Raw genomic sequence first — 282,431 nt, 5'->3', positions numbered from 1 at the left:
CTAATCAAGGAAATAAAGTTAAAGAGGAGGAGAGTTCCTCTTGTTTGGGGTCTGATTTGGGAGAAGGAGGGGGTGGGGGGAGTTAAAGAGACCAGTTGCTGCCCACTGCTTTGACCAGTGAGGGATTCAACCCTTATTACCATTTTGTTTTTGTCCAGATTTGCAAGTAGGGCCCCCTGCATTCAAATCATCTCCCTCCATCCTTATTGTAAAGGACAGGCCTTAGTGGGCCCCCTTTGGATTGTCCTCCATTAACAATCCCTTCTTTTGTGGAGGTGTTTCTTTTTCTATTCACACACATCGCTGATGGTACTTCAGGCCCAGCTCTTAAAGAAACTGTTTGCAAAATTATACCTTTCCACACACTACTCCACAAGGAAGCGGGGAACTGTAGTTAGGAAAACATTATTGAAGCTTGTAATTTAATTAAAAATGTTAAAGCTGGCAAAGGGGAAGGGAGAGAGGGGAAAAAGAGCATAAGAGTGCAAAAAGCAGGAACCAGGTTTATTTTCTTTTTGAGCCCTGCACAGGCAGGGCTGGGGGTGCACACCCAGAGTGTGTCAGCCTGCACAGGGACACGGGCTGCCCACGGCTGTGTGTGTGTGCCACGCTCTGGGGCTAGGCACAGATGAGGCAGCCAGACACCCTTAAGCAAATGATGTTTTTAAAATGTGAATGCAAGCTCGGACATGCGTGGACAGAGCCCGAGGGGCACGGCTGTGCAGCGGGAGCCTGCAGCTGCCGGGTGCTCGGGGCAAAGCCCAGTGCTGGCTGGGGGGGGTTGCACGTTGCACCCTGTCAGCCTGCTCCTGAAAACCTCTCCCTTCACGAGTTTTGGCTGAAAGCGAGCTGGAGGAGCTGCATCCCTCTCAGCATCCTCACTCTCAGAAAGGCTCAGAAGCACGTCTGCAGCGAGGACGCCCTTGCTTTGGTTATTGTTGTTATCCCCGTCGCCAACAGATCTGTAAATGTTCAAAGAACAACACGACTTTAAAAAAAAATCATAATAATTCAGCTGGCGAAGCAGGGCAGAGCCTGACCTCCGGCTCCATGGATGAGTGCTTCGCTGGGACCCCTGCTGAGCCAATGTGGACCTTCAACATCAACTCAGAAATTGGTGTGATTTGCCTGGGAAACCAGCAGTCATAGAGCAACTGGCCTTGACAAGATGAAGAGGAAATGTATAGAAGACGTTTAATGGGTCGCAAAAGGGGGGGGGGGGGGGAGAAACTCAGCCTGGAGTGCTGCATTTTAGATGTCTGGAGGGGCCCTTCTGCAGGAAGGGAAGGAGCAGGGCTGGGGAGGGGAGACTTTTTCAGGTTGGGCTTCATTTCCCAGCCATCAGAAGCCGTCCGGGAACGCTCTGCCCTGCAAAAGGTTATTTCCCTGTCCCTGGCTGGGACTCAGGCCCGGGCTGGGCTTGCAATAAACCCGGTGATTTCTTTAATGTCAGTGAATAGCTGAAGGCAGCCCGGCTGGCGAGGCTTTGTACGTAGACGCACTGGGCTGGGATTATGCACGCCTAATCGCCTAATTTTCTTCGAGTGATCTGGATGCCGTACTCTTGGGCTGTGGAACATTTTATAAATAGCTGTGCTTGGAGTTAATATGATTTACTGGAGGAAGACCAGTTAAGCAATTCCCCACCTAAGTAGAGCAGTAATGAACAGGCTCTGGAGAAGATGCCTTCCCCACCGGCTCCGAGAGGGGGTGGGCAGGGAGGCAGGGATGCAGAGAGGTGATGTTTATTTGTGTGCGTGCACAGAGTGCCATTGATTTTTAATTGTATTAAAAGAATTGCAGTAGCCACAGGCTGCCTCTAGGACTGGACTTTTCCCTTAAATATGTGCAGAGAAGCTGTGGCCTCCCCCTCCTGCTAATGCTTGTACTACTGCAAAATCCCACTGTGGGAGCGAGCGGGGACAGCAGAGCCCTGCCCCACTGCACATCCCTTCCCCTTCCCTTTCCTTCCCTCATCCCTTTCTCCTCCCGTTTCTGAAGCCAAACCAAACCAGGAGGTCTCTCTGCTGCCCTGTTCCCCTTTTTCAGGAAACTCCACTCTCAGGGGGTGCCAGCAGAGCCAGGCTGAGCCCTGAGGGACAGAAGCATCACTTGGTTTGTCCTCTCCACCACGGAGGGGACAGTGGCCGCAGCCTTGGCCACAAGAGTCAGCAGTGCCTGGAAGCCCAGCGAGGCCACTTCTGAGCACAGTGACCCCCTGCCACCACCACTGAAGCCCTGAACCAAAACCACCAGGATCTCAGTGAGAATCCCAGTGGGGTCTCATGCGGGGACCTCTCCTCCCCTTTCCTGGGAAAAATACACCCTGAAACAATGTCCTGGAGCTTGGGAGAGCAGTGCTGGCATCAGGGCTGCTCCTTGGGGAAGAAGGGGGAGATCAGCAGCTTGAGATGATGAAAACAACGCTCTTCTCTTAGAAAATGTAAACAGGAGGAATACACAGGCTTCAAACCTTGGTGGTGTTGGTGTGGGGAAACTGTGTCCCAGGCTGGTCCTGGCTCTGTGCAGCAGCCAGCAGAGGCTGGAGATGGGGATAAAGTGCTCAGGCCTGAGCTCCCCAGCCCAGGCTGGCAGGGGCAGGGCAGGGGCAGCACTGGTTGGAGGCTCACTGGTTACATCCCATCTGAGAGGCAGGAGACACCTCTCCGTGTAGGGGCAGGAGAGGGCCCCCCATCCCTGCCAGAACAAACCCCACGCCCCAGTTGTGCCACCTCAGCAGGGAAGGAGTTCTGCACCCCCTGACACCAGCACAGGGGTGACCCCAGGCATGGGGGAGCCCCCCAGGGCAGCCCCTGGTCCCCCCACACCGGGGGGTGCCAGAGCCCACTCCCAAACCCACAGCACACAATAACCAGGACCCCACCACGCCCCCAGCACCTCCCCAGCCTCGGCTGTGCCTTCTCGAGGTGACCAGGAAAAATTAGGCTGGAAACTGTCCTGGTGATTGATCCGACCAAATAAACATCTCCAGGGAAAGGGGGGAAGGAAGAAAAAAGCCTTTCTGCAGCTTGGAGCCCGAGAGGGGAAGCAGGTAATTAGCTATGTGATGGAGCAATCCTCTCCTGCCGAGGAAATTCTTGACACCAGAATTCTGCCCCGAGAAACCAAGTGTGACCCAAGTGAGGACTTTTTTTTCCCCCTTCCCCTTTTTAAAATTAAGATCATTATATGTTTTTTAAATGTCAAGCCCAGGAAGAAGTGGCGGGGGTGGGGGTTGGGGAGCTGCGGGCATTCTTCACTTCAGAAGCTTGAATGTTTCAAAGTTGCTGCTGTGCTGTTAGCTGACGGCTATTGTGTGTGTTTAAGGCTGGGGGGGGGCCTGGGGAGGGGGCTCGGACCCCCCGTTGGTGTGGATTTGCTGTCCAAAGACCGTTAGAAAGAGGCAAGAATGAATGAGATTGAATGGAATTGTAATGCACAAGGCCCTCCTCCTTTCTCAAGGAGCTGGGAGGCCAGGAAAGCGAGTCGTGGGGAGAGCAGGCAGCTTTCCTCCACATAGCAAGAGGCTTTGCAAATCAGCAAATTGTATATTTCTAGGGGAAGAGGGGAGGGAGGGGGGTTATTTATTTTTTTTTATTACAGATCTGGAAAAAAAAAAATTTTAAAGCCCTGCAGCAGCAGCAAAGAAGACCAAAAGGAGACAGAGAGAGAAAAGAGAGAGAGGAGACTTGATAGAAAAATCTGATTCCCAAACCTCTTGTAAGTGTAATTACTTTCTAAGAAAATGAATTGCTTTCTAAGAAAGATAAAAAAATTGCAGAAGAATGTCTGAAATTATATCAGGGACCAAACTCTGCTGATGCCTTTCCTACACAGAGAGATTTCTGGGGCAGGAACCAGAGGCCTAGAACCCGCGAAACCTTTGTCTGGGACTCGAAAGAGATCTGGGCTTCATTTTAAGGAGATTTTGCTTTCTCCTGCAGGCTGTGGGTCAGCTCTGAGGCGATGCTCGGGCTGGCGACGGGGCAGCGGCCGCTCGGCACTGCTCGGGTGCCTGGGCCGCGTCCCGGTGGCTGCAGACAGACAAAGGCTGGTTATTATTGACTTATTCAGCAGAAACGAGGAGGGGGATGAGATTTTGGGGTGTTTTTTAGCGCTCTGCAGTGTGTGTGTGTGTGTGTGAGAGAGCACGTGTGTGGTGTCTGTGTGTGTGCGTGCGTGTCACGTTGTCCAGGACGGGGCTGAGCGCACGTTTTCCGCCGTTTGTTGTGCCGCAGTTGATTTGGGGTTCAGTCTTGTATATTTTTCTCATGTGGTCATCTATGCATGGTGGAGCAGGGGCTTGGAAATGGAAGGAAAGTGGAGGCATGTTGCTTGTCTCTGGGATTTCTTTGTTCGGGGAACAGTAGGTGGTAGGTTTAAAAAGGCAGAGAGCAACAGAGGAGGAGAAGAAGAAAGAAACGAAAAAGGGGGGAAAAAATGGCCCTTTACGAATCATCTGACTATTTTCTTCTGGGATGGAGAAACGCTGCATTAGAGATTAAGGAAGGGCTGTGCTTAAGACAAAATGTCTCACTGGAAGTGTTGGTAAAATAGCAGCCAAACCCAGCCTGCCTTTACAGCCTGGGATCAGGAAAAGGCTGCAGGGCCGCACGAGCCGGGGATGAGCTGGTGAGGGTATTTAATGGCAAACTTTAGAGGGGCTGAGCCGATGGTGGGCTTGTTTTAAAGGAGAAATAAACCCTGCAGCCAGCCTGCCGAGCAGCAGCGCTCCCCCCCCACCATATGACACCGCTCAGTCACTACCGCGGGGCTTCGCATTGACAGGAGGCTCAAAATACCCCAGCCCCGCTCCGCCGGGGGAGGGGAGAGCAAAATCAGCCCCTCGGGTTTTCGGGGAGCATTCGCGGGGGGACGGGGCAGGTGGAGCAGCGAGCGCTCGGGGACAGACAGACGGACAGAGCCAGCATCCCGCAGGGCCCTCCGGCCGGGTGCGGACCCATGGGGAAGGGCACGGGGCGAAACACCGCCTCGTGTTAGGCGAGAAACAACCCGGGGCTGTCCCGCGTGTCCCCCCAGGCTGACCCGGGCGCCGCCGCTGCGGCTCCGCGCCTTCAACACCATGGACAGCGAAGCGGGGCCGGGCCGGGCCGGGCCGGGGACAGGACGGGCACCGCCGGGCTGGCACCGGGGCACAGCGCAGGGGCCGGAGCAGAGGCACCGGGGGTCTCAGGGAGGCCGGGCCAGAGCCGGATAAGAGGCCAGAGACCGGGGTTTTGGTATGGGGGGGCTGTCCAGCCGCCCCCGCATCCCGAGCATCCCCAGAGCCCCTCGGCATCCTCCATCCCCGGCTCGGAGCGGCACTCTCGGGGCTGGGCGCGGATAGCGGGTCCGAGCCTCCCCCGGGGACAGGCCCCGTGCAAACCGTAAACCTGAGCGTTTCCCTCCGTGTTAATTTGTTTAGGTTGTTTTCTTTTAAATCGATAAAAGATTGAGAGCCTCGGTCTGGCGGAGTAAATAGGTCAATATGGAACAGGCTCTAAATAAGCAGATTTTTTTTTTTTTTTTAAGTTTCAGAAGATGAAAAGCGAAGGTAAAATTCCCTTTGCTGTGTAATGTCAAACGCTGATTGTCCCTGGTTTGTGCTTGTTATGAGCTGCAGCATTATAAAAGAGGAAGAGGAAAAGGCACACAAACAGGGACAGGGGCTCTCAATGCTGTTGCTGCCTTATAAATACGGCTCTTGAGTTTGGGAGGTGATATTTCACCTCCCTGCAGAGTATTTCAGCAGGCATCGGGGCCCACCAGTTTTTTACGAGCTGCTATTTGGAGGTGGCTTCCCCTTCGGAGCCTGGCCTGGCATGGCACGGCCATCAGTGAGGGAGACAACGGCCTCAAAACAATTGTTTTGCTCCAGCGGGGAAGGGAATAAATAGATCCCTCTTCCAGCGGTTGTTGCCCAGCTGTCCTGGAAATGCTCATAGTGCTGCGGCAGGGAGAGACTTCCAGCACTGGAGCAAGATACCTTCCATCAAAACAATTGTATCCTGCCTTCCCCCACCTTATACAGCCTTCCCACCATGAAGGAAAATGCCACAGTGTAGAGAAACACACCCAGGCAAATAAATCCTCACCTGAAAGCTCTGCCAGCGAGCAGGCACAGCACTGCTGGCCATAAAAGTTACTCTAGGTAGGGAATTAGGGCGTGTAGAGAGCCACAGACCTGCACATCCTGTCACAAAAATGAGTGTGAGTGTGCCTGTGTACAGTTTTTTTGGGGATGTGTGTGTTTGGAGTGGGAGGGATGGATAACTAACACTGACCAAGCAGGGTGCTTACCAAAAAATTAAACATATACAAGGCTTCCAAGCAAAGGGTCTACTAACTGGACATAGTCTGTTTGTTATTAAACACGATTTCTTTTCCCAGAGATTAAATTCGGTGGCCTGAGAGGAATAAATAAATCTCAGAGCCTATTCCCATTGTAGCAGCCGCCCTGTGATGAGGTCTGTAAGTTTAACCAACAAGAGCTGCAGCAAACCCATCTCTGCTTCCCAGCTCGCAAAATGGATGTGGTGGAAGGATGGAGTGAGGCACCAGCTAAACTGCAAGTGCAGGATGCCTGAGAGGGATGGGGAGAGGCGCCTGGATGCCACGGCATAGGTTAGAGTAGGTTGAGGGCAGCAAATCTGTACGTGCTTTCGGTGCTTTCCAGGGTGGAAGTTTTAGCTTAAAGGGGGAAAAAAATTTACTCTCTCCGTTTGTCACTTGGAAGTCAAACCCATTTCCTTCCAGGTCCTCGCTCCTGTGAATCTGAGCTCATGCAGCGTTAAGAAAAATCTAGCATTAAACCCCAAAATGTAAAATTCGTATTGTATATTTAAAGGGAGCCTCTTACTTTATATAACTCAGGACACATTGTCTCTTGTTGGAGAGAACGGGGGTGAAATCCTACACATTATTTAAAAAAAAAAAAAAGAAAAGAAAAAAAAAGAAAACACGTTTTAAAATTACATCCATGTCAGCTCTAAAGAAAATTATCGCTGATGTCTTTTTGAGCTTGGAAATATAACTGTAGGATTCAGCTTTCCCCTCCCCCTCTGCCCCTCCACCCCCTCCCTTCCCAACAAAAAAAAAAAAAAAAAAAAAAAAAAAAAAAAAAAAAAAAAAGGCAACAGAATATATAAAGCTCCTCTGATTAACAGTTTAGGTGCAGAACCCTATTTATAGGGCACACGTTCTCCTGTGCCGCCTCGATCCTCCAGCCCGGAGCAGTGCATTATTGATGCAGCTGCAAGTGCTCAAAGCTTAAACAATATTTTTTCCGAAAGCCCCAGCAGCCCGCCCGGGAGGAAGGTGGGGACGGGCTGGCGATGGAGTCCTGAATGTTACTCCTCCAGTTTCAAGGACATCTTGCTGATGAGGATTTGGTTAATGGAGGAGAACTTATGTCCTAGCGGTGACGTCATTGGGTCCCAATGTAATCCTCTTGTGCTGAACCCAATCAGCAGATGTGCTGAGAGCCGGGATGCGGAGAAGAAGCTCTAATCCCTTAGACTGGATGAGATCAGCTGAAACAGCCAGGACTAGACCCCAAACCCCTCTGCTAGGAAGATCAAGAGAAAAGGGATAAATTGAGAGAGACGCCTCATAACCCCTTTAAAGAGCTTCGGAGAAGAGAAGAGAAAGATGGGTGGTGCACCAAGTTCATCTTGCTTTTAAAGCCTAGCGGGAGCCTGGTTTTCACTCTGATGAGGTCCTTCTGCATTGTTCCAGGGCAGGAGGAGAAAAGAGGAAAAAAAAAAAAAAAGAGAGAGAGAGAAAAGGGGGGAAAAAAAGAGAGAGAAAAGAAAAGTCTGAAATTCAAAGATAATGAGAGACTAGGCGCCTTTCTTATTCATCTCCAGCTTGCCTACACAAAAACAAGCGTCCTGAGCCACGGGAGGGCGTTTGCACTGGATCTGAGCGAGGAGCGGAGTTTGTGCCGCCGGAGCCGCCGGGCGCCGCGTCCACGAGTGGGTAAATCCGCTACGAGCGGGGCTCCGGCTGTGAGCGCGGGGTGCGGGCGACAGTGGCGGGGAGCGACCGGCTTTATCGCTGACTTGGAACAGCATCAGGAATTTTTTCCTCCCCTTGTGCAAGCGACCTTAATGGGCTTGTGATTTTTTTTTGTTCTTTCTCTTTTTTTTTCCTTTTTTCCCCTTTTTTTTTCTCTTTTTCTTTATTGTTTTTTTTCCTCGCTTTTGGACAAAAAAGAGGGGAGCAAGGGGAGGGGGTGAGAATTTTTCAGACGCGCTATCTAGAGAGAGAAATCGTCCTAAATTCATAAGGCGACTCTAAGTCTGACGGCGATCAACGAAACCGTTTAATTGCTTTACCCCTTTTCAATCCCTCTCCATTTTGAATTTTATTTTTTTCATTTTTGCGTTGCTATTAATTTTTTAATGAAGCTATTATTATGCCAACCGCGGCGGAGCGGAGAGATGGGAAACGCATGCTTAACCTCCACCGGTTTCCCTTCAAGAGGAGAGAAATCGGCTCCTTTGCCTGGCCAGCAAAGACAAACACACGAGCGGGATTTTCGTTTCTCTCTGGGGAGGGAGCGGGGGTCCCCCGCATCCCCCGCATCCCCCGCCGGCTGCCCGGGGCTCGGACGGCGGCGGCCCGGCGTGGAGCGGAGAGCGGCTCCCGCAGTCCCCGGGACCGGGGGGGCTGTGAAGCATCTCCGGGCGCTTTGCCGCCGCTCCTGCCTCCTTGCCGGGACGCGCCGCACGGCGCCGGCAGCCGGAGGCTTGGTGCGAGATATCCTCGGCGCTACCGGCTCCGTTGTTATTATTATTATTAACAATATTATCATTATTACCATTATTATTATTGCTATTATTATCACCACCAGCCACATTTTTCCCGCTGGTGGGCCCGGAGCTCGGCATGTGTCCGTCTGTCCGCCCCGCCGCCCCCGGGGCCGCTCCGCGCCCGGCGCTCCGCATCAGCGGCTGGGAGGGGGTCCGGGGCACGCTGCCGACCCCGGCAGGGCGAGGAGCGGGGGGAAAAGGGCGGCAGCGGCTCCCGGCCGCCGCAAGGCAGCTCCTCCTCGCCGCCCTCCTCCGCTCCCCGCCGTCCCCGGCCCCGCCGCGCCCCCGCGGCCGCCCCGGCGGAGGGGGGCCCCGGGCGGCGGGGAGGGCGGCCGGCGGTCCCGGCGGGGTGGACCCTGCACTGACAGCCTCTCTCTCTCTCTTTCTCTCCCCCCCCGCTCTCTCCCGCAAGCCCCGCTCGCCGCCTGCCCTGCTCCGAGCGGGGACAGCCCGAGCCCCTCTCTGCGTGTTCACAGCGGACCTTGATTTATTGTCCATACAATTAAGGCACGCGGTGAATGCCAAGAGAGGAGCCTCACAGCTTCATTTTCATGGAAATTGGGGACATAAACCCTCTAATTACACTTAACAACAGCCACGGAGCGATCTATGGAGCATCCTCGGCCTTTTGACAAATAGGAGTAACAATGCGCCAGCGCCCGGCGGGGCAGCTGTCTCCTCGCATTAACGGGGGCACGGGGGGAGGCGGGGGGAGGCCCCGCTCCGGCCCCGCCGGGGCTTGCGGGGGCTCCCGGCGTACAAAGGGCAGCAGGAGCGGCAGGACAATGCGGGCAGAGCTGGGGGGGCCGCGGGCAGGGAGCGCTCCGAGGAGCGGGGCGTGGGCGGGGGGTGACGAGCGGCCCCTCGTTGCAGAGCGAGGGACCCCCTCCCCTCCCCTGCAAAGGGACACCCCCCTCTTCTCAGCCTCCACAATGCCGTTCAGAAGATCCCTGAAAAGACACCCCTCTGGGGGATTTTAGGAAGGGGGGCGCTTTTTGCTTCGTTTTTTTCAGTAGCTCTTTTTTGGTTTTATTTTTGCCGTTGCCCCTGCAATGCTCCTCAGTGGCATGGGGGCTCGGCTATGTGGCTCCTGCTGCTCTGCAGAGCTGCAAGACAGGTCCAGGGTCCTGTCATGTCCCTCTGAGCCCCTCTGCAACTCAACTATTCACAGGACTAAATGATGAGCCTGCTTTTTTCCAGAAGCAGGGCTGGCAAGGTGAGGGGCTGCAGCACTGCAGCCTCCCCAGTGCCACCTCGGGCCTGGCACTGCAGCCTGCAGGGTGGCACACGTCCCCTTTCGCAGTCTCCAGCGAGACTGCAGCAGCCCACACCACTTCTCAGGTTAGGCTTCAGACCTCAATAAATCTCTGTTGTAAGACTCGTGTATTCAACTTCCTAAAGACATAGCGAGCCCTAAGTCTGAGCTCGCTGAGGACTGTGCTTGGGCAAGGGAGGATTTGATTATTTGGCAGCAAAAGGCCACAGAGCCGGATTGAGCCGCACGCACCCAACTCTCTGTGTCCCCTCCCCGCTCCATCTCTGCTCCACTTTTGTCAGCATTGTGTCTGTCCAAGGAACCGAGGCCGTGGATGGCTCCATCCTCCATCCCTGCAGTGCTTGTGTGGGACACACGACCTTGTCTGCAGAGGAAATGTCAGTGGCAGAGCACCCGCCTGGCTTAGGAGGGGGGGAAAGGAAAACCTTCCCGTACTTTGTGGGATTACTTGATTTCAAGCTGGCCTGTGAAAAGCAGGGACTTTCAGGTAGGTCTCCTGGGGGCAGCAGGGTGAGGGAAAAGGCAGAGGACACAGGTCACAGAGGACAGGAGCGTGGTGTTGAGGCTGTTCTGCTGCAGGGGCATTGCACAACTGAGCAGTTGTGGATGGGTCATTCCTCCAAACCTGTCAGGAGGGAGTGAGGAAGCACCCAGTGCTCACAGGGCTCCATCAAGGGCTGCAGGCACCCATCCCTCTCCTGGACCTGATCCTGAGCGCTGCTCCAGCGAGGCCAGGAACCCTGTACCTGCAGCAGCTCATGGGGCAAGAGGCTGTGAGGTGCAGGATGGCCCAGCTTCATCAGGACGGCTCTAGGGGCACAGAGATCCTTAAAAGAAGCTGGACTGTTCCCCTCCCTCTTTCCCAAAAGATAAGCGCTGAGGTGTTGGAGACCTGCTTGCTCTCACGTCCATCGTGTGCTGCAATGTCACAGGACACTTTCTGACCTCATGTGCCCCCAGCATAAGCTGGGCTATGCGGTGAATGGATTCACTGATGTGGGATGGAAACACCCCATAATCTCTTCCACGCAGCCCTGTGGGGGCAGAGCTCCAGCCACAGGGCAGTTCTGCTCTTGAACGAGTTCTTGGCTCTTTGCAAAGCTGGTAGGGAGGAATAAGGACCCAAGTGCAGGGAGACAGATCCTGATAAACCCAAAGCTGACATTGAGAGAAGGGAGTGAGCCACTCCAAGGTAATCTGCAGTGCAGCAGGAAAGCTGCTGGCTTCCTCCAGGGGCCACCAAGAGGCCAAGGACGGCTCTGAAGGAATGCAGGTAACTGGTGGGAGCTGTGTGGGGCCCAGTGGAGCAGACTGGGCCTGGTCCCCAGACTGGGATTGAAAATCAAGATTGGCTGTGCCAAGATGGTGCAAGCCAGATGCTTATCCTGGACCAAATCTCTCTGCAGGTTTGCTGGGGAGGGTTTTGCACAGACTCTTCAGCAAACAGGACTGCCTCAATTCCCAAATATTCTCTCTCAGGCTTGCTGTGTGCGCCCTTCTTAGACAAGAGGGGATTTATTAAATTTGATCTTAGATGTAACCCTCTTCCCTCACACAAAGCCCCCTCCTGTGCTACCACACCTACTCCAGAGTGCCTGGCAGGTGCCATCCCCATCCCTGCTCTGTGCAGAGCCACAAACCCCCCCAAAGCTCTGGGGCCACCACGCCTCAAGGATCCCTGCCCGTGTCACCGGTGTGACACCCGGGGAGGCAGCAGGAGCAGGGAGGGCTGGCAGAGCAGCCAGCCGTGGTTCCGTGTTGCACATTCCCTGCTCCTATACTGACCCCTCTGTAGGTGAGTGAAGGCTCAGTCACCGGGGAGCAGAGAGCTTCTGCACAGAGAGCTCCGTGTGCCATGAACTCCCCCCTGGCCTTCTCCATCGTCAGCTGCTCAGTGTGCAGTCACAGGTCCCTCGAGGATATGGTCCCACTTCAGTGCCAGCTCCTTAGCCGTGGTTGGTGGCGATCCTGCAGTGATTCCTGGTTGGCTCAGAGCCTCAGCTCTGCTGTGGTTCAGCTGGAGGCACCTCCTCCAGGAAGTCACACATCCCACAGGCTGCTCAGCTGAAAAAAGCCCCCAGAGCAGCACCATTAGTCACACAGCAAGGACAGCACTGCCACCAAGTCACCTCCAGTCACAGGCACCACCTCCTTGACATTCAGAAGGAGGATTTATCCAAGATCAGATATACTCCTGTGCCAGCTTTAGTCCAGTTTCCTGGTGGGAAAGCCTTGGGGAAAATATGAGCTGCAACAATGGGTCTGGATCAGGCCATTCTATGACAGAGTCACCACAGAGGAGAAATCATCATCTTATTCCTCTTGTACAGTTCCCCACACTCAGGAGTGACACAGTTTCCTCCCCACAGGGAAAAGCATGGCTGGAGCCAAGCTGGGGTGAGAAGGAAGTGTCACCTTCCACCCTGTAAGCACCTCTTGGTTGTAGATGTACACAAAGCACCAGTGTCCACACCCACATGACAGCTGCCCAGGGACATGACAACTGCTTTGCACAGGACAGGCTCATCCTGTGCAAGTCCTGACATCAGCCACTAAGGATTAAAAAACAGGTTTTTTTCTCCCAAATCACCACAGGGCAGATGGAGCTGCCTTGTCAGCCCCCTGTGTGTGCCAGTGGATTTCAGCTGCATTAAGAAATACAGGCACCACTTGTAAATAGAATCAGAAGAAACCAGCCTGGGCAGTGGCCTGACTTTTGATGACATGAGGGTAAACCTAAGAAAGAAAGAGGGTAAGAGTGAAGTGCATGAAAGGCTGCTGCAAGGAGAGGGCACCAGACAGTTTCCATGGCTGTGTGGGTAGGAGCAGGCCCAACCTGCAGCAAGAATGATTCAGGTAGTAGGAAAATTCCTTCTGGTGGAAAGGATAGAGGAGCAATGGAACAGCCTGAGAAGGAGAAATTCCTGCCCAGGGAAGAAAGTGGGAAAGCACCTAGCAGGAGTCCCAAGGTAGCACTGGTCCCTCCAGCCTTAAAGTGCCACAAGCAGAAGGGGACACCACACATCTGTTTCTCCTGAAAATATGGCAGAGCCCCCAAACATCTGGATTTTCCTAAACCCAGAGGGTTCATCTGTGTCTCCACAGAGACCAGAAAGGTGCCACTGCTCAAGTGACAATAAAAGAGTGCAGTGTCTGGTCCTCAAACAAAAACAATGTTGAGGCATTACAACACAAGTGGTCAAATTCAAGCATCATTTTTTCCTATATAAAAATATAGGAATTGGATGTATCTTCATCAGTCCTATTAGATAATCCTATTTGGGATTATATGGTTTGTCCCAAGCCAGCTCAAAACCAATTGAGAGCATTACCAAGGTATAATACCCTCAGGTGACATCCCAGAGGGATGGACATTTTTCTGTCACCTCCTAATAGCTCCCTTTCAAATGACTGCACACCTTTCTGGGTACATTTGCAGAAACACAGGAAAACATCGATATTCTGATATGTGTAGGATTATATATCTATTATACAGGTGCATCTGAAAATAGATATTTATATATATTTTTATATATATTAATATACATATTATATATAATATATATTAATATTACATTGATATATAACATATATTCTATATAATATATTGAGATATATTATATAGAATATATATTAATATATAAATTATGCAGCTGTCTCTTTGTCCAGAGGACTTGCAAAGGGTTTCAAAGCACTCACTCAAGGACCCTGAACATGTCCTACCCTCAAGGGAAGAGGTGATTTCTTTATCCTGTCAGGACAATTCACCTCACCTGCAGCACAGCTTTCCCAGCCCGGCCTGCCCGAGTTTTGCCACCAGAAAGTGAGGGATGCTCAGCACAGCATCCTCCCTCCCTGCAGAGCTTCCCTGTATCTTACAGCTTTCCTGTGCTGTTGGTGGAGCTCCTCTGGGCCGGGGAGAGCGCAGGGATCGCTTTCCCATCCCGCTCTCACAATCTTCTCGGTAACCCCGCAGCTCCCCCGGCCCGAGCAGGCAGCGCCGCTTCCAACTTTTATCACCTGCAGCACAAAGGGACAGCCGAGAGAGAAGCGGCTCCTGCAGAACAGAGGGGACAAAAGCAGGACAAAGCCCCCGTGCTCCTGCAAAGGGCCGGGTGGCCGCAGGATGGCACCAGCGTCGCTTCTGCTGCGGGACAGCGGGGACACCGCGCCCGCCCCCCCGGTGGCGTTTGTGCCGCCGATGAACGATTCCGATCCTGCGCCTGCACACGCCCTGAGCCACCAGTTTGGTTTCATGACGGTGGCTTGAGTTGAATTTCATTCTGAATGGAGGAGGCGGCTCTGCCTCCCCCTGCCAGTCCAGCCCCGCTTCCTGCGGGGCCAGAGCCACCCTTTGCTCGGCATTTATGGAAAAAACAAAAAGGGATCTTCTGCTATATCAAAGGGTCTTCTTCTGCATGCTTTCACCCTCAGCACTTTGCCCATCGCCCCTGTGTGCCTCTGGCTTTGCGGCTCTGACACCCCCGTGCCTGGCAGCCCAGCCCGCTTCAGCCCGGGCCCACGCTGCTGTCCCGGGGCTGCTGGAAGGGAAGGGACCCCGTGCAGCCGTGGCAGCTGCTGGGCACACGGTGGCACTCGCTCTCCATCCCAGCACAGGCTGGGGAAGCGGCGGAGGATGCGGGATGCGAAGCGGGCGTGGAGCTGCTGTCAGAAGATGCGCGCTCGGCTCCTTCGCTGCATCCCCCGGGCCCTCTCTGGACCTTCCAGACACGATCTGCTCCTGCCCCCGCCCTTCCTCTCGCACGCAGCAGTTCTGGATGCCAGGGCTGCCCTGACACGGGATGCTGGCCAAGAGCTCGTGTCTGAAATGACAAGGCAGGGAGTGTGCAAGGAGCAAAGCCCTTCCTGCTGGTCTGCAAAGAAACCAGACCCCATAAAAAAAAAAAAAAAAAAAAAAAAAAAAAAAAAAAAAAAAACACCAAAAAAACCCAAAAAACCAACCAACCAACCAAACAAAAACTAACAAAAAAATCCCCAAAAAAACCCCAAGCAAACAAACAAACCCCCCCCCAAAAAACAAACCAAAACAAAACAACAACAAAAAACAAACAAACAAACAAAAAACCAACAAAAAAAACCCCACCCCAACCTTTCTCCCCATAAGGAAGGGAGAAGGTTACAGTTTGCACCTAAAAACTGGTTCTCCCTCCTTTCCCCAGGCCTCCCATCCCAGCTGAGGTCCACACATGCTCCTTCTCCATCCCCAGGGGCAGCAGAAGCCTCCTCTTCCCCAGCCTTGCCCCTCACAAGCTGACACAGCCTCCAGGGAGGATGGATGTGCTGCTCCTCAGCACCTCCCTGCACAGCAGTAACATCCAGCCTTCCCCCACCTCATTCCATACAATCTGGAGTGCCTTCCCATATGGAAATGCCAGCTGATTCAGAGGTTCATGTTTAGTGCAAAGCAGTGATCAAAGGCTTGCTTGCAGCTGCTGAGCCTGATTTGAGCTATTGCACAACACAAGAAGCTGCCTCCGAGCCCACCTTATCCCCAGCAGCATCTCCAAAGGAGGAGTGGTATTTAAATGAGCCCTGCAAAAAGAACTTAATGTGATGTGTCAAATCTCTTCCATTCAGATGGGGAAGAAAAAAGGCAGAAGCAAAGGAGAGGAGGAGGTGGTATGTGCACATGAGAGAATTTGTCAGGAGCTTGTATGTCAGATCACAAACAGAGGACTTTTATCCCATGCTTGGAAATGGGCAATTTCCATTTTAGAGGGGTTATTTGTAGGGTGGTACCCTCGTAAAAGACATCCTGCAGCAGGAGAGGTTGTGCAGTGTTCATGCCAAGGATGCCGGATCCAAGATGTAGGCTTGGAGCAAAAGGCACAAGGAGGTGACACCCAAGTACCTGCAAATAAATCAAAGCAGGGAGAAGGGAGGTGGAACTGGGATGGAGCAAAGCAGCACTGCAAACTGGCCAGTGGAAGCAGGAGGACATGGGGGCTGTTTTCCTGGGCTGCCTGGCAGTTTTCTGCTCTAAACCCTTCCCACCCAAGGCTCCCCATTTTCCCAGTGCAAGTGACAGCCAGCAAAGCCAGACATCTACACTGTGAAATCCTGGTGCAAAGCCTTACCACTGGAAACCTGTCATTCCACAGCTACACTCAGGTGCAGGCCCCAGAGACAGAAAAGCTTTTGGCACCGTTACAGGAAAAGATCTGCAAGTGCTGTAGGAAGTTACATCCCAATTAGCTTCACGTAAAGGTGGGGTAAGCATTACAAAGCATTTAAAAGATCAAATGCAAAAGCACAGCTTGAGTAATAGGGACCAAGGTGATTTCAGCAAGGAACAGTTGTGGTTAATCAGGTGGAGCTCTTTGAGGCTGGAACTGCTGCAGCAGCCAAAGGGGAGGGAACAGCCCAGCACAATTAGGTTTGCTGCATGCAGTGGACAGGGCTTTGCAAAAGAAGCTAATGACTGAGATGTGGAGTCCCAGAATAAGTGGATGTGCTGTGGCTTAATGCTCTGGAAATTGCCCAGAAACAAAGATGCAAGCAGGAAGGTATTAATGGAAGCCTTGTGTGTCAGAAGGAAATGATTCCAGGGATGCAGCAGTGCAGGCAGCTTGTCTGGAGCAGAACAAAAGGCAGTGAGGGAGGACAGAGTTTCCTAGGGCCCTCTGGCTGCATTTCAGTCCTGAACATCACATTCTGTGACCCCTCATACCCCAAATAAAAAATTCCCCCCTACATTTTTTTTTAACAGAGCTGCTGGGACTTTGCTTGTTTATATTTTTTTCCATTTTTTTTTCTCTAATAGTGTTTGATATTTTTTTATTTGTTTAGATTTTTTTTTGTTTGTTTGGCTGGTTTTTTTGGATTTTGGAGGTTTTTTTGAGGTTTTTTTTGAACAAAATCAGCGACTACTTTCAGAACAAACTGTTCCAGTAGCACCCACAGGCCCCATCAGTGTGGGGATGGAACAGTTGCATGGCTGTGATCACATCCTATACTTGGAAGGCCAAGCATGAGCTATGCCAGATGGTGCCAACTGGGAGTTACATTCCCCATATCCTTCCCTGCATTCTGCAGATCTGCAGAGAAATGGGAATGGCAGGTGAGGAACAGAAAAGCCTCATTTTGTACCCTTTAGCTTTGCTAAGAGCCTTGCAGTGCAATAATCTGACACATGTGGAAACAAATTCCAAGCAAGTGGCACCTAAGAACAATCTCAACTCCCAGGACTCAGCAACCTGGAGCAGGGACTTAAGAGAATATCCAACATGACTAAGACTGGAGCTGAGTTTTTAGCTCTAGTCCTTAATTCACTGCTTGGTTGTAATTCTCACAAGCCAGGCTGACTCTCAGCTTGAGCTACATCCCTGCAAAGACCCCAGTCTGAGAGGTTCCCACCTTGTGGGAGCCACATCTGGAAGTCAGAGCTGAGCATGGCATAAGCTCAGGAAGAGAAAACAAAGGGAAAAATATTCTTGACTCCTGAAGCACTCAGCCCACAGGGAACAGACACCCAGCCTGCCCTGAGAGCAGCAGAGCACACACAGGCTAAGGAGTCTGTTTGCCAGAGGAGGATGCAAAGCACTCTGAGGGGTCAGCACACTCATACAATTTATCACAAACCAGTTTATTTCCACTTCTCCACTCCACAGAACTCGGGGGACAATTTACCAACTACATCACATGACCTCAGAGTACCCACATATAAAACATATACATTTAAATTAATCCAAAGGCATCCTAAACATGCAGTTGGACCTGTGGAAAGAGCCAATGCCCTGCCCAGCTCTCTTAGGCTCATCTAACAGAGCTCTGCCTATGGCCACTGAAATGGCAGTGCTGTGAACTACAGCAGCAGCACCAAATTAGCACCATGGAGATGATCAGGATCTCTGCAGTTGGCTTCTTGGCATGAATTTGCTATTACATTTCCTCCAGCTTTGCTAATTCTGATCCTTTACCCTCCACTAGCTGTGCTAACTGTGCAGCCTGGGGTGAAGATCCAATCACTGAAATAAGGTATTTTGGGTTTTATAGTTAGAGTTCAATTAAAAAACAAAGTGTGGGCAGGATTATAATGGGGAAGGGAGCACTCTGTGACAGAGAGCCTGTAAGCCAGTGCTGCTTAGAGAAAAGGTAACACTGAATAAAACCCTTATCTTCCCAGCACTTTTACACTGTGAAAGAATTGTAGAGCTCCCCAAACCCATTGCTTTTTTATTTATTGGCAAGTTCTTGCAGGAAGGAGAACCCACCCTTGCAGAATCCCTTTTTTGGGCTGGAACCACCCAATGTGGGATGTGGGCAACTGGGCAGGCATCACACCAGACCAACTGTCTGACAAAAGCTGTGAAAAAGGGGTTGCTTTCCCTGGTTTGCATCTCTGAGAACAGTCTCTGATGTACACTGAGCCTTCCAGACCTCCTCCCTCCTCTGCTATTTCATTTCATTGTTAATCATCCCACTTTCCTCTTTGTTAGCATCATTAATACCTTTAATGCATTCTTACAAAAAGCACAATGAGATTGCCAGCTAGTGGAAATCAGCAGCATCTGGGGCTGTGCCAATTCCCTTCAGCTCAGACACGGTGATAGTTGCCACCTTCCCATTTGTGTGAAGAAAAAGCCATCACTATTTGTCCGTGCACGTCTCCTCCTGGAAGCAAATGCATTTATGTGTGTACATAAATGTAATATACACACTGATATACATGAAGCAGAAAAATCCCAGGGTTTTTTTCCAGAATGTAATTTATTTGAGAAACTAATGGCTTATTACATGCTCTTATTCTACTGAGGATGAAAAGTGCCTTGGAGAATGAAGTCTGAGAAAGCTGCAAAAGTAACTGCATTGGAAAGGATGACATTAGATCACAGAGAAAATCCATTTTAACTGTCCAGGACTCTGGGCCTGTGTTTGTACAACATTTCCTGTGGGCAGAGGTGTCAGAGTGGTACTGCCTATAAACCTCCTCTTCTCTGTGCTGTGACAGCTCCTGTAACTAATCCTTCAAACAGACTGAATGCTTGCTGCAGTCACCAGGCTAGAGATGCTCTGTGCCTCTGGACAAACCTCACCAGGCTGACTAATGGCACAGCTGGGATCCTGGGAATAATTCAAACACCACCTTTCCTGCTCCACGAGCCACAACTGAGGGATGCTGCAGCAGCCACAAGCCTCTCAGGAAAGCCCATGTGGGCTTCTCCCTGCAGGTGTGCTGGGGAAAATGATGACAGCACATACTGTGCACCACTTGTTTTCCCTCCCCTCCTGTCTTTTCATTTATCTCTAACACAACCACACCCTCACACGTTAAAAAACAAATAAGATCAAAAACCACAGGGTTGCTTTCACATTTGCCACCTTCTCTTCTCTTCTCTTCTCTTCTCTTCTCTTCTCTTCTCTTCTCTTCTCTTCTCTCCTCTCCTCTCCTCTCCTCTCCTCTCCTCTCCTCTCCTCTCCTCTCCTCTCCTCTCCTCTCCTCTCCTCTCCTCTCCTCTCCTCTCCTCTCCTCTCCTCTCCTCTCCTCTCCTCTCCTCTCCTCTCCTCTCCTCTCCTCTCCTCTCCTCTCCTCTCCTCTCCTCTCCTCTCCTCTCCTCTCCTCTCCTCTCCTCTCCTCTCCTCTCCTCTCTTCCTGCAGAATGAGCAGGGCTCTCTCATGCCCCACTTGCAGCACAGGCTTTTGGCTGCTGCTGACCTCCATGCTCAGAGTATTTCTGGGGGGAAACCTGCATCTGTTCCCTGACTGAAAAGCACAACTTCACAAATGCCTGGTATGTTTTTACTCACCCTCAGTGGTCCACTCACTTTGTGGAGCATCAGCCCATCAGAGGAGGAGAGAGGGAAAGGAGCTGTGGGTTTTCTGGAGTCCCAACACAGGTCACAGTCCCCAGAGCAGATGACAACTTTGAATGCTTCTAAGGATGGTTGTGCCTCACAACCCACTCTCATTTCACCAGGAGGCTTCTGGAATTCAACAAGAGGAACCTTTGTGCAATTTGTGATCTGCAGGTTCACATCCTTGCTTGTATTTATTATTTAAAATAAACTCTGATGGATAAATAATTTTTAAAAATCTGTCTAAAGATCACCCCATCTGGTCTTTTATTAATACCCTCCCTTTCATCTTCCATTATCATGTTCTTTGAAATAACTGAATTAGCAACTTGCAGTGTTTTCCCATCCTCAGCAAGGTCAGTAAGTTCAGGAAAAATCTGAAATTATACCTGGCTCATAAAATCACTCCTCCTCCCCACCTACTATTTTACTCACTACAGGGAGATTACATTTCCCATGGGGGCTCATTAGTGTTGCTCTTTCCTCAGCATCAGGAAATCTTTCAGAGTTGTCTTTACTCCCAGTTGATAAAAATTGCTCTTTATTTCTTCTCCCAGCTCACTGACCACGTCTCCCTGGTTCTGAAGTGGCATTTTCAGAAACACAAAGATTTTGGACCAAAAGACCCCACCATGCTTCTAACCTTGGTGCTGCTGCTGAGTGAATGAACGAGCTGTCAATTTCTGCAAATCAAGCATTTGGCCAAGGCACACTGAAAGATTGTTCTTTAATAGACTAACAGATTGAAACTAGGAATCCTTGCTCCTTGTCAGAGCAAACAAGGAATCGCTGCAGTTATGTTTCAGTTGTAATTTCTCTTTTACAAAAGTCAAATATATAAAACTGGAGGACACAAAGCAGCATTCTTTGCTTTCATTTTTGAAATGCTGCACACCAGTGATGCAACATGCAGCTACACCTCTGTAATTGCTTCTTTTGTTCCAAATTCCTGGTGGCTGATCTAGTGTTAGTGAAAAAAAAAAAGCATAGATCCCTGAACACTGTGAAATAAGCTAGCTCAGTTAGGCAGGTACTTCATATAAAGAACAGAAGTTGGGCAGGATTGTCTGCCCATCCAACTGCTGCCAGCAGCTCAATTTCAACACACAATTGGGTATTTTGATTCAAAGGGAGATCTCAAAGTGACACTGAGGACTGAAGTGGATAAAATATGTGAAAAATCTCAAAAATTTGCCAGTGGCTTAAGAAACAAAACCTGCTTTGATACCTCAGAATCTCATACTGTTCCAGAAATGGGGTTTTTACCAGTAACTGCTCCTTCCTGACACTCCCAGAGCTTCCATGCTCAGCCTTTTTGGCTCCTACTCCCTCTCTGAGCTACCTGTGGGGAAGTACAAAATACTTCTTCAAGGATTAAACCTGCACTCTTTAAACAAATGGTTCAAAACTCCTCAGCAGGGGCACAGTTTTGTTATCAGTCCTACCCTGCACCCTTCCAGCTTCTGTCCTACCCCAGTCCTGAGCAGCAGAGCTGGGGAGGATCTCAGATTTTGTGTATCTCAGGGCACCTTTCAGAGGGGCTTAGCACGAGTTAAAGGTTGGAACAGAGGTCTAGAAACTTCACAGATAGTTGCACTTAACAAATGTGAATTTTCATGCCAGGTAACAAATGTCACTGATGTATTTATGGAATACAGGCCAAAACATCAAAGCACCTTGTCTTTTCATCAAAGTGTTTTCAAGGACTCTGGGTAATCAGCTTTTTTACAAGTGGCCAAAAGCCTCTGCTGACAGTTTTTGATGTTACAAGCAGGAGCTTTTTGGAGACCTCTGAAGAGGTCTCCCCCCAGCAAATCAGACTATTTGTACTTAGACAAATGTATACTGTTGATATTTTACAAATTTGTATGAAACAGATTTATATTAGAAAAGGATTTTCATACACACGAAGAGTCTAAGAAAGCTGAACAGTCTCCACAAATCCCGAGACCTCCCAAAATCCATTATTTCCTGAATGGGCTGATTATCCACAAAGGGGGTAAAGAAGAAGCCATTCTCCACCAGTAAGTTTAACTCCAAACTTGCTAAATCCGGGCCCACTGCAGGGAATGTGCAGTCTTGAATTTAAAAGTGACTCTCCCTCCAGGTGTAGACAATGATCTGATTTGCTACTTCCGAGCCTAATGACTCCCAGCTCCCCAAAGTTTTATCAGAACTGACTAAATACTATCTCAGCAAAGTGCCTTCAGCTGCAAGAACCTGAATATTCCATTTCTCTGCCCTCAAGGGCTTTCAGCTGAAATGTGTTGTCACAAGAGAGCAGCAGCAGCAGGAGCAGTTCCTACTACATCAGGGGTTTCTAACTCAGGAGGGTTTGCAGAACACAACTTCCAGGGAGATGCTGGGCTATCCTAGAGACTGAAATGTTATCCCTCATCAAATCGCTCAAGTTAAAATTTGCAGGCCCACAGAGCAAAGCACAGAAAGCAAAGTAGATATAAATAATGAGAAAAGCTCCCTAATAATATCTGTATAAACCAATGTGTTCTTTACTGATAGAAATTATTTTCTTCTTATTCTCACATCCAGATGGTGAGGGGGGAAAAATATTTAAGGATGTTCCTTGCAATATGTATTACTGCCCAAGGCATTGCATTAATAATCCAAAAATACCTGGAGAATGTATATTTGGTAAAGCAAGTATTTACACCTCTTTCCCACTGTCTTCATTATTGAAACCACAGCAAAACACCAGATCCTACTGATTTAGCAGCAGTTGGACATTAGAAATGCATTTGGTGAAGACTTTACTGTCTGTCTGTTGTCATGGTAACATCCCAGGTAAAAATAATTTGAATAACTTATAAACAGACAGATGGCATAAAACCTCCTACGCTCTCCAAATTGAAGGATATTCAGTAAAAGACAGTGATGATGCCAGTTCCATGAAGTCCTGCATGTTGAAGAAGGCACATCTCCAAGGTCCTGCTCGTGCTGGCAGAAACTCACCTCAGAACGTGAACAAAAGGGAGATCAGGGATGCTACAGGAAACAAAACCAGGAGACACAAGTAAAGCCAGCACTCTTGTGTGCAGCATTTCCCAAGGGATTACAAAGGTGCCCTGAAATGATGGTCCTACATAAAACAAGAAAACTAATCCCATATTGTAGCAGGGAACAAAAGCTGTTCCTGGAATTGCTAAAGCCCTGCCCTGCTCATGCTCTGACAGGGAAATGAGAAACATCCCACACTGCACGTGCAAAGCAGCTCTGCATCTGCAATAGGCAATTTGAGAGCTTTTTTTAATCAGCACAAGCTTTCTGAAGACAGGAGAGCTGTGAAATTGATAATGTTCATACCCAAGACATTTCCCTTCACCCTCACATTAGGTCAAAGCACCAAGAGATGTGAAGTGGGAAGATGCTCTGTGGGAATGATGTCAGCTAAGGAACAGTCCATCGGGCTGAGCCACATTTCTTGTGAAATCCAAAATCTCCCTTTGCCAAGTCACATCCCAATTAAGTCATTTCAGCATTCTGAGTCAACTCTCTTAATTCTAAAAATAGGCTGAACAAGAGCTGTTCCTTCTCAAAGGAGCTGTGGACAGGGCGGGCTGCAGCCAAGGCAGTGATCACAGCCCCAGCTACACTTGCTCTGTTCTTGGGCAGGATCACAAATTCCAATTACAAACCTGCATTTTCCCTAAAATAGTGAACAGCTTTCTCCTGAAATCAGCAGATGCTGAGCACTGTTGTCAGCAAGAGCCAGAGCTTTTTCCAAGGGAAACAGATTGTTCAACATAAAGAATTCAAAGTAGCTGAGAGACCAGGAAAAGGAGCATTACATCAAAACACACCTCCCTCCATCAGATGTTTGTGCCTCGTTTTGCATTTATCTGCTATTTTAACTGAATTTCCCTTACTCCTCTCAGCCTCTTTTCTCAAGATGTGCAGAAGCCAGAAAAGGGCAGTAACATCACATCAGTTTTCTTTTGATAGTTTTGCGCTATCTCTGCCTACAAGGGTTTTTTATGGCCACATTTATTGGAATTTCCATCTTCTCTGGCCAAATAAAATCCCTGTTTTAAAGAGGAAAAGTAAAACACCCATGCTCTGTAGTGCTCTGTGGTGAGTCTAATGCTTAGAAAGAAATACTGCTCTCTTCTTCACTGAGATCTCACTAATACCCTTTGAGAAACTTCATAAATACCTTTAATTTCCTCAAAGAAATATCAAGTATTTTGTAAAGAAACACATCTTTGAATATATACAGCGGTGTAAACAGTGAAAGAAAAAAAGTAGAATTTTAAATTTTACATCCTCAATTTCCATCTCCCAGAAATGAGAAGTTAAAAAAAATCAGTCTGGCCTTATGAGTGCGATGTTATGGAAGAGAAGTAATCTTGAATTTCTGCTCTCACATCTCAGTGTAGGTTTAACTCCATCGTTTTCTCCACAAGTTCAAGTCACTTCCAGTGACAAACATAATCTCCATAAAGATTTAATTATTCAGTACTATTACTTTTGGTGTGACTACCTGCAAACAAATAGTTTTTTTCCCCTCATGCTGCATATTCACAGCTTCAGAGCAGTGCAGTTGGTGCTGCCATCACCAACCAGTAATTGAACCAGAGACATAATTTAACTTTTTAATCAGCATTTGGTGCTACCAGCTCCATTTGGCTTAGAAGTGAAAGGCAGCAGAGTTACTGTCACACCCAAACTCCAGAAACATCAAGCAAAGCAATTCATTTAAGGAGTGAGTTTAAGCACCAATTCCAAAAGAACACAGGAACATTCCTTTAGAACTATTACTTGGACTAAATAAAGAATAAGCAAGACTTGTGACATGAAGTTATTCTTCAATAGACACTGGAAGAATGTCTCTTCCCCCTCACAGTGAAATGTGAACTCCGTGAAACACAAAAAGTGACTCATCCCTTGGAATTGCAGTGGCAGGGGATTGAAAATCAGGACCAGCAGCCAGCACTGCAGTTATCTGAGCACCCAACGTGCTTGTGATGAACAGGATTATTTTACCCACTGTGAAATCTTCTCCCACCTCTCTGATAGGGCTGTACAACACTGCAGTGCCAGTAACAAATCTCCTATTACTGAAGCCGTTTTCTGTTGCCCACAAAGCCAGACAGCTGAAACACATCATCACTATAATAATGTCAAACCAGCTTCAGCTAAAGGCTCCCAATTATTTTTTTTTAGAAAACATTTGCCTGAAGTCTATTGGTATATCACAGCAGCGTGTTTAGGTCTGAAAAAAAAGTACTGAAATTGTATAACTAACTTTTCTCCTGAGGGTCCAGATGCAGCAGTTCTTTCTGGCTCTAGAATCATCAGTGAGTGTTCTGATGTAACAACTGAAACTAACAGCAGGTGCTTTTATTGGATAGCACCACCTTTGCAAAAATGCACAATTGCTTCAATAAGTCAGTTAAAAAAAAGAGATCAAAGTAAATTACTGCAGTAAGAGCTGGGAAACACAGCAAAGTGCTGGGAACAAAACCGGGCAGAGCATTGTTGGATTTGGGAAGTTCTTCTCACCCTGGTGACCCCAGGCTGTGCTGCTGCCTCCTCAAGGATCCAGCACAACTTCCAGACCTCTCCTCAGCTTCTCATCGTACCAGGGGAAAGGGAAGCACAAGTGACAGCCACTGCACATGGATGCAGGTCCTCTGAGGAATGGGAGCAGTCAAAGCTGCTTAAATGTGCTCTGTAGGGTCCTGTGAAACCGTTCAGGTGTGCTGAGAGCAAACATCTGAGTTACTCAATCAAACCACCTCTCAAGTTAGATTTAATGAGGAATCAGCATGAAGTGTGATTGGAACAGAGGAAGACAACTGAATGTAGGGAAAAAATGAAAATGACATCAAGCTTGCTAAATATGTATTGTTTATTAAGGCTTGTATTCTCCTAGAGGAAAAAGTTAATCTGATGCTGTCCATTACTCCTTACAGGCAGTAACAGTCCAGAGACAGAGTTATACGTTCTAAATACAAGTCTAAATGATACAGATTAAACTTTATTTAAATTGGAGGTCCTTTTGGAGTAAATAGTATTCAGAAGATACTTGCTTTCTAATATAGTAAAAGATCCTCTACAATAAACACGTGCAGATTCAGTGTGCTAGAGCAGCGGACATGAGCACCATTTCCATGCTTAACTGGAACTCCAGTTGGTGACAGGTTCTCCGACGGTCCCCTCACTCCACAAAAACATGACAGCAAATTCAATTTCTTAAAACAGGTTTTTTTACTCATCCAACAGAAAAAAAAAATTAGACAAACACACTGTCAATTTTAAACATCTGAGGAATAATCCATCATATTATCCGTACTATTAGTTCCTACGTTAAAGCTCAGCATTATTGGTATAAAAACTTTAAATGGCATTAGGATTTGGGGGGGGTGGGAGAGAGTAATGAAGGGAAGGATTAAAAATGATCTGCAATTAACTAATAACACCTGAAAGCTGAAACAGGTTTAAACACATTGTTTAAAACCCCTGCAATGTCGATAGCATCACATTATTATTTAATTAAGCTACAAAAACCGTAAAGCAGAATTATGGCTGAGAGAAAGCGTCTTGCTCACCCTCGGCAGGATATGGAATAACAGATGCACACTGAAGCACTGGTTAACAGAATGTGAAAGGGAAATATTTTCCAGAGAAACAATTCCACTGACAATTTGATTTTCTACTAGACAGAAAAAACCAACATGGCGCATCAGCAGTTTTAAAAGAGTAATTGTACAGATAAATAAAGAGGCAGAGCAGCTGCACAAAGTGATCAGAAATTTAGGGGTTTTTTCATTTTAAAATTCTGAAGTGCAGTATCTTAGGAGTTGCTTTTTTTTTTAATGACAAAAAAAAATCAATGCATGGTTCCTTACTTCTGCCATGAAGAAAAAGGGATTGGGAGGAGGATAAAGGAAGATTTGTCATGTATTCTCCATAATCTCTATATCTGGCTAGGAACATAATTCGTGCCAAAATAAAGTCTTTGGGAAGCACTGACACTTTAGTATGCTCATGTATAGGTCCACATTAGGTTAATATAACTGTTTACCAACTTAAAAAAATAAAAACAGACACACCTTTATTAATGATTTCTACAGAATTTTACATAGAAAAAAGATACAAATTAATGCAGATCCACTTGGGCAAAAATAAACTACAATGTACTTAAAGATGCAACAACTTAATTTCCCCTGCACGAGAAGATATATTGGAACTGAAAGCTTTAGTTTGTCCTGATGCCAGGATACAGCACCAGTTATACTTAATTTTGTTTCTCATAGTCGAATCTAATATCAGTTCTAGTATATATATCAAACTGTTTATGTTTATTCTTATTGTTTGTTTCGATTCTGACGTTCCTGCAAAGAGAAAAAAGTTAAGATTTTAGTCAAAGGAACAAGCAGAGTTTTTAGTAGTTTAACAGAACTAATGTGACCCCAGATAATTACACACTTAAAACAATGCTGCTACATTTTATAAATATACTGTTCACACCCAACAAACCCAAGGATTTGATAATAGAATGTTTTTAAGTGCAGTCTCAGGTGGAACATCTGGATGAATACCTGCAGTCACTTCAAACCAAGGTCACAGAGAGAAAGGTATGAAATGTCAACACACCTAAGGAGAACCAGGATCTGCAATATTCTACTTTCTGGATTATTTTAGCTACTGCAGTAGTAGCACAACCAATACACGAGCAGAAAGCAGATGGCAGATTAGTGAACTCCACAGAACTGGTCTAATTTTGAAGCACTCAAATGACTTTGGAGTTTAGGCACATTCAGTAAAAGCAGGGATTTGAGCTGTCAAGAAATTCTGTCTCTAACTCTTCCCATTCCTTCAACTCTTCTGGGAAGCACTGGGAAATACTTGGGGGTAAGAGATAGAAACAATGTCAGGTAGAAGGAAAGTTTTGTGCTTCTACACAGCCTGATAAAACCCAGCACAGCTGGACTGACCAACCCAAGGGTGTCCCAAAGTGCTGCTGGGAGGGTCTTTGAGCCTTTTTCCCCAAGTTTCTGCTAACCACAAATACTGAAGCCAGTAAAGGTCACCTAAGGGCTAGAGCTGGGGGCTGCCTGCAGGTGAGCTCCACATCAGAGACCCTGTGCTCTCCCAGCAGCACAGGGCTCCAGACCCCTGAGCAGTGCCCAGCACAACTGGGCACTTCTTCATCAGGGTTGCAGGAGCCCCACAAGGGCAGAAGTGCAAGGCCAGCAGGACAGAACCAGGCTGCTGTGCCTCAGTCCTGTGCACCCTCCAGCCAGGGCAGCACTGCACATGAACAGAAAGGGCTCAGCCATCCCATCTTTGCTGCTTCCAGTGCAGAACTGGCATGGAAAGACTCAGTTCTGTACTTAAACACATCAACATGGCACCAAATCCTATTCCAAAGGAAACTGTGAATTAGCCTCAGCACCACCACCAGCCAACTCCTGAACTAACACCTTCATATTTTGTTTTGTGGACTCATTCTGTATAAAGTTCATCTCAGAATTGTTTCTGTTGTGATGTAAAACTTACTTGCTAATATACCAAACATTGTAAATGTAACAGACTGCATTTGCTGCTTCAGCTGGTCACAGGATGAAAATCAGAAGAGATTTTTAAAAACTGAATATATTGATTTCTGCCTCCAGGCAGAAATCAATATATTTTGATTTTCATAATAAAATTAAGCCAACAAAGTCCAGAATGAAATATTAATATATAATTTAAGACAGAAGTAAGATAGCAAAGTTGCTTTACCAAATCAACAAAACAAGCTGTGTAAAGTGGTAGAATTTATTATAAAAATCTATTCCTCCTGTCTTTTAACTCTCAACTATGATGAATTATCAGCAAAAGCCATTTCCTAATGGCAGAGTGTCAGAACATTACATGTTGTTCTTAATAAAAAGAGCTTATGTCTGCCTGACATTTCAAACAAAAGGTGGTTATAAAGTATCTAGAACTGAATCATATCAACTCCATTTTCAGGCTCCCAAAAAGAGTAATTTTTTCATCCTATTCCAACTTCCATTTCCAAGGTGGCACATCCCCTTTACAGCCCTACCAGGTTCATGAGCCCACTCTTTCCCACTGCCACCTCATGGAACTTATTTTTAGTTTTCTGTGTAGTAATCCACTGACCTCCCTAATCCCACTTTCTTTAGAAATGGAAGCTTTCCATCCTCATGGAAAAAAGAGGCAGGCTAGCACCTGAGACCTCCACCTGAAGTGCTCATGGCATTCAGAAACTCAGCTCAGACTCTAATTCACTAAAAAGTGCTCTTTACTGAGTAAGTTCCCAAGCAGTTCCTCCTACCTTGCTTTTTGCTTTCTCTCTTGGGGGCTAATCTGAGTCTTCCTCTTTACAAATGTCTGAAACCACATAAACTGATGTAACAGTTCTTCGTGCTCTCGAGCATGGCTGCTTTTTAGAAGCTCTAACTCTCAAATTCTCTTCCTTACTGCTATTTAGCACTACTGCAAGCAAGCACAAACAGTTTTGTAAGCAGCTAACAAAGCTGTGCTCGTTTTGGTTCTGAAGATCCGGAGCCTTCAGCTTCTCTTCTCCAGTGGAATACTCTTGATATCTCACAGGAGAGCTCCAGCTGCACACTTCTCCTTCAGGACACTAATCTGTATGGTCTTCAGACACAGGGAAAACAGGTTTCCACAAAACTTGCAGAGATTTCCACCTTGGAGACACTCATCCCTGTCAAACTTCTCTTCACTTCAGGCTAAAGTAGTTTCAACTTTCCTACTAAACTTGGTTAAAGTCAGATCAAAGCATTCATCTTCAGACACAAAAATAGAAATGTTTTCTTTATCTCAGGAACACGGTATTAATCTTAAAATATGTTTTTTAACTAGAGCTTTGGAGGAAGGACAGTATTCCATCCTTTTAAGTTCTGTGACTGTGTTCACAGAAAGCTCATCACTGAAAGGCACCACCCAGCGTTAGGAGAAAATGAGGATTTCCAAGTAGCAACACACACCAGCCAACACTTTTCAGTAGTTAATCACCTAAAGCAGAACTGGTAATCTTGGTGATTCAGGAGCTTTCTGAGCTGTGCAGCAATGCCAACACAACACCAAGGTGTAGAGCTGAGTGCCTTGCCTGGATCAGAGGTGACAGCTCAGCAGCCCAGTACAGCAACTGGGACCAACTGGGAGCACGAGCTGCTGACAGCTCATCTGTCACCTGTGAAGGACAAAGATCTGCAACAAGTTTGTCTTCGCAAGCTTTTAAACTTTGGAAGACAACTTTGTTAAGGCTCTGATGGCATGCTTTTAGGAAATATTAGTAACTAATGCCACATTATACTCTAATTTTTTTTAAAGAAGCTCTCACACATCACAACTTTTTTACAGTTTTCTGAGCATGAGCTTTGGTGACAGAAGTAGCTCTTTGTGGGCACTGTAGCAGCTCTGGAACTGACTGAGAAAGGCTGTGAGGGTCAGGTGAGAATTCATACCACTCACTGTTTTGCTATTTCATTCCAGACCCCAATACCCCAATACTCCCCTCCCAGGCTCTGGGTCACCAGGCTGGGTTAAGTATTTCAGTGTGGCAAATCAAAAGCTGGACTTACACCCCAGCATCTCTCAGTTCTGGAGGGATACCTTCTTTCAGCAATGCTGCAAAGTGATCAATCTTTGGCACTTGGAAGAATTTCATCCAGCATTGTACCTGTCGAAGCCTCCCTGGATGATCTGGCACTGACACTGAGGCTCCTACATCAGTTAAACCCAGCAGCACGAGCTGGAGCTGGCTCTGCACACAGCAGCCATGGAAATGCTGGTTAGCAACAAACTGCAGCCATCTAAAGAGCTGAATGCCACTGGCTTGCCCTGCACAGATTACTTTATTATTCTCTACTAAATATTTGTGTATAAATGAAATTGTATCATTTAAGCTCTCCATGTACAGCTTTCTGAGAATTGTGTCCCTTAGTAATCACAACAGCAGTGAAATGGAATTACAAAATTTCCAAGATTTTACAGCTAAACAAGAGTATAATGAGTTAAACCCAGCAATCTGAAAACCAATTAAGATGGCACATACACCAACAACTATCTGAAAATGTCAATTAGGTTGCAAGACATTTTAACTGGCAATAAGATTCTTCAAAAATTACTGTCATAGGAAGATTAAGTTTGTTAACAGGAAGGTTTGAACTTCAATAGCACAAACTTCTTAAAAATAAGAACTTTAGGTGTGTGTATATCCTGTAAAAACCAAACTCTTCTAGTAATCAGCTGGACTTCTAAAATTCATTTTATCAATGAAGGGGAAAAAATAGAGATTTTCCAATCAAGTTTTATAGAGTGCAACCTGACAAGCAGCATCTTATTTTTCATTCCTTCACTGCTGCTCTGCTTTAGCTCTCTAGCACTATTACTTTTCTCGCTGTACTTTGCTATTGAGAGGATTCTAAGAAATATTAAATTAGACTTCTAGTTTACTTTCTGAATGTGCAATACAAACCAGAGCCTCTGTTTTAAATGAGGAAGAAAAATGCATTCTTTTGAAAAACTGATCCTGCTATAAATAAAGCAGTGACCTAGGTAAGAATATTTTTGCAGCTAGTGGGGATTTGTTGCGTTTATTAAATCAACCCAAAATGAGACCAGCCCAACAGTCAAACACCAGCCCTCTGAGATCCTACAAAGCACAGGAATTCTGCTGTTTGTGCCACCACTGGGATCTTGCTGAGGCCAGGGAGTTATCTGTGCAGGAGTAGATCTGTTATCACTTTCCCTGTGCTCTCACTTCTTAAACACCCACAACTCTCCCCTCCAGCCCTGGCAGCAGAGCACAGGGAGACAGAATTAAAAACCCAAACCAATCACACTCCACTACACCACAAACACTGGGCAGAGGAACCCAGGCTGCCCCACTTTGTCAGGACTCTGTCCTGCATAAGGGAACACCTCTCCAAGATACAGGCCACATTAAATATTGAATTGTTAATTATCTACTGAAGGAATGAAGTGTTCAAGTAAAGCCCTCTAGGTTTTACCTTGTGGAACCCCACAGGAAGTACACAAGAAAAACTTGCATTTTTAAGCTGTCCTTCCCTGCTGAGCTGAGGTCAGCTATGCACATCTATCATGGCCAGGAAAGGTTCTGTCACAAAGTTTTAAAGACACTGAACTCCTTTTCTCACATAATTTAAGGGTAGAATTTATGAAGACAGTTCAAAGTAATTTTATCTACACTTTAAAATGGCAATAAAAACTTTTGAAATGGCAATTTTAGAATTTAAGCTACAGGAACATGCATTAAATCCCTGCTTTAAAAGCATCTTAAAACAAGTGTGAGCTACCCTAAACTAAACCAGCCTGTCAAACAAATGCTGTAATTGCAATGCTATACAAAAAAGGTCTAGGAAACACCATCAACACCAAGCAAATTTAAGTGTTACTTCAGTAGCAACTACACATCCTGACACCTACCATTTTGTCAGGTAATTACTTCTAGACTGCCTAATTAGAGAAAGGCATTCTTGAAACTGAGGTAGTGGGATGGAGAGGGACAGAGATCCCTTGTGACAGACTTAGAGCCATGAACGTGTATGCAAAGTTTTACTACACTCTCCCAGTTACTGCCCAGACTTCTCTCACTACATCTTCACTCAAAACTTCAAGAATTAGTAGACAGATTAAACCTGGGAACTGAAAACCTTTATTTATCCAAATAATACATGTGACTTCAGCAGCATAAATGCACTCTTTCTAGCACTATTCCAGCAATATTATGCAACTATTTCTTTTCCAGAGAAATAAACTGAATAAACAAAATCAGGTTTTCTTATTCTTAAAGATGATGTACAAATTTCAAATACCAGTACAGGTATCAATTTTGATAGCCCAGTTCCAGTCAAACAGTGTTTAAACACCTCATATTTAAGGCAAAAAACTTAAGTGACAATCACTGGCAGAACCCAATTCTGAAACAGAAACTATTTTCTATTAACCATTTTAAGATAAAAAAATAAATCAAACTCCAATAAACTGGACATGAAGTCCTTTACCCGCATTACTGCTTAGCTTTCTGCTTTGAAACTCATTGACCTGTGAAACTTTCACAAAGAAATGTGCATCAGATTTGTGTTGCTAAACACACAAGAAACCATCAAGTTGAGATGTATCAAAAACATTTTGAAATCCTACTTACATTTTTCCACCATAGCAGCCTTCACAATTCATTTTCCCCATATCTGTGTATAAAATAAATTTTTTAATAAGTTTACCTTCCGCACCACCTCCTCCTCTTCCTGGCGCTTTTCATAATGAGAAAAGTCATCAAAGATGGAGGTCGTGTGCTTGTAAGTAGCAATAATTTTAAGCACTTGTTTTGCTTTTTCTAAGGGCACCTCCTGTGTATCACGGGAGTTTGTAACGGGTTTGTTGTCATTGTTCTCCAGCCTGATGTGTCTCAGTTGGTTGTTGGGCACATCCTTCACAAAGATCCACTTGACATCAAATTTCCCCTTCCACTTGTCCTGAGACCAGACACCTGCACTGGTGCCATAGTCCACAGGTGATTTCATCTCTGCTACTCCACAGAAGTGTCCACTGCCATTGACACTGAACAGCAAGTACACGGGGCCCTTGCTGTTCATGGAGCGGAAAGCGCTGTCCAGGCGTTTGTTGCCGTGCTCCGTACTACACCAAATAGAATATTTAATGGAACGATGAATATCATCCTCGGAATAGCTCTTTATTATGAACACACGTCCATTTTTAAGGTTCCATTCGAAATCTTTAGGGTTATAGCTGTGAGCAGCTTTCAGTTTTTCAAGGACAGGATGGGACTCACCGCTTGGAACAGGGTTGGGCTGGGTGCTGCCAGCTGAGTTGGTGTCATTCCCAGCTCCTCCACTTTGGCCAAAAGCTGCATTTCTGTTGCGAGGAGCGACCCAGCGGTTTTGGGGTGGCTGCTGAGGGGTCTGATACTGTGGCTGAGTCAATGGAGGAGGCTGAGCTGGAACAGGCTGAACAATTGGTTGCTGTGGCTGTGGAACAGACTGAGGAGAAGGTATCTGTTGGGGGGCAGGAACTTTTGCCACAGGACCCTTATTGTCCCAAGTACCTATGTCCATATTATGCTTTATAGGGGGAGGAGGCAACGCTCCTCCGATTACAGGTCCAGTTTTTGTTTTCATTTTAGGCTGTGGTTTTGCAGGCTTGCTGGCAATAGCAGCCCAAGAGGTTGGTTTAGATACTGGCAAGTTTACGTTAGATCCACCATTCCCAGAGAGGGCGCCCGTCATCCCGGCACTGTTAACAACAGAACCTACTGTTTTCACTGCAGAAGTTGTAACATCTCCACCAATCTTAAGTCCAACCATTCCCTGTTCAATACTGTTCATTCCAGGAGCTTTATTTAACGTATCATTATGAAATCCTGTTTGTCCATCCACAATGGTACCCCCCAGAGAACTGGGTGGGTAGCTGTAACTGCTCCCATATGCTGAGCTTTGTGTCTGCTGTCCTTGGGATCCGCTTGTTCCCCAAGCTGAGAAGGCAGGATTTTCAGGGAAAAAGTTAAAGCGGTGTTGATAGATATTATTTCCCAGACCCCCAGGCTGTCCAAAAACGGCATCGTGCATAAAATGATGATCCCCATTACTGAGCTGTCCATAGGTGGTGAGATAAGGGATAGGAGGATCTCCTCCTGTAGACCATGGTGCTTCACTGAGAGAATAGGGGAACCCAATAGATGGTGGATAATAACTGGACAGATAAGGATCAGTCATTGATGGATAGCTACTGTTCTGTTAAAGAGAAAAAACAGTCACCAGATAAATAAACCCTTCATTTATAAACAGCCACAACACCAAACAGAAAAGAACACAAGAGACAAAGTAATGTAATTTCTAATGACAGATCTTAGTTCACATTCCAAGAAGGATTCAGGGCTAACATGAAGAATCTGGGCATTTATAATACCCCAGGACTAGGGGCTCACATTGAGGGTAGTACTTGAGATGTTGAAACCATGTAATCTCACACTACTAAGGTTATTTAGTAGCCAACACCCCAAATTATTGCAAGGAACTTCTCTAACAATATTTTGTAGCTCACAGAACTGAGGATATTTAGCATTTCTAGACTGCTACATGGAAGAACCTTTAGACTAAATCACCTTGGTATAACAATACATGTAACATACTGTTACAATCCTCATTATGGAGCTGTTCTGAGGAGCCAACAGTCTCTAACAAAAATCCCACACCTCAAGCAGTAGAACATACACAGGTTACTTCTGACACACATGCCAAGTTTGCCACAGGCAAGAGATACAAACTGACATTACAGGGCCTGGTGCACCAGAGGCAAATCCATGCCCAGGTGGCACATGACACGGGCCAGCCCAAATCTTGGAGAAGGACCCTTTCCAGCCTGCTGCATAAGTCTTTTCCTCCCTCAGTGGTAAAATTACAACTGTGCAGGAGTGTTCCTGACTGTCCTTCCAAACAGGACATCTCTCCTACTCATGAAATAAGAGACCAAACATTTATAAACCAACAGACCTCCTCTGAAATTTCCTCTCCTTCAACTGTTAAGTCTTAGACCAAGCTGAGAAGCTTTTCCTCTCACTAACACTTGGCTGGCACCTGATTTTGGAGCATTCCATATGATTCTTACATTCAGCAGTGCAAAAGAACAAAGCCAGGATGTTCTAAAGTGGGTTTTATTCCTCTTCAAATCAACTTGAAGCACATATATTGGAGACCTTCCAAAGTGACACTCCAACCATAATTACCAGAGAGGGGGTGGGAAGGTCAACATCTCCTGTTAATGAGTCAAACAGTAGCTCGCCTTTCCTTACTCATAAAGACTATTTTAAGAAGAGGAACTCTTCTTTCAAACTGCTAGATTTCAAACTTGAAAAGAAAAATCTATCTGCAAAATTAGGAAAACTGCACCAGAACTTCAGTCATTTTTCTAAAAATCTGATTCTTTCTCAGCTTTCCAAGAAGAAAAAAAAAAAAGCAAAATCCTCTCCTTAGTGAAGATAAGCCTAATATCCAACTGATAGAGAATAACTTTTACTGCTCATTTTCCAATGATCTCTTTTCCATGACACCCCAAAGCCAGAGTAATTCAATAGCCTTATGTTTCATACACAGAATTATACCACAATATGCCTCCAAGACTTCCATACAGTACTGCAAACACTTCAGAGATTGAAACAGCCTAAATTCAATGTTATTGACTCAAAAGAAATTATCTCTGCCACTGTTCAAGCTGCCTTTATTTACACACAAATTCTATCACTAACAAGAGGTACAGAAATCACCTTTCTATGAGATGATCCTCTAAAACACACTGAGTTTCTGAGCCTCCCAAGCTGAAGTAATCAATATTTAGCATAAAAATCCATTTTTCTGAAAGACTTTGACACTGCTGAGTGTTATATTTTAAAGTGTTAATTTAAGAAAAAAATGTAAAACACATGCAGATGAAAGGGAGGAGATATAAGCAGTTCTTTGAGATACTTATGCTCATAAATTCCACAAGTTTAGAATTTAAGACCAAAAAGAGTAAGCCTAGAGAAAAGCAAGTGTTTTGTCTCAGAAATATTTAGGCTAAAGGACTTCACACAATTCCTGCAGCTGTCATTTCTTAACACAGCCTGTAAAGTCTCTACAAGGATTCTAACAAGATTCAAGGGAAGTTGCAGGAGCCATCCTTACCAAACAATTTATTTTGACTGGCTTTATGCCAGTGTGTAAAAGAAACCCTGACAGAAGTTCTTCCCTTCAACAGCAGAAGGTTTATTTCAACAAACTTATCCTTGACCTTTCTGCACCCTTCTGTATCTTTTTTATTAAAAATCCTCAAACAAAACCAACTCAACCATTCTGTTATTCCCCAAAATATGCTCCTTGCTGGTGACTGCCTGCTCCACAGGAATAATCTTCTGGTTCTCACTGACTTTACAGGAGGATGCTTTTCTTGCTGACTGTAAATCTGTATATGAAGAGCCTACTTGACTCAGTTTCCTCTGCTCTTAAAAGTACTTTTAACACAATATTACTCACCTACATTTGACTTTTGATGTTAAATATATTATTGAGTCAGCTGGGGCTTCAATTTCTTAAGTTTACTTAAAATATCCAGTTGGTTTCAAATTTTTTTAAGGCATCTGTACTTTACAGTAATTTTCAAGGGCTGAATAAATCAGACTGGATAACTGGATAATAAGGCTTTGTTCAGCAACATGGTTGTCTTCAGTACAAAATCTCACAGTCCTAATTAATGCTACTGTCACTTTCCACTTAAAATTGTAAGAGGACCTACACAATTGTTTCTTGTGCCATGCCAATTTTTCACTGCAGCATAAATAAATTGGTCAATGGAGCTCCACTTTCATAAAGAAAACTTTTATTATAATTATGGAAATTCTAACAGCCATAGCAATTTTTCTATTTAATCCTAATAATTTGGCTTGTTGACAGCAAACACAAATTTCCCTGAATAAAACTGTGATAGATGGATCTATTTTTTTCTATGTGAACATTCAGTGTATTTCAATTTTAGTTTTAAGTCATTAAAAAATCACATACAAATGTGATGAAGCACAATTAAAAAAAAATCAGAGGGAGGTGAAAACCTCAATTTCTTTTATAATTAATTCTGCATTAAAAATTAAGATTTTGCTTCCCTTCTTCCCCACAAAGGCTTTTCTACCTTCCACAGCACATTAACTCCAAGAGAAGGAATGCCTCCCATTAAATTATTTTAAGTCTGGAGAACATGTCTATGCTGCAAGCAAGCTCAGTGATGTCATCAATATTAACACTGGCATCTGACAGCTTCAGGCTGAATTATAAATTTCCTATTTAAAATGTAACACTTAGCCATCCCATCATTTACCTCTGCTAAATGTTTCTCTCTGAAATGGTGTTTCATACTTGTGAATGAAAACTTTTTGCTTCTCCAGTTTCTACATATTTTGCTCCCTTTAAAGATTTGAATGTGAAGTCAAAAATCACTTCAGAGAATACTTTCAATTATAATGGTATTTTAGCCATGGATGTTGATTTAATGATTTAATGTACATTGTGGTGAGAGTTTACATTACAGTTCCTTACTCTTAAGTAATACACCTTTAATTCTCAAATATATCAGAGGACATGAAAGAACAACATTTGCTGAAGTGTAAAAAATGGGACAACTCTACAAAGTACCTAGAGAGCATCCAACCCAAATCTCAACTACATTAATTTCTGTGATTATATAAACAACAGAAATCAGGAGAGCCCAAAAGCAGAATTCTTGAGTCCCACAAGCAACTGGCCTATCAAAGAACTGTAAGATGAGGCTCAGTCCAGCCACACCAACAACCTGCAAGGGGAGGAGGAATCAGCTCCAGCTCCTTGGAGCATCAACTTCATTTTCACTTGTGGCCATCTGGAGATGCAGAGTAATATTAGCTTTGGGAACACAAATGCTGGTTGTATCACCAAGTAACACAATATGCTGTCATTTCTTTTTCCATTTCTATTTAAGGCATTTGCTCCCTCCACACAATCCTATGAATGGAGTGCCAACAGCATGCCTAAGGAAAAAAAAAAAAACTAAGTTAAAAATACACTAACCTGATTTGACTGCCCGGAAAGGTAAGGTTCAAAATCGTTGTCATGAACTGTGTCCTTCTGATGTAATGAACCATTTTGTACTACAAAAAAAAGGGTTACAGCACATTATAACAGCAGCAGCAGCATTGAAGGAGTGATGTTCCACCCTGTGCTACTTTAGGAAAAGCCATGTTTCTTCTGCAAACCAGAAAGACTCATAAAAAGACCAAGGGATGACATTTCCCACCCCCCCGATACTGTCTCTTTATATTACTGCTTATAAAACAAAGTTTGAATAAATTTTAAAAAGTAGTAATTAAAAATTCTACAGCTGAGAGTGAGTAAACAACTCATGTGAATTAACTCCCAACAAAAAATAATTACTGAGAACAATTTTGTGAAAAAAGATTGGGAAACAACATCTATTGTTCTGGCCCATAATTAGAACACACAAACTCACAGTTCTCCCAGCGTGTGCTATTCACTGCTTAAGCTGGCTAAAATAAGATGAGGTGAGGTTACATTTAATTATGAAATGAAGACTGCTAAGAGCTTTGGCATCCTGATATTTTCAGGAAAACTTAAGTTTCAACATTCTCATCTGTAAAAAAAAAGATATCTGCCATAAAGTCCTACTTCAGCATAAAAGAATGTCTGATAAGCATTTGAAACCCATTACTGAATGATATACAAACCCAACACAGCTATTAGGTCCCTTCAAATAATTTCCTGTTTGCTTTAAATTTGAAAAAAAAAAGTCAAATACACAGTGTGGTAGTTGCTGTATTTACCTATTTCATACAACAGCTGAACTAAATATAATACTACACCAAATAAAGTGCTTAGCAAACAAGTTTGGGAATTTAGCAGAGTATTTCTGCAAAGTTTATCAAGGGGAGTAGAGGTAAAAGAGTGTTTACAAACACAGGGAGATGTGTTCCTTCAACTAGAAGGAGCTGGATTTTCAAGGCAGTTTAAGATGCATTAAAAAGCATTTATGAGTTGGATATTATTACTTTCTAAGTCTTAAGAGTTACAGACTTGTTAGCAATCATAGTAAGAATTAGTAACAAGTAATTTAAAAATATGCTAAGTTTAATTTCAGTTGAAGCAGAAGTTACAAAAATGCCTATTATCTCAACAGAAATTAACCATCTTTTAAGTTCCCAAAATTAAGTTTATGGGCTTAAGTGAATATCTCAGCCAACAGCAGAGCAGCAACACAACTGCATTCACAGAGCATGCAAAAGTAGGCAAAAATACATATATTGTACAGGGATATCCTTGTGACTGTACACAGCAACCTGCTTCATCTTAAACCAGGGGAATTATTTAATACCAGCACAGAGTCCTTCCCACTGCAAATGCAGCAGCATTAAGTGGGATGCAGGCAAGCTCGGATGAATGGCAGTCGATGTTATTTTTGAAACAAAGCACACATTTCATTCCCAGATGTTTTCCGTGCAGAGTAACAGCGATACATTTCTGCTCACCTACAGGTACCTGTGTAACTGATCTCTTACAGTAACAATTTAAACGACCAGATCACAGCGCGATTTCTCACCTTTATTATCCTGTCCTTTCGGTCTCTGGGAAGCCACAGCACGTGATTACGGGAGAAAAAAGAAAAGGGAAATAAAAAAGTTAATTTTAGAAAAACGCGTGTATTATCGTAGGCACTGCAAAGCCCACAGCTTCTGAGGACGGGAAAGAGACTTCTAAAAATGGCCAGCAGCATCTCAAGGTTTGTTTGGGCCGCGGCTGGAGCAGCGTGTTCCACGTATCACTCAGCACCGGCCTTGCTGAGAAATGGCCCCGGCGAGGAGGCGGGAACGTGCTGTGCCCACGGGGGAAGTTCAGGAGAACGATGGAGGTCTACAGCAGCCGAGGGGGAGAAGCAAAGCCTGGCGGGGCCTGCAGCCGCAGGCCCGGGAACCCCCCCGCCCCCGGGCCGCCCCGCCACTCGCTCACCTGAGGGTCAACGCTTGTGGCAGACATAATTCATGCACAGGGCCCCGTGGTTCAGCAGAGAGCGCCGGGGGACGAGGCAGGGCCGCTCGGCGCGGCGCGGAGCTCCGGGGCCTGGCGGAGGGGCGGCGGCGGCGCCTCCTCTCCCCTCAGGCGGCGGCCGGGCGGGGAAGGGGCCGGGGCCGAGGGGGAGGGAAAGGGGCCGCCTGGCGCCTCCTCGGGGCGCCTGCTCGGGGGCGGGCGGTGCAGGCGGCGGTGGCGCGGCTGGGCCGTGGCGCTGCCGGTGCCGGTGCGGGCCCGCTCTCTCACATGCCCGCGGGCCGGGCCTGGGGCCGCAGCGAGCGGGGCAGCGGCGGCCGCCGACTCCAATGGCGGCGGGCGCCGGGCTGCGGTGACGTCAGCGGCGAGCGCGCGCGGGGCGCGCCGGGAGCGCACGGGGCGGGCGGCGGGGGAAAGGCGCGCGGGGCGGCGGCGCCGGGTGCGCGTGCGCGGGAGCGCTGAGGGGGCGCATGGCGGGCGCGGCTCCGCCCCGGGCCCGCCTCAGAGCGATCGGGCTGCCCGGGCTCGGGCACGGCTCGCCGCTGGGTGCGACTGCCCCGGGAGGAAAGGGGTTCTTCGCCCACAGCGTGCTCGGGCAATGGAACGGGCTCCTCAGGGATGGGGTCGCCGGATTGCTGGAGATACCCGTGTGGGTGCCCGCTCGATATCCGTGTGGAGAGCGGCACATGGAGGGATTCCTGGGTGTCCTGTGCAGGCCCACGATGGGACTCGGTGATCCTTGTGGGTCTCTCCCAACTGAGAATATTCTCTGATTCTGTTCCTTCCTCAGTCTTTGCAAGGACTCTTTGCCCACAGGCTCAGCTGTGCACAGGATCACTGAGACAATCACTGAGCTTCCCGAGCTGGAAAGGACCCAGGATCCCGAATGACTTAGAGGGGCCATCAACTCTGAGACCATCAAATCCAACCTGCACCCAGCAGCTCTGGTCAGCCACACCAGGGCACGGAGTGCCAGGCCCCTCCACGGCCTCGCTGGGGCCACCATTCCAATGTCAACTCGCTCTTTCTGTGAAGGAATTCCTCCTGATACCCAGCCTAAACTTCCCCAGGTGCAGCCTAAGACTGTCAAGGATCATCGAAGCCCAGTTCCTGTTCTGGCACAGGACACCCCCAGCCATCCCACCAAGTGTCTGAGAGCATTGTCCAAATCTCCTTGATCTCCATCAGGCTCGGTGCCGTGATCACTTTCCTGGGGATCCTGTTCTGTTTCCCTCACACAGCCAGTCTGACCACTGGCAGCATCCACCCTCAACGTGGGGTTTTATCAGATAATTTTTTTTCCTCTCTTCCAGCTGTTTTGTAGAAGCTGGTTGCGATTTGGGCCCCTTAGGCCAGTTTATGTTGATTTCAGCGGGGTCAAGGTCTAAGTCCTGCTAGTTACAAAGTCTTGTAACATCTCTGTGCTTAATTTTGGGGGTGAACGTGGCAAATTCTGGTTCTTGTGGAATACACTAAACACAATTATGCTTTAATTTAGACACAGTTAAAACCAGAGTCTTCTCTGTGTTCACATGTTTGGAAACTGTGAGTTTGAGTTTGTACTTACCATTCTAATAAAATATCTGAAATGAAGAGTCCACTTTTGTCCTTTTTCTGATCATCCTCACATCCAGAAGTGAGGAAGAGTGGTGCTTTAATCCTCAGCACCTAGACATGCCTTGACTTCTCTGTTTGACTTGGGTAGCAAGTAATAATTGGTATTTTCCTAGAATCCCAGCCTGGTTTGGATTGGAAGACACCTCAGAGATCATCTTGTTCCATTCCCAGCCGTAGGCAGGGACAGCTCCCACCAGACCAGGTTGCTCCTGTTCCAATTCTGTTTGCCTTTGGTGTAATTTTGGAGCAAGTCAATAAATCCCTGCTGTGGGCACTCCCTGAGCGAGCTGGAAAGTCTGTCAAAAAAACAAAACTTCAAGAAACAGGACAAAAAAGTGATCAGCGTGGCTGGAGAGAGGAACCTGTGTGCAGAAGGAGAAGGGAAAGGCTGGGTGCCTGGGTGATGGGCACTGCTCCCAAGTCCATGTGATTGTGTATGTTCACATCTCGATATAGAAACGATGTGACTATGAATCATCCTCGCCAGGAGAGCATGTGGGCAGAATGTTGGAGCTCTGTGCCTCAGCATCCCAGCACACAGGGCTCTTAGGCTGTACCTGTTAGGTGAGACCCAAAGGCAGCATGTCACACATGTACATGCATGTACACATCTAAGTCTTTGTGGGAATGTTTTTTGCTGTTGCATTTGGAAAATCTGATTTTTTTTTTTCTTCCTGGTAATGCTAAGAATGATCTTGTCTATTCATTGAGAAGTGCATGGTCTTTTAGAAATAAAAGCAGTAAGATGAAAAGTCTCAGTTGAAGGATACGGATAAGGCAATATTTTATTTTATATGTATTATATAACTTAGGATACTCTTGGAGTGTAACACTGTAACCCAGGGGGAAACAAGAGGTTTGGTTCTGTCTTAGTGGAATGAAATGTGTTCTTTTAGTTTAAGAAAAAGTTGTACTTATCTTTTTATTCCTTTGCTAACACTTTCTGAAATCTCAAAAAAGTTCTTGTGTAAACTGCAGCATATTTTTGTTGCTGTTTTTATTATTTGGTTTTAATATACATTTCACAGGAATTTTATGCAGCCCTCTCTGTTATGAGCATGCAAGAAAATCAAATATTGCCATAATGGGATAATCTCCCTCCTGCACCCTACACCCTGCTGAATGTTCCCAAAGCAAGGATCCAGCATTCACTTCCATCATTTCAGGGTGAAAAATTAAAGCAGACACACAGAGAAATTGTATCTGTTCTCCTCTCCTGTTTCTCATGTCACTGACACATTGTTTGTGAAAACATGAGGAGGGAAATCATATGCAAAGAGTGTGGCCTGCGAACAGATCCCATCTGACATCAGCACCACACATGCTGTTCCCTGCAAGACAAATTCCTTGGAAAGCTGTGGCAAGGAGCTCAACAGAGCAATGATGAGCACAGGGATTCTCCCCTGCCTCCCTCTTGCTCTTCATCCTTGGCAACTCCTTCGTGCTGCTCTCTGGGGTTTCCATGAAATTTAAGGTCAGTTTCCATGAAATTTCTGCTCTTTGCAGTGACTTCAGGTTGCTCTGTTGTCTTTCTTCCTCGTCTTTCAGTCTTGCTATTGATTATTGACACGGACAAAATAAACTCATTCCAAGCCAATTTGCATGGAGAAAAGCAGATGATTGTAGTGTGAATAGCTCAAGAATAGATCTTTCTGCCTGTTGCCCAAGCAATATTCAGGCAGTGAGGCACATTCTCACAATAAAAATACAGTCTAAACTATAGCAGGATTTAATTGGAAAATCAGATGTTCTGTGATTCTTGATAGCTGATTTTCTGCCAATTATAAAGTAGGATGAGCTCCATTAGAATCACAACAAAGCCTGACAAATCCTTCTTTACAGGTAATTTAATGGTTGAATGGTGGAACTTTGGCCACAAGTGGGTAAGAATCTCTTCTGAGGAGCTGTTAGTTTTACATGTGAATAATTTGGAGTTGCAGTGCCGCTCAGTTTACATGGACCTCCAGGTGTTAGGCTCCTCCATGTCTGAATCAGAAGGAATTGGGAAATTATCAAAGTCAATCAGAGGGAGAGGAAGAGGTGTAATTCAACCTTGGGGCAACCTACCAGGTGCTACTTAGGAAGGAAAACAGCAAGGGAATATAATTTATATTTTCCACACTCACTGTGGGAATGTACTTAGCCCTACAGTTCTCTCCTCAAATTTTAATTTGTGTTCCCAACCCCTGTGCTGCTGCTCAGGCCTCTAAGCACTCCGGTTCCCTGGATTGTTAATCTGTTGAAAACTGAAAATAGTTCATTCAGTTTGCAGCAGCAGTGAATTTTTACAGATTTTTATCAAGTATTCAGAATGTTAGGGGAAACAAAGAAAGACAGCAAATAATGGATGAGGTTGGGGTTGTTCTTAATTTCTTTTTTTTCCCCCTCATGATTATTTGGTTCAGCAGCAAGGGCAAGAAGGGCTAGAAAACTGAATAAAGAGAAAAAATAATCCTTGAAAAAGAAACCCATATTTTTCAGCTCCAGAAGACATTTATAAAAATAAAAGAAAAGCTATTTTCTACAAACACTTTCCTTTGAAAAAGAAGTGAACAGTGGTCAACCTACTCTTCAATAGCAGAAATATTTTTATAATAGGCTGGACACTGAAACCATGAAGTTTTTTAGATTTTAAGGCCAGTTCCTCTACTGATTTTTTGAGTATCTGCTGTGCTTTGCAGATTTTCCTTTTCATATGTACTGTGTTCTGTTCTGTGGGCTGGGATATTAATAGGATTTGATTTGAAGCACTTTCATGAATCACGTTGCAAGCTACATTTAGCTATTCCTAACTATTACAATACCTAAAGTTTTGAGGCAATCAAATGCCATAGTAGTGAGGGCCAGGGGAAAGAATTAGGGCAGAAGATGAAAATATTTGAATCCCTAGGAAATCACCTCACAAAACAGGTATTTGTTACTCACCTGTGCATTAGCTCCAGCAGTCTCTGTGTATGTGCACTTCTTACAGGAGCATGCAGTGATAGATAAGGGAGAATGGCTTTAAACTAAAAGAGGAGAAGTCTGGGTTTGATATTAGGAAGAAGTTCTTTACTCAGATGGTGCTGGGGCCCTGGCACAGATTACTCAGGGAATCTGTGGCTGCCCCATCCCTGGAAGTGTCCAAGGCCAGGCTGGATGGGGCTTGGAGCAACCTGGATAATGGAGGGTGTCCCTGCCCAGGGCAGGGGTTGTAATGAGGTGAACTTTAAGGTCCCTTCCAACCCAAACCATTTTGGTATTCTGTGATTTACTTCATAGCAACATTTCCAGGCTTTCTGAATGAATGATTGTTAATGTGGGGAGAAATAAACCATTTATTATAATTAATGTGTTGATTTTTTTTTGTTGTTATTATTGAAAAGTCTGCTGAGGGAAGCGCAGCAAGGAAGCTGTTGATAGGCAGAGAAGATCACTGTAGATGTATGGCAGAACTTGTTATGGGAAAAGAAAAACTTGAGCTGCATGAAACAGCAAAGTGGGACTCCTGAGCTTTGCCCTGCCCTGAGGAAATGGCTCTGTGCTTGTCCCAGGGGCGACCAGTCACTTTTCAGTGTGCTTTGTCACTGTTCACTGAGCTGGATCCTGTTTCCTGTCCGCAGAGGATTTGTTTTAGGGATGCTGTGGAGCCGTGTGTCCACAGCCAGCAGTGTGCTTTGGTCCCTCAGGGCTGCCCTGGGAGGCAGCTGAGCTCCTCCTGGGTGTTCCTGTGGCAGGAGCTCCCCAGAGAGCAGCAGTGCAGGTGCTGCTCTGCAGGGTCAGACCAGCAGGTCCTTCAGGGGAAGGAAGGGGAGGACAACACGCAAGGAAGAGGCAGCCAGAAGAGGAAAAGGGGCCCTAAATGAGAAACAGCAGCAGTCATCTGTGTCTAGGGCTTCAGGTATAATGACTTTGTCTACTCTGCTTCAGGCTGCAAAGCAGTTACATCACAGGGTCTGAATGTTTTATTCTGAAAAATGGATCCACATCTTAATAGTGGCTAACATCTGAGCAAGTGGGAACTATGCCATAAATTTGCTTGATCCCAGTCCCTTTACCCATCAGTGCAGTGGCAAGCTATGGTGTCTCCTTTTGTGCTCCATCATTTCTTCACCAATGCCAACTGATACCTTTTTTTCCTCCTGTTATAAAAGCCTCTTTCCTGAGTAAACTCTTAATTTATTGATGAAAGCACCATAGTCTACCTCAAGCTAAGCCACACAGAGCAGCTTCAGCCCCTTACAGCTGTGTAGCACCTCGAGGGTGGAGATGCTGAATCCTGCTGGAGCTTTTCCAGGGGCTCCAGTCACTTCAGTGCTTTTGTGCTCTTCATTATGCTGTCTCCAGATATACTCTGGTCCTTGTATTTATTGATTGTTTTCCTTCCAAATCAGGTTGATAATAGCAAGCAGATTTTTGATTAATTATGTTTATATTACTTTCTTCATCGAGTGTTTCCAATCACTGTCTAGTGATGTCAGTGTTGATCATTATCACTGATCTGTCCTGGACTCCTGATTGATGTTTACTGATTCCCACAATTTGTTTATCACTAGCTCATGACACTCCTCATTTTAAGAAGCATTCAGAAGTTCAGTAGGATATCTTAATGCTCTGAAAAAAAAAACCTGAAAATGTATGACTTGCTAAAAAGATCCCTATAAACTGCATACAACAGATTACTGAATATGTTATTTGCTTTCCAGATTTTGGTGTGCTAAAATAAAACCCTATCATTTATACACGGTGGCTTGTTTTTACTTGCTCTCAGCACCACACTTGGAGTCATTTCATCTTCTGCTACAGATCTCACTGCTCCTCCTCAGCTTTTCTCTGTTGGTGAAATGTTCCCCACAAAACCACATGAGTGTAACCCCACAGATAATCAACCTTCAACCTGGCCTGAAGTTTTTATGATGGAAGAATGTTATGTATACAAGAAAAAAACCTAAAACAAATAACCACTGCCAGAAACAGACCAATGTTATCAATTAACTTAGAAGCTGCTTTTGAGCTCCTCTGAGATTTATACAGCTTTTCCCTCTTTAACAATCAGGCTGGGGCTTCCCCTAAAACAGGTGGAATTGTGCACACCTTTGAGAAGCCAGGTGGTTACAAGCAGTAGAAGACGAGGTCATTGCTTGTAAAATGCTTTACAAATTCAGAATTATCAATCACTCTTACTAATTAACAAGTGATTTGCTACAACCCATCAGCAGACTCCAAACAGCTTCTGCAGGAGGGATTTTGTTAACTCTGTCCCTTGGATTTTTAGGATGCATTCTTCAAAATCAGCACAGACATAGAAAAGACAGGACCCACGGAGTGGAAGACAATGTGCAATTCTCTTTATATGTGCTTTATTACAGAGAAATTCACTAAGGACAAACCTCCCCAGCACATTCTCTTGTTACAGCATTCTGTAAATGTCATATAAAAGCACTGCCCTCTACTGCTCAGGGGCTTTCATTAGTGAGTATTTAATTAGCAAAAAACCCAACACTTCTTTTTAATGAGAATGATTGTATGGGCTTGCCTGTAAAAAAAAATAAAAATAAAAGGACTCTGCTTCTTTTTATCAAAATAAAAATGCTAATTTATCATTTTTGAGAAAGATGAACCACCTGTGTTCCTATGTTTGCATAGAGAACTGATATTTTGTCAAGAGTTTAGAAGAAGCTTTATGCATCTTCTTGGGCAGTGGTACAGGAAAACACATTTTCAAGTAATTGCACCTTTCAAAACTATCCTTAAAATCTTCCATTTTGTGAAATTGTGACCACAAGAAGGCAAAGGAATAGGAGGAATTCAAGTTGTGAAGATACAGTTGTAGAAAAATACTTGATTCCCAAAGTAAAGGCAATTCAATCTGTCCAAGCTGTCTGGAGAAAATTCTTGTTGCTATTTATCTGCTAATTTCACAGTACATTTTATTAAGAAACTTAAGGTGCCAAACATGTGAAAACAAGCTGAAAAAGATGCAGAAGCACTGTTAATAGAGTCACAGCAAAAATAGAGATGTGACAGCCCTTAAATCATAGGAGGCAGGATGTCACACCTGGCACTAGACTAGGTTTTAACAAAATCCAGTATTTTCTGGAAAAAATTTGAGTTTATACCTTTGCCTTGTGACTCCTTTTTATAAAGATGAAATTTGGACTCATTAGCCAATAGAGAACTTCAGCCCATCCCAACCAACTGGGGGCACCTACCCATTATAAATGGCCTCTGAGGCAGGTGGGCTCACTTGCTCCTTGGCAGTGTTTCTGTTTTGGGAGAAACATCTGAGGAGAGAAGATTTTTTTGTGTGAAGCTTGTGATGTTGAGAGAGTTTTAAACTATGGAAGCTTTCTGGGGTTTAGTTAACATGTTTCAGGTAAAGTTGGGGTTTTTTTTAAGGAGTATCTTTATTGAGCTAATTGTTGGTATGAACTGTCGTGTTGTTTTGGCTTTGTGTTCCTATGTAAGTAGTGGGTTGTGGTTGAATATTGGTTTTTAGTAGTGTTATAGCTATTTAAAACTTTAATTTGGTTTAGGGAGTCTCATTAGCAGAGGTAATGAATCTTCTACAGAGTATATGAATATGCAGGTAAACCATAATGGACTTCTTAAAAAGCAAAAGATAAATATATTTGTTCTCCTATGTTGCACCTCTTATTAAAAAAATCTTTTGTGGAAGAAATAATTTCCTTTGTGAAGGCACAAAGCAAAATCTGTGAAGCTTGCTCTCAAGGGCTTTCTAGGTGGAGGAAGGCTAAGATAACCTTGATATCATATCTGTGCAACCCAAAATTTGTTGTAGCTTAAGAGTTACAGCTTTTTCTTTGTTTAGGCTCAAGATGACAGCAGCACTGCTTGTGGAGCTGTGCCTGCTGAACAAGCTCCTGTGTTCTGGGAGCAAAATCTGCTGTGAAGGCAAACAATCTGCCTCTCCTCAGTCTGCTTAGCTTGCAAATTCTGCTGGGCATCAGTGACTAATGGCCTCAGAGCTTGTTTTCTCTGTGGCCTTCTCCTTACACCAGTGACACAGTTCTTGAGTAGCTTCTTTATTGTCTTAAATAAAGCACAGTTTCCGAATGAGACTTTTAGTGCCTTTTCTTACAGCCCTGGTTTCTGTCCCTGTCATTATAGAAGGGAATTCTGGTTGCTAATGAGCTTTCTCTTCCTTGCTGCCTTTTATTATGAAAGGTATGTGGTTGAGTGAGCTTGATTTTGCTTTTAAAATCTCACTAAATTTGTAATACCTATGGAGGACAGCTGTGAGTTTTGTGACTAAAATGACCTGTAAGCTTTTTTCCATCCCTAAATGTGCTGCAGCCCTTAATTAAGAGAAACAGATCTTCAGAGATGCTACTGGCCTGAGTGTTTCTGAAGCCTCCTCTGAGTCTCTGTGGTGGCGTTGGCTGCAGAGTAGCTGCTGTATCTATGGTCTCCATTGTTTGTATTTTACTGTGCAGTGCTGTAGTTAGCTGTTATTTTAACGTGCTGGACCAGCCTCATAAAATGGTACCTTTAAAAGTGTGTATTTATATTTTTTCCCCTTGATTTAACATTTTCCTATGTGATATTTTGGGGACTGTGCTCTAGAAATGCTTAACCCTGATACCCAGTAAAGAGGAAGCTGCACTTCCTTGAGTTGAACTCACCTATTGAGTTGGGAAGAGATTTGTAGGGCCCTTAACTTCAAAAAAGGGGTTGATTGCACCTTTCACTTAGTCACATTGTGTAGGGACTTCTCTCCAAAGGAATTAAATGGTTCCTCGTTCTCAGCTGTGTCATTGTAGGGCTTTTTGAAAGTGTCTCTGCCAGCCATAGGGAAATGTTGGAAGCAGTGGCTGAGTTGCAGTTCAGCTTAATTGCCCAGGGAAGGGCAGCGTGAGAGCTTGGAGAATCAAGCACTTGATAACTTCTTTAATTTCATTCTTCCTCTTGCACTGAAGTAGCACAGACAGAATATGATAAAAACTAGAAAATCCTTGATTTTAGGACACCACCTCCTAGAAACTGTACCTAATTATTTTAGGCCGTGGCTTGGAAAAGTTTTTGTTTATAGAGCTATTTCTAGATAATAACTGCTCAATAATCATGACAATAAAAACATGAGAAATGTGATGTTTTGCGTGATGTTTGGCTGTAAATGGGAGATCGAGACATTATTTGTTTGGGTGTGGCTGTTCTGTGTTTTGTTGTGACATGTCTGGTTTAGGGAATAAAAAGCAGAGCCTTTTTCATGCTAGTTTAAAGGCTTAGCAAAATGGTTGGGGATTTATCTTGCAGATCAGATGCCAAAGGCTGACTTGGTTCAGCTTGGGAGGCAACACAGGTTTTGCCCTCCCCTCTCTGTTCCATCTTTCCTGTAAATTGGCAGAGGGCCTTGGAAAGCGCTGGATTCTTCCCGTCAGACACCAGTGAATGCTCAGCAAAAGTACAGAGACACCAGATCTGTGCCTGGGCTGCCATTCCCAAACAAGCTGGGCTTTGTTGTGAGCAGGAGCTTTCTGGAATGGGGAATAATCCCGCGGGGGGTGAGTGCTGCCTGGGGCTGGGGATGCAGCTGACTGCCCGGGGCTCTCCCATCCTCTCTTGCAGAGCACGGCCATGGGGGATGCAGAGCCACTGGAGCCCAGGGCTGCTCGCTGCCAGCTCTTCAGTTCCAGCATGAGGAGCGTGGCCAGGAGGCTGAGGACTTTCCAGCAGTGGCCCCCCACTGCCCCTGTGTCTGCCCGGGACCTGGTGGAGGCTGGATTTTTCTACGTGGGCCCCGGGGATGAAGTGCAGTGTTTCTGCTGTGGTGGTGTCCTGAAGGACTGGAGACCTGGTGATTGCCCCATAATAGAGCACGTGCGTTTCTTCCCTTCCTGTGAATACATCCGTGGTGAGGATGTTGGGAACCAGGAGATGCTGTCCCTGCAGGAGATCTTTGACACTGTGGATGGGCAGTTCCTGAGTGTCTTGCAGGGGATAGTCAGTGAGGAGGCAGCCCTGCCCAACGAGCCAGAGTACCCCGAGATGGTGACAGAGGAGATGAGACTGTCTACGTTTGAGAATTGGCCACAAAATTCCAGCATACATCCAGAGCAACTGGCTAGAGCAGGGTTCTTTTACACAGGTAGGTACTCTGGGGAAATGTCCTTAACTCTTATTCGAGTTAACTTTTGAAAGTTTCACTGTTTTATTGTTCTTACAAATATCTATGTGTACATGTATTGTAGTTAAAAACCACATCCTTCCTTCTGCCTGTGCTGTTCCTTTTGCTGCTTGTGCAGAATTCATTTCAATGTTTAACTCCTGTTTGGGTACTGAGGGGTCCACTAGTAAATACCTCCTTGCCAGCAGGAGAGGAAAAGGTGATGTGTTTTAAATAGATGTTTTACGGTCAGAAAAGTCTGTGCTTTAAGATCCATTGAGTGTATTTATTCCTTGCACTTCTAAAAGGACTTGAGCTTGCTTGGTGTGTCATGTTTTGGATAGGCTGTGTCTTGCACTGAAGCCTTTTCTTCTCAAACCCCAAACCTGAGTGACAGCTGTGTGGAGTCAGCCCCTCTGGCTGTTGCTGTGGCTTGTTCCTCTAAGGACTCTTAATCTGAAATACGGAAATTGGATCCTTTTTTTGTTGAGGAAAATTGGCAATATTTATTTTAATCACATGCATGTGAATATCAATACAATGTCATTCTTTCCCTTTGAGAATGATTTGCTGGTTAGGCAACAGGTTTGAAGAAATACTCCTCTCTGAATTGACCAGCCAGAGGAAATATTTGCTCTATGGCAGACTGTGGTTAGTGAGCAAAGTGTGTTTGTAGGTGTAACTAATTACAGCTCTGCTTCAAAGGCAGGCAGGGGGATTGGCTGGGGGGTTTGTGCATGGGAGCTTAGCTGGTGCCATGGATGCTGCCTGTTAGCATGTGATCTCCTTCTGGAATCATCTCAGCCAGCCCTGGGAGCTCAGACTGAGTTCCTGCCCCTGTACAATGTGCACTGTGTTAGTAAATTGTCATGTGTTCATCTCTTCTGTCCAAAGCTGTGTTTTGTGCTGTCTCACCCAGGGTTACTGTAGGGCATGTAGTGGCTCAGGTGTCAAACAATCTCTTGCTCTCCCTTGCAGGACGAGGAGATGTAGTGAGGTGTTTTTACTGTGATGGAGGCGTGAGGAGCTGGTCCTTTGGAGATGATCCTTGGAGGGAACATGCCAAATGGTACCCAGAGTAAGTCAGTCTTGGTTAACAAATACCCCTCTAGCAAGGCCAAAAGATAGATCATGCATTGCACACTGATCCTTTTCTTTCATAGGATAGAAATGTTTGTAACCTCTCACCTTAAAAGCAAAATAAAATGTTCAAGCTCAGGTGGAATGGCACAGTTCAGACCTGAGATTCTCTAATTTGACCTAGAGTTCATCATCTAGGAGTTCAATTAAAATAACTTTCTTTGGCATCAAAGAACTTTCATTTCTTGTACCCTGAGGTACAAGAAGAAATGTACTGTAAGCCTTGGGTTTCTGCAGCAGTTCTTGTTTCTTTCCTGTGAGCTGCTCTCTCATCACAGTTCCTGTGGTCTGTTCTAAAGCATGTTACCACTGAGCTCATTTTGGGCCAAAATGAAGACTGAATTAAGGGGGAGGGATCACGATCCTCTTACTGTCAGCCTTTGTGCAAGAGGTGGGCAGGTGAAACACCTGATATCCTATCTTTAATGTATATATATGTTTGCTCATTGCCCAAAACACCCTTTGCTTCTAAATTTTAAACTGCTACTTGCACTTGGGAGAGCCTGTACTAATATATTTCAACTTTTCTGCTCCTAGGTGTGAATTTTTACTGCACTCAAGGGGGAGAGAATTTATTAACAGTGTTCAGGCGACCTTTTCTGGCACCCTGCTGGCTCCTGTGAGTCGTGAACATTTTGTGTGTAGTGGATTAGGTTTGGTAGATTGGAGGGTTTTGAACACATGCTTCTCTTTCTGTATCATTTTCAGAGGCATTCCTGGCATCAGACCGAGCAAGACTCCTCTCCTTCCCAAGGTCAGTGTTGTAATTCCATGGTGTTTTAGCTTCTGGTGAATGTGGTCTAGTCTGAGTTCCACCAGCCCACCTCAGCTGCTGTGCCCTCTGTAGACATGGTGCTTGTGAGATGTTTTGATATTCTAGAAGCTGTTTCACTTTGGTTTTAAGAAATAGTCTCGAGCTCAAGAAACAAAATTACTTGTTCTTGTGTGACATCTTGGTGAAAGGCCAGAAATACTTATCTAGTCTGGATAATCATGTGAGTTGTGAGTGCTTCCCTAAAATACCTTTGGCTTTTGATGCTCTTGCTGTTGATTCTGTCTGTAAAGCCCTTCCCTACAACACTTTAAACATGCTTGATAAGAAACCAGACAACAGTAGAGGGTCTAGATGTTCATGAAAATGTTGTTCCTGGGATTTATTCCCATTTATCAGTTGCTCCCAGAAATGTAAGTAGGTGAAGTTTGGCTCCCATAAGCTTAAGCAAGACTTGAGCCTTTGAAGAGACTGCCAGCTGAATTTCCTACTTCTGTTGTTACTGATGAATGGTGGAGGTAGGAGAGGCTTCAATTGGGATGTTCCACTTGATGCTCATGAAAGCAGTTCTGAGGCTTCTGTTCTGGGATGTGAAAACAGAGATAAGGATTCTGGAGTGATGCCAAACACAGGAGACTGTTCACTGATAAAGTGAAATAAACCATCCGAAACAAGTGTCTGGGCTTTTACAAAAATGGCTTTGATTAACTTCCTTGTGAATTATGATTTGAAGTAAAAAATAAATGTGGAAGTTAATCTAGCTAAGTAGATGGCTTGAGAAGTGTTCTAGGATATATTAATGCCATTTTATGTAGAATACCTTCAAGGAATGGCGCTCTTTTTGCCCAAAGCTCTGCCTTTTTGGTAAAGCACCTGTTCACTGCTTTACAGATCCTCTGAGGGACTGGAAATTGCTGGCTCATCCTTCTGGGGATCAGAGTCTCATAGTGCAGAATGTCCTGCAGATGGGCTTTGACCCCACCTGCGTGGCAAACCTGGTAGAGAATAAATTTGTGCTGACTGGGACTTTCTACCTGTCTGAGTCTGAGCTGATTTCAGACCTGCTGCAGTCAGGCTGGGGGGCCAGCAGCAGTGCAGGAAGAAGGAGAGGTAGGCCTGACTCACAGCTGGGCTGGGGGGTGTTTAACCTCTTCCTCACTGCCCCTGGAGCACTGCTGGGAGGGTCCTGAGGGTCTCCTTCACTCTGCTCAGGCTGGAATTGAGGGGTAATGCCCCCAAGCCTGCCCTTCCTTGGGAGCCTGAGCAATGAGGGTCTGAGTTAGAGAAACCTGGAGAAGCTGTGGTTGCTGGGATGTCAGTGGCTGTATCTGCCTGCACTGGGCTCTGGTGGGGATATCCTTGGTGTTTCCTGCTGCCCTCAGACCTGCAGTAATTGGCAGATCCATGATGTACAGGCTTGTGCACAAATTCACAGCTGATCCAGACAGAGGCAGGTGTCTGAAGCAAAGTTTCTAGGCTGGATGATCACTCCAAGCCTATTCAAAATTGGAATCAATAACCCGCTTAGAAATAGCCATAGTTCTTGTCTAGATAATATATATTTTCCTTAACTTCTGTCTTGTGTTGTCTGTTTTGTGAAGTCTGTTGGCCAAGTGAAATTCACTTGAAGATGCAGTTCCAAAGCTCCTGCCTCCACAGCATGGTCTGCCACTTCTGTAGCTAACATAGAAAAAATTCCGTGAAATTTTGATTAAATAGTAGCACAGAAGCTGGAATGACCAGCTGATGTGATAGATAAACCACCTTTGAGGAGAGAATGTGAAGTGGACACAGGCCTTGGCAAGGAGATGAACTTACACAGCTGCTGAAGCACCACAGAGAAGATCAGCCATGCCAGGCCGAGATAAGCAATTTTTAACCAAATACTTCTGAGGTTCAGGGTATTTAATCTTTTCACAAAGCACTGTCAGGAAAGGGATAAAGGAGGTAGCTTTGAATACCATCTTCTTTTCTGGTTGTACAGGTGCTGTTCAGAGAGAGGCTGGAACATCAAGACAAGAAGTGCGACCTGTGCAGCAAAAGGAATCAGGTGCTCTGGGCTGGCAGAGTGGGGAATTGAGCTTAAGAATAACTGGGAGGAATTCTAGAATAACAGTATCAGTAGTGACTATTCTAACTAATTTTTTAAATTTTGAAGGGGACTGTGTGCTAGTTTGAGTGGTACCTGAGCACAGGAACCCTTACTCATGGATTGGAGTGCCCCTGTGAAGCAGCTGTTACCAAAAAAATCCAGTTTATGGGGGTAATTTGTGTACCACAGTAAATGCTGTTGATCTGTGTCCCTGCTCAGTCCAGTGGGTGTAGATAAGCTGAACCTTGTGTAGATAAGCCAGTCTACAATAGCTGCAGTTTTTTAGCTTAAATGAAACTTGCCTGAGAGGTATTTTTGCCATCTTCACAGTCTCTGAACAAAACAATGGGCAAGTTGCAGTGTGACTTCCTAAGCTGTCACAACTGGCACTCTGGAGCTGTGACAAAACACTAACAGTTTGGGCTTTTGGTTTGTTTTTTTTTCTTTATTTGGTAAAGATGAGTCTCAGCTGAGCACAGAAGAAAAGCTCCGCCGCCTGCAAGAGGAGAGGATGTGCAAAGTGTGCATGGACAAAGACGTGTCTGTTGTGTTTGTTCCCTGTGGCCACCTGGTAGCTTGTGAGGAATGTGCCCTCAATTTGAGGCTGTGTCCCATCTGCAGGGCTGTCATCCGGGGCAGTGTGAGAGCCTTCATGTCCTGAGCCATGGTGCACCCAAAGGGGGAAGATAAATCCACACAACTCATTGATAACTCAGCAGAGGGAGAAAATAAGTAATTGCTGGAGCAATCTTATTTGCAGGGTGACTTGGGATACGTGTAAAAACTCACTGAATGTGTCTCCCATGCACAGTGTTTCTAGGAAGAACTGCTGGTTTGATCTACTCTTGCTTTAGGACTGCTCCAGGAAAACTCTGCTGGGTTCTTTTGTCCTCCAAAATGAGGCTTTTATTGACAGAGATTCCCCTTCTCAACATTTTTGTGTTCTCAAGTGAATCTTTGCTCTGTGTTGAAATCAAAGACTGTTTTCAGCAGGCTCTGTTTTTTTCTCACTTAGCAGTTGTCTAGAGACTATTCTCTTAGAGATTCCTTCAGGAAGTTTGATTGAAAATGGGAGTGTTTTTTGTACAAAATGCATTCCATTGGGACTAGAATACTCGGCAACAATGTGTTGTGGGGGAGGGAAAATCTACCTTTTTCTCCCCTTTTTGCTTTTTTTTTTTCCCCTCCCCTTTTTGTTGAATTTTCAACAACTGATGAAACGTTTCAGTAATACTCAAATTTGCATAACTAAGTGGAAAAGTCTGGCCTAACTCTCCAAGCTCTCTGCTCTCAGCTGACCTCCCCTGGTGGAAGGCTCTGTGCTCAGGGTCACTGGATGGTCTCCTGGAAGCTTCTTATGGAGCTCTTCCCTGGCTGTTGGGTATTGTCCTGGTAGAAAAAAAGCTCTGGAAAACACTTTTTTAGAACATCTGTTTGCTGGCTAAACTAGCGATTCTTATTTAAAATGGAATATTCTATCATGTAGCCAAAGAGAGTAAGTTTCATTCACAATATCCCTTGTTAAGTGAAAGGAAAGGAAATAAGTTTTTAAAAATAAATTGTTCTTTTTCATGGAATAAAATTTTTCCTTTATTTAACTTGGAGGTCTGAGTATCTGATTCTAGTACAATTCCCTACTGAGGGAGGGTTGTGGTGATGTCCTATAGGATGTTGGAGTGACATCAGGTTGTAAATCACATCTGTCCTTCAGTGCTACATGGGCATGAGTAAGAAAAGCAGCTGTTCTTTCCATCCTTTAGTATCCTTTGGAATTTACCAGACAGCATGTGGTTTGTAGAGCCTTAGAATGGTTTGGTTGGAAGGAACCTTAAAACTCATCTCATTCCAACCCCCTGCCATGGGCAGGGACACTTTCCACTGCCCCAGGTTGCTCCAAGCCCTGTCCAACCTGGCCTTGGGCACTGCCAGGGATCCAGGGGCAGCCACAGCTGCTCTGGGCACCCTGTGCCAGGGCCTCAGCACCCTCACAGGGAAGAATTTGGCTCCTCAAGATTCTCTGAAACTGCAAAAGAAGGGATAAGGATGAAGGAGAATAAGGATCAGATACATGAAACTGTGCAAATGCAGAATAATTCTGATCTGAACTCCACAAAGAGTTTTGGTAGGTGACTCTTCAGTGTATTTGTGGCTCTGGAACTGCTTCTCTTTGGTTCCAGCTCTGGTTACTAAACAGCTTCGGGGCTTGCCTGTGAGTCACTTTAAGGTGTCATTTCTCTGTGGATCCCATGGGGGGGGGGGCAGCTCTCTTCATCCCTGCCCTCAGAAAAAGGGAATATTAGCACAGTTCTTGGCAAATATGAGAGAAATTGCAATTTGAGTGGTTTAAACTCTGCAACTCTTGGAGGAATTGGTTGGGCCTCTGCCAGACAGCAGCTTTCCTAGGGAACAGAATGTCACCACCATGCCAAATTAGGTCTTGTCTGGGTTCAGGATATCATTGGCTTTGTTTTGCTTCTATAAATAAGCACAAACTTACAGTTTAAATAGATGTGCTAATCTGAGAAGGGGAGACACCAGCTCAGTGCTGGGACAGTGTTATTCCTCCCAAACTCACCTGAGTGTGACTGGAACCCAAGTGAGGTGGAACTGCACCGGCTGTTTCTGGGGCTCACCCTACTGAACAATGTGAGAATGGTGAACGGCTTCTCCACCCCAGGGAAAGGGAGGAGCTGGTTTGTTTTCCTGCGGGGAAATGTCCCTTCCGAACCTGGTACCACGCTGTTCTTTGGGAAGCATCTCCAGCGATGCCTGTCCCCAACAGAGGGCACTCCGAAACTGGAGATAAGGGAACCCACCACCTTCACTGCTCCTGGATCTCACTGGGGTGGGGTGGAACGGGCTGGCAGTCCCTGCCCTCACAAAGCACTGTCACTCTGTCACCTTGAGGTACTCAGAGGGAGTCTAGCACAAGCAGACCACGAGAGGGGTTCTCAGGAGGAATGGCTCTGCTAATGAAACCTGGAGGAGATAATTAAGTGTGGAGTATGACCCTTGGTACCTTTGTCTCAGATCCATTTTTTTAAAATTATGATTAACGGCAGTCATTGATACTGTGTGTTATAGGCTTACCTGAACATGGGCTTGGTGTTTATTTTACCTCTGTTAATTAGTGCTTTATGCTACAATGAACAATTGAGCGGTAGTTCTGAAGTGACTCACTCATCACACTTTTATTTCACTGATCTTTACCAGTGGATATGAAAGCCAAGGGGCAATGCTGTCAAGTGCAGAGTTTGATGCTTTATCTCTTTCGAGTGCTTGGCAAGTGGTTTTGATCAGTTCAATTGGTGAAAGTGGCATCAGAGCTTGGTCAGTTGGAGAGGTGTAGTGTTACAAACCTGCAGATCTCAATTCCCAAAGTTCCCTCCTCTGCCCATCTAGAGGAATCGCTTTCTGGAACTACCAGTAAAATGTTTCAGGTATTCAGAGATGAAGCTGTCCTCTTCCCACCACCTGTGCTGAATTTTGATTGCTCCCAAACAAGGCTGACAAAGACTGCTGGTATCTGATAATACTCTCTCTGAGGAAAAGAAATCATATTAAACCCAAAATGTGTGAAGTCAGTGCTTAATGAGAAAAGGAAAGATTAATTTGAAAAACCCCAAAAAATAGAAACCTTCCTGGGAAAATCTCATTGAATAGAGGATGTGTATTCTTCTCCTTTTTGTTTTTCTACCTCTCCAGGGAACATCAGCTGGGCAGACAGGCATGAGTGTGATCCAGAAAGAAAGTGAATAAAGGAGAGGTGGAGAAAGAATTCTAAGTGTGTGCACATGGCTGTGTGTGATCTCAAAATGGAGACTAGCTTGTGTTTCATTGGTATTTTTTAACTTGGTAGTGATACAATATTACTAATAAAGGAGGTAGGTGTGTTTTGTCAGGCAGAGCTGCCAGGGTTGAGCTTTTTTCTTTGAGGTATTAAACTAGAATGAAACTCGTTGTCTGTTTTGCTCAGTCAGAAGCTGTGGATTTTGGTGCCTAAAAGAAGGGGAAAGACACCCTACAGAAAACACCATTTTTACTTGCAGCTGCACCCAAGCAGAACTCAGGATGTTTGAGTATCTGGAATAGAAGTTGCACAGAAGCAAAAAATACTCTCTCAGTGCTTATGCATTTGGGTTTACAAAAGAGAATTTTGCTTCCTGGGCCCTGTGGAATGAGACAAAAAAAAATCTGCATCATTCTGTCTTTGATTTAGCACTTAATGTTTTTATTTTTGTTTTTAATTCTTCCCTCACACTTCTCCCTAGCATGGCTTCAAGCTTGACCCTTCTGAAGAGCATTTCTCAAAAAATGCCACATAATCACAAACAAATTAGGCAAGACAATAATGAATTACAACAGCACTTGAAGTACCAGCCCAAAAATGCCAGGGCTGGCTGACAACTGCTCCTCCTCTGCTTTTGACACTTCACATGCTGGGAGACACAGCTAACCAAACTGACTTGGTTTTGTTCTTCTTTTTAATCAACTGCTGCAGCTCATTAATGCAACTTAATTACACTTGCATTCCCCCTTCAGCCCTCTCCCCTCAAAAAGCCTGTCATAAATGAAGCTCTTCCACCAGGCTGTTACCATGGAATAGGTGTGGCTCCAGGTGAAGAAGGCAGGTGCAAACCCACCTCTGCTCCATGAGGAACTGGCCTTTTCCAGAGCCTGCAGCAGGATTCAGCCACCCCAGGGTTAATTTAGTGTAGCTGGGCAGACCCAGAGTAAGCTACAGCTGCTCCAAGGATGGCTGGGCTGGCTGGAACGGGGCGAAGCTGCATGCTGAGTGAAGAGCTGATGGCTGCAGTAGTTTTCAGCTGTTCAGCATTACAGGAGGCTGAGCTCCAGGACAAAAGCCTACTGCCATGTCTACAGAGAACGAGCAAGGGGTCCTGGCTGCGTGGGGACAAAGGAGGGAAAAGTTCTCACCTATAACTTAGAACCCAACAATGCCTAAGTAACTCAAGTGTAAAGAGCCCCCACCTCATTTTATACAGGCAGGGAGGAGATGAAGTTGTGTTAGGGGATTTAGGCTCTGTTCAGAAAAAAGGGAGGGAACTAACTACAGAAAATATGAAATGTCCCAGGGTGTTACGCAGTGCTTCCTTCCTTCTGGATCCAGGGCACAAGGAAGCAGCTCCAGCTTCAACTGTAGCTCTTGAGAGAGGCTCTTGGTGAACTTGTTCTGCCAGAGGTCTTTAGGCCTGTGCCATTTCTGGGCCAGTACCAGCAGACTGTGGTAGGAAAGGTTCGTCAGGGCACTTGGAGGATTAAAAACCAACTGTGTGGCCATTCTTTGATGTACATTCATTGCGTTTGAAAAGAAGACAAGGAACGAAAAAATGGAGTGGAGTTCACCATCCTGCATTTCCTCTGCCAAAGATCCAGGCCCCAGGGGACTGTTTCCTGCAGCACCTTTGGTGGAGTGCAAGGTTTATCCATCCTCTGGCTCCTCTTCACTTACGCAGGCCTATAAAAGAGGAAAAAAGGTGAAGGCAGGCTGTGAGTGCGGAGCAAGTACTCAATGGCTTTCTTTATGCAGCAGAAATGGTGTGGAAATAATGAGGACAATTTTTTCTTTCCTCTTCTGGACTTTTAAATATGATCGACTACAGATGAGGAATAGAACTGAGAGCTCACAAGTAATGTGGTTAAGAAGGCTTCAAGTCTGGAAAGAATGCAATGCATGTGTCAGACCTGAATATGCTGCAGTTAGGCTCAAGTGTTAGATCTATGGATCTTCAGCATTTGGAGCTGCATAAAATTTGGTTAGAAACTTAAAAAGCTAAGGGTCATCTTTAGGATAAAGAAGCTGCTTGAAATTGCAGTGATGTGCTTTTGGTGTAGGTGCAGCAGGATAAGCAGATCTACTTTTGGAGCCAGCAGTAAAGGTGAGTGAATGCTTTTGGCTGAAACATCACCTCTTACACATGCAGCTTCAGGATGATCAAAAGAGTTTGCAAATTCATGTTGTTTGTTTGGGAAAAAGTCTACCTAGAAAGAGAAGCAGAAGTGTTTTGTTTTGTGTTTTTTCTCTCCTCAGAACAAAGTGGGATTTCTTCCTGTTTAAGTTTCCTTTGTAAATTATTCTGCTTGTCAAAATTTGGAGAAGATACGTGGGAAAACAATCCTAAAAAACAATCCTCCCTCTCCTTTTTATCCCAGTGTCTCAGTCTTGGACTTTGACTTTTTAACTTAATGTTATTAGTGTGCTTGTATATATTGGTGTATTGAAGAACCCACTTTAAGCCAGTAAGGGATGATGGTTGTATGGGGACAAGTCCTTTTATGCTCACAGCTGCTTTGTGCCTCTGGCCAGCAGACAGTGGCCCACAAAAGATTGATCAGGGACCATTAAGGTGAGAAATTGCCAACTGGAGCCTCAGATCCCTCAATTAACCAATACCTCCTGTGGCTGCCCTGTCAATACTGAGGTCTCCATCTGACAAAAGTCACACCCTGTGTTAACACAGAGCCCTTTCCACTGGTAGATCTGAGGGAAGGGAAGTCCACAAAATCTGGCTCAACAACTCAAATTAAAGCTCTGAAGCCCCCTAAAGTGATGCCAGATCAGCTTTAGGGGCTGGAGCCTCACAAAGGTGCAGTTCACTGCTTGGCCTTACAAACACAATCTTAAAAGGCAGGAAGATCTAGTGCTTGTCCCTGTACCTTTTAAATAAACAGAGCACCTCCTGCCATCCAGCAGGTTCTTGATTTAGCACTACCCTGTGTACAAAATCACACTTTGAGGCTATTCTGCTTTATAATTGAGATTGCAGAGTGCTGCTTTCCAAAACAAATTTGGAGAGTGATGTCAGGAAACCGAAAGGATTCAGCAGGCAGGAGGGGCTGACAAATGCTCAGGATGCTCTGGGTACTTGGCAGGTAGTGCAGGGCCTTGGAGAGAACAGCTTGAGTGAGAAATGTCGAAGCTGGCTTGGCCAGCACTTCCAGCTATTGGTGCAAAAATGCTTTTTTGCCTCAAGTGATGAGAATTCTGGTACTACAAATGAGGAAACAAGAAGAAAAGTGACTCAGAGCTGAGGTCCTGAGCTGTGCAGCACAAGGGGGGGCAGTGGTGCCAGCAGGTATAACCTGAGCTTGTGCTTCAGTTGAGGGAGGAGAAAGAGTTCAACCCTTTCTTCCTAAAAACTCACTGGAAATACTCTCTTTTAGCCTCAGGTGAGCAACTTTGTCTTTCCAGAAGTGATTTACTATCCTTTGGATAAGTACTATGACACAGAACCTCAGGCACTGAAGACTTTAACATGTCTTCAATCAAGAGTGCTAATAGATTATTATTAAATAATTAGTGTGGTGCCTTGATTGGTAATCAGCAGTGAGTCAAGCAATTCTTTTGTGCAGTAAAACTTCCAGAACAATTTTTTTCATGATAGTTTGAGCCTCTTTTACTTAAGGATGTGACTTTAAGCAGTAACTAACTATCACAACCAAACTCCCTTGGAGTCTACGAAATGTGGAACACAAGCAGTTGAGGAACTTGAAACAGAAATAACTTTATTTTTAGAATACCATTGTTGCTGTGTGAGTGTTGAAGGTAGGAACTGAGATGAGCACTCTTAAATCTTGCCTTTGTAAACAACAGTACAAAATGATGATTGATTGTTGTTTTAAAGAGAAAAATAACACCTGACTTGAAATATTTGTGAGGTTTTCCACTGACTGGAGGCTGAAAGCTGAGGTCAGGGAGATCATTATGATAAAGCTGGGACATCACTGGATTATGGTGTGGAAGCATTATCAGGAACAGTTTGGGGAGGTGTTTTTTCCTCCTGGCAGGAGACAAAGGTAAATACTGAACTTCTGTCAGTGCTGTGGTTGGAAGCTGAAGGCCAGAATGGGGTGCACAGTTTGAATACTGAATTTAGCAACTCCTGTCATTGGTCTGTGGGGTCTCAGATCTCTAAAAACTCATAAATTCAGGGATATGAAGAAGAGAGACTAGAGAAAAATGCAAAAAAGGGCACAGTGGGAGGAAAAAATGGGATCTCATCAGAAAAGGATAGGTAAATCTGGAGTGAATAGGATAATTCCTTTAGGGAATGAAGGAAAGTGATCCTGTTAGAGAAGTGTGGCAGCCCAGAAAACACATCTGACTGCAGCCAAGGGGGTGATGCCATCCTAAAATGAAAGTTCCTGCTTGCAGTCAGCTCCAAGTCATCAGTTGTAGAATAAATTTGGTTTCATTCACCATTTCCATCAACAAAGAGGAGTTCAAACCAGAAACCCCATGTTCCTGATCCTTAGCATTTCTTAAATTTCAAATAAGTTGGATGTATTTGTTGTTTCACATCTTCTTGAAGAGGATATTAAAAAAACCAAACAACCTGCCTTCAAGTTATCACTAAAAGATTTTCACAGCTGGACAAGAGCACCTGGCAGTCAGTGCCACTCCATGGCACCATAACCTGGGAATGAATTATCCCTTCCTCCCCTCACTCCCATTCACACACATGGGAAAGAGGCAATAGGCTGAAATAAATAAACTAAAATTTATTTGGTGGCTGCTGAAATTTATAGAGGGTCACATTATCTACAGCTCAGCAGCTGTTTTCACCTTCTGTTAGCCTGAAAGAAATATTATTTTGTGCTGGCAGAAAATATCAAGAGAGAAGTGATGGGCTGAAGAATGGGAAGGAGGAACAGCAAAATTATCTGTGGACTTGAGCAGCAGCTTCCCCTGTCACTGAGGCCCTGGGAGAAAGTTTTACATTGCTAACTTCTCTTCATATTACACTCCCAATATAGGAATCTTCATTTAGAAGTGATAGCTTCTTTCACTAGCAGAATTGGTCATTTTAAGAAAAAAGCAGCCCAAACCCTGTACTGTAAAAATGTGATGCTTCTTCAGCACACTGCTGCATCCAGCTAGTAAATCAGGGAGCTGCTTAAAGCTGCACAGCTTCTGCACACTATGAAAAATTCCACCCCACTGTGACAAAATGAGAGAGAAATCAATATTTAATCTCCTGTAGCATCCCCTGTAATAACACTAGAGAACCCCCAAAGTTACAGGGAATTCAATGGCTTTGCAGAAATTACTTGTATTCCTGATCTTGTGCAGCAGTGACAAAGTGGGCAGTAAGTCCTTATGAAATTAGAGGGGCACATCTTCCACTCTACCTCAGGGAAGTTTTTCTTCCCTCAGCCCCACTCTTTTCCACCATCCTCACATCCTTCTTTTTGGCAGGACTCTGGTAACATTGTTCCTGAAAAACAGCCTTCCTCAGCAGCTGCTGTAAAAAACTTCCATGTGTTGAACTGCCTCTTGCAGATCAATTTAAAGAATATAAAATCAAACCTCACTGCTGCTTTAAACACACAGAACTGGCCTTTGTGTTTGAGAGTCTCATTAAGAACCAGCTTTTAAGTGGACAGAGTGAAATTGTGATCTTGTGCCTCAGGGTAGAAATGGGAATTCAACAGTGGCCCTTCATTATTGGTACGACAGAAGCTGCTGTGGACAACTCCCCTTTCTGCTCTCATCTGAACTCTTGGGCTGCCCCACACGTGGAAGACTCAGTTCTTGGAGGCAACAGAATTTAAAATTATTTTGGGGCTGAGAAAGGGCAGCTTCACCCCTGCTGGTGTCCATTTGTTAATTCCTTCCATGCCTGAAAAGCCTGCTGGAGAAATCAACCTGCAAGGAGGGCAACACCCAAAGCTGTGGTACCCTTGAGCCATGAAACCAAGAAGCACGTGGAGTCTCTTAGCACTGATGATACTTACAGGTATGTCTGCTTGAACAAAAGGTTGGTGGGTTTTTCATTGACATGGTAGAGAGGAAATGGATCAAATCCACCAATGAAATCAACTGAAAAAAAATCAAAACTCAAATAAACAAACAAACATGGCCAGAAAGTTGAAAGGAAATGAAAGGAAGGCTTGGTGAATGTCATGGCATAAACACAAAAATTAGTGAAAGAACAGAAAAGTGATTTTTTTCAGGTATGGATTCCTGGGATCTCCTGGGATGGGCAAGTGTGCCAAAGAGGAGATTTCAGCTAACACAAAACTTAAAGCAGAGCTAACAAAGACTCTAGAAAAGCCCCTTGGGTATTGCCACCACGCTGTGACTGCACGTGAGAGGAGCAGACAAAGCCAGAGGCGAGGGGAGGAAGCTGGGAACAGCTCCTGAGCAATGCCAGGGAGAGGCTGGCAGCACAGCCCTCCCCGTGAAGGTCACACAGCAAAGTGGGAACTTTCTTGCCCCACTTGTCTTTCCTGCAAGACAACAGCAGCTCTGGAGAACTGCAACCAGCTCATTATCTCCAGCTCTGGTATTTTTTGCATCTCCTCTTGCCAAGTGGATTTCTTTTGATTGTGCACAAAAGGGAACAATGCCTCCCTTCTGCAGGGCTCAGGGAGGGCAGCGCAACTCGGCGGGGACAGCTCCGAGTGACAATTCCCTCAGCAACCAGGGAAGAATTTTCCAAGGCTGTCTCAGCTCCCTGGACTTCAGGCCAAGCCTGCAGCACAGAGCTGGCCAGCACAGCCAGGGCAGGAGGGTGTCAGGTGCTGTGATTTGTCACTGACCTCACAGGCCTTGCAAAACCCTTTAAAACTGACCCACTTTGGGTCGTTTTGTGCTGCCAAGTTAGTACATTTTGTATGGGAGTGTGAAAACCATCCTGTCCAACTGCCATTTAAAAATAACTGGAGAGTTTTATTAACTATTTAAGTGCCTGTTTATTTTTCTTTCCTGAAGGTGGCACTATTTTTTTAAATTTAAGCTGAAGATGTTTGAGGTTTTTTGCTGGTCAAATAATAGAAAAAATATTTACTAATATACTGGATGTGAAAAAAATCCAAACTTCTTAAAATATATTTAGAAACCTAAGGACAACAGATTCTGAAAAATTCCATCTTGATGGAGCTTCAGGCTGACACTGCAATGTTGGGACAACTGACAGGTAATGGGTGAAATCTGCAGAGGTTCTAAGTTAATTGTGGGGATAATTCCCAAATAGTTTCAGTGAAACTTTACCTTTTCTCAGCCACTTTTGAAAGTGTTTGAGTACTCTAAAATCAAAACAGCACAGACTGCCATTTTAAACAAAACCAAGATATTAACTTTATTGCCTCAGTTGTGGAACACCTAAACTGGGAAACTTTAAAGAACTGCAATTTTCAGTAACTACTGAGTACCTTGAACAAACACAAGTCTTATCATCTGAACACACAAGCATGAGGGCACTCAAAATCCAAGACACTTAAAAAAACAATCTTAAGTGTGGTTCCTTGTGATTCAGTGCATTGCATTAGCACATCTAAAATATTCTTGCCCACAATTCAGCATTAGTAGGTCCCTACTGCTGTGTTTTCTCATGAAAATCACGTTAGCATGAGCTTCCTGATTAATGTGCCTCTGCACTTATAATTACTTCATGCTGCATATCAAAGCAACATTTAAAGGAAACCACAAATGGAAGAGAAAATTAAAACGCAGCTCAAATTTATTCAGGTCACTGGAAGGATCTACCCCTGTGAGTGTGAAATATTGATGGTTTGTCATTGTTAATTATTCAAGCTGGCATTTTAACTCCAAGCTGGGAAACTGGGAGGGAAAGTGAATTTGTTAGTGGGGAAGAAAATACATATCCTGAAATTACCAGCTCTGTGTTTCCTAGATAAAGCTTCCTTCCATGTTGTTGCCTCTCCTAACAGATCTCTACTATAAAAATTAGTTCTGTCAAGTTATTGCTTTACAATATTCAGCAGGGGCTCAGAACTGGAGCTATTTAGCTAATACAAGAGCTATAGCCTAATTTAAAAAATATTACTATAATGTAGCACCTTCTCTAAGTGCACTGCCAAGCTCTAAAGAAATGATCAATAAAACCAGGAGAATGAGTTCAGCCAGGAAGGAAGGAAGAAAAAACCATAAGGACAAGGCAGATAAGTAATGCATCTCCTCTCACTCCTGTGAAAACACATTCTTCACATACTTTCAAATATTCAGTTCAAAGCTGTTGTTTTCCAGCTCTCCTCCATGCCAGCTGCTCTTTAAAACAACAAAGCTATTTGCACAAACCTAATCAATGCCTTAAAATAATTGATACTTGGATGTAAAACCTTTGGATGGGATCCTTTGCCAGAGCAATCTGGCCTAGACCCAACACATTGCCAAACAAATCCAACTTTGCATTTACTTTATGCATCCATTTTTCTGTTAAATCATTGCTCTCAAAGGGCATTTTAGAGGGACAAAGCAATCCAGGAGCAGCTGGATACCTGCACAGGTCCCACAGCCCTGTGGGTCTTTACCCTGATACAGTGACTGCCGCTGAGGAGATTTGTGTACCCAACACGAGGGAGCTGCCTCCTTCCTCTCGTAATTCAAATACAGCACTTCCTCTGCTCTTAAATTAAGTGGTCAGATTGCTTCTTGGCAAGAACTCTCATGATCTGCTTCATCCTCAGCTTGTGGCACATGAGACTCTGCAGGTCTCCCACTTGAGCCCTGGGCTGAGAGCTTTGTTGTAGGTGCTTTTAATCACAGCAGTAATATTTCAGAGCCATTACTCTCAGGGTGTATGAGCTTGGGAACAGAAGCAGCTGCCCAGTTTCTCTAAGGCTTAGTCCAGCTGAGAAGCCAAAACCAAGCTCTTTTTGTGCTCTAAGTGTAGCAGAATTACAGCATCTAACACAGAGTGACATGGGGAACAAAACCCTCACGGTAAAAATAGCTGATCCTTGAGGGGTAGTTAGTGCCATAACACACAGAGGCAGAGATGGAAAGAAGTCTGATGGCAGCTCAGTCCTGACAGACAAACATCTGAGAGAGAAATAAAATTTACTAAACCCTTTGCCAAGGGATCTGTTGATAAATACTTACAGCTGTCTTCTTCTTCTGTAAAAACACTAACCACGTAACAGGCGTACACAAAGCCCACCAGCTGGAAAAGAGAGAGAATAAATCATTTTAGCATCAGCCAGTGTGAGCCTGGTCAGAACCCACTGGGCACGACTTCAACAGGCACTATTTACACTCAGTTGGCAGCATTTCTGTAACTGTGGAGCCAAGCCATATTTGCTGTAGGGAGGGAGGCAGGTGTGGGTGTCAGGGAAGGCACTGATGGAGCACACCCAAAGCTCCAGAAAGAAAACTTGTAAGAACCATTCTCACCTTCAGAGCAGCACCTTCAGTTGCTTGAATGATTGGCAAGAAGATGGGTTGGCTTTGTTGAAACTGGAACTACTGTGCTAAGTTAAGCCTCTGTAAGAAGTGCTGGGGATACAGGAGAGGGCCTTGTGGGACAAACAATGCACAGAATTTCTATGACAAGAACTCATCAGCTCAGCATTCCTGTCATATGGGGTAAATTACCAATTAGAGGTGAGTAGTTTTTATGCAGATGAGATAGAAAATTAGTTAAGCATAAGAATGGTGCTGCAGTGGCAGAAATGTTCAGACACCAAAATCTTTAGTAACTCGGTTGTTTCTAGAAGCTCTAAAGCATCAGAGCTGCCTCCTTCAGGCTCACTATCAAGGTGTTCCTCAGCCTAAACAGAAAAACAAACTCCTGGTACTATGGGCATTCCAGATGCAGCAGGTCTTATTTTGCTTTGCCTTCTTCCTGTTAATCAAATATCCTCTCCATCCTTCATTTCACATCTTTACATAACACCCCACTTAGCGAGATCTTGGTTGACAGTAACTGCATTAGTAAAGTTATTGTGAGGCATAATTGTTTTCCACTGTGAACTCAATTCCTGGGAACAAGAGTCAGCCTGTAACACACAGTGACTCACTCCAAGTGGAGACAGAATGATGCATGGGAGGGCTTGAAAAGTAGAGTCCATTCATTTCTAATATGACAGAAAAATACATCACACCCGAAAACAAAAGGCAGGATAATGAGATTTCTGCTGGGGAGTTTTACAATATTTGTGGTTTCTCCAGCTCTCCCTGACAAAACACTCCTTGTTGGGAGGAAATGGAATGTTTTTGTAGCATCAGTAAACCCTGCTTTTCCTTTGAAGATTTTTCTATAATCATCTGAAAGAGAAGGCAGCTCACTCCTTTCCTCTTGGGTGAGCCTTATGGGAGCACATCCCAGAACCTCAGTGGAGGAAGGGGAGCTCTGGGGACTCCCTCATTCCTCTGCTGGGCATTTCTGAAACCAAGGCTGCTTCAGGATAAACTCCTGTGAGCTACGGGGAAACATAAATCCTCCTAAATCCTCCACATGCAATGGCCAAGATAATTGTACCTGCTGCCTTTTAGAATTGTCTCAGATAGAACTATCAGTGTTTAAGGCAAACAAATCAAAACCAAACAGAATATCAGAGATTTTTCCTTTCTCCTATGTAATACAATAAAACCTGGACTTTTTTTTTTTTTCCCCCCTGAAGTTTGTGGCAGTTTTTGGGCAGGTCAGAGCAACAAAGCTGGGGAGGGGTCTGGAGCACAAGTTTGATGAGGAATGGCTGAGGGTGCTCAGGAGAAAAGGAGGCTGAGGAAGGACCATAATGTCCCCTGTGACTCCCTGGAAGGAGCCTGTAGCCACGTAAGGGCTTTCTTCTCCCCAAAAAACAAGCAGACAATAGGAAATGGCCTCAAGGCATGCCAGGAGAGGCTTAGATTGGATATTGGGGAATATTTCATAATTAAAAGGGTTATCCAACCCTCGCACAGGCTGCCCATGGCAGTGGCGGAGTCACCATCCCTGAAGGCATTTAAAAGACAAGTGGCACTTGGGGACAGGTTTGGTGGTGGGCTGGGCAGTGCTGGGGAGCCCGATGGTCTCGGGCAGCTTTCCCAGCCCAAGGGCTCTGCCCAGCCCGGGCTCTGGCCGTGGTGCTGAACCCCGGAGCTGGGAACTGCCCGCTCCTCCCCGGGCTGCGGGACCTGGCCCAGGGCTCTTGGAAAAACAGAGTGCATCCTGCACGTCCCAGCTCTCCGGGAGATGTCCAGCCAGCCTTCTGCACATCCTGATCCCCAGCATGAAGGCATCTGAACCCAAGTAACAAATTCAGTGTGCTCACACACATCCTCTGTACTTGCTCGAGCATTTTTATAGTTGCAAGATCCAGCCTCTTACCTCAGGTCAAATTTACACAATTTACACACACACACATACCCAGGCAGGAAAGATGCACCCTGAATACACACCCTGATTCCAAGAGAACTCTCAAAACATCTTCTCCCTCCCCAGATTTCCCATCACCTCTCAGAGAAGGAACTTTGGGTTAACAGCCATGCAAAGTGCCAGCCCTAAATCCACTCACTGCAATTATAGTCTATAACACATAAACACAAATCTCATGTGGTACCTGTGTCAGGAAACTCCGGATAGAATTACCAATGAAAATGATTTACCTGCCCAGTTTATGAGCAGAGTCAGGGGCGATTATCAGCTGTACTGTCACAGCAAACCTGATAAAGCTCTGGACATTTTTCACGCTTCAGAAGCACCAAGCAATGTGAGTGACTTGGGAAGTTTGTTTTGCACAGAAATTAATGCTCCATAACCCTCAACAATCATTCTGCTCACCCCATACATTTTTCACTTTATGACTAAGGTGACTTTTTTGCATTCAGAAAAACAAACCAACCAATCAAAGCCTAGTGAATTAAGTGAACTTCCCTAAATCTCTGATCCCAGCTTCATTGGAGCAGAGCATTTTCTTTTTCGATTCCTTCCATCTCCCAGCTTTGTTTCAAAATCATCTGCTTAGCGTTTAAAATTTACTTTTTATTGACTTTATAATCCATTCCTTCTTTAGATGTGTTTCATCAATAAAAAAAATTGTTTATTTAGTGGAACTTTTTATTCAAAGAAGCTTTATCTTGTGATCTGGCCAGAATAGGAGAGTCTCAATGGCAAGGGGGGAAGAGATGCACAACATAAATATGAATTCCAGTTTTTTATGTGCTGACCTAAACTGTAATTAAATACTCTAAAGGATTTATCTGTAATTAAATAACCTCAAATTAAATACTCTCATGGATTAACTGAACTCATGGGAATCCCCATGTCTCACCTTCAGAATAAATTATGAATGAAATACAGCTAAGGAGGAGCTCCTTATTATTATATATAATAATATAATATTATAAGCTGCTCCTATTGTCCAGTCTTTCCCCTGGAAGAGTCTGCTGGAGTGGGGCATGAGAAGTCTCCAGAAAACACTTGAAATTCTCTTCTGCCTGCATCTTTGATAACGATGTGTCAAACCCCCAAACATCACCCAGTTTATCAGCAATTAACACACAACAGCAAGCTTCACAGAAGCTAACAATTGGGAATAATTTCACCCTTGCTCTAAGTGCCATCCTGGCTGCTGATTTCAATACAAAGGAGAGGTTTAAGCTCTGTATCCCAGGGAAATACCAATAATTCCTGGATCTTTGCAAATTACATTGGGGAGGTGGAAGAGGAGGGAAAACGTCAGCGATGTAAAATGACACTAAGCCACTGCTCTAATTCCCCAAAGAATGTTCCAGGGCTTTAGCCTCTGCTGCTGTTTCTCTGCTTGTTCTGCATGTGCAGCACCAGCTTCTCCAAGCTGCAGAAGGATCTGATTAAGCTTTTTATGAGGAACACATGTTGAGGGCAGGTGTGCTGTGTCAGCCTGGGAACGCACACGCTGCCCCACAGGAGAGGAGGGAGCTGGGCTGCCCCGAGCACTCTGCAGGCAAACAGAGTGGGAAAGACAGGAGGAGACAAGTGTGCCCCAAGGGAATGGGGGAAACATATGTCTGAGCATCCCCCTGCCCCTCAGCCCTCTGAAGTGAACTTTTTAATAGAGTTGAAAACTGTTCATCAAACAGCAGCGTCAAATGAAGGCGCTGGAGACAGAAAGAGTAAATTAGAGAAAAACCTGGAGAAAGGGACCGGCTGGCTGCAAGTGTGCAAAATACACAAAGGATGGGAAGGCAAATTTCAGGAGGTGTTACTGTAACTTGTGTAAGATCTTAGCTTTAGTCTACCTCTGTCCTAGTGAAGATTCCCCAACTCTTCTCTCAACAGACAAACTTGCCACTGTTTTTTCCACCACAGAGAATTGGTGCAAAGACTCCTCTTTCAGGCAGATGCATTCTAGGTTTCACTTCTAATAGAGCCAATGGAAGGTGCACGCTGACATCAGCGCAAGAGGGAGAATGAAGGGGGAGGTCTGTTATGAGAAAACAAAAATCCAGCTTGTGAAAGAGCTATTGTGACCAGATAGCCAAAGAGAGGCAATCAAAATCCTTTAATTCCTTGACCTTCTTTACTCTTTGCATGCAATTACAACCACTGAAAATCTACCTTCTGCCAAGAGCAAGGCATCTCTTGCACACTGGTTCTCACATAACATCTGCTGTCAAGGCTTGCCTTGCTGCCTCCCTGGGAACCTTCCAACCTGTCAGTCTGAGTGAAAACAACAGACAGGCAGGCAGCGAGTTCTGGCGCCTGGGAAGACACTTCCAATTTCTATCCCATTCAGTGGAGCCTCAGGAAAAGCCCAAGCCTCCCCACTCCCAGAAGTACCATATGGAGAGCCCAGAGCTATGCCAGGTATTTCAGAGCTGGGAATCACTCCTCTCCCTGCTGCCTGGCGAGCTGGGGACGTGCAAGATGAATCCTTGCTAAGGAAAAGCAAAGCAGATCTTGACAAAGAAGTTGCTGCTGCATTTCCTACCTGGGTTGGTAGGATTATCTTTACAGTTCATTTCTATACCAGGACGACTTTTAGATGTTGCCACAATGAGCTTTTACCTAAGATGTGTTTTGTGCTAAAGCATTGAGAAACATTCTCATACTGAGCCCTACAGCAACTTGTATCATGTGTGGTGACTAATAAGCCCAAGTTTGATTGCATTCCAGATTAAAGGAATTGCTTTTGCCTTCAAGGAGTACAGACAAGCTCTGAGCAAAAGCAAACTGAGACCTTATGTATCCTCAAATGTATGCCCAGGAGCAGGATGATATAATCAGCAGGAGTCAAGCTGACAGCCAACACTGTGCTCAGCAGATGGGTCCAGGTTTGCTTTCCCTCTCCTTTGGCATGCAAGACTGAGTTCAGGGAGCCTTGCCCCAGGTATACAACACTGCAGCACAGTCCCTCAGTAGTCTCAAGGAATTGGAACTTCCAGAAAAAAAAAAATAAATAAAGTGCTCACAGTTGGGCATTGCATATCCAACAGCATGGATTTCACAGTGCTGTGTCTGGGGTGTAAACCAAACCAAGGAGAACACATGCCCCCCACCCCACAACTTCTAAAAAGCATTAGACAAAGCAAAACGAAACTACTGAAAGCAAAATTCTGCCTGTCCCTTGCCCTTCCTAACAGGGAACTGACTATTCTGGTCTCAGACAAGGAGGGAACGAGGTCATGTCTCTTGCTGCATCCCCTGAGCCTTCAAGTTGCTGGTTGTGTTTTTGTGCTATTGATCTGTGTCCCTGCCTGTCTGCAGCACTGTACCTGCCAGCACTCTGGGGACAGCTGCCCGTAATAAAACCTGCCTCAAAGTGAGATAAAGAGAACAGAAAAAGATACTGCCAGGGATCAAAGAGTTTGACCCTCAGAGAGCAAAAAGGGAGAGAATTGGCTGACTGCTTTCAGGCAAGGTCTGAGGGAGAAAGACTTGTTTTTTGCCTGACCTCAAAGAAGAGGGGGAAAGCTCCATTCCTCCCACTACATGACAAAATTACATGAGCATTTCAGAACCAGCAGCAGTTACAGACCTGAGGATTCAATACTCTGCTTTTATTACAGGACAAGTAGAAATTTAGTTCACTGCACAGCTCAGCCCATATGGGTTTCTTGCCTCGAGTATTTTAACCCCATTTCCAGGGTTTAGGACTCAAAAATTTATTGCACCTTAAATCTCAGGGAGAAAGAGAAAGTATTTCCCTAAATCCTATTTTGTCTTCTATTTCCCTCCTGTCTCTCCATCTGGCCCTTAGTGATGTTTTGCAGATGCACAGATAATAGTCACGTGCCTTTGGGACGAAGCAAAGGAAAAGCCACTGCCAGAGACAGAATTCTATATATCAGAGTGATCACTTAGCCCAGGGCCACGTGCCTAAGGCAGTAAGCTGCCAAAAAACAAAGATCTACTCCAAACAAACTCAGGAGCATTTGTTGGCTCAACCTCTGGCCCAGGGCACAGGGGCTGTGCCAGCTCAGGAGTTCAGGAAGGATGCTAAGAGTGAAAAATCTCTGTGCTTTAAAGGGGGATGATTGCAAAGTCTGCCCTTGTTTCACCACACTCAGGTACAGCACCAATCCTGTTCCACCTGAAAGCCCCCTCTAAAAGATAGCAGGCTGTGTTCTGCTGGGCACACAGGTCTGCCTTCCTCACACAGGGGCATGGCAGCAGCCCTCAGACACATTCATGCAGATCATTTGGCCCGAAGGAGAACTGAGGGAACATTAGCAGCCAGCACACGTGCCAGGGAGCTCATCCAAGTCAGGAAACAGGAGCTTCTGCCTCTGCTCTGTGACATGGCAGGAAAGGGGCCTGAGCCCTCCCCGCTCCCTGCAGCTCCCTGGGTCACACAGACCAGCCCAGCTAATAGGAAATGCAGGGTCAGGACAGCACCAAAAACGTGCAGAGAAGTACTTGGCACTCCAGAAACATGAAAAATCTCTGCTATCCTTCAGCATTTAAACTGAGGTGCCTTTCTTTTTTAAGCCAAAACTGAAAGCCAAAATGTGAATACTTCCCCAGTTCATGTTTGTAACTAAAGCCACTAACCCCAAAGTAACAACCCAAAGGAGATTAGAGATGAGGGCTACAAAATGCAAGAGCAGCATGGACATGAGCAACACAACGGATATTTTGTTTTAGTAAATTTCACAGAAAAGTGAGAAACAATTAACAGTGAACATTAAGGACACTGCATTTTTACACAGTATTTTCAAAAGCCTGAGGAAGGTTGTGATGAGGAAACAGTAGATGAAAAGATTTAGGGAATGTATCTTGGGAATCAGCAAAGAAAAGAAGATGCTTACTGCCCTGTAAAAGCTGATTTCATTTTCTGGAGATTGTTCACAACCAGTGTGCAGGTATGTGCTCCACCACCCATCACTGAGCCATGGGGAGTAAGAGCAATCCTTCACAGAAACATGGAATTAAGGCTGGAAGAAGCCTTTTAAGATCAAGTCAATCATCAACCCAGCACCACCACCACGTTCATCTCTAAACCATGTCCTCAAGTGCTATATCCACACATTCTTTGAACACTTCCAGGTGTGGTGGCTCCACCTCTTCCCCGAGCAGTCTGTTCCAGTGCTTTACAACCCTTTATGTGCAGAAATTGCCCCAGTATCCAAACTAAACTTCCCCAGTGTAATTTGATGCCATTTCCTCTTGTGCTGTCCAAACTTTTTCTCTTGACCCTCCTCCAGAAGGGTCTCTGCCCTTGTCAAAACATGAATTCCCACAGCCCAACAGGGATTCAGAGCCCTGTGGGTGCACAGATGCATTACTTCAGGCACCAGGTTGCTGATACCCATTTCCAACCATTTCAAGCAGCACTTTTCGTACGAGAAAACAGCAGAACAACCCAACAAAACACATTTACAGCAATCAGGCAGTATAAAAAGTGGTGGAAAACGCCCTGTGCCTAGAAAGGAACAGAAGCAAAGCAGCATCTCTGAGGAGCTGCTGCCCTGGGGAGGCACTCACCGCGATGAGGATCTGGAAGGAGCTGTGCATGACCTCGATGTAGCGGTACTCCAGGGCACAGCCGATGACGGAGACGTAGGAATGGTTATCCAGCCCCTTGATGCCAGACATTGAAGCCTCCTTCCTCACACAGCCAGGGCCATTTTCACTCCACCAGGACTGGTGCCGGGAGATGTTGAACGTCAGGAGCTCGCTGTCCTAAAGGGAGAAGTTGCAAAGAGAGCTCTGTTCACTCTGAGGGTGGCAACCTCACATGGCAGCTCCTCTGTGTCAGCTCCCCGTAGAGGCAAAAGGAAAACAGACTCAGAGCAGCTTATCCAAAAAAAGTTCCTATTTTTGGTTATTAATTAAAAAAAAGGGGGGGGGAACCTTGGGGTGAATGTATACCTCCTCTCTAAGTCTTCAGCAATATCATATTCTATTGTATTTCAATCAATAATATAAAAGTACAATAATCCTATGACAAAAATATTTCTATGGACTCTGAGACATGCTGCACACCTACTAGATATATCCAGCCCGCACTACATCCTGCTTAGAACCACATGCTGTCAGATGGAGGCCATAATAAATCAATGGAAAATTTTGTTTCTGAGATCCCCAGTCCCCAAAAATACTAGAACAGATGAAAGCACAATGGCTTGATATTCCTTCATAGAATCATGGAATGGGTTGGTTTGGAAGGGACCTTAAAGAACTTTCCACTGTCCCACGTTGGTCCAAGCCCCATCCAGCCTGGCCTTGAACACTTCCAGGCATGGAACAGCCCCAGCTTCTCTGGGCACCCTGTGCCATGGCCCCCCCAGCCCACAGGGAAGGATTTCCTCCTATTATCTAATGTAAACATGTGTCCCAGCCAGGCTGCTGTGATGAGAACCATTCCTGAGGCAGCCCTGCAAAAAAATCTATCTCACATCCTGCAGCAGCACAGTTTGGACACAGGCTGCAGACCCAAAAACATTTTGGTAGTGGTTTCTTCATCCAGAAAGGAACCCTCAAGTTTTGGGTTTGGGAGATGAACCCTGTAACTCTGGAGGAAAAAGGTAAACAAGGCAGCACTCAGTGTCCTGCCAGGCTCTTCCCAGCACAGGAATCAACACAAGCACATGGAAAATATGAACTTCATGACCCCAAAGTGAGTTTCAAAACCCAACAGATCTTCCTCTGTTCCTAGCTTTTAACACATCTGACAAGAACCTGTACCATTTTTACCTGATTTCCTTCCACACTCCCCATGTCTGGTGCTTCTGCATCTCCTGTCAGCCTATCCAGCCCAGCTGACCTCACAGCTTCTTGTAAACTCCTCCCCTGCAATTTCTTATCAACTTTATCTCAAGAGGCTTTTTGTTTTGCTCCCTTGTCTTTCCTAGGTAAATACTTTAAAGCAGTTGAGGGGGTTACAGAGTGAAATGCCACACAGAGAGTGCAGGGCTTTGGTGTGCAGCCAGGTGCTTATTTAAAAATGACCACACTTTCCTCTCACTTGAGAAAAGCTCAATATTTATAGGAACACTCAGAGGAGCTTTGGGATTTTGAGCTGGCAGGACATGGCAAAGGTAAAAGACAAACTCAGGACTGGCTGAACAGCTGTAACCCTTCATGGATGAGTGCCAAGAGCTGGCTGCCCCTGAAGGCCTCTCAAGTCGCTTTGATGCAGAATCAACAATTCCTTTTGACCACAAAACAAGGCAAGGGGTCGGAAGTTTTATTCTGAAGAACAGATTAAACAATTTTGAAGGCAGAGAATCTGTATCTCTACAGAGAGGGATGAATGCTGGATGTCCCCATGTCACCCACCCATTACTAAAGGTTTTAGCACCTATCCATAAACAATTTCACACTGCTCATGCCAGGGTCCTGCACAGCCCCAGGAGGAAAGCTGTGGCTCCCAGAACAGCAGCAGTCAGAGCTTGGGGTATTCACACTTCCCAACATGGAAAACCTCACATGGCAGCTCCTTTGTGGCAGCTCCCCAAAGAGTCAAAAGGAAAAACAGATTCAGAGCAGCTTATCCAAGCCCCTGCTCCAAATTACCCTCCAGAGGGAGGGCCTGTCTCCACAGCCAGCACAGGAGGCAAGCCAGGCAGTCCTGCAGATATAAAACAGACACTGAAAAGCATGTCCAGGGCCAAACTCGAGTCACAGGGGCAGGAACCTGAATGCCAGCCAGAGAACCAGTGAACAGTCCCCAAGTGCCCCGCTCTGCACCTCGTGTGGGGACCCTCTGTCCTCCTCAGACACCCCAAACCAGCCTGCAGAGCCCTCATTCCAATCTGCTGCAGGCAGCACGTGCTGAGAAATGTGGACAATTAAGTGAGAAGACAGCTGCCAAGCTCCTGACATAATCACCACAGCAGATGGCATGGGCTGGGCAGGAGATGGAGGAGGGCACAGGGATGGAGAGTGGAACTGGGGCAGCAAAGACAATGGGAAAAATTCCATGAACAGTTGGGAGTTTAGGCCTCTGCTGGGCTTCACCTTTCAGTGGCCCACGCATAGCTCAGGAAGGCACCAAACCCCAGCTTTTCTGCAAAGCTTGCTCTTTTCCCCCCAAGTTTGGGTGTTATGAGGCTGATGGATTTTCCCCAGCCAAAGCCAGGCCTCCAGGCTGGGCTCTTCTCCCTCTCACAAGGCACTCTCTGCTTTGGCTGGGGAAAGAAGCAAACATCTTTCTCAAAAAACAAAACAAACCCCCACAAACAAACAGAAAGAAACCTCCAAAATAAGCAAGAAAGCCCCCAAGTGAATTCCTGTTTCTTTGCCTGGGGCTCCCCCCATTAGCACTGCACCAAAGCTGCTCCCCAGGGCACCACAGGATCTACCCTCAGCCTCAGTCCCCAGGGCTTCCCTCTCCCAGCTCACAGATGGTGCCTCCCCAAACCTTCTGCCTCACAGACAGAGCCCTCAGTGTCCTCCCTGCTCCTTACAGAGGCACCAGTGTGAGTTTGGCAAAGCAAGAAACAGGCTGCTTTCCTTCTAGAATCTCCCTCTTGTCAGCCTTCAGGGATTTGGCTCTGCCTTAACTTTGCTGCTGAACTCGTAAATTCAGCCTGAAAAAGCAGAGCAGGTGTGGCTGGAGGTGGGCAGGTGGAGGAACAGGAGGTCCTAACCAGCTTTTTGTCTACAATCACACTCCAGCTCCGAGCACAAAAAAGAAGGGGGAAAAAAATTACAAAGTTCTACATCAGTGAAGAGCAGATTGGCAAAACGGAGCACATTTGGATTCTAAAAGCACCACAATGCCTCCAGCTCAGGAGCCGTCCACCTCACAGCTGTAAAGTGAATACTGATTGCACACTGGGATCAGGGAATGTCTGTGCTCACATCCACCTTCCTGAACCAGCACTGTCTGGAGCAAGGGCAGCAGGAGAGGGTCTCAAATGCAAAGCAGAGCTGTTCCTTTGCTGTGTCCCTGGCTGGATGTCCTCGGGGATACCTGTGTGATGGGGCACAATGAAAAGAGCACTCAAGAAAATCCCTTAATTGACCTCCCGTTGCTCAGAGCTTGCTGGGAGACTACATAAACAACTCCAGGATGTCTCCTGTGGTTTGCCAGAATACAGTTGGAGAAAAGCGACCATGAATAGAACAGCACACAAAAATCAGGAGAAAAGAGCCAGTTTTAAGAAGGTTTAGGGAACAGCTGTTTTCCAAAAGCTTTCTGCGATGCATTTGAAATCTAAACACACTGAAATGCTCCCAGAAGTGGAATGTGGGCTGGGAGATGTTAATCAGCCCCAGCAGTGAGCCAGCCCTGCTGCAGGGAAGGGACCTGTGTGTGCCTGGCCCCTCCTCGTCCCTTGCCAGGGCTTTCACTGCCTCCTTAACCTCCAGCCTGGGGGAAACACTGCCCAGGAGAGACCCAAGCTCCTTCTCTGAGCAGACCAGCCAAAAAACCACATCTCACTCTGAACTGCTGCAGCACCCGTTTGGCACCAGGGTGAGAGGGAAGGCAAGAGCACTGAAACTGCAGCACCTACATTTGCCAGAGCCTGCCTTCCCCAGCGTGGCCCATGGGAAACTCACACCTACCTCCAACACCCACGGAGCCAGCTGCGTTCCTGTGCTAAAATAGCTCCCTGAAAGCTGCTCTGAAATTGTTTTCTAAGGGACGCTATCAGAGATGGGTTTATTTCTTGTTGTTAACAGCCTTCTGAACTGCCTCCCCCAAATTTCCTTAATTATCAGGCAAAACCACACTAGGACAGCCCTGGAATAAACTGAACCTCTTTTGGGAGCCACCAGAGCTTAACAGCAGAATCATTTAAAATCTTTTTAGATGGAAACATTTCTTATTAAAATAGGAAATGTAATGTTCATCTTTCAGTCCTACATCACCTTGAGACACAGAGAAACACTAGAAACACTCCCAGTGTCTCTCTGTGGGCTTGCTGACAATGCCACAGCATTCAAAGCCAAATCCCAGGCTTCCAAGTTCTACATTTAGAAGGAGTTGAGGGACAGCTTTACATACACATGAATTTATCAATTTATCCATCCCCCTGGTGCTTTAACCAGGTACAAAGTCATCTCAGGATGCCACCCAGATTCTCTGAAATACAAATAACCCCTGTTTGACTCACAAGGGCTGCTTCCATTTCAAGAGGAGATTTAGACCACCACGACTCTGGATTCAGATCAAAGCAGTGCACAGACAAGAGAGAATATAAAGGAAGGATTAAAAAAAAAAAAAAGAAATCATCATTCAAGAAGAATAACTCCAGAGGGAAAAGACAAAGGAATACATTGAAATACAGGACGCCAGTTCCTCAAACCTCTCTGAACATTTCTCAAGTAGATGATGAAGAGTCAGTCAGCATGGCAGCTGGACAGACATATGCTCATATGTCTTAACAGCAGGATTTTAATAATTAACTCAGACTGAGGGGTTGCAGGAGGGATGTGTTTCACGCTCGAGTAGACAGGGAGAAGCTTAACATATTATTGCAAACCCAGGCTGCAAACTGCAGAGCTAGCTCCCAGCAATTCACCTACCCAAATGGCCAGATGGACACGGGAAAAGAGGGAGATGGGACAGGAGGAACTCCTGGAACCTGGAAATTGGGCTGAGAGCCCCACCACGGAGCAGTGGCACAGCACTTGGAGCTGCAAGTGTGCTCAGGAGTATGGGCAGAGCAAGTCAGCAAGGCAAGGCTGCTCAGAGCACATCACCACCTCCTGCCAGTGCTGAGAATCAGCCCTGCAAATCCAGGCTGCTCCCTGGCAGAGCCCTTCCAGGAAAGCTGGCATGGGCTGTGTGCTTGGGGAGCCCCTTCCAGCAGCAGGGGAAGGGCTTCCTCAGACACCTGTGCTGATCCACCTGTCTGGCCACCCAAGGAAGTTCTGCTGGGCCATATTTCACACTCTCACTCCTGCTAAGGAAAGATTCCAAGATAAAAAACTCTGGCAGGATAGAAAGACAGAAATCAAGTCAGTTTGATTAGCTCTTCCAAGAGAAGAATAGACCAACCAGGGAATAGATTCAGTGATCAGTAAAATACATTTTCCTCCTACATTAAAAAATTCAGTATAACTAGTGATTGGTAGCTGGTTAGTAATGAGTTACAACTCCCCTGAGCAGAACTGACCAGAACAGCATCCTCAGCAATTCCATGGCCAGGAGACATGGAAGGGATATGCTGGAATAATCTGGAGGATAAAGGAGCCCTTCAAGAGATGTGAAAGACAGGAGGAAAGAGAGGGTGAGAAGTGGAGGAAAGATGCAGCAGAGAACAATTCCTTGGTAAGGGAAAGCCACAGCCAAGCTGCACCTACCAGCCCTTATTCTACTGATGACCTGGAATTTATAACTGAGAGATTGTCTCAACCCCTTTGCCCAATCACTCACAGGTTGACAGGGGACTGTGGGGTCCCTGGTTTCTGTTCATTGGATCATCCAGGCACCCAAAGCAAGGGGGGCACAACAGTAATGTCCCTGTTCTTGTGAACAGCACTGCCCTGCTCCCATCCCTTCACCACTGTGAAATCAGACCCAGGCAGCAGAGCACAAAGAATTGTTTGCAATGAGTGCACATAACTGCTTCCTCATCTTTTCAATTCCCTGGGCTCCTCTAAAATCTGTTAAATCAGAAACACTTGAATCCTCTCTGTCCTTTCTCACCCCACCTGAGCTATCACCTGTCTCAGCTGCTCTAGGCTGTCATTACCAGGCACCAAATCAACAAAACTCCATTCCCTCCAGTTCCCTGCCCTTTCTGCATTCTCTCACTGTAAATGAGCTGCTGACAGAGCCTGCCCTGGCAGGCTGCCCTTGTCAGAGCACAGCAGGGTCAGTGCAGGGCTGGCAGGAGAGCCTCTCTCCCACTCCCCCAGGCTCACAGAAAACAACACCCTGAAGACCTGCAGAGCTCTCAGCCCCTTCAGGGACTTGCACAACCCTGTCCAAGCACTCCCCAGTGTGTTCATGTGTGTTTACCAGAGCAGCTCCATCAGCCTCCCTCCACCAAAGCTCTTCTTCCAATATTTGCAGTTTCCCTGCCCACTGCCAGGCTCCTGATGAGCTTTGACTTTGACTTGTGGTCAGGACTGGAGGGCAGCCTCCTCCTGAGGCCCCTGGGGGCACACAGAGGTACCTGCAGCCCTGCTGCCATCCACTCCCAGCTGACACTGCCCTGCCCTTGCCCAACACTTGTACTGCCAAGCCCAGAAGCCCTTCTGGGCTCTGATCCCATGACTGACATCAATAAAACACCTGCTGCCTTTGGATCAGGTTTCCAGGGATGCAGCAGGAGAGCCCAGCCTGTGAAGTGTCCTCCAGAAACCTCAGCTCCTGCTCCAGGTGGATCTTTTGGTCTCTTGTGGAAGCGAAGATTTGTTTTGCCACTACAAAGACCCAAATTACTTCAGTGAAAGTGGAGGAGGATGGAAAGCAGCATCATTAGTTTTCCTTACAGAACAGCTTTTTAAAGTGAGAATAACTCATTAAGAACAGAGGCAAGGCTGTCAACTACTTTACAGCCAAACAAGCACAAATTCTCTCTTGGTTTTGCTGGCTGCCATTAAATGAACTAATTTCTCATTGCAGCCTGAGAGGAAAGTCCACTGAGTCAGTAACAACTCACACTGCAGCCCAACTCTATAAAAAATGTCCCCAGTCACAAGTGTCACCCTGTAGGCTAAATAAAGCCTCTCTGTGTGCTGGCTTGGCTAAAATGAGCCCCAGCACAGAGCAAGGTAACCAGGTGAAGCTCCTCTGTGGCACAAAAGGAGATTGTGGTGCTGTTTGAACTGCAGAACAGCAACCTGACGTGTTGTACTGCAGGCTGGGATTAGCAAACATGAATATCCAGCTGGCTGGAAGCAAACACTGGCTCTGAGCAGCTCCCAGAGCAGTTTATCAAGCCAACATTTTCTCTGCAGAAGGGAGCATTTAAATAGTTACATAAAGTTCTTTTTTCAGTCGGTCACAGCCAACATCGAGATCATCTCAGGCTGAGGTTGCAGACTATGAATAATCACTGTTTTGGGCAGAACTCCCTCAAAGTTTATGGAGTTAATTGAGAGGGGAACTGAAGATGAATTGAGATATTAGGAAGTCACATTTTCTTATCTGCAAAGGATTTAGGCTGCCACTCCTGACTTGCTGTAGGCCTGATAAAACCACAGGGCAACTCCAATTATGACTGCAACTCCAATGCATGACCTGGAATTTAGGCCAGATGTGGAGTGCTCTGAAATGAACCTGCCTCCCAAAATCTGAGTCTGCTGTGTTACAGCAACACCCATAATTCATTGCTTACAGCCCAGGCTTAATTTAGGGCCTGCCTCCAATTTTTATTTTTTGTGACTCACCCCTCATTAGACAGACAGCAATACTCAGCTAATCTAGTCTTCAAAGAGCTTTGCATATTAACTCAAAACTGCCTGGCCAGCAGCCATGAGTAACTACCACTGTACTTAAAAAGGAAGAAAGGAGGCAGGGAAGCCATCCCAAGGAGATGAGCCAGATCCCCCTGGGGAGGGATGTTCTCTGCTCAGCAGACAGAGGAGCCTCTCCCCAAAGGTACAACAGGAAATATTTTACCTGCTGTGGCAACAACCAGGCATTTATCCCTGCTGCTGGGGACTGAAATGCAGCAAGTCTTCAGCAGGACTGGGAGGCACAAAAACATCAAGAGAGGGTCAGGTGTAGAGTTCCAGCAAAGTGCTTGGGTCAGGTGAACCCAGGCAGCCCCTGCTGCAGCCCTTCCCTGGACAGGCTGGCAGGAAGGCTCAGTGCTGCACGAGGGCCCTCCCCTCCATCACACACCTTCCTGCCAAGGTGGGCTCAGAGCCCAAGAGGATCAGCTGCAATCTGGTAACCTCCTAACCCTCCTCAGCATCACTGCTGGGAACTGCCCTCAACCCCTTCTCCCTTCAGGATGGCTCTGCTGCCAGCCCTGCTCCCACCTCTGAAAGCAAAATGCACTCCACCTGCTGTGAGGGCAGGGTTTACTGCAGCCACCACCTGCACCAACCAACCAAGGGCTCCAGAAATCACCAGTGCCTCGTCAGCTTCCCACACAAGCAGCAGCATTGCCCATCCCTGACAAAGCAGCCCCCTGCACAGGCAGGACCTGCTCCCAGGCAGCCCCCACCCCACGCAGCTGCTCCCCCTTGGCTGCAGAGCCTGGCACTCACCTTTGAGAGCCCTCCCACTTCTAAGTAAAAGCAGATGATGAAGATGTTCCAGGTGACCCAGACTGCAGTCCAGATGGCATACTGGGAAGGAATGGGGTTGGGGAGAGAGAAGCAATAAACATTAGGAAATCACTGGAATTAGTGTGTGTATATATATTTTTATTTATATTGCTGTATGTGTGCTCTAGCTGGGGGCAGTGGAATGCCCTGAGTCAGCACTGGAATCCTCTTTCTCTTCCTCTGTTTGTGCTCCATATTCAGATGCTCTCTTGCCTGAAAAGCCACACAGGGGCAGCAGTCTGGAGGGATGGAAGAGTTTCTGTGCTGCACTTGTCCAGCCCCTCACCCTCCCTCTGTGCTGGGCAGCGTTTGGGCAGGGCTCCCTTAGCACAGAAAGAACAATCTGAAACCTCCCCAGCTTGGCACAAGCAGCTTCCTGAGCACAGCCAGGCACTCCTGCTAGAACAGGGCTCCTGCCTGACCTCCCAGGGGCTTTTGTTCCGGTGTGTTGTCATGGTGTGCCTCAGTTTCCCTGGTTTCTCCCTGAAATTTTCTTCCCCAGATGTCAATCACCTCTCCTTTCCCCCACCTTGACCCCTGCTGGGCACTGTCCATCAACCCAGAAATCCCATGGGAGCATCGAGTGATTGGCAGGTTCAAAGGATGCTCTCCACCCCCTCATCTGAGACCCCCCCTCTCCCCTCATACCTGGTTGGGGGTCCTTGGCTCTCCCCTCCCTCTCTCCCCTGGGTAAAAGGACGGGCACACCACACACAGGGGGTTCTCATGGAGCTGTTACTGCATTCAGTGGCCATGAAGCCCAGAATAAAACCTCTGGATTAAAACCTCTGGATTAAACCCTCCGCGAGGACTGACTCCTTCCTCATCATCACCTTGAAAGGTTTCTCTCTACCAACAAGCCCCAGCTGTGAGCACTGGAGCTCGGGACAAGCCTGGCTTTATCCCCACGTGCTCACAGCGAGCCAGAGCATCTCTGGGGTGCAAACCCCACAGGTGCCCTGTTTGCCTCAGCAGCAGGGACCAGGCAGTCCCGTTCAGCAATACTGGCAAAAACCAGCAGGCTTTGCTGTGTCCCCCTCTCGTGACACGTCCCCCAGGGCACAGGTGCTGTGTCACTCACCACCACGATGTAGCGAGGCCGGTACTGGATGGTGCCGAAGAGCCCCAGGATGACGATGATGATGTGCAGGAAGTTGGCGAGGATCGGGGCCCACTGGTACCCCAGGAAGTCGAACACTTGCCTCTCCAGTGCAGCGAGCTGGGGGGGAGAAGGACGAGGAGAGTTACAGGTCTGCACCCACGGTGTTTGTGCTCAGGGTGCTCCTGAGCAAAGCCCTGCAGCAGCTGAGGATGGGACTCTGTTCCCAAAGCAATTTGCTGCCTCTGAAGCAGGTCAGCAGGACACAAGGCTTGTTGACACATCCCCCTCCCCCTGTGCACCCATCCCAGCTCCTCTGATGGCTGAGCCCCAGTGCTGTGTGGGGCATTCCTCTGTGGGGCTCGGGCAGAGCACAGAGGGGAGCAGAGGGATGGCAACATCTTAAATCCTGAACGTGAAATACGTTCACAAAGATGTCAGTGTAACTTTCCAGAGCTCATTTGTCAGAGCCTTCGGCATCACTCCATCATTCCTGACACCTCCTGTGTCTCTGCTCTCCAGCACACATCCATCAAAGTGAGGGAGAGGAGGAAATTCTCTCCCCCACCTTTGCCCCTCAGAAAATGTTGCCACCAGTAAGGAAATTCTGCCAACACATCAGTTTTCCAGGACAGTCTGTGCTCCTCTCCAGCACTAATAACATGGTTCAAGGCTAGTACTGTGTTCTAGACATAAAACTCCATCACTGCTGCAGTGCTGGAGCTGATTTTCAAACCATATCTGCATAAAGATGTGCATTTTACCTGTAGCCATCATCTGTGTATCAGACAACATCTGGTCCCTTGGCCCTGAGCCTCTGTGCAGCTGAAAGAGCACAATGCAATTGCCTGCTGGCCTTTGCATGCCCACAGCCTTTAAATGATACATCTATAGGAGAAATACAGTGAGTGTAGGGGGGAAAACTGCTAATGCAGGTTTGTTCTGCTGTGCCCAGCCTTGCATAGAGAGATCTTCTCTTTTTTTGTCTTTATTAACACACTGCAAGCCCCTCCATGGACCTGTGTCTTCCCTGTCAGTACAAGATCTGAAAGTATGTTTAATTATCACAGTAGGCCATTGGGATTGCATTATGACATTTCATATTTATTCTTGGCTAAATAAATAATTACAATTTACTATCGACAGTCAATATTAATTTAACTCCTAATCAGGCATTAACCACGAGTAATCCTGGTCTGCTGTGTGTAATCAGCTATGTGACACCTTTTCCTGGCTGGGATCTAAGCAGCAGTGCTTCTGTGATGCCTTAAAGCATTCAAGGATGTGAGTGGCTGCAGGTTCCTCTCAAGCCCCAGGATGAGAGAAGCCACATCTATTAAATGGCCATTATTCCTCCTTCTTCCTGGCTCAGTGGGGAAATTGCCTTCACACCTCTCTTGGGCTAGGAAGGTATTGCAATTCCCAACGCTGCTTTGAAAGTTCAATAAAAATCTGTATTTCAAAGGAATCTGTGGTTGAGGGCAATCAGTCAGGGAGGGGGTAGGCAGCTTTCCCTCTACAGTATCTTATTCCCAAGTAAAGGAGGACAGAGAGTGGGGAAGGAATGGAGGCAGTCACCAAATCTCTCTCTTCTGCCAAATAATCTTCCCTTAGAAGCAACTGATCCTCTGAAGCACCTGGAGATGCTGTGGCCACAGAGGGGCTGTGGGGCCAGTGCTGCTCCCCCTGCACAGCAGGTTTGCCACACCAGCCACAGGTTAAACACTTAATCCTTCAGGAGGGATTAACTCACATACCTTAATGACACGGGGACACTTGGGATCCTGACTGGCTGGCAATGAGCCCCTTGACTGTGACTGCTTCATCCAATCAGGCATTTAATTGGCTTTGTGTGCTCCAGGAGGAGTGGGAGAGCCTCACCTGGCCCCGGGACACAATGGGGTGCTCACTGAGGTACCTGCCCAGCCTCCCCTCCTGCCTGCAGGCTCTGAAAATCAGGATGAGCACAGATCCTCCTCCCCAGCCTTCTGCCATGAGCTCCCCACTCCAGAATCAGGGCAGGCCATGTCTGGAGGAGTGTTTTCTTCTCCATTCTGCTCCATAAGTATTTGTCATTAGGGCTGTATAAGTTTATCCTGCCACAGCCTCGTGATGTTTCCTGGTGTGTTTGCACCAGGAAGAGATTGGGCTGTAGGTGACAGATAAATGATCACCCTGGAGATGGATCTGCCAATCTACACAACTTCAGATTTGGGCACAGCTCTTTGAGAAGCCTCTGGATTTTTCCCTATAACCCCAAAAATCATCTTCACATCATACTTCCTTCTCCCTCCCCTCCCTTGTCTCCAGGTTCTTTCCATCCTCATTTACTTTCTTGTGCCACCTTGCCAGCATTATTAAACTGGTTTTGTGCATTATTTGAGCATCTCAGCTGCTCCAGAGATGGGCTGTGCCCATCTGCTGGCTCAGGGAAGGAGAGGGGATGTGGGATGTGTGAGCTCACACAAGCTGTTTCCTCATCTATTTAAAAAAAAAATTCTGATTTTCTGTAAAACATGTTGGTGACAAGCAAATGCTACTGATGAAACTCCAACACTGTTTTAGTGACAGCCAGGGAGTGAGTCTGTGCTGCAATCCAGCCATTGGAAATGCAGCCTGAAGTTATCCTGAGCTTCCCCCTGTTCCCTCAGGAACTTACCATAATGAAGGAAACATTTGCTGAAAATAAATCCAAACACCCATTTCACTCGCTACACTGCAGGTCTGTGTGCACAGCTTACCCCAAAATGCTGCTGAGATTTGCAGACAAACAGGGCTGATGCCGGGGCTGAGCTGGCCTTGATTTGGGGTTGGCACGTGAAGAATGTCACATTGTCCTTCAGCCCTGCTCCCTGCAGTCCTGCTCAGAGATGGCAGGGTCAGGGTTTGCCTGATCTGTCTGTCCCCTCTCTGGGTGCCCCTTGCTGAGCAGGGAAATGCCATCTTTCTCTTGTGCTGCCAGGTTTGTGCACAGCAATATCCTCGCTGTGGTGTTCCTTACAATGATTCACAGTGTCCTATTGAGAAAGCCTATTATATTCCAGAGATGCTGGTTGTAAAGAGAAATGTCACAGATTGTGGCACAGGTTTCAACTCACTCAAAGCTGACAGGACCTTTCCATCAGGGAGGACAACTTTTTCTTCTTTATGACTGTTCTTATTAAAACCAGGATTCCTTCTGCTCCTTTTGCTTCTCTAACCCATAGTATACTTTTACCTTTCATTCTTTAAATTAAATGATTTATTGCAGCACTAAAATCAGAAGAGTTGTGGCAGAATTTTCTCTCCTGAAATAAACCCCATTTCTGCTGATCTGAGTGAAACTGGAGTAGCAAATAACCACGTGAAGCAATTGTTAGCCAGGCAAACGACACAAGCCAAAGCTGTCTCTTGGGCCATCACTCATTTATACCGCTGGGGAAGAGCTGAGAGGCAGAGGGATGTTCTGCAGCTCATGGAGCCCATCCCATAGCCCACACACAGGCAGCACAGAGAGCCCTGGACATGCTCAGGGGCATCACACATAAAACTTCTCCAGAGAGGGAAGCTGTACCTGAGCTGGAGGAGTGCCCACAGCAAAACAGCAAAAAAAGTCCTAGAAAACATTTCAAATCATGGGACAGTTTCTCACTGGGGGTTCAAACCATTCCAGTGGCTCTGGCAGGACAGATGTCACTGGAGGTGTCACTGCCAGCAGGACACTCCGAGCTGGTTCAGGATGGCCTGGGAATGCTTGTTTAAATTCCAGTCCCTCAAATCTTTTCTATCCCCTCAACTTTGTCTTCTGTTGCTCCTCTCCTGCTGATAAGCTGGAGAGTCCAACCTGTTCCCCTGTGCCCCCATACTGCTGAGGAGGAAGGGATGCTGCTGAACAGTCAGGTACCTGTAATTCCTTAACTCCCTGTCCTTTATAGCCTACTATCAAAGCCATGTTATCAGCTAGATTTGCTCTTCTTAATTTATTAAGCTTTTAAAGCCTTTAATCTTATTTGGTTTGTATCTGTGTCTTTCACTGCATTTCTGAAATCAACTGGGACACAAAAGAAAATATATCAGTCTCAAGACATGTTGATGTGACTCATCCAGACACAGGAAAGGTGCTCAGAAAACCCCACAACAGGTACAGTCACACATCCATTTGTATCTGTTTCTGTAAGGAAACCTGCTTTTCACCTTTCCAAGTTAAGCTTCAAAAGGAAATGCTAGAAATAAATATCCAAATAGTCAATAAAGGGAACAAATAGGAAAGGCTGATTCTACTGCTGCAAATCCCTCCCAAAACAAAACAACAAAAAGAGAAGAAAAAATGTTTTACCCAGAAACCCAGGCAATTTTCCACTTGACCTATAAGAAAACAACCTGAAAACTCCTTTGCTACTCCTTGTGTCTCAGTGCTGTGAGGACACAGCAGCTCCAGCTCTTGCTCCTCCTCCAGCTTCAGCTGGGACTAAATTTGCCACTTAACCCCCTGTGTGTCCTTTCTCTCCAGCCTGAACCCAGCAAGAGCCTCAGCTGCAGCCCTGGGTCCCCCCTGCGCTGCTGGGATGTTCTGGCTCCTGGCTGATCCCACTGCCCTGATCCAGGCTTTGATTTCCTGCCAAGTGCCTTCGCTTTTTAAGATGCTCTTTCTTTGTCTGCTGTGCAAACACCATGGCAGCTTTCACTGGAAAAGGCCTTTTCTTGAGGAAAAACCTGCACTGGTTTCCTGAGGTGTTTTGGCCATGGGATGTGATGGCTCGAGCTCAGGGCAAAGTCTCAGTGATATTACTCCTATGATGGAAATTTACATCCTGCTACCTGAAACAACAGGAAGAAATTAAAAAGTCTCAGATTGCATAATTTGAAAAGTATATCTATTTAGGTTTTCAACACAAATATCTTTTTTTTTTTTTGGTTCTTCCACATGGTCAAGTTTGGCAATACAAAAGACCTGTCTGCTGTTTATTATTATTAATATGATGATATAATGTTTAATTCTACACAGCTTTCTGTATAATTCCTTGGACTTTGTAAATGCTGGGACAATGCTAGAACTAAAGAATCCTAAACCCAAGCTGCTGTGTGCTGAGACTGTCAGAAGTGAGCAAAAAAAAATCCTTTCTGTGCCAGTGCTTATTCAAGGTAGAGAAGATTCTGCGAGTAGAAAAACAATTAAACAATGTCTACTTTTACCACAGTGGCTGCACTTCTAAATAAATATGAATGGTTGCAATAGCTCTTTAATTAAGTTTATCTGGAAAAGCAGCTCAGTGAGCCATTACTTCCCATCCCCAAATGGAGGGGCTGGTTCTGCGAGGTGCCACGTCCTTGTCCCTCCCAAAGTCAGCCTCTCACGTGCTCACACCCGCTGCATTCATGAAATCTCATTTTTCTTCAGTAAGTGTTGTCAAGGAAACCTTCCTTGGGGCCTTGTGATCCACAGCTCCTTTCCCAGCATCCCTCTCCCCACCACAGAGGTCAAGAGACTAATTGCACAGGAGGTCTCTGTTTGTCACTTGGTCTCCCAGGCAGCTTTGGTCACTCTGGTCACTGTGTACAATGTGCCCCATTCTCTGCTCCTCTGGTCTGTTTTCTCCCCAGAAGCTTCTGAAACCTCTTCTGTTCACACAGACCTTGGAGAGGCCTCCAGCAGCAGGGCTGATACCCTGAGGTCATTTATATTTCAGAGGAAAACTGGTGACTGTGCTGGCCCTGCCAAAGGGCCCCACGGGGCAGCAGGGCAAGTCCCCAGCATGGTCCCACACCAGGTCACTCCCTGCAGCTCTCCAGCAAACACAACTTTTAGGCTGCCTTGTGCCACATCCAAGGATCAGGACTTCCCCCAGCCCAGAACCATCCTGTGCAGAGCCTGGGCAGGTGGAAAACCCTCCCTGTGCTCATCACAATTTCTCTGCTGAAGCCTGGAGCATGCTGCTGTTAACCATGCCAGTGCTGAGCCCTCTCCTCCTCATTCCCCCTGGCCTGGCACCTCTGAGCTCTGAGTTCTCCCCTCCCAGCATCATTCTGTGTGTGAGCAGTGACACTCTCAGGAATGCCACTGCTGTGACCTTGAGCCCTGAGCTTTTGCTGCCAAAGCCTCCCAGAAACATCTGAGCTGCAAAGAGATGTCATTACTCAGTCCCACATGCCCAAAAGCTGCTTAGCATTCCAGGGAAGGCACAGTCCTGCTAAACAGAAGGGATGAGACTGGCACTGAGCAGTGCAGAAGGCTGCTTGTGTCTGGAGCTCAGGCTCTGGCTGCAGAGGGACTGAGGTTTCCTGAGTGCATCTTAAACCACCAGATCTGCTCAGCTGAAGACACGGGCCATGGACAACAGTCCACAGAATCATGGGATCCTTTAGGCTGGAAAAGCCCTCTGAGATCATTGAGTCCAACAGTTCCCTCAGCACTGCCAAGCCCAGCACTAACCCAAGCCCCAGGTGCCACATTTGAACATCTTTTAAATCCCCCCATGAATAGTGACACCAACAGTGCCCTGGGCAGCCTGTTCCACTGCTTGACAACCATTTTGGTGAAGAAATTGTTCCTCATATCCACTCTAAACCTTCCCTGGAACAATATGAGGCACACATCCAAGCAAACCTCTTAAGCCTTTTCACTCCAAGTGCTGGATTGTGCCATGGAACTGGCAAAACATCAGGAGCTGGCAGTACTTTTCCTACAAGGCACCACAGCCCATGGCACATCCACAGGTGCTCTCTCCTGATCCACAGCCTTCTCAGCAGGGTGGTCAGCAAGAGAGTGAATTAACTGAGGTTCTGAATGGTGCTCAGAATCCAGCTCCTATGAAAAAGACTGCTTCCTAGGAGGAATGCTTCAGGGAAATTATTGCTCTGGACTGCCTAAACTTCTCCCAAATCAGGGCCAGTCACATGCCTGATGAGGTTTGTGCTCTGTACCCCTGACAGCCTCTGGCCTGTTTGGTTTTATGGATCCCATCTCCCCTCGGGGCTCTGAGCCCAGGGGTGCAGGCAGCACTGGAGCTGTGCTCCCTGTGCTCCTGCCTGTGTCTCCTGGGGCACCTCAGCTCTGCTGTGATTGCTGATTGCTGAGAGCAGCAATCAGGCTAAATTAACAAGCAGGTGCCTTTGTGATCCAGGCAGAAAAGCATCCTGGCAGGAATGACAAACTTGTTTTATTTGCAACCTACGTCAACACTCCAAGCTAAGTTGCCCAAACATAATTAAATTCATCTGTTGTGCCCACAATGTTCTCCCCTAAGCCCCTCCAGTGCTCTTCCTCAGTTTCATGGCTCAGCTTTGAGTCTCCAGCTCTGGGACAGAGGAGGCACTGGGGTGAAGGGGATGTGACTGCATTTGCAACAGACATAAACCCCAGTGAGTTTCTTCAACAAGTGACTGATATTTTTATCACCCAGATGCTCAGGCTCCACACTCCTGGCTTTCCCTCACCTGTTGAAAACTTTCTAAGCTATCTTATCCCACCTGATGCTGCTGATCCTGGGCAAACATCCCAGCTGCTCCCCTGAACAGCATCCTGGTGTGGCTGACAGCTTCAGCTCCGGGGGAAACCTCTCCCACCAGGAGCACAAATTTCCCTGTTGCATGAAATAATATATATTAAATGTGTGCCATTAACTCAGCAGCCATTTCCCTCTGGAGATCTGCTAGCAGTTATGAACCCATCTAAACACTCCAAAGGCTGTGAGGCAGAGCAGTGCTGGAGATCAGCAGGAATTTAATTTTCTAATAGAGAGATTTATTCCCTACCAACAGGGCTTTTTATTGTGTGATCCCCGCCTCTGCTCAGCCAATCTGAAGTTTAGGCTTGTTTCCATGAAAGGGATGCAGGGAAAAAAGTGAAAATACTTGAAAATTAGCCAAGGGGTTGTTGTGTCTAGGGAATAGAACCTATATCCTTTTGACCTGCTATCCTAGGCATCATCTGCTTAGCTAACAGAGAAGGGAAACCATCAACAGGGCTGCCACAGAAGGCACAAGGCTGCCCTGAAACGCTGTTGGGGCAGCCCTGCCCAGCCTGTGTTCTCCTGATGCAGCCCTCTGAGTCTCCTGGGTGTGGGAGCAGCAGAGTGTGAAGAGCTCAGAGATCCCACAAACTCTCAAGTGTACTAGAAAGAGTTTAAATTATTCAGGGGTCTGACCAAAACTCTCAGTGTGTATAAAGCCCATGAGACACCAGTTGGACTCACCCAGTTTAGGAAAAAATTCTCTCTCTCTTTGCTATTTTATAGGCACTTACTGCAAACTGCAATTTTATTTCGCTGCTGTTTACCCCAAAGCAGAATTGTGGCTGTAAATACACCACTGGCAGCTTCCCCAGGGGAGCAGTAACTCTTGCTTCAGGCTCAAAAAGCCTAGCTCAGTTTTCCCTCTGCCCTGTCCACACACAGCCTGAGACTAAAGACTCACTGTGACACTGAGACCAGCCCCTGCTTTTGGCTTTCTGAACAGAAACGTCCACTGGTGTCCCCTGCCAGTCCAATTCATGGCTGGCACCTGCAGCACCTCCTCTTCAGGAAAGGTCAGCTGTGGCCTGAGTGACAAAAAGGCAAAACACCTGCAGAAGGCAAACACCTGCAGAAAGGCGCCTGAAGCCCTTTTTTCTCATCCAGCAGAAGGTGAGGGTGACAGTATTTTGGTGGCCACGGAGCACAGCCAGCAAAGACCCACTCTCTGCACAGCTCTGTGTCACAGCAGCCCTCAGGATGCTCCCAGCACATGGGGAGAATGGTCCCTGTGCTGCTGGACTTTTGTAGGAACCCTTGTGAGCCCAAGGTCCCTGCTCTGTCCCCTCCCTGCACCCACAGCTCCCACCCTGCTCCCCCAGCTCAGCTCCTTCCTGCACATGGCACGGGGAGCCCCAGCAGCTGATCCCCTTAATTAGGTCACAAATGGATCACGTGTGGAACACTTGCACCAGCCAGATCTTCTGGAGGAAAAACACGCAAGCCCTGCAAATGGGGTAAAGCTCGGGAGAGGAAAGATGCCAAAGCTGAAATAACTTCAAAACTTTGTCTGGAGGAGCTTTGCTTCAGTTTCTGCTCGACAGCTGGGCCCTGCTCCCTGACACTGGAGCTAAGTGGTAGCTTTGCTTTAATTTCCTCTTGCTTCTGCTGCAATGCCAGATTGCTTGGATATTCGTAAACAGAAGGAATTTAATGAAAATTATAATTAGAGCCCTGCGGTGCTCTTGCAGGTCGCCTTTACACTGGGCTGCCTATTTACATTACAAATCAGGCTGGTGTCACTGCAGAGTCTACAGCAGGAGAGGAGAATTCATTAAAAGGGAAGCACAGGGTGGGTGAGAAATAGGGGAGAGCGAGAAAATGATATTGTTATTATTAATAATCTAGGAAATTGGGATCTGCCACCGTCTTGCTGCAGCTTTGCTCCTCCAAGGAAAGCTCATCCTGATCAGCCTGAAGCAGGAGGGGACACAGCACAGTCACACAGAGACTTCCATGGCAATTACTGTACAAATGGACCCTTTCTTCATAGAGCAAGGCTTTCTCACCTCACCACGACGCAGAGAAGTGTTCTTAGCACCTAGCTGTCAATTTGGGGGTGTTAGGAAGAGACACCATGAAGCCAAAGGAATGCAATTCCCATTATTTTGCAGCTTTCCCTTTCCACCTACCAGCAGCTCCTTATGAAGCTTTTTGCCCCCTGTAACACCATGGGCAGCAGCTCCTGCTCCTGCTCCTTCCACCAAAGCCCTCCAGCACAGCTGGGGACTCTGTCTTCCCATCCATGCAGTGAAATTAGGAATAACAAGCACATTTTACACAGAGGATTGCTGAAGACTTGCAAAAAGGTTTTGTGATATTCTACACCCATAATTCTGCCTCAGCACTAACAGCATCTTCACTGCCATTGTGGTTTTTTGGACACGTACCTGCCCACGGTGGCAAAAAGAGATGGCTTGAGAACTTCCCATAATGACAGCAACACCAACCCTAACCTCTCACCTTTCCCTTCACTGTCACATTCTCAGCACAGAGAGGTGAACTCCCCCTGTTCCCATGCCTGCATCCCCCTGATGAGAAGCTGGAGATATTTTAGGAGTTTGGCTGCAAACAGGCCAAGTGGTTTGTTTGCATTTCATCCACACTATCATCATATAAAGTGACCCACACTGTGACAGCTGGGTTTTAATCATCACCAGTAACACTGATGTTTGTGCTTTGCCCAAAAAAAAAAAAACCCAACCAAAACACAAAAATGTGTTTATATTTGTTTAAAAAAGGGCAAAATGAAAAATTATAGTGGAAAAAACATGTACCCATTTTTTCAGCTGAAAAATAGGTATCACTGAAGAAATACTGACCAACTCTCCCCTAATGAATGTACCAGCAAATTTCCAGGCCTGTCATCAGAGCAAGAAATGAAAAAAGAACTGGGAAGAAAATAGTATTTTGGACAAGAAAAACATTTAGCAGTTCAGCTTCTGGTTCCAGTAAAATGCTTCTGACAGGAAGAGTTTTAAATTGGAACAAACAGGAAAACAACGATTTTGTTCAAAACAGGGACTGTCAGAGGCTTTCGGGATGTCGAAGGAATTTTCCAATAACCACAATCCCCACAAAGAACTTCCCTCTCAGAAGTGGATAGAAAATGAATCAATCACTATTGATTTTCATCATCTGATTGCTTCTCTGGAAGAAAATCAGTCCTACTTAAGCAATTGATTCGTTACCTTAGCAATTACAGGTAAAAAACCCTGGCTTTCCTTGCCTCCTTTGAGGCATGCCAACTAGGGCATATTCCATATATTCCAGTTTTCCAGCCATTTCACGAGGCAGAGCCAATTTTATGTGATCAAAGATGAGTTCTGAGCTGGCACCAGCGTGGTCCCTCAGAGGTGAGGAAGGCTGGGCACCTCCTGAGCTTCTTCCTCAGCTGCACCTCCCCACGAGCACTGCAGGCTGCAGAGCAGAACCCCAGCTCTATTTTCCTCAAATAAAAGCAAGAAAACACAGACACACAAAGTGCTCAAGCAGATTAATCAAGTAAATACCTAAAGAGGGAGCTGGCAAAAAAGTTTAGGCACGATTTGAGGCTGAAGATGTGCCTCCCTCTGACACGGGTGATGGAGCAGTTTGGGAATTGCAATCTGCTCTGGGCAGTCATGGAGGGGTGAGAGCACAGCTCTGCTGCAAAATATAGTCTGAGTGCTGGGAATCAGGGCTCCAGGGTGGATTTTCTGGGATTCACAGCGTGAGAGGGCTGTGGGGGAAGTCACTGTGGTTTTCTCATGCCCACTGTCCCCTGCACCGCTGTGTTTCCTGCTGTACTTGAGAGGAGCTAAGCAAAACCAAAGATTCCCATCAGGGATTTATCAGCAATACAGAATCACGCTGAAAACCCTCTAAGGTTTACCAAATTCTCCCACTGGCACTGACAGCACTGACCACCTCACTTTTGGTGCTGGATGCCCTTTGTTTTTCCCCTCAGCCCAAGTGGATGATGAAATGGGAGCCGTGACGTTCACTTTGATGGAGGCGAGCTGCTGGCTCCCCAACAGGGTAAATAGGGATTCAGAGCCTTTTAAAAAGCATTATTTTTAAAGGAAAGCCCTTTTGAGTGAGGGCTAGAATGGGGTTATTTTCCACATGACCAAGCACCAAAGGGAAAGCAGCAGCCCAGTCCATGCTCTTATCACCCTCCCTGAGTCACCCACTGGATAGATTTGTCACAAGGTGAAATAAGAGCAAGTCCTCAATTTATTATCATTTTCTATTTGTCCTCCTTAATGCAGTTCCTGCCAGGATGAGTTTGCTGTGGGAAAGTGGAATGAAACCAGGCCTTTCAGTTTGCTGCTAAATGGGACTGGGGGGAGGAGGCTTCCAGGGGGGAGGGAAAATCTTCCTCATTAGAAGGGGAAAATGTGCAACGCAGAGTTTTCATCGGATGCTGCCCAGCCTCCCAATTAGGGTGGTTGGGACAAACAGTGGTGTTATTATATGTAACTGCTTATCCAGTGTCACTCAGCCATTGTTTATTTTATGAGCATAATTTATCTCCTCCGTTGTGCTACCCAATTTGTTTGCATTTTCAGCCCACTCGAGTGTCTCTCTTTCATTGTACACATCTTTTGGCCTCCCACCAACCAACTCTCCAAGTTTCCAGGAGTGCCACACAATGGCCAGGCCCCTCCTGTGCTTCATTTTTTGCATGACATTTTTGTCCCCTTATTTCGGTGCTGCCCCTGCCCCTCCCCTGCTGCACACTCACAGCTCCTCAATGGCTCATGATTTATTCAACAGCAAAGCTGAATTTCTCTTTTCCTTCTCTTTTTCCACTTTCCCCTCCTTTTGGAAACAGAGGCTGGTCAATAGATTCTGGCAGCTCTGGAGAACAAAGTTCACTGGCAGCAAATCTTTGTGATCCTGTCCCCACAGGGCAAGAGTTTGGTGACCCTGCAGGGGCTGAGTCCCAACCAGCAGCTCACCCATGGGGCCCCCACAGACTCTTGTGCCTCCTTCAGCCATGGAAAGGGACAAACACTTGTCCTCTATTAGCTTGTGACACCAAAGCTTCATCCCCATCTGCCTGGAGGTGTGAGATGATTCCTCATCCCTGGAACAATGGCATCTTTGGTTTGCTCCTACTCCAAACTTTCTGGCCATTTTTTACCCCAAGTCCTCTGATCTTCTTGCTTGTGGGTCTGGCTGCAAGGATTAGCTAAAATAGAAAAGTGCTAATCCACATTATGGAAATTCAAATCCTTGCTGCTACATTAAGTAATTTCAAGGAGGTTTAATCTGGCAGGACTCAGAGGTGACTCCAGACAGTGACAACACCACCTGTGCACCTGTGCATCACCTCTTCCTCCAGCCTGGTGACACTGCAGCAGGAAGGTGCAGCATTTCCTCCTTATTGTAGCAGAACCCAATTTCTCATGGGTTCTCATGAGCTCTCAGCCTTGGTCTGTAGGTTTACTGCTTCATCCCCATTGAGTGTGCCAGGATTGGGATTCTGGGATTTCTCACAGAGAATCTGGACAGTGTCTCAGCACCAAACCCCAGCTCCATCTGAAATGCCTTTGTTTAGAGGTTAAGGGCCAAAACTGAGAATGAGGAACTTTACATGGCCAAGGGAGGCTTCATGAGGAAAAAAAGCTGGCAGCCATGAAACCTGGGCTACGTCTCATGCAAGGAAAGCATCCTACAGGATACTGCCCTGCCACCTCCTGTCACTGTGAGCTGCTCCAGAAATTCATCGTACTCGAAATGATTCACTCAAGTATCCATTCAGTCTCAGTTCATGGATTGCAGAGCCTTCATTGCACACCCATACATTTAGCACTGGGATAGTTCTCAGCAGCTCTAACAGCCCTGTCATCTAAGGAATAAAACAAAGAGCCATTATTCATCACAAGGGAGACACAGTCTTTATTGTCTGAAGCCATGGCAGAGTTTTTCTATCACCCTATCTATTCTTTCTCACTGTCACACAACTCAGCTTTAAGCTGTCTCAGTGGCAGCCCTGGAGGCCCAAATCTTTTGCAGCTTCTCCCAGTGAAGTGCCCAGCTAATGCTGTGTTGGACTGACCACAGGACTGACCCCGAGCTTGCAGGAGCAGGAGGGGGAACCTTTCCAGAAACGCTTGAGGTGGATATTCATCTCTGCTAGGTCAGCAGTAAAATCCAGGCAGGGTTACTTAAAGATATGGGGAAGCACAGCTACAAGGAGAGATGGATGGATGTGAATTTTGGGCACTGATTACACCAGGAAGATCTGGGTTTGGCCGTGGCCTGATGGCAGAGCAGTGTAGGACACACCAAGCTGTGCACATCACCTGTCCCAGCCTCCCTGCAGCCCTCCCAAGCAGCCTCAGAGTTTCCTTGGTGGATCTGTGTCCAGCATGCAGCTGGAAGAGCCAGCCTGGTTCTCTGGATTTGGATATGGGGGGATTAATGCCTTGGGACCTAAGCATGAACCACCCTCCATCCTGCTTAGCATCTGCCTGACTTGCTCTGTGCCTCTGGGAAAGGCAGGCCAGATTTGGAGCCACAAGATCCCCTCAGGGCAGATTTGGGGCCATAAGACCCCCTCAGTGGTGCAGATGAGCCTATTAAATGCAAACAAAGCAGCACCATTCAGAGAACCAATTACATCATGGTCTCCTCAGGCTTCAGGAACATTTGAGGCCGTGCCTGTGTCAGAACAAGGCAGGACAAGGAGTAGAGCAGATCCCTCTGAGAAGGTGCTGTGCAGGGGCTCTCATCAGCTGTTTGCAGTAAGGCAAATTCTTCCTTCCCTTGGATGTCTCTGCTCAAAATAATGAGATGGGAAACTTGGAGACCCACAATCCTAAAAAGTGTCAGACATCTGAAAAAAAAAAATTGCATTTTCCCAGCTTTTAATTTGTTTTAAGGTTGGCAATCACATCTCCAAGCTCACTTTTCTCCACATGCTCAGGCAGCAAAGGGCACAAAACAGCCTGTGAACTCCCATCACACTTCTCCCAGCACCAGCTCTGCTCCCTGCTGAACAGCCAGCAATCTCCCAGGCTAATTAGCCAAACGGTATTCTGCACATATTTAGCATTTCTGAGTAATTAGGATAATCAGATTTCTCCCCTAATTCTGTACATCCACAGTATAAGCAGGTGTATTGCCTTTCCCACAATGATACCACAGAGGAGCCAGGGGTGCCAGCGGCCTGGCAGAGCCCGTCCCCATCTCCCACATGGAATCTGCTAACAGATTACCAGCAGCCGCGGGGAATTGGGAACTGGCTTTGTGCTGGCTGAGCAATCAGTAGTTTGGATATCCATGCAAGTTATCTAAATGCACAGTCCCCAAATCTGGCCAGAGATCTGGATGTTCCCTCCACCATCCTCAGGGATCGGCTGTGGGAGGTGTTTTGTGCTGAAGTTTAACAGCAGTGCTGGGCCCAGAACCTCTGAGGTCTTTTTTGTTCTGGGAATCTGCCCAAGACGCAGGACTCAGGTCTTGGTCATTCTCCACGAGGTTCAACAGCCCATGGGCCTGGTCCTATCTCTGTGAGCTGGCAACCTCTTATCTGTGGGCTGTGTCACTTCCAAGGTCTCCTGAAATGAATGGCCTTAAATGAATGTCCAAGACAGGCCAGGCCAGCTCGTTCTTGTCCTGCTGAGGTGGGTCTTTGATTCAAGAGGAGATTTTCCTCTAGCCAGCTTCACTCAGTAATCCCTTCTCAGAGAAGCAGAAAACATTTGTTTGTTGTTTGGTTTTTTTTAAGTGCCCATGAATATATCCTGGTTCAAGGAGCATTCAGATGTGGTGCTTCCACCAAAGTGGGAGTTCTCAAAGAGTATCAACAATTCAGCATCTCTCAAAGAAGGAAAGGTTGCTCCCAAGCCCCACAGCATGGAGTTACACTCTCCCAAGTATCTGGACCATAGCAGTAATATTAAGCAAAGAGACAGCCACATTCCCTCCACAAACACACCATCCATCTACTGAGCTTCAGGTAGGGAAGAAGTTTGTTTCGAGACCTTAGAGTAGAACCCAGTGTTCTCAACTCAAAGAAGTTTCTAACATGTAGGACAATTATTTTGTAGTACTTTTACAACATCCAAACTTCCTCAACATGAACAAACCTGAGTAAGGCCAGGACTTATGATTCCTCCTTATTTCCAAGTAGGCCAACCATGCTGGTAGTGAGATTGAGCTCTGGTTACTACAGAGGTAATGTTCAGGTGGAGCTGAAGATAGACAGTGACAAACTGTTAATTGTGGGGAGCCTGTTTATCCATGATGGATGACCACAGCACTCAGAGCACGCCATGCAAGGCTACACTCAATATTTTATAAGTTGTATGTGGGTAATAAAATGCTCCATCCCCTTCCTTAATGTCCTCTACCTCACCTTCCTGTTCAGATGAAATGGTGCCCACAGATGAACTACCCCCAGGGAACAGCACTTAGAAAATATAAATCAGCACCAAATGCTTTAATGGGTCCAAGGCTGTTGTGAGGGTCACCACAGACACAAGACAAACCCCTGGTCCCCTGAGAGGTGTCACAGGAGGCATCTTCCCAGGTTTTGTATATTTGCTGTAACTGTGTATTCATCTGAGCACCTGAATCCATTTCTTGTAAGGTTTTAGGACACCAGGAGAAATGGGACAGAACTATCCTCAGTACTGTTCCATGCTTGTTCTTTCCTCTTAGCCCAGGTGACCAGTTGGCCAAGTGCTCACCAAGGAAGGACAGAATCATAATGCCCTGTGCCATTCTGACTCAGGTCAGTGATGTCCCAGGTCACAGGGGTGGCACAATGACAGAGCATAGCACACCCAGCCCTCCCACCCCACCTGGGCACTGGGATGGCTCTGCTGCTGAAACAGGGGGCAACCTCTGCTCCCACAGCCCTGAACATCAGGACTGGGCACATCTGTGTGCTTGCTCCACTGGTTCAAAAGAACACGGTGAAGATCCTGGTTTTCTTGAGTTTTGAGCACTTGAGGAAAAAAATGGAGGGTAAAAAAAAAAGAAAGAGAGAAGAAAGCAGATATTTTGCTGGCCAGAGAGAGCCGGAGAGCAGGTGGGAAGCTGCCTGCAGGGCTGGCCAGGAGCTGAGAGGTGGCAAAGAAAGCTGGCACAGCAAGTCCTGACGTCTGCCCGCCTTGAGCAGGTGATGAAGACAAGCTGTTGCCTCAATTCCCACAGTATATTTTCATTAGGCCCAGGCAGATGGCAGCTGAGGTCACTGCTTCCACACCATCATCCTTTCAGCCCAAAGGTGTCAGGGAATCTGACATCTCAATTACTAAACCTGGAATCACCCAAGCAGCACCTGATGGAGGAGAGGGGATCAGAAAAGCTGCACTCCCAATGTCCATGAATTCTCAGCTTTGAGAGAAAATCTGGGACGTGCACTTCTCTGATAAACAACAGGGACAACTGGACACATTTGTGTTCAGTGTTCTGACAGAAAAGCAGCTGTGCTAAGAATGAGCCACAGACACCAGGAAAATGGCAATTAAGTCCTTGTGGAAAAGAAACCAAAAAGCACCCCTTGGAAAAGACATTTGATGTTAATGAGCTACAGCAAAGTCAAGGGAGGAGATATTGATCTTGCCCCAGCAGAGATCTGCTGCTCTCTCCTCCACAGTCTGTGAAGCCTCAGAACACAGAGCAAAATGAAACTTCTGTTCTTCACAAGGACTCTCAGATGTGGAGCCAGGGCTTGGCTGAGGCAGGAGGAGCCAGAGCAACACCACCATTGACTTTTCTGTGCTCAAGGTGAGACACAATTCTGACACACTGCTGAGAAGCAGCAACTCTGCTGAAACATCATCTCAGAGATTTCTGCCAGACACTTCAATCATTTCAGTTCTTCTCCTCCCTGTTATTACCACCTACTCTCCCATTATTACTTTACTACTACTGATTCTTGACTTTTTACTCCTGTTAATCCATACTTTTGTAATCCCTACTATTATCCCTGACGAGAAGATGAAATAAGATGCTGACTCTTAACAAAGATCAATAAGCAAAAGAAGCAGAAGTTGTTTATTCTTAGTCTGAAATCTCATGAACTTTAAGGTAATATTATGACTCTGGAATGATTACAAAATAGCTCAGATTCCAATTTCCACAGGGCGTTTATTCATTGAGTTTCCTTCTGCAACAAAAATACCCCAAACCACTGTGAGCAGATGAGTCACTGCAGCAAAGCACCACCCTGAGCAACACCCAAACCTCTGCTTTCCCTTTGAGGACTTTTCTCCTTAAACCCCACCAGGAGCTGGGTTTGGGGGAGACATGATGATGTCAGAGATATCTAAAGGTGAGAAGATCCAGGGTGCACAACCCCAATGAAAAAAAAAAAAACAAAAAACAAAACAACAACGAACCTAATTCTTTTTTGGGGAGACTTTTCAGCTGTTTTCAGAAGTGTTTTCAAGTTTCTGTAAAAGTTCAAAATATTTGGGGTTTGGCACAATAAACACCCCCATCATTTTCAGCAGACATTGCTAAATGGCAGGGTATTTTCTTCCTTTTTTGTCCAGAAATGTCATTTTTTCCCTCCTCGTGTTCTTTAGACAGGGAAGGGGTGAAGAATGTGCTGCTTTTGAGACAAAAGTTTCCACTTGGTTAAAAACTCTCTTTCTACCAGACTGAAACACAGAAACACAACCTGTGCAGTTGGGTGTGCTCATCACATCTACTGCAGGAGGAGCGGGGACAAAGGGGACATTAAATCACAAATTATCCCTGCTTTTGGGGGGTGTTTTCACAAGAAAGAAAGGTTCAGTTCTACTAACCTCAGAGCCAACGTTTTGTTAATGGGAGAGGCAACGCTACAGCTGGGGCACTTGCTGCTCACTGGATAATATGCATTTTCTTAAGCACTCAAAAAGCAATGGGCTAGTCCTGGGTTTTCCTGGAGGAAAAGAGATCACAATCTGGCCTTTGTTATCCAGTTTGTTCTCCAAGAGTTCATACTTGAGGGCCCCTGGAGCGGATTTTTGGAAGAGCTCCACTTTGCACCCCAGCCAAAACGATCTGAGTTTCCATATATTATTAGCACACAATGGAGCAACGTCAGCTCCCTTAACCCCACACCAGCCAGAGGGAGAGGGTCCCCATCAGGGAAAACCAGATCCTTCTCTTCTTCTACTGAGAGGAAAAGGGGAAGCCAAAGGAGCAGAGAGTGACCGGGGAAAAGCAGAGTGGTCAACAAAGACACTGTGTCAGCCAAAGTAAAACCCCAGTTCTCCAAGGAGAGTTGACTTCAGCACCACCCTGCCCTCAGCTGCTTTTTTGGCTTGGCTTTGGCCAAATTTCATTCCTGGTCTGAGCGGGTTTGGTTAGAGGACACAGTTCCTGTGAGTCATCTGCAATCTCCAGCACCACCATAGGAAGGAGGATGTGGGGAGCCAGGAGACCTGGGCACGTCTGAAACACAGACCCCAAACTGCTCCTCCCTTGTTCTTCCCTTGTGCTGCAGTGTACTGACTCCAGCTGCTCAGGAGAAACAGGGGAAGAAAAGAAAAATCTCATGCAAAAATTCAACTTTTTGTAAGAAAAGCTCCACCACTCCAAACTTAAAAATGTTTGCCAGCACAGCAAACATTTGCCAGCACATTTTTGACTTTTCGCCAAAATATTCTGGCCAAAACTTGGGAGAAAAAGTCAGGATTGTCTATGGAAAGCAGATACTTCTCATGAAAATATTCATTTAGTCAAATCCCCAGGTTTCTACTGAAAGTCAGCTTTAGTGGAAAATGCTGACGAGCTCTATTATTGGCACAGCTTTAATTTTCCTTTGTCTGGAACAGACACGGAGAAGACAGCATCTGTCAAACACAGTCTTTAGTCTTACGTTATTATTTAGCCTGGAATATTGTTCAAGGACTTCAGGATAGGTTTGAGCCATCACAGAGCTGGGTGCTGTCACATCCATCGAAGATGGCCCTTTCCCTGGAGGGGTTAGGATTTAAGCACAAGCCATGGAGAAGATAAACAGCTGGGGACAGCACAAGGTAATTTTGGAGGGGTCCTGAGCAGCGTGATGAGCCAAGGGATGCTGTGCTTCCCCTTGCACCTGCTCTTCCCCCCAAGGCTTTGTGCTCAGCCACATGGCAGCTGTGCAGGCTCACAGCTCCCTCAGGGCAGCCCGACTCTGCCCTGGCTCCTGAGGCAGCTGCAGAGGAGGGGAGAGACAAGTCCTGCTCTCCCCTGCCAACCTCCAGCCCAAATAACCCCTGGGGTGGAGAGGAGAAAGCCAGGCCAGTAATTTCTACAGCCCCCAGACACTGCAATCCTGTCTCCTCCTCACCCTGGAGAGGGACGTGCTGTGCCACCCTCCCCTTTGCAGCCCTCGTGTGCTGAGGGATCGAGTCAGACAATTGGGGTCACAGAATCCAGGTTTGGGCTGGAAGGGACCCTAAAGCTCATCTCATTCCAACCCCCTGCCATGGCAGGGACACCTTCCACTGTCCCAGGCTGTTCCAAGCTTCATCCAACCTGGCCTTGGACACTTCCAGGGATGGGGCAGCCACAGCTTCTCAGGGGCTCACTACCCTCACAGGGGAGAATTTCTTCCCAAAATCCAATCTAAACCTACTCTCTTTCAATTTAAAGCTATTCCCCTTTGTCCTATCGCTACATGCCCTTGTAAAATATCCCTTTATTCCAACTATTTTAACTCACAATTAGTTTGTGCCCAAATCCAGCCTTTCCATGGCATCCCAATGCCAGTCTGCCACGCTCCCCTTCTGACCTCACTTCTCACATGCTCTGCATCATTTTACTCCTCGATCAAACCAATATAACCACTTCAAGAGAGCAGCTAGGGAAGGATCTGTGCTGGTTTCAAATAGCTTCCAGAACTGGTCACCCTCTCTGTAAGAGATTAAAAAGGAATCACTAAGAAAGGAACAAGACAGAAAGAGAGCATGAGGAAATAAATAAATAAGTAAATAAATAAATAAATAAATAAATGTATATAGTTACTTTTGGTTAGTCTTGATGTGCAGTCCCGTCCCAGGGCGCCTTGTTCTGTGCCCATTTGAAGTATTAGTCACTTTTTCCATTAGAAGCTGTTATTCTAGGGGGATTTATAATGTATCTGTAAAATTGTCTCCAGGCTTTGCTTGGCATCTGAGCTCTCAATCCATGGACAGAATGTAAAGAAACTACAGTTGTTTGATTTATAGGGACAGGGCATGGGGAGCCAGGGAATTTTTCCATGCTCAGTGGAAATAAATTCACATAGTGCCTCCGGTGCACAGGCACTTACTGCTCCAGAAAATTCACCAGCTGGGTGCAATCTCACACTGGCCGAGAGGAAAGCAGCAAATCAATGATTATTTCATATCTCCCTGCCTGAGACCCAGCCCTGGTCTGTGGCTCCCCACCAGGACCCACCCAGCCCACTGGTGGGTGTGACAGCCTCATTCCACTCGGGTTCGGAAATCCTGCCCTTGGCAAACCTTTTTCAATTCTAATTCCTGCATGGGGCATTTCTTAACCCACTACACAGGCTTCCTGACAGAGAACCTCATGATTTTTTTCCTATGGCTCATTTAAACTTTGCTCTTGTTTCTTAATATGCGTCTGCCCAAAGGTTGGGAGGGATGAGGAAGGGCTGGTGGTTTGCTGTAGGTGACAACAGCTCCTGGATGGCAGAGGTGTTTGGGCAAAGTGAGACTGGAGAGAGGGCAACCCCTCTGGGAATCACAAACCCTGGAAAAACACCCCAACACTTTTCTGATGGTCCTTCTCCATGCCATCCATGGCCGAGGAGAAGCTTTTTTGCAGGATAGCCCTGACCTGGGCCAACTTTCCCCAAACTGCTGCTGGAGGTAGGGCTGGATTGGGAAAAAGGGAAGGATTAGGACAGGGATGCACACCAGGACAGAGGAAGGGACAGCCAGAACCTTCTTGCAGCTTCCCTGCAGCACTGCTCAGCAAAGCACCGAGCCTAACGTGGCTGCTTCAAGGCAACAATAATCTAAAATTGGAGCACGGCAAATTATTTATTCAAACTACAGCCTTCCCTCCCCCCTTGATTAGCAAACCGCTGGGGAGTCAGCCCTGATTTTCTTCAGACAGATGCAAACGCTCTCCTCCTCTCCCTGTGCCACGAGGCTCAGCCCGTGGGGGGCTGAGGAGCTCGTTGGTATTCGCTTTGTGTAGCAGCTCCTTCAATTCACACGTTGTTCTGCTCTCCGGCTGGAGCACAAACTTTTTTCTTTGGGAGCACACACTGCAAATGATGAATTTGTTTGTTTTCTGCTTTTTTTTTTTTTTTTTCCCAGGGAAACATTTAGACTGCAGTGTGCAAACACTTCCCCGCACGCTCACTCAACGACTTGCACCTAATAATAAAACAATCTATATGAAGCATTGCAACTCAGATCCCTGAGTCAACTCGTTTGGGGGGTTGCTCATGTTTCCATTCATCATTTATATAAAAAGCCCAGTGAAGCTTTGAGGAACAGACACGAGAACATGTAACAGATCTCAGGGGTGTGCTGCAGAACTGAAGTGGGAGATCCCAGCACCAAAATCCTCTCCCTACTTAATTCAGAGGCAAAACGTCCACACAAGAGCCAGAATTTCACCCCTGGGACTTGGACAGTAGGAGACCCAGAGCTTGGCAAGAAACAGGGGGGGCTGTGAAGGGTTCAAAGTATCAAATGAAGCTGAGCAGAGACACGAGATGAACAAAGGAAGTTCACGTCATTATAATTTATTGATGAACTTGGCCTGATTGCTTCAGTGTTTTGTTTTAGCAGCAGTGAGTCCTGCACGTCACTTGGCCGTGCGGATGTGGAAGTGATGGGATGATTTACAGACAAAGTTTGCTCAATTAAATAAGAAAGCAAATAACAAAGCAGCACGCTGGATCTCACCCTCACCCAAGCTCTTGCTGGGAACTGGCCAGGATCTCCTGACCTCACCCCCACCGGAGCACAGCTCCAGAAATTCCCTCACCCATAGTTCACATTTTTCCAGCTCTACCAATTCACCCAGCAAGTGCCATGGGAAATCGCTACAGCTTGAGGCATCCAAACTTGCTGAAGAATGAGCCAAACTGATTCTTTTCTTCAAGGAGGAGGGTCTTAAGGAAAATAAAATGCTGGGGGTTCTTTGTCCCCGTATCTTGGATACAAGAAAACTCCCACGCTTGTCAGAAATCAGAACAGCACCAGCAGTTCATGGCTTTTTCTTTTTCTCATTCCCTCCCTTTTTTTTCCCCAGTGTGCGAGTGTGTGCTCAGAGCAGGATGAGATAGTGATGGTTTTAAGAGACAGTGAGTGCTGAGACACCAAATTCTAATGTAATACAGGGTGCAGCTTCTTTCTTGTGTCATCACGTGTGAAAAATCAAAAGAAATAATCCAGGAGACTAAATACACTCGCCAGCCATTCAACTCACTCATAAATATGCTGTGCAAGACGCTTTTGTGCAAGAAAACCCCATCAATTCTGTATTTTGTTTAACGATGAGTCAAATCCTCCACATTCGTCTTCCAATTGTGCTAGTCTGGGTTCACAGGGGTTCATTCCCACCCTCTTCCCTTTCAATTTTAGGCTGATGGGTATAATTTCAAAACTAGCAGGTTCCCAGTTTTCCTCTCCCACCCTCAGTCCTGTGCCTGCTCCCTGACTCTTTGCAGGAAAAGAAACGTTTTCACAGCACCAAACTCCAAAACAAAGAGTTTTAACTAAACTCAATCCTTGGCACCAGCAAACTATTCAAAAGAACTTCGCAGGAAGCCTGCCCTTTCCTGCGTGCTGCTAACGCTCCAAAAGAAAGCAAATTTGGGGCACGGCAATGAAATTAAAATTCTAGATGCTGTCATTTCCTTTTTAAGGCTGGAGGAGCCCTGGAGCCCATTAGCTATTGACAAGAAGGGGACCCTCCAGACCCAGGCTGGATGCGCAGACACTCAGGGAACAACCAGACCTTTGTTTATCATCTATGCAGATGTCATAAGGACCAGGAACCCGCACCCGCCAAGGACCGACCCATTCCCACCAGGAACTGCACTCTCCGCACACTGGGAAGTTTATTCCTACATAAATATATCCGTATAACAGGCACATTCTATCTAAGCACTTCATCCCGAGGAGGTTTGAAATAATTCCTTCCGAGCCAGCACAAACCCCGGCAGGGTGGGATGCGGGTGACCAGGATGGAATGCGGGTGACCAGGGTGGGATGCAGGTGGACCCCTCCACGAGAGAGGCTGAAGGTACCGGTGGGTTTCTGCACGTATGAAAGTTTGGTTTGCAACATCGCCACCGAGCAGCCGGGACTCCTCTCAAAGAGTAATTTTCTTCTTCTTTCAGTTGTATTTCATAAGCACAAACTTATTAATTGAAAACTACTCTCTACATCCCCCGCCCCCGCTTTTTTCTTTTTTTGTTTTTTTTGAGTTCTAAGCACGGGTAAATCTCCCCGCAGCGCAGCCCACATCCCTCCACCTCGCTGCTCCGAGCCCAAGTTGCGGAGGAGCGCAGCCCTGCCGGGGCAGCGGGCACCGAGGCGCTTTTGTTCGCGGCCCCGTCCCGGCGAGCCGGACCCGCGGCTCCCCCCGACGCCGAGCGCCTCCACTCACCAGCTGCAAAGTGCAGAGGAAGATGAGGGTGCAGCGGCCGGTGCAGCATCCCATGGTCCCCGAGCAGCGGGGGCAGGGCAGGGGCAGCCCGGTGGCCGCGGCCCCGCCGCGCTGGGGCTGCGCTCGCTCCGGAGGTCGCTCGGTGCCGCTCGCTCGGTGCCGGCTGCCGGAGCCCCTCCGGGAGCCGGGGAGGAGGCGAGCGGGGCCACAGCTTAAAAGGGCAACGCTCCGGCGGCGCTGCCGTCCCGCAGGCTGGGCGGGCTGGCGGGGCGGGGGCTGCCGCCAACGCCGGGATGCGCCCCCCGGGCCCCCGCAGGCGCGCTGGGATGCTCCGGCCCCGGCCCCGGCCCTCCCCCGGGAGGCGGGGGCAGCTGCGATTCCCCGGACCGGGCAGACCCTCGCGTTTCTGCCGTCCGGACGCGGGAGTGGCCGGGCTGGGGCGGAGGGCTGTGCTGGCCAGGTGTGCGTGCAGGACGCACCGCCTGCGGAGCTCCCCTCCTCTTCCCACGTGTGATCCCCCGTGCAGGTGCTGGCGTGTTCACCCTGGACATTATGAAGCCCCAAAGTAACCTAAAATGCAGTGGTTTGTCAGAGAGGATGCACATGGAAAACAAACTCCTAAAGGGCGATAAGACACGGGATTCTTTAAAATTCATGTTTATGGGTATTTTACAGTGTACCCAGGCTTGAGAAGGAACCCAGCTGACTGGGAGCAGAGGGATGTAGGAGAGCATCACTCTGCTTCCAAAAGTGCTTCTATCTGAGCACCTTCTATGCACCACTCGCTGTACCCTGCAGCTGTAGGAAAGCAACTCAGTCGACTTTAATTGTGAACAGCAGAGCAAATCCACAATCACAGAACCACCTCCTTTACGTGCCCACCTTCCCACCGCCTCTCCTGCTGAAGGAGAAGCAGGATCCAGAAGGCACGGCTCATGCCAGCCCAGCGTGTGCACGCACTTGTGGCCGGCCCGAGGAGCAGGTCACACACCACACGCTGCGACCGGGACAGACTTGCTGCTAAGCTCAGCACAACAGGATAAGAAGCTTTGGGAGAGCCTCATCTGGTGACAAGGTCGTCTCTTTGCAATCTCCGGTGGCTCCAGCGTCTGCACAACAGTTTGTTCTGTCGCCTCTGGCTGTCCCTTCTTCCTCTGAAGCAAGTCAGGGTTTCATTTCTGCCTCCCGAGCAGGGTGTGACTCCCCACCAGCAGTGATCGGCTCCACTTCCAGTTTGAATAAGCACAGCCCGCTGCTCCTTGCAGTGGGGTGAGAGGAGGTGGCAGCTGAAATCGTAGCAGCTCTGCATTTCACTCGAGGAAAGCTCTGCCTGCCCATATCCAAAGGAAGCAGGATTGGTCATCAAGTGCTAGGAATGTTTAAAACCTTATATTAACAACATTATTGTTATTCACATCAGCCATGGGGAGAAAGAGAACAAACAAACAAACCAAGTCTGAATACCTGAGATTAGAAGGCAGACTCTGAATTGATCACAAATCCTTCTGGTTTTAAATGGTAAAATGTATTGATTATCTGACCTGTGCACTGTGCATAAGCAAGGCATCAATTAGTGCAGTCAGGTACAATAAAACACATTTTATTATAGGTGAATGGAAAACACCCAGAGAAGAAACACCCCGAGAAGAAACACCCTGAGAAGAAACCAATTTATTTCACCCAGAAAACTGTGGACCGAGGAAGCTTTGGCAGTATTCATATTCCCCAGAAGGTGGATTTTGAATGGAAAAGGCAACGGAGCAAAGATCAGTTTATTTTTTCATGAATGCAGATAAAACATTCCTCACAAACTGCACAGGGAGGTCTCATTCCGCACTGTACGGTCAGGCAACTGACATCAGAATTAAAGCAGGAGCTCAAGTTGGCCAAAAGCAGCCTGGGGTTAGGCTGGACTTGTTATGTGCTCTGGAAACTGCTGGGAACAGCAGGGGAAAGCTGGGATACAGCCATGCAGGTTAGAACCTGGCTTTTGTGCCAGTTCTTAAGGTTTTCTGCATCTCTTGTTCCACCTCCTGCTTCTAAAAACCTCCTGTAGGCATTGCTATTTTCCAGCTCAGTTGTACTGCAAAGGAGACACAGTGTGAAACAGCAAAAGGTATTGCTGCTGAAGGGCTAAGCTTGACAGAAATAGGATTTTTTCCACCTGCATTTTTATCTTGATAAGCTGTGGGAAAGCAAGCATGGCTTGGCTAGGACTCCACATGCATGTGAAGGAAAACACACACTTTCCTGAGCTTTTTAATAAGAGTGAGGCCACAGGGATAACACAACCTGTACCTCAAAGAGAGACTTAAAACTACCAGAGCCTGATATTATAATCTTCAGTCATATGATTTCTTACCTGTGTATCTGACCATCTGAATTCTGCATGACTGCTGCAGGACCATGCATCTACCTTTAAAGTTTAATTCATAAAACCAACTACAACATTAATTTTGCAAAAAAAGAAAGAAAATCAAAATTTCTCAGTACCTTGAATATTTTATTTCCTGAAGTATAAACGCACCGTCAGCTTTTGATGGATGAAATGTTGCTTCAAGAGTTCAGTCTGAATGTTAAGAAGGATTTTTCCTGATTAAGAGGTTCTGGATGGGGTGTGAGTGATTCTTAGCAGGGATATTGGTGTACAGGGATATGTGTGCACAGAGCAGGGCAGTCACAGGCAGCTGCATCCGTCACCATCAGGAGAGGACCAAGGACAAAGAATTGGTCAAGCAGTCATTACTGCAGCCCTCTCCAAATGCCAGGCCACAGGGATGTTTAAGAGATCCTGGTTGTTTCTTTTACACTCCTTTAATTCCTGAGGATGTGCCTGCATTTTAAGATTCTGATGCATGTCCTGACTTCATGGAGGAAATGGAATCCCTCCATGGAGTGGGAAACATCCTCAGGTTCAAATGATGCTGCAAAGGTTGAACATCCCTGCTCTTAGACAGGGTTTGAATCAGGAACCTCTTCCCATCCAAATGTATTGTTGCATGGATCCAGCTGCATTAAGGTGATTAACCTTAGCTAGTGGGACCTTGTTATCACCTGTCTGATTACATCCAAATTTCTGGGAAGAGTCAGAGGTTTACTTTAGAAGAGATGAAGAAACAAAGTTAGCACACTTGAAACAAAGCCGCAGTACCTTACCACAGCTTGTTATCTCTAATACCTGCAGCCTCCTCGCTCTGACAGATCAAGAGGAGCAGTAGAGGCTGAAAGTATTAGCTGGGGACGTGTCTCTTCACGGCCAAACCCTGTAACTGTCACAGCTGCTCAAGGCTGGAGATGCTCTTACATCCCACGGTACCATGGGGTGCATTATTCCACTCAGTTCATTTACATCCACCTCCTCTCCATTTTAATAACGTCAGCTGGGTCACAGTGCCTTTGCAGATGTCTGATCAAACACAGAGGTGTCAGTGTTCCAACCTTTCCATCCACACCCCAAAGGCAAAGGCTGCCTGTCCCAGAGCTAATCAGGCAGCCTGCTCCCCTGCTCCAGGGCACACAGCAGCCTTCCCAAGTTGCCGTGTCACATCCCATTTCTGTGTCACAAGTAGAAGTAAGCCCTACTGCCAGTGGCCTGAGTGATGGCAGCTCAGCACTGCACACAGCAGGATTTCCTGCAGGCACATCCAAAGTGATCACTGGCAAGTCTGCACATGCAAGGTGGGTGAGCTGTGAAGCCTCCTGCCACAGGACACTGTGGAAGTTTGAAATGTACAATTGAATTAGGATAAATCATGAGAAGGACAGGGCTCTCTCCCATCTCCTCAAGACTAACGTTGGATGCAGGCAGAGGATCTAACTGCTGGTGACTCGAGGTTGCCTCCAGTCACCTTGGGCAGCCAGCTCTGGCTGTAAAAACTGGACTCTGTGATGTGTCCCACGTCTTATTGAAGACTTTCAGCATAGAGAAAGATTACTGAACCAACTAGAAAGAGAGTATGAAAAAAAGAACAAGAACTCTTGACCTTCTAATTTTAAACTTTTAATTTTTCAAACCTGCCATTACCCTGGGCTAATAACTGCTGCTCTGGGACTGAAGCCAAGACTATCATGGTAGAAGACCCAAGAGAGGTGTGAATAGCCCAGACATGTCCTTCTTCTCTCCAGAGGGACCAGAGAGGCAGAGAAGCCCAAACTGAGCAGCATCACAGCGGCACAGCCTCAGCAGGCCATGGCACACTGAACTTTCCCTCCTTTTTCAGCCTGGCAAATTAATTGCTGAAGAAAACAGCCTGGTGACAGCAAAGCACAATGTTTCAGAAATTTTTCTCATCGCTGCACAAGAAAGGAGAAATTCTCAATGACTTCTATGCTTTGAAATGGTTTCCCTACAGCCCAGGGCAATCTGTAAAATTCATCAGAACTGGTGTGTGAAATCTGTCATTTTCTCTCTGATCCCTGTGAAGTCTCCAACATTGGGGGGAGCAGCTCCTAATCAGGGCTTTTCGGCATTTTTACACCACCATCGTCTGCATTTCACATTTGTAATTCTCTAATATTAACTTGCTGAGCTGCACAACAAATTCTCATCACTCTTTGATGAGCAGGTGGAGGGTGGCAGAGGCAGAAGGCAGATTCACCAAGTTCTCTGGTATATCACAGTAACAGCAAGAGGAACAATTTGTCCATATCTGGCTGATGCAGCTGCCTTGTTTGTGAGATCAAGGCCTGTATGAAGGAAACCTGACTGGCATCCTTCCTCCCCTGGATCAAACACATCAGCAGCGTCCATGTGGAGTCAAGGTTCAAATTTGCACCTTTACAGATTTGCTAATGTGGTAATTCTGCCATAACATCCCACAAAAGCCTCTCACAACCCTCTTTGCTCTATTTCTCCATGGCTATAAAGGAAAAACATAGAGACAGACACACCCTGGAGGCTGTCAGCATATTTGTTAGTCTGAGGGGGTGCCTTGTGCCACAGACCACCTCACCTGAGCAGCAGCACTGAAAATCCTCCCTCATCCACTGAAATTCCTCACCTGTCTTATTGGTCTGGAAACCAAAACATGTAACAACTTCAGAAAGGCTGCTCAAACTAGTGCTGTAGTAGCTCTGGGCAAGGCATGTGCAGGGATAGGACCCAGGGAACACCATGGAGTTGTGTTAGGAGAGGTTTGGGTTGGATATTTGGAACAGGTTCTGCCCCCAGAGGGTGGCTGGGCATTGGAGCAGCTCCCCAGGGAAGTGATCTTGCCTCCCAGACTGGCAGAGCTCACAGAGTGTTTGGACAATGCTCTCCGGCACATGAAGGAATTGTTTAGTGCAGGGCCAGGAGCTCGATGGATCCTTGTACCTTCCAACCTAGGATATTCCATGATTCTGTGTCAGCATTCCTGACAAAACAGGCACAGCCGGGAGCAGAGAGGAGGCAGTGCCAGAAGGGTTAAACCCTGCAGGAGAAGCACAGCTGACACCCCAGCACCTCGGCCATGCAATCCGAGTAGCTGGCACGACTGCAGCCACATTTCCAGCCGCAGTTTCACTAGGCACTGTGACCAAGGAGTAATTCAATGCAGCTGCCAAGGTCCCTGGGTATTGATACCAAGTGATTATTCAAGGTTTCCATGCAACAGTTGCATTTCTCAAATGATATGACAAAAAAGAGAGCCTGAAGGGTGAGAGCAATCTCCAGTTTCAGGCACTGGCTTAGGGTGCTCTCATTTAGAAACACTGCTTCCCCATTTGCTTAGGAATCATTTCTTCCTCTCAAATGATTACAAACTTCCCCCAGCCAATTTAACAAGTCTCAAGTGACGTGATGGAGAAGAAATCAATAACGAGTTTCTTTTAGTGTGTCTCTTGAAGGACATCTGCAGCAGTGTGGGTGTGCAGTGTCAGGAGCGGGCGTTTGTGAGTCCTGCCCCAAGAAGGGATGGAACATGCAGCCAAAGATATTCCAACATATACACACACACAGACCCAGCTATTTTTCTGCTGTGTTTTCAGTGATATTCTCTCAAATCCTAGCCAGGGAGAGCTAAGGAGTATTAAGAAGTCAGCAGTGTCAGGTGCCACCAGGCTGAGGGAGCATTTTTTACACACATTTACTTAAGAAAGACTTAATTGCCTTGGAAATAAGCCACTTGAACCAGCCTCCCAGAGTTCATTCTGAATATCCACAGAGCAGATTCAAGCAGCACTTCCAGGCTTTTGCCCTCTCCTGGACCGAGCTGGCCACTTTGACAACTTTGACAGTGCTACAAACTGTGATGTGACACACATGGATGTGACATAAACACAAAGTTAAAGCTGCGTGGAATAACAGCTGCCTTTAAAAGAAAAGGTTTTGATTTCCTGTTTGCTGTTCTAATATCAGAGTAAAGCTTCCTGTGGTCTCATGTAAAAGCTTTCCATATTTTGTTCAATTTTTGAAATGAAAAAAAATGTGCACAGGGAGAAGGACTGATGGGGGTTTATAAATAAAAGTATTTGCTTAAGTTTTGTTTCAGCTCTAGCTCTGAGGTGGAAAAATATAATGAAAGGAAGTCTGAGTGACCTGATGGGTAGCAGAAATAGACACATTAAAATGCCCTCCCAGCTGTGTGGGGGAGTGGGCACAGGGAGCTCAATCAGAAGTGATTTCCCTATAAATATGCAGAGGAAGGATGGGGGCTGATTACTGTCCTGATCTTGTCTGTGCTTTGAAGAGCTGGACATGAAATTCAGTGCTGGAGCCTGTGGTGTGTGGTCATGGCATAGGCAGGACTGTGATTTAGCTGTAGGAATAAAGCCCTGCCTAAACTCTGGCTTCTGGTGCCTGACCACGAGCAGGGCTGTGCTGGTCATTACATGGAGTTACTGATTCATGTCAGTGTCCAGTTAACTGAGGAAATATATCAGAAAATGTGGGTTTCTCAGCTGAAAAGGAAGGAAAAAAGCAATATTCCCTTGTACAAGGAAAGGGAAGAGGCTGTTTTATTAAGTGCATGTGACATTTCTGTAGCTTAATGGCAATATTCATTGTAGCTGACTAGGCTTGCTAGACTGTGACTGCCAAATACAATGAGTATCAATAGCCCTGAGTGCTATGATTAATAAAAATATCTTATTCATTCAGCATAACAAATACTAATATAAAAAATAAACATTTAATAACAACTGGTGTTTCATCCCGTGGCAGACAATATGTCACATACAATTTTTCTAGTATTTTTTTAATGTGACATAAGATTAGTAGGAATCTTCTGTCGAGATTTACAAAAATAAGACCCTCCCCAAAGTCACTGTGAACTCTCAAGCTCTTAAGTTGAAAATGAGGTGAAGCCTTTGGTGGCTCAGGTGACAACCTGCAGTTCCATGGGTGCTGCTCAGAGCAGACAACACAGAAATACCAAAAAACCCTGCAGGAAAAGGGTGTTACCACAGTCCCATCGATTAACCAGACCTCTCCTGGCGCTAGAAGGGCTGAGTTTGGGGTGGCATGATTATTCACACAGTTCCAGACACAGCTCTGAGTTACAGCCACACTTCTGTGTTACATCCACAGTTGTACTTTATTCACACAGTTACATAAGTCACACACACGGTGACAATGCAGGACTCCAGTGGTGACATTCATCATGCAAACAGGTCCATTCCTCGCTCCTTGCTCCTCAGATTTATTAAGTAGATTTATCTAAGAAGGGATCTGCATTTCTTCTTGTTCCCCTTCAATTTAAGTGTTGTGACATCCTGATATAGTGGCTCATCTCAGGTGTGTTGGGAGGGAAAAAGGCAATAAAAATTCAGTTTCTCAGTCCATGACAAGTGCTGCTACTAGTGAGGGTTGTAATTCAGCCCACAAAGGCATCAGTAAACAAGTCCAAAAAGGCTTTTGCCTTTAATATTTGAAGCTCAGACTGTCAGCTATTCTAGAAGATATTTTTTTCAGGTATTTTTGTGCCATTTAAACCAAGAGGTAATGCCACTTCATTAATGTCAAGGACTGCAATATTTAATTACCAAAATCGAGTCTTATTAATAGATTAGAAAGGGTTTAGTAAATCTGTAAAACAGGGAAAAGTGAAAATGAATGCTCTTTGGTTTAAATCCTATTCCAGAGATTTTTTTCCCCTGAGACATTTCAAAGCCATCATACAAAATCATTAATTTACAAGCAAAATTGCACACTAGGTAGCTTATCTTAGTAAGTTTCCACTTGCTGTTAGTCTTCACTGCAATTATGGTGAACTTATTCATGAAATCTCTACAGAATTTGGCTCTGGCTGCTTTCTGTGCTCTCAAATCAGACTGACCTTTACATGTTTGCATATTGTCCTTTTGAAGCCAAGCAAAATGATTTCTATCTGGAAAATCTCAACATGGAAAACAGCTCAAGGATACTGTGCCTGCCTTGTGTTATTTTATGCTGTAATTTGTTCCTTATCATCATGTTTCATATGTTCTTGACATTGGGCATAACAACTATAACAATGGCAATTGTGCTAAAAATATTTGTCATTTAGTTTCAAGCTAGAAACAGTTCATAAGCAGATAAAGGGAACAAGTAGGGAAGGCAGTGCTGGCTGCCTTTGCAAATGTTTTTTCTTGGCATTATCTGTTATCTCAGAATAGACATTTGCCACACATTGCAGAGATGGGGAGAGAGCTATGCACCCATCCCAAATTCCAGGAACGGTGCAAACTGGACTTGCCAGGGAATGGCACACATTTATTTGCTTGCTGGGAAAGACAAATGTTTGTGGCATCCCTTCATTCCTGCACACCAGACAGCCCTGTGCTGCAGCCCTCATGTAGGTGAGTCTTTTCTGCTCACTGTGTGTCTGGGGTTGAGGATGACTCCTGGCTCAGGCTGTGAGCACACACATTCACCCAGAACCACTGCAGAGCCAACGCCAACACAAATCCCTGGATTATCTACCAATTATATGGAAAAACAAAGATTAATATGCTCATTAGACCCTGTAACACAGCATTTGTGTAATGGGAACCTCATTGCCTGTTGGTTCACGTTTACCAGAAAATGATGGTGCTTATGAGAAGAGATTACTTTCTTCTTAACTGGAAAAGCAAGTTATTTAAGCCGAGTTTGCTTTCTATTTCATACCCCTTCCTCTGTCAGCCTTACACACACACACTTAAGGGCCCATTATCTTCTCATTGATGTAAGGGCATTATGTGTGTAGCCACCATTAATGGTAATGAAAATGGCTCCTGTTAATCTCCCGTGCACTGATAGTCGGATAATAGCCTACTTATTAAGTACAGAGGCCAGACTAGGAGTTGCACTGAAATGAGCAGCGTATTGTCTCTGTGGGATTCAGATGTAAACACTAAATCATTGCCCTGTGCCTACAGCTGATGATTAAAATGAAGTTAGCAATAGCATAAATGTGCTCACCTGGCCTGTGCTTCCAAGCACCACAAAGCAACTCTGGGTGCTCTTTCCATCTGATCCACCCTCACCTTTGGGAGGATCTCTGGAGACAAAGTCCTGAGCTGGACGGGACACACAAGGATCATTGAGTCCAACCCGGACTTTTTGGTGCACAGGAAACCCCAAAATCCCACTCTGCGCATCCCTGAGAGCATTGTCCAAAAGCTCTTTGAGCTCTGGCATCCTTGGGCCATGACCATTCCCTGGGGAGCCTGTTCAGCACTCAACCATCCTCTGGGGGAAGAACCTTCTTGAAAATCCAACCTAAACCTCCTCTGACACAGTTTCAGCCATTCCCTTGTATCTTATCGCTGGTCACCAGAGAGCAGAGACGCTCCTCCAGTTCCTCTCATGAGGAAGCACAGACCTCAATGATGTCTCCCCTCAGACCCCTTCTTCTTCAGGCTGAACAACCCGAGGACCCTCAGCCGCTTTCCCTAAACCCTTCCTCATCCTTGTGGCCTCCTTGGGATGCTCCTTAGTAGCTTTAGCTCCTCCATAAATCGGTCAGGGCTCCCCAAACCATCGCAGTGCCCCAGCTGTGACCACAGGCAGAGCTGGACGTGAAGCTGGGGGAGGCCTGGGGGTCCAACCAGCCCCTCCATCTGCCATTCCCAGCTTGGGAGCAACACGGGGCACCACCTGAACACCCTGCTTCGCTCACATCCATAGGCGTGTGAGGAAAAAACACTTAATTCCACATAATTCACCCCCACGGGCAGCCCCCCCTCAGCGATAAACGCCGGGGGTCGTTTTTGCAGCCTGGAACCGCAAGGAGAGCAGCGCGCCCGCAAGGCTCGCTGCAAAAGCTTTATTTTAACTTTGTCCAGTGGAAACAAATCCCTTAAACTTCTCTTTTCAGGCGGAGTTGGAAATAATCGAATGTTTTCGGTGTTCCTCGCCCGGCCCGGCCCGCAGCGGGTTAAGCCGCGCGCCCACAATGCCTCGCGCCCTGCAACGTCGGCGGCGCCGGGCGGGACCGGGCCGGGACCGGGATCGGCACCGGGTTCAGGACCGGCACCGCGATCAGGACCGGCACCGAGGCCGGGGCAGCGGTGTTGCTCAGGGTCGTGGTGCGTCCCCGTGGCTCCCCGCGCCGGGGCTCGCCGTGCCGGGCCGGCCGTGCCCCGCAGCGCGGCGCTGAGGTGGCGGCGCTCGGGCCCGGCCCCCGCACAGTCACACAGGACGGTCCCGAGGGCGGGCGGGGTGCGGGTGCCAGGCTGGCGTGGCGGGCAGGAGGCATCACCCTGCCCGCTATTTCAGCTGTTTCTGCGTTATTTCCTTGCCTAGAAGGCAGAGGCCGGAGGGCTCGGCGGAACCCGGCCATGTTCTGAGGGAGGCTGCAGGACGCCGCTCGATCCGGGTAGCGCAGGTGTGCTGAAGGAATCGCCCTTCTCCCGGCCCTGCGAGGCGCTGCGTGAGGCGGGTGAGTGTGAAGCCGCTCGGCTTTAAAAGTATGCACCGGTCTTTGATGTATTTGCGAAGGAGAACCGCGCCAGCTCCATGGAGATGGGCGCAGTGTGAGATTGCCAAGGTTTCTTCAGCCTCTGTGGCCTTTTTGCACTGGTGGGACTCGCAGGGAGCCTTCAGGACCGTGAAGTCACCAGGCCACGTCACCCGCTGACTCTTCGTGTGCTCAATTGCAAAGCTCTTTGCAGGTTGGCTCTGAATTTGCTGCTGTATCAGAGGAGCAAAGTCCTGTTATGTATTATTTCCACTTCTAGTCCACTTCTGCCTTTTTGCTTGTTTAGCAAACTAAAGGTTTCATAACCAGAAAACTCATAGGGTATACATCTAGTTTTTGCTCTGGGAGCAGATTGTTTGGGAAATGAGAGTGTGAGATTGGTCTGTGTGAAGCTGTCTCTTTCCACTTTGGAATCCTTGTCAAAAATATTTATATTCTTCAATGGAAACTTACTCCAAAGTAAACATTTGCTTCACTGCTTATGTCAATTTCTATTAGATCAAAACAATGTATATTTCTTTAAAGTGGCTCCTTGCTACAGTATTTAGTGATGAAATTAAACAGCACAGTGGTTATATATCCAGTCAGTTATCAGAGCTCAGTTTTTTGGTGGTAATCAATGATGATTTGAACCCTTAAAGCTTTGTGGGAAAATCATTAAAAGTAAATTAGGCACCTCTAAAGATATTACCTATTAGAAAGCTTAGAACATGACATTTTTACTTTGTTCTTTATTTCCAAATGCTTTGGTGGAGGAGGACAAGATGAAAAGCTGGTGCCTTTAGTTACCTCCTCCTTTTCTTGGATTTCATGGTGTGGGTGAAGCTCTGCCTTCCCACCAGACAGACGTGATTTGGGCAGGGAATTTGGTGCGTGTGGAATGGGTGTGTGTTCAGACTGCAGCTGGCCAAAGTCTTTCAGTTTTTGCTTAAAAAAAGGTAGTTATGGCAGAACCAGAAGCAATTGCTTCCTCTCACCTTGGAGATGGAGATCTGAAACTTGTGCATAAGCTCTGAATATACACAAACTCAATGATCTGTCTGGGCACTGGGTATTGGCTGTTGGAGGATGGATGTAACTTTCTGCTTTGAAGACAATTCCTGGCATGTGCAGAGTTGGAGTGGGAAGAGGTTTTCTTGCTCAGCTCCAGCAGTGCTCATCTGCCATTGAGGCTGGAAGGCCTCTGCAGCTAGACTGCCTCTGTTGGTTATTCTGATGGAAAACCTGTAAAAAAGGAGGAAAAGAGGTAAAGGAAGGGTAGGGGTAAGAGGATTGAACATCCAGCCAAAGAGAGGAGCTTTGGAAGCTGTCAGTAATGTACAGGAAGATGCTGGGGAGATTCATTCCTGAGGAAGAGATGTTGGCATGCAAAGAGCAAGCAGCAGTGATGGCAGAGAGGAGAGCCCAGAGGGTGCACTGTTGTCTGTCTGGCTATTCCTGCTGAGTTATTTACTTAATTTCTCTACTGCAGAGGAAGAATTCTCTATTATCTCACCAGGGACAGATAGTGGAATTGAAGACAGAAACTGGGAGTCATATAAATGTGTTTATGGTTGTTATTTAGGACATGAGCAAATGCATATAGTGCTATCTCCCTCCCTGCTCACATGCACATGAGTAAGTCAAGGAAGGCTAAATGTTACTGGAATGCTGTTGGAAAAAGTGTGTTTCATTATATGAGGAGTCACTTGACACACTTTCATTCTCCTGTTCTTAAAGTTACACAATTTTTATTAGATTATTGATAAAAGTAACTGTGCTGAGTTTTATTTTAATGCAGGAAGGTTTTATTCACCATTATTTGAAGTAACTTTTATCACAGTTACCTGGTTTTGCCCAATAAAAAGTAATTAAGGCTGAAAAGGTGGCACTTTCTAAACATCAGTGAAAGCACTTCACCTTAAATTCCACAGAATTAAGTATTTGTCAGCAAGATGTTTACAGAGGAATAAGTGCTTTAGATAAAAAGCAGTGACTTCTGCTACAAACACCCTCAGCTTTTAGCAGTGGCAGTACGTAGGTACAACAGTGAGCTTTTCCTTTCTGAGTCATGGTATCTTAGTGGGGGATGCTCAGAACTATTTATTGTACTGCTTTGCTTTAGAGATTGAACTTGATCTCAGTCATACAAATGCAATGCTTCCTCACCTGTAGCATTTTACCTTTTTAAACACCCTTCCTTTATTTATTAAAGATACATCTTCCTCCATCCCCTAGGCTGTTGTATGTATTTACCTTCTAAAATTACTGAGCTTTGATTATTGATGTTCTAAGGACTTTTAATTATTTGGTAATTAAACAGCACAGTGAACAGAGATTTGCATAAAGGTATTTTTGTCTCTCACACTGTGTTAGGTGAAAATATCAACCTGCTGTTTTATGCTTTGTATCTTGGCTGCCCAATAAGCTTGACATTTAGTAGTTGGTGCTGCTTCTAGTCAGCTTGGTGATTTCTGTCTTTTATTACATCTTAGAAGTTTGTTTTCTGGAGTAGAATTATAAGATGGAGAGGAAGTAAAAAGGGAGAACAGATGTTATTCATTTGAAGTTAGTTTAAATATGATGCTATTAGTTGATAATAGGAATTTATTTTTTATCTAAATTGCAGCCTTATGCTGCACCCTACACTATAGTTCTTCAAATCATGAGTGCTTTGTGTACTTTGGGTTTTTCCAGGCTGTGTACTGTGTGTGAATCACATTTTTTGCCTTAATGTGAATTTTATCCATAGCATGACACAGCTCCCTGCTGTTTTCTGCATCATAAAAATTAGAGTGAGATGATGTGGTCTGCCTGTGAGACATGCCTGTTGAATTACAATTCTATTTGATGTAAAAGATCCCAGGAATTTCCTTAATTTCTTAGAATTCAGTTGACAAAAAACTCAATATTTCTGGAAAATTACAACTTCTTGTATCATCTAGTAAAGGGCTCTTTTAGCAACTGTGAAGTGTAAGAGTTTCTGCTACTTTTTGCATAGGTCTGATGAGTTGTGTGCTTGTGATCTGGTGAAATCATGGATGTTAGGAAGTGCTTTCAGGAAGGGTTGTGGATGGGCCTGGGAGCAGCATTGAGTAGAATCTGTTTTGGTACCACTTGTGACATAGAAGAATTCCTGTGTTTATCACCCCCTGCCCACTTTTCAGCCATCACTGAATGACACCTTTCCACTGATGGAGTTAAGATGAATAAATCCCCCCAAAAGTGCAAAGTAAATGGAAAAATAAGCTTGTGGGGTTTGTGGTGGTTTGGTTTGTCTGTTTTTCCTCTTCAGCTGGTTGTGAGTCAGTGGTTTAGATTCTCTCTGTCACAGAGCTGAGCCTGTGGGTTACTGAGCATCCCACCAACATCAAATCCCTAATCATGACTTAGTTTCTTTTTCTCCCTTTGCAGAATCATGGCAAGTCCAAGAACAAGGAAAGTCCTCAAGGAAGTCAGAGCACAGGATGAGAACAATGTGAGAAAATGATGATCTTTAGATCAGTTTTGTAGAATTGCATTTGCTTTTTACCTACTCCAGATGTACACTGGATCTGCTACAGCTGCTGTTGTCTTTGTGCTGTGGCTCACTAATGCTAACATAAAAATTTGGATATCTCATGTATGCATTACAATTCATTGCTGCATATTTGGCACAAGTATTTCAGGAGTTCTAGTAATGCTGGAACCCTTGGGATCTTTTCAACAAGTGGTGTCTGGGGCACAAATTAAATTAAAATAGTCCATTTCAAGTAGCTTGATTATACCTTAAATGTGATAGTCCATGGAAAGATTCAGTTTTATTTATATAAATACATTAACTCTTGAGGGGTGAATCCAGTCATAAACCTGAAGTTGTTGCACTGTATGAGCAATAAAGCTATTTCTAAAGAAAAAATTCTGTTTAGATCTGCTACCATTTACTGCCAAACTGTAGTGTGAATGAAAAAATGTTCCAAACTTTAAATATTGCATTTTTATTTTGCCAAGGAAACCTCAAGTATTCAGTTTGGTTACATTCTTTCAAGGCAATAGAAATGAAATCAAAATTAGTTCTTTGCATAGTAATTTCCATTTGCTTTTCTGTATTTCCTCATTTGTTTTTGGCAGTTGGTGCAGTAATTTTTATAATCCAAGCAGCATAAATAAATACCTGAAGGAAGTTTATGATACCAGGGAAAGAGTTTCCAAACACTAAGAACCCTTCCTTCTGAAATTATTTTTTGTGTGTGATGTTTTTATGATTTGCCTTTTTGAGCTGTGAAAACTTCCCATGGACAGTGATGACAGATTGCAGCAGTAACTGTTTTTCTGTCCCAGGTCTGTTTTGAATGTGGTGCATTTAACCCCCAGTGGGTGAGTGTGACCTATGGAATCTGGATCTGTCTGGAGTGCTCAGGAAAACACCGAGGCTTGGGAGTTCACCTCAGGTCAGCCTTTCCAGCACACCATGGACTGAGTTGCATTAACTCAGGGTTCATTATGGCTGTGAGCAGCATGTGTTGGTTTGGAATGTATAGAATGTCTCAAATCCAACACATCGCTGGCAGTTTTGCTTCGTGCTCCTCTCCAAAGTGGGCTTTGCTCTCTGTGCCTTGTCTGTAACTAGTTGCTTATAAAACTAGTCTGAAAAACAGCTTTATTCTGTTCAGGAGATTTCTTTTTTCTTTGTAATATAAATGATAGTTTTTGTTGTTTCCCAAGAACTGTGGTCAGCTGACATGGGGGCCTATGGAAAAGGAACTGTTTTGGGTTCTGGAGGCTCACAGTGTGTAATAGGGTCAAAGCAGGGAGCAGGTACTCACATGAGGAAAGGGGAGGAAGTCCAGGAGGGAAATCACCAAAGCAAGGAGGCCATTCAGAAGTAGAGTCTTTGCTTTTCCAGGGGTGATTTGAAGTTCATTAGTGAGTAGAAATTACGAAGGAAAGGAGCCTCTTGAACTGTTCTGTGTGTAGCATGGAAGAAAAGATGAAATTTCTGAGATGAGGACATAGAATCATAGAATTACCAAGGTTGGAAAATAACTCTAAGATCATTGAGTCCAACCAAATACATGATAATAGACAGAAAAAGAAAATTGCAGAGTGAAGTATGGGAAAAGTTTGTTACATAGTGGGCTAGATTAATTTCTGGACTTCGAAGGAAGCTGCTTTTTCAGTCACTTGCCTTCTGTTGACTGTCTCCTCTAAATGCCAATAAATGACATGATTTTGGCTTATTTCAGTGAGGATCTGCCCACCTTCTTATGATGATCTGTCTTTCTGTACTTGGAGAGTGTTCTCTAACATGTTTATACTCTCAACTTTTGGGATAGGTTGTAATAAGCTTTTTTTTTGTCACTGTTGATACAGCATGAAATTATAACAAGCTGTGATCTAAATTTTATTTTTTTTAAACCTGCTTTTCAGTTTTGTGCGTTCTGTAACCATGGATAAGTGGAAGGATATTGAGCTGGAGAAAATGAAAGCAGGAGGTAACAGCAAATTCCGACAGTTCTTGGAGTCTCAAGATGATTATGATCCATGCTGGACAATGCAAGAGAAATACAACAGCAAAGCTGCAGCTCTGTTTAGAGACCAGGTAACCTCAGTTTTAGGTGACTCCTCACACCTATGATCTGGAATATCAGAGTGCTTTGTAAGCACTTGGTTTTGAAAGGAGGGAAATGGCAATTTTTTGAACCTCTGCAGTAATTCCTGAAAAGGTAAATGTGAGAGAGTGAAATCCTGGAAGAGTTAATGTAAACCTGAATGAGTTCATGGCTCAAGTATTGGGCAGAAGAGAAAAGGAATGTTGTCCTGCCAGGGAGATAAGGTGGGGTTAGAAAAGAGTGTCTTGGGCAGGCAGGAGCTTTTCTCGACTAATTTCCTTATTTTGAGTAAGTCTCTAATTTAGCCTGAGGGTCTGGTACCTCATAGCTGGCAATCCAGCACTGCCCTCTTGGGACCCTAAAGGTCCTAGAGTGCTTCTTCCCAAGTCTTGTAAGAGTTTTCTATTGAAATTTTCATTTCTGCATTTAGCTGAGGTAGCTCTGGTTTTCAGTGCTGCAGTTTGTTGCAGGTGTTTAGTCAGTGGAGCTGTCTCAGTCCTCAGTTCACTACCTCAGCTGTACAGTTCTAGCCAAAGTGATTTGATAAATTTTAGTGTATGTAGTAACATAAAGCAATAATGTAGTTCTCTTCCTCCATTAATCCAGTCTTTCCTCTTCAAACCAAACCTGCTTCTTTGAGGAAATTGTCTAATTTTCTATTTCAATTGCCTGAAATAAAACCAGTGTTCAATTCAACATCACAACCTGGGAGTCAGAAAAAAATTGGTTTCTTGTGAAAAAAAGTTAAGTGATCCAGCAGCAAATTGGAAAAATGACTTGTCCTTGTGTTACTGAACCAGTTTGTAATTTGTATGAAATCTGTGACTTGGCATTCTTGACTATTCTGCCTCTTGTAGGTAGCTACAGTAGCTGAAGGCAAGGAGTGGTCCATTGAAACTTCTCCTGCCAGGAACTGGACCCCACCTCAGCCTAAAATGTCTCTGTCTTCTGCTCACCGGTACGTGCCCTGCTTACCCTGCTGATGTTGGTACAGATGCAGCATCAGATGCAGACACAGCATCAAAACTGATGGTCTCATGCCTGCTGGGTTTACCCTCTTGGTGCTGGTGTCTGAACAAGCTGAAGTTATGGAGTATGAGGGAACAGGACTTTGTAATAATTCTCATCCCCTGCGCCTGAACCTTAAACCATTTCAGAGAGAAGTGAGCAAGAGCAGGGAAGAAGCCATGCTTGTTTTATCTGACTTGTAATGCACCTGAAATTAGACATTTGTGTCACTCACAGGTAGTGTCTGACATCCTCACCTTAACTGGTGCTGTGCCAGTTTGGGGTTGGATGCCAGGGAAAAAGAAACAGACTTTTTCCTTCTGCTGCTAATTACCAGGGGAGCATCAAAGCTCTGTACCACAGCAATGCTGTTGTTCTGCTTTTGCATGTAGTGTTTGTTACTGTGTGCACTAAGGATGCAAGTTAACTGCAAAAGCAGTTGTAAATCAAAGGAACAAGAGCTTCATGCCTTTTAGTGGTTGCATTAGAGTTCCCTTCTTGATAGATGAAATAAATAATCAATTTCCAACCTGTGTTATGGTGATATACATCAAGCTGTACTGCTGAGCTGGTGGGTTTTGCTTAACATGGCTTTGATTATTCAATGTTTTATTTCAGTTCTGCTGGACAATCTCAGACTGCAACTGCCTCTTCTGACAAGGCTTTTGAAGACTGGTTAAATGATGATGTCAGCTCCTACCAAGGGTAATGCAATATTTACTGACTTTGAGTGCCTCTCTCTCTCTAGCATAACAAAATGTTTGAAGCATTGAAGAAAAAGTTTGTAACTCCAAATATTATTGTGCGTTCCAAACCAAGGAATTCTGATTGTATGTTGTGCCTTACAGTGATTTGAGTTAAACAGAGGCATTTATAAAGCTTCTTTCACTCCTTTTCTCATTTTCATGTGTCACTTTATTAGGATTTACTCAGCTTTCTGATGTCAGTGATTTGTTAAACCTGGAGAATCATTAAGACCACATTAGCTTGCACAGAGGAAATTACATTGTGCTAGGATTCCTCAGTGGATCCTTGGTGTTTTCATGAAGTGAGTAGTTTCGTATTTTGGGTGCTGGGTGCTACAGGACTTTTTTTCCAGATGCAAAAACAATTGTCATCCTTCCATGCTTTTCAGTTCTTGTTTGATGTTTTTAATGGCTGCATGCTGATACAAGGACTGTTTATTCCTCTTCCTGTTGCAGAGGCCAAGAGAATCGCTACGTGGGGTTTGGGAACACAGTAAACCCTCCAAAAAAAGAGGATGACTTCCTGAATAATGCCATGTCCTCGTTGTACTCGGTAAGGAATTGCTTGGAGCTCTCTGAATTACTGTTTTCTTCTGCTTAGCCCCTGGTATGGGAGAACATGAATGGAGAGGAGAAACTAAAGACTGCAGGTGGATATGGAGAGATGCAGGGCATTGGTTGTATTCTCAGAAAGTGAAGAAGATACTGGTGGACTTCAACAGGCAAAATGGAGAAACTTGAGCAGAACTTAAGAATTATGTCTGGTATCAGTTCACAGAAATAAGTGAGGATATAGCAATGGATTAAGAAATAATAATCAACAGGGCTGAAGGAAAAAAATGTCATTACCTGTAGGGAATAGTTCTAAATCTGTTAACCGTATTAGGGATGTTCAGAGGAAAACAACTGAAATGTGTGTGTATGTGGGTGCCAGAAGCCCTGAGCAGTGATGAAAACATTTGAAATACTTGTGACAGGGTGTGAAGAGATAACAGCATATGGCTGAACAGTTGTCGTGATTCAAGTAGAGATAGTGAAAGATGCATTGTTGAAATAAAATGGGAAAAAAGTCAAGAGGCAGTCAGGGCCATACTGGTGCTTTGATAGGCTGCAAAGTCACAGTGCTGTATAATATTTGGGGTTTGGAGTCATTTGGAAATACAGTAAGTGATTCTACCAAGGTGAGTGGCCACCAGCCCTCTGTAGAGCCTCACTACCTAAATACTCACACCAGGTTCCACTGTTTATTTAAAAATAAATAATTTCACTAGAACTTTCCAGAGAAAGGTAATGCCTGAGCCTTTGAACAGATTGATCACCATATTCCAGGTGATCCCACAGGCTGCTTGGTATAGATCAGCTAAATATTTTCTAGGTTCCTCACAGTTTTAGGCCAGAGAGTTCAGATTAGAGAGCACATCTGCAGTGCATTGCAGGTGAGCTAAGACAGCCAAGAAGCAGCAACACTGTTCCTGTTCCTGTGAGCCATTCTTTGAGTCCAGGACCTCCCTGAATTCCTGGCTGGAATGCCCTCGTGTGAGCACAGACACACATTGCAGTGTGTCCTGGAGTCCTGTATTTCTGGGAAGATGAGTTCCTTGCATGGATGTTCATCCTGGAGAGGAAAACAATTTGTGTTCCACTGCATGGGATGATTTTTCCCCATATTTGTAGCCATTTTAGCAGAGTAACATCTGAAACACTCTGGCTTGTTCAAATTCACACAAATACTGGAAGTTCATCACTATATTTCAGTTAAATGAGAGGCTCTAATTTTTCTCTCAGTAGCAGGTAGTTCTTACAACTACAGGACAAGCTGTATTAGAGTATTTTGACTTCAGCTAATCTGTTTTAATGAAAATTTGGTTATTTGCAGTTATTATTCACATGTAGCTCACCACTTTCTTGCTTTCTTTAAAGGGATGGAGCAGTTTTACAACTGGAGCGAGCAAAATTGCCTCAGCTGCTAAAGAGGGTGTAAGTAAATGAAATGTGGTTTAGTTAGCAGTGGAATGCCAGAGGTGGTGGTATGGGTGTTCTCTTTTCACTGTGAAATTCTGCCAAAGCTCCTTTACCTTGGAGAGGATCATGCAGCATTTCTAAATGCATGTCTTTGAAAATCAAAGGGTTTATTCCAGGTAAACCTGCAAGTATTTGCTTCTCTTCACAGGCTACCAGATTTGGATCTCAAGCAAGTCAAAAGGTGATTATAGATTTAGCTCTTATTCCATCTAATTGTCTTTAAGTGCCATGTGTTTGCCTGCACCAATTGATTTAGATTTGATCATCAGCAGACCAGTGTGCTTTTCCTTCATAGTGCACAGGAGTGTTTAGGTCTAGCTTTTAATTCCATGGGAATTGCAATCAGCTGCAGTGATCAAATTAAGCAAGAGATAAACAGAGATACTCTGCTCTTTGTTCCTGTTGGATGTGTTGGAGAGGCTGCAGAGCTTGCAAACTTAACACACCCCTGGTTTACTTCTGTGAATCTTAAATGTGGTCCAGCCTGAATTAGATAAATTCTTGGTGATAGAATACAATGCAAGCCACCTTCCCATGGCCAAAGCCTAATAAGATGTTGCAAGTGTGAACTGCTCAATATTATTAATAAATCAACTTGCTTGTGTGTGTTTTAATCCAATGACAAAAGGATTTCATTTATCAAACTAGGCTTAAAACAGAGACAGTCAGACCTGATTACACAGAGCTCTGACACAGGCAAGATGTATCTGCAAGGAAAAGTTTTAAATTCAAATGTAAAAATGATAAAAGAATGGAGATTCTTAATTTCCCTAGTTCTGAGTGAGATGCAGTTATTTATAGATGGTTCAGGAGTTTTAATTGAACTCTAACTCTTGTGTATGTGCAGCATTAGCCAGGTTTGCTTTCTGATAGGCATAGAAAGTATTGCTCAAAACCAGTGTGCAGCTGCAGGTGTTCAGAGAGGTCTGTGCACTGGGATATTAATCCTTCAAATGGCCAAACTTGGGCGTGTTTGCAACAAAAATGTCTTGTTAAAGCACCCAAACTTCCTACTTCAAATCTTTGAAATATTTATTGCTTGACTTAAGAAAAACTGAGTTTTCTACCGGTCTTCCTCTTCACTCCCTCTGGAAGTTTTCCTTTTGTAATAAAAGCTGCTTTTTCTTTAGTATTATTAATAAATAAATATTAAGTTTAAAAGCTCATCACATCTACTGACAAGGCCTACAGCAACATGATCTATAGTCTAAGCTGTATTACTGAAGGTTAAATTTTGTTCCTGAAACTTCTGACCCTTTGCAGAACAGATTTAACACATTTTTGATGCACTACATTTATGTGGGGCCCAGTGACCAAACACATTCCAGTGTTTCTCTTGTCAGTAGATGTTAAAAGTTGGAAGAGGTTCATGATACTTAACTTGCCTGAAAAATGCTGCCAATTTTTTGCTAAAAGCTGCTTCTACCTTCCTTGCTCTTTTCTCTTTTGCTCTCTGGGTAAAGTTTTGGGGCTACAAGCAGCAGCCAGAGCCGGTAACACCCTCACATCTGTTCTTGTGCATGGACTCTCTGTCTGTTCGTGCTGAATATGTGCATTTGCTCCTGAGCTGTCTTTTCTTTCTCTGCCTTACATCAAACCTGTTTAGAATAATGTTGTGTGTTTTGTATGGTAACATTTTTTCAAACCTTAAAATTTGTCAAGTTGGATAGAGATACCCAAGCTGTGCACTGTCTGAAAGTTGACTGTGCTGCTGTCCACACTGATGATTTCAGGATTTCTGTTTGCATGTCTGCCCCAGGAATGTGCCAGGAGCTGGGTGTTGCTGGAAGGCAGACACTTGAATGAGGTGTTTGTTGTGGTGGTTAGAGTGCTGTCCTAAATTCAGCAGTAGGAAGAAGGGATGAAGTGATTTAGGTGAAAATACAGTTGTACCCAAATCTTTCCATTCCACATTTACAAAAGTATGTGGCTAAGTAAGAGATCAGGTAAGAATTCTTCCTAATTCTAGCAGTGACTCCATTGGACACCTGAACTGTTAGTCTGGGTGTGTTACACTCTTTATTATCAAACATAAACACTTTGCTGGGTATGGTAGACTCCAGAGGGTTTTTTCAAAGATGAGAACACCCCCTTCTTGCTTTTGTTAAACACTTTGTAGCCTCACTTCCAAAGGTAGCAAGCCCTTTGTGATTTGCATTCATGTTTCTGACTAGGTGGAAGTAGGATTTCCTTTTGCCTTTACTTCTCAAAGAATTTTTATCCTGTGAAGAGTAGAAGTACTGGAGCTAATGGCTGGGAAAAGGGGAGATCCTGGGAATGCTGTGGCTTAGGGAAAGGCTTCTTAGACACCTGGGAGCCTGTGGAGGAAAGATGTTGAAGGTGCTCCATTCCCAGGAAGAACACGAGTGAAGGCTCACACCCTGAGCCATGGTAGTAATCAAATACGAACCCTTAGGAAATGAAACTTCATCACCTGGCATATTGGCCCTTTTGGATTAACCAGGATAATTCTGGAGGCACTCGGTATGATTGGGCAATTCTGAAGAAAGTTTAGATCTGTCTAAAAAGGCTTATTCCAGTAGTAGGGCAAGGAATGATTTCAAACTCTTCTAAACCTGCTGTCCTTGTCAGCTTTGCCTTAGGGAAAGTAATTTTGTGACTTGGACTGTGGACTTACATTTTTGTAAGCTGCCTCTGAAGTGCAATATCCTTGTGCATCTTGTTCTGGATTGCAACAGATTTCTGCAGTTCATTGTTTTTTCTCCCTGCAAACCTGGAGCTTTAAAGAAAATATCAAAAATCTTCTGTCACAGCTTTGGCTCTTGTGTATTGCTCAGAAACACTTGGCCTCTTAATAACAGATGATAACTGGAGCACTACAAGACAGAGAAATTGGGGGAAAATCAGCCAAAAAGATCTAATTCTAGGAGTAATTTAATTAGTTTGGAAAAATAAGGGGGGATGAGGACAGTTCTTCCAAATATTCAGCTGCAAGCATCAGCAAGGGGCCCATCCTCAAAACTGTTGCTGGTTGCACCATTGCTTCTGCTTCCAGTGCAAGGTCAGACTTTGCTTGGCCTCTGGCATCTATTGCCAAGTGTGTCTGATTTTAATTTATTGTCTCTTAATGTCTCCTGCAGCACTTTGCTGTGTGTGCTTTTCAGCTCATTCTGCTTGTATGAATCAAAGCTAAAGGCTTCTCGTGTTTTTGGAGATACTGCTGAGAAATGGGCCTGCAGAAGTTGTTTGCTGTGGGTTTTTATTGGGTTTTTTTAAAAAGAAATTATAACTGACTTTGTTTTTGTTTTGCTTTTAAATAGGCATCAGAGTTAGGTCAGACATTAAATGAAAATGTTCTCAAACCTGCACAGGAAAAGGTAACTTTGGATCTAGTAAATGACTTGCAGAAAAATGCTTGTACTCACTCAGGAAATGGTTGATTCCTCCTGCCACAGCTGCCCAGGGTCTCAGGGGGTCTTTCTGTAAAGGGGAGACATCAAACAACTCCAAGTTAGGCTGTTATCAGAGAAATGTTAATGAGGGTAAAGTCCCTCCACCTTCCTCTCTCATGTCCACCAGAGTCTGTCACATTTCTCTCGTTAGATACCATTTTATGGACTTCATGCTTTCAATAATGGAAGATTGAAGAAGGGGAAAATGCACCCTAAATGGATATAAAATCAGTTGTTTAAATATATATATATTTATATAAATTAGTAGTTGTATCTTGGAGTGTTAAGTTCCTAGTGTTTTACCTACCTGCCAGCTTTATTTTAATTCAGTCAAATGTCTTTGAGCCATTTGAAGAGAATGTTTTAATCATATTGCAAAAAAATTTCCCTTACCTTTATTAATTCACCATTCTTTACATGGCATTTCAAACCACAAGAGAAGACTCTTAATTGGTTTTCTATTCCCTAGAATTATCCACAGCTTATTTCAGAGGGCTTAGATGCATTGTTTTCAGGGTTATATTTTAGGGTGCATTTCCTTGAGCTGATTTTTATTTTGTAGAACAATTTAATGATAAATTATGCATTCTGTGTTTAAAAAAATTAATTTCCCTTAGGATTTTGTGTTGTTAGTTCTAAATAAGTGTTACTTTCTGAAATAAGTATTCTCTATATGGTTATACAAAATCTCTTGCTTTGGAACAACTGCTATTTATTAAGTGGTGAAAGGTACCTGTTGTATTGTGTTCCACCAAAATTCAAAGCCCTTTTGATATTTAAATAAGCATCTATAAAAGATAGAGAATAAAAGGGGTCTGCTACATTTCTAAACACAGTCTTTCTATGCAGTGGAATATATTGATAAAGCTTCATGTTTGCAGATGTTTTTTGTACTTGTGTTTTATTGCTCAGCAGTAGTGTAATGATACCTGAACTGTGTTTAAATGCTACCTTTCTCAAACTGGGGGTGATACCTTCCTCAAACTGGGTTTTTAGCCACAGAAAGTTCCCAGAAACTCAAAGGACTGAGCTTCACTCCATTATAGATCAACAGACTTTATATTTTCTTAACTTAGTTTTGACTTAAATCTATTTTGATTGAGTTTGGGGTTGGGTTTCATGACATTTTAGCCGTTAAGCACAAATAAGCTTGTCTGAAGGTTTCAGTAATAACTTTGTTTTATGACTAATTACCAATACTTTGGTCCACATAGGTGAAAGAGGGGAAAATATTTGAGGAGGTCACCACGGGGGTATCACAGTTGGCCAGCAAGGTATGAGGTGGCCTGCCTGGCTTTAAGGAGGCCAAACAAGTCAAGCCAGTCTCCATATTCTTAGAAAAAGAGTACAAAACCCCAATGCAGCTTTGGTCTCTGCTTGTGTTGAATAGAGGAATTTAGATAGTGGAATTTTCAGCGGGCAACACTTCTGTGTTGGGGTGTTTAAAGCTGCACAGGCATGGTGGTGTCCTCTTAGTAGTTTGAATGAGGACATGGGTTGGTTATAAACAGCAAAGAAAATGTGTGAAGGAATATGGAGACAGCTTGTGTTGCAGTGGTTCAGTAAAAGCTGCTAATGCTCTGCACCTTTCTCCTTTGCCTTCCGCTGCTCTCGGTGCTCGGTGATGTGGTAAGTGCTGTCTGAGGCTGCCAAGCACAGAAATCCTGCCCTAACTAACACCTGCTGGGGTAACTTGCATGGTGCTACCCAGGAATGTGTGTCTTCTAGCACTGGGAAAGTCAGCACTGCAAACTCTCCCATAGACCAGCTCAGTGTCTTAGGTTTTGGTACTGTTCGAATAAAATGAAACAAATTATGTTACCTGTTCTGTTTAGAGCCTGGCAACTCTCAGGCTGGATTCTGGGATTCATCCTCCCTGTCTCTGTCTCAGAAGTGACACCTTCCATGGTGTCACTTCAGAAGTTGTATTTCTGATCCAATCCTAGGACTCAACTTTTGGCCTGTTTTACATGGGCAGTGAAATAATTCTGAAACACAGTGGAAGTGGCTGTGTAGAACAGTAGAAATATAAATACAAGTTGCATTAATCATAAAACAGCAGTGCTTTCATTAAGTTTAATTTTATGTAAGGACTAATTCCAGTACTTTTGTCAAGGAAGTCTAGGAGAGGATTCAAAAGATGTTACAATGGGTGAAAAAGCTAAACCTGACCTACTTCCCACCTCCTCCAGCAGCACAGTGCTGTCAAATATGTGTTCTTTACATCCACCATGTAACTGCCCATCAGAAACATTAATGAACTCTGAGTTAAATGTGTTTGATTTATGGGAACAAGTGGAGGAATTTATTCTGGCTTTTGCTGTTGGACTTGGCAGGGGTGTTGCTTCAGTCCAAATGAATGGAGTGTCTTTTTTTTCCTCTAGGTTCAGGGAGTAGGGAGTAAGGGATGGAGAGATGTCACCACTTTCTTTTCAGGCAAAGCAGATGATAATTCTGACAGGTAATTTTTTGTTCTTCCTTTCTGTCTCTTTGAACACATAATTTTATCTCCTGTACATTTTCTGAAGTATAGTAGTGAAAGGTAATTTTTCAATATTAAGAACTTATTCTGTCTTTGCTGATAGTCCTCGTCTATGTAATAGGGAGGAATTCAATATAACTTTTTTATAACTGTTACATATTTTGGTTTAAAACTTAATCCAAATGCATATTCCTTTTCCCTGGGCTTAAATCTCTTAACAAAATCTGTGAATTAGACAACAGGCTTATGTAATTTGGAGCAATATTTAGTTATTTCTTTATCGTGAAGGGGTTTTGTTTAAGCAAAGAGCAGTAGCACTACAGTTTTCTTTGGGGTCATTTATTTTTACTGTTATGTTTGACATAACTAATTTATTTCTACCTTCCTTTCCCCACCATCCCCCAAAAGACCAGCTGAGGGAGACAGCTACCAGAACAGTGGAGGGGAGGGCTACCAGAACAATGCTGTAGATCAAAGCTTCTGGGAGACCTTTGGCACCTCAGATGCACCAAAAGCTCATAAATCTCCAAGCAGTGAGAGCTGGACCTATGTGGACAATTCCACAGAGAAGAAGAGCTCGGATAGCTGGGACGTGTGGGGCTCGGGAACAGTCTCCAACAAGAACAGTAACAGCGACAGCTGGGAAAACTGGGAGACCAACTGGGAGAACACAGGAGGGGAGAGCAAGACCAGAAAACCTCCTAAGGCAACAAAAAATGCGTGGGATGACTTTTAGAACTGTGTTAACCCTGGGAAAGGGAGGCTGTGCTGGTTGATGGAGGGGAGGAAGTTTTACACACACCTGGAGTATCATGGCTGACCTTTCTGATCTGTTTGTGCTTCCCATTCATTCTCCTTCCTTCTACCCCGGTATAGGGAAAAAAAAAGTAGCATCTGAATCTTTTCTTACATAAAGGTGGCTCTCCCTTTTTTTTAAGGATAGTGATAAGTATATTCTCCTTGCACTATTGGAGCTGGCTACAGCAACTTTCTTAACACAAATGTTAAAGGAGGGAAATCAGTGCAAGGACACTTCCATGGCACAACCTTGCATGTGTAGGTTAATAGGTGTTCATCCAGTCCTCATCTAATTTAAGATTTGGGGTGTTTAATGCAAACAAAGGACAGGGTGTGACTTGGAAAGACAGCCATTAACTGGGCAAGCTGCAGTTGGATACATCGAGTTCCAATGCCTTATGGATTGCTCTGACTACAGGAGGTCTGGCAATTCAAGATGGTCTTTAACATATTTTTTATTGAAGCTTTGTTTTTAAACATTGTGACGTTATTTTTTTTTAGTATTTGAAAACTTATTTTTCTCCTTTAGAATGAATCTAGAGCTAGATAATAATTTGTGTAAACTTAAAGGATTGACCTGAGCTCTCAAGGGATATCCAGAATGGCTTTATTTGCCCTCCTTACTCAATTGATTGAGTTTTCACTCAGTTTTAGTTTCTGCTACACAGAAATGCAAAGCTGTGATGTTTTCTTCCCTCATATACCCCCTTGCCCATGTTAAAATATTTTATGTACTCTCTTCTTTTCTCTATCTTCCTTCTACCTGTGTAGTATTTTATTAATGCTGTTAAAAAATGAACTCTTTCTGCTGCTTATGTCCTTCTGGACATCTGTTTGGCAACCTGGCAGCAAAAAAAATAATTATAAAGAAGATTCCAGCAAGAAAAAATGGGTGGAAAATACAAGAGCATTGAGGAAAAAGCCTGGCAGGAAGCCCCTTTCAAGATGAGTAGATGTCTGGATTTAATAGTAAAATTTAATTTAAGCAGATGTTTTCCAAACAGTTCCTTAGTGTGTCAAGCTCTGTTTCTGTCATACATTTCTCCACATTTTTTCCTGGATCTTGTTAAAGAAACACTATTTTGGAAACATGAGAAACTCTTTGTCAGCATTAAGGACTGGAACAGGAGATTCAGTTATGTGTCACTTTTGACCCAACAAATCTCTTTGCATGACACGAACCATAACTTCTAGAGAAGAACTGTGACTTTGAACATCAGAGGTACCCTAGGTATCCCATTTTATTTTGGGGGAATGGGTTGTGAATGTACCCTCAGCACGAAAACAATCAGCTCACTTGAAAACTCAAATCATGATGTTCTCTGTGGTCTGCTTTTCCACCATGGAGTTCTTTCTGTGAACCCTGTAGATCCTCTTACATACCTAAAAAGCCTTTTCTTTTAAAAACTGCCTAATTTGTTCAGCAACTATACAGAGGTGTCAAAATTACCTTAAATAACACTTCACTTCTTTTACTCCTCACAGAGGTTTTTGAGCAGATAGTAATATCAGCAGTTTAAAAAGGAAAGAAAATTAATTTCCTCATAAGTAGCAGGTTTTAAAGGCTGAAATCTGAGTAGCTCTGTTTACAGCCTGAGTCTGTATTTCTATTCCTAAGATCTTTCAGATAGTGATCAGAATATTTTTCCAGTCTTCTCTCACCCTGTTCTGTGAGAGTTGGGATTTCTCTTTTCCCCCTTGCCTCTCCTAGAGCGTGGTCTGAAGCTCGTGGTCTCTGAGGCTCTGCAGCAGGACCCAGAGCTGCTCCAGGCTGAGCCATTCCCAAGGTGTCCCTGCTGTCACAGACCCCGTGGAAGTGCCAAAGGCACGAGAGCTCTTGGTTTGCAGTGCTGCTCATGGTACCATTGGCAGCAGTTCACAGCTGGACTAAAACAAGGATTTTTTCTACTTTTTCTCCAGTTCCAAGTATAACTTTGTCATAGCTTAGCTGCATGTCAGACATAACTTTGATTTTTTTATGCTTACACCTCTGTTGCCTCCTTGTTAATTGTGTCTGCTGCCCAGTCTGAAGCTGATTCAGCTTCTTCTGTACAAATTTATTACAGTTTCTCTTTCATAAACCTCCTGAAATGGCTCGTGGCAGGAGAATCTTTATTTCTGTCCACTCAATCAGTGGTAATGTGATGTGTGTGTGCACGTTCTCCTCAGCTGTGAGCTTTGCCTGGGACAAAAGTGGTTTATTTATGTATCACTTGCAGCCACAATTGGCATGAGCCATTTGTTTGTTCTTCTGATTTGATTTTTGTAGCTTTTGAAAGTTTTATGTTCTAAATCAAACAGCCAGAGTCCCGCTCAAGCAGAAGCTCTGGGTAAGGATTTTTCCTCCAGTTGAGGAGACAGGGACAGTTGCCATTTCTCTTTCTGCAGTGTTGTAGGGAAGCAACAAAATGCTCCAACTGACAGAAGGATGTTACTGGAAGATCCAAATAAACCAATATAATGGCAGAAGGTGTAACTGCAGACCCAAAACCAGTGTGCCAGCTGGTCAGTTTGATGGGCAAATGGGCATTTTTTAATGACTTGTCTGAGCCTGAATGTGTGATCATGCCTTCCAGAGGAGAGAAAAAAACAAAGGCATTTTCTTTTTTTGCACACCGACTGTTTTATTGAATTTTATATTTTTCAGAATAGGTGGCTGGGAGCTTTCTGCACTGGGAAGAAAATCCCATCAAGTTGCATGTGCAGAGCAAGTGTTTATGAATCAAAATTTTTATTTTTTAATTCCTTCTCTTCTCCCCAAATCCTCCCCTTTTGGCCTGCTGAGGAGCAGAGGCATTGAGTGCAGGCTGCTGGAGCTGAGGCTGCCTGGCTGAGGGAGGATCCAGCCATGAACTGAGCGTGTGGTGTGGCACCGTGGGCTCTGCTCCCTCTCATCCCCCTCCCTGAGTCACAGGTTTAAGTCACACAAGGAAACTGCCAGGAGATGTGCAGGAGGTGAAATTGCTGCACCAACTGGACATTGCAATGGCTGGTTCAAATCCCCTGGTGACCCAAGCTTTTATTTCTTTGTGTGGCTTCAGCTTTGGAAAATACAGAGCAGCTGGATTCCTGCAGGTAGTCTGATACAAGAAAAATGTCAAGAAATCAAACTAAGTGCCACTTGCAAAACAGTGAAAGTCTTGGAAAATGCTCCCAAACATAATTCTGGGAGTTAGGGATTATTTTAAAATGTTTTATTTGTGTATTGAAACCTATTAATAATTAGTACAATTCAAGAAGTGCTTGGCCAGCTCTCCCTCATGGTTGAGACCTCAAGGATAATGCTGCTGCTTTTATTTTCCAGGCCAGACTGTAACATTCCATGGGTTCATAATGTACTTGTCAGTGTAATGGTCTGTGCAATAATTTAACAAGTGTAGATAAAACCTTTGTTTAACCCAGGATACATTTAAAGATACAGTGGTCCTCTTGGAGAGTAGCAGTCTACACAAGTATTTCAGTTCTTAGCTTATTCTGGCTGAAATACTAAATTTCAGTGACCCAGGTAGAGGTTTGAGCAATCAGTGATTTAAACAGAAATCAAGAAACATTTCCATGGCCATTATTAAGAGTTTGATCCTAATGGCTGAGTGGCCTCTAGCTGCAGAACCCTCTTTCATTTCCATGCCAGCAGAAACTTGGTCAGTCTGGAGTACTGTATCTTTAATTTTCCTGCTGTGTTTTTTTGTGACGTTCACAGGAATGGTGATTTCAGTGAACACTATTCATTGTTCTGTAGAGTGGTTCTGGACTTGAACTGCAGTGTCATCTTTTAAAGAGTATTACAATAAAGCAAAGAGATCTGGAGCAGAACGGTGGTCAGCCCTTTTTCAGGAGATTTCTGCTAATTTTCAGCCCAGGTGCTGGTGTCAGCCATATTCTTCCCTGCCAGTAACAAAGGAGAAAGGAAGCTGCCAACATTAATAGAGCCAAAAACATCTTTGTATTTCATTGGAATTTCACAGTCTAACTTCAGACTCTTACTCAGGAGCAGTTTGGAGACATTGTTTGCCTCCTTATTTAAGGAGAACTATAAATAGAAGTTAAAGTGCAGATAAATTAATGTACTCTGAAATTTTTATTAGCTTGTCTACAGAGGCACTTATTACAGCAGAAAAAGTTAACTTTTAAAGCAGTTTTCCTGAAAGAAGAGAGTCCTCTGACAAATCCTTCAGCTGTGGTGGGGTTCCACATTCAGATTCCAGTTTCCTCCATGAGCCAAACAGCCACGTGAGTGCTCCAGATGACTGCACTTGGCTTTGTGCAAATTTAAAATATCTTCTATTATGTTCTTGGTCAGCAGGACTGAATCCTACTTGCCATGTAGAGGTAATTTTACTGATTTTTACACCAAAAAATGGCCATTTGTGTTTGATAACATCACTGGTATTCTGTGGACAGGCTGTGTCCATTCTTCCTGTAAGGGCTGCTGTGTGGGGTGCAAAGTTTTCACATGGGAAATAAACAGGACTGGTAAATGCTGGTTCTGGAGAGAGGATTTGGGCCCTTTATTCTGCCAACATCCAGAGTTAATGCCCTAAAAACAAAACACCAAGGAAGCAGTGATGTGTATTCTGGATTTCAGACTGAGCAGTCAGTAAAAGCTGATAGAAAAAGTGGAGTCTAGACCAGAGAACACTGAGACCAGAGGACACAAGGCTTGGACTTGGAGGACAGGTCACTGCTGCATTGCCATGTCCCACTCTGTGCTCTGAGCCCAGAACCAGCAGCTACTGCAGCTGGAGCTTCCTGCCATTGTTGATCTGGTAGGTGTTCTCCAAGGCAGAGGCAGGCTCGGAAGGTGACTCTGGGCTTCACAGCTCACTCACTCCACACTACCAACACTCGTGCCCTCTGAGGTGTGCAGGCAGGCTCTGGGGATGTGTCCTGCTTTCCCTCATGCTCTCCTCCTGTTCCAGAAGGTTTGTCCACAGGAGCCATCTGCAGCAGGCTTTGGCCTCAGCAGCTTCACCATCACCCCCCCAAACTCCACAGGGACCCCCCTGAGGCTCTGCACCTCCCCACTGCTTTGGCAGCCGTTTGCAGGATGCAGCCATGGGGTGAAAACTGAAAGTCCCAAGAGAAAAATGAGATGGAGCTGTGTTGTCCTGTGGAGAAGCTGTAAACCCTGCAGCTGTGACAGACCTGCAGTGTGATCATTCCTGGCTGTTCAGTCACTGATTTGCAGGAGGCCAAGAGAGGCTGCCTGGCTGTGTCAGCTCCAGCCATTTGTGCTCTGTCAGCAAGGAGCTGCAACTCCTCAGGAAGGCAGGAAAAGAAAGATCAGCTCCTCCTCTGAGCAAGGCACTGATGTTTGCTTTAGGTGACATGAAACCATCCTGGTTTTATCCTCAAATACTGCTTTGCCTCCAATCTGAATTTCACCAACGCTGCCCTGATGGCAATGTTTAAACTGGCTAAAAACAGAAGAGATGAAAGAAATACTGAAAAGATCTCCTAGGAGAAGCCTCCTTGTACTTGCAGTTGCTGAGAACAAGTGGGAGAGACCGAGTCTCTGGCAGGGCTGGCTGCAAGGACTGCCAAGAACAGTCATGTTGTACCTCACCAGAATCATGTCTGCTGCTCAAGCAGGAAAATCCAGTGCTATCAGCTCTGCACACTTTGGAAACCAGTTCTTGTCTGTCCCTCTAAGCCCTGCCAAAGTGTGCTCCCTTGGAGAGGCTGCTCAGCATTGCTGAGGCTGGTAAATTTTACAATAGATGAATCAGCTTCTGCCAGGAAAGGCAGAAAGGCTGGAGTGTGTCTTTTATGAAAAAAATTCACCACTTCTGATTGAGAAGTGCATGGTATCAGCAGTTCTGCACTGGGTTGCTCATCTCGCCTTCAATGGAATGGTGTTTTACTACCTAGGGCAAAAACCATTTGTATATACAATTTTTCCCTACTCTGCTGCCACGGATGGTTAATATATGTAAATTGATGTGCCAGCCTATATAAAGGCTGTTGTAATCAAGGTCAAACTAGGAATTTTCCTCCTTACAGAACATCTTCTGTGTGTTGTTGTTACACTGAAGCTTGATACCATTCAAGAGGGAATTGCTATTTTAATTCTGTGTTCACAAATTGCCTATTGACTCCAGCCATCAGGTGTCACTTTTGGGGAGCAGCTCAATGCACTGCACTTGAATTACAAACCTAGTCTGCCCAGACAGGGCTTCACCAGGCAGGTCAAGCTGCCCAGTGTTACTGCAGGGCTGGCAAGAAGAGATAGAATCTGAAGCTGAGGCTGCAACTCCCTTAAGCTTCTTACCCACACCAAGGTGTGTCTCTGAGCTGGTCCCAGACCTTGGGAGGGAGCACAAGGCATAGCAGAGAAGTGGAATAAATACTCCTTGTGTAATCTAGGCTGCTGGTGAGATCCCAGCTTGTCAAACTAAACCTCTGCAGGACAAACTCCCCCATTCCCACATCTGTTAAATGACTGTCCTCTCTCTGATGCTGGCTGTGAAGGGCTTTTACCATCTGCTAAAGGCCACCCAAACCCTATCTTGCACTGGGCTTGAGGAGGGACTGGGGCAACACCAGCTCACACTGATGATGCTGATCCAGTGAAGGGTCCCTGTCCACAGAGCAGGGGCTGGAACTAGATGACCCTGAAGGTCCTTTCCACCCAGAAGTAATTTTATGATTCTGTGAAGATGCTCCTTTCAGATCTTTGCTTGTCACTTCACCTTCCTTCCTCAGAGTAGATTGTGTCACTGGCTCTGAGGGAACCTAGTGTGAGGTTTGGATAACTGGATGCAGGGTTGGAAATGTGTTCCTGCTCATGGATCTGTTACCCACAGCCCCATCCTGTCCTCTGCCTGGGACTTTCATGCTGCATTAAGCCAACAGGGGGCAAATTCCTGTCCTGCAACCCCACACAGGTACTCCTTTGTTTTTATTTACAGCCTTGGGATTCCAGCTCCCATCTCACTGCCAGGGTGCACCAGGCTGGATGGAGGCAGTTTAAAGCTTGGGCTGTAACAAATACCAAATATCTGAGCTTTTTGTGATCCCTGGTATCCTGGCCCTTGCTGTTAGACTACTGTAAGCTCTTTCTTTATGAGGAGGAAGAGCAGACTGGCAGTGCAGAGCTGGGACAGGGCTGTCTCACTGCTCCCCACACAGGCTGGTAATAGCCAAGAGCTCTTTTTAATGGACCATGATAGGATTACAGTTCCCCTGCCAGGAGTGGCTCCTTTGGCTGTGTTCAGTCCAGGCTAATTGTAACGCAATCAGCACATTCCCATCACAGCAGGAGCCTGGAGACTTTCCCACCTCTGAAGCCTGAGAGAAATGTGGGTCTAGATTCGGCCATGGCATGGTCCTGACCCAGCTTAGGGTGCCCAGACCATGCTGGGGAGCTCTGAGTGCTGCTCTGCAGCCTGCAGCTCCCTGAATCATAGAATCATTTGGACTGGAAAAGACCTCCTTGAGTCCTGAGAGGTTTCTGTGGAGCTGGGGCAGCAGAGGTGCCTCCCAGAGATGTCCCAGAGCAGGGACAAGGAAGTCTCTGTGTCCCTGTCCCAGTGTCTGCAACACCTGAGCTGTAAAACCACACAGAAGAGCCTCACCCTGAGGGTGAGCAGGGGGAATTAAACTCCTTTGCCCTGCTTTGAAGTCTCACACCCACACTCTGCTATGGGAGCTAAAAGTTGAGGGCTATTAACAGTTTGAATTGTTTCTTCTGGTGTTGAGGAATGGGGAAGTGGAGGTGACAAAGTTCCGTGTCTTGTTGTGTAAGAGCATTTCTTTTGTTGTCATTTTTTTCTTTGTTGGTTTTCTTTTTTCCCAATGAAAACTTTTATTAGTTCATAAAGCAGGTGAGTACTTGGTGGTGTTTTCATTGAAGCTGCAGGTCCTGAAGCAATGCAATCATGGGAGAATTTAATTTTTCAGTGTTGTTTCTTTGTTTGTTTGTTTTCCAAGCTGAAGTTTTATTCCTTGTAGTGCTGGAGAACCAGGACTGAGCTGTATTTGTTTACAATTTTAAGGTCAACGAAGATCCCCCTATTTATTACTTTGAAGCCAACCAAATTATTTTGTCTTGCATTTAATTACTTGGGGTTAGCAGCCTGTCTTTTCTGTGGAAATATACAACATATTGCTCAAACATCCCAATTTTTTTTTTTTTCTGGAACAAAATGAAGGACGCTCAATGACAGGAGAGCTCCAGCTCAGATTTATAACTGAGTAATGAGAAATTGCTGAATACTGTGCTCGTTTTCTGCCACTAGATGGAAATAAATCTTCCACTTTTCTCTGAGAACATGCTGTCCACTCTCAGCCTCCAGCCCAGGAGTGCAGGATTCTCCAGGGTGCAATGTGCTTCCCTGGTGCCCAGCAACCTCAGGCTGGCTTTACTGGCTACAGGAGCATTCCCTGGCTGCTGTGGATGAGGAACCTCAGTGCAAGATGCCCCCAGAATTCCTGATGTGCTGCTCCAAGGGGAGGGGGTTGATGCCAGGCGGCCTCCGGTGTTTGCTGTGGCCCGGGCACCAATGAGTTAAGCACAAATAGCCCCGGGGGTGGCCTGTGACCTTTACTGGAATAGAAACAACTTTTCCCAAAGCAGCAGGAGGGCCTGGCTCCCAAACAATGCTGGGCACTCTGCTGCCAGCCCAGCTCCGGGCTCCTGCCCAGGTGAGCACACCTTGCTGGGGACAAGGACTTGCCCCCAGGGAAATGCTCTCCGGCAAGGACAGCTGGCAGCTGGCCTGGGGAAGGGACTTTATCAAATCAAATCAGGGACTTTATTTGTTGATGTTGGCAGTGAAATCCTTTTAAAGTTTTTTAGGTTTTTTTTGTTTGTTTTGTTGTTCAAGCAAAATCAAATTTGGTGAGTGGGGCGAGCAGCACTGGCTGGCTGCCAGCTGCAGCCTGCTGGCATCAGATGTGCCAGCTCAGAGCAGGAAAAATCTGCATCTGATCTCGCCAGACTCTGCTCCCCTGCACGGGAGATTTCTCCAGCTCTCTGCTTCAAATACAGGCCTGAATTTCCATTGTGAGGACAAAATTTAGGCAAAGGGCAAGGCAAGCTCTGCAGCCAGTGAAAGGACGGCTGTGACAGCTCCTGGTGTCCTCTGTGCTCACTCCTGGCAAGACTTACAAACAGTTTTGTTATCTTTTTACAGCTTTCCAAAACAAACTCATCTGATTTCTTCCTGTCTTTTCCTCAGCCCTGCTAGCAAAAAAGAAGGAAACAAAAAAATCAAAGGGTGCTGAACCTTCTATCTGATGTAACAAAGTTGGGAGCTGAAAACAAAGATATTTGGCTGTTCCCAGAGGTGCCTCTATCTTTCCTGAACACTTAATGAGTCAAACTACTTCCTAACCTATTGAAACAGAAAATTCAGACACTGCAGCTCCTCTGGAGGGGATTCCTAGGTGGAGAGACTCTGCACATTCATTGTAGATTGGACTCCAAAGCCTTGCTGTGGAAAGCACTTTTCATCTGTAGATTGAGCTGATAACTAATTCAATCTAATTAATCCCTCCCAGATGGGGAGTGGGGGAGGCATATTTAGGGATTGATTTTCCCAACGCTGAAATTCTGTCACCTCCAGGATGGAGTTAACAGCAGCTTGCTGGGTATATTCCCTACATTCCCTTCAAGAAAGGGAACAAAATGCTTTGGGGGAAAGCTCAGATCTGCAAAGGACACTGCTGAGGTTAAATAAGACCTGCTGTGAGCACGGAGATTTGGTTTAACATTCTATTTCTCCTGAATTGGTGAGGTGCTCTTCCCATTAAATGTCAGTGTAAAAAGCCCTGAGGTTGTGACATTCAGAGTGTTGAACTGATGGAGAGCTGAAGTTCTTCCAGGCCTGGATCCTTGCTGTGGTGTGGACCAGCAGCAGAAATCAGGGAAAGAGGAGAAGAAATTGTGAGTGAACTCTCCACTAAAGCATTCTTGCAGCTTCTACCACTGAAAACAGAAATAATCACCTGGATTTCCATGTTCAATATGAAGACCTGTCCTTCATTAATTTACCTAATCCTTTTAAAAATTAATTTAGATTTTGAAGCTAAACATCCAGTATTGATAATTTGCACAGTTTATGCAGCTGAAGGGGAAAGCCCTCCTGTCAAGGAGTTTGTCTCAAGGCTGCTGACTCATTTCATGAGCTTGGCCCTGGTCCTTGTTGGGGAAACAGCCACTCCAGTCACCTCCTGTGTGACAGCTGCAGGTTTACAGTGGTGCTCTGTCCTCTCAGGAGAAGTTTTAGTCCATCCCCCTGCCCGTCATCCTCACAGGCAGCTTTCCAAGCACAGCTCCCTCCCTCCTCAGCAGCCCTGGATATCCCTGGCTGCTGGGCCCTCACTCTGCTCCCTTGAATGTTCCCCAAGCTTGAGATGGGGAGATAATATATTTTTCATAGTTCTCTTCCTTTTTTGCATGTCTTAAGTAGAAACATTAACGTCTAATTTAAAGGACACATTTTACAAGGTTATTTACTGGAGAAATAAGCTTTTTTCCTCCTGTGTTTTTCATGGAAGAAGCTGGCAGAAGCTGAAATCCTTTACCTTGTTACTGTAAAACACTCTCAGGATTGGAGCTGAGTATTTTAATGTATTTTTTTTTAAGGAAGAGAGTTATTATCCAATGATTGAAGATAGTTGTGATTATTAAAACAGCAGCAGTCTCTCCATAGTTGAAGCAGCACCGTGAGCAATGGGATGGGCAGATTTGGGGAGCTGTCCCCACTGTGCTCACGTTGGGAACGAAGGATGCTGCAGCAGGGCAGGGACGAGCCCAGCCTGCCCTGGGAGCCCTCAAAGGCTCTTTAGCAGAGCCTCAGACACCCCGGAGGGGCTCCAGGAGCCATCCCGAGCGTGGCACGGGGCTGGGCACACAAGGGGAGCCTGTTCTGCCTTTCTGGCCCTGGGCAGAGCTGGAGCTGCTCCGGGAGAGCCCGGACAGAGGAGCCTTGTTGGCACAGCCCATCCCGCTGCTCCTGTTTGCCTTGGACAGCAGCGAGGTTTGTCCAGCCCCGCTCGTCACCTCCGCTGCTGCTCCACCAGCAGGGAGCCCGAAGAAACCCAGCGTGCCTCCAGCTACCGTGGTGCCTTTGCCCCGTGTCTCCTGCTCCTTATGCTGCTCTTCCCGAGCCCCCAGCCCAGGGGGGTGGATTTAGGAGCATTTATGGAATGGGGGAATGTAAGCTTGGAATTCTGTGCTGATGGAGACGACGGCAAACTCACTGCCTGCTGATGAATTACTGCCACAGAGGAGCTAATTAAAGACAGCGTTTAGTTTATTGATGCTTTATTTGACTTAAATTGAAGCAGAACCTCCTTAGCTGATAAAATTTCCTTCCCTGCCCTCGCACCTATCTTCTCCACACTCTCTTTTGGTAGGTTTCTTTTGTGTTTTTCAAGTTTGGTCCCCTTGCCAAGCAGTATTTTTCACTCCTGATTGAACTGATGGAAGCATGATTTTACAGGAACCTGACAGTAGTGATGAGTGTAATTAACCCTCTCCACATCCTCTGCCTTTTTCTGTGCTGGTCACCATCACTTTCAGGTCAGCTCTGGCCTTGCAGAAAGTTCCTCAAATAATGGGAATGATGAGTGGGAGCTGAGGCAGGTGCCAGTGCCTGGAGGTGACAGAGGTGGCATCAGTGGCACCAGCAGAGCTCCAGCCTCACCAGTGCCAGATCTGGATATTCACAGCCCGTGCTTCTCCATCCACCCCCTCTGGTGGCTCCTGCACAGAGGGAGGGCTCAAGCTGCTCTGATCCCCTTTAGCAAGGGCTGGCCACGGTGTTGTGTGCATCCCACCCTGTGCAAAGGCAGGGAGCCCGCAGGGAGGAAGATGGGAACAGGCACACGGCTTGCCTTGGGGACGGCACATCTTGAACCCCAGGAAGGTTACAGCATAAGGAAGGAGCTGCTTTGTCCATCTTTGGCTCATCATCCAGCCCGTGAGTGGTGACACAGGTTGTTCCTACATAAAGAGAAGAACCCTTTGCAATTTAAACCATCACAAACATTCATTAAAAAAATGGCTCTCCATATTTTCAAACATAGTGAAGAAATGACTCTCCAAACTCACCCATCCCTTTATTTTCATCCTTCCCTGTTAGTCCATCCTTGGAATAGTGTCTAAAAGGCCACAGTGCTTCTCTGGGAGATAGCGGGATGCCATCCCCCGGCCGAGGGGACACTGTCCCGGGCTGCAGGGCGCCCGCGGTCACTCCGGCTGCCAGCGGCGGAGCCGGGCTCGGCTTGCAGCAGGCTCCTCCTCCGGAGCCGGCCGGGAGGAGGGACGGGCGGGGAGCGGAGCCGGCGCTGCGGGTGCCTCACCTGCCCCGAGCCGGGCCCGGGAGCAGCATCCTGCAGAGCAGCCCATGGGGAGCCCCGGCAGCCCGGCATGGACAGCCTGGGCAGCAGCCTCAAGAAGAAAGCCACGGAGCAGCACTACAGGGCCGAGGTGATGATTGCTGGAGAGCAGCTGAGGTAGGAGGTCCTGGGGTCCTCCTGCCCCCGGGGCTCTGGGCTGAATCCCGTTAGCAGCAGGCTCAGAGCTTTACCCCTGAGCCAGCTCTTGCCCCTCTCCAGTGCCTGCTGATCCATCTTTCACCCACCAGAGTGCTGAGCCAGCTTTTCTTCTGTTCTACCTTGTCCTGCTGCTCCTCTCTGGCATCCCCCACCCTTCACCCCCAGGTACCAGGGGACTGACGGGTCAGTTTAGATGGCAGCAGATTTTTTTTGTCCCGTTCCACCTTCCCCGAAGCACGGGGAGTGAAGTGGTGGCACTGGGCAGCCCCCACAAGGTCCCTGACCCTGGCTGGATGAGGACAGCAGCGCTTCTGGGGATGCTTTCGGGGTGACTGGGAAGGGCATTCCACGAGTGCCACGTGCCTGAACTGGATCTTCCCTTTCCTGAAAGTCTCTTTTGGGAACTTCTGCTGGTTTGTAGTCCCAGTCCTTCAGCAGCTTCTGAGGGTTTTCTTCTTATGAGGACAGAAATCCTTTCTCCCATGCAATGTGTGGCTGAGAAAACGTGGGGATCAGAACCCCCCCCTTGCTTCCAAGCATCTGACTGTGGGCTTTCCTAGCTCTAGAGCAGTTTGCTTGTTTGTATCTGGAGCTGTTCTGGTTTGTTATGAAATGTGGGTGGAAAATAGGAAATATATCCTTGATAATGTAAATAGTCCAGAGCCTGAGTGTGCTATCATCAGATCCCTAAAATTAGCTTGGTGTAGGTTTGTGCATTCCTAGTGAGCACTGTTAGCTTTAGCTTTATTATTTGTACCATATCAAGGATTGATAATTTCCAGCTAAGAATTGGGGCCCCATCTTAAACATACAGCCAAGGGACAGAGTAGATTTATTCATATTTATATTTCCAGTAACTTATCTGGAGTGACTGAGGTTTAAGTTGAGCCCCATAGCCTGGGCCAAAGGAAGGGGTCAGGTATTGAGAAAGAAAATAAAATACACAAGCTGTGTGTTAAAACTGTGTTCCCTATGTGGGGGGTGATGTGGCTTCCCCACGCCTTTTGCAGGACAGGAGCAGATCAGAGCCTGGACCATGTGGTGATTGTGACTCTAAGCATGAGAAGGGGATAGAGCAAATTTGTTTGTGAACAGGACTTTTCCATTACACTGCACACTGGGCTAAAGTTGAATAAAAACCCCAAAATTTATGTAGTTTGGGGACATCCATCTTTTTTTTTTTTTTTTTTTTTTTTTTTTTTTTTTTTTTTTTTTTTTTTTTTTTTTTTCCCATAGTTGCAGTGCCTTGAAGTTTCCTGGTTTTGGGAGCTCCCAGAATCTGAGAGTTCACAGTGAGGGAGAGGAGGGTCCTTTTGCTGGGGCTGGGCACACAACTATTGCATCCTTCTGCTTTGGTCTGGGCAGGAGCCTGTTCCAGGTGCACAAGGATGGGAAGGAGCTGTTGGTGTAAAACCTGGGGAGGAGGCTGAGGAGGTGGACACCAGCCTGGAGCTGGGCTGCTCCTTCCACTGAGCCTCTGGCTGGAAGGAGAATTGAGTGAGGCAGAACACACAGAGTTTGAATTTGTCCCTTGTGTTTTGGGGATCTCACAGCCTGGCAGGTCAGGAGTTAGTGGCATGGATCTTCCTGGATAGCCAGTGGAGAGCAACAGGGAAACTGAGGCAGAGAGGCTGGGTGATGTGTCAGACAACAGCAGATGGACAGGGATAAAAATGTCCACGTTGTCCTCCCCTGCTTTTCCCCAGATGTGGAATACAGAGGCATGGAAAGGAGCCTTGCAGCTGCCCTGAGTCAGTAAACCTCCATCAGCAAATAACGCTGCTGTATCCACACGAAACATCAAACATTTGTTTTTCCCTGCTCCCCGCTTCCTGCCCTGCCTCCCCACTATTACATTAAATCAAACAAACCTTTGCTCCATCTTTACAGTTCTTTGGCTTCCCAGCAAGTTTGCAAATGCCTCAGAGTTTGGTTTGGCCAGAGGGGTGAGTCTGTTCAGTGTCAGGATGTGTTTCCCAGCCAGGAATAGCTGCACAAGTGAGGGCTGGAGGAATGCTCCGTGTGGATGGCTGGGGGAATGAAGTGGATCCTGAAGGAATCAGTGGGACATTGGCCAGTGGGGTTTAGGTTTGCCTATCTGCCAGGGTCCCTCTGCTTCAGCGGCTGCCTGCCCCAGGAAGGGGGGAAAAAAATGTATTTTGAGTTTCTCTTCAGTAGAAAGACAAAAATAAAAATTTCACTGATATTTTGGCCTTGAGTCTGACAGAGCTGCTGGCTCAGGCTCGTTCCTCACGTCTGCTGTCATTCCTCTTGTGTCAGACATATAAACTTGCATGAAAATCACATTGGTTTTGCTGGGCGTTGTGTATTCCTGGGTGGCATTCTGTAAGAGAGGCCCAATTAGTCACTTCTAATTGCAACAAATGGCTTATCTACACAGAGAGGCTCTGGAGCAGCTTCCTCGCTTTGCATTCACACCCTGCTGTAATCAGAGTTCCTCAAGTATGGACAAGCCCTGGTGCACTCTCATCTGGGTATTCCCATGGTCAAGAGAAGCAGCTGGGCTCTAATAGCTCTGCTAAGCTGCATTAATCACTCCTAAACATAAAATATACTCAGTAAATTTATATCTTGCACAGGAAAAGTGAGAGGTGAAGGAAGCTTTTTTCCTACAAAGAATAAAATTACATTTTCTGTCACTGTCCAAAACTTTCAGAGCTGGCGAGTGTTTTTTTGTATACTCAGACTGAAGTGCTGTTAAATAAAGTGCTCATACTTTGATGCTCTGGAAATTTGGCTCACTAAAGGTGTGTGGCTGAACGTGCCAAAATTTGTATTCTTGCCCAAAAGTCATTTGTCTGCAGGAAGTTTGGTGGTTCTCTGTTGGACTTGGATCTCTTGTGGAGAGCATGACTTCCTTGAGGAATCATGGGGCACTGCTTGATGTAACAGTGAACATTATTCAAAGATGAGACTTCATGGTCAGAATGACCTTAAAAAGATAATTATAAAATTTCTAGCACTGGTGAAAGGGAGGACTGGGAAGTGGACTTGTGCTTGCTGGGATTTCTTTCTGAGATTTAAGTCTTCCTATACTTATATTTAAATACAAGGAAAATGAAACACCTCAGTACTACTTTGGGTTGTCACAGGTGTGCAAAGCCTGTGTCCCCAGATGTCCTGGTGCTTTTCATATGGGGGGTGATGCAAACTGGGCTTTGCTGAACCCATTTTCAGCAAAATGTGCAGTGTTTGCAGCAGCTCTTTTGCCTGAACGTGCCTCTCCAGCAGCAGCTGCTTTGCAGAAATGCTCCTGTGGCTGTTGCTGCCTTTTAGTGAGCGCTTAGTTGTTTTGGTGGTTTTGTTTGTTTGTTTGTTCCTGTGAAGATATGAACAGAAAAGATCTTTTAGATGGTGCATCTTTCCAAGGCCACTCATTTGTGCTTAGCTGCTGTGGCACTGTGAACTAGAATTAATATCCTTGAAAGATCCACCTTGTCATTTGAGATGCTCAAGGTTTGTTTACATGGGAGGTGAGGGAGAGTTTATTCCTCTTCTGTTTGGATGTCCCTTTCCACAAGGTTACCCAGAATGAATAATGATGGCTTTGTAGTGACCTTGACAAAGAAACAATTTGCTTACCCAACACAACCTCCCCAAAGCAAACGCACGTGGAGGCTCTGCCTGCCAAGCCAGGAGTGTTTCATAAGAGCCCATTCTCATGTTCCAGCAAGTGTTTTATCCTGACCTTATTCTGCTTTTTTTCTTTTTCCTTTTGAAGAAGTAAAGTGTCCACAGGGTGGATTTTGCCATCTAGAAAACTCATAATATAATATAATATATATATATTATTATATATTTCCTTAATCTGATTTATCTGGAGGCATGATTAGAACCCACTCATGGTCTCACCAGCCTTGTTTTTATAACATCACACAAGAGCTGTTACATCCTGTGGCTGAAGGACAAAGTTTGTCTCTTCAGGGTTGACAGGAAACAGTAAACAAGAGGAAAGTGAAAAGTCTGCAAGGACATTCCAGTCGAGCCTCTTCCGCTGCCCTGAGTCTGCAGGACAGAGGGAAAACTCGTCACAAGTTTAAACCAGCCCTTAAAGGCCCAAGATGCTGCTCCAGAGGTGCTGAAATACCACTTAATTCCTGTCCTGGCAGTTGCTCCCAGTCAAATATTTTCAGAATAAATGTATTTTTTTTAATTTTTAAATCTTGGTCCTTAGCAGCTTTGCTTCCTAAAAATATTTTCTTTTTAAATTTTATTTATCTCCTTTAAAATCTGTGCAAATTTCTTTTTCTGTATTGTGAAACATGATCAAATAAAGGGAATAAAATAGGGGAAATAGTGTTCTCCTAACCAGTTTCTATTCAGGCCTTCTGTGATTATGGTCTATGTATTATTATATGTATAGGGGGTGTGTGTGAATGTAAAAAAAAATAAAATATATATATATACATATATATATATACACACACACATATATATATATAGACTATATATATTCTGTATATAGACTCCTGTAGACTCTTGGTGGCAATAGAGCACTGTTAGAACATTTCTTATCTTTACCAAATACTCTTCTAAAGTGCCTTCTCACTTTTTGATTGTGAAGGAGAGAAAACATGAAATTGTCTGTGTCTTCCTCCATGGGCAGGGATCCTCTGTTTGCAGTCACTGCTGACTGTGTCTGGTTGCATTTTGACAGTGGACCATGAAATAAAGGAAGAAAAAAGACAAAAACTCTAAAAATAGCAAGGCAGCTGTCTGTGGAGTGTTCTTTCTGGGTAAAACCCATCTGCAGAATGAGTGCTGGGCACATGTGGGAATCAACCTTCCAGGTAAAGAATGAAATGCTGGATATGGACCTCAGGATTTGAGGGAGGTCTGTGCAAGGCACGGCCAGGAGCTGGTTCTGCATGAATCTTTAGTTTAGTGTTTTAATTAGCAGGAAGGTCTGAAAACTTCTCAGTATTAATTGCAACAATCAATTACTAATGATTCTTCTAACAAAATATTTGATGGTAAAAATTTTAGGAACTTAGTATTTATAAATGTTGCAATACAGGATGATCCATTATTAGCTGAGAGGTTTTTAGGGTATTCAAACTTCTTGTGACGTACCTAAAAGTGTTGTCCAACAGGCATAACTTTTCCAAAAAAGAACAAAAGAACTTGAGGCATGAAATAACAAAAGGCTGCAGTGTTTAATGCCCTAGTAAAATTCACTGGCCCAGGGCAAAACTGGGAATTGCGATGAATAATTTGAAAAAAAACCATCCTGGAGTTACAGAGATGTTTAATTAATATCTCCCCTCAGAGCCTGCTGCACACACTGGACATTTTCCAGCATGGGTGTTTTGGGAACAGTCATGGCTACAGGGCAAAGGTTTGGCCCCTGGACAGATCTGCTGCCAAAGAGGGCTGGCTTTGGCTGGAGCACAGAGGAACTCTGTGCCTTGTGGCTCACTCAGTTGTTAAGGTCCTTTTGAAAGTCAAAGCTGTGCTCACCTGAGTAACCTTCCCCCATCTACCTTTCCATGGGAGCTGCAGACCAGCCATAACATCAGGGCTGTTAGGGTAGGAGGGTTGTTTCTGGGTAAACTCTGTCCAAATCAATCCCAGCTGGACCCAGAAAATGCCAGGACTGTTGTCCACTGCTGCTGTGGGTTGGTGGGCACAGGGATTAGGCAGTGCTGGCATCCACCTGGCACTCTTTGCTTGGACAGGAGAAAGGAGGGCTCCTGTTACTGCTCCCACCTGGAGTTATGAGCGAGGCTCTGTCCTGGGGGCAGCTTTATTCCTGCTTTTGTGGCCATGGGGAAGAACTAGACACAGAACCATGCCAAGAGACATACACAAACACAAATGTGCTATTTGTACATACGAATACATGTACTTTTTATTTTCTGAGTTTTGTCCCCTCTTCACCCTCTTTGGTTGGCTGCTATGGTTTTTTAGAGGCTTGTTTAGAATGAGAAGACAAGTATGGGTCAGACTACATCTGCTGAGTGGTGGCAGGAGGGGAGAAGGGGATGGTGGGGAGGCTCCCTGGGATTGGCTGGTGCAGCCTGGCAGCGCCAGGGGGTTTGGCTGAATTGATCAGTCCCTGGCTGCTTGGCACCAACCCCACCACGCCCAGGCTGCTCTCTCCAGGCTGGACAGATCCGGGCATCAGACCCAAGCTCCCGTGCGAGCCCAGCTGTGCTCAGTGGCTGCCTTTCCCCCCAGGCTTCGTCTCCACGACGGGAAGCTGATCAAGGACCGGCGGTTCCACCTGCGCACGTACCCCAACTGCTTCGTGGCCAAGGAGCTCACGGACTGGCTGATCGAGCACAAGGAAGCGCCCGACCGCGAGACCGCCATCCGCCTCATGCAGAAGCTGATGGACCACTACATCATCCACCACGGTGTGTGGGGCTCCTGCTGCCCCCGGGGCGGGCTGTGTGTCTGCTCACCCTGGGTGCCACTCAGCCCGGCACGCAGGAGTCCCTGAGTGCCGCCCTGCCGTGGGTGAGGGCTCCTGGAGAGGCTGGGAAAGGCAGGATGGGGCTGGGTCGGTGTGAAGCTGGGTTGGTGTGAAGCTGGGTTGGTGTGAAGCTGTGTTGTTTTGGGGGATTTGCCAGATGCTTGATGCTGGTGAGGGCACGCCTCAAGTGCTGTGCCCAGTTCCAGGCCCTCAGTTTGGGAAGGATGTTGAGACTCTGGAGCATGTCCAGAGGAGGCAACAAGGCTGGAAATGGGCTTGGAACATCTACCCTGTGAGGAACCACTGAGGGAGCTGGGGTTGGTTACCCTGGAGAAAAGGAGACTCAGAGGTGACCTTATCACCCTCTATAACTCCTGAAAGGTGGCTGTGGTCAGGTGGGGGTTGGTCTCTTTCTCCAGGCAGCACTGACAGAACAGAGGACACAGTCTCAAGCTGTGCCAAGGGTTGGCTATTAGGAAAAAGGTTTTTACAGAAAGAGTGATACAGTTCTGGCATGGCCTGCCTGAAGAGGTGGTGGAGTCACCATCCTTGGATGTGTTTAACAAAGCCTGGATGTGGCACTGGGTTTAGTTGAGGTTTTGGGGCTGGGTTGGACTTAGTGATCTTGAAGGTCTCTTCCAACCTGGTCATTCAGTGAATTCTGTGAGTTCCCTGCCCACCAGAGAAGGGGCTTGGGCTGTGCACTGGTAAAATAATGTCTATAGTGTCTCCTCTTTGAAAGCAAGCTCGGTGACACCTGACCTGTATTCCTGTACCCAGGTGGGTGTTTGTACAGCAGCTGGTCTGGCTCGTGTCTGTGTCACACAGAAGTGCAAGATGAATTACAGCACATTTCACATCTGCACCATAAGACCCCAGTGCTCCTCAGTTCCTCAGGCTGGGACAAAGAGAGCTGTGGGGTCCATATCACTCCAAGGAAAATTTAATCTGACATCTGTGAAGCTGAAGCTGGAGCAATCCTTTAGGAAAGCCTCCCTTGGTATTTAAGTGTGTGCTGTCATTACAACGGCTTGTCTGTGGAACCTAATTAAAAAGAAATTTTAAAAGGAAGGAGAAAAAAAAAAGGAAGTGTGGAGAAAATCAGCTTGATGCTCAAGCCCAGCTCTCAGCAATACTCAGGTTTTTTTCTTTTTAAAAATTTCTTTGGGACTTTCAGGAGTTTTGAATTAACTCGGGTCACATACTGAGCTCTGTGCTGCAGAGCAAGGTCCAGCCCTTGGTCCCGACATAACAACAGAAAACAAGTTGTGCTTCAGATGGGCAAAAAGCAATTCCTGTCCATGTGGTTTTCAGGCCCAGCCAGGAACAAAACCCCCAGAGTGTCAAACAGCCCTGGAACCCTCTGCCATGGGAGGGAAGGGCTGTGGCTGAGCTCTCCTGCTCCCAGGGCTCTGGGGCAGCAGCTGGGGCTGCCTGGAGCTGGGTGCTGCTTTGCCACACGAGGATGTAGCTGAGGAGACAGAAGCAGATGATGACCACACCAAACCAAACCCTCTCCTCCCCCCTCCTCTCTGGGGTCCAAAAATAGCTGCCTTTGACCACTGCAATGCAAACACTCCCTGTTGCCATCTGCTCCTTGTTGAGGGTAATGCCCTTTACATTAAACTGACTTGAATTAAAATAAACTGCTGCTGGGCTTTATCACAAAAAGCTGAAGCAGGGAGTTCTCAGTTAACCATTAACACTTACACCTGATTCTTTTTCCATCACTCCAGCTGACAGTTTCAAATAAATCCATTAGTTAATTAAACCTGTGCAGCACTGGGTACCAGCACTGTTTTGATTGCATATTGAGACATGTCCCTCCTGCTCCTGTGACAATTCCTGGCAGGACACAGAAGTTGACTTTCCGGCTTGCCTTGTGCCCATTAATTTTGTTAGTCCTGTGGAAAGAGCACTGGTGCTTGGCAATTGTCTGGCTGAACTGTTTGCCCTCTTCTCCCCTGGCATCCAGATAATTATCTCATGAAGATCATTGTGCTGCCTCTTAATTGTCTGCTGTTCTTTGAGCTTTGGTTCTGTTACACACTGGAAACACACTGAAATTGGTCTTTAAATAGAAAAATTGCTTTGGTTTTCTATGGACACAGTCCTGTAGGATTTCATGTTCTATTCCTGGTTGCAATGGCTTTGGAATTATTGTTCCTTGGAATTATGAGGCTGCAAACTTTCACTTAAAATAAAGGTTGTTAAGACAACTTTCTCAATACTGCCCTCGTGCTTGGTGAGTCACAGGCTTTGGAGCCCTGATTGCATCTGAGACAGCTGCTCTGCTCTGCAGGAACGATGAACCCGAGATAATCTGACAGGTTTTGGCATTTTGCTGCTCACCTGAAGGGGAATGTGGTTTTGCTAGTCTGCTTGGAAGGATGAAAAGGAGTTAAAATTTTCGCAAGAAATATTTTGAATCTTTTGAATTTCACTCCAGTGGATGATGCTACTTCAGTGAGGAAACATTTGCGGTTTTTCTTTTTCTCGTTGACTAATTTTCTTTGCTTTCCAGGCATATCCTTTATTCTAGTTTTTGTTGTTTTTTGTTGTTTGGGCTTTTTTTCTTACCACTTAAATTTCTTCTTCTTGCTTCAGATGGGTGCAGCTGAAGGCAGGCTGACTTTTAAGAGCTGAACTATGATTTTTGGGTTGGGATTTTTGGTCTTTGTTTTAGTCTTGTTGTTGTTTTTACTTGTGGTTTAGGAGTCTGTTTCAGGCAGGTTTATCTCACATATTTATTTAAATATTTGGTGTCCCAAATATTTACCTACTAAAGGTTACATGAACTATTAAGCCATGCATTTACAGAGTGTGTGCCAGTCCCCAAGTTGAATCCGAGGCTTTTAATACAGATTTAATTATTCCAGTTGTATTGCCCCTGGCTTTGAAGGAAATTTTGTCTTGAGGTCAGTTTGCCATGCACATGAATTGGGCAGGGCTGGCATAAAATGATGTGGAAAAGTTTGTGTCATTGTTTTTAGCTTGTGAGTATTTTTGATAGACAGATATGGGGGTTTGAGCGCAGTGTGGATTTTTTACCTCTGTCCTCTAAGTCTGCTTACATGTGGCTGTAGCTTTTAAAAAAAACTTGATTGAGGCAATTCTGTTCATCCTCTTTCAGTCTAAATCAAAACATTAACACTTAAATGAAAAAAAAAAAAAAGTCCTGCTTTTTCTAATGAATATTTTAGTGTCTGGAACACAATGCAGCCCCCAACTCCAGCTTTGCCAAGGTCTGTACTTTGGGATTGACCTCTCCCAGCAGCATGAGCTTCAGGTGTTCACGGGCAGGTAATTTTTGGGGACTGAGGGCTCGGATGCCGATTATTCCATGGGACACATGGGAGGGACATGGCACGAAGCCCTCACAGCTTTTAGCTTGGACACACCACCCTGCTGAGGTGAGCCCTGCGTGTCCCTGACATCCCTGCCCTGTGTCCCTCCAGTCTGTGACGAGCACTCGGACTACAAGGATGCCAAGCTGCTCTACCGCTTCCGCAAGGACGACGGGACCTTCCCCCTCAGCAAGGACGTGAAGGTGTTCCTGCGAGGGCAGAGCCTCTATGAGAAGTACGTGAGTCCTCCCTGGCCCTGGGGCTGTGCCCTGCTGGCTGTGCTGGCTGCTGGTGCCCTGCAGCTGGGAGCCCCAGCTCCTGCCGGCTCTGCTTTCCCTTCTCTGCACTCCCTGCTGTCCCGCTGGGAAATGCTGCGTCCTGAGCCCCTGTCACAGCTGCAGGACAACCAGGGCATGGGAGTGGAGTTTTACTATGGACTCGTGGATGCTTCCAAGGGCTCCAGCCCACGTGCAGGGTCTGGGATCTGCTGCAGGCAAGGGCAGTCTGAGTGCTCCTGGGATGAGCACATCCAGTGGCCATTCCCAGCACTTTCCCAGCCTCCTTGTGTGAGCAGCTTCCACCAGCTGTGTTAGGACTTGTGTCCCACCAAAATCAGCAAGGCATGGGACTTTCAGGACCTTCGTGGGCCTGGGTGCATGCCCCTTTCTTAGCCTATTAGCCTATGTAGGCTATTCATGGCCTAAATTAGGCTATTTCTTAGCCTAATTTGCAAAATTGTAATGGAAAAGGTTATTGCCAGAGAGTAGAGAAAACTCCTTCCACTCCCAAGTGTTTCATTTTCGTTGTGTCGATTGTTTCTCGTTCTAAATCCAAGCCATCTTTCCAGAGTTTAACCCCAGCCCACCCTCTGGACCAGGTTCCTTTAACAGCCTCTTCACAGCTTCACATCCTCCCCCTCTGGCAGCGAGTCACAAACCGGCCCCGAAGGACAGTCCTCCATCCGGCCGGGTGTGATTTTGGGCGTGTCCCTGCCCCTGTGCCAGATGCGCATCCCTTGCGCTTTGCTCTCGATCCGTGCCCGTGGGATGGGGAGAGCATCCCGGCCCCGATGGCTGAGCCGGCTGCACCCTCTCGTGGAGACGCTGGATTTCGCTCTCACACGCTGCCTGCTGACCGAAACCCACCTTGTCCTGGCATTGGCACTGCCTGCCGTGTGTTACCCACACTCAGTCTCTCGCTTGGCTTCCCCTGCGGTCTTTAGCCGAGCTCACAGCCCGCCCGGTTTTGCTGGAGATTTACAAAGGTGCCCGACTGCAGCTCCGCGTTCCTCCCTCCCTGCCCGCTGCTCCCCGGCAGGAATGTTCTGGCTGCAATGCTTTGCCCGCTTCCCTCAGCCTTGCTTCACCCGGCTGGGATCCCCTGGGACTGGCAGGGATGTTTGGCATCACGGGAGCCTTGTCCCACCTCTGTGCCAGGCTGGTGAGCGTGGAAGAGTCAATCCTGAAGGTGAGGGAGGAGAACTCGGTGAAGTACCAGAGGACTTTCCTGGGCTCTGAGATGATCGACTGGCTGGTTCAGGAGGGAGAGGTGGAGAACAGGCAGGAAGCAGTGGAGCTGGGCCGGGCACTGCTGGAGCACGGGATCATTCAGCATGGTGAGCCAGGGCTGGGAAGCGAGGGATGAGCGTGGCTGGGGAGGAACAAACCCCCATTCATGCCAAGCAACAAGTGCTGGTCAAGTGCCCACTTGGAGATGGCAATGGAGCCTTTGAATTCTATGTTTGGAGCTGGTGACCTTTGAAACTGGAGCAATCTTTACCATCCGCAAGGGCTTTGAGATGAAATCTGAGCTCTTGCTCTTCAGCTCTTCAAAGCCTGCGGCCACAGGGCTGGGCTGCACCCCTGGGTTTGGAGGGCTGGGGCGTGAGGATGTCATGTTTAGCTCGTCTTGGCTGGAGATCATATCCATCTGCTATAATTAAACTTCCAATTCGGAAGGCAGGGAGTCCTCTGAGTGTCTTGGGACAAGGGCAGGTGGAGGGCTGTGCCAGTGAGTGCCCCCCTGGCAGATGGCACCTCTAGGGGGGTGGCCCTGCTCTTCCTCCCTCCCTGCAGGCAGAAAAGCTGCAGTAGGGCACAGGGGCATTAAAAACAATTCATGAGGGTCCCTCAGGATATTTGTTATTTCTTTTTCCACCCCCTCAGCCTCTCCCTCCTGCCCTGTTCTCTCCTAGTCTCCAATCGGCATCACTTCTTTGACAGTGACATCCTCTACCACTTCTGGATCAACTTCCGCCGGCGCCGGCGCCTGACGGAGCTGCTCAATGAGAACTCCTCCCGTGCCCTCTCCGAGAGCCCTGACAGCCCCTTCTGCCTCCGCAAGCTCAACCCAGAGCCAGGCAACACCAGCTTCCTCTCTGGTAACGGGATGTGAAAGCAAGGATTAGTTATCCGAGTGTCCGGGGATGAGGGTGTCGCTCCGGCAGAGTTTGAGGGGTTCCTCTGGGCACCCCATGAGGTGAACACCCATCCCACTGGTTTGTGGTGGGTGTCACAATGCACTGACAGTCTCTAGCACAGCCCCCTGTCCCAGGAAAATAACTCAGCATCAGATCAGCTCTTGATCTTTCTTTGAAGCTGGTTTGACTCTTTCTAAGCTCAAATACTTCTGTGCACACACACCTTTCAAGTGTAGGTCAGGCTTGGGGGGAAGTTTGTTATTTTAAACTAGTCTGTTTTTACACAGAAATTTTTTTATGTGCCTCTTTCAGTGCAGACCAACAAGGAGATCAAAGTTGTCTCAGCAGTTCGAAGGAGCAGCATCACTTCCCTCTCTGGAAACTCCAACACCTACTTCAGTGCTCCTCCTACCTTGGTATTCCCTCCTGTGCCTGAGTGCAACCCTAAATCAGGTCTGGGCTTCTGCATTGTCTGTTGTTATATGGGAGACATCTACTCCTGCAGGGCACGGGCTCAAGCCCAGCCCCAAACCCATCAAACCCCTCAGCCTCACCTCTGCATCTTGATTTGAAAAGTTGTGCTTGTGTTTGGAACACCCCTGAGATGAACACGAAGGTTTTTGTGTGCAGGAACTGTGGTTCTAACATCTGTTTTCCAGCCCAGGGTGATCCCCAGGCTGCCTTGTTATGCACTTTCCTGTACAAACCCCTTGATTCTGATGGAATCTGTCACCTTCTGCTCTAGTGTTAAAGAGACCTGTCACCACTGAGGAGCTGCTGTCCCCTGGGACCCCCTATGTCAAGAAAACGCTGACTGTGAGTGACCATTGGGAGTGGCATTGCTAATCCAGCAGCACCCAGCTCCCTGCCTGCTTTTTGGTGGTTTTCTGTTGGCTGCTCTGACCTCTCTGTGCTAAAGCTTTGACTGCTTGTCACATCATCGTGGCTTTTTGTTGGTGACTCTCTAGGGGTCAATGTCTTTACACTTTCTTGTGAGTGGAAATGTGCTCAGCCCCTCTGAGAGCTTAATGCATATCCATGAGGTAGATCAGGGGAAAAAAAAAGTGTTTTCTGGCCAGAAAAAAATATCCCATTTTGGAGTTTTTTTGCCATTGATCAGGCCCTGGCACAGAGTGCCCAGAGAAGCTGTGGCTGCCCCTGCATCCCTGGAAGTCTCCAAGGTCAGGTTGGATGGGGTTTGGAGCAACCTGGGATGTGGAAGGTGTCCCTGCTCATGGCAGGACATGGTGGAACATGGTGATCTTTAAGGTCCTTTCCAATGCAACCCATCCTAATATTCTCTGGTTTCTGTTCCAACCAGCTCCATGCAGGTTGTAGAATCAGTAAGTCTTGTGACACTTGGGACTGTGGCACTCACCCTCTGTCACACCGTTTATGCATCTTTCAGGTCCCTCTGCAGATCAGGGGTGTTGATTTGATCCATCAGCCTCTGATGGAGCTGCACTGGGTGGGGGGAACATCCAAGGGCCACTCTTGCCTTCTTTATGTTGGACTTTCTGCATGGACAAATCTCCAGGATGCTGCAGACATCTCAAGTTTGGGGCTTTTGTTTTTTAAACTCTTTCTAAAGCTGTAGGACTGGTCAAGTCCACTGGTGGGTGGAAATGCTGCAAGGCAGCTCCTGCCCTGTGGATCCTATTGCACTTGGCTATTTTTGTGTCTCACCCCTCCACTGCCCACCTCTGAAAGGGGCAGTCTCACAGAGATCAGTGCAGGAAGCGTGAGGGCTGCCTTGCCATGCTGCTTTGGCACCAGGAAATGTGGATCAGGTTCCCAAATTAAGTGTGCTGTACAAAGTGGTGGGAAGGAGCAAGAAAAACCAGGCTGGTGATTGGCACGGCACATCTGAGGAGTGCTGTTCATTCTCCTCCTGGACGCTCTTGCCCTGCCCTTCAACTCTGCCAGCCTGGGCCTTTCATGGCTCATTTCCTCCTGCTTAGCTCTGCAGTTGCTGTTATTTATTTATACGGGCCATGTGCAAAGTGCCTTGGGAATTCCTTTTCTCTTTTGGGCACTTCAGAGGGCCGCGGTACCACAGCAAACTGCTCTGCAGGCTGACACCAGAGTGGCAAGGCAAGAGCAGCCCCTTCCACCCAGGAAATGCTCTGCTGTGCCAAGGAAAAGGCACAGCACATGTGTGTGCCCTGGGAATGTTCTCAAGCATGCTCGAGGAGCATGCCTTGCATTTCAGCTTGATGCTGCCTGTGATTCTCCTTCCTGCACAGGCTGGAAATTAATCAGAAATTAGCTTTGTAGCTTTGCAGGGAGCAGTTAATCACTTCTGCATCTCACTTGGTGCACGGCCTTTTCTCTCCTGCCCATACAGGCTAGGATCATGAGCTCTCTGTCTCTCTAGGAGCTGTTGCATCTCCTCTCTCCAGCCCATTCCTTGGTTTTTAAATCCCTTTTGTTTTCCTTGCAGATTGTGGGGGATGCAGTGGGCTGGGGGTTTGTGGTTCGAGGGGGAAGACCTTGCCACATCCAGGCAGTGGATCCAGGAGGACCTGCTGCTGCTGCAGGGATGAAGGTACTTCCTACTCGTGGAGAATAAACAGGATTTGTGTCCTGTTCGAGCTTTTTGGGCTGAACACATCCTCCAGGATATTCCCACCTCCTGCCCTGGGGATCAGACTGATGGAATGGGCACGTGGAGCTCTGGGAGAGATGGAGGGAGGGATGTTCTCTGCAGCAGAGTGCCCTGTGTGTGCTGGCAGAGTGCAGGATTTGCCTTTTCCAGGGCAGCACAGGGGCTGTGGGCAGCTGAAACTCAAAAAACTCTGTCAGAAGTAAACCATCCCTGTGCCAGACCTTGGAACTGTCAAAATGGTTTGAGCTACTAAAAACAAAGCAGAGAATTCCCAGTTCAGTTCCAGTGACTTTATATAACCCCAGGGAGGCAGGGAAGGAGCAGAGCTTTGTCCTGAATCACAGTTCCTAGAATGCTCAGCTCCTGAGCATTTTGTTTCCCTGCTATTAGCAATGGACTTCTCCATTAAGCTGTTTTCCAATAATATCAAATTGATGCCTTAATTTGATTCATCAAGTAAGTTCCAGTATTTACAGCTCAGGAGAAATTAACTCAGAGCTTGAAACTCACTTTAGGCCCAGGCATGTGAGTTTGGTGTGCAGTCTTAGGCATGAATGAAAGTGTTGACTTTCCCAGTTCCTTACAGAAACCCCAGCAGCGAGGCAGTAATTTCTAAAAGCTGATACAAGTCTAAAGTCAAATGAATATTTGAAACAATGGGATTTTTCAGAGGCAGAGTGTGACTCCCTGTTTGCTTCAGGCAGGATTGGAAGGGGATGGATGAATTTGTTTCATTTACTCAAGAGCCCAGTTAATTTCTACTTACCTAATCTCATTTGCTACCAAATTGCTGGATGTTAATATTGTGTTTCATTTCCATCTGTGAAATGAGCCCCTGCTCATAAATGAGTCTTTTTTTCCTCTGCTAGCTCACAGCCCAAATCCCCTCGGTCCCATTTTTATGACACAGTGGTTGCAGCACTGTGATTATTGGTGTAGCTACAGGGTGGTGATGCTTGAGGTTTCCAGGACTTTAACACGAGCTATTTGCATCTCAGCCCCTGGTTGAGGAGGTGCTGGGCAGGGGGGGCTGAGGGGCTGGGGGTGAGCTGTGCCTCCTCTCTTGCAGGTGTGCCAGTTTGTGTTCTCAGTGAATGGGATGTATGTTCTGCACCTGGACTATCAGACCATCAGCAGCCTCATCATGACAGGACCACGGACTCTGGTGATGGAAGTCATGGAAGCCATTGAGTGAGCCAAGGAGTCTCTTGCCACTGCTCTTTGGAAAGGCAGGGCTCTCCTCTTGGCAGGGATGGACTGTGGGGAGGGACCAAGCTCGACCACTCACTGTGATGTGTTACCCAGGCATTTTGATGTATTTTCAAATAAATACATTTGAATGGACAAATCTTGGATTTTTTGAAATATTTGTCTCTACCTGCTCTTAGAGTATCTGAGCTCTTGAATCTCCTCTTTAGTGCCAGTGTGAGAATTCAGCACTTAATGAAGCCCACCTTAGAGCAAGCCCTTCACCAGCCAGGCTGTGAGGCAGGTGGCAAAGCTGGTAAGCAGCAAGAAGTTGATACCAAGTGAGTCTGTCTGAGCTGCCCTGAGCTGTCTGTGCACTCTTCAAGAACACAATGTGCTCTCCAGATGGCCCCATAAGCTGTGCCCCCGGCTCTGTCAAGAAAATAAGGAAATGGATACAGGAGTGTGTGTTCCTTGTAAAGTCCAAGGCTCCTGCTACTCTCTTGGCTTAGCCACGCTCACAGCCAGGGCTGGTTGCTGTTCCCAGCTGTTTCTTGAAAAGGTGACACTTCCATGATTGTGCTTTTTGTGCACCCACCCCTTAATAATGCTTCATTTCATTAATCAGCTTCACCTCAGCAAGGAGGCAGGCAGAGATCCCCAACATCATGGGCTGATACCAACCTAGTGGGGAGCAGTGGGTAAAGGAGGGACCAAAACCAAAGAGTGCCCAAAAGGAAATGTGTCCTGGTCTGAATGTGGCTCTGGGAAGGAACAAAAATGAGTAAAAGCCACCAAAATCCAGCCCCCTGTCCCCTGCTGATTGCAGGATGTCTGCATTTGCAGCCAGTGCAAAATATTCATTGCAAACTACCCTGAAAGTGAACTAAATATAGAAAAACAGGTAATAACAAGAAATTAGGGAGGTTTCCTTCTTTCCAGTCCACAGAGCATCCTGTTTGTGATTATTCTGCTGTGCTGTGCACAGCTGGATGATTGCCAGCACTCCTGGTTAGGGCAGGGTCCTCAGTGCAGCTCCTCTGGCCACAAACCAAGCCTTAAAAACACCCCATAAAGGCCAAAGATAGTAATTTAGATTTGTGTTAAAATGGGGTTGACTTTCTTGGAGAGTCTGGTGTCAGCTGTGCATCAGGTATTTCCCTACTGCTGGCTGCCTTTTTTCCCTTGGTGTAAAGGGGTCTCTGCTCTCCCAGTGCTGGTTCTGAGGTCATGGGACAACCTGGAGCACAGAATTCCTGGAACAGGGTCCAGGCAAGATGTTTGCATTGATAACTGGGGTCCTTCCAGCCCCTAAGTGGAACCAGACCATCTCCTCAACAAACTCATTTGTAGCATTCAGTGCACGAGTTCAGCAACCTCCATCTGCCTTTTTGCTTTGTAAATTCTCTTTAGGGAGAGTTTGGGTGTCTGTGATGTGCAAAGGTGTAACCCAGGGTTCTTGGCTTGCACTAAGGTCAAATCCAGCAGGTTTAGGTGTGAGCACCTTGGGAAAGGCAGGTCAGGAAACAACACCCTGAACACAAGCACTGAAAACAGCTCCAGCATTTTCTGTGTCAAAGCAGGAATTTTTAATTCTGGATCTGAATTCCTTGGAAGCACAGGAGATAAGTGCTGATATCTTTCTCCTACTTTTAAAGAAACCTGTAGCAGCTCTGAGCAACATCAGAAGGCCAGCAGGAATTTCAGAAGAGGTAATTTGTGGTATTTACACAAAGGACAGTAACAACCCTCTCTGCTTTGTTCTATGAAGATTTGTTGCCCACTTTTTGCCCAGAGAGGCTGTGGCTGCCCCATCCCTGGAAGTGTTCAAGGCTGGGTTAGATGGGGCAATCTGGGATAGCAGAAGGAGTTTCTGTCCATGCAGAGGTTGGAATAACATGCTCTGTTATGTCCCTTCCAACCCAAATCCTTCTGTAATTCTATTATTTAAGTGCTTCCTTTTGGTGTTATCCTTTGGTCTGTACATTGTTATACTTTAAGTACTTACAAGATTATAAAACAAAACTGCAAAGAGCTAACAAATGTTTGTTTAATGTGCAAAATATTTTGAAAACTCTGATTTTTTTCCCCCATTTAACTTGACACTTCCAAAGGTATCCGTGTTTCCTGCTGAATGTCAATGCAAATATCTTAAACCTCAGTTGTGATGGGAGACTGATGCTGACAGTCCCTGCAGATGAAAATCTGGCCTCTGTAATGAGAAATGTCACTGTCAGTCATTCCCTCCTGGCAACGAGGATAAAATCTGTCCAGAAGAAGTTTTGGCAGGGAGCTGGGGGTCTCCCCCAGGAGCTCCTGGTGCTCAGGATCCCTCTCCCAGGGCTGGATCTCACAGCTGAGGAGCTCCAGCTCAAGATTCAGCCTCTGGCCCTGCAGAGCTTCCAGATGTGCTCAGTTTCCTAAAGCAGAGGGAGCACACCCCTCCGGGGCTGTGAATGGGAGTGAGCTGGGCCGGGCTGCCTTCATCCCGACTCTCAGGGTGGGCGGGAGCCAGGACTTGCTGCTGCCTTCTAGGAAATCAGCCTGCAGCCTCCCGGACAGAGATTTGGTTTTATTTCATTAGCAAAGCCCCGAAAAGCCGATTGCTCCTCGCGTCCTCCTGCTCTCCACGCTTCATTCGGCGGCGCGAAGGGGCCGTGGGACAGGGAGGTGGGGGAATCCCATCCCATCCCATCCCTCTGTTCTCCCTCCCCTTCCTTATCCCTCCTGGCCGCTGGGAATCGCAGTCTTTGATCGCGCCGAGGAGCGGATGAGGCGCCAGGGCAGCTCCTGCCCCCAGCCCGGGATGTAGCCGGAGCCGCCGCCGTCTCCGAGAGGTCTGTGCCTCCTTCCCCCCGGGGCTGGCTGGGCAGGGATGCCGAGCGGGGCTTTGCTCTTTTGGGCATGTGTGGGTATGCCAGGAAGGGATTTCTGCAGGGTTTTGCTCTCTGGGAGGCTTGGAGCTGGTGCAGTGCTTGGGGTCGGGCAGGGGGGACAGGTCCCATCCTTTAGGGTGAGGTGGCTTCAAGGCACATTCCCTGACATCAGCCTAAACACTGCCAGGACTCGGTAACTCTTCAGAATTGTGGCTGTGAGAAATGCACTTTGTTTGTTGGTTTGATTTTTTTTCTTCTTTTTTTTTTTTAATCCTTTCCCCCCACCCTTCCTTTTCTGGTATTTTTTTTCCCTTCTTTTGTGGTTGATAGTACCAAACCGCAGGATTCTGCTGCCAGAGAGTTCTTGTAAGGGTTTGTCACCTGCGTGGGGGTTTTCCCTCCTGGAGGTGTGGGTGGATTCAGCCTGATGGGCTGGGGGAGCTGCAAAAGCTCAGCCTAGAAGTGGAACTTGTTCCTGATTTTTTTTTTTTAATCTGGTGCTGCTTCCACTTTTGTTCAGTAGTGGAACTGAGATAGAGAAACTTTCCAAGAGAAAGTAGAAGGGGGTTGATGAATTGGAATGTTTTTTAGTCTGTTTAGGTCCTTTAACCAGCAAAGCACTCGGGGAATGTGGGGCAGATTTATTCCCTGCAGTTTTCTGCCTGGGGCAGTCCCTGTCTCTTCTGCAGGGCTGTCCCTGGCACTGCTCATGAGTGGGACACGAGGTGACATTGCTTCTGCCAGCACTTCTGTGCAGAGACAGTGATGACCTCTGACATGAGGAAACGTCCCCAGACTGTGACTGTGGAGGATGGAAATAATTCACAGTGCCTGCAAATCCTCACCTTTAGTCCTGCTGATTTAAATATATGGCTGGCATTTTTTTCTTTGACTAAAGCAATTACTTCTGAAATTTCCTGTACAAAAAAAGGCTTCTCTGACTGCCTTAACCTCCAAATCTCCTCTGAGCACACAACTGGAGCAATGGAAAGTGGTGTGTCCCCCACACAGGCTCTGGAAATACTCACCACTTGCTCCATGTGCTGCTGTCTCCACATTCCTTCCCTGGGGGTGAGTGACAGGAGAGAGGCACCAGCGTGCTGTGGGCTCCCTGCCTGCCAGCAGGCTGCTGTCCCTGTGCTCCCCTCAGCCCAGGCTCCACGCTCAGCCTGGCTGGTGCCACCACTGACGGCAGAACTGGATGGGGAGGGACCACGGGGTCCTGGAGCTGGGGCTTGGGATGTGGCAGGTGAGTTGAGGAGAGGGAACTCCTCCAGATGTGTGACTTCCACCACTTCAGACAGGTGCATTTCTTATTCCTGATTTGCAGGTAGGAAAATGAATGTTGGAGAGGAGGCAGAATGGTGATGGGTTTGCCTCTGAGGTGACAGAAGAGGTGAAGTCCCCGTTTCTTGCTTTAGTCACAGAAAAGATCCACACCCTGGGGTCTAACCGTGCCCAGTCTGGGTTAAAACCAGGATTACTGTGAGGGTGGGCAAGCCCTGGCACAGGGTGCCCAGAGAAGCTGTGGCTGCCCCATCCTGGGAAGTGTCCAAGGCCAGGTTGGATGGGGCTGGAGCAACCTGGGACAGTGGAAGGTGTCCCTGAAGGAGTGGAAAGAGATGAGCTTTAAGGTCCCTTCCAGCCCAAACCAGTCTGTGATTCTTTGATGATATTGAACTGACACAACAGGGTGGAAGCTCCTGCCTGAATCAGAGCCTGCAGTAAGCTGGATCAGTGCAGGCTGGGGGAGTTTATTATTCTGGATTTTGGGTCCCATATCACCCTGGTTAACATGAAAAGGTTCCACACAATCCAGTGCTTTTGCCAGAGTTTGGCATCCTGGTTGTCAGCAGTTGCACAGAAGTTTCAAGGAAATCAAGAGCAGTTTGGTGGCATTGCAAAATGGCAAAAATTAAATTTTAGTTCAAAGAATTTGGAAAATGCTGACTTTTTGCTGCTGTTTGGCACACATACCTCTGCAGCCAGGGCAGGCTCTGATTTCCTGGAGGTGACAGTCAGGGTCCTGAAACCCACCTATCAAATGTTTGCTGTTTTTTATAAACAATGACCTCATTTTGTGAGCTGGAAAAATAAAGCAAGTGTTTCCCATGGCTAAAGGCTTCGGTTACACTGCAGTTGTTCCATTCATCTTCAATAAATAAAAAAAAAAATCACAGACAGAGAAGGGTGGTTAACAACACCCTGTTACAACTTGCACGTTTTTCCATCCATTCTTCCAGCAATTTAGATCTGATTTAAACAGATCATGCCTGGGTCACTCACTCACTCATGTGCATATTTATTTTTCCTTGAAATTGCTACAAAGCTGCTGTGTTTGAGGGGAATCAGGCATTTGCCAGGAGCCTCTGCATACCTGTCCATCAAGGTGCAGAGAAGTGAAATGTCCCTGCAGGAGAGAGTACAGGGCTGGTTCTGCCAGAAGCAGTGAGGCTGAAATGTGGAGCACAGAGATGACAAAGGGCCAACAACCTGTGCTTAAAACCTGGTTTGCTGAGAGCCAGATGAGTGGAACCACACTGCTTCCATCAGGGTGGTTTTCTGCTGACCCAAAATTCCTGACCCAAACTGAACAGCACAGAAATCCAGGCTGGCAGAGCCAAGTGTGGGAGCTCGAGGTCCATGGGCTGGGGCTGGCAGTCAGCTTTGGCCATGCTGCTGAGGTTATTTCTGAATCAAACTGATCCTCAGCCATGGGTAAGTCTGTCCTGTCTGCTTTCAGTCTGTTCAGGTCAACAAATTAGAGCAAAACTATCCTAACAAGTCCTAGATATAACTTCTTGGGAATGAAATAAGAAATAAACCCCTTCTTTGTAAGCTGTTCACATAAAAACTCCACTGGATCTGTGGATCCCTCCTGCCGCAAAATCGCTTTATCACAGCAACTGATGTCATTAAATCTGTGGTTTGAGGAGCCTGGCTGCTCCTTTCTGTGCTTCTTCCTTTGTGATTGGTGTGTGCATCCCAGGGACATGAGAAACATGCTCTCTGTATACCTGGAATGACTGTGGTCATGATAACCAGAATTAATTACTTCTGTACAGTTTAAACCAGAAGTTATTCTGGAATCTCTCATGTGCCAGTGTTGATTTCCATGATCAGAGCAGAGCCCATCACTGGGAGCTCCACTGCTGAGATTGTCCTGCCCAGAGAACAGTGCCCAGCCCCAGGCACAAGCAGGAGGAGAGGAGTGGTCCCCACCAGGTTTATAAACGCAGTTTAGTCCAAGGCACTGAACAGCTATATTGGAGGGACCAAAAAGATAAAATAATGTGTAGGGATTGCAGGAAAATCTGTGTGTTCTTCTCTACCCACCCTCTCAGTGCCATCAGTGATGCCCAGACCTTGTGGTGCCTTAAAAGAGGATGGACAAAATGTGGATTTTGATGTGGTGAAATACAACTTTTACTTCTGCAAAAGTTCTGCCATTTGTCCTTTTGTAGGTCCTGCTCACAATGCTGATTCACACTTGGTTCTTTCTTGCCTGCCTGCCTGTGGTGAGCCATGTCTGGGGACGAGCGGGCCAAGGTAAGGAGCCTGCCTGCCCTTGTGGAGTGTTCCTGAAGGTTTGTCTGTCTCTGGGATAGCCCAGCCCTTCCTGCTGGCTGTGACACCACTGCCAGGGGCATTCCCAAAGCCAGGCAGCATTCCAGGGGCTGCTGTGCTCTGGGGGCTGCTGGTGAGGCTCCAAACAGCCTTTCCCAAGCATGAAGAGCAAAGAGGGGTCAGGGGGCCCATCTGGGGAGAGCCCCTGCATCCCTCCCCACCCTGCCTGGCCTGTCCTCATCCCTGGCAGCAGTTCAGCCACTCCCTTGCATCAGGGATGCATTTCAGCCTGTGCAAGCAACGAGGGGCTTGTGTGATCTGTGGGAGCCTGAGAAACAGGAGGAAAAAGGCTGTTGCTTCTTTAGACACTGCACCCTGCACCTTCCTGCTTTGGGTGTTTGTGGTGAGATGTGGTGCAACATCTGGGTGAGAAAGCACAAAGTGATTCCTCCTGTATCATCCTGCTCCCCAGAGTGACCAGAAAATGCCCACTGCACCTCAGCACAGCCTTTCTGATGTGGAAGAGCCACCTTTAGGTTATGTCTGAAGAGCACAAAGGTTTCCAGAGAGGTGGTGGCACTGCAGGGACAGATGTGTCTCCCTGCTGGGTATCTTCCAGACTTCTGCAGTTAGGCCTGGGCTTAACTCCCTGTGAGCTGGAGAGCAAGGTTACAGCATCAAACAGTGCACATCTAACACATGGCAAGGAAACAGTGGAGCTTTCATGGCACTGGGATCATTTGCATCCAGCACATAATGGTGCTTTAGAGGATGATGTCCTTTCTGGTCTGTCTGGGGACATTCTTGTCTTTTTAGCTTCTGGGCTCCTAGAGTGATGCCCAAGGAGCTGGACCACACTTGGCCAAAAGAAGGCAGCTCCATGTTTAATCTAACTATGAATTCCCCTCATTGTTCCATGATCTTTTACCATTTCTCTTAGGCATGATTTTAGGATTTGCTTCTTGCCCTTCACCCCTCTTTCCCCTGTTTTCTTTCTTCCTCTTCAGATTTGCCTGGGGTGAGATGTGAATCTGAGCTTTGTTTCCCCAAAATAGTTATCTGCTTGTTGGGCAGCCTGCAGGAAGTCTCTGCAGGGAAAGGTTAAGGCACAGATGTTGGGCTGAGACAAGCAGGAACCTCACTGCCAGCTCTCACTGCTTTCCTGGGTGGTGACATCATGGCAGGGATGTCAGGAGGTGTCAGGGCATCGTGCAAGACCAGATTAGGGAGCTGAGGAGCCCTGGGTGACAGTTTGGCAGCCCTGAGCAGAAACTCCAGGTCACTCTAAGATTTATTTTTTTGTGAGTAATTGTAAAGGGAAAAAGATTGGTAACAGCTGCAAATGAGGGGAGCACTTGGGTGCAGATGTTTATGGTGTGCTCACTCACTGCAAATCAGGGCATTCTGCTGGAAAGGCAGCGCTGGGCACAGCATCAGGAGGAGGGGAGAGAAATCTGCTGAGTTGCCATCCTGCATCCAGCCAAGTGAAAAAGTTTCCTATGGTGACATTTGTGTGACAGGAATCATGGATTCTAGGAGTGACACATGGGCTCAGACATCTAGCTGGGGTTAACAGATAGCTGTGAAATCTGGAGATGATAAAGGAATGTGCTCTTTCTTCTCTTTACCTCCTTGTCTGATACTATTTTTTCCCTCAGGATTTGTCATTTAGTTTGCAGCTCCCTGCAGCAAACTGATACAAGCTGGTGCCCATGAGTTATGGTCCTGCCAGGAGCTGTTATTTACACTTTATCAGGTTTTCTTCTATTTTTTTTTTCTTTCCTTCTTTCTAAACCCAGCTGGTCCTTGGAGCTGCCTCTGAAATGATCATTCTGCAGAAGTGTGGCATCCATCACCTGGGGAATTTCTGCATTTCTCAGCAGCCCAAGCCTATTGAAGAGCTGGTCTGAGCCCACTTATCTGTTTGCTGCCCTCCCATTCCACGTGTTTGCACTGAACACACTTGCTGTAAAAAACCATTGAGCCTGAAAGCTCTGGGAGAACCCTTCAAGACAGGAAGAGTTCAGAGAAAGCCCCCACCAGTGGGGAGCTGCTTTACCTTTCTGCAGGGCTATAAACGAGCACCTGAGAAACTCCTCCTTGCACGGGAGGCTCCAGGCTTGCAGAGGTGGAAGGGGAATGCAGGAGCAGCCCCACAGCCCCAGGGGATGCTGAGGACTTGCCTGGGGTGGGGAAGGTTCCCTTTGTGCTAGAACTATGCCATGTCCTCAGGAAAGACAGCACACGTGGATTTTGTGGCAGGAATTCCAAGGGGCTGGGAACACAAACCCTGTGAGGAATCCTGGGGAGCTGGGGGTGTTTAGCCTGGAGAAAAGGAGTCTCAGAGGTGACTTTATCACTCTCTACAACTTCCTGAAGGGTTGTTGTGGTCAGGTGGGGTTGATCTCTTTCTCCAGGCAGAACTGACAGAATGAGAGGTCACAGTCTCAAGCTGCACCAAGGGAAATACAGGTTGGATATTAGGAAAAAGTTTTTTACAGAAAGAGTGATAAAGTTCTGGCATGGCTGCCCGGGGAGGTGGTGGAGTCACCATCCCTGGGTGTGTTTAACAAAGCCTGGATGTGGCACTGGGTGCCAGGGTTTAGTTGGGGTGTTGGGGCTGGGTTGGACTTGATGATCCTGAAGGTCTCTTCCAGCCCAGTGGTTCTGTGATTCTGTGAATTGCACCCATAACAGCACGGACACGTCTCCTCCTCCCCAGGGTCAGGCCGGCTGAAGCTCACAGTCCTTTCAGAAGACAGGCTCCAGATGAAGTGGAAAGAGACTGAGGGGAACATCAGTGGCTACAAAGTTCGGGTAAAGCCCATGGCAGGTACGAGTCCCAGCAGAGATCCCTGTGTGAGAGCGGGACTGAGCTCCACCTTTTGTCTGGGGCACAGCAGGACCTAAAAATGAGCATTATTGAGACCTGAAGGGAATAGAGACAAGGCAGAGGGAGTCACCCACAGCCTGCTCTGTTTCCAAGGGTTGGTTTCACTGGGCTGTACGTGCAGCACTGACAAGGAGCCTCTCTGGCCACCATGGGAGCAGTCTGTAGTGCCACCCAATGCAGGCACTGCCCCTTTTTCACTCCTTCACAGGAAAGAGAGGAAATTCAGCCCTCTTCATCCTAGGGGAAAGGTTTAGCCAGAAACGCTGTTCTCTGGGACTCTGTGAGACAAAAATGAAACAGGTTCCTTGCCTGGCTCTTCTGTGGAGCTCCCAGCTCTCCCAGCACTGCAGGGACAAGGAATGGGAAGTTTTTGACCCTATTTGTGTGGGTGGGCTCATCTCTCTAGCTCCCTACCCCTACTCCCTGATTTCAGGTGCTGAACCTGGCGGTGTTGGAAGGACACGATGTCCCTCAGCTGGAGGAGGGGCTGAGCCATCCTCAGTTGTGGCTGGCATTTCATTCCCGGTCGCTTTCCCAGTGAGCCGGAAAAAGGGAGCTGTGGAGCAGGCGGCAGCTCCTGTGATCATCCACCCGTTTTTAGCTCAGCCCCACCTGTTTCCCAGCCTGGAGCAGCAGGTTTCTCATTCCTTGCCTGCCCTGCTCCTCCTCAGAGCCTCAGCTCAGCAGAGATCGATGAGCATCCCGGGAATGCAGGGAATCCCCAGCACATGCCTGAGGCTTTCCCTCTCAGGCTGGGGAGTTTCCAGCCCCAGGCAGGAGCACAGGGATGGCTGGGTCAGAAACACATCCATCTCCATCATTTAAAGCTTGCAGAGCTTTCCTACAGAGGGGTTTAGGGAGCTGCTGTGCCTCTGTTCTGGCAGCATCACTGCCTTGCTCCCTCTGCTCACTGCCCTGCCAGCACAGAAACCCCCAGCTCCTGGCTGCTCAAGGCATCCCAGCCCCAGGACAGGGTGCAACAGCTTGGGACATGGCTGTGGGGGGCTCTGGAAACAATGCCAGCCCCAGAAATGAGCTGTGCCCTTCAGGCAGCAGCTGCCCTTGCAGACAGATGGGGCAGAGGCAGCACAGCTGGGGTAAGATGAGTCCAAGTGCCAGTGGTGACCTCCAGAGACTCCGAGTCACTTGCTCATTTTGTCACCATGACCTCAATCAGCTGGGTGTTTTCATAAGCAGTTGCCAGTCTTTACACTCTGAACACCAGCTTTTCACTCAACAACTCCTTGGGAAGCTGGTGAGAGTTGCACTAATCCTGGGTGGGAAGTAATTCTCTAATTTCGGCACGTACCAGGGATTTAAAAAACCCACCTCAATCTTCTCAACTCTACATTGAAGAAAAAGAGTAAAAATTAGAGCTCCTCAAAATTTAAAGCATGAATAGGAGCTGACTGCAGTCCCTAGGCAGACATTCCCTGCATTTCAGTGCTGCTTTTGCTACTGTCAGCTTGAATTTAAGCTCTGACAGGCTCTGAACTGTGGCTTCATCCCACCTCAGGGGACTCGGAGCAAGAAGTCATGCTGAAAACCAAGACTCCCAAAGCCACAGTGGGAGGGCTGAGCCCCACCAAGGAATACACCCTGCAGGTCTACGTGCTCAATGGCTCCCAGGAAGCCCTGTTTGCCAAGAGGAAATTTGTGAGTAAGTGGAGAGGGCTGAATTTTACCACTCAGAGCTCCTGAGGCTCTTGGGGTTGTGGCTGCTCTGGCCCATCCCCTGCAGATTGTTTGGCAATCCCAGAGCCTGGTACTATTTTGGTTGGAAGGTTAGAAAGGGAGATGGGGAAAATCCAGGGGATGAGGGAGGAAACTGTGGCTCACAGGCCTCTCTAGATGGGCAATTTCTCTATTTTTGGTCTTCCTACAGTAGAGGAGCTCAGAAATGCATCCCTGACTAGAAACAACCGAAGGAACGCAGGAGCTGCGTCAGGAAAGAATCTCACCTCCTCAGCAGCTGAGCACAGTGGGGTGGCTGAGGCCACCCCACCACCCCTGAACACTGCCCTGTCACACCCAGGTGGGTGCTCTCACTGTCCTGGAGTCACAGGGGTTGATTTTGAGCCATGGCCTGTGCCATGCTACCACAGCTGGAGCATTCAGCTGTCCCCAAAACCATTCCCATTTCCTCACCACAACCTCCCTTCATCAGAGATATTCTTACAGTGAGCCTTGCTAGCCTGGTCTCATCCTCTGCATACGATTCTTAGCTACAGAAACACAGTAAACCACATAAAAATATTTGCTCCTCATTCCAGCCAAGTGAAAATGCACGTCCAGGTACCCAAATTCAGCAGATGCAAACTGATCCTTTAACTGAATGTGGATCCTTTGAGAACAAGCTGCTCCCTGAGCACTAGGGCTGATGTGCTTTTGTCCCTAAGCTCTGTGTCCCAGGACTGGCTGCAGGGGCTCTACACGAAGGATTTCCTCAACCTCCCTGGCTGAGGACTGTATGTAACTACAGAGTCTCGTGTTTCCATGGGCTCAAAAGGGAATTCCACCTGTTGATAGAAGAAAGATCCATCAGGGCCATTATCCAAAAAGTCTTGCAGTAGCTCAGGGTGTTTGCAAGTCACAGATTGCTGAGCTCTGGAGAGCAACTGGGTATGAGGTGCCATGGGATGTTTTCCCTGATTTATATTTTATAAACATTCATTGTTTTTCATCATCAAAGATAATGGGAAGGACACACTTGTTGATGTGACCCATTTTTAACATTAGCTCCTGAGCACACACACATTCCTACCTCTCAGACAGGTATGAATGAAGGTGGTGACAGTCTATCCACCTATTCCCATAAAATTGTAGGAATTTTACCCTTTCTGAGCCCCCTACATCTGTGCCAAATGTGGCTTAGCTCAGCTGAGGAGTGGGATTGCATGGGGATAACACAGTTAGGGACGAGGGGATTTTTCTCTTTGGAGCACAGCAAAGGACAGAGCTGAAAAGAAAAGGCAGAAGGGGATTCAGCCAAAGAGCTCAGGAGAAACGACAAGAAACCAGCCCAGTGTGGAGGCCAGCATGACAGAAACAGCATCAACAACCCCAAAATCATCCCAGCACACTCCTGCAAACGCAGAGCACGAGTCTCCAGGAAAAGAAAAACCCCCAAAGGATTCATTGAGACGAGGTGAGAGGGGGTTCAGACATGTCTTGCTCCTTCTCCTCTGCTGCTTTCCTGAAGCTCATTGAATTCAAGCTTTCCAGCCCACCCTCTGCCCCCCCAGAGTACAGTGCTGCTGGTTGTGTTTCCAATCCCTAGCTCATGCTTTGGGAGTTGTCAGAGCTCACTGGAGAAATTTGGAGTCCTGTAGAACAACATGAATTCTCAGGAAAGATGGAATTAGGCCAAAAATTCCTTCCAGATGATTTAATTTATTGATTTTAATTGATTTGGCACCATTCTCTCTTCACGTTGTCGTCTCCCCCTGCTTCTGGCAGATTCATGTAAGCATTTGTGCTCTTCAGCAGAGCACCCCCAGCCATGGACCTTTCCAAGGTGTTTCCTTTCCAAGCACCAGGGGTGTTTGTTACCCAGCCTGTTCTTCGTGTTTCACAGATAACTGATCCACGAGGATCCTTCAGATTCAGTTGAGATTGTGGTGGCTCCCAGCTCTGCTGAAATGGTGGGAATGGGATGGGCCAGAGCATCCCCTCTGGCCCAGCAGAAATCCATGTCTGTGAGAGGAGACACACCTCCTTGGAGCCTGATAAATCTTTGTGGGATCATCTGTTTCCCCTCCGCCAAAGATGGAAAATTCCCCATCTGAGAAATACTCAAGGAAGGTGCATCCAATTAGCAAAATGCCTTATCTTATCCTCTGCTGAGCTGAAGGCTGGGGTGGGGAGGAAGGCTGAGCTGGAGCTTCCATGGTGCCAGCAGGTTTTTACTGAGAGATTGGATTTAATATAAAGCCATGAAATAATTGTAGCCCACAGGGGATCTCGTGATGGAATGGAATTAAGCAATCACCTGCAATTCTTGGAGACTTAAGCTAGATAAAAGGAAGCACTGGGCTGGGGCAGAGATGGAATGGAGCTGACAGCTTGTAGAGAGCAGTGCTTGGGTTAGCACATGCTTCCTGACAGCTTTAACCCCTTCTTTGCAGAGGTGCAGCTGCACACCACTCCATTTCGAGGTGCTGAGATGGGTTATCCTTGGCTCCATGGATTTCACAGGACGCTGACATGTGCCAGACTGGCAGATGGTCCATTCCACCATCCAGACAAGGCCTTGCACAGCAGATTTGATTTTTATCTTAAAGATGAAGCAGGTTTTCCTCCTCACAATTGCTTCTCTCATACCAAACCTTTCCCCTGCAGGCTCCCAGTTTCAGTGTGACACACCTGCCATGATTGACATCGTCCTGCTTGTGGATGGCTCCTGGAGCATTGGGCGCAACAATTTCAAGCTCATTAAAGAGTTCCTGAGCAATTTGATTTCCCCATTCAGTATTGCAGAAGACAAGATCAGAGTAGGTAGGACATGCCCCTGTTTCCTGACCTTGGGATGTGGATGTTTGAAGGGGTCTTGGTCTCATGTCCCCGTGGTTATGTGCTCCTTTTGGGAGCTGTTATTTCTTTAGGAGGGGGTCCTTGAGCTGCTCTTGGAAGCTTTTCCCATCTGGCAGCAAGCTCTGGCCTCTAGTGGCTGTGAAAAATATCTGCAGAATGAACAGCAGCGCTGTCTTTGGGCAGCCCTAGGTCGGGTGGTGATGCTGAGATTCTTTTGGGATTTGCTGCCATCTCTGACGAGGTGCTCAGCCACCAATGCACTGAGTGCAGCCCCACTGGGGCTGCTGTGAGTTCAGCAGGGAATGGGGCTGCTCCCAGCTCTGAGGGATGCTGACATCCAGGCTGTACATGAAATAAATGGTGTAAATCCTTCTCAGCCCTTGCAGCTGATTGTTTGCCCTGGATTTACCTTGACACCTTATCAAATACCTGTGATCATCATGACAAGACTGTGTAACCCTGTACCATGTGGGATCTGAGGCATCGCTTTGCTGCCATGGCAGGACCAGAGAACCGCAGAATTGTGGAATATTCTGATTTGGGAAGGACCCACAAGGATCATTGAGTCCAAGTCCTGGCCCTGCGCAGAACACCCCAAAGATCCCACCCTGTGCCTGAGAGCATTATCCAAACATTCCTTGAGCTCTGTGAGGCCTTGAACTGTGATCACTGCCCTGGGAACCTGTTCAGTGCCCCACCACCTCCTGGGGGAAGAACCTTTTCCCAATACCCAGCCTAAACCTCCCCTGACTCAACTTCATGCTGTTTTCTCAGAATCATACAGAAAGTGGAGTTAGAAGCCCCATCTGCTCACCCCCAGTCCCTGTCATTATTGGTGTCATCTTCCCTCCCAGTCCTGACACCGGTTCCCAGAGTGTGCCTCCTGCACTCACCTGGGCTGGCACGATGCCCATGGCTCCTGTCTTCCCCAGGGCTGTCCCAGTACAGCAGTGACCCCCGCACAGAGTGGGATCTCAGTGCTTACTCCACCAGGGAACAGCTGCTGGAGGCCGTGAGGAATCTGAGGTACAAGGGCGGCAACACCTTTACAGGTAACTCCACCTGGCAGGGCTCTAAGCAGTGGGGGAAGCTGTTCCCATGGATAATGAGCTCTGTGGGGACTGTGGCCACTGGGGAGCAGAGAAAACAGTAAAGGCATGGGGTTTTTTTTGGGAAGGCTGTAGCACAACCTGCATCTCTGCCCCTCCCCAGGTCTAGCACTGACCCACGTCCTGGAGCAGAATCTGAAACCAGATGCTGGTGCCCGGCTGGAGGCTGAGAAGTTGGTAATCCTCCTGACTGATGGGAAATCCCAGGATGATGCCAACCTGGCTGCTCAGACCTTGAAAAACCTGGGCATAGAGATATTTGCCATTGGTAAGATCACAGCCATTGATAAGCTGTAGGACAAAGCAAACCTATTTTTGGTCATTTTCAAATTGAAGGTTGTGTTCCCTCAACTTTGACAGAAGCATCCTGAGGCTGTAGAACTGAGGTAGTGGGTGAGACTTCATTGCACTGTGGCTCAGATGAAAATTAACTCATTTATTCAGCCCAAGCAGTATCTTCGAAGTGTATATTTTTTTTGGAGAAAACATTCACATGAGAGATTTCACACCTCCCATCTAAAGACCTTTGTGAGCCTCAGGGACCAGTGCCATGAAAACAATATTCTCAGCTGTGGAATTGGGCAAAAGAATGTTGTATTGGGGATGGCAGAAAACCTCCTGTATAATTACTGCCTCTCACAACTTCCCATTTTTCTGAATAACAACATTATCTGCTTTTCACTGTCTGCCAGCAACACCGAGACACGGAATGGCCTTGAGCAGCTCTGGCCCTGAAGAGCACACGAGGTCTGCTGGAGACTGATACATGAGCAATAAAGTTACATAAAAACTCCTCTAAAATTGCCATCTCCAAAAGTTTAAATGCTAATTTATGTTAGGGACATGCAAGCGAGGTTTTATTGCATGGGGTTGTGCAGGTAAGTGGCATTTATGGAGGAAGAAGAGCTGCTGAGCCTCCTTGGACAGTGTTAGGGAACCTTGAACTAAGCTTTGGGAAGCAAAATGAATTTTACTGTAGAGCTTGGTCAGCAGAGAGTTAATGAGGAGGGGGAGCTGAAGGATGGGGATGCTGTGTGATGGAGAAGTTCTGTTATATAAAAGGGCTGCTTTTTGCTCATCCCTGACTGTTGAAATGCAATGTGATGAACAACAGGCTCTCTGTGGGGAGCGCTGGCACCTCATAAATATAAAATGGTTATTTGTTCATTCAGCCTCTCATCTGTTTATGCCAACTGCATCTCTGGTTGAAAAACATCTACCTTTCTGCTAGCCAAGCCTGCAAGTGGTGAGGAGGCAGGAAAACAGCATGAAGATTCACCAGGCTGTCTCCAGGCTACTAAAACCCTTCTGAGCAGAAAGCTCTTCCCAGGCTGGGCTGAGGTGGTCGCTGCAGGGAAGTTGCTGCAGGAAAAGCCACCACGCTGCCAGTGGGGTGGCTGGGAGGCCGTGCTTGGAGAGCAGGGTGGTGCTGAGCCCTGTGTGGGGCGTTTCTCAGGCTGGTTCTCTGGTGGCAGGGGTGAAGAACGCGGACGAGGCGGAGCTGCGGCAGGTGGCCTCGGAGCCGCTGGAGCTCACCGTCTACAACGTGCTGGACTTCCCCCTGCTCAGCTCCCTGGTGGGCAAGCTCACACGGGTCCTGTGCACCAGGATCAAGGAGAGGAGCCACAAGGAAACCGCAGGTGAAGTGGGACCGCCCTTCCTGCCTCTCTTGGAGGAGAAAATCACCTAATGACAGCAATTACCATTGTAGGGAAATTCCTTCTCTCTTCCTTTAGCATATGGTGTGATAAATGTGTTGTACCCATCTCCTTTTCTGAGTTTCTTCCAACCAAAAAGAGGCAGAAAAAAAAGAAGAACTAGTATGAAAATATACTAGGGAAGGAGTATGGGGTAAATGTGGAGGTAGGATGAGATGTTAAAAACACCCATACACTTTTTTTTCGCCACTAAACTTTGAATGTTGGATCTCCAAGGCCATTCAAGTTCAAATCAAGCAGCCATTTCTTTCCTTTGCTGGAGAACAGTTTGCATGATGAAGAGCATGAAGAACCCCTCCAGATGTTAGCTTAGATCCTCAGGAGAAATATTGTGTACATATTTCTATCCCTTTTTGCTCTAAGATTGACATAAGCAGAATGGGAACATCTAAATTTCAAACATAACTTTATTTTAATGCTCTGGACATTCGTGTAAATAAATTCATTTATTCTTATTGATTTGTATTTGACATAAATAGACATTTGACAAAGGTGAAGGTTAGGCTGAAGAAAAATGAGCTTCTTCAAAAAGAAACCAAAGTAATTTTTGCTTCATAATTTTGGCAATTTTTTGTGATTGAGGAATGCAGACTTGTATTGAAGAATTATTTGCAGCACTCAGAAAAATACACAGCCTGCTCTTTATGGAGTATTTATGTTCTCTGTACACCCAGTTTTAAAATATTTATTTCAGAGTAGTCTGGAACAGTTTCTCTACTCTATAGGGAAGGAGCCTGCAACTTGATTTGAAAAATGTCACTCATATTTATGAGCTGGAAAGTATGTTTGGCATGAGAAGTGTGAATGTAAGAAAATAACTCTGTTTTTAATTCCTAGGCAGCGCTGTGAAAGACACCCCTGTGAACACAGGTCCCCAGCTGAGCCCAACTGACCTGAAAATATCTGCTGTGACCTCCAAGAGCATGCACTTGGCCTGGAGCCCTCCTCTGAGACCACCAAAGAAATACAGGGTTGTGTATTATCCATCCAAGGGTGGGACTCCCAAAGAGGTGAGAGACCTTTCCCTGGACACCTGAGACTGCCACAGCTTCCAGATGGTGGCTGGGAATTTAAGTAGGCTTAGGTGGACCAAAAGAGGGTGGGAGTGGGACATCAGTTAAGCCAGAGAAGAATTTAAATGTACAATGAGTGTACATGTGATGAGGTAATAGGGTGACAAAGTTGATTTTTCTCTTAGTGTTATCCCCTCCCTAAACCATGTGTTTTGACTCAGAGGACATGGATACAGAGAGCTGTCCAAGAATACTCATCTGTGATGGATGTGATTTAAAAAGGCAAATCCAAGTTGTGGATGAATTTCCATTGATTTCATTGAGAGCATGACTAGAGTTTTGTGCTCAGTGTTTGCACAAATCCCAGGCTTAGAGGACAGCAATCCTTTCTGCCTCTCACCTCTCTGTTTTTGAGAGATTTTAGCTAGCACAAAACACTGAGGGCAACTGGACTTCATGATTCTGGGCACAGATCTGACATGGAGGAGCCAGGGATGGCCAGGGATGGCCACTTCAGCTGTTCCACTGCCTGAAGAGCAGCAGCACCTCCCTGCCCTGACAGCCCTGCCCTGTGCTTGCAGGTGGTTTTGGAGGGAGCAGTGTCCTCCCTGCAGCTGTCCAACCTGACCTCGCACACGGAGTACCTGGTGTCGGTGATCGCCGTGTACGACAGCGCCGCGGGGGACGCGCTCAGAGGCGTCACCTCCACACGTAGGTCCTGAGTAGAGACAACTCTGCTGGTGGCTGGTCTGGCCATCTCAGACCAGAGCCTGCCTTGTGTATTTCCCAGCTCCAGTTCAGCCTCTCTTTATCTTGGAGATGCTCAGAACTCAACCAGACAAGACCCTTGAGCAGACTGTTCTTTGAGCAGCTGGTTGGGCCAGAGACCTCCAGGGGGTCCTTTCCACCTACTTCATTCTGCAAAGCAGAATGGGGCAGTAACACACCCTGCTAGAAACATATTGCAACTCTTTGCTGCTTTTTTAAAATTTTAAATCCATGGTCTCCAAGTGAATGAAACTGTCTGTAGCATAGAGTTAGACATGGGTAAGTGCCCACCAGCTTGCAGTAGCTGTTGTAAATCCCCTGGGTTTTGAGTTGTTTCAGACCTCATACACTGAAGGTACCTTTGTGCCTTATTTTTCTCCTTAGTGCCTTTGTCTTCCCCTCGCTCCCTGCGCGTCTCTGAGCTGAGCCACAACAGTCTGAGGCTGAGCTGGGAAGCAGCCCAGGGAGCCACACACTACCTGGTGCTCTGCTCTGCAGCCCCCGATGGAGCAGAGGACTACACAACAGAGGTAGAGTTTGTGATAATAGTGATAACATTGTTTTTTCTCGGGCTGAGTTTAGTGCTAGCTCTAAGCTTTGGCAGTTGGTATCATGTGGTCAAAGAAAAAAATGTATAATTATTGCCAGAAACAGCTTTCATAGAAGGTTCTTTTTTTAATGGTTTGTCTCAAAATGATTTCTATCTGCAAGGGTTTCATGTGGGAAATTAAGTCAAGGGAGAGATCTGGCTGCTTCCTGGGGCCCTGGGAACCAAGGCACTGAACTCACATCCTTGCAGCCCCAAGTGTAATCACTGCATCCTCAAGGCTGTACCTAAACATCTTGACTGTGTGTATCTTTAAATGTTAATTGAAAATGTGTTAGGGCGGATTTTGCTGACATCTGAAAACAGACCTACGACACTGCAGATGAGTAAAACAATGCTTGATGAATGGAAAATCCTTAGAAACATCTAAGAACCCTTTGTTGTGCATGTTAGTGCCTTATCTGGAGTACCTGTAGGCTGAGGATATGAATTTTTAAAAAACAAACTGAGTGGGGAGGAACATTTATTGCCTCTTTGACTAAGATTCCCCCTTTGAATGCACAGCATTAGGGACAATAGCAGGGTGGTTTTCAAACCAGAAACAGCTAATATTCTAATTTCAGGGCATAGCAATGGGATTTTTATAAGATCCAGAATACTTGAAGCAACACCAACATTCAAATTTTCACTTCAGCATGCTAAAACTTTTCCACAGTTACCTGACCTATTCCCTGCAAGAGTACAATGCACCAGACCTATGGGATGTCTGCAAAACCAGCATTAAAATGTTCCCATCTTCTCATAAACCGTGCTCCGATGGGTGCAGCCTCCCCAGTGTCCCCGTGGTGGCTTTCTGCGCTCGCAGGCAGCAGGACCGGGGCTGTGCCCGTGCTGTGCTGGCAGCAGATGGCAGCAGCCCGGCAGCGCTCCTGCCAGAGCTTCCCATGGGCCTGAGAAAAGCGGGATCGCAGCTCTGAATGCCCCCAAATCCAACCAGAGCAGCGTTTTGGTGTGAGAGACTCGGGGCTCTGCAGAGCAGGGTTCGGAGGAGGTGCTGTGTGTCCCAGGGGCTGGGTGTCAGAGGGGCAGAGCGCTGCAGAGCACCTGCCCAGGTGGGGCAGGACTGGAGGAGAATGAGCAGAGACATCAGCGAGGTCTGCAGTGTCCTCATGAGGGGAAGGGAGGGGCAGCTCCCATCTCTGCTCCGTGTGACAGGAGCCGAGGGAGCAGCTGGAGCTGTGCCAGGGCAGGTTTAGGTGGATATCAGGAAATGTTCCTTACCCAGGGGGTGGGTGGGCATGGGATGGTCACAGCAGCAGGGTGACAGAGGTCAAAGAGAATATGTACAACACTCTCAGGCACATGGTGGGGTTCTTGGGGTTTTCCTGTTCAGGAACTGGATTTGGACTCTGCTGATTCTTGCAAGTCCCTTCCATTTTAGGATATTCTGTGATACTATGATTCTAAGACCATTCTAGAGTGGAGATATGCCCTACGTGTAACTAAAGGGTCCTTGACCTGTGTCTCTGTAAGGTCCTGCTCTTTTAAATGCATTGGGAGGTACCCTAGAGCTGAAGGGTACCCCAAACCCCCTCTCTGTTGGCAGGTGAAGGTGACCCAGCCCGAGGTGCTGCTGCAGGGGCTGTCCCCCAACACAGGGTACTCCGTGGCAGTGTATGCCATGTATGGGGAAGATGCCAGTGATCCAGCCAGCATCCAGGAAACCACCTGTAAGTGCTGCTGCTGCTTACTGAGCTGTTATTGAACACTCAAGGCAGGAGAGATGTGTTCAGTGAGGCGCTTCCCATATTGTGCATGTGGTTTGTACACATGCTGCCTTTTCTGCTGGATCTGAAGCAAATACTGGTCCCCAAGGGGATTTCTAATTGCAGGGTAAGCTGTGAAAAAGGAGCGGTGTTCCCCTGGTAATAAAGGACCCCTGAAAGAGGGGTTCCTTGGAGTCTTTGTTGTCTGTGGGGGAAATGGTGATCATCTGGCTGTTTCCTCACCTAAATCTGCAGCAGCCCTTCATAACCTCCCTGCATGTGGTAGTTTTGCCTCAGGTTTTAGCTTTTGTATTTTTCTGATTCTGTACTGCTTTAGTGTGTAGATCTGAGCTTCATATTAGGGGCTGGTGAGTTCTCTTCACAGAGTAGCGAAACAAAACAATTCCTTCTCTAGCTGGGGACCAAAGAAAAATTATCCAAATTTCAGGCCCAAGAGCATAAACAACAATGGACTGAAGAGAGAAAAACAAGGAGGATGGGACTTCATAAGTTAAAGCTGTAATTGGACAATTAAGTCCAATATGCAAATGGAGCAGAACTTCTAAAAGTGTGAGGCTCCGTGACCGATTGTGCATTTTGTGACCATTTTGATTCATCTTGGGTGTAGCCCTGGCTGAGCTCTTGTGCTGCCCAAGGTGCAACCATGGAGGCCTTTTAATAAATGCCTACTTTATTCTTTAATTCTGCCTAGCCTCTGTTCTAGGTCAGCCTTCCCCAGGCATCACAGTGAATAAAGGGAATATTTTCCTGCGTAATGAATGAGCCTCTTAGTTCAAGGCGGGATCATCTAGGAGCAGCAGGAGGCAGCTCTTAGGGTGGCATTTCCTTTGTGCAGGCTCGGAGTGCTGTCACTAACTGTTGTTGCAGTGGCCTTGAGTCCTCCCAGGTACCTGAGCTTCTCGGAGCTGAGCCACGCGTCCGTGCGGGTCAGCTGGGAGCCCGCGGCCGCGGCCGTGCGCGCTCACCACCTCACCTACGTCTCTAGCAGAGGGGGCAACGCTGGACAGGTGAGTCCTCAAGGGCTCAAGGGGGGAGGAAAAGAAATTTGGGAAGTTGGATAACGCCCTGTTCTCCCTCAGCGGCGTGGGGCAGGGAGAGCTTGTGTGCTGGCGGAGTTTTAACTCTGAAATGGGCGCTTTTGCTGCAGTTATCAACACCTCTGAGCTCTCTGCAGATGTACACTCTAGAGTCACAGGATGGTTTGGGCTGGAAGGGACATCATCCATCCATCTAGTCCAATTCCCCCACAGTGAGCAGGGACATCTTCAACTAGATCAGGTTGCTCAGATCCCCATCCAATCTGGCCTTGAATTTTTCCAGGCATGGGGCATCCACCAGCTCTCTGGGGAACCTGTGCCAGTGTTTTACCACCTTTGTTGTAAAAATTTTCCTTATATCTCATCCAAATCTACATATTTTAGTCTAAACTCAGGACCCCTTGTCCTATAGCATCAGGTCTTGCTAAACAAGTCCCTAAATAAGGTCCCTTTAAAATACTGAAAGGCTGCAATAAAGTGTCTCTCTTTCTTCAGGCTGAACAAGCCCAAGTATCAGCCTGTCTCTTACCATACTCACACAACTCCCCCACTGCAGGTGGAAGTTCCTGGCACTGCAACATCCACTGTCCTGCGACCTCTGTCCTCCCTCACACAATACTTCATCAGTGTCAGATCCACGTACGATGAAGGGGACTCCTTTCCAATTACTGGCAATGTCACCACCTGTAAGTAAGGAACAGAAACACTTCTGGTCTCAGTAGGAGGTGACAAAGTTGGTTTGTGTGTCTCTGAACTCGGATGTTTTGCAGACTGGCCCCAGCAGCTCGTGGCTAAAACTCTTGCACAGAGCACAGATGGCTGCTGTTCTTTGTGTGTGGAACATGTCCAATTGTGTTATGCTCAAAATGAGGTGGAAGGGATAAAGAAAAGAAGCAAATGAAGAAAAGCAAGATGTATGACTAACCTCTGCATCCTTGAGAGCCCTGCTAGTCTTCTTCCCTTTACAAAACTGATGTGATATCTGTGCTCCCCATAAACGAGATAACCTGTCTTAATTAGGGCTTTAAAAATAATTTACCCCTGTCTGTCCTGATGACTGTTGTCATATGGGCCTGAAGAAGCGACAGACAGGCTGGTCTCAGACATCTGCTTGGCTGATGCTTTGCTCCCCAGCCATCTGCTCCCCACCTTGGCTCTGACAAGGGGCTGTCAGAGCCTGCACTCCAGCTCCTGTTCCTTGTGCACCCCTCAGTGAAGGTGCCCCCTCCTCGTGCTCTGAAGGTCACCGAGCTCTCTGGGAACAGCCTCCGCCTGCAGTGGGAAGCTGTGGCTGCCTCCGATGTGGTTGTCTATCAGATCAAGTGGAGCACAGCCAGTGGAGAGAAGCCTCAGGAGGTACGAGCCCACACACAGCTCTGGGGAGGCCGGGCTGGCTCTGAGCTCACCTGCTGGAGTGGCAGAGAGCTGTGGAAAACTATTCAGGGAAATGCACCCCAGCAATTGAGCAGCTCAGCAGGATCCCTCCTGGGTCTGGCTTTCAGTGGAGCAGTCACCTTGAGGGCTGGGAGCAGGAGGGACAGCAGGGCAGAGTCCAGCAGGCTCTGGGAAGATTGCAGAAGTGTTCTGGGAAACCTCAAGGATGAAATTTAATAGGGACAAGCAGAAAGTATTAAGCTTAGGCAGGAATAATTAACCATAGGTATACAGGATGTAGAACAAATAGCTAAGAAGCAATTCAGTAGAAAAAGATCTGGGGTTGCAGAGGATCACCAGTCCCCAATGTCAAGATGTTGTGGATAAGAAAAAGACAGCACTCAAGTATTTATAGCTGGAGGTATTGCTTCTAAGGAGGTGAAGCATTTTCTCTTCTCCTCAGTGCTAGGAAGTGCTGATTCTTTTGGGATACTGCTCTTTGGGAAGGGCGAGGTCCAAGTAAGGAGCACACAGAGGAGAATGACCAGAGACAGAGCTGGTGCAGGTGTGGCAGGGATGGACCAGGTGCCCTCTTCCATCTGAAGCCCCTGTTTTCAGTATGAGGTCAAACAGCAGCTTAAACCTAGGCTTAATACCCAAGTCTCTCCTGCAATGAGTGAGACCAAATAAGTTCCATTTGGGCTGGAACAGAGGGGTTCTGGGGGGGTTTCTGTCCCCAGCTCCCCTAGAAGCTGGAAACTCAGCAGAGGGACTCTGCTCCAGGCAGGCACTGCCTTGTGTCAGAGCTCTGTGTTGTGGTGCTGCAGGAGCTGCTGATCACAACTGGGCTGCCATGCACAGGCATCTGCTCTGAATTATTCACAGCTGGGATTTTGCCTTTGCTTACACATGTGCAACCCCAAACTCTGGCCCCAAAGCCCAGTGCTAACTCATTTGTGCCTAGGGACAGCCTGTGAGCCAGGCACCTGGGTGGCATGAACCAGCCTGGGGATGCCTGGCAGTGGGGCTGACCCCTCTCCTCTCCTTCTGCAGCTCTCTCTGGCTGGAAATGTGGCCACAGCTGTCCTGTCTGGCCTGCAGAAGAACACTGACTACAAAATATCCATCTGGGCCTACTACAAAGATGGTGCTCGAAGTGACACCGTTTCTGTTCACCACAGGACCAGTAAGTGGCCAGTGCTGGGATCACAGCCCAGGGATGACAGACAGGGCAGGGCATCCCTCACAACTCAGCTCAGACACACCTGCAGCTCAGACTGGTCACCTCCAGCCCTGAAAACACAACCCCAAATGTCTGAAAAAAGATAGAGATCTTTAGGCTTCTGCCTGAAAATGCTCTCAGTCTGTTCTGAGAACGAGAGGCTGGACAGTCACATCAGGCTGGTGCACAGCTGGTAATCCCTCCATGCAGAACACATTTCATCCCTCCCCTGCCTCGGTGCAGTGCATAGATGGAAATGAATTCTGAGGTGTCCAGCTGAACGTGTCCCTGTGCTGTCTAAGCAATGGTTCTTGTTAATAAAATATTGCCTGGAGGAAGGGTGAGGGTTTCCTGAGCTCTGTCATTGCTGAGCTGGGCTCACTGAGGGCATTTACACATTTGGGAGGCAATCCTGCAGGCACGCTCTGCCTTGGAAGCATTGTCTAAATGTGGCTTTGTACAGGCAGGATATGAGGTTAAAAAGGATATGAGGTTAAAAAGTGGCACTCCCACAGGTCCTGGTAATTAATATTGCTGTAAAATGGCTTTGTTGGAAGTGAATGGAACACTTCAGCACAGCAGTCTTTCCTCCCCTCTCAGATCTCCTCCTCCTCTGCAGAATAAACTCATTTAGGCTGATGTTGAGCTGATGAAGCTTGAAGTAAGTGGTAATCTTGGAATAAGAAGCTCAGGTTTTATTAATAATAAATAATAAAACCATTTTTAAAAGGAAGCTACCTCAGACAAGTACCTTGGAGCTGCATATGGCAAAGAAAAAAGAAAAGCAAGCATCCTACTGATATATGATGACAAGAGGACAATTAGAGCTGTTTGGAGGCTGTAGGAAAATTAATTACTATGTTTTAAGCTGTGAATTATGAAGTGTCAGAGGAGCTTTCTCAGCCCAACAAAATGACACGTGACAGTGCCCTTCTAGGCACATTTGCACAAGGCAGTTCTTGCTGCTGCTGGCACCCCAGCAGGGCAAGGAAAGCAATTTGATTTCTGCTTGTCAGCTGCTGTCCTTGTGCAGGAGCCTTGGGAATTGTCAGGCTCTGCCTTCTGCATGAAGAGAATAGAATTCTCCAGAAAGCCAGGTGTGCAGCTGGGCAGCCAGCACAGGGTTCAGTGCCTGGGTGCTGCTGCTCCCTTTGCAGGAGCAGTCAGGGCACTGCCACACTCCTCCCAGCCAAGATTTGCAGGTGAAATCAGTGTTTTGATGTTAATTCTTTTCTAGTGTTTAAAGCAAGAAGTGCCCACAGAAGAGAAGTGGCACAGAAGGGGTGGCTGGTGATTTCCAGAGCTGCTCTGGGGCAGGTCAGGGGAATCCTGAGGATGCCAGAAAATTGCTGAAGGCTTGAGCAATGAATGTATGGGATGATGTGGCACCAGGCAGGACTCTGGGATCCCCTGGGATATGGTTATATTTCAAATCTTCAGTGTTTCAAGCAAAGCTGCCACCTGTACTGTGCCTGGTCAGGATGTCCAGAGGTGTTGATCTACATCAGAGCTGGTGGATAACAACTCATTCAGACACAGCATGGAAATCTCTGGTGTTAGCTGAAAACCCAGACCTCTTGGTCTGATTTTTGAGCCCTCTCATCCTTAATTTTCATTAGAAAATGGAATTGTGAGGGTGAAACAGTGATGAAAGCTCTCTGGTTCTCCTCAGGATGGCAGCCTTTGGGTTGCTGGGTGGTGAGCAGCATTGATCAGGCTGTGCTGCACAATACCAAAAGTGTGTGCTAGAGGAGCTTGTGGGAGGGAGGGAGGAAGTGCTTTCTTTTGCTTTCATCATTGCTTTTCTCTTTTTCTCTCTTGGCAACATCCCTTTATGTAAGGATAGGTCAAGTCATGAAGTTTTTCTTAAAAATATCTTGGTAGAATTTCCAAGAAATGCTGAAGTTTAAGGGCAATGGCTGAAGTGAAACTCAGCAGGAACTGGTAACACAAGATTCTCTCCCTGTCCTTCAGCCTCCCTGGAATACTTTCTTCTTTGAAGGTCAAGGAAAAAATTGCCAGGGCAGAGCAATGCTCTTTGCCTACGGTTTTGTGAAATGGAACCGAGTTCTGCCCCTGGGGTGAGGGAAAAACACCAAGTCCATTTTATTCAGGACCAGTTATGCGTCTTGTCTCACCTGAAACACCCATTTTGAGAGCAAATATGTTATGGTCATGAGACCCTGCAGACACCAATCCCTCAAAAAATACAGGTCAGCAGAAACATCATCCTATAAAAACCAACAACCAATCATCACTGTGATGGATCATTTGGAAGGACAGGGATGAGGTCACTCGTCTTTCTGGTAGGAGAAAAAGTTCTTTCAAAGTTATGGTCTGAGATTTGTCATTTTATGAACTAAAAAACAGTGAGTAGCTTTAGCTGGAAAAGAAAATTTGGAGACATTAATACGGTACAGGTCCCTTCTTGTCCTGGAGAAATTGGATTTTTTAAAATCCTTTGTTTTGACTAGAGGAAAGAAAAAAGTTTGGGATTATTTTTCAGTAACCCAGTTAGCAAACTTTTCCCTGCAGACTTTCCAAGAGGCAGAGCAGAAACAAAAGCATGCTGATGTATTTCCCACAGACAACAAAATTGTCAAAATGTGCCGCTTACCCACGGTTCTGATGTTTCTTTTTTTCTCTCTGTTCTATTTAGACTGAATTCTCATTTGAGTTGAGCTCTCCTTTCAGTCTGTTTTATAAATTGGCAAGTGTAGCAAAGTCCTTATCCTTGACCAAAGGCTTTCAAAGTGATCACTTGTCATACTAATAAACATCTTTAGTGGTACTTCAAACACAAACCTCCCAAGCAAGCCCTGGGAGTGCAGATGATGCTTTCCTGAAGGAACCTGCTGGGACATGGAGGTGTTGCTGAATGGTGATTATTGGAAAATGCTGGAAGGGGTGGCTTTGGTCCTGCTGAGAATCAGACAAGGACCTTCTTTTGTACCGAGGGAGAGTTCTTTCATCCAGGCTGGGGAAAAAGAACTTGAGCAAAGGAAAAGAGCCCCTTGATGGTCCTGAAGGACAAGGAGAGGGCAGTTTGGATGGGACTGCTGCTGAAACTGGGCTGAACCAACCTGTCTGGCTTTGCACTGAAGTGTTTTACAAAGTGCTTGTGTGCCCTGCTCCTCCAGCTAAGCTGTGGGGAAATCTCTTTATCCAGCTCCTCACTGAGGATGCACTGCTCCTAACAGAGTATGCATGGCAAACAAAAGAGATTGAAATGTGGGAATGAAGCTTCAACCCCCGGCAGGAAAACACATGGCTTGTAGTTAATACATAATAATCATTGCAGGTGAGCATTTGGATGGAGTGGAGCCTAGGGTTTTATTCTTATTTGAGTATTTGTGTGCCTGTGATGCTGGTTAGACCTGAGAGCACGCAGGGATTGCTCCTGTGGAGGAGCAGAGGTTGAAGAGGCAAACAAAGACACAGATGCTGGCAGAGATGCTTCTATCCTCCAGGGCAGCTTCAGGAGGTGGCCTGTCCCCTGTCTGTCACATCCATGCCATCAAACTCTGCCAGGCCTGAGGGCTTTCCAGAATAAACCTGACTCTAAAGACTTTCCCAACTCTCCCTTTAAAGTTCACTTCAGCAGTCTCCCCTCACCTCAGGTGAAGGAAACAGCCAGTGCTGGCAGCAAAGATACATCACTGACTGATAAAAGTGCTGCTGAAGTGGCTTTATTCTTGTTTTCTTCTCTGCTTTACCTTGTGGTGGTGTACAGCAACACCTCCAGCCTGATTCAGCTGCTGCAATCTTGGTTCAGCCTCAGTAAAATTAAGCTCATTTTCTAAACAAAAGAGAAGGAGGATCAATGAAGATGCAAATGATCTTCCCTCAACCTGTGCTTTAAGGTCACCCCAAGCTTTGCTGGGTGGGCAGAACATCCTTACAGGAAAGGTGCAGAATACAAACCTCATCACCTTGTGTGTTTCTTTGACTGTCCTTAAGGCTGACCCATCATTTTTAGTGTCTTCTGAATAAATTCTTCTTTTTTTTCTGCCCAGAACTTCTGTGTCTTCTCACCAGCATGAGTTCAAGGACAGACACATGATTTCATGCTTGCAAATGCCCCAGGAGCAGACAACCCCATGTTCTGGAGCCTCTTTTTGACCTGATTTAGCCCCCTCTGCCTTTCCCTTCCTCCCTCTCAGCCTCTGCTCAGAGAAATCCCTGCAGCAGAAGAGCCTCTGTCGTCAGATCCAGTTTGCTGCACAGCAGGACCCCAGGGAAAGAAATGCATTTATGTAATTAAAAATTGCTCAGCTATGGTCTCTGGCAAACTCCTTTCTGGTTGTCTGGCTCAGCCCATCACCTGTTTGGAATCCATCCAGCCATCCTAGGACAGGGCCAGAGAAGAGGAGGTAGCCCAGGCACTGTGTGTGACCCATTCCTGGGCTATGGGTGTGGATGTCAGAAGCCCTAGACAGAACTCTGGTGTGCTGGATGCTCTGGGATTTTTTTTTTAAGAGTAATTTTAGAACAGAAAAAGCAGAAAAATATTAGAAATGAGGGTGGATTAACTCTGAGGTTTAATTGCCAGTAAAGCTGTTTGTCCAGCTTGATGAAATTCAGTTCCAGTTCAAGCAGCCTGGGTGTTTGTTCATGATGTGTACAATGCCTTGTGCTTCCAGGACTCTTTCACCTTTGCAAGAATTTTCCCCGTGTCCTAGGCTTGGAATTGCTGAATGTTTGAGTTGTAGCTGGGCAATCCTCATCCCCCCAGGATCTATTTTCCCTCTTGCCTGGGTGCTTGTGGCTGTCCTGAGTGTTGTTACCTGCACAGCAGAGCCCTGAAGAGTTCAGAAATGGGCCTGGAAGCAAACGCTGCTGGCTCCAGAGATTTACAGAGGTTTCTCCCTGATTTTTGTGCTGCTCACCTTCCACCCCTGTCACAGATTCCCGGAGCCCACCCACCAACCTCTTCATCGACTCCGAGACCCCCAGCAGCCTCCAGGTGCACTGGACCCCTCCTGATGGCCGAGTTCAGCACTACAAAATCACCTACAGCCCTGTTTCTGACGCTGCTGCCCAGCAAACTGTGAGTGTCCAGCTCCTTTGTGGGGGACAGACCCTGGGCCAGAAGCCCATGGGGACAATATCACCAGAGGAACTCTGCTCACTCCAGTCAGGTTTAGGATATCAGTGCTCAAAAACAAATCTCTTCTTGCTGATGTGTTGCTTTGAACTCTGAGGCTCTTTTATAATTGAGATATTTTTCTCCATCAAAGCCACTAATAACACAGCTTTCTCTGCTCCTTAGATTGGGGAGGGAATTCTTGGAGGCAGAAGGGTGGGGAATAAACCTACTGCCCCTCTGGCTTAGGGAGGTTAAATATAATTCTTTTAAAAGATTCCCTACTTAAACAGGCTGATAATCCTGTTATAAGGCACTTCTGCTGCATTTCCATGGGGAATAGTGAGGTCTTCATACGGGAAAATGCTTTTCCTCTGGCCATTGCTAGTCCAGCAGCAGCTCACAGCCAGGTTTCTGGGCTGAGCTGAGCAGGAATGCTGCTCTGAGCCTCACACCCAAGAGCCAGCCCCACCTAACTCTGGGCTGTGAGTGAGAGCTGGAACGAGAGCCCCAATCACTGGGATTGTTGGTTTTTTTTCCCCATTGTAGATCATGGCTCCTGGCAAAAGCAGCAGTGTGACCCTGCAGTCCCTGCTGCCTGATCGAGCCTACAAGGTGACAATTTCTGCCATCCACTACACGGGAGAGAGCGAGAGCAGCTCCACGACGGGCCGGACAGGTACAGGGCTCACCTGGAGCAGGCACCTCCTCCACTGCCCTCCCTCTGCCACCTCGAGGCCACCTCTGCTGGGACACCTCCAGAGGGCTCTGCCTGAAGCCAGGGTTTTGCTCAGTGATAGAATATTGGCCTTGAAAAGTGACAATCCTGCCCCAATTTCTCTACTCATGCGAGTTATTGACAATTCTGGGATGAGTGTGAGGGGCTGGCGGCCCTTTGGGTTTGGAGCCTGGCATCACAATCTTGGATAACAGAGCTCAGGCTGGGCCAGGAGAGGCTCAGGTCAGATATTAGGAAACATTTCTTCACTGAGAGAGTGGTTAAGCATTGGAAAATGCTCCCCAAGGAGCATTCAGAGTCACCCTCCCTGGAAGTGTTAAAAACCGAGCAGACGTGGCCCTTCCCAAAGTGGCTGAGTGGGCGTGGAGGTTTATGGTCAAAGGTTGGACTTGATGATCTTTAAGTTCTTTTCCAACTTTCTGATTCTGTGATTGCTTTCTCTTTCAGCTCCTGTGCTGTCTAAATTCCCTTCCATCCGAGGATTCGTCCCCCCTAAAGCAGAGGGTAAATCATCTCCTCTCCAGCCCTGCTTTGGTTTGTAATTCAGAGCAAACAGTGTGGGCTCTGCAGAGCAGCAGGAGGGCTCCAGCAGCTCTTGGCAGACGCCCTTGGGGACAACCCAAGGACAACCAGAAACCACAGAACTTCTTAGCACCAGGCTCAGTAAACAGACCAACAGTATTTTAGAGGATTTCTGCACAACTTGACCAAAATGTAGTGCAGGGAAGTGTGACATGTTTTAAATTAAAATTCCCTGTAAAGTCCCTTATTAAATTTAATGAGCATATGCTCTCGTAGCTGATAGAAAGCAAACTATGAAATGGATTAGTGAGAAATGTTGAATTAATGGGGTTATAAAAAAGTTTTTAATAAGTAAATATCACAATGCAGATATTGTGGTGCTGCTGGCTTTTGCTGACTATTTGAAACTATTCCAAGCAAAATTTCAGTTTTAAAATTTATTGAGTGGAGTCAAGATTGAAGAACGAGGCAGCTTAAATGTAAAAAAAAGATTAGTTTATAGACAACAAAGGACATAGCAGATGAAGTTTTCAAGTATTATTGAGGTGTTCAGATCACAGTGGAAAAGTCCTGTGAACTTTCAAGCAGAAAACAACCTCTCAAAAGGCTGATGAGTCACCTTGTAGAATTTAATATAGCTGTTTGGCAATGAGAACTGAAAAGACAATGGAAGAAATACTAAATTCTTTATGTTTCATAAAGTACCTTTTTTTTGAAGAAGGAGAGACAATATGTAACAATGCTGGGAAAACAGTTGGATGTGCAATAAAGGCTCCAATATTGATATATAACCAAATTATTGAGAGAAATGATCTGATCTTCCAGGAGTGAATGTTCATAGAACAGAGAATAACTGCATTGGGCTGGGATTCGAAGAGAAAAACAAAAACCAAAGGAAATAACAAGACAGCAGGAATCTTAGGCTGGAAAGTCTAGGGAAAAATCTTCAAAGCAGAAGCGAAAGTGCCAGTGTCAGGGAGCCTTGCCCTGACTCTGAGAGGCTTCACACAAGCTGAGCATTGCCTGATCAAAGAGCTGTGAGCAATCCCAGAGCTGCCAGCTGGGAAGGAGGGAGAATTGCCAGGGATGTAAGCAAGAGGGACTCTGGGGCCTGGGCAAGGGTCAGAGTGAACTCACTGACTCCCAAACAAGAAAGATTCGTGGAAAATGGGCAAGTTTACAGCTTGCTTTAGGATCTTTTTTGTTTTGTTTTGTTTTTGTTTTTCATTCACCATGCTTCAGTTCTGGCAGAGCTGGAGAGGGAAGGGTGTGGAGTGATGGAACAAGGGGGGGTGGCTTCAAGCTGACAAAGAGCAGGTTTGGGTTAGATGTTGGGAAGAAATTCTTCCCTGAGAGGATGCTGAGCCCCTGGCACAGGGTGCCCAGGGAAGCTGTGGCTGCCCCATCCCTGGAATGCCAAGGCCAGGTTGGACAAGGCTTGGAGCAACCTGGGACACTGGAAGGTGTCCCTGCCCATGGCAAGGGGTGGAAAAAGATGAGCTTTAGGGTCCCTTCCAACCCAAACCATTCTCTGAGGTTTAGAACAATTGGTTTCTGGAAGGAGAAGGGAAAGAGCAGTGTATAGATTGAAGATCCTGCATGCAAGGGCTGGTCAGGCTCAGCATTGCAAGGCTCAGGTTTCAGAAACTGATTTTTTAATGCATTTCCATAGATCCCTTCCACAGATTTACACACAGTTCTACAGGAATTATGGTATATAAAAAATTAAGCATCAATTGGAGCAACAGAGGTCACAGCACCTTTTAAGTCTTTGTGATTTAAATCCTGGCTTTAGTGGTCCCATGGCCATCAGAGTCACAGCTTTGGGTGTCCTTCCTTCACAGAGAGGAACTGAAAATCTTATAGGCTTAGGAATCTCAGGTTTTTTGGGGCAAGTAAGTCACCTACCTTAAATGTTTTACACATTTTACAAAAGTCAGGCTGCTGCTGAGGTAGGAAATGGCATTGATGCAAGAAAGGCAAGGCTGTGCTGAAGCCTCAGTACAATGAACTCTTAGATTCTATTATCCTGATGAATGAGTAAACCCCTTGTGAAACAGCCCATCCTGTCAAGTGTCCTTGATTTTCAGGGACATTTCTCATTTTGCGTCAAGCATTCCCTTTGTCCCAGCTCCATCTGGCATCCACGGCCTGGGATTTACGTGGCAGCAGATGATTGAAAATAGCATTCATGAGCTGTTTTATAAAACACCTCTTTACCTGAGCCTTTAAACAGAGTGCTCACAGCCCTGGTGCCTCATGTTCCAGCTTCACATCCCCATCTCTTCTCTGGTCTTGGTTTTTATCCTGTGGCATCTCAAAGGATTCATCAAGAGGATTTCTGAAAGACAAACTACAAATATTTTCAAAACTCTCTGTGTTTTTTGAAAGAAATCAAAAGCCAGACTCTCAAGTTGAGATACTTTTTTTTTTGCTGTGTGTATTTTTAATTGCAGGTACAAAATTTGAAACTGCATATATCTTTATTTTACCACACTACTAAGGCACTGTTAAAACAAAAATAAATGTTTTGATGTCTGATTTAAAAAAAACTTGCCAAAATGATGCTCTCTTATATTGCATATCATCAGGTGCCAGCTGAGTTAGTCAAAAGAAAGTGATCATGGAGATGTTTGATGATGAAAGACACTATTTTTATTTTGGCGATAGGCAAGCCAGGAAACAACTTTTATGTTTGCATAAAAATCAGTTCTCTCCTTCTCCATATATATATAAACAAGGTTAAAGTCCAAGCTCTGAATGAAGCTGCAGAATTTTCTAAGTTTTGCTGTGTTTTTCCTTTGCTCTATCTAAAGGAACTGTGCTCATTTTGCTTCCATAATCCCCTGCTGGTTTTTTTCCCCCCTCTAATAATTTTCTTCTTTTGTTCTGTTCTCACAGCCTGCCCCACCATCACCTCCATGGAAGGTTCCATAAGAGGTACAGTAGCAGATCCAAGCCCTGGTGCTGCTGAAAACACTGAAAACATTGCCTGGGCTTGATTTGGAGACATGTGCAAGAGCTGAGTGTGGGGAAAATGTCCCAAGGAAAGGGGGAGAAGTGTGAGACCCAAAATTGGAACATGTTTTTTATCAGGGAGAAGAATATTTTGCAGTACCTGAGTTGTTATGCTCTGCTGCTCCACCAGCTCCTGCTCTCGGCTGTTAGTGCTTAACACCAGGATTTTCACCAGCCTTAAAGAGGTGAAGCTTCAAACATTGAAGCCCTTGAATTCCAGGACGATTTGAATTCCTAACTCACAAAGGCTCCTCAGACTATCAAACTCCAAACCTGTCAGCCAGTCCCTGGGATGCCCTGTGCATCCTCCAGAGGAGGTCTCGCTGCCCGAGGAGCTCTCTGCACTCAGGATTTTGGGGGCAGCAATTTCCCCTTTCTGCCTGTGCCACGAGAGCTGCTCCTGCTGTTGGGTTTGTTGCAAGTGTTTCTTCCTGAGCAGCAGTGAGTTCTGCTTAGAGAGGGGTATCACCTCCTTCCCAGAGTTCTGAGTTACAGGTGAGCTGAGGGACGGGCTGCAGGTCTCAGGTCTGGCTACTCCACAGCTGAGTCACTTCACCCTGCCCAAGGCCAGGCTGGATGTGGCCCTGAGCAAACTGATCTTGCTCCCTGCCCATGGAGCTAGATGATCTTTAAGGTCCCTTACAGCTCAAGCTGTTCCGTGATTCCATGAATCAGTGAAAATAATGGGATTATACTTCAATACGTTTTTAATTGTGACTCAAGCCTTCTCTTCCTGTGCATTTTAAAGGGAGTCTCAGTGTCAGCAGCTCCATACCAGAGATAAATGGCCCTCAAGTAGGTCATTTATTTTGGCAAACTCCCTTGTACTGCTGGGATATGAAAAAATAATGAAATAAAACACCCTGGGCCAACCCCCAGGCGAAATCAAAACTCAAGCCAAGAAACTGCAGAAGATTGTGAATGGTGAAGGGGTGAGGGAATCCAGACTGAAACCACCACACTGAAATGAAGCCCTTCTATTTGGTCAAGAAGGAACCATTTCCTTCATCCCAGTCTGCTGCAAACTCAGATAAACTCAAACAGAATCCAAATGGCGAGATCTTGTCTTACTGAACAAAAAACTGAAACGAAAATGACTTGGAGCTTTAATGATGAGCTGGGGGAGAGAGATGAAGCTGCATGAGCCAGAGAAAGTGTCAGAGGTGTCAGAGGAGAATCTCTGTAGCCCACACAAGGCAGGTCAGCCTTGGGTGTCTCCTGAAAATAGAGAGAAATGGAAAAGTTTGTATTTTAAAGTTTTTTTCCTATTTTTTTTCTGTCTCTTACACATAAGGCATTTCAGAGTAGAAATCATTTTCTCTCCCTGCTAGCAATTACTGGACTGATTCCATGCCTTTTGAAGATAATACTTTGTGTGTAGTTGAAAGGAAGAAATCGCTGGAGTAACATCTTTCTCATTGGGGTTTTTTTCATCCTGAAGATTTGAAAACACAGTTGTGAAAGCCTCCATCTTTTGTGCACTCTCCTTCAAGAGGAAGAGATTACAAGAAATGTGCACACACTCTTCTTTTCCTTGGCTGCCATTTGAGGGGTACACTCAAGCTGATGTTGTGCCGTGCAGGGCATTTTCTCCTGTTGCCTTCTCTGTGCTAATTCAGCCTGCTCTTCAAACACGTTTCTTTTGCACTGCTGCCTAACCACTGATTTCTCTGTTTTCCTTTGTTCCAGGATTTGATATGATGGAAGTTTTTGGCTTGGTAGAGAAGGAATATTCCTCCATTAAAGGCGTGGCCATGGAGCCCTTTGTGTTCAGCGGCTCCCGCACCTTCACCCTGTTCAGGGACATTCAGCTCACCCAGAGGACCAGGTGGGAGCAGAGCTCTGGCTCTTGCCATCCTCATCCTCAGCCTCAGCACAGCAAAGGAAGGTCATTTTGGGGAGGAATGGTGCAGCCCAGCTGGCAACTTCCAAATGAAATTATAAATATGATGAGCTAAATCAAACCATTGGTAGATTGAAAAAAATAGCCAGAGGGTTTTTACTTAATGTATTAATAAATAAAAACAAACCCGTGGCTTTCCTCAAGATGAGGTGTCATGTAAAAGTTAAGGGGACACAATAGTATTTATTATACATTTGTACAGCCAAACATTTTCACAGTGCTGTTTTTGGTTTCTACAAAATCACTTTTTCCCCACTTTTTAGTTGCTGTGATGGACATGAGGATCATGTCACGCATGGACACTGCACCAGTCTTTAGGCATTCTGTTCACAGCCACCTGCATTTCAGGGATGGCAGTTTGAGGTCACATTTTCATCTTCGATCCCTTCTCTCAAATTTCTCTCGTTTGGAGAGAGATCTTTGCTTTTATAAAATATCACTCTGGTAGCTGCTCTCTGCAGCCTGGGCTGCGCTGATGAGAGGGAATAACCATTAGCTTTGGCTTGTGGCTTGACCTCATTCCACTGCATATGAAGCTTCTCCACAGGGTCCCAAGCAAGCCAGGCAGCTCCTGTGACCTCATTCCTTTTTTATGATTATGAATCAGGAGTGATCTGACTCCTGACATTCATTGCTACTTTGTTTAAAGCCTAATTACTGAGCCACTGACTCTGCTTAATCTTAGTTAAAGAGGCAAAGCTTCTTAGAGTAAACAGAGTGGGGGAGATTCAGAGAACCCTTTGGTCTAAATACTCAGGAAATGATGGGCAAATCCTTTTGTTCAGCTCTTATAGATGCCTCTCCAAGGACACTACCCCTCAGAAACTGAGTGAGGAAGAAAAAAACTTGTATTATTTGTGAATCAGTCCTCAAAGATGCCTGATGGGTTGTGTTTATGCCATGACAATGTGTCCTGTTTCAGATTACAGGCGTGTTTCAGGCAAAACCAATTTGACCTTCCCTTATTGCCTTGTATCCTCTCACAGCTGCTGAGCCTAAATCCTGCAGCTGGTTGTGGAGACCCAGAGGGGGCTTTTCTGTGGGCTCAGTGCTTATCCCTGAAGGGCATTTACACTGATTTAGGATAATAGAATCATTTAGGCTGGGAGAACCACCAAGTCCAACCATTACCCTAATGCTGCCAGGTCTGCCACTAAACCACACCCCTAAGCCAAGAGTTTTGTGCCAAGGTTTAAAGATTTACCCCATGATATATAGCAACTATTCCTCCTCCTTGAAGAGGAGACCTGGGGGAGTGCTTTGGAACCTGGCAGAGATGTTTTGTAAGCCTCCACTGAGCTCTCAGAAACATTGAGGCTGCACTTGCTGTGGCTTGGCATTCCCTGAGGCAGCTCTGGCAGTGATGGATTGACACCAAGTGCTCCAGCTGAGCATCCCCCAGCACAAGGAGAAGCCCCACGGGTGCTCATCACTCACCACAGAGCTGTCCAGGCACTGCAGGTCCAGGCTCTTTCTGTTCATGCCACCATCATCTCCTGGGAGCAAAGCCAGTCCCGTTCTGGCCCCTCAGTTTGGAAAGGATGTTGAGATGCTCGAGCGCATCCAGAGGAGGCAACGAGACTGGTGAGGGGCTGGGAACACAAACCCTCTGGGGAACGACTGAGGGAGCTGGGGGTGTTTAGCCTGGAGAAAAGGAGACTCAGAGGTGACTTTATCACTCTCTACAACTTCCTGAAGTGTGGTTGTAGTCAGGTGGGGTTGGTCTCTTTCTCCAGGCAGTGCTGACAGAACGAGAGGTCACAGTCTCAAGCTGCATCAAGGGAAATATAGGTTGTATATTAGGAAATTTTTTTTTAAAAAAAGGGTGATAAATTTCTGGAATGGCCTGCCCGGGGAGGTGGTGGAGTCACCATCCCTGGATGTGTTTAACAAAGCCTGGATGTGGCACTGGGTGCCAGGATTGAGTTGAGGTGTTGGGGCTGGGTTGGACTCGATGATCTTGAAGGTCTCTTCCAACCCAGTGATTCTGTGAATTCTATGATTCTTTGCCAGCCCCCCCCTTCCCAGCAAACACCGGGATGAAGCTGCAGGATGTTTCTGGGGGTTTACATCAGCGATGTCCCCTTGCTTTGTGTCATTCCAGTGACGTCCACCTGTTTGCCATCCCACCCGAGCACACCATCGTCATCCTGCTGCGCCTGCTGCCCGACACGCCCAAGGAGCCCTTTGCTGTGTGGCAGGTCACAGACGAGGACTTCCAGCCTCTCCTGGGTGTTAACCTGGACCGTAAGATTTCTCACTAAATACATTCAATTTGGGTGCTTCCACACATCTTGCAAGCAGCAGGACTCACTTGGAATGTTTTGATGGTTTCCTTACTCAGTAGCAGTTTCTTGGGAAGCTTTGTCATGGCTGCCATCCTTTCAATTGACCAGTGCAATTTTTAATTTTTATTCTACTTGGAGCATATTCTTTATTTTTACATATTTTTTCCATTGTTTAGAAGTACTTCTTGAAAGTAGGAAATCTTCCACCATGTTTAAGGCTAATTATTTACTACTGTATATATATGTGAAATCAATTTCTAAGCTTTTTCTAAGTTATTTTTCCTATTTTCCCTGCAGCCAGTAAGAAATCCTTGACCTATTTCAATCATGACTACAAGGCTGATTTACAGGAAGTCTCCTTTGACGAGCAGGAAGTGAAGAAGATATTTTATGGGAGCTTTCATAAGGTCCTTATCAAGAGAGGGAGAAATGTGGCTCATGATCTCACTCTGGTCAGGGAGTATCATTCAAACTGAGGGGTGATCATCCAAATGCTTTGCCTCCTGATTGCCAGAGAAATGGCCAACCTCTTAGATATGCTGAAATTCATAATTGTAAAGAATTCAGGTGGATCTCACGATCAAAATATGATTTCCACATATTGATTTTTCCCTTTCCCCCCAGACTCAAAAATGGAAGTTTTTTTTAGCTCATTATAATCAGGAAAAAAATTGAAAAATATTTTTTTTTTTCTTTTAGAATTTAGAATTTTTGCAACAATTTAGTTCTGGATTAAAGGAAAAGGGAACCCAGCTTTGTGAGAAAGCCACTTTATCACTCATAACAGGGTGGGGATTTGGCTATCTATGTCCTCATAGAAAAGGGATTGCACCCAAATGAGCAATGAGCTCTTTCTGTGGGCAGGTTCATTACTCACCTCCAGCAAGGCTTCTCCCAAGGAGAAGTGAGGGGATAACAGGGGAAAGCACATACTAAAACTTACTCCTGAGCCCCCGCCACCCATTCACTCATTAAAATCACCCACCTGTGCCAGCAGCAGGCTGGGCATGGGGCAGAAGGTGTTACTGTGGTAGGACACCCCCTCATCCCCCACAGAGCTCCAACATGGCTTTGTCCTCCTGCTGCCCAGGTGCACGTGGCCGTGAGCCACTTCAAGGTCAAGCTCTATGTGGACTGCAAGAAAACAGCAGAGAAGCCCCTCAACACCCTGGGCAGCATCTCCACTGCTGGCTTCATCATGCTGGGAAAGGTGACCCGCACCAGAGGGCCCCGGAGCGGCTCCGTGCCCGTGAGTCCTGGGATGGGACCTGCTGCTGCAGCTGGCCGGGGTGGCACACGGGCAGGAGTGCCACATCACCCTCATCTGAACCCTGCCCACGCTGCTGTGCTGCTCCCTGTGGGTTTAATGAGCTTTTCCAGCACTGGGAGAGCGTTTCTGTCCCTCCTGCCTTGGTGTGGGGACTGGGATGGGGATGGCAGCAGGAGTGTGTCCCAGAGGAGCCTTCTGCTGGCTGCATCCCCTGGGGCTGGGGCAGCACAGCTCCTGCGCTGGGATGCTGAAGCAGACAGGAGGGTTTGGGAATTGCTTCTGCAAGGGAACTTGGGCACATCAGCCCACACTGAGCGATGCTGGGAAATGCTGGTGGCTGCAGGCAGCAGAGCTGGGTGTGCCTCGGTCTCCAGTGTGTTTGGATTTGTCTGTCTGAATACAAATGAGGGGGGAAATAATCTCCAGTAGAGAGGCTCTTTATCAGCTCCTACTTGAAAAAAAACCAAAACCACCAACCCAGCAGTGAGTGCTGGCCTGTGGGTGTGTGCTCACTGCTCCACACAGCTCTGCAGGGAGCTGCTCCCTGCAAGGGGAGAGGAAAAGGGGATGTGTGGACTCAGTGTCCTGGCCTGTGCACAGTCCTCAAGGCAAAACCACCCTTCTTCTGTCTGTGTGTTCCATTCTTACTCCCCAAAGCAGGAGTGTTAATTACGTGTGGAATCAGTGGCAAGTTCATACCCACAAGGTTCTATTGGGGCTGTAGGAAATCATTCACCACTGACGTGAAGATCTTGCTCCTTGGCCCTGCTTTTAGATCTAGAAGTCCAGGGGAAAATGGCTCATCAGGTGATTTGTAATTCCCCTTGCCTCAAAGCAGCACCATAAAAACACTTTGTCTCATGTGCATCCCCAATTGAAACCTGAGAGGCAGAGGTCTGGGATACACCCAGAATAAAAGTGGAATTTTGTAAGAAATGGAGTCTGCTGTGTAACACACCAGGGGACAGTGTGTTTAATCAGTATTTACTTGTTTCCTAAATAAATTCTCTGGCAATTTGATCAAAACCTGTGGCCACCAGGACAGGAATCTGTGCTTTCCTTGTCCCTCCCAAATTCTCTCTGCTAGCAGCTCAGCTAGACAGGTCTGGCCAAATAATAAACAGCCTTGTGCCATCCCTACTCCCATTGCCTTTCAAGCACAGCAACATTTCACATCTTCCACAGCTCTGCTGTCCTTGAGAAGACAGAGTGCCTCATTATTGGTTATCATGGAACCTTATTTAATTTAAGAAATCTTTAAATGCCACTTGATCTGCAGGGCTCATCCATATCTGTAACCCTCCCTCGGCTGTACAGCTCTCTCCTTGTTAAATGCATGGAGTGAAAGAAAAAAAAAGAGAAATGGTGTCAAGGCAAGAAAAATTAATCTGTGCCTCATTATTTTGTTTGGCTTTGTGCAGTGTGTGCTTTTTTGTTAATCAGAATGGGAAGATGTGGCTGTTGCGAGGGAGGCAGTGAGAGACTGGTTGGGGTTTCTGGGGAGGGGATCACATCCCTGCCCTGGGAAATGCTGCTGCCACATTTACCCTTCTCCCCATGCCCCCAAGGGGAGCGAATCAAAGTTTGCTTTCACATTCTGGTGGCGGTGAAGCCCAATTAGTTGAGAACCTGCTGCTATTGCAGGGCTGTGAGTAAATTTGAGACATGATGTGAAGCTGCTTTGTTGACTTGCTCAGCAAGACAGAGACCTGAGGAGTTGTGGAACACTCAGTCTGGGGATAGTTCTCATGTTGTGGCTTTTTTGGGGTACAGTTATAATTGAGATCAGACAGAAGAGTCCTGTCAAATCATACCTGAAGATTATTTTTATCACTTGAAATTCATAAGATTTGGTGATGGGTGGTGGGAGCCAATGCTGCTTTCTTATCAAACTCTTTTTTTTCCCCCCCAGTTCCAGCTGCAGTCTCTGCAGATCTTGTGCAGCAGTGTAGGGGCAGAGCAGGACAGATGCTGTGATCTCCCAGCGCTGGTAAGGCAAGGGGCACTGCTCTGCTCATCGACAGGAGGCTGGGGAGGATGGGACAAGCCCATGGCACTGAAGTGACACTGAAAATGATTTTGATAGACTTAAGAGGGAAAGCATTTTTTTTCCTCTTGGGAATAACATCGGTGTGTTTCTTGGTGAAGCAAACAAAACTATATTTGCTTCAAAAAGAGTGAAAACTTCCAGTCCTGGTGCAGTGCATATTTTTCCTGTCACGACCTCATCCAGGAGCCCTGGCACTCCTACAGCTTTGCTGCCATCTCAGCCCCGAGGCACAACATCCCCCACTCTTCCTTTCACTTCTCTTCTCCACACAGAGAGCTGCTATGTGGGGTGTATAAATAGGTAGAAAGGAGAAAATTATCTTCCAATATGTGTTTTGCACATTGCAGGCAGGGTTGGTTCATAGTTTTGGGGTTTTTTTTTGTCTACATTTGTTATTCAACAGAAAAGATAAAGAACTTGATTACTGACAAAAATCTCTCAGTGGAGTAGGAAAAAAAATCTGCTTTTCTTCCAGTAAAAGACTGAATTTTGAAACACTGAATGTTGTACTTATGATCCATCCTGCTCTTACTGTGCAGCTGCTCATGACTGGTTCTGGCCTGATTTCATTTCAGAGGGATGAGGACACCTGCCCTACCTTGGCTCCTGCCTGTTCTTGCACTTCGGGGCGCCCGGGCTTGCCAGGACCCCCAGGGCCCCCTGTAAGTTCACCCTCCCACCCCGTGTATTGCAGGTGCTGCTCTTGCTCCATCTCTTGAGGCATGTTGGGCACGTGGGTAACACTCCTGGGGCTCTGTGGGGTTTTAGAATCACAGAATCGTTCAGGTTGGAAAAGATCCTAAAGATCATTGAGTCCACCCATTAATCAGGGCTGCCAAGCCCAGCTCTAAACCATGTCCCCAAGAGCCACATCTACAGCTTTTAAACCCCTGCAGAAATGGTGACTCCACCCCTGCCCTGAGCAGCCTGTGCCAGGGCTTGACAAAACCCTTTTGGTGAAGTTTTATCCTCATTTCTAATCTAAATCTCCCTTGCTGCAACTTGAGGCCATTTCCTCTCATCCTAACTCAAGGAGCTTTTCCAGGGCAAGGCTGAGAGTTTCCCTTTGGATTTTGGATGGTGATGAAGAGGGGAGATGGAGAGTTGGCAGCGCAACAGCTGCAGCTGGGAACAGGCTGAGCAGTGCCTGGTTCCACATTAATCCTCTTAGGAGAGGAGGACAGGTCACCCTCAGTGTCTGCAGAGATTTCATGGATTGGAGGCTCTGAAATTCTCTGTAAATTTAAGGAAAAAAAACAACTCACCAAAAAAATCTTCCAGTCTGGATCCTGTGTTAAATTGGAGCCTTGTGAGTGTCTGTGTGGGTGGACAGTGTAAAGAGAAAGGGGAGACTTTGTTATCCTGTCTGTCCCCAAAGCTCTCTTTCTGTTCAGTGAATGTCACTTGCAAGAAAACCCTGAAGAAATGGGGGGAAGAGAAAACAGCCACTACATATGCAGTGTGCTCAGGAGAAAGGGCATAAATTCTGCCCTATCCCTTACGGATGCAGGAAAGCTGTCATGGGCTTAAACCCCAGGAGAAAATATTCCTATCAAACACTAGGAAGCAGTTATAAAAAAAATTTGCTTTTTCAAAATCTGGGGAAGAATATTTGATTTGCACAAGCCAGCTGAAACCTGACAGACAGCCTGTCCATGAACCTCAGTTCAACCACTCCAGGTACTTTTCTCCTGGAAAATAACCATAAATGGAAATATTTGCTTCCTTTTTCAAGTGAAAAGGTCTCAGATCACCTCCTGCACTGACCTGTGGTTTAACTGTGAGTTCAGTTCCATGCAAGGAGTGTGCTTCATTGCAGAGTAATTACTTGCTCATTCCGGTGGAAGTTTAATTAACAGCACACTCCACTGTCACAGTTTGCTCCAATATCCTAAGTGCATAATTAGCAGCTTATATTGCCCTGTGGTTTAAGCATCTCCACAGACAACTCCTTAAAGAGCAGGACTCTTTAAAGCATTAGAGGAAATCGGGTTTTGACACATAACCTTCTGCTCACACCACTGAACCCTTGGTAATTTGCTGCAGTTACAACAGCACTCACTGCTATTTTTAAAATTCCAGTTAGCAAGACATGTCCCACCTTGTATTTATCACTGTCCTTAATGAGTGTGTCTGACTAGATCCAGCTGGCTTATGAAATGAGTTTCTGGGCACTTCTGAAAGCACCTTTCCCAAAGTTCCCTGCCTGTGCTTCTCAATTCAAATCCACGTGGTTTATTTTGGATTCAAGAATAGCAACGTTCAGATTAAGATGTCAAAAATTCACACAAAATGAGGTCATGGCAGGAGGTTGGTTTTTTCTCCCCACCCAGAGTTGGCAGAGGCAGAGCTAAGCCAGGTCTCCCAGAGCCAGCTCTGTCCCTGACCTCAGCACAGGTGGAGAGTGTGAAACCCACCTGAGCACAAAGGAGTGTAGATGTGAGCACCCCTTTTCTTCCTTCTCAAGTGCATATGAGATGTTGTCTCAGCATGGATCCACTCAGAGGAAGTTAGAGGGAGGTTAAACAGGTTAAACTTCATCTCTCTCTGCTGGGAATAGGTGCTGTGTTCCCAGTGCTGGTCATGGAGGGACTGGACTGTTACTTTCTTCTTCCCTTTCCCACATTTCCTGGACAACTCAATCAATTTTCTTCTTGTCTCTAATTGTTTTGAGCTCTGTGGGGCAGGAAACATTTTTCAGTGTGGGGCAGTGAAGTGCACAGAGTTCTGTCCCCCAGGCTCCTGGTTGCAGTGCAATAAATGTGATGGTGTTCTTTGTGTCCCACTGGCAGGGCAGCCCTGGGAGGAGAGGACCTCAGGGGGAGCAGGGGGAGCCAGGACCCAAGGTGAGTCCTTAGGCTGGGGATTATCTCTCTGCACCAAGCTGAGCCCGAACAGAGTCTTGACAACACACAGAGGAGGATGGGATTGCTTATTGTTAATTAAATGCTCAGTTGGGCTTTGGAGATTGAGATGATGAGCCTGATTTTGCTGAATTAATGCACTGGACGTGGTCAGCAATGTCCTCTGAGAGCAGCTGTGCTGTGACAGGGTCTGGCTTTGTGCTGCCAATCTCCTGACCACACACACTGGTACTGCCCTGGGCAGAGCAGCGTGAGGAGGGAGGCAGAGAGGGAGCACAGCTCTGAGGTGGGCATGAGGAATGGCTGGGTCTGAATCCCCCAGCCCTGGGGACTCAGCAAACCCTGGTGCAAGTGTTCCCAGCTCCATGGATCAGCACAGGGCACAGCCAGAGCAGGCCACTGCTCCCATTTGTTGGGATGGCATCTGGGAAAGCAGCATGGCTGCAGGGCAAGGATTTGGGGGAAGGAATGAGGATGGACACAGATCTCAGAAATGGGCTAAGGAAGGTTTCCCTTTGCTCTCTGACCACCTTGAATAACAGTAATAACTGCTTGAGAAGGTGAATTGTGCTCTGCAAAACACCCTCTGCAGCTTTGCTGTCTGCTCTCATGAAAGATGGACCAAAATCCTGGACCTAAAACACAAAGGCAGCTGAGGTTGTTGGAGATGCCCTCAGTGCCCTAATTTAATCTTGAATCCTGTAGATGGCTCATGCTGACCCAGGCTGTGCAGTGCAGCCCATGAGGAGAGCAGGCACCATCCACTTCCTTCCCTCAGGATTGTTTCCTTGTCTTTGGTTTCAGGGTGAGCCAGGCCCACCTGGACAAGTAGGACCAGCAGGTCCCAGTGGCCAGCAAGGCTCTCCAGGCTCCCAAGGAATCACAGTTCAGGGCCCTGTGGTATGTGACCTCTTCCATTGCCTTTTATTGTCACTCGCTCTTCACAGCTAGAGCCTGTCAGAAATGGGTGTCAGTGCTGTGATTTATGTATTTACATCACCAACAGCTGAACAGCTGCAGAGGGAGAGATGACAATCAGTGGTTTATGCTGATGAGGCCCTGCACTTAATCATTCTGGCCAAAGCCTGCTTTTGTCCGGACTCTCCTTAATGGGCTTTTATTTCCAGCAGCCCAGTGGGGTCCCTTCCAACTCAGGGTATCCTATGAATATTCAGGCATTTCTCTTTCCAGTGATCATCATTGCTTGGCAGGGAGCAGTGGCAAGGGCTGCCACATGTCTGGGATGGCAGAATCCCTGCGCACATGCTGTGGCTGTAAATTACCCTGGAACACTGCAGGGAGCAGGAACAACCTGGGACATGCATGTGGAGCAGCAGGATGCTCTTTGCCTTAAAGGGTTCTGCCACACATCCAACTGTGTGCTTCTGTTTTAATCCAAGGGGCCACCAGGAATTAAAGGAGAGAAAGGAGACACTGGAATCCCTGGCATGCAGGTAATGGTAAACACCACTCCTTCTACTTGTCCCAAAGATTTCAAAGATTTGCCCCACTTTTTTTCTTTTCTTTTTTTTTTTTTTTTTCCCCCTGGTTAACTACTTTAAGCAAGTCTGAAAAGTTGTTGTTCATTTTGGACTGCCATCCCTTTCCCAAGGGAAACTGAGTCACCTGGTGTAAGAGAGATAGACCTAGCTGGAAGCTGGATATGATGGTATTAAAGCTCTATGTAATGAATAACTTTGATCTGTGTAATGAATAACTCTCTCTCTTCTTTGACCTTTCTCTTCTGTCCTCTGTTCCAAGATGGATTAGGGCAATGATAATCAGATGCTGACTTTACCCAGCATTTCTGATTTACAGGGCATTCCTGGCGTGCAGGGAGCTCCGGGCAGGGATGGACTTCAAGGCGCAAAGGTAAAAACACCTCACCCCTGAGGGTGCCTAAAAATCTGCTAGGAGCATCCCAGCAGAGACCCAAAACATCCCAGTGCACTCAGTGCAGAAATGAATGGTCTTTTCACAAAGCCAGATGGATTGGGGGGGGGAAAAATGGGATCATTTCAGGTTTGGCCAAATTTGAGCAGATTTTGCACTTCTTGTTGCTCAACAGATGCTGTTCTTACCCATTTTAGCAAGTTCCTGCTAAAAGCAGCACATGGAAAAGCATCTCACTGCTGATGAGGTCTCTCAGAATCCTCTTGTTAGTAACTGACTGGATTTGGCTTTGCAGGGGGTGAGGGGACTAGAAGGCACAGCTGGGCCTCCAGGACCTCCTGGACCAAGGGTGAGTACTCCCTGTGAGTGATGCACTCTGAAATCTGTTCCTCAGCAGAGTTTTATGCTTTCACCTGGAATTGTCAGAGCAAACCCCCTTCCCAGGGCACCACAGGGAACACCTGGCACATGGAGCAGGTGCCCCCTTTCCCTGCCACCCTCAGTGTAAGAAGAAAATCCTTGGCTTCCTCTGGCAAGTCCTGAGGAAGCTTCATCCCAGCCAGAGGATTCTTACTGTGCTGTTTTCACTTTCCTGACACTACTGTTTTCCAGCTGTTGGTTGAGTTGGAGGGGATTTGGCTTGTTGGACTGAAGTCAGCAGGAGCTGGAGGATGCAGGCAGTGTGAAAGGTTTTTCCCCACATCACTGCCAGTATCTGCTGCCAGGGCTGGATTAGATGGGTGTGCTTGCACTCAGTCGTGCCCAGGGTAGCAGAACTTTAAGATCTGTTGATTCACAGCTCCTAATTGGAAGGCATCACAGGAACACGTCATTTTACTTGGGAAATTGAACCAAATTTGGGTTTACTTGATGGCTGGTGGACCTGCTAAGTTACTGATTCTCACAGCTGAATCTCACAGCTGAGTCTCACTGCTGAATTATAAGGAATTTGGCAGTGGTTGTGCTAAGTTATTTATAGGAGCCAAGGTTGAATTAGGCTCATAACTTTGACTTGTTCATCCTGGGAATATGTGGATCTGGCAGCATTGAGCCTCAGCTTTTTAAATATGAGGAAAGCACTGTCACCTTCAGAGCAGGCTCTGAAAGCTGTTCTGGTGCTGCCTTGAAAACTTTTCTCATTTTCACTGTTCAGAAAAGTTGCTAATATCTACTGAATTCAAATGGAATAGCTGGAAAAATTTAAAACAAAGTATTTCTGCTGGTTTGTTTTGGCTGATTTTTTTCTTCCTTTTATGGCTCCAAAAGGCACAGAAAGCTCACAAAGAGGAGACGACCACAGAAGGCACTTCCCACTCTCTAAGCTGCTCTTGATGTTGTTAAGTATTAGAGGCCAGCACAGGTTTTAAAGGAAAAAGAAAACAACCACGTGGTATTGGGAGGCTGAAGAAGTGGGTTGTGCTCTAGGCTACATCTAAATCTGAATATATAATGAAAGATCAAAAAGCCTCTAGGGTATAAACTACACTGCAGTTTGTTGGCAAAACTCAGCTTGGCTGGCTTGGCCATAATTGAGATGGTGATGGGAAATGATGTGAGCACGACACACACAATGTGCTTTGAACAGTGGGCTCGTGGCTGGACAGGAAACTTAAGGCTACTGTTCCCTTGCTTGAGTCCTCTGAACTCCCACCACGGGAGCCTCTGGAGCCCTTGAACAGAAGAAGTTAGGAAATAACTGGATTTTTAATCTGTAATGTCTGCAGGGTTTCCAAGGAGCCACAGGCACCCGAGGCAGCAGTGGTGAGAAGGGACCTCCAGGTGATGTTGGGCCAACAGTAAGTTTCTGCGTTTGGGTCTCAAAGAAGGCCAAGACATGGAATAATTGAGTGGGAATGAGCTGTTCCCACAGCAGCTCTGCCTCAGAGTCTGAAGAATGGTTTAAATTCACACTCATCCTTCTTAAGGAGATGTCTGGGCATTCAAAGCCCAGGCTGCTGATCTGTTGATAAAATATTCAACAAATCCCGACCCCCTTTGCCCTCTGCAGATTCACCTGCTACACGAAATCTAAACAGATTTCTGGTGTAAGATTCTAGAATAAAGCAAGAAAGTCACTCCTGAGCTGGAGCAGCCAGCCTTGGGTTTGTAGGTGAAACCACAGACCTAAATGTCACAGGTATTTCTCCTCCTCAGATGTTCAAAACCACCTGTCCTGTTGGGAAATCTGTTCTTAGAGTGCAGCTGAGAAATTTCTGCATCCCTGTAGATGGCGTTTATCCCACTGCTCCAGCTACTCTTTATTACTCTTTTTCTTTAAAAACAAAGTGTTTGAGTATGAAGTCATACTTTTAAGTATGGACTTAAAGCTCTTACAGTCAGTGCCATGAGGTCAAGGAAACAGGAGTGTGAGAAGCAATCATTGTGTTCCCACTAATTTAACCCACACCCCCAGTGAATTTATTTATTTGGTTTTTTTCTGTTCTTCCTTTCCTTAAACTTCATTTTAATTTCTTTTCTATAGGGGCTGCCAGGTCCCAAAGGAGAAAGAGGAGAGAAAGTGAGTTTTTCTGGTGCTGGGTGATGCTGTCAGTGCATCATACCCTCAAAAGAGTGGGTGTGATAACCTGAATTGCAACTTTTACTTACAATTATGAGCCAAACCTGTCCAGTGTTGGTTGTACCTATTGCTTGTTGCCTTTTCTTTCACCTGCACAGGCTGGGCTGCTGGGGTATAAATAATCCCACAGTAGTCAGGAGCTCCTTAGTATCACTTGCAGTAATGAAGCAGAAATGTCAAATACAAATCCATTCTTTGCTGAGAAGGGAAAAACCAAACCCACTTGGCTCCACTTTGTTCTGGTTTAATGTGTTGCAAAAGGGGACTCATTTGTCATAATCATTGTCCATGGCCCAGCACAGACCTCAGCAGTCAGGACATCCACACTACCTTGGAAGGTTGTTTTGTTGGGAAAAAAGGTTTTTCAAGTTTTTCTCATCCTGACTTCTGGTTAAATCAAAATGCCATGACTTTCTAGGAGGCATTGCCAAGACTGACTTACGCAAATTTGTCTTCGGACAGGGATGAGGTGCTTTTGTCTCAAGTTAATGCCTCAGAATTATAATTTTTAAGAGCATTCTCCTTCCAATCCTACCAGTTTTTCCTTTTCTAGACTTATTTTACACTGGAATTTTCTACTTCCCCCTCCTTTGGGTGTTGAACAGAGAAGTATTTAAAGCCTGGATTATCTGCACTGTGATCCAGCCAGAGATGTATGTTTTATAAACAGTTCTGAAGTAGGTGCATTAGGTATGAATTTTCAGAGTCAGTGTTTATTTTTAAGTAGGTTTTTGCATTTTAATCACTTTTCCCTACTTTACTAAAATTTTCTGAAGGGCCCATCATATATGATTTATTCAAAATACAGTGAGAATCAATATTCATGGAAGATGGAGTCAAAGATAGGAAGTTGTAATATCTGATCATACTAAATGTTTTACATATCACAGAACACTGAGTTATAGACTTAGCATCTTTTCTGATAAAATTTGAGGGTGAAATTTGCTCTCCCTTTTTTGGTAATTATTTAGATTCGGTCTGGTCCTTTTGATGTGCAGGAGAAAAGCAATAATTGATGTTTCCAATTTCAATTTTCTGGTTTCAGAGCTTCATGATAAATAAATAGAGCTGCATTTCACAGTAATTAATATCTCTGGAACTCAAGCTGAGAAAATGAATGGGGTGAAAGCTATCATGCATTATGAGATCGATCCTTTCTAAAAGATATTAATATTTCATTTTTTTCTTAATTTTTAAAAATAATGCTTCATTTTAGGGTGAACCACAGTCTTTGGCCACAATTTACCAGCTCGTTAGCCAGGCCTGTGAGCGGATGATTCAGAGTGAGTAAAACCAACCCAGCTCCTGAGTCTCCATGTGGTGGTGGGACAAGGGGGAATGGCTTTAAGCTGAAGGATTGGATTTATATTAGCTATGAAATTATTCCCTGAGAGGGTGCTGAGGCCCTGGCACAGGCTGCCCAGAGAAGCTGTGGCTGCCCCATCCCTGGAGGTGTTCAAAGCCAGGTTGGGCAGGGCTTGGAGCAGCCTGGGACACTGGAAGGTGTCCCTGCCCATGGCAGGGGGTGGAACAGGATGGGATTTGAGGTCCCTTCCAACCCAAATCAGCCTGTGATTCTATGATCCTATGGCTCTCCAGAAGTGGAAAACCAGAGGAGAGACAGCCTGAAGCTGCAGTGATCCCAGCAGCTCCACCACCCTGTGCCCTGCTGAGCACCATGAACAGCAAATGTCCCATCTCAGGCTCCAAGCGCTACTTTGGCTTTATTGGTGGTATTAGCACAGAAAAGACCTGCAAAATATTTATTTGCAAAACCCTTTGGTGTTTTGCAAAGCCTCCTTTATTTCTTAAATGGAAGAGCATGAAACTAATTTGAGAGAAATTATTCTTTCAGCTGATTCCTCCCAAGAGAGGAAGTTTTGTAAAGCTCCTGTGCTGTGATGTGCAGAGAGAAGCAGTGCCTCGTCCAAGGTCAGGCAGCAAAGTCATCACTCAGCTGTCAGTCTTCATCTCCTGCTTTTCTCAGTTTGGACTGACAGCTTTTTAGCACTAGCTGATCTTCTAAGTACCTTTTTAGACAAAATCCTTTGATTTTTATCTCTCCTGAATTTCCCAACCAAGGAAATGTTTATTTTCTCTCTCGCCTTCTCAGCTCATGTGTTGAAATTCGATTCATTCATACATGAACATGCAAGAAAGCCAGTTCCCATCTGGGAGGAAAGGTTAAAACCAGGAGAACCAGGACCTCCAGGTCCTCCAGGCCCACCTGGGAACAGTGGAGAAAGAGGAGAAAATGGCACCCCTGGACAGCCAGGCAAAGATGGGTATCCAGGAGAGAGAGGTATGGACAGAAGGGTTCATGTGCATTTTTCTCTGCATCTTTGATACTTTAACTAAACATCTCAGTGCCTCAAGCAGTACTGTATAGATAATCCATTATATTGTCTCATTTCATTGCTGTTTTCCTTTTGAACTTCTCTACTTAGGAAGAGGCATTCAAATTAAAAATCTCAAGTAGGGAGAAGCCAGATGCAGCCCACTCTATTTTCAAATTCTGCATGAAAGGAAAAGCCAGTTTAGTATAAAGGTTTGGGGGGATGGAGAGCTTAATTTTAGAGGGCAGGAGGCTTTTTCTACAACAAAACCAGTCAATTGGGTGAAGACATGGTGGTGGAACAGATCAGCTTTGGGCAGAATTGAGGAGCATTGGAAAACACTGATGGAAGGCATGAGGCAGCTGAAGCAATCTTCAAAGGGGAAGTAAGTTTCTGGAGCAGTAGTTTCACAATGAAAGACTCAGACATAACTAAAGAAATAGATTAATATAATCTCAGAAGTGGCCTCAGTTATTGCACATGAATGAGTGAAAAGTGGGAAGATGTTTTGCTGGATTCGCAGACAATGTTTGTCAGCGGTTCGAGTAATTGTCTGTCAAAATAAAAAGAAAAACATTGGTTTCAGCAGTGTCCTAACACCTCTGAGTAACTGGAAATGTTCTGTTTAACTCCTTCCTCCTGCAGTAGTCAGTGTTAGCTGGTATCTGCAGAGCTCATCACAATGTCACTTCAGAGAGAAGGGAGTAACAACCAGCAGATTTTTCCAGCCTGTCAAGCAGGAGAGGGCAGAAGATGCATCTCAGTGAGAAACCACCTGAAGAACATGGCTGATCAAAATATTTTCATCTTGAAACAGTGAAAAATCATATTTTGTGAAAACGTACCTGTTTTCTCTGAGAGGTACTAGTTTCACAAGTAATTTAACAGGAAAATATCAATCCTGGCTAACCAGCACCTTGTCAAAGAGACGCCTCAGCTTTGTGATTTGTTTGATCCACATGAAGAGCACAGAGGTGGACCTGACCCTCAGGCTGGTGCAGTAACACTATTGCTATGAATTTCTCTGTTAAAAATGTTCATTCCCACCCCCTATTGGGCTGCAAATCTGTGCTGCTTGGATCAAAGAAACCAGTGCCCTGCTGATCAGAGCAAGAGTAGGTGCCCAGGCTGAATGAAAGCAAATGGATGTTTCTCAGGGTTGCCAAGGGCTGTGACTCCTCTTTGACTCATGGAGAGACTGCAGGAGCCTCAGTTCAGGGTGAAATTTGACATACAGTGAAGCAACACTTATCTCTTATCTGTGAACAGGTGCCCCAGGGCCCAAAGGAGAGAAAGGGATGTCTGGAGCCAGTGAGGAAGGGAGCCAAGGACCCAGAGGCAGAACAGGTAGAGTGACCCCAACTTCTGTCTATTGCTCCAGCAATGCCATGTGATGGCCACCAACTCTCAGATTCAAAGCATCATCCAGCTGACGGACCTCTGTGGTGGGGTTGGACTCACCTTCCCACCACAGCCCTGCTGGCAGCATCCTCAATGATTCCTCTCTGCTAAAATGTCAGATACTTTTACAGATTACTGCAGGCAGCTTCTTCCCTCTAGTACCCCTGGTACCCATTGCCAGGGGATGATGTGCTTTGAGGACATGAGACACATCCAGGGAGTTTTAGTTTTGCTGCCTTTTTGCATGCAAGACCAGATGCTCGGGGGGGATAGAAGCTCTGAAAATTCAGCTCGTGGAACATAAGGGTTTGTGAGTAATCTGTGAGGATTTGGTGTACTCCTCCACCCTGATCCCTGCTCTTGGGACCTGTGGGAGGTTTACCACTGGCATAACAAACCACGCACTGTCAAAAGAGTGTGGTCAAACACATTCCTCTTCATTTAATTGTCTATAGTTGTGATGTAAAGGCGCAAACCCCAGTGACTCTGGGATGGATCCTGGGGTTAAGGTGATTCTCTGCTTTAACATGTAGGTGGGTTTGGGGTTCTCATAACCAGGCTCCATTTTTAACCACACTTAAGGTCAAGAACACTGGGATTCAGGTACTGGGATTCAGAACAGGTTTATCCAACAGGCAGGTCCTGTTTAAACACCAGAATGAGGAATCTATGCTCAGAAGATTACCTGCCATGTAGGATGGAGGAAAATACAGAGGAGGCATTACATTGCTAAAGCAGATGTGCTACAGCTTACAGTGCTTTTCCTTCTGCAGGCCCACCGGGAGAAGTTGTGCAGGGGAAACCAGGTCCCAAGGGCTACCCTGGGAATGCTGGTCCTCCAGGGTTCCCTGGTGTCAGAGGGCAGCCTGGGCAGCCTGGGCCTCCGGGGGGCTGTGATTTCTCTGGATGTTATGAGGCTGATAGAAGAGGTAAGTCCTGACTGTATCAGTACAAAAGTGATGATTTTATGGCTGGTCTCAGGTTACTTCTCTTGAGCCAGGCAGAGACCTCTGTTGATCCTTCAGGCACCATCAGTGCTGCAAAGCCTCCTCTGCAGAGCAGCCAGGGTGATTCCCATGCAGCCCACACGGATAAAAGCCAGCTCCATGGGCTGCTCCTCAGCTATCCTCCATGGATTAACACATCATGCAGCACTGGTCAAGCAGGTGGGGAGGGATCACGGGGGATCATTCTTCATGTCCCCAGCAACGTTTCCATGGGGGATGGAGATAGGGACAATTCCTCAGTTCCTACATTTACATTTCATGGGGCTCAGTGGGAGAAAGACCTGGGTGAGGAAGAAATTCACTGGCATGGAACAAAAGGTTTACAAGGGAAAGGGATTAATTCTGTGCCATTCCTTCTCGGACCCTGACACTGATTTATTCATTTGCTCAGTGGCCTCATCCTTTCCACACACAGATTTTGTCCCCTGATGGCTGGGATGGAGGCAGCTGAAGACGTCGCTTTTCCCTGGAAACCTCTGGAAAAAAACTCAACATCTCCAAAAGAAGCAGCAACCCAAATAGCAGATGTGTTATGTTTTTTTAATTCCCCATCATTTCTGTATGGACAAGTCAATCAAACCCAACAGCCACAGCCTGTGTCTGGCTGAGCTGTCTGTCTGCACAACTGCAGTGCTCCAACTCACACTCCACAGCAAGACAAAGGCACAGCTGGACACTCAGGCTGATAGACTTGTAAGAAAAAGAAATACTGTATTGAAATGCTCAGAAATAACAGATAATTTCTGCCTGTTTGTCTGCTTGTGGTTTCTTATTGCCAGTTGTTGTTCTGTGTCCCCAGTACAGAGAAAAGCAGCACCTCATAACCAAAGCAGCAAATCCACTGTAGCAAAGCTTCATTTTCTGTTGGCTGCCAAAGTAACAAAGTCTAGCACCATCTTGGCTGTTTCTGCTTTTGGCAGAATGCTGATGGTTTCCTTGCAGGGGTGTTTTGTACACAAACATTGCAGCCAGAGATCACCTCACTGGGATGTGACAAACCACTGTTCAACTCCCCTGGGGCTTGGTAACTCAGGCAAAGCCTTACATGAGTCACAACCCTGTGCTGAGAGGAGCTGGAGATTAACCTGCTGCTTTTGCCATGTCTCCCTCCTGCAGGCTGAGTAGCTACTTTGCATTTTATCAGGTGGAATATTGAACAGCTCTGAGTCTGGCTTTTACCCATATAACATGGAGGTAATTGTTGTGTTACACCCCTTTCCTTGCCATCAGCTGAGATGTGTCTGCAACAACCATGCAGATACTGATAAAAATGTTCCTCCTTCTTTGCAATCACTGCTTCAGGCTGTGCTGGATCATTGCCTGTAACCTGCCCCTCCTTCAGAAACAAACCTTCCTGAACTCTGATTTAAACCCTAAGCCTAAAGCAGAGTGGCACAAAAAGGATCAGTACATATTTTTCAGAGCTGTTAAAAGGTAAAAAATGGAGCATCATGCACATGCCACTGCATTTATTCTGGATGTGTAATTTCTGCAGTTACATACGGGACGGCAGCCTGGGTGTTCATACAGCCAACCTTTGAAATCTTAGCAGCAAATACATCACACTTAGAAAGCAGATTGTCACATCAATACCAAGGAGAAGGAGGTTTACCTTAAGAGAACTGACTTTTTTAGACAAGGAGTCCAAATATTATTTCTTCTTGTCATGAAGGAAAAATCCTATGGAGTTAAGAAATTCTGCTAAAGGAATATTGGAACATGTCAGACTTGTGTGGGAGCCAGCCTACAACAAAAGTCAGATAAAATATGGTTAATGCATCCTGTAAGTATTTAAAGTCATCCTTGGCTTTATGTGTGTTTATTCTCTAGAAACTCCCAAGAATTAATATTTTCAGTATGACATACATTCCCTTTGGAAAATGCATAGAAACACCACTCTGATAGAAGTAACATTTTTATTCACTGTGGAGCTCTCCAGAGTTGCCTTGACATATAAAATGGAAACCTTTCAGCACAGATGAAGTGTTGCTGCAGACAAAGTTCCAGTCAGAAGAAAAAGGAGAGGTCAGAGGAGCTGAAGGTTGCAGCACAGCAGGAACACTGTGCTTGGAAGAGACTCCTGCACAGGAACACCCTGCTCAGGTGTTGGGAGTTGCAGTGCGTCTGTTTATACAGGTAAAAGAGCTTTGGAATTGTGCTTTCCAAATTCTTTGGGAAAAAACAAACAAAAAAAAAGGACAAAAAAACAAAAAAACCCACCAAAAAACCTACAGTAAGTTGGTTCAGAATGGTTCTGAATTTAGCGCTGAGTATAAACTCCAAAGCTGTGATAAGTGGCCAGTGAAAGCTGTGGGCAGAAAATTGTTGCTATTAAATGTTTACAGATTGGGGAAGACGAGCAGTGCAATGAGGAACATCTGAATTGCAGGTTATTCTGCTTCCTTTCTGACTTCAACCAGTGCAGCCAAATTCTCAGTTCTGAACTTGCTGTTCTGCCTGTTAAAATTAGTAACCACAGGTGATTTGAGACAGAACTCCTTTAGGTTTCTTTATCAACTGTTTTTGCAAATTGCTCACATCCCCTCTCTGCCTGTCTTGGGATTTGATCTATTTTGGTGGAATTTCTAGTGACATTTGCTTTTGTCTGGTTATTTCAGAGACAACAGCAATGGTCAGACTTCAACAAAATTGGGTCCCAGCAGGGTTATTGATTAGGAGACAGACAACCTGCACAAACAACTTGTCCATTTATCTTCCTAAACTTTCTCCCATGAGTGGTTTTATTTACTTGAAATCAAGGATACTTAGTCCATGTAGTGTCACAGAGCCTGTGCCAGTGCTTTGTAACCCAATTCCTCAAGCCAAGGAGCTTTTTTGCTGCAAGATTTTATGCTCTGACAGTTTGACCCACCTCGTGTAGGTGGATTGTGGCAGGGGCTGAGGACCTTTCAATGACAGATATTTTTGGAACAAACATTTTTTGAGGCGTTATCTCTGTCTCAGGGGTAAGATACAACCATAGGAGTAACCAGCAATGCTGTTAACAAGCAGCAGAGCTTGTTATGTCCTTTCTCCATGACTCAACAGCTTGGCTGGACCAGAATTATAGGGCTGGAAACAAAAAGATATCCTGGGAGTGGATAAAGTGTCATTAATGAACATCACTGCAGTGGGGGAGGGCCAAGTGGGGCTGTTATGGGGGTGTTTATCTTAGGACTGTACATGAATCCTGCATCTCTCATCTGCATCTCTGCCTGTCTGCCTCTACACCAGTGAATTGCCTTGAGCCAAATTTCTTGATAAATATCTAGAGAAATTTCTCCAACAGGGAGGTGTTAAAAGCTATGTGGATTAGCTCACTGGGGAATGAGATGGAAATCAGCCCTGGAAATGCTGGGGAAATGGGGATTTCATAGATCATCCCACCAGGCAGCTGCAGATAGAACACCCTGCATCCCCTGTGGCTGGGAAGATGATCTGGACAAAGTGAGCATTAGGGAAGCAGGAGAAATGAGCTGTAGGGAAAAACAGAACAATGGAGGTAACTGAGGTTGGTACAGCCTGTTTTGTTCCATTCATGCCCAAAGGAGCTGTACTGGAGGGAAAGCATCAAACACCATGGTAAGGATTCAATCTCTCCTGCACAAGTAAAACAGAAAAGATCAACATCCGTATCTGCTGTCTTTGATGCCTTTGGGGTCTCTGAGCTTAGTTCTGCACTCCTGGAAGCTGAAAACCATTTACTTTGCTCTGAATCTCTTCCAATACATTTTAGGGCTCTTGTTGTGTCCCACTCTTGCTTCCCCACTCTTTTTCTGATGTCAGCTTGTTCACTCAAGTCCTGGGAATAATTTCTGAGCTGGGAGCATTACAAATGCCAACAGTCTGGCTGCATGCATTTTCCTGGAGTCTTTCATATGCTAAAACCTCTCTTTGTGTTCCATGGGTTTGAAATAGCACAATTATTCATTATTCTACAGTTCTAGTCTGGTTCATGTCCCAGTTTTATTCCAGTTTCTGATCACTGAATCCTATGGAAGGATGGCATCCTCCTAAACAACCTCCAAGATGGAATTACCTGAGAAAGAGCAGTGGATGTTGTTTCCTAATTTCTCCCCTTAGACTTTAAAAAGAGGCATGTCAGAAGCAAAAACAAGAATTTATTTGAACTTTAACCTGGGAAACTACTTATGCAACATGTAGCTATCAGTGTATGAAAACTACTATGGCATTAACAAAGCAGAGGATGCCAGGGACCTGCCCTATGCCAGCTTCTCCCCGGACACCAGTAACACCTCTGCAAATGGTTTCAGCTGTCACTCCTCATCTTGTCCCTCCAAACCCTGTGATCCTGCAGTGGCACTGACTCCTCAAGGACACAACCACGCCCTTGGCACTCCTGATCACACCTGGTGCCTCTGATGTTGTGTCATGCACAACAAATGCAGCTCTTTTCTCCTTCCCCTCCCGCATGGCAGGGCAGAATGTCCTGCTCTGTTGCAGTCCAAGTGCCATGCTCCCCTTGAGCCACTGCCCTTCACACAGTGTGCACTGGCCATGACTTTGAGCAGAAAAGGTGAAAATAGGAGATGAGCCCTTTGCTGTGCACAAAGCCTGTCCCTAGTGCACTTCCCAATCTGTCACCTTGAACATTTGCCTCTCATCCTGTCCTTAAATCTTTATCAATTCTCCTGGTGCCTCCAAGCCATTCCCTCCTGCTCAGGGGCCCAGCAGCAGCTCTGCCAGCCCAGCCACCCCGGCTTGGCTTTGGCTCCTGTGTTTGCTGGGAGATGTGAGCAGACTCGAGCTGCTGCTGACTCCATCCCAGCTGGAAACTGCTGGTTTTACTGCTCAAAATGTGCGTGCACAGCCAAGCCTCCCACCTGCTCTGCTGCTAGTGATTCCCATGTGTTCAGGAGGAGGAGGAGGAGGAGGAGGGGGAGGCAGGGCGAGCTCTGAGCAGCTGCTGTGGGCATCGCTGTGATACCATGCCCCTAACCCAGCAGTGCCCAGGGTCACAAATCTTCCACCTTCACAATCCTTTCGTCAAAATGTGCAAAGGTGCTGGAGAGGGCTCAGCCTGTGACCCTGTGGGGCTGTGACACCGAGAGGCAGCCCTGCTGTGTCACAGCCCTGCAGCTGTGCTGGGACATTTATGCACTAGACCTTGAAGATGTTCGTCTGTTTGTTTTCCTTTCATTGCCACAAGCAAACTCGCTGGCTGTGAAAAGGGGTAAATTAGCATCTCCAAAGACTGGGTCTCTCTTCATTCTGAAAACAAGCCACGAGGAGCAGCAGCTCGGCTCCCTCATCCTCCCTCCCTGCCTCCCACCCCGTGCTGTGCCAGCACAGCTCTTTGTGGAACTGGCCCAAACCACAGCTACTCTGCTGTCTTTGTGAGCCAAACAGATTTTAAGCACTTGGCTGAATCTGTGAACACGGAGGTCACTTGTAGTTCTTAGATGAGGCCTCACAGGCTGATCACTGCATTGATTTTTAACCTGTGCTGTTCAGGCTGAGCACAGTAACTTGTATTTCAAAGAAGTCTCTAAACCCCATTGTGTTGGTTCCAGAATTGCTGTCACAATTCTGAGCAGCTCTGTGCTGCTCACTGAGCCGTGTGGCAGCCACGAGCCTCGTGTGCCAGGCCACCACACAGGGGTGACACATGTCCCACCTGGGCTCTCACCTGGCTCTGGCTTCTGCAGCACCCTCTGTGCTGCTCCCCAGGCAGCTGCCTGCCTCTCCTGGTGTGTATTCCCCTAAATTCAGGGCAGGGTAAACTTCCCAGAGAGTCTCCTGAGTGCTGATCCCAGCTGTGGGTGTGGAGGAGGTGCTGGGCAAAGCCCAGACCCCAGAGCTGCAGCCTGGGCTTTGAGTTGTGCTCTCACTGCAGGTCCTGAGGCAGCTTTTAGAGGATGTTTAGACCATGTCTGCCTCTGCCTGCACACACTGGTAAAATGGTCATGAGCCCTTCTGCCTCTGAGAGCTCTGAAGGAAGCAGGGAGACACTGGGCTGTGGGCTGTTCCTAGCTGGCACCCAGCATTGAGGGTAGGAACAGTGAGCATGACCAAACTGAGCTGGAGAGGCTGAAACACAAGAAATTCCACCTCAACACGAGGAAAAAACTGCTTTACATTCAGGGTGGCAGAGCATTGAGGCTGCTCTGGGAGGTCATGGAGTCTCTCTCTCTCTGGGACCTAAATAACCTTCTCTAGGTGACCCTGGCACATTTCTTTATTATCCTGACATCATCCTGGACTTCTGTTCTGGCTTCCCCATGTCTTAGGTACCTTCCCCACCTACACCAAGGGTTTTACAGCTCAGGGTGACCCTCTGCAGTTTTGCAGAAGGCATAACTTGGATCCAGTACTTTCAGATTTCCTCTGAAAGTACTCTAAAGTGTTACCAATGTGGTCCCAATCTTAACCCCAAATCCTCCCTCCATTTGCCTGATCCTCATTCAGGATCCACAGTTCCTGGAGGGCACTGGCCAGAGTAAAATCTGTATAAAATCTGCATCTGCTGTGCTAATGATCACTGTTGGTCCCAAGCAGCCATTCCAGCCTTTCCAGACTCTCTGCCTTTACCTGCTGAACACAGACCACATCCTGCACAGGTATCCCAAATCTGGAACTTTATTTATAAAATGACTCATACAGGGACACTGTCCTGAAAGACTTCAGCCTGACAGGGCAAAGTCACTGGGCAGGGCACAGTGAGACTGCTGAGGGTGACTGGAGCTACTGCCAGGGGCTGGTTTGTGGATGCAGAGCCCCTTCCTGTGCTGCTTTAGGGACAAGCTCGTGTTCTCACACTGCTGAGTATATGCCAATGAATGCCACCATGCTATGTACAGACTTTGATAAGAACTTTTCCCCTAAATTAGATGGAGGAGATGAAAATGGCTTGGCAAAACAATGTGACCTCGGCAAGGATTCTCCGAGAGCTCGGGAGCAGCTCAAGCATTCTCTCCTTCCAGGTGAACTAAAATCCATAGAGTGGGATAAGGGACAATAATTTCTTCCCTTTGGTGCTATATTTAGATCATTCCTGCCAGCCAGGGTGGGAGAAAGAGCCCAACAGTTCCCAGCAAACACACAATGATGAACATCCAGAGGAAGATCCTGTCGATGACCATTGCAACGTACTTCCAGTCTTCCTTCACCTGGAACACAGAGGGGAAAGGCCACTTATTAGCATTTACTGGAGGTTAAAATTTGTGAAAACCTTTAGAGCTTTACTCCAAAGCAGGATATTTTCATATCATTCCTGAGATAGGAGGGGGAGGCTCACTTAGTGGAGCTATAAAATGGCAAAGCTTTATTCATCAATCACCTGAGGGATCCCCAGACTGCGGGGGTGTGCATGTGAAGTCCCAAATCCCAGTGGATAACACACCCCCGTGGATAATTAAGGCCATCTGCACACTCACTATCCCATTTTTCACCAGCAACAGCTGTAGCTGGGTGTGTAAATGAGGCTGTGATTCAGACCGGGGCAGTGGGGGGTAAGAAATGACTCGTTTCCCCATGCTCATAAAAAGATGCGCTTACAGATGAACAAAGCCAATTTCTTCCTGTGAAGGGATTCACAGCTTTGGGTGAATAAGCAGTGAAAATGAACCAGCCAATAAAAGTACCCTCATCCTCCTTTTTCCCTATTTTTGCCTTGCTACAGTGGGAGGATTTTCCAGCAATTCCTCTCTGGGAACTTCTAGTACCATGAGGCAGAAATGGTTAATGACTGTTTCATTAAGAAACCATATATCTATGAAAACCTCTTTTATTACATTGCTGTTAGTAATTTCTTTCCCAGGAAGAGGCCTGATCAGATGGTAAAGTTCTATTTGATATGACTGTACCCATTATGATTTCCCACAATTTCCCACTTGGTGATTAATAGCCCCGAGGGCAGAAATTTGGCACGCTGCCTTGTTCTTTGGGGAAAACATCTCAGCAGGAGCCCACTCAAACCACCCCAGTGGCTGTGAGTGGTGAAAGGAGAAGGGGACAGCAAAGCTGCCAAAAATGCATTTTGGTAAAGGAAGCAATCCAGCTATCAGTGCAATGCCACTTGCAGCAGAGGATGTTTCCACAGGTACAGTGGTGTTGCTGAGCTCCTTGGCTCAGTGAGCAGCTTTGTGAGCTGGGAAATGAGGCATGCACTGGAGACCATATTATATTTTCTCGGAACAAAGCATTTTCAATTTCAGGAATACCTGAATGTTGTCAAAAGCATAAGAATGGGTTCAGTGTTTTCATTAAATGGATAGACTTATTCCTTTTAAAAGCAGCATTGTGTTAAGCCAGCCTTTACTACTGAATAGGCAGAGAAATCAACCATGTTCATCCTGCATCTTGTCACCTTCTTGGGTAAAATCATGGTATCTTACGATTGTACAGCCTTCTGCACAACCATCTGTAATTAACATAAGTAAAAAAAAATACTGACCCTTGAAAACCAAAAGGAATTCACTCATTCCAAGATTCTATAATTTCCTTGGGTTGTGAACTATAATTTATTCAAATTTATAAAATCATGTAGTGGCAGGACAAGGGGGAATTGCTTTAAACTAAAATGTAGCACTTTAGATTAGAAATTAGGAATAAATCCTTTACTGTGGGGGTGCTGAGGCCCTGGCACAGCTGCCCAGAGAAGCTGTGGCTGCCCCATCCCTGCAAAGTTCAAGGGCAGGTTGGATGGGGCTCTCCTCATGGCAGGTGGAATGAGATGAGCTTTAAGATCCCTTCCAACCCAAACCATTCTGTAATTCTACAATTCTGTGATAAGAGCTCAGTGGATAACTCCCTTTTGCTGCATTTATTTTCTGACCTATTTCATCACTTGCTGAGAGTTGGAGCCTCTGATGCTTAAAATTCCCCATGAGAAAGGCATCTAAGCAAACCCTGGATGATTGTTTTTATGGGATTAGTGTCTTATGATGTAACCAATGTGTAAAGCAAATCTGAAATTTCCCATCTGATGTTCAGCTGGAAAGCTGGATTGAGTAAATAATGTCTCATTCTGGTGTAATGACTTTCTTTGAATATTTATGCTAGTAAAAAAAAAGTGCTAGATCACACAAAGAAAAGAAACTTGATGAGTTTCTTTCTGAGCAAAGAAGAGGAAAGTGGGGGAAGAACAACTTGCAGAGGAATTTGCTTTCTAATGTAATGGTGTATGCAGAAATACTGAGCCCATTTTGAAAATGATGGCTGGGACTGCATCAGATGTTTGTAAAATCAATATCCAGCTTCAGACTGAGAGCACAGAGGGTGAAATTGGAAATTAAGGGGAGATAAGAATAATAATAATAAAAAAAAGAGGATAAGGGAGAGAAAATGATTTGGATTTTTTATTTTGTATTCGGCCACCATTGTAGCTCTTCCTCGTGGTCCAGCAGCCCAGTTGGAGTCTGATCTGCAGGCATCCCTCTGACATCCATGCAGCTGCCAACATCTGCCACCACAACTCCTGACCTCTATTCTGATTAGTTTTTAAGAAGCTCACTCAAAGTTATTTTTGGGAAATGATCAGGGGAAGGACCAGCTGACTCCCCCACTCTCAAACTCCTGAGAAATGGGAATCTGCAGCTCTGCCCTGGTCCAGCTCCTCGTGGGTCTGAGCCTCAGGACTGGAGGAGGATTGAGGTGCCTTGGTGCCATCTGATCCCCAGGACCCAGAGTCTGCAGCACAGATTAGAGCAGTCCCAAGCGGTTTTATTGTATTTTGTTAAAAATAACCCTGTGAGATTATCCTGTTTCCTCCCCCTCAGCTTTATTCCTTCCCATTTTATTTTTAAATATCTTCACATCAGAGCATTCTGGAGATGCACACAGCCATGGACAGAACAACTTCCCAGATGGTGCTGGTGCTGTCTGGTTATTTTGGCTGATGTGTGACATGGAACTTGTTTTGCCTTTCAGTCTGTAATTAATTTCTAATGGCATTTCCATCTTCTGCTGGGACAATTGCGCTGTGTGTTTTCCCCAGTGCCCCATTGTGCCTGTATTGTTTCCAGATATCTTTCTGTAACAAACAACTGCCTCTTGCATTTCCCATTTTCTCTTCGCTGGAGCACTTAATTAAATGAGCTATTTACTTTTAATTTAGAAGCACTGCCCCTGTGGCAATGGAGCTTTAGAGAAAAAATAAAAAGACAGGAACTTAAAAGAAGCTCTGTCCTCCTTCTGGGAAGGTGAATCTCTCTGGAAATATTGCCCACAAGACAGCGAGATGTGTCTCAGCACTGCATCAGAGGTGCCTGCTGATAGATTTATTGAAGACTTCCATGAAGAAATGGGACAATTTGATTTTAAGATGAAAGCAAATTTCTGAGGACTGATTTTTTTCCCCAATAAATTCTCATTTTATAGATCAGTTCTGCTCCTCAGAATGTATTTCACCTCCAGAAGATCATTTTCCTTATTCTTTTTCATTTTCACTGGGAGGAAAAATTGTGCTTTCCTACTTTATATGTTAGTTGGGTCCAGAGAGAGAAAATAGTGCAGGCCCACAATGGAGTCAGCATTATCCCCTCAATCTGAAAGCCCAAGCTCTGCCTTCTGTGCCAACCACAGCTGCTGTGGAACAGTGGAGAAAGGTCACCCTGAGTCCCTGGGGGAGCCCACAAAGCTGCCCACAGCTCACTGCTGGATGTTCTCCTGGTGCCTTTCCTCTCAGCCTGGCCTGGCAGGAGCTTGGGTCAGAGACCAAAGGCTCCAAGCTGCTCCTTTTCTTCTGCTTTTGATGTTTAGTGCTGTAAATAGCTTTCTCCTCAGGACGATCACTTAATTTCACAAGGGAAGAGCAGCAGAAGGTATCAAAAGAAAATTTGTGGCTTCTGAAGACTGTTTCATTAAAAAAAAATTAAGAGGAAGGAACCCAAAATATTAATTGACTCCATTCTTGTTAACACCAACCAGCTCAGCACGCAGAATCATTTGAAATGGGAAGTATTATTGGTGTAATATTTTTTCATTTGCACCATGGGGAAAAATTGAGCTAAACTCAACTGACATCCAAGGGTTTGCTTGTGATTATTGCCAGAGGGAGAGAGCAGACTTCAATTCCTGCACTCCTAATGTGCTTCTGAAGTGCTTTACCCTGGCAAGGAGTTCTGGACTGGCAACTAATGAAGATGAGGATTCACAACCCATCTCTGCCACAGATTTGTTCTGTGACCTTGAATAGAAAGTTTGTGTTTTGGCTGTAACTTCTCAACATAAGGAATTAGCAGTTCCTTCCTCAAAGGGATGCTGTGAAGAGAAATCCATTGAAGAACAGAGGCCCTTAACTATGATACCAAAGAGTATAGAAATGGACAGTAGTATTTAAGCTTTTCTTGCTGCTCAGTGCTGTGAAACATGGGAATAAAAGATACTCTCCATGCTCAGGAAGTCTTGTATAATCACACTGTGACTTGCACTGGTTCTAAATCCTAAGAAATTTAAACTGTAGACAAAGCTAAAATGCACCTTTGGCATATGAATCTGCCCAGGAAAAGGTAGATAAGACTTTTCTTTAATAAGATGACTAACTTCAGGTTATCTTGTGCCTCCTTTCATTGTGGCCATAATTACTAACACACAGTATCCATAGTCCTGCAGTAAAGAGCTACAAGAGCTATGAAAGGATGTAGCATTTGTTATGTGCCTCACCGTCTCCATGAAAAAAAAATCCTTTCAGCCTCTACTCCCTTTATTTGTAACCATATTTACCCCCACAGAATAAACAGGAAATTTGTTCCCTCATGTCCCTGCACAGAGCCAAATGCCCCAGTGGAAGTCCACTAATAAAGAATCACACCATGATACGTGAGTAGAGCTGAACAGACCCTGCAGTATCCCCACACTACTGCAGCTTCCCACAGCCTGCCTGGGCAATTTGCTTTCCTCAGCTCCATAGTCAGAGTCAGTGATTAATAAAAAGCAGAGAGTGTGAATTCCTCATTTGTCAGAGGCTTAAATAAGGAATAAGTCTCTGTTCCTGTGAGATGGCTGCATCTTGGGTGTCAGAAATCTAACTGCTTCTTTGCTGCCTAACAACAACTTTATTCCTATTTTCTGCTGGAGAATCCATTGTTCTAGAGCAGCCTGAGCATGCCCTGGCTGTGCCGCCCCCTTGGCCCTCATTCCAAGACACCAAGGACATCTCCAGCTGTGCCTACAGCGGCCAAAACCCACCCTAGAGGTATGGCTGAGCCTGCCTCAACATGAACAGACCCTGCACAGCTCAAGGCTTGCTGTGGCCCCCTTAGCAGCTCATTCCTGACTCTTTGAGGGAGAGCAGGCTCCGCTGGAATACTCACCGAGAAATCCGCGTCCTCCGCCCGCAGGTGGTCTGCGATGTAGTGAACCCCTTCCACTGCCAGCTTCAGGGCTGGGGACATCAGCACCAGGTGCTGCTCTTTGGCGCCGTGGCTCTTGCTCCCCTGGGCTGCTGTGCCGGCCACCTCGCCCTTTTTGCACTTGCACTTGCACTGACGGGGCTTGTGCTGGGGCTGCTCCCCGTTGAGGTGGCACCGCTGGGACGCTGGGGAGCCACTGGAGTGGCCATTGGTCTGGGAAGAGTCCTCTTGCAGGTAGCAGTACTGGATGCTCCGGGACCTGCAGCGGATTGTCCCCTCCTCTGCCTTGTTTGGGCTGTACATCTGCTGGACACTCAGTGACCTGCCTTTCAAGACAGAGGTGGCCTGGGTGTCGCTCAGGTGGTGGCAGGAGGGCTGTGGAGAGGAGCAGGTCACCTGTATGGGCTCTGGGTGCAGCACGGAGTACTGCCCAGAAGGGGACTTGCAGATGGGCTGAGGCTTGGCTGGCTCCTCCAGGTGGGCACAGAAGGAGGAGGTGGGTGATGGCTCATTGCTCTGGGGGCTGGGGGAGGATGAGGTAGTGAAGTTGGGTTCCACGTCCATCTCGGACCAAAGCCTCGGTGTGTTGGTTATTTTGTGCATGGACTCAATGAGCTTCTTGCAATTGTCCTTCACCGTGGAGGGACGTTTCATGAAAAGGATCCGTGGGACCACGTCAAGGAAGACCCTCCTCACCCAGTCTGGCATGGTGTGGGTGCGGGGGGAGCGGTGGTGCACGTTGAGCACGAAGACAGTGATGATGATAGACAAGGTAACGAATATCATGGTGAAGAGGAGGTACTCCCCAATCAGAGGGATGACCAAGGAGGTGGAGGGGATGATCTCCGTGATGAGCAGCAGGAACACAGTGAGGGACAGCAGCACGGAGATGCACAGGGTTATCTTCTCTCCACACTCAGAGGGCAGGTAAAAGACCAGGACGGTGAGGCAGGAGATCAGCAGGCAGGGGATGATCAGGTTGATGGTGTAGAAGAGCGGCAGCCTCCGGATAATGAAGGAATAAGTTATATCGGGGTAGATCTCTGTGCAGCACTCGTATTTCTTGCTGTTGTAATTGCCCACAGCGTTGATGATGACCCACTCCCCACTCTCCCAGTAGTCCAGCTGGTCCACATGGCTGTGCATGCTCACCAAGTCTATCTTGGCTTTGTCGTAGGTCCAGGAGCCAAACTTCATCGTGCAGTTTTGCTGGTCAAAGGGGAAGAAGGTGACATCGATGCTGCAGGAGCTTTTATAGATAGCAGGGGGCATCCATTTAATTCTCCCGTCATAGAAGAGGTGAGCCTTGGTCAGGTGGGTGACTGCAAAGTCACCATCAGCACTGGGGACAGATGGAAGACAAAAAAAGCTTAGACTCCTCTAGGACATATCAGCTCTGTTAAGGAAATAGGATATTCAGTGCCTGGCTTCCAAATGACCTGAGATGCAAGAGGCACATCACGTCCAAACACTGGCTCCATCTACTCTGTCCAGGCATTTTGAGCTCTTGGCTGACACAAGCCCTGGAATTCATGCACATGCCAGCCTTTCCCTGGAATAAGTCAGTTCCTTGATATGATTGTACAGAAGTTTTTCCCAAAGGTGTCCCAGATGTGCTCTGGAATGAGTTGAGTTTGGTTTAGAAGTGGGAGGAAGTACTATGAGATAGGGTAGCTGTGAGCTGGGCAGAATTATTTGTGACAGCTGCTAAAAACGAATGAGTGTTGGGTAATCACCCAGTCTTTTATGTGAAAAACAGCAAGAACATCCTATTAGTAGGAATAACAAACATTAATCTTTTGATTTCCAAGTTAGGAAGAGAATTGGATTTTGTGGTGTCTCCTCACAGGAGCTCTCAGCTGGGGGTTATCAGATAAATAGATAACAGCTCAGGAGTTTGTACTGGAATTGTATGAATAAATTGTATTTTCCAGACTTTTGGAGGAAGAACCTGAGTTACAAACAGCAGCACTGCCAGACAAAGGACAGGCTGTGCAGGGGAAGAGAGCTTCTGCTAAAAACTTGAGATGAATTATTCAGGCTGATACAGATAGAAAGCTCTCTGCTCCTGCCCAGTGCTTCTGGCTGGAGCCAGCCCAGCCTGCAGTTGCCAAAATCCCAGGGCTCTGCTGCTTCAGTGCCCAGATGTGCCCTGACAGCAGCCACGCAGTGACAGGGAGCACACCTCTCCTCCTCCCTCCCAGCAGCAAGATCATCAACACACGGCTGATCCAGCAGGGCTCCTCAAGCTGCAGAAGGCACAGGAACTTTCTGAATTAATTCATTTACAAGACCATTCATTTAAAAGCAAAATTGGGAAAGAGAAAGGACTTTTTGATAGTTTCATAGGATCATGGAATGGTTTGGGTTGGAAAGGACCTTAAAGACAATCTGATTTCAACTCCCTGCCATGGAAGTTTCTGCGTTTTTTTTCCCCTTCCACTAGACCAGGTTGCACCAATCCCCATCCAATCTGGCCAGGAACAATTCCAGGGATGAGACAGCCACAGCTTCTCTGGGCAGCCTGTGCCAGGACCTCACAACTCACATCACATATTCCCACTTGTCCTGTGAAACATCCTAAAAATGAGACTGGTGTTGTATTGGGAAATAGTGGCAGGATCTAGGCACTTGCTGAGCTGCCTTGGCTAACACAGTTCCTGGGCAGAGAAGGAAATATCCCCAGTCCTCAGGATCACAGCCCAGATGTCCTTGAGACAATTTTCTAGTTTTAAAACCCAGAATTCTTGTGTGGTGGAGAACCAGGTTTTACTAAACTCTTTTTGTTCTTTGTCTTCTTTGGGGCAGATTTTGGGACAGCCAAAAGAACACAAAAGGACATAGTGTCTTTTGACTTCTAAACTGGATTTTTTCTCAAAGACTTAAAATACTTGGAAAAAAAAAAAGGTGGGAACTACATACAAGGCACTCACAAAGGGATTAACACAAAATCAGTATGGTGATCTACTCTGAAGCAACCAAACCTGGGCCATTGCACAATCCATCCAGCTCCTGTCTTACCTCTTCTTTCTTAAATCTAATTTACACTCCAGAACATGTGATTTGGATGAAAACCACCTTTTTTTTTTTTTTCCTCCTGGGTTTTGCCAGGAGCATAGTAAATCCAGATTGAGACATGAAACATGCACAGCAAGTGGCAGTCCAGTGCTTGCTGTTCTTGGTGGTTTTCTTTTTCAATCTCAATAGGAATATGGAATCTGATTCTGCATTTAATGATATCTCTGAGGCATGATTAAATCACTCATTAATGGAGCAATATTTTTAACTGGATCTTACTAGAGAAAAGAGATTATGAGCATCCACTATGAGTGTTTCCCTTCTTAGGTAGAGCGGGTGTAAGTGGCTGGATAAACAAGACAGGTGTACATTTTTCTTTTGAAAACTCTTGGAAAAAAACCACACTAAACTCTTGCTAAAATAGCATCCAGGAATGATAATAATTCATGCAACTCTGTTCCGTTCCCAGAAATGCCTTCCCTGGCAGTTTTGCAGTTTCTGGGTGATCACCACACTCCTCTTCTGCAAACATAGATGGAACCATTGTGGTGCTGCAGATCTTGTGTGTCACTTGTTTCTGTAAATTACCTGCTTGCTTCATCCTGGGTCCTCTTTGGCTCACATTTTTACAAAGAACACTGGCACTGCCTTCCAGGCTGGATTTTGCCTGCAGTGCCATGCCAGGAGTGAAACCAGCTGCAGAACATCTCCTTGGATTTAGTCAGTTATTGACTCTGAGGAGCCATGAAACACCCTTGGATGCTTCTGCCTCACCAGCTACCAGGACTATGAAGGAATTTCTGACTTTACTGAGTGTGTTTGGATTTCTCATTGCAGTTCAGTGCAGAGGAATTTGTAAGCAGGGTAAATCAGCCATGCTCTGTACATGGAATATATCCCAGCCAGCCACATCATGCAAAGGCAGTATTCCCACTTGTCTCACCCTTCATGCATCCATATTTTTGTGCCTCCTTTCCCGAGATTTCCACCCACAAGCATATGTGGACCTTCAAGCACACGTTTAGTGGACTGGAAGCTGTGCCTGCTGGCACCCTGCCCATGCAGGGAGCCTGGAGAGATTCTCTCTCCCCTCCTGTGAGAGACTTTGATTCTGCTCCTCTCCACATAAAAGAGGGAGCAAACAAGGTCACCTGGCTGTTGAGTGCTTTCCCAAGTCTTTCCCCCCTCTCCAAGGGATGAAGGTGAGACAACCAACTGCAAACACAGCCTGCAGTTGGGAGCCTGGGGAAACCCTGTGTTCTTTTGGACAGCTTTGCTGTGGGAAAACCCATTCCTGTTCCTACAGCCCTGACTGCACCACGTGAATATTGCTTTAGATAGGAAGGTGGGAGACCTGATGAAGTGGGACAGAGAAAATCTGCAGACATTCCTCTAGAGCAGCAGCATGTTCTCATCTCACTCGCTGGAGATCACTCTGTTGTGACAGTTGTCATGAAAATCCATTTGGAAGAAGGCGTGAGTGGAAGGTAAACATCACAAGAACTGCAGAATTCAGATAGTCAGGCTCTCCTGGTTACTCTGACCTGACAGCTTTAGAATTTAGAAATATGCCAGTATTAAAGAACTGGAGCTCTTATATTTTTATGTCAAACACCAAGAAAGAGAGAAGACAATTACTTATTAAAAAAAAAAAAAAAGAGCTGCTGTGTGCTGCAGCCTTTGATTTCTCATTTTGAGAAGAAAGGCTGCTTTATTAAATCTCCTAAGTTTATAAGGGTTAAAGGATGGCATTGCTTTACTGACATCTACCAGCCATGTTCTACTAAAAAGCTCTGCTGACAGAGAATTTCTATTTTCTTTTGACACTTTCTATTCTCTTGCAGTTGGGAGATACACCATCTCACAAAATTAAGTGTTTTCAGAGTGCATGTAAATGAGGCACACATTTATTTTAATTTCTGATGACGCAACTTAAATCCCAACAGACCTTTAAAAGCCTGAAAATTATCTATACACACATATGGATATAGTAGAATGTCCTCACTTAAAGCATTTTTCATCAAAGAGCAGTAATAAAGAAAAATTGTGGTATTAGGAGCCTGCACCCCTTTTGGTACACATTACAGAGATGCTTCTGGAATGTTCAGATTAAAATTCTCTTCAAAGGGAAACCAGAAAATATTTACTGGAAAATATATACTGATTTGTGCTACCAAATAACTCAAATGCACTGCTTGGAAGGCACCTCTGGAACTGCTTCCTGCCCAAAACTCCCTGCTCAAAGCAGGTCAGCTACACGAGGATCAGGACCTTACCTAGTTGGGTTTTAAATATCTCCAGGATCTTGGACGTCCTGGGTGCCCAGGGGAGATGTGTGTGCACTGATGGGACTTCCTTCAGTCCCATCCCAGCTTTTCCTTGGTTTAGAAACCAGCAGTAATAATGTTTTTGCTGTTGCTCAAGAAAACAGGCACCATTCTCAGCAAAGGCTGTGCTACACCAATGGAATGAGCACAGGAGGTTCTGACTCTGCTGGATTGGTGCGTTTTGCTCCAATTCTCCCCTTTGCCAAGGATCCTCCCCAGCACTTTGAAGGCAGAGCTCTTGCTCTGTCCTTAGAATGGTAGGAGCAGCCCTTGGGTGTGAGCAGAGCAGCAGCCCAGGAGAGAGATCCCTCCTGAATATTTCCTTCTATCAGCTCCTGCATTGCTGGGTAGAGCTTGGCAGCAAACCTCAAAGCATCTGAGGATGTTCCTCTCCAGAAAAACAACCACTGAACCTGCCAGAAGGATCGGAGAACTGAAGGGTGAATTAGTGATTTTTTTTTTTTTTTTTTTGCCTATTATAAATATAACTGGTGCACAATGATGAGATCTGTGCCAATGCACATAAAGAAAAATGTCAAGTATGTTTCCAATTTTAAAGGTTACACTGGGGCATCTTTTGGTATTTCTCCTCCAAAGAGCTTTGGGATGAGTCATAAAACCAGTGTTACTCCATAAATCTAACTGGTTGCAAACATCACAGTATAGCTCACGAGAACAAGCTGCTACAGTACTTTTCAAAAAAACTCTTTGCTTTTCCATGATTTTCAAAAGCTGCCTGACAGACGATCTTTTTATCCCGTCCAGTAATCCCTTTGTGTCCATTTTATCACTGGATGAATTCCTCAAGATATTTCCTACCCTTAATTACAGAAATTTGTATTTGATTTTCCTTCACATCTGATCTTGTCTTTTTTATTTCTTTTTTGGGGGGTAACTGTGGAGGTGAAGGCAGGGATTACTTTCTGGAACAGTTAATCCCAGAAAATACCAAGAAAAGAGAAACTTCTGAATTCTCAATATTCCCAACAGCTTCTTCTCGGGTTTTACAACCACCAGGCTGTGATAATACCATGCCTGTCCAGCTGAAAACCAGCATTAGGCTCCAGGACATGGACTTGGATTGCCCTGGGCAGCCTTCAGCAGCTGGAGCACCTGGGTGCAAACCTGTGCTTTCAGGGGTTTATCCTCTGAAGCTCCTATGTTGAACAAGGGGCTCAACACAGAGATGAAGAAGCAAAAAAAAAAAACCAAAAAAAAAAAAACACCACCAAAAAAAACCCCAAAAAACCCCACCACAAACAAAAAATGCAATCCCAAAAAGCTTATTCCCTCATTAGAGAAAAAAAATACAATTCATTTTTTGTACTTCAAATATACAAAGAAAAACTAAAATGTGCTTCAAAGCCATTCATGAATGGAAAAACAAATCAATGCAGAGGATTAGATAATTCATTTAGAAATGATTTGGTGGTGCCTGAAGAGCCTTTACAACCTCAGATAAGGAACAGCCTGGTTTTTTGGCAAAGAGGAGGCTTTGTCACTTCACTGTGAGGAACTCATATTCCTCTGTTGTACATATGTTATGTCACATCCAGTAGAAACTATTTGCAGAGTCTTGGAACTTATCTCATCATGCCTGAAAATTCAACAGCATATTAATTTCCCTGTAGGATATTAATTTCTTTTCAGATTCCTTATGAATGTTGACAACTACATTTAGTCTCTAGGCCAAACCAGCTGAATTTACTGATTTAATTTGGGTCTCTAGAGTGGGTAAATGGAATGTTTTTTACAATAATGAGCCAAGATATGAGAGTAACCTCACAACAAAGGGTCAGGTTTCCTTAAAAATGTAAATCTGAAATAAACTGAAATTTTACCATTTCTGTAATATATAGCCTAAGATGAAAACAGGAAGGGTATTTGTATAATCTTTCCTAAAAGAGTCAATCCCAAACAGAAATACCATATTTCAATAACATTATAAGCAATAATTAGCTCACACTAAATAGCCTGAAGACAAAAGGTCAGCGTGGCCTCTCGCTCTCTTCCACCAAGGTTTCTTTGCACATTCTCTTGCTCTTAGAGACCCAGAATCACATGCACCTATGTCAAACTCCCTCTAAACTGTACATATGTATGTGTAAAATATGAGATGTAGTCCTTGTTAGCATCACCATGGCTAATCACTACCATTTCCAGCTGAGATGTCCAGCTGGAGAAGCCCTGGCTGGGAATGCAGTTGGTGAAATGCTGTGCAAAGCAGCCTCACCTTGGTGTCCCCTCACTCTGGGGGTTTTGCTTTGCATTTGCCCTGCAATCTTTAAAATATGTGAAACCCAATGAAGATACTGACTGCAGCTCCAGATGTGTTTGGTAGGAAGTCAGGTGGAAGAGAAAACATTTTGCATGAGCACAAAGGGAAATATAGCAGTGAAGACACATGGAATTCATGGAAACCCACTAATGTCTGGTGCCTAGCTCACATCCATGTTTAATTCATGGATAAAGTAACCAATTAAAAATGCATGATAGACTCATGACAACCAACAGACAAATGCATGATTATTAACGCTAAGTATGGATCAAGGGAGGGAAGCAGCCTGGATTTGGGGAGCTGGGGCACGAGATCTCCTGTGTCAGCAGGACAGTCAGATTTGTTACTGCAAGGCAGAGCAATAAGGTGGGCAGGACTGAAAGATTCTCACTGCCCAGAAGAGGAAGAGAAGGACATTCTGGAGCAGCTGCTGTGGCCAGGAGATCAGACCCCTGGAGTCCCTGTAGAGACTCAAGTGACAGCAGCAGTGACTACAACAACAGGGCAGAGGGGCAGAGTCTGAGAGGGGCAGGAGCTCCCAGCTCAAGGTCTGGGTGTCCAGGACATCTGGGGAGTGTCTTCAGCATGAAATCCTAAAATGTCCAGAGACCTAAAGGATACCAAGGTCTCCTGGAGTGTTCCTCATCCCTGAAGTGTTCAAGGCAAGGCTGCACAATGCTCAATGCTTTGAGCATCCTGGTCTAGTGGAAAGTGTCCCTGCCCATGACCAGGGGTGGGATGAGATCATGGCTAAGATCTTTTCATCCCAAACCATTCTGTCATTCTGTGGTTCCTTATTTCCTGGCCCCTCCTTGCATGGACCATCCTCACCAACCCTGCTGAGCCAAGGGAGAGGAGGCAGAGGTGACGTCAGGCTCTTCTGTGCCAGTAGCTCCAGCAAAAGAAGAGTTTGACGCACGAAGGTGGCATAGGGATTTGTGCCACGTCATTTCCTTTGGCACCATGGTCCACCACAACAACCACCAGAAGCTCCAAAAATAATAATCCTTGTCATTGTCATTAATTAAACAACAAGAATGACAAGGACATTGTATTTTCTTTCCAGTGGAAGCTGTGAACACCTTTCTTGGCTGCCAAGTGAGGCATTTTTGACGCAATATTCATGTTCAGAGTGTGTCCCTGGAGGGCAGGAAGGTCCAAGTGCCTCTGAATGAATAATTTTCATTGGGCTAATCTCTGAAAGGTGCTCGGTGAGGATGCAGTGATTTCCGAGAGGTTTGCAATCACTCCACACCACTGAGGATCCAGAATGAGCTAATGGGAAAGATAACAGCCCCTGTAGTCTCCAAAGCTCACAGTCCCCTGGGCAGATTCCAGCTTCAGCCATTTATTTTGGTTTTTAAACAGAAGCAAAATCATATCAAGCTAGAACCAGGCAACTGTTTATTAAAACCAAGCCTGGCTGCTGCTGTGAGGGTTTTCTCTGAGTGTCAGCCACATGCAAAGATGCTTTTCTTTGATGCCTGCAGCAAGTGTTTTCTCTTGGGCCTGTGCTGGGGTGGGGGACTGGGATATCTGACATCCAGGGAGACTGGAGAGCTGTGGTGGGGGCTCCAGGGAGAAAACAGCCTTGGCACTTAGGCAGCATTTCTAAGAATATCAACAGGCTCCAAAGGAAAGAAAGAAAACCACAACCTGCTCCCTAGAAAGTGTCCTTACAAGAGACAGATTCCAAGCATTTGCAAAGAGGAGCAAATACCTATTTAGGAATCATTCCAGAATGGTATTTAGCTGACCTGAAACCCCTGTTTTTGTAGCTGCACAAGCCTGACATTTTTCAGCATATTTTCCTTATTTAAGCCCATCATCAGTAATTGGCTTTTCCAGTTGATGGTGATGAATTAGGGGAGAGCTCCTGGGTGAAATGAAATTGAAGAGGACTGAAAGCTCAAATCCAGCTTAATTGTGCATCTGACATGTGAAGAGAAAACAATACCTGGCATCCCCCAGCAAAACTGGCTGCCCAGAGGAAGGATCATCAGGAGAGCAAAGCCCTTGTGATGAATGTCAATCATTTAAGGCATGTTGTAGAATCTACATGAACTCTGACCACAGAGAATAAAATAAAGCGGAATTGTTGCAGGAAACATTTTAACCTCATGAACAGAGAAAATTTGCAAGGATGGGTTTGCCCTCTGCTCACAGTGCTCACACTCACTTGTTGTAAAGGACAATGTCTGGCCTCCAGATGAGCTCCGAGGGGATTCGGATGGAGGTGACATTTTCATATTCCTGGGGGTCCCAGCGCAGCTTGTAGTCGTGCCACTCCTGCCAAAAATGAGGTGGTTACAAAGCTGGGAGAGTTCAGCAGAAAAACTGAAAGGAAACATGGAAAAACACATATTTGGGGGCACCCACCTGCTTCACCCACACATTCGTGGTCATCATTTGATTTTTCTCATCCTGAAATGCAAGATCAGATATTGGTTACAGGAGCAGATTAAGAGGCCCAAAGAACCCTCTTAATTTCCCTTAATTGTATTTCATTTATGTAATTACAAATCACCTCTGCAATAAATGTAAGTTCTGTCTTGGAAATAAAAAGCAGATGTTTCTGTCATTTGACGTGGGACAGGGCACAGCTGGTCTGATACCACTGAACAGCTGAGCCTGCACCTAAGCAATCCTGTGAGCAGATGGACTGGAATTTATTGGGATTTTACTCAGTGCTGATGGATTCAGCCTGGGATGATGATACCAGGTAGAGGAAAAAGCTCCCCAGCCTGCCTTTGACCTGAGCACTGAAGGAGGGGAGTGATGGATATTTAAACCCTGACTCACTCACACGTCTGGTGGATTCCAGTGCTCAGCTTCATCTGTAGAGGTATTCTCCTGTGAAACATTACCCATGGACACAGTTCTGGAAACAAGAAGCTCAGCAGCATTTCTCCTACCAAATACATGAGCTTGTGGCACTTTGGATTGGGTTTTCTGAACAAACCCCAGCTGCTCTGCTGACATGGAATTCTTGGGCAGCTGCTGTATTTCCAACAATGGGTAGACTTTCTATGCACAAATATCATGGAAAAGTAGGGCTGTATATACATATTTAAACAATGTCAGGCATGTATAATGCTGGCAGCACTGCAGTAGAGTTAATTACTGTTTGCTGCTTGCCTTTTGTGCCCTCTCTAAGTGACTCAGATGAATTACACAGGACAGAGCCTAGTGCTGGTCTGACTGAAGTGTCCCACCAGAGCTCAGGTTTTATTTGTGTGGGGTTTTTTATCTCTTGCCTGGGTTGGCATCAAACCCAGCTGAGCTGGCAGGGCTCAGCTGACAGCAAACTGCTCATCATTAACCTTGCTCCTGTGGCAGTTCAGGACTGATTGTGAGCATTTAAACCCAGGAAGTTTGGGGGGAGCTCTGCCTCCTCCTCCCTGAGCCTCCTCATTGCTGTTGTGGCACCAGATGTAAAACCTGAGCAGAGATTCTCTGCCCTGGGGTTAGGGACCAGAAGCACATGGAGCAAGGAGGAATACAAAAAACACTGCAGTGAGAAACAAAGGGAGAAAAAATATCCAGCTGCTTCTCTGGGTGATGATGGGAGAAGAATGCCATGACCTGGACCAATCCTTGAGAAACTGCTTCTCTTACCACTTGGCAATTCAAGCAGCTGAGGGTCTCCACCACAGCCCCTGCATGGGACATCCTGGTGTAGCAGGTGCTGCCTTCTCCTGGAATTCTCCCCCCTGGAACCACCCTTGGTGGAAGTTCCTGCCCATCACCACCCCATCCTCCTGACCTGAGTCCCACGGGATTATTGAGAGGGGTTTGCAGTGTGACAATGGCCAAGTTCTTCCTCAGCTGGATGCTCCTCACGGAGCCAGCCCCGAGGGCAGCAGTGGCTCCACAGCCATGGGGTGCTGCACTGCCTGGTCCCTTCTCTCAAGGTGAGCACAGCACGTGAGCTCCTGCAGACACACGGGCACAGCAGTCCAAGTGTGTCTCTCGGTGGCTGCTCCTGGGCACGTATTTGACCTCTCCCCCCTTATTCCTGGTCTCAGAAAACCCTCAGCAATCCAGGGTGAGGTAAGGACATGCAGGAATGTAGAGTTCCCCATTGATTTCCGTTCCCCTGCCCCCAGCTTTTGTCAGCAGGAGCTGGGGTTTGAATACAGCTCTGATTTCCTTTTCAGACTCCTGGTCGTTGGGAGCTGAGCATTGTGTCTAACAATTGCAGCAGGGTCTGCACCAAAACTCTCACTGTCGGGAAGGGGGAGAGGAGCTGAAGAGCCACAGTGGTGGCAGGAGTGTCACCAGCCACAGACTGGGGCAGCAGGGGGGAGAGCCCTCCTCCAGGCATGCCCACAGATCCCAGCACAGCTCTGCCTGCAAGCTGCACTTCTATCCACTGACATGGTTTTAAGAAGATTAATTTTTCTTAAGTAAACTGGGAAAGCTCTGTGGAGCAGGTGTATCGATCCCCCCTCTCCCACAATTCAGCAGCTGCATAATGGAAAGTCTCTCTCATGCTTCCACAGTCACTAATGTCTTATCTTTAGTCTTATCAATTATTCAGATGAGAACCATGCAAGTTCAACATTAGCAACTGCAAACAGCCCTGGATCCCTCAGGCTGAGGTAAGAGCGAGGAGGGGAATGGGAGACCATTGCTGTGCTGCAAAACTGGAAGTGGATGGCTTCTGCACAAGGAGATGAGACTCTCCAGCAACTGGTGTCTTTGATTCCCCACCCCCTGAACCATCTCAGCTGCTTTCTTTTAATCTTAAAAATCTGATTTCAAAATATAAAACTCTGTGGAGAGTCACCTGTTAGGATTGTCCCACACCAGTAATGTCTTTAGGTTGCATTATTCCATTATCACAGGAATCACAGAATGGTTTGTATAGAAACAGGCTTCAAAGCTCATCCAGTTCCAACCCTCTCCAACACCTTCCACTAGACCAGGCTGATCAAAGCCTCATGCAGCCTGGCCTTGAACACTTCCAGGGCTGGGGCATTATCATCCCTTTCATTCTGCCACATGACTGCAGTAAAAAATGTCAGGGAGACCCTCTTCTGAAAAATAAGGGGTTTGGACATGATGACCTTTTTAAAGGTCCCTTCCAACCCCAACCATTCTATAAAAGCCAGCCAAATACCTGCTCAAAGTGTGTGCAGCTGCACAGACACTGTCCTGGGAAATGCCACATGCAACTAGGGACAGGAAGGAGAAAAATGCAGGAGCAAGATCTGGACAAGCTCTAAAGCCTGTGAGTGTGTCTGGCATCTGCAGCCCTGCAGGGACCTCCTTTGTCCAGCACTTGACCCCAACACACTGTGCCAGAATAATCCCATAAATACTATTTCAGTGCACATCAGTCTGTGTGCAGACTGCTTTGTACAGGGCATATACAGTTTGCATGTGTGATCTGAGCAAACATTCAGAATTTGCTTGTTAATATCTGCCAGATTAGCTAAAAACCCTCAAAAACTTTCATTTGCAGAAACCTCTTCAGGCAATCTTTCTTTCCAAGGCGTGCAAAGCTCTGTCCCTATTAACTTGTGTAAATTTGTATTAATGATCGTGGCTCAAATTCCAAATTAAGTATTTGATTTATTATTTTGCCAGAATTCCCTGGCATTTATGCCAGCGGCTCCACTGCCCTGCTGTGATCAGTCTCATGGGTTTTGACAGGGAATTTGGGATTTTGCCTGTAGTAAATGAAGAGTAAAGGATCCACTCTGATGACCAGCTATTCACATGAGCCCGTCCATGTTCCACCAGCTCTGTCTGCATGATCTCTGTTCTCTGCTGAGGGCAGAGCCTTCCCAACCCAACCCTGGATCAGCCAGTAAAACCCACACACACCAGGAGCCTCTCCTGGGCCCAGCCTGGCTAATTTTGGCCTTTGCACTTACGACATCGATGAGCTGGGCGATGGACAGCCCGAAGCGGACCAGGACCACGTCTGAGATGTTGGCCACGGGACGGGACCACTTGTTATAACCAGAGAAGAGTTTCTTCAGCAGCCTCTCCTCTGCGTGGGCTCGGGTCTCTACATGGCCAAAGGCTGTGGGGAAGGAAGGAAACAGCTGCAGGTCCCTGGGCTGGCATAGCTGGAGCCTTCTCCAGAGGGAAACTCCTGCAAACCACAGCTTGGGGACACACAGGAGGGTGATGCTGCTCAGGTGATTTGTCTCCCCTGACACTGCCAGGTATTCCTCACTCTATTCACCCACTATTACAGAGCAGGGTTGGTCTGAATAAAATGAGGAAACCAGTAACACCATCTAGAAAACATTTAATGAGCTATTCTTCCCTGAATCTGGTCTAATTTTTATGGCCACGTTGTGGCAAGTTTCTAGAACTGGAGTCTGCAAGCAGGGAAGAGGGATGCTAGGAGGGCAAGCCAAAAAGGAAAAAGCAGCCTCCTGCTAGGAGACAGTGATTTTGGATCAGATTTACACATAAAAAATTCGCATTACACCTATTAGAAAAAAAAAAAAAGGCATACTGAAATTCAGCTCTTTAACCTGTCTAGTGGATATTTCACAAAAAAAAAAAGCAATGGGAGAAGGAAGAGGATGGTGGAGAGCACAAGTTGGATAACAAGATCCCAGTTTTTCTCAGACATAACTTTAAAAGTTGGAGGCTGCAAGGAGCAGCCCTGACCCTGCACGTAGGCTCCAGGAGCTGTCAGAGGAGCCTGGTGGTTGTTAAAAATTGACGCCGCATTTCATCCAGGGGCTGCTGGAGGAGCTGCGCTGTACCAGACAGAGGGGAGAGGGAGCCGGGGGCTGTCCCCAGGTCCCTCGTGGAATATGGCTTCTACTTAGTCTTTAGCTGCCCTGGATTATACAAAGGGAAGCATTAGCTGAGCGCTGGCTGTGCTCTCCCCAGCCGGAGCCGTAGCCCCGAGACACATTAACACACTTTACCCAGGGAAGAAAAGCCCAGGCAAGAAGCAGGATGCTGAGCCCCGTCTGGATTCTCCCTCCTGTCCCCTTCCCTCCGTGGCTTTAACCCTTTCTCCATGAAATCAGACAAGGAGCAGAGAATAAAGGCAAAGAGCTGCTCAGCAGAGGCTGGTGCTCAGGGGACCAGAAATGGTGGGGCAGAAGGGTGGAGGGCTCAGGAAATTCCCTGTTGACAGGGGCTGGTTCCCTGCAGCGTGTCTTTGAGAGGGATAAGGGAGGAAAGAGCTAAGGAGCAGAGCGAGGGGACAAGAGCTTTCTCAAACTTACCGGGGAAAATGCTGGCACACAGCAGCAGGAGGAGGTTTCGCTTAGGCACCAGAAATCCCATCGCGGAGCAGAGCTTCAGTGTGCAGAGTCTCCCGGCAGGGCAACTTTTCCGCTCTGAGTCTCTGGACCCTCCAGGTTCATTCCCCTGAACTCCCTTCACTCTCTTTTCCTCTGGGAAGGGGTAGCAGCTGGTGCTTTGTTGGTTTTGGGTGGTTTTTTTTCCTTCTCTCTTGTGAGCGCTCTGCAGCTCTTCCTCCTCGAAGGATGCTCCGTGCTGGGACGCCGCTCTCGTCCACTCTCAGCGATGTGCCAGGGCTGCAGAGCGCTCCTGTGAGAGCCCGGGGTGCCCCACCTCGCTGGGCTCTCCTGCTGCTCCTCTCCCCTTTCCTACGGGGCTCTTGCCTGCTGGATTTGCTGCTGCTGCTTTCAGCCTTCCCCCAGCCTGTGCTCGGGCTGTGCTGCTGACGGGCCAGCGATGATGCCTGTGGAGCAGAGTGAGCACAGCGTGTTTGTATATTTAATGTAGTCAGACCTGCCCACCTCCTGCTTAGCAGGAGGAGGAGGAGGAGGAGAGAATCCCCGCGCTCCAGCAAACAGGCTGCAGGGAGAAAACTTTTGCAGGAGAAATAAAGGGGGGATGCAGAGCCCAGCTGCAGCCAGAGGTGCATATGGGGCCAGCTGGGATCTTTACAGCACCGGAAGCCCAAACAGTTCTTAATTAACGAAAGCTGTCTCTTTAATCTCGTCCAACTGCTTTTCAAAATCACTCCAGTGTAATTAGACTGAGATATTTCTGGCTTGGGCACGTATCTTTGCTGTGAATAATTGCTGGGGTGATGAACCTGCCCAGGAGAGCAGGGCTCTGCTGTGCTTGGTGCTGTACAAACATGTAGTACAAATACAAATATTAGTGTCTGCCCACGGGCAATATTGCAAACCAGGGGTGAGACCGAGACAAGGTCACTTGGGTTTATCTATATGTTTGAATGTACCTTAAATACATCACAAAAAACTCGACTGAAGTCTTGCACATTTGGTGGAGGAAAGGATAACTCCTTGTGTTAGCAAGGAATCATTACTCCAGCCCTTCGTCTCATATCCCTGATTCCTTGCATGGGAGACATGGAGTGGAACTCTCCCCATTTCATTTCAGAACTAGCTTTGATATTAACACAATTACTTCCACACGGATAGCAAATGGATTTAATTTTCAGGCAGGGGTAATGTTGCCAGCTGCAAAATTAATCAGAGTCTGTTCTAATAATATTAGCTACATATTTTATGTATAATACTTTCCCTACTCCCAAAGCATCTCAAATATCTTCTAATATAATAGATTGCTCACTGCAAATGGGGAGGATTAAAGTCACAGGAGAAAATAGGTCTGTAGTGAGATTATAAATAACATCACTGTAGTACCACACTCGACTTGTCTTGTTTTTCTTATCTCATCTCTTCCTCAACAATTGTCAGCCTTTCCAGTGACAAATCACACCCTATTTTCCCACTTTATGGATTCCTGTACAGTTTCCTGCTTTGCTTTCAGAGTCCTGACCCTCACTGCAGCACCTGAGCACCTGTGATATGCTATAAAAATCTATAGTGCTCATTCCAAGGAACCATGCAGCATTAATTTAATAAGCAGCAGATGTGAGATCAAATTAACTCGGAGCTGAAGCGTGGGATACATCCTGAGAGCCAGGTCCTGTGCAGCTCTGAGCACTCCAGCAAGAGGGGAGCAGAGGGGCAATCACTCCTCACCAGGGCTAAAACAGCATCACTCTGTCTCCTACTGCAGCCACACATGCCCAAAAACAACTGCTAAAAAAACTCCTAGCATTTCTTTAAACATCTTTTCTTGTCCCCCTTGTCATGTCCAGCCCTGCTCAGTTCTGACCCAGCAGCATTCAGTGAGGGAATCCTGGGTGTCTGTCCACCTACATCCAGCCACGAGCACCAAACACCAGAAATAGTGGGGAATAGGATTTCTAAAGGCCATTTTTCAGCGAGGCTGGTGCTCTGCACAGGTCACACATTGAGCAGCCAAACCCAAGGGACGCAAGATCAACTATTCCCTTCTGAAACCTTGGCCATAAATAATACAGGTATCCTTGACTACAGGCCCTCCTGTGCAGAGCTGATTCAAATCCCATGGACAAACCCCATCCATCTTCACCTTGCCTGGCTTTCCATGCTGGCAAGCCTTTAGATTAACCCTATAAATTATTTTGATTAAAAAAGGATTTCCTTCTTTTGGAAATTAATCATAAATCACTATTTCCTATGAGTGAAACGTTTATCCCTCACCTCGCTGGCCATGTGTGGAATAAGCATATTTTACAGTGGTTTCTGTGCCTTGAAGTGACCTTGTTAAATCTCACTGCCAGTTTCTTTCTGCATCATTGGGCCATAACAAAATTTCCATCAGCTCCTGTGTGAATTTGGAAGGCAATGACTTCCACTGGAACATGTGCAAGGGACTCTGACTGGAACAAAAGATACCATTTAAAGGTTTTAATTATTTTTTTTTATTGTGCAGAAAGCTGCAACTCCAGCCTGATTTCCAGGGACCCAGCTCTGAGTCTCCTCATTATTATTATCTTCTTTTGTCCAAAAAGACGTGGATAATTTGGGTGATCCAGATGTTCACAAAAGCTGATTCAAACATCCCAATTATTGAAGATTCTAGACTGAACAAAACAGAAACAAGGCAGTGTTTCCCTAAGGTTTCCAGTGAAATCTCAGACTTTCCTTGGAAAAAGGGCAAGCCAGTAACAAGCTCCGTTTTGAGCCATTTAGTGGAATTCCATGATTTTGCAAGGATCTGGTAAGTCTTGACTGTGCCTTCTTGTATTCTGCACTCCTGTAAATCTCTTGTCTACTTTAAACCTTTCTCAAACATAAAAGACACTGGCAGAAGCAGATTGAAGGTCCCTGAGAGGTGGGTGCCTGCACATAAACTGTGCCTAAGCCCCCTCTCCTGCCTCATTCAGTACTGAAAAAACTCAACTGCTCGAGGAGGCAGAAGCTGCTGCACTGCCAGGGAATCCAGGACTGCACATTTCCTTTGAATTTGCTCTCTCTCCGTGATCTTGTCTTGGATGTCACAGCCAGCTCTCCAGGGCAAGCCCTTGACCTGTGTTTATTTTGTAAAATGTCACTGGGATGTTTAAGTCTACCAGGGTGAGACATTATAATGATAATATCTCCTTACCCATTGCCCATTTGGGCTTGGCACAGGGAACAGCTCAGGTTAATGGAATGCTTGAGGAGCATCAGCTTTGCATTCAAAGGGGAGTAGGATTTTTTTTTCCTTGTCTCTCTGTTCCTGTGAAGATTTCCCTCTCCTGTTCCTAACTGCTTTGTCATCAACAGAAGCTTCAGGTGGAGCAAAAGCAGAAGTAAGAAAGTGAAAGGGGAGTGATCTCCTTTCAGTGAAAAGTGCACTGAAATGAACAGAGCAGAGGGATGTGCAGGGCTGTTTCTGAGCAGAGCAGGCTTCATCTGCCTCTGGGGAAACCTGCGAGGTACTGCTGGCCTCTCAAGAGTGACTCTGATTTATTCATATTCATTTCAGTTTCTTTCTGAGCTGAAAGAATGCTTTGAAAGATGTTTTTAACTAAATCAAAGATTTTTTTAGTGTGTGAGAGACTTCTGGCCGTGCAGGGGAGCTGAGACACCTGCGCTGGAGTGAGAACAACAGTAAAACAACACTGTGGGAATGTAAAAGGATTCAAATCCTAATGAGCACACAGAGAGGAGGGAGAGATGCTGCCTGTAAATGTAGGAATGATTATTTCCAAAGCAGTAGATACAATTATGGAGCCCAGGCTTTTCCAAGGCTTCTTGTCTTCTTGGAAGTTGGCTATGGAGTGGATTTGTTTCAACCAAGGAATTCTACCATATCCTCTTATTTCCTGGAGCACCCTGCTGGCACTGACCAGGCCCTGCAGACAAAGGCAGTGCCATGGCTTTGCTAAACCTCACCCCAGGGAGAACCCAGCTGTGCCAACAGGTCTGAGATGCTCCAGAGCTGCATCTCCCACATGATTCCCCTCCAGGGCAGTGTCCCTCTCTATCCCACAGTGAGCACACACCTGGCAGCCCAGCCCTGGGTACTTGGGACACCACAGACACACATTGTCCAGTCAGGGTGATGCCTCAGGATTTTAACTTTTATATTTGTCAGATCCTGTACTTCTTTAGTGTATAACTCTAAAGCTCCACAGCATGTTAGTTACTGCCTTCCCATTTTATTTGGGTGAAACTATTTCTCTGGACCTGAAACTCAAGGACACCCTACTGTTTCAGGCCCTGAGAAGTGTAAACAAAAAGTAAGCTGGGACAGGAGGAACCTGGGGGTATGTGACTTCATTACCTGAAGCTGTAATTGGAGGATTAATTCCTGATATGGAAATGGACCAAACTAATAATTGTGTGAAAATTCATGACCATTGGCAATCTTGGCTGTAGCCCCACTTGGAGGCTTCTCGAGACTGCCCAAGGCACTTTAATAAGTATCTGCTTTTGCTCTCTTAATCTTGTCTAGCTCTGTTCTAGGCAGCCACTCCAAGGCATCCAGGCCCCCCAGTGCTGAGCCAGGGCAGCCCATCCATGAGAAGAAGCTTAGTGGGGCTGGAGCACAGACATGCACACTCCAGAGCAGGCAGTGTGGCTAATGCTGCATCTCCCCCTCCTCTCTGTGTGCTCGTTAGGATTTGAGCCCCAGCACAAGAGCCCTCATGCATTAACCTTTTGGGTTGCCTTGGAATTCTCACACATTGCCAGGCTGGGAGCTAAGGGAGCACAGAACCTTGCAGGATTAACTCCATAATGAAGCTCTGGGGAGAATCCAGTTGTATTTACCTTTGAACAGCCTGTGCTGATGGAGAGCAGAGGGAATTCTCTCATTCCTTCTGTCTCCAGACTTGTTCCCACCTCTGTCCCCCACAGCAACACATTGATTCTCTTTTTGTCTGACCAATGACTCATCATGCCAGCAAAAGCAATAATCCACACATTTCTTCCTCTCTGGATTTCTCTTCTTCCTGTTGCTCGCTCAGGCATATCCTAGGAATTTCTGAATAAGGCTCTTTATTAATGAAGCAACAGGAGGATTTGTGGTTCTGGCTGTACTTAAACAAAGCCACAAACAAAGTGAGCCAAGCATTGAAAGAGGAAATGAAGCAAAGCAGAAAGTCATGGCCTCATTAAGACTTTCAGCTCTACAACTATTAAAGGGCTCATGTTACAGATCAGATGAACCTCTACATCTTATTTGTAAATGCCAGACTCCATTGTAAAGAGCAAGGAGGCAGCTTTCACTTAAGATCCACAAAGATGGATTTTTAAATTAGAGAACTGAAGCATGTTTCTCCAGACAAGTTTGTTCTCCAAGGATAGCTTTGGTTTCACTGCTCAGCTTTGTGGATCTAAATTAGGCTCTTGTCCTTCCTCACCAGAGGGCAAACACTGCCCAATTTACTCACTGTAGAAATGTGGAGCTGAGTGACTGACAAATCCTTTCCTCTCCCCAGTCAGCTCCAGCAACAGATCACAACTTCCCAGCCAGTGCAAACCTGTCTGAGGGTGCTGCAGGCTACAGGCAAAGCCAGGGCTCCTGACAACAGGCTGTAATTAGCTAGGTGAGGTGACTGAGCAGGTTACAACCTCCCCTGAGCTCCTGGCCTGGTGATGGGAAGTGTCATAAACCTGCTGAACAGCCCCGGCTGTGAGGGTCAGGTGCAGGACCTGCCCATCCCAGGTCCCAGAGCAGAAGCTGGGAGCTTCTCCAGCCACCCCTGTTTGCATCAGTGGAGCTCAGGAGGTCCCTGATTTGAAGCTCTTGATGCCATTGCATAAACATGACCTAGAACAACTCCCGTGCCAGGCCTCAGCTCTCTGAACAGAGGATATTTTAGCCAGGCATGGAGAGGAGAGTGATCTGAGCCTGAAATACCTCAAGTGCCCTCACTAAAGGTGCTGTGAAGACAGAGATGAGCTTTGCCAGAGACAGACCCTACTCCAGGCCCTGTCTTGATGGCTTTGCCTTCATTTTCGTGCCCACATCAGTGTGGATCTGATCTGTGTCCTCTGTGCAAAAATCAGCATTAAAAAGATGCAGCCAGTGGTAAAAACTTGGTCATAAATATTGTGCTTGGCACAAAGCTTTGGCCATAAATATTTCCTTGGTTAACCAATAGGAAATGATAGCTCTTAAATCTCAATTATAGTTGAGTAGTAACTGGCTCACACTCATTGGCACCAGGGTCCTGCCTTGCTTGTGTGGCAAATAAGGGCAGCTTTCCCACAGCTTTGGAAGCAACCCTGAAACTCTGATTTCTGATTTCCAGAGTTCAACAGCATTTGTTTTCTTTCTTAATTTAGAAAGAGCTGGGATGAAAAAAACCCTCATGTTTAGACTTCCTTAAGCACTGTCCAAAAGCTTCCTGCAGTAGATGTTGTAGTGGCAGTTCTTTTCCAGCTTTTTCATTTTTCCATCAGTTTCTTTATTTACAGGATTCATTCATATATAGCTCACAGACAGTCTTAGGATGTGAATCTTCAGAAGTGCTGCACAAATAGGAAAGGAAAGGTGGTGTTTTTCAGTGAATTTTTGGAAGTTGCTGAGATGCTACCATCCTGTCTGGTGGTTTAGCTATGATCAAGCCAGTTGAGATGCTTTTCATACCTACTATAAAGTCTATGTTCAAAGTTAAAAAATAAAATAATAGGATTCAGAGCATCATCTTTTATGGCTGCAGACAAGCTGTGGCCACACTCACCACACTGATATGTGCTGGGGGTGCTGCCTCTCCCTAGTGTGCACCTGGGAAGGTGGAGAGGGGACAACCCAAGACCTCCAGAAAAAAGATGTCCTAAGTCTGGATTAGGGCCAAAGATCCTTTTCCCCTTTACATCTCTTTTTGTGCAACGTATGAGGAAGGTTTTGGATAACCAGGAAGGCAGAGCCTGATTTGTCTGCACCCTCCTCCCACGTTTCTGGTACCTTCAGGCTCCCATCTTCTCTCTGCTCATTAAGACACGGGCTTCTATTATTTTCCTGCTGAGTGGCCCACACAAAAAGCAACATCAGCCATCTGTTACTCCCACAGTTTTCTGGATCACAACAGTGTTGTTGATTAAGGAGGATGGTTTTTTCCAAAAGGCACCCATTTCCCACTGATTTCCCCAAAAATATAGCGTCTTCATCTAAAATTACAGCTTCCTGTCCTGCATGCTAGCAACACACTGGCCTCTCCTTCAGATCCATGTACAACTCTTGTATTTGCACAGCAGTTATTTACAGCACTACTCACTGCTCAGTCGGAGTAGAGGAACACAAACACTTGATTTCAAGTGCCTGAATATCTTTGGAAACCTGGACCATGCCCACCAAAGTATTGTCAGAAAACCTCAGCAGTCACATGCTATTCAGGAACTCAGTTATTTTTTGCACTTTTCTACAAAAACAATTTATCATGATGTCTTTAGGCCTCATCCTGCCACTCTAAACATCCAAAAGTTCAGGGATATTTTTACCTGGACTGCTTCTAATTTTGCCAAGCAAGATGAATGGGCTGGCATGGCTACAGCAACTCCCATCATGATGACTGCAGAGCTTGGAATTAGCATGAAGATACTTTGACATATTTTATTCCTGATTCTATTCTTCTCCTTTTGGCACAGACTGGTGTCCCATATGGCCCATTGTTGGACCCTGCACCAGCTGAAGGAAAAGTATCTTTGATTGACAATTGAAAATACCAAGTTGCGCCTTTGGGTTGGCTCAGGCTGAAAATGCTCTTGGCAAATGGAAACAGTCATGTCATTTTTATTTCACTGTTCAACAGGAAGAAGACATAAAAGTTTATCCTCTGAGGGGATGAAATATTCTTTTTTTGATCTCCTGTAGCATGTTTCCAACTGGAAATGGGTTTCAGATCACACATTCAGCTCTGAGTGGAACTTGGAGGAATAAAAACCCATTCCCAGCTGTGGCATCTGGGTTTAGAAATTAAATGGCTCTTTCCCTTGGGGAACACAGCTCTTGGCCTGAGCAATCTCCTGCTCCACAGGTTTGAAACTCTCACATGGGATTACCCACACCCAAGGTACACCCAAAGAACAAGATCAACCACCTCCCTTCATCTGTGAGGAAGGAAATGCAGCCAAACCATAGAGAATGACCTGGGGATAGAACTTTGGGGACATGGACACTGGGATATTTAATTTGGTAACCCATCTCCCAAACCATGCTGTGTTTTGATTTACTTTCCTTGAAGTCCTCTGGACTATCCACACCATCAAGAGTAAGAGTTATTTGTTCTTTCAAATTCTGCCATTATGGAATAGGAGAGATACTAAAAACTTAACAGTTTTTAATGAATTTTGTTAATTAAAATTTTTTTAAATAATTTTAGTTTTGAAATAGTTTGGACTTCCCAGACTATTTTACACAAAAACAGGTGTGGATAAATGAGCAGGAAATAACAAAACCCCCTGTTAGTAGCAAGGCTCGTGGTAACATTATTTTCTAGCAAACCCAATGGAAGCATTTTACTGCAGTCAGAGAGGAGCTGACTAATTTGTGGGTTGCAGCAAGAAGTTAAATTTGTGTAAAGAAAGAAAGGACGGGCATGGAAAAAATATTCCCTCTGCCTATCCAGAAAGTGCTTATAATAGAATATTTGCAATCCTCAAATATTCTTAGTCATGATCCTGTTACTGGCAGGGGAATCAATCCAGGTTCTTGGAACAGGACAATACTGAAATCATTGATTATTTCCATTTTGTGGGATGAAAATTTTGGTGGATAAAGAGCTGTTCCTGTGTGGCAGCAGTTGATTTTGATCCTATGGCTTTGGATATATATCATATAATATACAGCATATGTCCTGTAACCCATAAATTCCGTGAGCAATGGAGATTGTAAATGGAAATCAGACAGACAGCTCCACACAGCACAGAGTGAAAAATCAATCAACTATAATAGCAAATACAAAGGCTGTGCTGCAGGGCTGAAGAGCCATTTTGCTCCATGTATTCAAACACCTGCAGCAGAAGAGGCTCCTGTGAGGCATCTCTTTTCTGATGGAGAGAGATTTCTCATCTCAGTCCTTAATGAGCACTCAAATCATTGAGCTGAGCCTTGCTTTGTTCAAGGAAGAAAGTGCTGACCACTTAACATAAAAAGCGCCCACAAACATGAGTCATAGTCCAAAGAGAATGAGTTTTTCTTTAAAATCATAGGATTAAACATGTGTATGAGGTTCTTTGCAATCCTTACTACCCCAATATTACACTGCACTTCCTGACTAAGATTTTTTACAGCTATAAGGGAAAAAAACAGAGGTTGTCAGGTACTTATTTCCCTTCAGTGTCTGAGGCTGTTGGTGAGACATCACAAGCCCTGTGGTGTAACCCCAAAACCTGGCAGCCCTGAGCATCAGCCCTTCCCCCAGCATCAGCTGTCAGCCTCTGACATTCAGCCAGTGATGCTGCTGCAGAATTCCAGGGGGAAACAAGCTGAGAGAGCCAAACCTCTGGCCCCATCTCATCATGGCCTGTTCTCCTCTGGAACATGCTGTTTTCTAGAAGTCTGGAAAACTTTCTAGATTTGACACAATAGTAATATTTTTTTATTGTTGGGGTTTATTATTTTTTCCTCCTGCAAGTGAAGGTGCTTTGGAAATCATGAAAGTGGTTCATTGAGGAATATTTGCTTCAATGCACTGCCATTGTTTGGTCCTCTATTCACAAAAGGAAAACACAAATGTATAAATTATGCAGGCAGAAATAAATGAGGCTTTTGAGGGGGAATTCACTGGCAGTGGTTTGGAAGGCAGCGAGTTGTGGCCGGTAAGCTTTGATCACAACACGGTTTATTAAAAATCCAGTCAGGTCCCACACAGAAGTGATGTTATTCTAATACCCCAATAATTTCTGCAAGGTGTAAATTGCTGTGTTGCAAGGAATGACGTTGCCTGAGGCAAGTCACCAGCTTTGTGGAGCAGGGCAGGAGGTCAGACATGGAAGAGATGGCACAAGTGAAAGCAGAGAGTGAGAGTCGGAATATTTCCATCAGGATCCCAAATGTAGCAGCCAAAGCTTCAGTCAGAGACAATCATTGCTAGGATACAGGGAAATGTGTCCAGAGTCATAGCAACAACTGATTACAAGCAATTCCCCAAACGTTTGAGGAGATGGTTCACTCTAGTCAGCACTTCAATTTCTTGGTGATTATCCAAGATGTAAACATCTTTACCCAAATAATCCAGCTGTCAGCCGTGAAAATTGATTAAATGGGAAAGTGGATGTCTGCAAAATGGTCCCTGCAAGGATTTCTGTGTAGGTGGAACGTAAGGGGGTCAGCAGTGCTGGTCCCAGAGCTCAGAGCCATGCATGTCCTTTTCCTTTATCCACATCACCTTGTCCAGCCTTGCCAAGGCTCGCCTTGCCCCTCACGTGCCACATTTAGGAAAACACAGCACCAAAAGTTTAAATTTAAATTTATACCCCCCCATCTCCCATGAAGATGCAGAGTGTTTAAGGTTTGGGAGATTTGGAAGAAGCTGGATTTCCCTGCATTTCCCAGGTTTGGGAGATTTGGAAGAAGCTGGATTTCCCTGGATTTCCCAGGTTTGGCAGCTTTGGAAAAAGCTGGATTTCCCTGCATTTCTCGGGTTTTAGCAGATTTGGAAGAAACTGGATTTCCCTGCATTTCCCAGGTTTGGCAGTGGCCCCGCACCTCCAGCAGGACAGTTCCTTTCTCGAAGTCTCCCGATTTAATTTCCCACCTCCTTTCCCTGGATCTCTCCTCCTGGCTGTGTGTGACAATGCCAGGTGTGGGCAGAGCCCAGAGCTGCCCTTCAGGGGAGGAAAGAACTGACAACCAGAAAAGTCTGAACTAGTTAAGTGTGCACAAGGGAGGATTTGTAAGACTAATTAGAGGTAATTAGAAGTTCTCCAAAGCCATCCAGCAAAGCTCTGATGAATATTTATTGCACTATTATGGACTGCTCCCAGGTATTCTCCAAGAGCATTGGAATTTTTCGGGGAAGGCAATGATATAAGTACTTTTAAAGCAATTATTTTCCAGAATTGCCGTGGTCTGTGCACTTACATGACTTTTACATACTTTTAAAAATATTACAGGGGAGCACAATGACTTTTCTCAGGATATGTATGGAAGGTGACCTGACCTTAATGGATATGCACCAGCAATTCAAGCACTGGGAGTGATTGACACACCTCATGGTGCAACTCAGTTTAAAATTATGGCACTTGTGTCTGAAAACACTCAGAGACCTTGAATATTCAGGCTCCACGTAAAAAAAAATAAATAATTAACCATTGGTCCTACAGCACCCCACACCCAGCACTTCAGGGAGATGAACTGAAGAGCTTTTGCACACACTCGTGGCTACACAACCCACAAATCAACCCCCCTCTCAACACACAAGATAAATATAGAGAAGGCAGTATCTCAGCTAATTAAGCTCTCACAAAGGTGAACTGCTGCAAGTTTAATTAGCTTGCTGATGTTCCTCCTGCAAGGGTGTTTAAATCAAAGTCAGCTTCATCTGGATCTAATTTGTAGGGCACAGGGATGCGGAGGGGTGAGCAGATTTCACCTTTTGCTGGAAGCAGCACATCATCTCAGGCACAGGGGAAATGAGGTAAATGACATCACCACGCTCCTCTGGGCAATGTGTTACATTTTTCTGTGGAAATTATTCATCTGTTATTTAGCTTTGCATTGCGCCTCTTTCTACTGAAGACGCTCGGCTCAAAAATCCAATTGCACAATTCACCACAGTAATCCTGCTTTAATGGGGAAATGCTCAGAGAAGGGCTGTGAGGGGCACAGGGCCTTGGGTGACCCTTTCCTAGTGAATTCCATCGTGGGGATACAACTGGAGCTTACCAGGGCTTCCCCAGGGACCGAACTTCTCTTTATCGTGTTTAAACAGAAGATAAATCAGTGTTTTTTAAGAAAGGTAGAAAGGTGAGGTAGGGGAGGGGGGCTGTAAATAATCACTCCTGAGTGTCCATTTCACCCTGTAGCCACAACCAGAGCTGCTGATCCAAGCCAGGGCTCTTCCCAAAGCTGGAGCAGCACCATTTCCCCTAGAGCAGTGGTTTGGTGTGGGTACCACCCTGTGCAATGGGAGGCACTTAAATCATTACAAGTGCTACTTTTAATTAAATCTTGAAACCATTAGCTTTTCTAAGCTGAAGTGAAAATCCCTCCCATTAGCTGAAGACTCTCCAGAGCTGGAGAGAAGCGATCAAAAGCAGATGGAGGAGAAATAAACACATGGCAACTATTACAATGTTCAAATTGGGTTCTTTACCAGCTGTGTCCAAACCTTTCTTTTCTCAGAAGCGTAAATCTTCCTTTGAGTTTAGTATAAACTGGGACCAAAATTTCTGGCAGCTTCCAAACCCTGCCCTAGACCCCTGAAAGGGAAAAGTCCACCACAAGCCACCACCAGCCTGGATATCCTTCTCCATGGTCACTGCAGTGGGGCAGCCTTGCTGGAAAAGCATTGCCTGCATCTGAGATTCCTCCAGTTCCCACACAATTCCAGGGCAGCAAAAGCATGGAGAGTTTCAGAGTGGTTTCCAACCCTTCTCCTGAGTCTGCCTCTCCAGCTGAACCCCCTGTGGTGCTTCCCTCTGGCACCAGGTGCCTTTTCCTTTGTCACTGCGTGTCCCACAGGGCTCCCAGCCAGACAACAGGAAACTCATCAGGAGCATCCAAGGAGAAGGGAAGGTCAAACACCATCACCACACTTTTTGAGCCAAAAACTGATGAACAGGTCCTCTGGTTCAAAATTACAACGGTTTTCCATGTGTAGAAAATCAGCATTTTCCTACTTATACTAAGAGAGTGGACAGACAGTGGATTTAAATGGATGTAAATGGATCAATTTAAATATGCAGCAGTAAAACCATCTCTTCCTTCTTTCTTAGATTTAATATCAAAAGGGAACCTTAATTCTGTCTCTGTCTGAACATGCAGCTGTTCTGGTCTGCCCATGTGCCATCTCTTATCCCAGAGTGTGTGAGAGCTGATTGGAAATGGTTTGCCACAGGTGATTTAAGATATTTTTTCCAAAACCAAATCTTGTGAGTCTGAGGCTATCCTAGACATGCAAAATTATAATAATGTTTGTCTCCTCTAATTTAGAATAATCCACAGACCTTTGATTCCACATCTTCCCAGTAGTAGCAACAAACAATTAGTACTTCTGCTGAAACTTGTTTATGCTTTCCTTACTTTGAAGTGAGCAGAAGGTATGGCTTCCTAAAATAAAATTATAAAAATGGGAGAATATGTGAGTAGGAAGGAATTACATAGTGCCTGGAAGAGAACAATTAATGACCTCTGAGAAGTTGAGTAAGAGCTACAAAATTTATTTGTATCCTAACAGGATTTTCTTTTGTAAAGGAAAACATGAAATATAAATCAGCGATTGACATTTCTCCTTGGGGAAAAAGAGGGAAAAAGTGATGGATGACAGATGGCAGAGAAGTGACAGTACACTCTGCAGAGATGTTCAAATCATTTGTTGACAAGGAGAGTTTAAAAGCTTGAACAAAATGATATTTCTGCTCACGCATTTAGTCAGATAGTGCTTAACTGGTTTTGCGATGAAGGCAGAAAATGCTATTTAAAGTTTCTGAAGATCTGAAAAAAAATAGCTCAGGGATGATCATTTTCTTTAAAGTCCAAGTTGTGAAAATATGATAAAGCACTGGCAAAACATTTTCTTCAGGATAAGACTTGAAAGCCAGCACAGGAAATAGGTTAAATAAACATAACTTTACTGTCACAAGAAATTATAATTTTGCATTTTCTCTAAACAGCTTTTGATTTTTAGGCAGGCAGTTGGAACTCTTTAAAGCCTCACTTAAAATACCCATATATTTATATACAAATACATATTCTATATACAAATATATAGATAAATGTTATAAGTTAATATAAACCTCCCCATGTATAATTTTATATTTTTACATGTTGCTTTTTTGTTATCACTCACTGATCAATGAGGAACGATGACAGGAAAGTTCAAAAGGTACCAAATGGGATCGGGGACAAACAAAGTGGGACCAAACTTCAAAGCCATGTCTGATTCTTCCAGAGTTTTCTCAGGAGCTCAAGAAGCCAATCCAACCCCTTGTTTTGTTTGTGTGGATCAGCTTTGCAAAGCCCAGTCTGCCAATAACAGATTTGGACCATCCCAGACCAGAAGAAATCAATGCCATTAGGTCTTCCAGAGCTGTGTTAAACTTGGTTCTTGCACATCAGATAAATGATTCCTATTTGGTGCTGGTTACACATTCCTGGCAAGTGATGGATGGAAACTGGTTCATCTGCTCCCTTCTTCATGACATTTAAAGATGAAAATGACCAGGAAAAGATTCCAAAAAGAGCATTTTTCAGCTTTCAATAGAGACCATCAAATCTCTCCACATAGTACAGGAAAAAGATCTTTTACCTAGGTACTTTTAAATACAATGTGCTGGGAGCCAGAAGTGCTCAGACAGGGCAGGGATGGTGGGATGTGCTCAAGGACCCAGCCATGGGTGGTTTCTCACTTCAAAGCCCTGTGACCAACCCACCTGAATGTTGGAGCATGATACAAATACAAAACCTAGCACTTCAGAAATAATGGAAACAATTAACAGGGCTCCTTGACAGCCTCTCTCTGGATAAACCCACATCCACACTTGGTCTGGAGTGGATTTAAAGTCTTGAGAAATGTGGGATCTTCCTCGCAAGAGGATCACCTCTGCACAGGACCTGCTGCAGAACAGAGTCTGAGCATAACTCTCCACCTCATAAAAGAGGAAGCAGGAGACAAGAGCTTCTTTAACAAAAAGGAATTCACTGAGTCCATGCAAATTGCGATTAATAGGGTTAACAAAGCTTTGTTAGCACAGAGAGATGCGCATGGAGAGGAGTTTTTTAGGGTTATTAAGCTCACACCTTGTTGGTTGGGGTTGTCATGAAGCAGAGCAATGTGATTTCTGTGTTGTTGCATTTGTTTGCAAAGCCTGGGGCGTTCCAGAGACAGGACCACCCTCGGATTTGGGCTGTTTGCTCAGGCTGAGCAGAAGAGGATTCCTAATTCCTCCTCCTGCTCAGTGGAGCAGTTGGTTGTCTTCAGCAGAGGAGTTCGCTGAGGGTCGAGCAGCAGGGAGATAACCTTGCCCTGCAGGGATAGACCATTTTATGTATTCATCAGCCATTCCTTGGCATGCAACAACAGCATAGCAATGAGCTGCTCCCACCCTTTCCTCCCCTCTCAACATGTTAGGAGTCAGGCAGAAGATCGAGCTAAGCTTCTTGATAATCCTAGCTCTATTCTCTTTCTCTTCACTTCTCAGTTGAAAGACAAAACAAAACAAAAAATAAAAGAGAGAAAGGAAAAGACTGGAAAATGGAAATTTCATGGGGAACAACAGCTTTAAGGTTATGAAGTGAAGACAGGAAAAAGCTGCAAAGACAAAGCATAAAACTATGGATCTTCCATATTCCAAGTTCCTCATTGATAGCTCTTGGAGGCTTCTCACTTTTCTTTTCTGCAAGCTTTTTTCCCTCCTTAGAACCTGTCTTTCCAATTGTTTGCTGTTTGCTACAAATGAAACAAGAGGAAACTGATTCACAGAGATGTGGGTGCCTCTGTTCTGGTGGGTCAGGACAACCTGAAGCCTCAGAGGGGAGACAGAAGAAAGCACTGAGGCTTCCAGGAATGCATGAAAAAAAGATAGGTGAGCCAAGATGATAAATAATGATCCTTTGGTGTGTACTTCAAAGAAATGGATGAATGCCATCCTTTCTGTGGCAGGAAAGAGCAGTCTGGACCTCTGTCCTTGTGGCTCAGCAGGAAGCGAGTACCGGGGGGTTGTTAACACATATGGAAAATTTCATGGAGGTGCCAAACATCAGCTTCAGCAGCACCAGCAGAGGAATAAAGTTGGGAGCAGCCTGCTGCACTCCCTGCGTGTGTTTACTGCAGGGAGAATGACTCCTTGTCAGGACTAATTCCGTAATGGGAGTGACAGCCATTTAGGGGCTGAGTGGTGTCATTAGATGTGGCTCGCCTGCTCTGCAGCTACTTTTGCTGGCAATTTGTGCCGTGTTGTCTTTCAAGATGTGCAGGAGAGGACGAGGGGAGGGGGGAGTGCAAAGGGTTCTCTATTTCCAAACCTTTCTGACAGGAGCTAGCAAGATCCTGCAGGCTGAAAGGGTCACTTGGGTGAGGCACGGAGAGGAGGGAGTGAATGGGGAGTGGGGAAGCATCCCCAAATCTGCTTTTCATCACAATGTGTGGATCCCTGATGTTCCCCCCTGTTACCCTGAGCATCTGCAGGTGTCAGTGAACAGGCACCAGCTCCCAGTGGGAGGGGAACCCTTTTTCTGCACAGCAACACTTTGGATTCTCACAAAATAAGGACTGCTGGATCCTTATTTTCATATCACTCTTCTGTCACATTTTTAGATGTAACAGTGCACAGTTATCCAGGGTTTCCCTCCTGGAATTGCAGAAGAAGGAAGTGTTAGGCCCATTACAAATATGCTTTTTGACTGACAGCCTAAAAAACTTCAGATTGTGACGCAAGTTGTCCCCTGGTCAAATATTAATTACTTACCATTATTCACTGTGGAAAATAAAAGTTGTGGTAGCTCTCAGACACCCATGTCAGCTCTTAACAAAGGCTTGACTTTGATCAAGGGCAAACAAAATAGGGAAGGAAAGCAAGGTGCTGTTTGAGCTAGAAATGCGCTTGAGGTTTTCATTTTTTGGGATCTCACCCTGAAGCCACAAACCACCATGGGCTGTGCTGGAGCAACGCTCTTCCCATGGCACCTGGAAAACAAATTTCACTCTTCCTTTGGACAGAAAGAAACCAATATAATGAGAGACGTGGAGAGGGTAAAACCAAACCCTGCAAGAGCCTGAACAGGACCCCCTTGGCTTTGGTGCTCCTGCTCAGCACAGGCTGGCATTGCCTTCTTAACTCTCCATGGGCAGAAGCAGCCCCTTGGTCCCGTGAGCTGGAGAGATGGCTGTGTCCCTCTGCAGGTGCCCAGCTGGGCCTTGGCCGTGTGCTGGGCAGCAGATCTGTTCTGGCAGCAAATGAAGATGTTTCCCCTCTTCCCCCAGGACAGCTATTCCTTACAACAAGTTGTTTTTCTTCAAGGCTCACACTGAAAAGTGGCAGAGATGCGTTGAAATGATTGAATTGACTCGGGAAAGATGGTTAATCACATTTGACTGTGTGACACATTGGAGTCTCACTGCAGTGATAAGAGTTTTATGAACCATGTTCTCATGGGGCACAAAGGAGTTGCACATGCATTATATATATATATATATACACACACACACTATATATAATACATATAATATACATTTTATATATATATACAATATATATAATATAATATTATATATATAATATATATTATAATGTGTGTATATATATATATAAAAAATATAACAACATGATAAATCCCCCATGTACTTTACCTGGATGGCTCCACAGATCCCCACACTGATTTTTATATTTTTTGGGGGGAATTTTTGAATCCATTTGCACATACAATTAACATGGTTGACAGCAGCTATTCTTAGGAGAGGGCAGGCAGGCTGGGATTTAAAACAAATACACATGTTAGATAGAATTCATGTTGATAAAATATTTCAACTCTAATCTTGGTATAAGCCAAAAGGCAGTGGTGAGTTATTATTTTTCCTGTTGTCAGGTGAAAGTTAGATTTACAGAGTGCTGAAGGAAGAGGGTGGAAGAGAGAGCTGCTGGGCTCTCTCAGCAGCCCCAAGCTCTCACTTGGAAATAATAATTTATGGAGCTGACATTCTGTGGACAGAAACCTGAGGGCAAGTCAGCCCTGTGAGGGGAAGGACACATCTGAGGGATGTGAAGTGTGAGGTCCACATCGCCGTGAGTGCTGGCATGTGTGATGGATGGGCAAGAAGTTCAAGCAAGTGCAATAATGGATTATGAAAGCTGTCCTCACTCTGGGAAGAGGAATTGCTCAGGTGCCGAAAGCAGCAGCAGCAATGGTGCCACAGGGAGTGAAACCCTTTATTTCTGTCACTGGAGCCATGCCAGAAGGCTGTGCTTAGGATCTGCATGTCAGAGAGATTCTGCATTGTCCAATTTCTTTTCTGTCTCCTGGATGGTGATTGATTTACTGACCTTGAGTGCGACACCTCGCCCTGAGAGCAGCACACAGCCTGACCCTGCTCTTCATCCAGGCTCTCACCTTTGAGTTATCTCTCCATGCATAATCCAGGAATCTCATTTGAATTCAGTACAAAATAACAGTTTTATGCTACTGCATAATGTGACATGGGCTGAGCCTCTTGCAGGAAGGTGAGGGAGAACATCTCTGTTTTTTAGCCATGCCTCAGAAGCTGAGAGACAGGGCTCTGCTGACCTAGGGAATGTGGAAACTTGGTGGGGAAAGGTGTCCTCTGTAAAATGAGCCTCCTGACACTTCTGAGGGCAGAGGAGGCTCAGCCATCCCAGGGGTTTCCTTCCATCCCCCTGTGTGCCTGGAGAGGGAGAGTGTCCTGCTCCATCCCTGCTTTGGAAAGAGGTGGGATCTGAACTCAGCCCTGAAACAGCACCTCCCTAAACCCAGCACATGACTAAACCCTGGTTTTACCTGCAGACCAGCTGGGCTGAGCCTTCAGGGAGCTCGGACCTGTCCAGCTAGACTTGTTGGGCTGTCTCTGCTGAGCTCCGTGTCCTGCTGCTGCCTCCCAGCACAGCCCTTTGCCTGCTTGTCCTCACCACTTCCCAATCTCTTTTTCTCTTGCCTGGCTGCCCTCCCCCTCCCCTCCCCTTTCTTTTATTTCCACCTTTCCCGACATTTGCCCTCCTCCTTCCCTCTTCCCACAATTGCCCTCCTCCTTCCCTCTCCCCACCTCGCATTGTCCTTCCTTCCATTCCCCATCACTCCAAATCCTTTCTGGCGTCTGAGCTTTTGTTCCGCTCCCTCTTGGCCCCTGCTGGGACCTGTGCTGCCTTTCTGTTTACACGCATGTCTGTACCAGTGCTGTGTGTGATAAGGCATGCAAAAGTGCCCCTCTGGGACCCGTTTTCCTTTTGCAGAGCAGACCATCCTTTGTGCCAAAATACTGACTCGGCACCGCCGCGGGAGCAGGGCCGTGTGTGCTCCTGGAGAAACAGGGATGCACATGAGCTGCCCAGGCTTGGGGCTGAATCTCTGCCTCGAAGGTGATGCTCCAAGTGAAAACAGCACGAAGCAGCAAGATGAGAAGGAGGAGCAATCATCCAACAACACAAAATTAGCTTTTAGCTTTGTTTCTGATGGACCAGAGGCCAGACAAAAAGCAGCTCCTCTCTTGCTCTTGCCTAGCACGTGCATGCAAAGATTTCCCAGGGGTTTACCCATTCTCTTTGTGTAACTTGAAACATAATCATATTATAAACAGCGATTGCAGCATTTTTGGCTTTCAGCTAAGTGTTCTTGAGTGGCCACTTGTCAGTTTGACTCCAGCATCCTTTATCAGTCACTTTATGCCGTGGCATTTCAGCTTGAAGACAACCAGCTGCATCTTTCAACATTGCCCACTTGATCTGGCTGCCAGTTTCTCTGTGACTCACAGCATTTTATTTTAAGCCAAAGGAGTAATGAAATATTTATTCTTTTTCTTGGGAAACTTGAAACTGGAGGCAAAATGTAACAGTTTTGCTTTTTCTCTTCCACCTCCATGTCTCTGAAGTGCTCCATTCTTTCAGGGATGAGAGAACTCAGGAGTGACCACCAGCCTCACTTTACAGATATTGGGATTTCTTTGTGGGACAAGGGCATGAGAGTCTCAGTAACACAAAACCCCTTTCACCTTCTGCCTGGCCCCACAAATTCACCCTGCACAGCTCTGTGTCCAAACCTGCCTTCCTGGTTCTCCTGGGGGTTTCCAGCATCACTTCTGGGGACAAGTAATCACACGTTTTCTCTATGGATTTCTTATTTTATCCTAAAGGAAGCAGCTGAACCCACTGTTATAACAAATTTAAAAATCATAAGCCAATCTACTGATTATCTTTGTGTACTTTCTGTGCTCTTGGCATCCTTTAGAGATGGCTTGCCCTCATCTGTCACCAGTGGGAAAAGGGGAAAGGTCCTACTGGAGCTTCTTGGTTGCCTCTATAGGGATATAGGGGACCAAGCTGACTTTACCCCACAAGATAATAATAAGCCCCTGGGAGGAGGTGATTAGTGGAAGAGATTCCACAGGCGCCCTGCTGGCTCTAATCTGTCTGTTGTCATTCTGCTGCTGCTGTTGGATCCAAACAGCCAGGCAGGGTGAAAGCCACGCATTTCCGAAGGGTTTATGTCAATCTTCTGACTTTTCATTTGACTGGGGTGGTATTTTTATTTATGGAAGGTACGGCACGTTGGGCCTGCCTTGGGTTGTGGATAATCTCCGCTTAGAGCTTTTTGATCCATTTTCCAAAAAGATTATTTTAATCTCTTTTTCCCTTCCCCCAGTGCATCTCACTGCACCAAGGGATAATTATTTATCCTCTTGGCTCACCTCGCTCCCACTGGCCACTGTTTGATGCTGGCCAGATGCCTGGAGCAGAAGAGACAGGGTGAGTTTTTGTGCAGGGGATGTGATGTGACACGGTGTCAGTGATTTGAGACAGCAGCACAAAAGGACTAAATCCATACTTAAGTAAACTATCACAAACAGTAGTTTTGTTGCTTGTCTGTGCCCTGAGCCAGGCAGAGGCCAGGCTGACCCTGATTTGAGCAAGTCCCTGGGATGCTCTGCTTTGCTGGGGCAAGTTGTTCTGCTGAGCAAGAAGAGAGCAAACACAAAAACCCTTCAGGCAGAGCCAGGCAGGTCCCCAGCACCCAACACTGTCTCTGTTTTGCCAGCAAAAAAAAGGCAACAGCTAAGACCTTCTGCCTGTTCAGCTGCTCAGTGTTAACAGCACTGAGTTTCCTCTGGAAGAAATGATCATATTCATGTTCAGAACCCCCAAACTCTCCCAAAATGAGTCAGTTATTTCCTTCAAAGGCTGCTGTAAAGCCACGCTCTAGGAATGGCTGGGTTTGGTCTTCAGGATGATAATTAGGGAGAATGTCACCAATCTCAGGCTGCATAGAGCTGGGCAGCATGTACAGGCTGATAAAGGGAATTGGAAATTCACTCAAAAATGTGATTCAGAACACATATTTTCCCCTTTCTCTTCCTCCTGCTTTTGTCTTTAGCAAACCCCTCTTCCTACTCACCCAGTCCTGGAGGGTAATTTGTCTCTTCATGACTTGTGGAGCTACTTGAAAAGGTTCAATTAGTGAAGAAAGGTTCTGGCTGTGTATTTGCAGCACTTCCATTCTCTGGTTTTGCTGAACCTCTGTCTTCATGGAGATTACACACTCATCTTAATTAGGAAGTGGAAGAGGAAAAAGAAGCTTTTTAGCCTGCATTATTTAACTTTGATCTGACTTATTCCCTTTCATTCTGGAAGAAAAACATTTCAAAGACTTCCAGGAGCCTGAGTCTAATGGCATTGACCAGAGGCACTGTCAGTCTTGCTGGAGAAGAGAAGAATGCACTGATATCTCAGTTTCTCACAGAGTGTAATAATGCTGGTCCTTAGAAACCAGCTTTCATTAGACAAATTTCTAAATTTAAGGTCATATTCTTTTCCTTGGGTGATTCTCATTTAAGAGTCTATAATGCAGATATATCTTATATCTTGGTTAGCTTTACCCAGAGAGAGAAAATGATTCTTTGTCTTTTACTTCAGGTTTCACAGGCAGTTATTAAACACACTTAAATAAACTGAGTATTTTAAAGAAACTTCATGGGCTTTACCCTGAAAAAGGAGTAGGGACTCTAAATTCAACTTTCCACCCTCCTGGTGTAGAAATTATTTGTGAAATTATTTACAAACTGAGCTAGATTATGACATCCTGCTCACTAATGTTTGTTTAAAAATATCACAAACACAACCAGCTTCTGGGGCTTTTTTGGAGAGGGTTGGGGGGGGGTTGCCATCTTTTCGGGTGATGTTTGAGTTAAACATTTAAATGTAGTCATGAGGTTGGTAAGGTACTCCTTGGTACCCCCAGAGATGTCACATTCTATAAGAGAAATGCACATAACAGAAGAGATGATGGCATCTCCACTAAATTGTACCACAGATCTTCACAGCCTCTGTCATTATTGTGGTTTGAAGAGCAAATGGCACGATGGAAATGTCCTGGGGGATGTCCCTGGTTCTGGAGCTCACACTTGTGCCTCACTGCTTTAGTTGTCACCTGCTGTCCTCCTGCCCAGGCTGTGCAGAACCTTCAGCAGTAATGCATTATTAACATCTTCTTTCTGGGCATCAGAAATCAAACATTAATAGACTCATACAGAGTCCAGTTCGGATTACTCCTTTCTTCCTCTCCTCCTTCCTTTTGCTAACAGATGTCAATACAAAGAACACTCTGAGCTGGGGGTTGGCTCAGGGTGGAATTTCACCACAAAATTACTGTCAGAAAAAGGGCAGGTTTGGTGAAGTTTTGGTTCACGCAGTCACAACTAAACACCTGTTGCAAGATGGAAAATCCAGCTTTTGCTAATGTGGGAAACATGGAGTTTTACTGAGGTTTAATAACTAAGCAAACAAGCAACCACTCCCCACAGAACACACCCGCCATTTCGTGTCCCTTTTGTTCAGCAGTCAGACAGTTTCTCACTGGGATCTCCCATTTCCTTTATTTAAAATAATAATAATAAATAATTTTTTTAAGTGTATGTGATTTTCAAAATCAGGCAATCCTTTCCCCCATTCAGTGCTAACAATTCCTCTTGATTTCAATAGAGGAAGAGTCAGGGAGACTCTAAACCTGTGTCTGAGCCTTCACGCTGTTTCCAGCAAGGAAGAACTGAGACAAATTTCTCAGTCTCTCAGCTACCTTCCACTTTTCACAGAACACAGACTGCTCCTCCTTTCAAATGCCAAAAGGCTGTTTCTGGGGTAAATAACCCATGCCATAATGGCAAGATTTGTCAGATTGTTCTTTGAAAGGACCATGGGAAACTGGGCAGTGAAATGGAAGTCACTTTGCAACCTTGACGCCCTATTTAAAATACAAATAATAGAGCATTATAAATATAATCACATCTGAAAAATAGATTAGAGTGAGGAGACTTGCTTCCCAGGCTGTCCAAAATATGGAAGGTCTTATAACTTCAACCCTAAATTTTCTATCCTGGCAAATTTGACCCAACAACATCCTTCAGGACCAGGGTATTACCAATTCCTGACCTAGAGATGTTCTGTCAGATACAGAGGCTGGGAAAGGATCCAGGATCTGCCATCTAAGGGTTAGCCAAGGATCCTATTTATAGGCTGTTCTGGTGACAACTGAAACGTGAAGCTGCCTGGCCAGGGCTGAGGGCAGAGCCTGCCCAGGAGGGGCCCAAGCTGAGCTGTGCCACCTCCCACCCTCTGAGCTTGCTGTGGTATCAGTTCTGCTTCAGCACAGCCAGGTATGAATAAAATATCACACGAATTCATTCATCCCACCTGGAGAGCTTGTCTGGCACACTGAGAAACCAGCCAGCTCTGTTTAATAAAGAGCTTCCTTTGGTGCTTCAAAGGACCTGATTGCACCAATCAATTTCACCTTTCAAAAGCAGCTTAAACTGGACTTACATTCCTTCTTTATTATTATTATTTATTTATTTTAACAAGACCCAACAAGAGGACAGATAGGAAGAATTTTCAGATGGTGTCAAATTTTAGATTAGTTCCTGTAATATGGGAAAAGCAAATGGATTTCAAGCTATAGTAGGAGTGATTTTATATTTAGAAAAAAGCAGCAAGGAGTGATTCCAAATGCAGTCTGGCTGAAGATGGACAATTGGGCAATAAATAGATTTCCAAGTTGTAATGAGGAGGAAGTAATTGCTGAGAGGAAGTGTTTACCCTTGCAGTGTAGCCCCCAGAAAGAACTTGCCAGTTCCTTCCCACAGCACTGTCATGCTGGAACAACCAGTGGAGTAGGAGAGACTGGGATAAGTCCACGGGATCTGAGCACACATTTGGTGACCTCTGGAACATGAACTAATCCAAAATAACAGTGGGGTGGAGAAGAAAAGACAAATCAGTGAGGGAAAAAAAAGAGGAATATTTTTTTCATTTCCCTTCCCAAAATGAATACAGCACAAAGCCATTACTTGAGAGCTCACTCTGAATTTAATTTCATTGGCACATTTGGGGGAAGAACTCATCACAAAGGTGTCAGACACTGTGTCCAGTGGTACTCCAAGCATTGAGCAAGTTTCTGTATTTTATTTTAATGCAATGGGCTTTCCCCTGTTGGATGAATCACATCCAAACCAGGTTTTTATCTGGCTCTGTAATTCAGCTCCTTCCTTCGTGGCCCTTCAGGATGGAATGCTCTCCCTCTTCTCTGCCTCCCTAAATGTGTCATTAGATTCTTATTTTATTTTGGTGTCTTACCTGCTTTCCAACTTTCTTAAGGTATTGTTTTGATCACCTCAACTGTTCCAGCCCCTTTCTGTGTCATGCCTGGCACAGGTAGGGCCAGATCATCAGAGGGGATGCAAATCTCCATAATTCCAGTGGAAATCATGGAATTCAGTTGCTTTTTTGCAACCTCTGGGTGTGACTGACAGGTCTTGCAGGAGCCAAATGAGGTTTTACTACACCCTGGATTGTGCATGGCAGAGTGACTCAGAGCCTGTGGGGGTGGGAATAGTGCCTGGGCACAAAAACATTTACCTTTTTTTGTTGTTTTTGTTGTTTTCTCTGCTTCAGGTAAAAGAATGAGCTTGATTAATTTTCAGCATATTTTCTCTTCACATTCTAACTCTCCTTTCCATAATAGTTTTCCAAGGTGTCAAAAGGAGCATCCTTCTCTACAAAATACCAATCAAGAGGATTCAAGTTAATTGCTTCCTGCAAACCCTTATAAGCTAAACAAGCCAATCCAGTGTTCTTTAATTCCCTTTTGCTCTCTGTTATTATGGGCTGGTCAGTGCTTGGGGATGCTGCTGATAAGCTAATAGGCGATTAGGACTCTAATCACGTGCCATCTGGAATGAAAAGAGGGCTCCAGGGAGAAGCAGAACACAGATTTAGTGTTTCTGAAGGAGAGAGCTGCTTGTAGTGTGCCTGTGGAGTGGCCGAGGGAGAGGTGGCAGGGATGGGGACAGGGATGGGGACAGTCCCTTTGCTGGTAGAGGTGAATCTCCTGTCCCCTCCCCTGGCTGGATGCACAGGAAAGGCAGAGCTGGGTTTGCTCATGGAACTGGTGCCTCTTCTCTTTGAAGTGCTCAGGGAATATAATCTTGTTTTTCCAGACTCTCATCTACCTCATATAAACCAAGGGCTGGCATACACTTCAGTCCTGCTTGGGAAGGTGAGAGAAGAACATTAATATGTCTGTCATTCACCCCAAAGATGGGTTCTGCCTCACTTTTCACAGACAGGGTCTGGGTCTTTGTGCTACAAAACACTTCTCACCTCAGTGAATGCCTCTAACCTGTGACTATCTGAAAGTCTGACTCCACCAGCTCAGGAGAGGTTTCCTTTGGGTCAGCTTGAGTGGTCATGACCTGAGTGCCATGACTTGAATGCAAGGAGCACGCCCCATCTTCCCTCCCTGTGCTGAGATGGTAACAGGTATCTGGGATGTACAGCCCAAATCCTCAAAGGAACATTTGCACAGCCAGCCTCTGCTGCCCAGAAAACCTCTGTTATGGTGTGTAACCTCAGTTAGACAGAGCAGGCAAAGAAAATAAAAGGCATTTTCTGGACAGAGTCCTGGGAGCTCCTTTCTGAGGGCACAGAGCAAATCACAGCTCAGTTATCCAGAGGAAAAGCTGTGTCCTCCACCACCCCCAGCTAAAACTCTGGGGGCAGGCAGCTCCTGCCCCTCAGAGGAAGGGAGCTGCTCTGGGTCAGGCCAGAGTGCAGCCAGGCTTCCTCCTTACCCTTGGACTTGTTTACAAGGTGATGCTGATCTTTACCTTTTCATGGTGTATGCACTGTAAAAATGGCTGCGAATTAAAGAAAATCTTACTTAGTTTGGGTTTTTTTTTTAAAGAAAACGTTCGAGGTTCTGCCAGCACCCAGGTGTGGCACTGGGGGATGGAGAGGCAGCAGCTCCAGCTGGAGCCAGAGATGCAGGAGCCTCATTGGGAGCTGCTGTTGATGGGAGCTCTCAGTGACCAGAGGCTTGATGAGGGAGATCAGCATCACTCCTGCAGAGAGGGAAAGGGAAGGCACAAAGAGCTGGGGCCGTGCAGAGCTGCCTGCCTGCCCCGGATAAGTGTTGTGCTGGGCTGGGCTGTGTGAGCTGACACAGAGCTCACAGCACAGGGGCTTTGTGTTCAGGTAACTCAGTGCACAGTCCCAGGATCACCTAGCCAGGGACTGTTCCCAAGCCCTCAGTGCAGGCAGGTTTTCTCTTCCATAAGTGTGCATTTTAATGGGTGAAAGAGGGTGTCTGTGCTTTTTAATTTTTTTCTTGGTGGGATTTTTTTTCCCCACTCAAATATACATTTGGTATTTGAACAATTTATTCAACCAACTCTGCTGCCTGTTTCCTCCACCCCTCCTGCCCAAGTCTCAGCATCTCACAGCCTGAAGGGTGGATGGTGGAAACTGCCATTTTCATTTTACAGGCAACTCAGGGATGGAGAAGCAAAGAGATTGATCAAGATTAGTCTGTGGTAAAGCAGAGCCCTGCATCCCAAATCCTACCTCATGTGTTATCCTTGCTCTGTGTGCCTTAAATAAGAACACATTTGGTCCTAGAAATCAGCCTCCATTCATGCTCAGTGCAGTGTGAAATCCTCCAGTCTTTACTACATCTCTGGAGACTTGGGTTGCTTGTACATGAGATCTGGCTTTCAGCTCAGGCTCCTGATTTTAATTTCTATCGTCTACAGGTGCTTGGCTCGAGAGCCTGCCCTGCTGCTGCTCCTGAATGCTAATTCCAGCCACGCTGCATGGGAGAGCTGCTGCAAATGTGATAAGGAAGCACTGGGAGCTAGTGCCAGAGTCTCAGCTGATTGCAAACTGATACTGCTGCCTTGTTTAAGTGGAAAATTAGATGGGGAAAAAATCATTAAAATATGGTAGACATTTTCTTCGGGCTCTTTTGAGGGCTGCTGTTTCTTGGTGCATTCCAATAAGATCTCTATTCCCTTTGCCCATGTAATACAGAGCAACTGTGACTGCCTGTCAGAAAGTACATGACTAACTGCTGTCTTTTCTCTGTTCTATTGTAATTAAGGCACCAGGAATGTTTATGGGATTTGGACCCTTACTTTTAATGAGAGTTGGACCTGTGCCCCCATTTTAATCAAGTATGGGACCGGTTATTATTAATGTAGGACTTTGGATGCACATGACTGCTTTCAGAGTTAATGAAGATGGATTCCTTTCCCAGAATAGATTACAGGCCCAGGTCCTGCAACCTCTGATTGTGAGGTGTTCTTGGGGAGTAAATCATGAGCTGCTGCAAGATGACAGAGCTCTGAAGATCAGCAAGAACTGCCCCTCCTGAGCAGGCTCTTGTGGTGGGAAATGGTGAGGAGGAAAATGGGATTTTCTTGTGTTGGATAAAATTTGGGCTGGGGTCTAGAAAATAATAAAAAAAACAGCAAGAAATGAGTCTTGGAATGCCCCATCTCTGGAAGTGTTTGAGTCCCGGATGGGGCTTGGAGGAATCTGGGATAGTGGAAGGTGTCCCTGCCCATGGCAAGGGGGTGGAATGAGCTGTAAGATCCCTTCAAACCCAAGCCATTCTGTGATTTTGAATTCTGAAAAACCAGTTTGTTCCAGGCATCAAGTTACTGAGTTCTTGACACTTTGCTATTCTCACTGCCCATCCATCAGACCCACCAGCCTGTGTCTGCACCCTGAGACACGAGCTCAGGCCTCCCTTGTCAGTATTCCTTCTTCTTGTGTCCCTTCTGCCCTTCACGTGCCCTAAGGCAGATCTGCACCTCCTGTGTCTCCAACTGCAAAATAAAGACACTGCTGTTTCTTGCTTAGTTCGACAGTTTTCAGACAAATCACATCCATTTTGTATCTGTGCATCTTTGTGCACAGTGGTGCATGATGGCAGCTGGGTGTTCTTGGAGACAGAATAATAGAAATACTAACTGGGTGAGAAAAATAGGGAAAAATAGGACAGTGGGAAGGGCAGGGATAAAATCCACAAGGTCAGGAATTTCTGGCCATATCTGGCTTGATCAAGTGCTGGCATTAGTTCTGCTCCAAGCCGGAGGTTGGATTAGAGGCTTCCAGGAGCACTCTCCAGCCAGCACTGCTGTGATCTGGAGATAAAGTCAGCACATGCTGAATTTCACCAGTTTTAAAGCAGGGAAGTTGGGTGAATAAACTTCTGTCCCTTGAGATTCATGTCTGAATTGCATTGGAAAAAAAATATCCTTGGTGTTTAATCTCATGTGGGGCAACTTGATTGTGCAGTGAGGAAAAGGGAAGGACAGAGGGCAGCTCCCCAGTTTGTTTCCATAATCCACATCAGCATGGACTGGCCCAGGTGCCAAGTAATGTGGCCAATTTAGACTGATTTAATGAGCAATCCTAACCAAATACATTTCACCATCCAAAGGGATGAAAGCATGGACAAGGTTTTCTTCTCTCTTCTGCTGAGCTGAGACTTGTCATGCCATGACTTGATTTCATTTGATTATGTGCTTACATGATTTGGCAGAGAAGCTGCACAAGTGTAGCACTCGTCTGTAGGTCTGTTGAGTTTAGATAACTGAGTGCTGTCTCTATTTTGATAAGGACTCTATTTTGACAAGAGCAGCCCACCACTGGGTGATCAGCAGAGTCAAAATTGTGTCAACCCTCTGCTGTTCAGCTTCAGGCTTCCCCTGCAGGTTTCCTATGGAGGCTGTGACGTGTCCATCCCTGGAGACATTCAGAAATGGATTGCAAAATGGCCTGAGCAGACTAGTCTGACTTCAAAGCTGGGTCTGACTTCAAAGCTGGGTCTAACACCGATGTCCTCCCTGCTTGGGGAGGGAATGGAGCAGGAGGCACCCAGGTGTTCCTCCAGTTTACAGCCCTTCATGGTGTCACAGGGGGAAAATGAGCTGAGATTTCCTCAGGAAAAACACTCAGATCAGCACTTACACAGGCAGGGCCCATATGAATTACACTGTCAGGAAAAGTTACCAAAGCATGAAATTCCTTCTCCCTGAGTGTATTGGAATTGATTCATTCTCCTGAGAAATGTGCTCACGCTTGGCACTCAATCCTCTCACTTCTCTTTCAGTCTGCACTGAACACCCACATTGAAAACTTGGTGTTGATCCCAGCATTTTATGATGTGAGGTTCTGTGCAGGTTTGTAGATCTGATGGCTGGGATGAGTGATTGCAGTGAACACCCCTTAAAAAGAGAGTGATGAAATACCCCTTTAACTTCCAGTCTTTCTAATCTGTCATCATATTAGAGCAAGCATGGTAGGCTCTATGCAGTAAAATCCTTCCACATTTAAGCAGAATTCTGCTTTCAAGCAGTTGGTATACAAAATTCCAGAGATACGCTGTCCCTTTTGAAAATTTCACAGCCCAGGATATTCCCACACTGAAGCCTGTGTGACTCCATATTTTTATAGCTAGACTTTAATCTTAACCTCAACTGCCAAAAGCTATGAGAGTTTTCAGCATAAATATATTTTTACCTGGCAGTAGCACCCACCCTCCTTTACCTGTCAATAATTAGATTAGAATTTCAAATTTAAAAAAATCAGGAAACGCTTGATATGAAGAAGACTCAATGTATCATCTTTCATTTCTGCTTTATATTCAGGGTGTTCTGCTTCAAGGAAAAGATTTAACTGTTTTATTGTCCACACTATGTCTTATTCTTCCTGTAGGATATAATGCTCCATAGAAGCTGATCCATGCTGAATGACTAGCTGTTCTAAAATGCCTTTGAGAAAACAAAATGGTTTGATTACAGCTTCTAAGTCATGAAATCATGAAGAAAAAAAGAGAGACTGAAATACAGAATGTGCCAGAACTGGTCCTTTTCCCACTGGTTTGTGAGGACTGGGGTTTGCCTGTTGGGATGACTCTTGGCAGTGCCAAGGGCAGCAGCATCCTTTCAGTGGAGTGTTTCAAGGTCTGCACATCTTGGGGACACGAGCAAAGGTCTCAGGGCCAAGCTGGTGCCTCAGATGCTCCTGTAAAACTACAGAGTCTCTCCTGCTGCCGAGGGGGTGGCGCCAGAGTGAAGGAAATGCAAACCCATTTCAAATGCAAATACCAAGGCAACAGTTTGCATTAAAAAATAGAAGCTCTGAATGTCAGGGAAAGAGTTCCAGAAGCTTCGTCTGCCTCATATCAGGCAAGTGGTCCAAATGTGGGCAGGCTGCTATTTCCAGAAATCTGGGCTGGGAAGAGAAAAGTTGTCTGGACAGGTTCTGCAATCATTTCCATGTGAGCAGTGACCTGGGAGAGCTCTGAGCTCCTGTGAGAGACCTTTGTGGGAAGCCTGGGAGGATGGGGGTTCCCAAAGTGGGATTGCAACAGCAGAACTGGGGAGAAGATGGTCCAAGCTTCTGGAGGCAGTGGGAAGATGATTTGAGAACATGATACAAACTTGCTGAATCTAAACCTCAAAATTGCAGCAGCAGAACAGGAGATGTCTGGCAATGCCAAAGGCTGGAGTTTGAAAAGCAGGAGAAGCACCAGGGATGGGCCAGGATTGCTCTGGAAGAGGAGGATTCAAGGGTCTTGTGTCAACCTGTGACCTGATACTTCTCCCTCATGTGCTGTAAAATCTGTTTTGCTCACATTATTATGTTTTTTCAACAGGGTTTCAGGTTAAAAAAAAAAAATCACAGAGCTTTCCAAGGAAGCAGAAGCTGATGTTACCTCAGCAGCTTCAGCCACCCCTTGCCAAGTTCTGCTCTGGCACAAACAGGTCTCCTCCATCTGCTGTGTATTTCTGTCTCTCTAAATTGGTGTTCTGTGCATGTGATCCATTCTCTGTAACAGAAAACTTGATGGGCCATTTCTAGCAGCTCACTCTGTCTCTCTGTCCCTGGCTCTGCAGACTGTAATGGGTTTTCTGCCAGCACAGCCCGTGGGGCAGGCAGCTGTACAACTCCTGGGCTGGGAGCCCCCAAAAATGCCTCTGAGTCACTTTAAAATATACAACCCCAGGTGGAACAGCATCTTCAGCGCCTGAAGAAACTGTGATTTGCAAGATGCTTGGTTCCTCCAGGGCATTGTGCTCAGATCTAGAGGATGGGAATTAATCCTTTTGAAAATACTACCTTATTTCACTTTTTAAAAATGTTGTGCCCTGGCCACCATCACAGTTAAGAATAGCAGTAACTGCTGTTATTACAGACTGTTTTACCCACACACATTTCTTCACAGAGAGGCAAACTTTTGCTGAACTCTTCTTTAAAAAGAAATTTTTTGTTGAAGAAAGACCAGAGGCACTGGATAACATTTTCTTTAAATTGTCCAATTAAAACCAAAGTGTCCGAGAGCTAATAATCAAAGCAGATGTTAGCTCAAAATCTAAACCAATTATTTTTAAAATCTGCTCTTGATGGACTTATGCTAATGAACTATTTTATTATCATGAGAAATTGTAGCTTGTGCTGTGGTTTTAACAGTCTAATTACAGAGATAACTCTTGTTTTGTGTGCCCATGATAAGCACAGACTTTTAATTCACTCAGCAAATAGTGGCATGACAGGAATTGGCCAGGACTCTGCATCTGCAGCTCTACAGAAGGCAAAAACCAGGGGCTCTCGACATCTGAAGAAGATTTCAGAGCTTCTCTGTGTCTTCTCTCCATGGGGATTAATGAGTGTCTCCAGCAGAGCGTTTCTTTCAGTGGCTGTCCCTGTGCAGACCCCAAGGAAAGCTGCCTTGACTGTGCATAGAACTGGTGGCTGGAGGTTTTTGGGCTAATATTTAGGACATTTAATCCCACAGGGTGTGGATGAGAGGAGCACATCTGGGTGGGGGTGATGAGACCCTCACCAGCTCTCTCATAAATGCAAACACCCATTGACCAGCAGCCAAAGAGAACAGTGTTCACAAAAGCACTTACCTAGACTCTGCTTCAAAAGGGCTGAAATGGATAAAATCCCCACTGGAATAAATCTTTGTTCAGAGAACAGAGGCAAATTCTGCTGCCTGTGTCACTCTCCTGCCTACATCAGCTGCCCAGCCCAAGAAAATTGCCAAGCTATAATCGAGATATTTTTCAAGTGACTCTGACTGCTGAAAAAATGTGGAGGTCATGGGGCTGTTTTCTCCCTCCTTCTTCTAAAATCCATTTTCATACAGATCAATATCCGTGAAGACTGAAGGAGAAAACAGGCTTTGAGAATCAAACCTTTTCTGTTTGGAAGCAGGGCAAGAACAAGAGGCTCTGCAGCAGTGCTCTATTAAGGAGCAGGATTTATCATTGCAAGCCAAGGTTGGCTTCTCTTTCATTCTTCAGCTGGATCCTTCCTTTCAGTGACTCTCATTTCTTCCTTATACAGTGAGAGGGTGAATGCTGAATAAAGATCAGCACCTGGCACATCCATCCACTGACAGTTTAAAGGAATTGTCTCTGCACAGCACAGGCCTGAGCTTTCATCCCATCCATTAGTACTGGTGGTTCCTGGGAGCTAGAAATCTTGTAAATTAAAGGAATTGAAAAGTTCCTTGCTTGCTCTTTTGTTTTTCCAGGTCCTCATTCACCTGGGATGATTGAGGTGCAGCTTTGAGATTCAATCACTTTGATCAAAATTCCCATTTTGCAGGCAGTGTGGTGAAAAGCCTATTTAAGATTTTTATTACTCCTACACAATCCCATAATGTGGCAGATAATATTCTCAAATGCTGCTGAACTTTGTGTTGGTGATATTGGTTTTTTTGGTGCCTTTTCTGAGCTAATCCTCAGCCACTGGACAGCAGCAGGAGTCTTCACCCTGTCCCTGTGTGTCCCACAGCCTCCATGTGAGTGCCCAGCTTGCTCTGTCAAACACTTTGGGATGCTCTGGGGAAATGAGATTCCTGAAGAGCTCATACTTCTGCAGAACCAGTGGTGTTTATCCCACATTTGCTAAACTGCAGCCCATGAAAGCAGCTTTTTATTTTTTTGGATTTTGTGTAACGCCACCTCACCCACTTTATAGCTGCAGAAATTTGATTTGCAGACAATCTGCCTTTATTCCTCCCTCAGCCACCCCATTTCTCTATCGAACACCCTCCCCATCAATATCCATCTCAGAGCATCTCCTTCAAAGACCAGCTCCAGCCTCCCAACCCTCCCTTCATTAGGAAAGGATGAAGTAAATCAGCTCTTCAGCTGGTCCCAAAGGCTTCCAGGCTGTGGTGGAAGACGAATTGCACCTTTGCCTTTTAGGAGTAATGCAGAGCAATCATAGCAGGGCTTTACAAAGGGCCATACATCTTCCAAGAACCCTGTGTCCATTAGCTAAATAGCTCTGCTCCACACAGGACAGCCTGCAATTGTGCAGGATGGGGAGAAATAACGCAGTTATCCCTCCAGCTGGAACACACCCGAACCCGTGCGGGAGCTCCTTCCCTTCTCACAGGACAAACCTGTGGATGTGGATGTGGATGTGGATGTGGATGTGGATGTGGATGTGGATGTGGATGTGGGTGAGGTGAGCAGAGTCTCTGTAATCCGCAGGACACAATGCAGGTGAAAGAGCTCAGGGTCAGTTTACCAACGCTGCATTAACAAATATCTCAAATTAAACACGCGAGGAGCCGTCGGCTCTGGAAATAAAGCTCCTGCACCCTCTGCTGGGGAGAGGCTCGTGCCTGCACAGCCTGGCACACCAACGATGCTGCTTTTTCACGGGACTTTAATCGAAAATTCCTTCTTTTACCATGGAAATACTCGCAGGGATGTGGCTGAGATGGGGAAAACAAGACAGCATCTCTGCCCACCCCAGCCCTTCCTGCCATGCTGAACAAAAAGCCTGCAGACCTCAGATGAGAAGGAAGCCTTGAATAATATATTCTATGCTATCAATAAATCATGTAATAAAACCTAAATAATGTTTCTTCTCCTCCCATACTCAGCTTAAAGGGCAAGAGGCCAGGAAACATTAATATTCCTGTCTCTGGTTCTTCCCACACAGTAGCTTTTCCCACTTCACAAAGTAAGCAAACATGTTTTGCCCCATTTAGGAACCCAGTTTCACTGAATGCCTTTGTTTTTTGCCAACAGTGCTGTTTCCACTCTGGAAAAAAACAAGGGTGAGATATCCTAAGGGAGACTTGTTAAATCATGGAAGACCCCACATTTTTCTGCTTTCTTCCCTTATTTAGGAGAAATGAAATGCAGATGCTTTGAGCTGCCGAGGTGGGCTGGGGCACAGCCTGTGTGTATCTCCATTCTGGGAGCAATCTCCTGCTTCTCCCAGAAAAGCAGCTCCAAGGCAGCTGGTTGTGATGCTTGCCTGGAAGTCCTCAGTGTGTTTGTCGAGTTGGTGCCTAGCTGTAAGCAGCAGCAGCAGGAATGTGGTTTCGTGGGCTCTGCAGGGCCCAGGAGCTCAGCTGGACCGGGGAGGGAATGAGGATGCTCCACCGAGGGGATGCTGAGCAGCTGCGGGCGGGATTCCAGCTCAGCAGCAAGCTCCTTCTGCCCTCTAGGGTCCAGCTCCGTGAGGGCTGCTCATCTCCCTCCCCCGGAGAACAGCTCCAGCCTCTCTGCAGGATGGGCTGGAGGGGAAATTTCAGCTTTGAGCCGCTCCAGTACCTGCCCTGATGATGCTGCACTGATGAGGAGCAGATGGGATTACACCAGTTCTCCCAGTTCATCTGCTGTGCCTTGCTGCTGTTTGGTTTAGCCACTCTGTTAAAAGTGTATTCATTGGTTTATATCCACTGGCTTCTTCATATTCTGTTTCAGTAAAAGCTGCAGGTGAGTCAGGAAAGGTCAATAATGAAATAATATTTTAGCATTTACCCTTTAAGATGAAATAAGGGCTTGAAAAGGCACAGCAGCTATGGTTTTTATTTATGGGTCCCAAACCCATGCACTGCTTTTGTGCTCAGAAAGGAATGGAGCAGAAAGCTACAAAAAATAAAGATGTGCCAGTATAACAAAACCCTCACACCAGTGCTGACCAGTGACAGAGGGAGAAAAAGAAACAGCAAGGCTTTCCACTTATTTTTGACATTAGAAAGTTGGGGAGATAAAGTGTGTCAGTGCATCTTAGAACATTTGTAAATAAATCATTGGGAAATGTGAAATTTATAGGTCTGGTGATGGGGGAATGTCTGGCACTGGCTCAACTGAAGCTAAGAAATCTTCTCTGAAATCCAAAATGGAAAGAGGAGCTCAGGGACATTTGTTTGTTTTATTTAACAACCATGGTGTAAACAGTAATTTATCAGCTTTTTAGGTGTGTCCAAAACCTCCTCCTTCCATCTCTGACTTGTCTCATGCCCTTCAAGGGCAAGGAGATAAAAAAAAAATTGCTCATGAGTTTTGTATGAAAAGTCTCATGTTCCATTATTCACTAAATCCCTTATTGATGCCAAATTACATAATCCTTTAAAGTGTGTCCCATTCCCTTTTCCTTCCACTTCAATTTCTGTCTGCCTTTCTCTTTAACTATGTATTATTAACTTCCTTATATAAAGAGAGTGACCACCTTGCTGAAAATGGTTTCTCCTTCCAGAAAGACACTTTATGCCCAAAACCACCATTAAGTTACTATTGATGGAAACAGGGTTTCGTCAGGAAACAGGAAACAGCTGCCAAGAAAGTAATAAGGGTAAATTATACCCCAGAGCAGAGCTGGAGTAGCATTTAATGGATCAGAGAGATTTCATTCACCTTTCTGCCACTGAGTTATTGCACAGCTTCTTAAAGGAAAAAGGTTTCTGCCCATCCTGAGCTTGAAATCAAAATGCTGGACTCAGGTCTTGTCAGGATCAAAAGATGGGACTGGCTTTTTTTTCGCCTTGGACTGAGAAGTGTCAGCTTTGGGTATCTTAAACTCAGTGCTCAAAAGTAGAACTGCGGTTTTACAAACTGCTTCTTAATCTTGCAACACCTGCTTACCCCTCCAGTGAATAAGGAAGAAATGTTCCTTTAATTTTCAAGGAGAGTAAATGTTTTAATTAGTCAGCAAACAGGGCAAAAAAAAATACCCAGACTGGGATTCTGCTTAGGAGCAGAGCACAGCAGAGTTTTTGGCCATGAGTTCATCCTGCAGAACTTCAGACTCTCTTACTGCATATACAATTACAAATAACTGTGTTAATTTGAAAAAAAAACCAAACCACTTAAATTCTGAAACTTAGTTAGAGTCTGGGGGCTGTGAAGTTGGAGGGGATCGCTGCTGGGTTACTGAAGGTTGTTGTCACAGCTCCCTGGGACCCAGCTCCCAGCATCCTGATGGGCCAAGAGCTAAACAACACTGAAGGCAAATAGTTTGAGTAAAAATCAGTTTTCCTTGAGGAGCTTTATCTGTAAGGAGACAGGTATATGTGTTCCTATGATAGCAACTGCTCTCCTAAGGGATATAAATAGTTTCTATTCATATAATTTTTTTCCTAGTACTGCAATATTTACTAATGCTGCATGGAAAGGGCCTTCCTGATTTTTCCAGGCTATCAGGATGCCAATACCCAA

At 46.1% G+C, this 282,431-nt stretch overlaps 7 protein-coding genes and 3 long non-coding RNA genes across 31 annotated transcripts; 5 read left to right on the top strand and 5 right to left on the bottom strand.

The window, feature by feature from the left end:
• The first annotated feature begins 3,611 nt into the window (after positions 1–3,611).
• Positions 3,612–8,829, top strand: LOC135282019 (uncharacterized). Its single transcript, XR_010348382.1, has 2 exons — positions 3,612–3,720; positions 7,869–8,829. It is a non-coding gene; the product is annotated as an uncharacterized LOC135282019 (long non-coding RNA).
• Positions 8,830–25,759: 16,930 nt separating this feature from the next.
• On the bottom strand, positions 25,760–40,855 carry YTHDF1 (YTH N6-methyladenosine RNA binding protein F1). Of its 5 annotated transcripts, XR_010348314.1 has the most exons (6): positions 40,464–40,855; positions 40,057–40,081; positions 38,514–38,593; positions 33,077–34,679; positions 29,216–30,670; positions 25,760–27,263 (listed from the first exon to the last, which is right to left on the bottom strand). XR_010348314.1 is itself a non-coding variant. In XM_064391110.1 (5 exons), the coding sequence occupies exons 1-4, from the start codon at positions 40,488–40,490 to the stop codon at positions 33,105–33,107; spliced, it is 1,707 nt and encodes a 568-aa protein (XP_064247180.1). In that variant the 5' UTR covers positions 40,491–40,855; the 3' UTR covers positions 25,760–27,263; positions 33,077–33,104. The 5 variants fall into 5 exon arrangements, 2 of the variants coding, with proteins under 2 accessions (XP_064247180.1, XP_064247181.1); XR_010348313.1 differs by having other exon boundaries at positions 29,216–34,679; XM_064391110.1 differs by lacking the exon at positions 29,216–30,670.
• Positions 40,856–48,314: 7,459 nt separating this feature from the next.
• BIRC7 (baculoviral IAP repeat containing 7) lies at positions 48,315–56,824 on the top strand. 5 transcript variants are annotated; one of them, XM_064391675.1, is made up of 9 exons: positions 48,316–48,471; positions 50,685–50,936; positions 51,054–51,204; positions 52,201–52,300; positions 52,900–52,981; positions 53,071–53,116; positions 54,026–54,244; positions 55,119–55,184; positions 55,685–56,824. In XM_064391675.1, the coding sequence occupies exons 1-9, from the start codon at positions 48,436–48,438 to the stop codon at positions 55,885–55,887; spliced, it is 1,155 nt and encodes a 384-aa protein (XP_064247745.1). In that variant the 5' UTR covers positions 48,316–48,435; the 3' UTR covers positions 55,888–56,824. The 5 variants fall into 5 exon arrangements, with proteins under 5 accessions (XP_064247746.1, XP_064247745.1, XP_064247744.1 ...); XM_064391674.1 differs by having other exon boundaries at positions 51,036–51,204; XM_064391673.1 differs by having other exon boundaries at positions 51,009–51,204.
• Positions 56,825–59,435: 2,611 nt separating this feature from the next.
• On the bottom strand, positions 59,436–110,031 carry NKAIN4 (sodium/potassium transporting ATPase interacting 4). Of its 4 annotated transcripts, XR_010348348.1 has the most exons (8): positions 109,736–110,027; positions 85,665–85,802; positions 84,524–84,604; positions 75,884–76,081; positions 68,095–68,155; positions 64,986–65,070; positions 61,157–61,229; positions 59,436–60,705 (listed from the first exon to the last, which is right to left on the bottom strand). XR_010348348.1 is itself a non-coding variant. In XM_064391321.1 (7 exons), exons 1-7 carry the CDS (start codon positions 109,787–109,789, stop codon positions 60,696–60,698), a joined length of 627 nt encoding a protein of 208 aa, XP_064247391.1. In that variant the 5' UTR covers positions 109,790–110,026; the 3' UTR covers positions 59,436–60,695. The 4 variants fall into 4 exon arrangements, 3 of the variants coding, with proteins under 3 accessions (XP_064247391.1, XP_064247392.1, XP_064247390.1); XM_064391321.1 differs by lacking the exon at positions 61,157–61,229 and having other exon boundaries at positions 109,736–110,026; XM_064391320.1 differs by lacking the exons at positions 59,436–60,705; positions 61,157–61,229 and adding an exon at positions 64,246–64,896 and having other exon boundaries at positions 109,736–110,031.
• LOC135282048 (uncharacterized) lies at positions 99,034–104,299 on the bottom strand. Of its 3 annotated transcripts, none has more exons than XR_010348395.1 (3): positions 103,927–104,299; positions 101,254–101,358; positions 99,034–99,998 (listed from the first exon to the last, which is right to left on the bottom strand). It is a non-coding gene; the product is annotated as an uncharacterized LOC135282048 (long non-coding RNA). The 3 variants fall into 3 exon arrangements; XR_010348394.1 differs by lacking the exon at positions 103,927–104,299 and adding an exon at positions 101,523–101,908; XR_010348393.1 differs by lacking the exon at positions 103,927–104,299 and adding an exon at positions 101,737–101,908.
• A 10,288-nt stretch (positions 110,032–120,319) lies between the features above and the next one.
• Positions 120,320–140,449, top strand: ARFGAP1 (ADP ribosylation factor GTPase activating protein 1). Of its 6 annotated transcripts, XM_064391032.1 has the most exons (15): positions 120,320–120,338; positions 120,423–120,558; positions 123,991–124,054; positions 124,897–125,006; positions 125,986–126,157; positions 127,025–127,125; positions 127,794–127,880; positions 128,378–128,474; positions 129,842–129,898; positions 130,092–130,124; positions 131,407–131,436; positions 133,225–133,281; positions 134,571–134,630; positions 135,741–135,817; positions 136,247–140,449. In XM_064391032.1, exons 3-15 carry the CDS (start codon positions 123,995–123,997, stop codon positions 136,572–136,574), a joined length of 1,269 nt encoding a protein of 422 aa, XP_064247102.1. In that variant the 5' UTR covers positions 120,320–120,338; positions 120,423–120,558; positions 123,991–123,994; the 3' UTR covers positions 136,575–140,449. The 6 variants fall into 6 exon arrangements, with proteins under 6 accessions (XP_064247102.1, XP_064247103.1, XP_064247104.1 ...); XM_064391033.1 differs by lacking the exon at positions 131,407–131,436; XM_064391034.1 differs by lacking the exon at positions 134,571–134,630 and having other exon boundaries at positions 135,747–135,817.
• Positions 140,450–147,879: 7,430 nt separating this feature from the next.
• On the bottom strand, positions 147,880–148,869 carry LOC135282091 (uncharacterized). Its single transcript, XR_010348426.1, has 2 exons — positions 148,698–148,869; positions 147,880–148,589 (listed from the first exon to the last, which is right to left on the bottom strand). It is a non-coding gene; the product is annotated as an uncharacterized LOC135282091 (long non-coding RNA).
• A 53-nt stretch (positions 148,870–148,922) lies between these two features.
• LOC135282084 (DEP domain-containing mTOR-interacting protein-like) lies at positions 148,923–165,304 on the top strand. 4 transcript variants are annotated; one of them, XM_064391583.1, is made up of 9 exons: positions 148,923–149,075; positions 155,345–155,523; positions 159,041–159,164; positions 160,366–160,544; positions 161,124–161,309; positions 161,661–161,801; positions 162,094–162,164; positions 163,792–163,896; positions 165,026–165,304. In XM_064391583.1, exons 1-9 carry the CDS (start codon positions 148,993–148,995, stop codon positions 165,149–165,151), a joined length of 1,194 nt encoding a protein of 397 aa, XP_064247653.1. In that variant the 5' UTR covers positions 148,923–148,992; the 3' UTR covers positions 165,152–165,304. The 4 variants fall into 4 exon arrangements, with proteins under 4 accessions (XP_064247653.1, XP_064247652.1, XP_064247655.1 ...); XM_064391582.1 differs by having other exon boundaries at positions 148,923–149,101; XM_064391585.1 differs by lacking the exon at positions 160,366–160,544 and having other exon boundaries at positions 148,923–149,101; positions 161,152–161,309.
• A 2,391-nt stretch (positions 165,305–167,695) lies between these two features.
• COL20A1 (collagen type XX alpha 1 chain) lies at positions 167,696–219,295 on the top strand. Its single transcript, XM_064391693.1, has 40 exons — positions 167,696–167,981; positions 171,485–171,569; positions 174,310–174,420; positions 175,997–176,140; positions 176,366–176,515; positions 177,428–177,628; positions 178,822–178,977; positions 179,946–180,065; positions 180,226–180,390; positions 181,598–181,762; positions 182,678–182,850; positions 183,435–183,564; positions 184,006–184,151; positions 185,775–185,898; positions 186,823–186,962; positions 187,549–187,678; positions 188,206–188,348; positions 189,420–189,552; positions 194,496–194,638; positions 195,224–195,353; positions 195,861–195,917; positions 198,837–198,875; positions 200,643–200,781; positions 202,961–203,103; positions 203,442–203,551; positions 204,235–204,393; positions 206,327–206,404; positions 207,040–207,126; positions 209,257–209,310; positions 210,133–210,228; positions 210,729–210,782; positions 211,147–211,200; positions 211,517–211,570; positions 212,946–213,017; positions 213,704–213,739; positions 215,016–215,082; positions 215,913–216,101; positions 217,405–217,482; positions 218,310–218,465; positions 218,959–219,295. The coding sequence occupies exons 2-40, from the start codon at positions 171,497–171,499 to the stop codon at positions 218,970–218,972; spliced, it is 4,413 nt and encodes a 1,470-aa protein (XP_064247763.1). The 5' UTR covers positions 167,696–167,981; positions 171,485–171,496; the 3' UTR covers positions 218,973–219,295.
• A 6,109-nt stretch (positions 219,296–225,404) lies between these two features.
• CHRNA4 (cholinergic receptor nicotinic alpha 4 subunit) lies at positions 225,405–245,903 on the bottom strand. Its single transcript, XM_064391518.1, has 6 exons — positions 245,692–245,903; positions 244,366–244,517; positions 240,860–240,904; positions 240,660–240,769; positions 230,819–232,199; positions 225,405–225,673 (listed from the first exon to the last, which is right to left on the bottom strand). Exons 1-6 carry the CDS (start codon positions 245,750–245,752, stop codon positions 225,548–225,550), a joined length of 1,875 nt encoding a protein of 624 aa, XP_064247588.1. The 5' UTR covers positions 245,753–245,903; the 3' UTR covers positions 225,405–225,547.
• Positions 245,904–282,431: the final 36,528 nt, after the last annotated feature.

This window comes from Passer domesticus, chromosome 16 (genome assembly GCF_036417665.1).
Source record: "Passer domesticus isolate bPasDom1 chromosome 16, bPasDom1.hap1, whole genome shotgun sequence".
Lineage (NCBI taxonomy): Eukaryota > Metazoa > Chordata > Aves > Passeriformes > Passeridae > Passer > Passer domesticus.
The sequence above is the reverse complement of the archived record's forward strand: the minus strand, read 5'-3'. Positions and strand labels throughout refer to the sequence as shown.

Excerpts from the sequence above, each read along its gene's own strand:
- YTHDF1 (XM_064391110.1), bottom strand. The coding sequence starts at position 40,490 with ATGTCTGCCACAAGCGTTGACCCTCAG. Across the intron at positions 40,082-40,463 it reads CCACAAGCGTTGACCCTCAG|AGACCGAAAGGACAGGATAA; the intron begins GTGAGCGAGTGG and ends GTGGCTTCCCAG. Across the intron at positions 38,594-40,056 it reads GAAAGGACAGGATAATAAAG|TACAAAATGGTTCATTACAT; the intron begins GTGAGAAATCGC and ends TTTTTTTTGTAG.
- BIRC7 (XM_064391672.1), top strand. The coding sequence starts at position 48,436 with ATGGAAGCTTTCTGGGGTTTAGTTAACATGTTTCAG. Across the intron at positions 51,205-52,200 it reads AGCAGGGTTCTTTTACACAG|GACGAGGAGATGTAGTGAGG; the intron begins GTAGGTACTCTG and ends TCTCCCTTGCAG. Across the intron at positions 55,185-55,684 it reads TGTGCAGCAAAAGGAATCAG|ATGAGTCTCAGCTGAGCACA; the intron begins GTGCTCTGGGCT and ends TATTTGGTAAAG.
- NKAIN4 (XM_064391320.1), bottom strand. The coding sequence starts at position 109,789 with ATGGGATGCTGCACCGGCCGCTGCACCCTCATCTTCCTCTGCACTTTG. Across the intron at positions 85,803-109,735 it reads TCCTCTGCACTTTGCAGCTG|CTCGCTGCACTGGAGAGGCA; the intron begins GTGAGTGGAGGC and ends TCTCCCCCCCAG. Across the intron at positions 76,082-84,523 it reads AAGTGGGAGGGCTCTCAAAG|GACAGCGAGCTCCTGACGTT; the intron begins GTGAGTGCCAGG and ends TTCTCCCTTTAG.
- ARFGAP1 (XM_064391032.1), top strand. The coding sequence starts at position 123,995 with ATGGCAAGTCCAAGAACAAGGAAAGTCCTCAAGGAAGTCAGAGCACAG. Across the intron at positions 128,475-129,841 it reads CCATGTCCTCGTTGTACTCG|GGATGGAGCAGTTTTACAAC; the intron begins GTAAGGAATTGC and ends CTTTCTTTAAAG. Across the intron at positions 133,282-134,570 it reads TCAAACCTGCACAGGAAAAG|GTGAAAGAGGGGAAAATATT; the intron begins GTAACTTTGGAT and ends TGGTCCACATAG.
- LOC135282084 (XM_064391582.1), top strand. The coding sequence starts at position 149,016 with ATGGACAGCCTGGGCAGCAGCCTCAAGAAGAAAGCCACGGAGCAGCAC. Across the intron at positions 149,102-155,344 it reads ATTGCTGGAGAGCAGCTGAG|GCTTCGTCTCCACGACGGGA; the intron begins GTAGGAGGTCCT and ends CTTTCCCCCCAG. Across the intron at positions 160,545-161,123 it reads GCACGGGATCATTCAGCATG|TCTCCAATCGGCATCACTTC; the intron begins GTGAGCCAGGGC and ends GTTCTCTCCTAG.
- COL20A1 (XM_064391693.1), top strand. The coding sequence starts at position 171,497 with ATGCTGATTCACACTTGGTTCTTTCTTGCCTGCCTGCCTGTGGTGAGC. Across the intron at positions 203,104-203,441 it reads CCTGGGTGTTAACCTGGACC|CCAGTAAGAAATCCTTGACC; the intron begins GTAAGATTTCTC and ends TTTTCCCTGCAG. Across the intron at positions 213,018-213,703 it reads CAGGTGATGTTGGGCCAACA|GGGCTGCCAGGTCCCAAAGG; the intron begins GTAAGTTTCTGC and ends TCTTTTCTATAG.
- CHRNA4 (XM_064391518.1), bottom strand. The coding sequence starts at position 245,752 with ATGGGATTTCTGGTGCCTAAGCGAAACCTCCTCCTGCTGCTGTGTGCC. Across the intron at positions 244,518-245,691 it reads GTGTGCCAGCATTTTCCCCG|CCTTTGGCCATGTAGAGACC; the intron begins GTAAGTTTGAGA and ends CCTTCCCCACAG. Across the intron at positions 240,905-244,365 it reads TCGCCCAGCTCATCGATGTC|GATGAGAAAAATCAAATGAT; the intron begins GTAAGTGCAAAG and ends CTTGCATTTCAG.